General features: G+C 44.6%; 4 protein-coding genes across 10 annotated transcripts; 2 read left to right on the top strand and 2 right to left on the bottom strand.

Moving 5' to 3' along the window:
• Positions 1 to 37,504: 37,504 nt before the first annotated feature.
• On the bottom strand, positions 37,505 to 49,928 carry LOC137327078 (diamine acetyltransferase 1-like). 2 transcript variants are annotated; one of them, XM_067992496.1, is made up of 6 exons: positions 49,655 to 49,928; positions 44,394 to 44,445; positions 44,227 to 44,310; positions 40,229 to 40,330; positions 39,290 to 39,330; positions 37,505 to 38,140 (listed from the first exon to the last, which is right to left on the bottom strand). In XM_067992496.1, the coding sequence occupies exons 1-6, from the start codon at positions 49,718 to 49,720 to the stop codon at positions 37,970 to 37,972; spliced, it is 516 nt and encodes a 171-aa protein (XP_067848597.1). In that variant the 5' UTR covers positions 49,721 to 49,928; the 3' UTR covers positions 37,505 to 37,969. The 2 variants fall into 2 exon arrangements, with proteins under 2 accessions (XP_067848597.1, XP_067848598.1); XM_067992497.1 differs by lacking the exon at positions 40,229 to 40,330.
• Positions 49,929 to 64,399: 14,471 nt separating this feature from the next.
• Positions 64,400 to 139,999, top strand: LOC137327077 (acyl-coenzyme A thioesterase 9, mitochondrial-like). 4 transcript variants are annotated; one of them, XM_067992493.1, is made up of 16 exons: positions 64,400 to 64,492; positions 82,177 to 82,277; positions 85,177 to 85,203; positions 85,777 to 85,822; positions 89,065 to 89,235; positions 89,356 to 89,393; positions 91,042 to 91,122; positions 95,057 to 95,160; positions 100,523 to 100,596; positions 103,289 to 103,356; positions 104,927 to 105,038; positions 112,319 to 112,409; positions 129,425 to 129,510; positions 130,320 to 130,407; positions 133,215 to 133,365; positions 137,386 to 139,999. In XM_067992493.1, coding segments are annotated over exons 1-16 (1,329 nt in total). In that variant the 5' UTR covers positions 64,400 to 64,490; the 3' UTR covers positions 137,475 to 139,999. The 4 variants fall into 4 exon arrangements, with proteins under 4 accessions (XP_067848594.1, XP_067848595.1, XP_067848592.1 ...); XM_067992494.1 differs by having other exon boundaries at positions 64,400 to 64,507; positions 89,065 to 89,208; XM_067992491.1 differs by having other exon boundaries at positions 64,400 to 64,507.
• Positions 140,000 to 141,711: 1,712 nt separating this feature from the next.
• LOC137327076 (peroxiredoxin-4) lies at positions 141,712 to 165,322 on the bottom strand. Of its 2 annotated transcripts, XM_067992490.1 has the most exons (8): positions 165,268 to 165,322; positions 165,052 to 165,169; positions 159,286 to 159,402; positions 158,078 to 158,200; positions 149,823 to 149,953; positions 149,600 to 149,634; positions 149,321 to 149,367; positions 141,712 to 142,074 (listed from the first exon to the last, which is right to left on the bottom strand). In XM_067992490.1, the coding sequence occupies exons 1-8, from the start codon at positions 165,305 to 165,307 to the stop codon at positions 142,071 to 142,073; spliced, it is 615 nt and encodes a 204-aa protein (XP_067848591.1). In that variant the 5' UTR covers positions 165,308 to 165,322; the 3' UTR covers positions 141,712 to 142,070. The 2 variants fall into 2 exon arrangements, with proteins under 2 accessions (XP_067848591.1, XP_067848590.1); XM_067992489.1 differs by lacking the exon at positions 149,321 to 149,367.
• Positions 165,323 to 172,434: 7,112 nt separating this feature from the next.
• LOC137327075 (regulator of cell cycle RGCC-like) lies at positions 172,435 to 183,310 on the top strand. Of its 2 annotated transcripts, none has more exons than XM_067992488.1 (5): positions 172,435 to 172,529; positions 175,360 to 175,530; positions 176,555 to 176,632; positions 178,959 to 179,021; positions 181,637 to 183,310. In XM_067992488.1, the coding sequence occupies exons 1-5, from the start codon at positions 172,496 to 172,498 to the stop codon at positions 181,642 to 181,644; spliced, it is 354 nt and encodes a 117-aa protein (XP_067848589.1). In that variant the 5' UTR covers positions 172,435 to 172,495; the 3' UTR covers positions 181,645 to 183,310. The 2 variants fall into 2 exon arrangements, with proteins under 2 accessions (XP_067848589.1, XP_067848588.1); XM_067992487.1 differs by lacking the exon at positions 172,435 to 172,529 and adding an exon at positions 175,152 to 175,262.
• The last annotated feature ends 81,986 nt before the right edge of the window (positions 183,311 to 265,296 follow it).

The raw sequence follows: 265,296 nt of genomic DNA, 5'->3' as shown, positions 1-265,296 counted from the left end.
TATCTTCCCCCATCATTCTATCTTCCCCCATCATTCTATCTTCCCCCATCATTCTATCTTCTCCCATCATCCGATCTTCCCCCATCATTCTATCTTCTCCCATCATTCTATCTTCTCCCATCATCCGATCTTCCCCCATGATTCTATCTTCCCCCATCATTCTATCTTCCCCCATCATTCTATCTTCCCCCATCATTCTATCTTCTCCCATCATCCGATCTTCCCCCATCATTCTATCTTCTCCCATCATCCGATCTACCCCCATCATTCTATCTTCCCCCATCATCCGATCTTCCCCCATCATTCTATCTTCCCCCATCATCCGATCTTCCCCCATCATTCTATCTTCCCCCATCATTCTATCTTCCCCCATCATTCTATCTTCCCCCATCATTCTATCTTCTCCCATCATCCGATCTTCCCCCATCATTCTATCTTCTCCCATCATTCTATCTTCTCCCATCATCCGATCTTCCCCCATCATTCTATCTTCCCCCATCATTCTATCTTCCCCCATCATTCTATCTTCCCCCATCATTCTATCTTCTCCCATCATCCGATCTTCCCCCATCATTCTATCTTCTCCCATCATTCTATCTTCTCCCATCATCCGATCTTCCCCCATCATTCTATCTTCCCCCATCATTCTATCTTCCCCCATCATTCTATCTTCCCCCATCATTCTATCTTCTCCCATCATCCGATCTTCCCCCATCATTCTATCTTCTCCCATCATCCGATCTACCCCCATCATTCTATCTTCCCCCATCATCCGATCTTCCCCCATCATTCTATCTTCCCCCATCATCCGATCTTCCCCCATCATTCTATCTCCCCCGATCATTCTATCTTCCCCCATCATTCTATCTTCCCCATCATTCTATCTTCCCCCATCATTCTATCTTCTCCCATCATCCGATCTTCCCCCATCATTCTATCTTCTCCCATCATCCGATCTTCCCCCATCATTCTATCTTCTCCCATCATCCGATCTTCCCCCATCATTCTATCTTCCCCCATCATCCGATCTTCCCCCATCATTCCGTCTTCCCCCATCATTCTATCTTCCCCCATCATCCGATCTTCCCCCATCATTCTATCTTCCCCCATCATCCGATCTTCCCCCATCATTCTATCTTCCCCCATCATTCTATCTTCCCCCATCATTCTATCTTCCCCCATCATTCTATCTTCCCCCATCATCCGATCTTCCCCCATCATTCTATCTTCTCCCATCATCCGATCTTCCCCCATCATTCTATCTTCCCCCATCATCCGATCTTCCCCCATCATTCTATCTTCCCCCATCATCCGATCTTCCCCCATCATTCTATCTTCCCCCATCATCCGATCTTCCCCCATCATTCTATCTTCCCCCATCATCCGATCTTCCCTCATCATTCTATCTTCTCCCATCATCCGATCTTCCCCCATCATTCTATCTTCCCCCATCATTCTATCTTCCCCCATCATTCTATCTTCCCCCATCATTCTATCTTCCCCCATCATTCTATCTTCCCCCATCATCCGATCTTCCCCCATCATTCTATCTTCTCCCATCATCCGATCTTCCCCCATCATTCTATCTTCCCCCATCATCCGATCTTCCCCCATCATTCTATCTTCCCCCATCATCCGATCTTCCCCCATCATTCTATCTTCCCCCATCATCCGATCTTCCCCCATCATTCTATCTTCCCCCATCATCCGATCTTCCCTCATCATTCTATCTTCTCCCATCATCCGATCTTCCCTCATCATTCTATCTTCTCCCATCATCCGATCTTCTCCCATCATTCTATCTTCTCCCATCATCCGATCTTCCCCCATCATTCTATCTTCTCCCATCATCCGATCTACCCCCATCATTCTATCTTCCCCCATCATCCGATCTTCCCCCATCATTCTATCTTCCCCCATCATTCTATCTTCCCCCATCATTCTATCTTCCCCCATCATCCGATCTTCCCCCATCATTCTATCTTCCCCCATCATCCGATCTTCCCCCATCATTCTATCTTCCCCCATCATTCTATCTTCCCCCATCATTCTATCTTCCCCCATCATTCTATCTTCTCCCATCATCCGATCTTCCCCCATCATTCTATCTTCTCCCATCATCCGATCTTCCCCCATCATTCTATCTTCTCCCATCATCCGATCTTCCCCCATCATTCTATCTTCCCCCATCATCCGATCTTCCCCCATCATCCGATCTTCCCCCATCATTCTATCTTCTCCCATCATCCGATCTTCCCCCATCATTCTATCTTCCCCCATCATCCGATCTTCCCCCATCATTCTATCTTCTCCCATCATTCTATCTTCCCCCATCATTCTATCTTCCCCCATCATCCGATCTTCCCCCATCATTCTATCTTCTCCCATCATTCTATCTTCCCCCATCATTCTATCTTCTCCCATCATCCGATCTTCCCCCATCATTCTATCTTCCCCCATCATCCGATCTTCCCCCATCATTCTATCTTCCCCCATCATTCTATCTTCTCCCATCATTCTATCTTCCCCCATCATTCTATCTTCCCCCATCATTCTATCTTCCCCCATCATTCTATCTTCCCCCATCATCCGATCTTCCCCCATCATTCTATCTTCTCCCATCATTCTATCTTCCCCCATCATTCTATCTTCCCCCATCATCCGATCTTCCCCCATCATTCTATCTTCCCCCATCATCCGATCTTCCCTCATCATTCTATCTTCTCCCATCATCCGATCTTCCCCATCATTCTATCTTCTCCCATCATCCGATCTTCCCCCATCATTCTATCTTCCCCCATCATCCGATCTTCCCCCATCATTCTATCTTCTCCCATCATCCGATCTTCCCCCATCATCCGATCTTCCCCCATCATTCTATCTTCTCCCATCATTCTATCTTCCCCCATCATTCTATCTTCCCCCATCATCCGATCTTCCCCCATCATTCTATCTTCCCCCATCATCCGATCTTCCCCCATCATTCTATCTTCCCCCATCATCCGATCTTCCCCCATCATTCTATCTTCCCCCATCATTCTATCTTCTCCCATCATCCGATCTTCCCCCATCATTCTATCTTCCCCCATCATTCTATCTTCCCCCATCATCCGATCTTCCCCCATCATTCTATCTTCCCCCATCATTCTATCTTCCCCCATCATTCTATCTTCCCCCATCATTCTGTCTTCCCCATCATTCTATCTTCCCCCATCATTCTATCTTCTCCCATCATCCGATCTTCCCCCATCATTCTATCTTCTCCCATCATCCGATCTTCCCCCATCATTCTATCTTCCCCCATCATCCGATCTTCCCCCATCATTCTATCTTCTCCCATCATTCTATCTTCCCCCATCATTCTATCTTCCCCCATCATTCTATCTTCCCCCATCATTCTGTCTTCCCCCATCATTCTATCTTCCCCCATCATCCGATCTTCCCCCATCATTCTATCTTCTCCCATCATCCGATCTTCCCCCATCATTCTATCTTCCCCCATCATCCGATCTTCCCCCATCATTCTATCTTCCCCCATCATTCTATCTTCTCCCATCATCCGATCTTCCCCCATCATTCTATCTTCCCCCATCATTCTATCTTCCCCCATCATTCTATCTTCTCCCATCATCCGATCTTCCCCCATCATTCTATCTTCCCCCATCATTCTATCTTCCCCCATCATCCGATCTTCCCCCATCATTCTATCTTCCCCCATCATTCTATCTTCCCCCATCATTCTATCTTCCCCCATCATTCTATCTTCCCCCATCATCCGATCTTCCCCCATCATTCTATCTTCCCCCATCATTCTATCTTCTCCCATCATTCTATCTTCCCCCATCATTCTATCTTCCCCCATCATTCTATCTTCCCCCATCATTCTATCTTCCCCCATCATTCTATCTTCCCCCATCATTCTATCTTCCCCCATCATTCTATCTTCCCCCATCATTCTATCTTCCCCCATCATTCTATCTTCCCCCATCATTCTATCTTCCCCCATCATTCTATCTTCCCCCATCATTCTATCTTCCCCCATCATTCTATCTTCCCCCATCATTCTATCTTCCCCCATCATTCTATCTTCTCCCATCATTCTATCTTCCCCCATCATTCTATCTTCCCCCATCATTCTATCTTCCCCCATCATTCTATCTTCTCCCATCATTCTATCTTCCCCATCATTCTATCTTCCCCCATCATTCTATCTTCCCCCATCATTCTATCTTCCCCCATCATTCTATCTTCCCCCATCATTCTATCTTCCCCCATCATTCTATCTTCCCCCATCATTCTATCTTCCCCCATCATTCTATCTTCCCCCATCATTCTATCTTCCCCCATCATTCTATCTTCCCCCATCATTCTATCTTCTCCCATCATTCTATCTTCTCCCATCATTCTATCTTCCCCCATCATTCTATCTTCTCCCATCATTCTATCTTCCCCCATCATTCTATCTTCCCCCATCATTCTATCTTCTCCCATCATTCTATCTTCCCCCATCATTCTATCTCCCCCCATCATTCTATCTTCTCCCATCATTCTATCTTCCCCCATCATTCTATCTTCCCCCATCATTCTATCTTCCCCCATCATTCTATCTTCTCCCATCATTCTATCTTCTCCCATCATTCTATCTTCCCCCATCATTCTATCTTCTCCCATCATTCTATCTTCTCCCATCATTCTATCTCCCCCCATCATTCTATCTTCTCCCATCATTCTATCTTCCCCCATCATTCTATCTCCCCCCATCATTCTATCTTCTCCCATCATTCTATCTTCCCCCATCATTCTATCTCCCCCCATCATTCTATCTTCTCCCATCATTCTATCTTCCCCCATCATTCTATCTCCCCCCATCATTCTATCTTCTCCCATCATTCTATCTTCCCCCATCATTCTATCTTCCCCCATCATTCTATCTTCTCCCATCATTCTATCTTCCCCCATCATTCTATCTTCTCCCATCATTCTATCTTCCCCCATCATTCTATCTCCCCCCATCATTCTATCTTCCCCCATCATTCTATCTTCCCCCATCATTCTATCTTCTCCCATCATTCTATCTTCCCCCATCATTCGATCTTCTCCCATCATTCTATCTTCTCCCATCATTCTATCTTCCCCCATCATTCTATCTCCCCCCATCATTCTATCTTCTCCCATCATTCTATCTTCTCCCATCATTCTATCTTCTCCCATCATTCTATCTTCCCCCATCATTCTATCTTCTCCCATCATTCTATCTTCTCCCATCATTCTATCTTCCCCCATCATTCTATCTTCCCCCATCATTCTATCTTCCCCCATCATTCTATCTTCCCCCATCATTCTATCTTCCCCCATCATTCTATCTTCTCCCATCATCCGATCTTCCCCCATCATTCTATCTTCCCCCATCATTCTGTCTTCCCCCATCATTCTGTCTTCTCCCATCATTCTATCTTCCCCCATCATTCTATCTTCCCCCATCATTCTATGTTCCCCCATCATTCTATCTTCCCCCATCATTCTATCTTCCCCCATCATTCTATCTTCTCCCATCATTCTATCTTCCCCCATCATTCTATCTTCTCCCATCATTCTATCTTCTCCCATCATTCTATCTTCTCCCATCATTCTATCTTCCCCCATCATTCTATCTTCCCCCATCATTCTATCTTCCCCCATCATTCTATCTTCCCCCATCATTCTATCTTCCCCCATCATTCTATCTTCCCCCATCATTCTATCTTCCCCCATCATTCTGTCTTCTCCCATCATTCTATCTTCCCCCATCATTCTATCTTCCCCCATCATTCTATCTTCCCCCATCATTCTGTCTTCTCCCATCATTCTATCTTCCCCCATCATTCTGTCTTCTCCCATCATTCTATCTTCCCCCATCATTCTATCTTCCCCCATCATTCTATGTTCCCCCATCATTCTATCTCCCCCCATCATTCTATCTTCTCCCATCATTCTATCTTCTCCCATCATTCTATCTTCTCCCATCATTCTATCTTCCCCCATCATTCTATCTTCCCCCATCATTCTATCTTCCCCCATCATTCTATGTTCCCCCATCATTCTATCTCCCCCCATCATTCTATCTTCTCCCATCATTCTATCTTCTCCCATCATTCTATCTTCTCCCATCATTCTATCTTCCCCCATCATTCTATCTTCCCCCATCATTCTATCTTCCCCCATCATTCTATCTTCCCCCATCATTCTATCTTCTCCCATCATTCTATCTTCCCCCATCATTCTATCTCCCCCCATCATTCTATCTTCTCCCATCATTCTATCTTCTCCCATCATTCTATCTTCCCCCATCATTCTATCTTCTCCCATCATTCTATCTTCTCCCATCATTCGATCTTCTCCCATCATTCTATCTTCTCCCATCATTCTATCTTCTCCCATCATTCTATCTTCCCCGATCATTCTATCTTCTCCCATCATTCTATCTTCCCCGATCATTCTATCTTCTCCCATCATCCGATCTTCCCCCATCATTCTATCTTCCCCCATCATCCGATCTTCCCCCATCATTCTATCTTCTCCCATCATTCTATCTTCTCCCATCATTCTATCTTCCCCCATCATTCTATCTTCCCCCATCATTCTATCTTCCCCCATCATCCGATCTTCCCCCATCATTCTATCTTCCCCCATCATTCTCTCTTCCCCCATCATTCTATCTTCTCCCATCATCCGATCTTCCCCCATCATTCTATCTTCCCCCATCATTCTATCTCCCCCCATCATTCTATCTTCTCCCATCATCCGATCTTCCCCCATCATTCTATCTTCTCCCATCATTCTACCTTCCCCCATCATTCTATCTTCTCCCATCATTCTATCTTCCCCCATCATTCTGTCTTCCCCCATCATTCGATCTTCCCCCATCATTCTATCTTCCCCCATCATTCTATCTTCCCCCATCATTCTATCTTCCCCCATCATTCTATCTTCCCCCATCATTCTATCTTCCCCGATCATTCTATCTACCCCCATCATTCGATCTTCCCCCATCATTCTATCTTCTCCCATCATTCGATCTTCCCCCATCATTCTATCTCCCCCCGTCATTCTATCTCCCCCCATCATTCTATCTTCCCCCATCATTCTATCTTCCCCCATCATTCGATCTCCCCCCATCATTCTATCTTCCCCCATCATTCTGTCTTCCCCCATCATTCTATCTTCCCCCATCATTCTATCTTCCCCCATCATTCTATCTTCCCCCATCATTCTATCTTCCCCCATCATTCTATCTTCTCCCATCATTCTATCTTCCCCCATCATTCTATCTTCTCCCATCATTCTATCTTCCCCGATCATTCTATCTTCTCCCATCATCCGATCTTCCCCCATCATTCTATCTTCCCCCATCATCCGATCTTCCCCCATCATTCTATCTTCCCCCATCATTCTATCTTCTCCCATCATCCGATCTTCCCCCATAATTCTATCTTCCCCCATCATTCTGTCTTCTCCCATCATTCTATCTTCCCCCATCATTCTATCTTCCCCCATCATTCTATCTTCCCCCATCATTCTATCTTCCCCCATCATTCTATCTTCCCCCATCATTCTATCTTCTCCCATCATTCTATCTTCCCCGATCATTCTATCTTCTCCCATCATTCTATCTTCTCCCATCATTCTATCTTCCCCGATCATTCTATCTTCTCCCATCATTCTATCTTCCCCCATCATTCGATCTTCCCCCATCATTCTATCTTCTCCCATCATCCGATCTTCCCCCATCATTCTATCTTCTCCCATCATCCGATCTTCCCCCATCATTCTATCTTCCCCGATCATTCTATCTTCTCCCATCATCCGATCTTCCCCCATCATTCTATCTTCCCCCATCATCCGATCTTCCCCCATCATTCTATCTTCCCCCATCATTCTATCTTCCCCGATCATTCTATCTTCCCCCATCATTCTATCTTCCCCCATCATCCGATCTTCCCCATCATTCTATCTTCTCCCATCATCCGATCTTCCCCCATCATTCTATTTTCTCCCATCATTCTATCTTCCCCCATCATTCTATCTTCCCCGATCATTCTATCTTCCCCCATCATTCTATCTTCCCCCATCATCCGATCTTCCCCCATCATTCTATCTTCCCCGATCATTCTATCTTCCCCCATCATTCTATCTTCTCCCATCATTCTATCTTCCCCCATCATTCTATCTTCCCCCATCATTCTATCTTCCCCCATCATCCGATCTTCCCCCATCATTCCGTCTTCCCCCATCATTCTATCTTCCCCCATCATTCTATCTTCCCCCATCATTCCGTCTTCCCCCATCATTCTATCTTCCCCCATCATTCTATCTTCCCCGATCATTCCGTCTTCCCCCATCATTCTATCTTCCCCCATCATTCTGTCTTCCCCCATCATTCTGTCTTCTCCCATCATTCTATCTTCCCCCATCATTCTATCTTCCCCCATCATTCTATCTTCCCCCATCATTCTATCTTCCCCCATCATTCTATCTTCCCCCATCATCCGATCTTCCCCCATCATTCCGTCTTCCCCCATCATTCTATCTTCCCCCATCATTCTATCTTCCCCGATCATTCCGTCTTCCCCCATCATTCTATCTTCCCCCATCATTCTGTCTTCCCCCATCATTCTGTCTTCTCCCATCATTCTATCTTCCCCCATCATTCTATCTTCCCCCATCATTCTATCTTCCCCCATCATTCTATCTTCCCCCATCATTCTATCTTCCCCCATCATTCTATCTTCTCCCATCATCCGATCTTCCCCCATCATTCTATCTTCCCCCATCATTCTATCTTCCCCCATCATTCTATCTTCCCCCATCATCCGATCTTCCCCCATCATTCCGTCTTCCCCCATCATTCTATCTTCCCCCATCATTCTATCTTCCCCCATCATTCTATCTTCCCCCATCATTCTATCTTCCCCCATCATTCTGTCTTCTCCCATTCATTCTATCTTCTCCCATCATTCTATCTTCTCCCATCATTCTATCTTCCCCGATCATTCTATCTTCTCCCATCATTCTATCTTCCCCCATCATTCTATCTTCCCCGATCATTCTATCTTCTCCCATCATTCTATCTTCCCCCATCATTCTATCTTCCCCGATCATTCTATCTTCTCCCATCATTCTATCTTCCCCCATCATTCTATCTTCCCCCATCATTCTATCTTCTCCCATCATTCTATCTTCCCCCATCATTCTATCTTCCCCGATCATTCTATCTTCCCCGATCATTCTATCTTCTCCCATCATTCTATCTTCCCCCATCATTCTATCTTCTCCCATCATTCTATCTTCCCCGATCATTCTATCTTCCCCCATCATTCTATCTTCTCCCATCATTCTATCTTCCCCCATCATCCGATCTTCCCCCATCATTCTATCTTCCCCCATCATTCTATCTTCCCCCATCATTCTATCTTCCCCCATCATTCTATCTTCCCCATCATTCTATCTTCTCCCATCATTCTATCTTCTCCCATCATTCGATCTTCTCCCATCATTCTATCTTCTCCCATCATTCTATCTTCCCCCATCATTCTATCTCCCCCCATCATTCTATCTTCCCCCATCATTCTATCTTCCCCCATCATTCTATCTTCCCCCATCATTCTATCTTCTCCCATCATTCTATCTTCCCCCATCATTCTATCTTCTCCCATCATTCTATCTTCTCCCATCATTCTATCTTCTCCCATCATTCTATCTTCCCCCATCATTCTATCTTCCCCGATCATTCTATCTTCTCCCATCATTCTATCTTCCCCCATCATTCTATCTTCCCCGATCATTCTATCTTCCCCCATCATCCGATCTTCCCCCATCATTCTATCTTCCCCCATCATTCTATCTTCCCCCATCATTCTATCTTCCCCCATCATTCTATCTTCCCCCATCATTCTATCTTCTCCCATCATTCTATCTTCCCCCATCATTCTATCTTCTCCCATCATTCTATCTTCTCCCATCATTCTATCTTCCCCCATCATTCTATCTTCTCCCATCATTCTATCTTCTCCCATCATTCTATCTTCCCCCATCATTCTATCTTCCCCCATCATTCTATCTTCTCCCATCATCCGATCTTCCCCCATCATTCTATCTTCCCCCATCATTCTATCTTCTCCCATCATTCTATCTTCCCCCATCATTCTATCTTCCCCGATCATTCTATCTTCCCCCATCATCCGATCTTCCCCCATCATTCTATCTTCCCCCATCATTCTATCTTCCCCCATCATTCTATCTTCCCCCATCATTCTATCTTCTCCCATCATTCTATCTTCCCCCATCATTCTATCTTCTCCCATCATCCGATCTTCCCCCATCATTCTATCTTCCCCCATCATCCGATCTTCCCCCATCATTCTATCTTCCCCCATCATCCGATCTTCCCCCATCATTCTATCTTCCCCCATCATTCTATCTTCCCCCATCATCCGATCTTCCCCATCATTCTATCTTCCCCCATCATTCTATCTTCCCCCATCATTCTATCTTCTCCCATCATCCGATCTTCCCCCATCATTCTATCTTCCCCATCATTCTATCTTCCCCCATCATTCTATCTTCCCCCATCATTCTATCTTCCCCCATCATTCTATCTTCCCCCATCATTCTATCTTCCCCCATCATTCTATCTTCTCCCATCATCCGATCTTCCCCCATCATTCGATCTTCCCCCATCATTCTATCTTCTCCCATCATTCTATCTTCCCCCATCATTCTATCTTCTCCCATCATTCTATCTTCCCCCATCATTCTATCTTCCCCGATCATTCTATCTTCCCCCATCATCCGATCTTCCCCCATCATTCTATCTTCCCCCATCATTCTATCTTCCCCCATCATTCTATCTTCCCCCATCATTCTATCTTCTCCCATCATTCTATCTTCCCCCATCATTCTATCTTCTCCCATCATCCGATCTTCCCCCATCATTCTATCTTCCCCCATCATCCGATCTTCCCCCATCATTCTATCTTCCCCCATCATCCGATCTTCCCCCATCATTCTATCTTCCCCCATCATTCTATCTTCCCCCATCATCCGATCTTCCCCATCATTCTATCTTCCCCCATCATTCTATCTTCCCCCATCATTCTATCTTCTCCCATCATCCGATCTTCCCCCATCATTCTATCTTCCCCCATCATTCTATCTTCCCCCATCATTCTATCTTCCCCCATCATTCTATCTTCCCCCATCATTCTATCTTCCCCCATCATTCTATCTTCTCCCATCATCCGATCTTCCCCCATCATTCGATCTTCCCCCATCATTCTATCTTCTCCCATCATTCTATCTTCCCCCATCATTCTATCTTCTCCCATCATCCGATCTTCCCCCATCATTCTATCTTCTCCCATCATCCGATCTTCCCCCATCATTCTATCTTCCCCCATCATCCGATCTTCCCCCATCATTCCGTCTTCCCCCATCATTCTATCTTCTCCCATCATTCTATCTTCCCCCATCATTCTATCTTCCCCCATCATCCGATCTTCCCCCATCATTCCGTCTTCCCCCATCATTCTATCTTCTCCCATCATTCTATCTTCCCCCATCATTCTATCTTCCCCCATCATCCGATCTTCCCCCATCATCCGATCTTCCCCCATCATTCTATCTTCCCCCATCATTCTATCTTCCCCCATCATTCTATCTTCTCCCATCATCCGATCTTCCCCCATCATTCTATCTTCTCCCATCATTCTATCTTCCCCCATCATTCTATCTTCCCCCATCATCCGATCTTCCCCCATCATTCTATCTTCTCCCATCATCCGATCTTCCCCCATCATTCTATCTTCTCCCATCATTCTATCTTCCCCCATCATTCCGTCTTCCCCCATCATTCTATCTTCTCCCATCATCCGATCTTCCCCCATCATTCTATCTTCCCCCATCATTCTATCTTCCCCCATCATTCTATCTTCCCCCATCATCCGATCTTCCCCCATCATTCTATCTTCTCCCATCATCCGATCTTCCCCCATCATTCTATCTTCTCCCATCATTCTATCTTCCCCCATCATTCCGTCTTCCCCCATCATTCTATCTTCCCCCATCATTCTATCTTCTCCCATCATTCTATCTTCCCCCATCATTCTATCTTCCCCCATCATTCTATCTTCCCCCATCATTCTATCTTCTCCCATCATCCGATCTTCCCCCATCATTCTATCTTCTCCCATCATTCTATCTTCCCCCATCATTCTATCTTCCCCGATCATTCTATCTTCCCCCATCATTCTATCTTCCCCCATCATTCTATCTTCCCCCATCATTCTATCTTCCCCCATCATTCTATCTTCCCCCATCATTCTATCTTCCCCCATCATTCTATCATCCCCCATCATTCTATCTTCTCCCATCATCCGATCTTCCCCCATCATTCTATCTTCTCCCATCATTCTATCTTCCCCCATCATTCTATCTTCCCCGATCATTCTATCTTCCCCCATCATTCTATCTTCCCCCATCATTCTATCTTCCCCCATCATTCTATCTTCCCCCATCATTCTATCTTCCCCCATCATTCTATCTTCTCCCATCATTCTATCTTCCCCATCATTCTATCTTCCCCCATCATTCTATCTTCTCCCATCATTCTATCTTCCCCCATCATTCTATCTTCCCCCATCATCCGATCTTCCCCCATCATTCTATCTTCTCCCATCATCCGATCTTCCCCCATCATTCTATCTTCCCCCATCATTCTATCTTCTCCCATCATCCGATCTTCCCCCATCATTCTATCTTCTCCCATCATTCTATCTTCCCCCATCATTCTATCTTCCCCCATCATTCTATCTTCTCCCATCATTCTATCTTCCCCCATCATTCTATCTTCCCCCATCATTCTATCTTCTCCCATCATCCGATCTTCCCCCATCATTCTATCTTCTCCCATCATCCGATCTTCTCCCATCATTCTATCTTCCCCCATCATTCTATCTTCTCCCATCATTCTATCTTCCCCCATCATTCTATCTTCCCCCATCATTCTATCTTCTCCCATCATCCGATCTTCCCCCATCATTCTATCTTCTCCCATCATCCGATCTTCCCCCATCATTCTATCTTCTCCCATCATCCGATCTTCTCCCATCATTCTATCTTCTCCCATCATTCTATCTTCCCCCATCATTCTATCTTCCCCCATCATCCGATCTTCCCCCATCATTCTATCTTCCCCCATCATCCGATCTTCCCCCATCATTCTATCTTCTCCCATCATCCGATCTTCCCCCATCATTCTATCTTCCCCCATCATTCTATCTTCCCCCATCATCCGATCTTCCCCCATCATTCTATCTTCTCCCATCATCCGATCTTCCCCCATCATTCTATCTTCTCCCATCATCCGATCTTCCCCATCATTCTATCTTCCCCCATCATTCTATCTTCCCCCATCATCCGATCTTCCCCCATCATTCTATCTTCTCCCATCATTCTATCTTCCCCCATCATTCTATCTTCCCCCATCATCCGATCTTCCCCCATCATTCTATCTTCCCCCATCATTCTATCTTCCCCCATCATTCTATCTTCTCCCATCATCCGATCTTCCCCATCATTCTATCTTCCCCCATCATTCTATCTTCTCCCATCATTCTATCTTCCCCCATCATTCTATCTTCCCCCATCATCCGATCTTCCCCCATCATTCTATCTTCCCCCATCATTCTATCTTCCCCCATCATTCTATCTTCCCCCATCATTCTATCTTCCCCCATCATTCTATCTTCCCCCATCATTCTATCTTCCCCCATCATTCTATCTTCTCCCATCATCCGATCTTCCCCCATCATTCTATCTTCCCCCATCATTCTATCTTCTCCCATCATTCTATCTTCCCCCATCATTCTATCTTCCCCCATCATCCGATCTTCCCCCATCATTCTATCTTCTCCCATCATTCTATCTTCCCCCATCATTCTATCTTCCCCCATCATCCGATCTTCCCCCATCATTCTATCTTCCCCGATCATTCTATCTTCCCCCATCATTCTATCTTCCCCCATCATCCGATCTTCCCCCATCATTCTATCTTCCCCGATCATTCTATCTTCCCCCATCATTCTATCTTCCCCCATCATTCTATCTTCTCCCATCATTCTATCTTCCCCCATCATTCTATCTTCTCCCATCATCCGATCTTCCCCCATCATTCTATCTTCCCCCATCATTCTATCTTCCCCCATCATTCTATCTTCCCCCATCATTCTATCTTCTCCCATCATTCTATCTTCCCCCATCATTCTATCTTCTCCCATCATCGATCTTCCCCCATCATTCTATCTTCCCCCATCATCCGATCTTCCCCCATCATTCTATCTTCTCCCATCATTCCTATCTTCCCCCATCATTCTATCTTCCCCCATCATTCTATCTCCCCCCATCATTCTATCTTCCCCCATCATTCTATCTTCCCCCATCATTCTATCTTCTCCCATCATCCGATCTTCCCCATCATTCTATCTTCCCCCATCATTCTATCTCCCCCCATCATTCTATCTTCCCCCATCATTCTATCTTCTCCCATCATCCGATCTTCCCCCATCATTCTATCTTCTCCCATCATTCTATCTTCCCCCATCATTCTATCTTCCCCCATCATTCTATCTTCCCCCATCATTCTATCTTCCCCCATCATTCTATCTTCCCCCATCATTCTATCTTCTCCCATCATCCGATCTTCCCCCATCATCCGATCTTCCCCCATCATTCTATCTTCCCCCATCATCCGATCTTCCCCGATCATTCTATCTTCCCCATCATTCTATCTTCCCCCATCATCCGATCTTCCCCCATCATTCTATCTTCTCCCATCATCCGATCTTCCCCATCATTCTATCTTCCCCCATCATTCTATCTTCCCCCATCATCCGATCTTCCCCCATCATTCTATCTTCCCCCATCATTCTATCTTCCCCCATCATTCTATCTTCCCCCATCATCCGATCTTCCCCCATCATTCTATCTTCTCCCATCATCCGATCTTCCCCCATCATTCTATCTTCCCCCATCATTCTATCTTCCCCCATCATCCGATCTTCCCCCATCATTCTATCTTCTCCCATCATCCGATCTTCCCCCATCATTCTATCTTCTCCCATCATCCGATCTTCCCCCATCATTCTATCTTCCCCCATCATCCGATCTTCCCCCATCATTCTATCTTCCCCCATCATTCTATCTTCTCCCATCATCCGATCTTCCCCCATCATTCTATCTTCCCCCATCATCCGATCTTCCCCCATCATTCTATCTTCCCCCATCATTCTATCTTCTCCCATCATCCGATCTTCCCCCATCATTCTATCTTCCCCCATCATTCTATCTTCCCCCATCATTCTATCTTCCCCCATCATTCTATCTTCCCCCATCATCCGATCTTCCCCCATCATTCTATCTTCCCCATCATTCTATCTTCCCCCATCATTCTATCTTCCCCCATCATTCTATCTTCCCCCATCATCCGATCTTCCCCCATCATTCTATCTTCCCCCATCATTCTATCTTCTCCCATCATCCGATCTTCCCCCATCATTCTATCTTCTCCCATCATTCTATCTTCCCCCATCATTCTATCTTCCCCCATCATTCTATCTTCCCCCATCATCGATCTTCCCCCATCATTCTATCTTCCCCCATCATCCGATCTTCCCCCATCATTCTATCTTCCCCCATCATTCTATCTTCTCCCATCATCCGATCTTCCCCCATCATTCTATCTTCTCCCATCATTCTATCTTCCCCCATCATTCTATCTTCCCCCATCATTCTATCTTCCCCCATCATCCGATCTTCCCCCATCATTCTATCTTCCCCCATCATCCGATCTTCCCCCATCATTCTATCTTCCCCCATCATTCTATCTTCTCCCATCATTCTATCTTCCCCCATCATCCGATCTTCCCCCATCATTCTATCTTCCCCCATCATTCTATCTTCTCCCATCATTCTATCTTCCCCCATCATTCTATCTTCCCCCATCATTCTATCTTCCCCCATCATCCGATCTTCCCCCATCATTCTATCTTCCCCCATCATCCGATCTTCCCCCATCATTCTATCTTCCCCCATCATTCTATCTTCCCCCATCATTCTATCTTCTCCCATCATTCTATCTTCCCCCATCATTCTATCTTCCCCCATCATTCTATCTTCCCCCATCATTCTATCTTCCCCCATCATTCTATCTTCTCCCATCATCCGATCTTCCCCCATCATTCTATCTTCCCCCATCATCCGATCTTCCCCATCATTCTATCTTCCCCCATCATCCGATCTTCCCCCATCATTCTATCTTCCCCCATCATTCTATCTTCCCCCATCATTCTATCTTCTCCCATCATTCTATCTTCCCCCATCATTCTATCTTCTCCCATCATCCGATCTTCCCCCATCATTCTATCTTCCCCCATCATTCGATCTTCCCCCATCATTCTATCTTCCCCCATCATTCTATCTTCCCCCATCATTCTATCTTCTCCCATCATTCTATCTTCCCCCATCATTCTATCTTCCCCCATCATTCGATCTTCCCCCATCATTCTATCTTCCCCCATCATTCTATCTTCTCCCATCATTCTATCTTCCCCCATCATTCTATCTTCCCCCATCATCCGATCTTCCCCCATCATTCTATCTTCCCCCATCATTCTATCTTCCCCCATCATTCGATCTCCCCCCATCATTCTATCTTCCCCCATCATTCTATCTTCCCCCATCATTCTATCTTCCACCATCATTCTATCTTCCCCCATCATTCGATCTCCCCCCATCATTCTATCTTCCCCCATCATTCTATCTTCCCCCATCATTCGATCTCCCCCATCATTCTATCTTCCCCCATCATTCGATCTCCCCCATCATTCTATCTTCCCCCATCATTCTATCTTCCCCCATCATTCTATCTTCCACCATCATTCTATCTTCCCCCATCATTCGATCTCCCCCATCATTCTATCTTCCCCCATCATTCTATCTTCCCCCATCATTCGATCTCCCCCCATCATTCTATCTTCCCCCATCATTCTATCTTCCCCCATCATTCTATCTTCTCCCATCATTCTATCTTCTCCCATCATTCTATCTTCCCCCATCATTCTATCTTCCACCATCATTCTATCTTCCCCCATCATTCTATCTTCCCCCATCATTCTATCTTCTCCCATCATTCTATCTTCCCCCATCATTCTATCTTCCCCCATCATTCTATCTTCCCCCATCATTCTATCTTCCCCCATCATTCTATCTTCCCCCATCATCCGATCTTCCCCCATCATTCTATCTTCCCCCATCATTCTATCTTCCCCCATCATTCCATCTTCCCCCATCATTCTATCTTCCCCCATCATTCTATCTTCCCCCATCATTCGATCTCCCCCATCATTCTATCTTCCACCATCATTCTATCTTCCCCCATCATTCTATCTTCCCCCATCATTCTATCTTCTCCCATCATTCTATCTTCCCCCATCATTCTATCTTCCACCATCATTCTATCTTCCCCCATCATTCTATCTTCTCCCATCATTCTATCTTCTCCCATCATTCTATCTTCCCCCATCATTCTATCTTCCCCCATCATTCGATCTTCTCCCATCATTCTATCTTCCCCCATCATTCTATCTTCCCCCATCATCCGATCTTCCCCCATCATTCTATCTTCCCCCATCATTCTATCTTCTCCCATCATTCTATCTCCCCCATCATTCTATCTTCCCCCATCATTCTATCTTCTCCCATCATCCGATCTTCCCCCATCATTCTATCTTCCCCCATCATTCTATCTTCCCCCATCATTCTATCTTCCCCCATCATTCTATCTTCCCCCATCATTCTATCTTCCCCCATCATTCTATCTTCTCCCATCATTCTATCTTCCCCCATCATTCTATCTTCCCCCATCATTCTATCTTCCCCCATCATTCTATCTTCCCCCATCATTCTATCTTCTCCCATCATTCTATCTTCTCCCATCATTCTATCTTCCCCCATCATCCGATCTTCTCCCATCATTCTATCTTCCCCCATCATCCGATCTTCTCCCATCATTCTATCTTCCCCCATCATCCGATCTTCTCCCATCATTCTATCTTCCCCCATCATCCGATCTTCTCCCATCATTCTATCTTCCCCCATCATCCGATCTTCTCCCATCATTCTATCTTCTCCCATCATTCTATCTTCCCCCATCATTCTATCTTCCCCCATCATCCGATCTTCCCCCATCATTCTATCTTCCCCCATCATTCTATCTTCCCCCATCATTCTATCTTCCCCCATCATTCTATCTTCCCCCATCATTCTATCTTCTCCCATCATTCTATCTTCCCCCATCATTCTATCTTCTCCCATCATTCTATCTTCCCCCATCATTCTATCTTCTCCCATCATCCGATCTTCCCCCATCATTCTATCTTCCCCCATCATCCGATCTTCCCCCATCATTCTATCTTCCCCCATCATCCGATCTTCCCCCATCATTCTATCTTCCCCCATCATCCGATCTTCCCCATCATTCTATCTTCCCCCATCATTCTATCTTCCCCCATCATTCTATCTTCCCCCATCATCCGATCTTCCCCCATCATTCTATCTTCTCCCATCATTCTATCTTCCCCCATCATTCTATCTTCCCCCATCATCCGATCTTCCCCCATCATCCGATCTTCCCCCATCATTCCGTCTTCCCCCATCATTCTATCTTCCCCCATCATCCGATCTTCCCCCATCATTCTATCTTCTCCCATCATCCGATCTTCCCCCATCATTCTATCTTCTCCCATCATCCGATCTTCCCCCATCATTCTATCTTCCCCCATCATTCTATCTTCCCCCATCATTCTATCTTCCCCCATCATTCTATCTTCCCCCATCATTCTATCTTCCCCCATCATTCTATCTTCCCCCATCATTCTATCTTCTCCCATCATCCGATCTTCCCCCATCATTCTATCTTCTCCCATCATCCGATCTTCCCCCATCATTCTATCTTCCCCCATCATTCTATCTTCCCCCATCATTCTATCTTCCCCCATCATTCTATCTTCTCCCATCATTCTATCTTCCCCCATCATTCCGTCTTCCCCCATCATTCTATCTTCTCCCATCATTCTATCTTCCCCCATCATTCTATCTTCCCCCATCATTCTATCTTCCCCCATCATTCTATCTCCCCCCATCATTCTATCTTCCCCCATCATTCTATCTTCCCCCATCATCCGATCTTCCCCCATCATTCTATCTTCTCCCATCATTCTATCTTCCCCCATCATTCTATCTCCCCCCATCATTCTATCTTCCCCCATCATTCTATCTTCCCCCATCATCCGATCTTCCCCCATCATTCCGTCTTCCCCCATCATTCTATCTTCTCCCATCATTCTATCTTCCCCCATCATTCTATCTTCCCCCATCATTCTATCTTCCCCCATCATTCTATCTCCCCCCATCATTCTATCTCCCCCCATCATTCTATCTTCCCCCATCATTCTATCTTCCCCCATCATCCGATCTTCCCCCATCATTCCGTCTTCCCCCATCATTCTATCTTCTCCCATCATTCTATCTTCCCCCATCATTCTATCTCCCCCCATCATTCTATCTTCCCCCATCATTCTATCTTCCCCCATCATCCGATCTTCCCCCATCATTCCGTCTTCCCCCATCATTCTATCTTCTCCCATCATTCTATCTTCCCCCATCATTCCGATCTTCCCCCATCATTCTATCTCCCCCCATCATTCTATCTTCCCCCATCATTCTATCTTCCCCCATCATTCTATCTTCCCCCATCATTCTATCTCCCCCCATCATTCTATCTTCTCCCATCATTCTATCTTCCCCCATCATTCTATCTTCCCCCATCATTCTATCTTCCCCCATCATTCTATCTTCCCCCATCATTCTATCTTCTCCCATCATCCGATCTTCCCCCATCATTCTATCTTCTCCCATCATTCTATCTTCCCCCATCATTCTATCTTCCCCCATCATTCTATCTTCTCCCATCATCCGATCTTCCCCCATCATTCTATCTTCCCCCATCATTCTATCTTCCCCCATCATCCGATCTTCCCCGATCATTCTATCTTCCCCCATCATTCTATCTTCCCCCATCATTCTATCTTCTCCCATCATCCGATCTTCCCCCATCATTCTATCTTCCCCCATCATTCTATCTTCTCCCATCATCCGATCTTCCCCCATCATTCTATCTTCCCCCATCATTCTATCTTCTCCCATCATCCGATCTTCCCCCATCATTCTATCTTCTCCCATCATTCTATCTTCCCCCATCATTCTATCTTCTCCCATCATTCTATCTTCCCCCATCATTCTATCTTCCCCCATCATTCTATCTTCTCCCATCATCCGATCTTCCCCCATCATTCTATCTTCCCCCATCATTCTATCTTCTCCCATCATCCGATCTTCCCCCATCATTCTATCTTCCCCGATCATTCTATCTTCCCCCATCATTCTATCTTCTCCCATCATCCGATCTTCCCCCATCATTCTATCTTCTCCCATCATCCGATCTTCCCCCATCATTCTATCTTCCCCCATCATTCTATCTTCTCCCATCATTCTATCTTCCCCCATCATTCTATCTTCCCCCATCATTCTATCTTCTCCCATCATCCGATCTTCCCCCATCATTCTATCTTCCCCCATCATTCTATCTTCTCCCATCATCCGATCTTCCCCCATCATTCTATCTTCCCCGATCATTCTATCTTCCCCCATCATTCTATCTTCTCCCATCATCCGATCTTCCCCCATCATTCTATCTTCTCCCATCATCCGATCTTCCCCCATCATTCTATCTTCCCCCATCATTCTATCTTCTCCCATCATTCTATCTTCCCCCATCATTCTATCTTCCCCCATCATCCGATCTTCCCCCATCATTCTATCTTCTCCCATCATCCGATCTTCCCCCATCATTCTATCTTCCCCCATCATTCTATCTTCCCCCATCATCCGATCTTCCCCCATCATTCTATCTTCCCCCATCATCCGATCTTCCCCCATCATTCTATCTTCCCCCATCATCCGATCTTCCCCCATCATTCTATCTTCTCCCATCATCCGATCTTCCCCCATCATTCTATCTTCTCCCATCATCCGATCTTCCCCCATCATTCTATCTTCCCCGATCATTCTATCTTCTCCCATCATCCGATCTTCCCCCATCATTCTATCTTCCCCCATCATTCTATCTTCCCCCATCATTCTATCTTCTCCCATCATCCGATCTTCCCCCATCATTCTATCTTCTCCCATCATCCGATCTTCCCCCATCATTCTATCTTCCCCCATCATTCTATCTTCCCCCATCATTCTATCTTCCCCGATCATTCTATCTTCCCCCATCATTCTATCTTCTCCCATCATCCGATCTTCCCCCATCATTCTATCTTCTCCCATCATCCGATCTTCCCCCATCATTCTATCTTCTCCCATCATCCGATCTTCCCCCATCATTCTATCTTCCCCCATCATTCTATCTTCCCCCATCATTCTATCTTCCCCGATCATTCTATCTTCCCCCATCATTCTATCTTCCCCCATCATCCGATCTTCCCCCATCATTCTATCTTCTCCCATCATTCTATCTTCCCCGATCATTCTATCTTCCCCCATCATTCTATCTTCCCCCATCATTCTATCTTCCCCCATCATCCGATCTTCCCCCATCATTCTATCTTCTCCCATCATCCGATCTTCCCCCATCATTCCGTCTTCCCCGATCAAACTGTCTTCCCCGAACATTCTAACTTCTAGTTAAGAATTCAGTCAGTCCCCGGTTGAACTAAAAGACTCCTTTTACTTTGTCTGCTCATTAATAAGGGCAGAAGCGTTCAGTCACTCTACGCTATTCTTATCTTGTTCAACAAATATAGTCTCTCATCCAATCTAGAAAATCTTGGGTGTATCGTAGCTGTAGCCTCTGATAGGAGCCAGATACTAGCTCTGAGCGATCCTCTGCCTTGCAGTGCTGCCTCGGACTACTCCTGGTTTATGGCATAAACAGTTTCTGGAGAGTTTTCCCAGAGTTTACCTGGAAGGATTAGGACACTCTGGGCGTTTGTCGGGTACTTTTTCTGCATGGCATTAGCTGGCACCATGTCCTGCAATTAAATCTCCACCTTATTGTACCTTAAAACCTGCTGATTTATTCACAAAAGCCTTAGCGTTCCTAGGGTATTTCAAAAGGGAATTGGATAAATACTTGAAAATGAAAAATTTGCAGGGCTCTGGGGAAAGAGCAGGGGAGTGGGACTAATTGGATAGCTCTTTCAAAGATGTGGCACAGGGACGATGGGCCCAATGGCCTCCTTCTGTGCAGTATGATTCTATGATAAAAGCAGGAGAGAGGGAGCGGAGTGTGGGATCAGCGAATAGAGGAGGAGAGAGAGAGAGCAGAGTGTGGGATCAGCGATAAAAGGAGGAGAGAGAGAGCGGAGTGTGGGATCAGCGATAAAAGGAGGAAAGAGAGAGGAGAGAGAGAGCGGAGTGTGGGATCAGCGATAAAAGGAGGAAAGAGAGAGGAGAGAGAGAGCGGAGTGTGGGATCAGCGATAAAAGGAGGAAAGAGAGAGGAGAGAGAGAGCGGAGTGTGGGATCAGCGATAAAAGGAGGAGAGAGAGAGGAGAGAGAGAGTGGAGTGTGGGATCAGCGATAAAAGGAGGAGCGAGAGAGGAGAGAGGGAGCGGAGTGTGGGATCAGCGATAAAAGGAGGAAAGAGAGAGGAGAGAGAGAGCGGAGTGTGGGATCAGCGATAAAAGGAGGAAAGAGAGAGGAGAGAGAGAGCGGAGTGTGGGATCAGCGATAAAAGGAGGAAAGAGAGAGGAGAGAGAGAGCGGAGTGTGGGATCAGCGATAAAAGGAGGAGAGAGAGAGGAGAGAGAGAGCGGAGTGTGGGATCAGCGATAAAAGGAGGAGCGAGAGAGGAGAGAGGGAGCGGAGTGTGGGATCAGCGATAAAAGGAGGAAAGAGAGAGGAGAGAGAGAGCGGAGTGTGGGATCAGCGATAAAAGGAGGAGAGAGAGAGGAGAGAGAGAGCGGAGTGTGGGATCAGCGATAAAAGGAGGAGAGAGAGAGGAGAGAGAGCGGAGTGTGGGATCAGTGATAAAAGGAGGAAAGAGATAGCGGAGTGTGGGATCAGTGAATAGAGGAGGAGAGAGAGAGAGCAGAGTGTGGGATCAGCGATAAAAGGAGGAGAGGAGAGAGAGCAGAGCGCGGGATCGGTGATAAAAGGAGGAGAGAGAGAGGAGAGAGAGTGGAGCATGGGATCAGTGATAAAAGGAGGAGAGAGGAGAGAGAGGGCGGAGCGTGGGTTTGGTGATAAAGGAGGAGAGAGAGGAGAGAGAGCGCGGAGCACGGGTTCGGTGTTAAAGGAGGAGAGATAGAGGAGAGAGAGAGCAGAGCGCAGAATCAGTGATAAGAGGAGAGAGAGAGGAGAGAGAGAGCGGAGCGTGGGATTGGTGATAAAGGAGAGAGGAGAGAGGGAGCGGAGAGAGAGAGAGCAGACCGTGGGATCGGTGAGAGAGGAGTGAGCGAGCGGAGAGAGCAGAGCGCGGGTTTGGTGATAAAGGAGGAGAGAGGGGAGAGAGAGCGTAGAGAGAGCGGAGCGCGGGATCAGTGATAAAGGAGGAGAGAGAGAGGACGGAGCGTGGGATCGGTGATAAAGGAGGAGAGAGAGAGCAGAGCGCAGGATCGGTGATAAAGGAGAGAGTGGAGAGAGAGAGAGAGAGCGGAGCGTGGGATCGGTGATAAAGGAGGAGAGAGAGAGCAGAGCGCAGGATCGGTGATAAAGGAGAGAGTGGAGAGAGAGAGAGAGAGCAGAGCGCAGGATCGGTGATAAAGGAGAGAGTGGAGAGAGAGAGAGCGGAGCGCGGGATCGGTGATAAAGGAGAGAGTGGAGAGAGAGAGCGGAGCGCGGGATCAGTGATACAAAGATGGGAGGGAGAGTAGAGAGTGAGGAGGACATAAAAAACCTACAGGGGGATATAAACAGGCTGGGTGAGTGGGCGGAGATTTGGCAGATGCAATACAATATTGGAAAATGTGAGGTTATGCACTTTGGCAGGAAAAATCGGAGAGCAAGTTATTATCTTAATGGCGTGAAACTGGAAAGTACTGCAGTACAAAGGGATCTGGGGGTCCTAGTGCAAGAAAATCAAAAAGTTAGTATGCAGGTGCAGCAGGTGATCAAGAAGGCCAACGGAATGTTGGCTTTTATTGCTCGGGGGATAGAATATAAAAACAGGGAGGTATTGCTGCAGTTATATAAGGTATTGGTGAGACCGCACCTGGAATACTGCATACAGTTTTGGTCTCCATACTTAAGAAAATACATACTTGCTCTCGAGGCAGTACAAAGAAGGTTCACTCGGTTAATCCCGGGGATGAGGGGGTGGACATATGAGGAGAGGTTGAGTAGATTGGGACTCTACTCATTGGAGTTCAGAAGAATGAGAGGCGATCTTATTGAAACATATAAGATTGTGAAGGGGCTTGATCGGGTGGATGCGGTAAGGATGTTCCCAAGGATGGGTGAAACTAGAACTAGGGGGCATAATCTTAGAATAAGGGGCTGCTCTTTCAAAACTGAGATGAGGAGAAACTTCTTCACTCAGAGGGTAGTAGGTATGTGGAATTTGCTGCCCCAGGAAGCTGTGGAAGCTACATCATTAAATAAATTTAAAACAGAAATCGACAGTTTCCTAGAAGTAAAGGGAATTAGGGGTTACGGGGAGCGGGTAGGAAATTGGACATGAATTTAGATTTAAGGTTAGGATCAGATCAGCCATGATCTTATTGAATGGCGGAGCAGGCTCGAGGGGCCGATTGGCCTACTCCTGCTCCTATTTCTTATGTTCTTATGTTCTTATAAAGGAGAGAGGAGAGAGAGCGGAGGGGGAATCAGTGATAAAGGAGGAGAGAGAGAGGAGAGAGAGAGAGAGAGAGTGACAGTGGATTGTGGGATCGGTGATAAAGGAGAGAGAGAGGAGAGAGAGGAGAGTGACAGCGGATTGTGGGATCGGTGATAAAGGAGAGAGAGAGGAGAGAGAGAGAGAGGAGAGAGAGAGCAGAGCGCAGGATCGGTGATAAAGGAGAGAGAGAGGAGAGAGAGAGAGAGGAGAGAGAGAGCAGAGCGCAGGATCGGTGATAAAGGAGAGAGAGAGGAGAAAGAGAGAGAGAGCGGAGGGTGGGATCGGTGATAAAGGAGAGAGAGAGGAGAGAGAGAGAGAGGAGAGAGAGAGCAGAGCGCAGGATCGGTGATAAAGGAGAGAGAGAGGAGAAAGAGAGAGAGAGCGGAGGGTGGGATCGGTGATAAAGGAGAGAGAGAGGAGAGAGAGAGAGGAGAGAGAGAGCAGAGCGCAGGATCGGTGATAAAGGAGAGAGAGAGGAGAAAGAGAGAGAGAGCGGAGGGTGGGATCGGTGATAAAGGAGAGAGAGAGGAGAGAGAGAGAGAGGAGAGAGAGAGCAGAGCGCAGGATCGGTGATAAAGGAGAGAGAGAGGAGAAAGAGAGAGAGAGCGGAGGGTGGGATCGGTGATAAAGGAGAGAGAGAGGAGAGAGAGAGAGAGGAGAGAGAGAGCAGAGCGCAGGATCGGTGATAAAGGAGAGAGAGAGGAGAAAGAGAGAGAGAGCGGAGGGTGGGATCGGTGATAAAGGAGAGAGAGAGGAGAGAGAGAGAGAGGAGAGAGAGAGCAGAGCGCAGGATCGGTGATAAAGGAGAGAGAGAGGAGAAAGAGAGAGAGAGCGGAGGGTGGGATCGGTGATAAAGGAGAGAGAGAGGAGAGAGAGAGAGAGGAGAGAGAGAGCAGAGCGCAGGATCGGTGATAAAGGAGAGAGAGAGGAGAAAGAGAGAGAGAGCGGAGGGTGGGATCGGTGATAAAGGAGAGAGAGAGGAGAGAGAGAGAGAGGAGAGAGAGAGCAGAGCGCAGGATCGGTGATAAAGGAGAGAGAGAGGAGAAAGAGAGAGAGAGCGGAGGGTGGGATCGGTGATAAAGGAGAGAGAGAGGAGAGAGAGAGAGAGGAGAGAGAGAGCAGAGCGCAGGATCGGTGATAAAGGAGAGAGAGGAGAAAGAGAGAGAGAGCGGAGGGTGGGATCGGTGATAAAGGAGAGAGAGAGGAGAGAGAGAGAGAGGAGAGAGAGAGCAGAGCGCAGGATCGGTGATAAAGGAGAGAGAGAGAGAGAGCGGAGCGCGGGATCAGTGATAAAGGAGGAGAAAGGAGAGAGAGAGCGGAGCGGGGGATCAATGATAAAGGAGGAGAAAGGAGATAGAGAGCGGAGCGAGGGATCAGTGATAAAGGTGGAGAGAGAGAGGAGAGGGAGAGCGGAGCGAGGGATCAATGATAAAGGAGGAGAGAGAGAGGAGAGGGAGAGCGGAGCGAGGGATCAATGATAAAGGAGGAGAGAGAGAGGAGAGGGAGAGCGGAGCGAGGGATCAATGATAAAGGAGGAGAGAGAGAGGAGAGGGAGAGCGGAGCGAGGGATCGGTGATAAAGGAGGAGAGAGAGAGGAGAGAGAGAGTGGAGCGAGGGATCAGTGATAAAGGAGGAGAGAGAGAGGAGAGAGAGCAGAGCGAGGGATCGGTGATAAAGGAGGAGAGAGAGAGTGGAGCGAGGGATCAATGAGAAAGGAGGAGAGAGAGAGGAGAGAGAGAGTGGAGCGAGGGATCGGTGATAAAGGAGGAGAGAGAGAGGAGAGGGAGAGCGGAGCGAGGGATCAATGAGAAAGGAGGAGAGAGAGAGGAGAGAGAGAGCGGAGCGAGGGATTAGTGATAAAGGAGGAGAGAGAGAGGAGAGGGAGAGTGGAGCGAGGGATCAGTGATAAAGGAGGAGAGAGAGAGGAGAGAGAGAGTGGAGCGAGGGATCGGTGATAAAGGAGGAGAGAGAGAGGAGAGGGAGAGTGGAGCGAGGGATCAGTGATAAAGGAGGAGAGAGAGAGGAGAGAGAGAGCGGAGCGAGGGATCAATGATAAAGGAAGAGAGAGAGAGGAGAGAGAGAGTGGAGCGAGGGATCAATGATAAAGGAGGAGAGAGAGAGGAGAGAGAGAGCGGAGCGAGGGATCAATGATAAAGGAGGAGAGAGAGAGGAGAGAGAGAGGAGAGGGAGAGTGGAGCGAGGGATCAGTGATAAAGGAGGAGAGAGAGAGGAGAGGGAGAGTGGAGCGAGGGATCAGTGATAAAGAGTTCGGGGCTTCAAGGAGCGAGGTAAGAAAATTTAGAGAAAATTTAGGAAAGAGCTGATTGGCTGCTAGCCGGTGAGGTTTTCTTTTTCTGTTGAGTGTCTTTTTTTTAAGTCTTTAGTTTATTTCCAGTTCAGTTTCGTTAATAATCTAATAAATCGGGGTATGGCAGGGCAGCTCACACCCGTGGAATGCACATCCTGTGCCATGTGGGAACTCCAGGACGCTTCCCATGTCCTGGACAACCACAGGTGCAGGAAGTGTCATCAACTGGAGGAGCTCGAGCTCCTGGTTTCGGAGTTTGAGCAGCAGCTGGGGTCACTGCAGTGTATCCGCGAGGCTGAGAGCTACGTGGGTAGCACGTTTCAGGAGGTGGTCAGCCTGCAGCTTAAGAGAGTGCAGGCAGAGAGGGACTGGGTGACCATCAGGCAGACAAGGAGGACCAGGCAGGTAGTCCAGGAGTCCCCTGAGTACATCTCACTCCCTAACCAGTATTCAGTTCTGAATATTGGTGAGGGAGAGGGTTCCTGTGGGGAGTGCAGCCAGAGCCATGACCATAGCACCATGGGTGGCTCAGCTGTACGGGGGGGGGGAGGGGAGGAGAAAGGTCAGGAGAGCAATAGTGATAGGGGATTTTATAGTTAGGGGAATAGACAGGTGATCCTATGGCCGCAGACGTGATTCCAGGATGGTATGTTGCCTCCCTGGTGCCAGGGTCAAGGATGTCAGAGGGTTGTGAATCTTTGGAATTCTTTATCCCAAAAAGCTGTGGAGGCTGAGTCATTGAATACATTCAAGGCTGAGTTAGACACATTTTTGATCAGCAAGGGAGTCAAAAGAAAGGTCGGGAAAGTGGAGTTGAGGTAAAAATCAGATCAGCCACAATCTCATTGAATGGCAGAGCAGGCTCGAGGGGCCGAATGGCCTACTCCTGCTCCTATCTCTTATGGTCTTATGGTCTTATGGAGGGCTTTAGATTCCTGGGGCACTGGGACCGGTTCTAGGGGAGGTGGGATCTGTACAAGCCGGACGGGTTGCATCCCAACAGGGCCGGGACCAATATCCTTGCGGGGAAGTTTGCTTGTGCTTTTGGGGAGGGTTTAAACTAACTTGGCAGGGGGATGGGAACCTGAGAGGAGATTCAGAAGGGAGAATAACAAAGCTGGAAGTGGAAGGCAGAAAAGTAATAAGTGAAATTGGAAGGCAGCGGAAACAAAGACCAGCAGCAAATAAGATCAAAATAGGAAAAAATGTTAAAAAGGCAAAATTAAAGGCACTTTATCTGAATACACGCAGCATTCGCAACAAGGTAGATGAATTGACGGCACAAATAGAAGTAAATGGGTCTGATCTAATTGCCATTACAGAGACGTGGCTGCAGGGTGAGCAAGGCTGGGAACTGAATATTCAAGGATATTCGACATTTAGGAAGGACAGGCAAAAAGGAAAAGGAGGTGGGGTAGTGCTGTTCATAAAGGATGAAATCAGAGCAATAGTGAGAAAGGATCTTGGTTCAGAAAATCAAGATGTAGAATCAGTCTGGGTGGAGCTAAAAAACAGCAAGGGGCAGAAAATATTGTTGGGAGTTGTTTAAAGGTCACCAAACAGTAGTGGTAATGTGGGGCTTGGTATAAAGCAGGAAATTAGAAGTGCATGTAACAAGAGTAATACAGTAATCATGGGGGACTTTAATCTACATATAGATTGGGCAAACCAAATTAGCACTAATACTGTGGAGGACAAATTCCTGGAATGTGTACGAGATGGTTTTCTGGATCAGTATGTTGAGGAACCAACTAGGGAACAGGCTATTTTAGATCTAGTATTGTGCAATGAGAAAGGGTTAATTAATAATCTTGTTGTAAAGAAGCCGTTAGGGAAGAGTGACCATTATATGATAGAATTCTTCATTAAGTTTGAAAGTGGTGTAGTTCAATCCAAAACTAGGGTCTTAAATCTAAACAAAGGAAACTACGAAGGTATGAGGTGGAAGTTGGCTGTGGTTGATTGGGGAACTACATTAAAAGGTATGATGGTAGACAGGCAATGGCTAGCATTTAAAGAATTAATACATAATTTGCAACAATTATATATTCCTTTAAGGCACAAAAACCCAACAGGAAAAGTGGTCCAACCATGGCTAACAAGAGAAATTAAAGATAGTATTAAATCAAAAGGAGAGGCATATAAATTTGCCAGAAAAAGCAGTAAGTGTGAGGATTGAGAGCATTTTAGAATTCAGCAAAGGAGGACCAAGAAATTGATAAAGAAAGGGAAAATAGAATGAGAGTAAACTAGCGAGAAACATAAAAATGGACTGTAAAAGCTTCTATAGGTGTAAACGGGAAAAGACTGGTGAAGGCAAATGTGGGTCCCTTACAGACAGCGATGGGAGAATTTATAATGGGGAATAAGGAAATGGCAGAGAAATTAAACGAATACTTTGTGTTTGTCTTCACAGAAGAAGATACAAAAAATCTCCCAGAAATACTACAGAACCAAGGGTCTGGCGAGAATGAGGAACTGAAGGAAATTAGTATTAGTAAAAAAATAGTATTAGAGAAATTAATGGGACTGAAAGTCAATAAATCCTAAGGACCTGATGATCTACATCCCAGGGTTTTGAAAGAGGTGGCTATAGAGATAGTGGATGCATTGGTTGTCATATTCCAAAATATTTCCAAGTTTGCTGATGACACAAAACTAGGTGGGAATGTGAGTTGTGAGGAGGATGCAAAGAGGCTTCAAGGGGATATAGACAGGCTAAGTGAGTGGGCAAGAACATGGCAGATGGAATATAATGTGGAAAATGTGAAGTTATCCACTTTGGTAGGAAGAACAGAAATGCAGAGTATTTTTTAAATGGTGAGAGATTGGGGAATGTTGATGTTCAAAGGAACCTGGGTGCCCTTGTACATGAGTCACTGAAAGCAAACATGCAGGTGCAGCAAGCAATTAGGAAGGCAAATGGTATGTTGGCCTTTATTACAAGAGGATTTGAATACAGGAATACTGCAATTATACAGGGCCTTGGTGAGACCGCACCTGGAGTACAATTTTGATCTCCTTACTAAGAAAGGATATACTTGCCATAGAGGGAGTACAACGAAGGTTCACCAGACTGATTCCTGGGATGGCGGGATTGTTGTATGAGGAGAGATTGAGTAGACTAGGCCTGTATTCACTCGAGTTTAGAAGAATGAGAGGTGATCTCATTGAAACATACAAAATTCTTACAGTGCTCGACAGGGTAGATGCAGGGAGGATGTTTCCCCTGGCTGGGAAGTCTAGAGCCAGGGGTCACAGTCTCAGAATAATGGGTAGGCCATTTAGGTCTGAGATGAGGAGAAATTTCTTCACTCAGAGAGTGGTGAATCTTTGGAATTCTCTACCCTATAGGGCTGTAGAGGCTCAGTCATTGAGTACATTCATAACAGAGATCAATAGATTTTGAGCTATTAAAGGCATCAAGGGATATGGGGATAGCGCAGGAAAATGGTGTTGAGGTAGAAGACCGGCCATGATCTTGTTGAATGTCGGAGCAGGCTCGAGGGGCCGGATGGCCCACTCCTACTCCTATTTCTTATGCTCTTATGTTGTTGCAGCCGCATACAGTGCGTCTGCCTCAATGGCTGCTTGTCCGTCTGTCTCTCTCGGAGCTGGCAGCCTGTTTGAATTAAACCCTTTCAATCCCACACAGATGTACATAGGCCGGTTGAATGAGAGAGAATGGCTCTCTGCCTCATCTCCCAAAGTTTCTCTCTCTCTCTCTCTCTTCCGACATGTGCTTCTCAAAATTTGTTATTCACATTACTTGACTTAAAAGTGTAGTGAACAGTGAGGAGGATAGCATAAGACTGCAAGAGGATCTAGACAGGCTGGTGGAATGGGTGGATACATGGCAGATGAAAATCAACGCAGAAAAATGTGAGAGGTTACATTTCGGTAGGAAGAACAAGGAGAGGCAATATAAACTAAAGGGGTACAGGAACAGAGAGATCTGGGGGTATATGTACACAAATTATTGAAGGTGGCAGGGCAGGTTGAGAAAGCGGTTAAAAAAGAATACAGGATCCTGGGCTTTATAAATAGAGGCATAGAGTACAAAAACAAGGAAGTCATGATGAACCTCAATAAAACACTGGTTCGGCCACAACTGGAGTATTGTGTCCAGTTCTCGGCACCGCATTTTAGGAAAGATGTGAAGGCCTTAGAGAGGGTGCAGAACAGATTTACTAGAATCATTCCAGGGATGAGGGACTTTAGTTACCTGGATAGATTGGAGAAGCTTGTTCTCCTTGGAATAGAGACGGTTGAGAGGAGATTTGATAGAGATAGTCAAAATCATGAACTGTCTAGCCAGAATAGATAGAGAGAAAGGGCGCTAAATTGGGCCATGTAGCTTGTTCAGCACTACATGGCCTCTCCAACATCCAAGATGGCGTCTTGGATGCGCACGCACTACAGGAGTTAGCACAGGTGCAGATAACGAACGCTGGAATCATGTGGAAAATGGCTTCAATCAGTGTGCAACACTGATTTAAAGTGATAAACACCATTTTGGGACTCAACGCTCAACTCAATGCACAGTCTTAACCCCGACCATCTGAACGTGTCTTAGAGTGCCTGGAGGACCCCCCACCAGCGCTATTTAAAGGGACCATGCAGGATTTACAGGTTAGTGGCTGGGTTATTGCTTCTGGCTGCCGAGACATTTGTAACTGTTTTTGGAGGTTTCCTAGACTTCAATACTAGGTTGCGGGGACATAGCCTAACATTGAGAGCCAGGACGTGCAGGAGTGAAGTTAGGAAATGCTTCTACATGCAAAGGGTGGGAGACGTATGGAACGCTGTGCTGCAGATGGAAGTTAATGCTAGCTCACTTGTGAATGTTAAATCTGAGATTGATAGATTTCTGTGATCCAAGGGTATTAATGGATATGGGGCTAAGGCAGGTATATGGAGTTAGGTCACAGGTCCACCATGATCTCATTGAATAGTGGAACAGGCTCAAGAGAATAAATGCTACTGCTACTTGCTGCCTCCTGATATGCACCACCTTCCCCTGCAAGAAAGCAGGACATGTGTCTGGGTGATGTGCCTGTCATGGTTGAATAGCTGCCAGTGTGTGTAGTCTGTGAGTTGTGAGTGGGTGGCTTGAAACAGTGGTAATGTGTAAGGGTGAAAGGAAGCATCTGATTGGAAGAGTTGAGTACTGATGGAAAGAGTTTGTTGGTATGTGGGTGATGGGGGTGTAGTGCATGGTGCAGTTGGTAGGAGACACCACTTGACAGTTGACCTCACTCACCTTGACCACTCATGTCAAAGCATTGAACTTCTTCCTGAACTGCATCCATGTTCATGATGCTGTGCACCTGGCATTGACTTCGTCCTCCGCTGCCTCCCACTGCTTTTTGGATAAATGTCTGGAGGCCTCTTGTTCCCCCACCCAACCCCCAACCCCCGCAGATATACGATGTCCCTCCTTCCGTCCACCTCTTGCACCCAAGGTCTCTAGTGCATCAGCAGAGAACCTTGGTGCACGTACTCTCGCAGGCCTGGTACCAACTCAGATCGGCAGATTGGTGAGGTCTGGCGTGCAGAATGGAGGATGTGGGACCTTTATTCAATGTTTTAACAAAACTCATCAGTGTGTAAACATAGGGATGGGAGCTGCATCTGTGTTTTACGTGTGCGATGTCTGATCTCTGTTCAGACTCTGTGCAGGCAGACTCCGTGTTATTTTCAGTAAATAACAGGAACCAGCTCCCTTTAAGGGATTTCTAAGAAACATCGTCCCTTTAAGAGATTGAGCTCCCCTGGTGGTAGAAAGTGAGAATTGCATTGATTCCACGTCCAAGGCCCAGAATGGAACGCTGATTGCAGGTAAGTCCTCGGGTGAAACTTGCGTCCTGCCTGTGCAGGGACCATTGCGTACGGGGTAATAGCACATCACGCTACCTACACACAAAAACGGCCCCTATCTAATTTTTCCCCCTAACTGTTCCCATTGGCGGAAGGGTCAAGAACCAGAGAACATAGATTTAAGGTGTTTGGCAAAAGAACCAAAGGTGACATGAGGAAAAACTTTTTTACACAGCGAGTGGTTAGGATCTGGAATGCACTGCCCGAGGAGATGGTGGAGGCAGATTCAATCATGGCCTTCAAAAGGGAACTGGATAAGTACTTGAAGGGAAATAATTTGCAGGGCTACGGGGATATGGTGGGGGAGTGAGACTAGCTGGATTCCTCTTGCATAGAGCCAGCACGGACTCAATGGGCCGAATGGCCTCCTTCCATGCTGTAACCTTTCTATGATTCTTATCAGACATGCTCAAGGTCTACATATTCTCAACACATAAGACATCACTCTTATCTCAAAACCTGCAATGCAAGCAGCTTTCAGCATTTCCTTGCTCAGCCTGTCGTTCTGCATTCTGGGTGGTTTTAACTTGGCTATTTTGTGATTCTTAGCTGCTGTCCTACAATCCCAGCTGTCTTATGTTCATAAGCGTGTGCTGTTTATGCATTAAGATGCCTAATCCAAATGTGAGTGGTTTATATAGTTTATATGTTAAAAGAACACCTAATCTAAGTGTAAGTTTTATATGCCGAAGGAACTAGTTCCTGACCCCTCATCCTTTAATCAAAGCAGCCAATTCCAAGTTCAGGGATTTCTGTAAAAGTCTCTTCATTAATCATTTGAACCAACACACTGTACCAATTAGAATTATGAGGACAATTATCTGGGCTATGACAAAACTCATTGATATTATTCTATAGCCCATGTTGTAAACCATCTCCCACCATGCCTGATTCCCAAGGGTAGGTGTCTCCCTTTATTTAATATCAGCTTTATGTTGTTCCATATGCATGTCAGTCTTTCATTGTTAGGGTTTTTAAACCACAGAAGTAATCCAAGAAAATGGTTTACTTTACCACTTCTCAGTCCTAATCTCCAACAGCCCCTGGTTACCTCATATGACCTGATCTGTGGTTCTTATCTTGTTAGCATTACATACCTATCTTGAGCCATTTGCTGCCTTAGTCTAAGTTTCATTTGGCCAATATCATACATCCAGATACAGACAAAGAAAATCATAATACATTAGACAGAAAGCTACAGTGTACCATCATGGACTTAAAAGATTCTCCAGCTCTCCTTTTACTAGCATCCATCTTGTGGATAATTTTGCCCTCAATTGTCCCAATTTCATTGTTAGCTCAAAGGAAACCAACCCTGAATTTTGGAAATCCAAATTCTATGTCCCTTTGTACTTTAATTAGACGGTTTCTCTATGGAACATGTGTCAATGCCTTAATTAATAGGTTTTCTCACTCTCCTGAGCCACATTAACCATTTCATGTCATGCTGTTGTCTGAGCTCGTTCTTCAGTGTATCTTCATCGTCCATTTCCACATACTAGTTGCCTCACATTTTCACACATCAGTATCCCAGGATCATGCCGCACTTGACTTCAGATACGAGCCATTCCTGGGCTTTCAGGTTATCGTATCAAAAGATCAGGGGGTGTCTGGAGGTCTTTGCTTATCTCCCCCTGTCCCGAAATCTGGGCAGTGGCCAGGCTATCAAATGCAGTTTTCTTATTGTTCAGTACAGGCAAGGACACAAACATCGCCAAGATAAAGCTATCAATTAACTACTCTCACCCATACTTCCTTGACTTTCACTAGAATGTACTCGTGTGTGCACTCACACATCTTTCAATCACCTGGGGCAAAGGCCCTGGACCCTATTTCATTGTTCACTTTCTCTGCTTCCGTCACATATCTTCAAACACTTCCTCAGACCATTTTACATATCCTATCGATTACCATTTCATCTCATTCATGAGCCCTGGGGGAACTTTACTGTCCAATACAATATTATCGTTAACCCTTAAAAACACAGATTAAACACTCCCAAGTTATCAACATGTTTTTGTTTATTTTACTTAACCTCTTCTTGGACCTTTTATTTCCCAAAATATCCCGTTATATTGTGCTTGAGTCCATTTTGTCATTTCAGAATGATCCCAATTCTAGAGAGCAGTATTGTTGGACTGACAGGACTTGTCAATGTTCTATTTTATTGCCCCAAAAAACTTTCTTCCTTGATACACAGCATTGGACAGGAACCACTTAAACTAGATTATTTTTTAAAAATTGATTATCCCCTTAAACTTCAGGTAATTTTACCTTCTCGTGTGCTTGAACTGCAACTCATATCAATTTATCTTATCAATTTCAATTTCACAAATTATATCCATGCTTGGTGGTTTTACAGTAGAGACAGAAGTGCTTGTAATTACTGTTGGAGGTAACTCCCATATCTCTACCCCCCCCCTCCTCCAACCCCGAGCACGCTGTCTCAGAAGATAACAAATGACCCTGAATGGGTTAATGCTGAGCCTTGGAGAGGCAAAGGGAGAAAAATTCGATAGGGCCTATTATTGGGCATAGGTAGCGTGATCCGCTATTAACCCGCGCCCAACGACCCCTGCACAGGTAGGATGAGAACTTCATCCGGCTTCAGTACTCACCGTCAATCTGCGTTGAAATCCAGGCCTAGATTCAAAGCAATTCGTACTTTCCACCAGCAGGGGAGCCCCAATCTCTTAAAGGGAGGATTTTTTTATTCGTTCATGGGATGTGGGCGTCGCTGGCGAGGCCGGCATTTATTGCCCATCCCTAATTGCCCTTGAGAAAGTGGTGATGAGCTGCCTTCTTGAACCGCTGCAGTCCCTGTGGTGAATGTTCTCCCACAGTACTGTTACGAAGGGAGTTCCAAGATTTTGACCCAGCGATGAAGGAACGGCGATATATTTCCAAGTCGGGATGGTGTGTGACTTGGAGGGGAACATGCAGGTGGTGTTGTTCCCATGTGCCTGCTGCTCTTGTCCTTCAAGGTGGTGCAGGTCACGTGTTTGGGAGGTGCTGTCAAAGTAGCCTTGGCGAGTTGCTGCAGTGCATCCTGTGGATGGTACACACTGCAGCCACGGTGCGCCGGTGGTGAAGGGAGTGAATGTTTAGGGTGGTGGATGGGGTGCCAATCAAGCGAGCTGCTTTATCTTGGATGGTGTCGAGCTTCCTAAGTGTTGTTGGAGCTGCACTCATCCAGGCAAGTGGAGAGTATTCCATCACACTCCTGACTTGTGCCTTGTATGGAAAGGCTTTGGGAAGTCAGGAGGTGAGTCACTCGCCGCAGAATACCCAGCCTCTAACCTGCTCTTGTAGCCACAGTATTTATGAGGCTGGTCCTTTTGTCCCCTCACTGTGGATATAGGCTGCCCCTCCTTCTGTCCATCTATTGCACCAAGACCTCTAGTGCAGATTGGATGTAGGATTTCATAGTGCGCTACCTTTATTCAATGTTTTAACATAACAGTTTGTAAACATAGGGACAGGACCTGCATCTGTGTTTTACACGTGCGATGTCTGATCTCTGTTCAGACTCCATTCAGACCTATAGCTTATAAAGAGGTGCAGGCTGCCTTTAGGTGGTGCGAGCCACTTGCGATATCGGGGCCCCTCTGCTGGTCAGCAGCCCTCCAGACGTATGCTCAACAGACATTGGGGGATGAAGTCAGTGCCAGGCACATAGCACCACGTAGATGGATGCAGTGCAGGAAGAAGTTCAATGCTTTGACATGCATGGTCAATTGTTATGAATGTTACATGCTGCCTGCATCTCAATAACTGGGCATGGGTTAATCGCACACCACGACCCCTGCACCCGGTTTCAGGGGTTATCCAATATAACCCCCAATCTGTTCTTTAGTGATGTTGGTTGAAGGATAAATATTGGCCAGGACACCAGGGAGAATTGCCCTGCTTTTCTTCAAAATAGTGGCATTGGATCTTTTACATTCACCCGACTGTCCAGACGGGGACTTGGTTTAACATCTCATCTGAAAGACGGCACCTCCAACAGTGCAGCACTCCCTCAGTACTGCACTGGAGCGTCAGCCTAGATTATGTGCTCAAGTCGCAGAGTGGGACTTGAACCCACAACCTTCTGACTCAAAAGGAGAGCGCTGTGCCAAAGTGACATCTTACAGTAATTTCTTCCAAAATGGCTTATATTGAGGCGCTTAATTTCCAAATTTTATTTTTCATGTTTTCAAGTAAGCACATCTGAATCCCTTTAAAAAGATCATTTGAACCAGATACATTACAATTAAAATAATGGGGAAGAGAGAAAGAACAAGTGAGGGTTATTTCTCCATGAACTGGAGGGAAGCAAAAGTTTGGTAAAACATAAGCCCATAGTTTTATTTATATACACACACAGAGAAATGGACAACATTCCTCCATATTGACACTGTATCCATTTATACATACAATCAAACATGGCCTGTATCACTGCATGCCATTTCCTAACAGCACAGAAAAGCTTTGATTGGCATAAGCAGTATTGACCTATCACTAATTCTTACAGGATTTATTAACAATGTAACAATACACTATATCACATCAGACGGCAGCTGATGATTAAATAGCTACAGTTCAATGACAACAGCTACTGCAATATGGATTCTAATAACAAGAACACTGCTAATCATTATCTTACAGCAAGTCTATATTACATGTAAAAACAATTAAAATTGAGGTTTTAAAATCTACAAAAATAAAAACTGCACAAAACTTTCAATTAAGATTCTTTGGGATGGAGCATGTGAGTAAATCTGGACTTCACCCTTCAAACAGGCGCTCACTCCTCAGTTGCCATTTTAACCAAGTACTTCTTGTTAATTTCAAACAGATGCCATCCCTCCTTTTTCGACAGGTCTGCAGCACCAAGCTTCTTGTAGAAGTTAATTGACCGGTGGTTCCAGTCTGCTACGACAAAGTGCATGCTGCTACAGTGGTCCTGCACAGCAGTCTGAGAACAGATCAGAGTTTACTCGAACGCTAGTTTCTTCCTCAAGCGTAATCATGTGGCAATTTATTCAATGGCTGCACTCAGAAATCTATTGGACAAGTCTTCATGTTTTATCTCTTCCTCCCCCACCCCACTCTTAAAAATAAAACACATGCCCTTCAGACGATTGCTGACCAAATGCCTGTCTCTCGTACAAAACAGTGAGCGAGGAAGACTGGGTAACAACAGGTTAGCATTTCAATCCAGAATGATGGGATGGACATCTCTCTGCCAGATGCAAGGACCCCGAGTGAAAGAAGTCTAGTTAGTTTCAATCTGGCCCTTGATGTCTTTGGGTCCACAGCATAACTGGCAACTTTGGTCAAACGCATCGATGGTGAAAATGGGTTGCATCACAGCGCTAACTATGACTGAGACAGAGTGGAGGGAGTTTTACTCGGCAGTTGTACCATGCTATAATCCACCCAGGAAAACACGATGGATTGCCAAACTTTCAGTCACCCAGCACCAACATCTCTATTTTGGAAAATTAATACTGTGGGGGTGGCGGGGAAACAAGTTTGTACATTAAGAGGTGGTGCTGTCTGCTTTCCCAAAAGTACCTAAAGAGTATTTGAACCCTGACATTTCATTTGATTGGGGGGGGGGGGCGCAAAGGAAGAGATAATTGACTCACTATTCGGCCCCACCCCCTATCTTGCCTCCCCCATCTACTTCCAATGTTCCATGCTTCTGGTTTGCATCACTCCTCATACCATCTATTGTACCCCCAGTATATCTCCCAACTCCAACTCTCTTTCTACTAAATATAGGTCTAAGTCCTCATTCCAGCTGTTTGTGCATCTCCATAACAGTGACAATTTTCTGCTACTACCTTTCCCCACTCTGGCAGTCGATGGGAGGCAAAGCTATTCCGGTCTTCCTCGCTAATGTTAAATCAGTCGAAACTCAAAAGGACAGGCTGCTGTCACATCAATAAGGAGGTTTGGATAGCCATATCTCCCAACAGCACTCTGTGCCTTCTCTTGCCTTGAAGCAAAAAGCAGCCAGAAAGAGAAGCTGGAGTACACGGGAGCGAAAGATGGGTCTGAAGTTTCCTGATGCCTTTCCCATTTTTAGTGATTAAGACAATACCATATGTTTTTTTACCTGACTGATCTTCTTCAGAATTTCTGAACCAATTCCATACCCTGCAAGGGAATGCAAAAACATTAGAAGCTGTGCAGTATGTCCAAAAAAAAAACTTACTAAACAGGCAATGCACAAACAGTTGGCCACACTGGGACTTCAGTAATTTGTTCTTGTGAACCTCAATAGTTATTTTGTTTACTTTCTCGTCTTCCCTGCGATACCTGCCAGAGAAGTAATAAAATAGCACTCTACTGGAAGAATGTCATGTGATTATCTGATTATACATTCCGAAACCTTGCTTATGAGTCAAAGAGCAAGCCTCTGTCGTCGGTCTACAGTTCAACTGTTACCACACAAACTTGCATTTATATAGCACCTAAAGGTGTCGTCAGGACGTCCCAAAGGGTTTCACAGCCAATTAATTTTAGAGTGTAGTCACCGTTACTTAGGGCAAACACTGCAGCCAATTGGCACACAGCATGGCCCCACAAATAGCAAATGACCGGATCGTCTGTTTTTGGGTGTATCATCCAGGACTTTCTGCTCTTTTTTGAATATTGCTATGAGATCTTTCTCGTGTCCACCTGAGCAGGCAGATGGGGCCTCTTGCTTAGCCGAAAGATGGCACCTCCAGCAGTGCAGCACCGAAGCGTTAGTCTAGATTACTTGCTCACACCCTGGAGCAGTACTTGATCCCAACACCTTCTGGCTCAAGAGGTGAGAGTACCACAAACTGAGCAACATGTTTTCCTTGTCGGGCTCTTAGGATCTAGAAGTAGGGAAATGGTAGAAGTACCTGCAACAGATGTAATTCTACATTAAAGGCACTGTATAAATGCAAGTTGTGAAGTTAGCTAAATCAGTTTGAATGACATACAAAGATTAAAAGTGTGCACCTGTTGCAAACAAGCACTAACCTTAGCCAGCCTCTTGTTAAAAAAAATGTAATTACTTTACCTCTGAATTCTTCCATTACATAGAAATCTTCAAGATATAATAATTTTCCAGTCCAAGCATCATACGTGTAGTAGTACATAGCATATCCCACAATACTGTGTCCTAAAAAAGGAGATCAGGTACATCAGTTTCAAGCGTCAAATAATGCATCCAGAACACTAAACTGAGTCCCGACAATCTTTGTATGCACTCACAGTCAAGTATATGCAGCTTTTAGGAAATAAAGTATAAGCTTGCATTTATATAGCAGCTTTCACGTCCTCAGGATGTCCCAAAGCGCTTTACAGCCAATTAAGTACTTTTTTGAAGTGTAGTCACTGTTGTAATGTAGGGCAATGCAGCAGCCAATTTGCGAACAGCAAGATCCCACAAACAGCAATGTGATAAATGACCAAACAATCTATTTTGGTGATATCAGTTGAGTGATAAAAGCTGTCCAGGACACAATAACTTTTCTTCCTATAGTGCATGGGATCTTTTACATCCACCCGAGGGCAGATGGGAGTCGTTTTTAACACCTGAAAGTTGGCACCTCCGATAGTGCAGCACTCCCTCAGTACTGCACTGAAGTGTCGGCCTAGATTATGTGCTCAAGTCGGACTTGAACCCACGACCTTCTGACTCAAAGAGTGCTGCCACTGAGCCATGGCAGGCAACTTAAATTCAGGACTAACGTTAGCTCGTCACTATGAAATTGTTTGCTCGCTAATGTTTTCTTATACAAATCTGACAAATGGATCTTTCATCTCTATATGAAAAGGTTCTGCATAAACTGCCCATCCTTATCAACATTTTATACATATACAAAAAAAGTCACCTAAATGTTTTATTTTAATAAAACCAGAGAAGGTAAGGCTGCTGAATAATGCAAAGAAAAACATTTCAAACTGGATCACATTGACCTCCATTAGCCCTCAACAACGACTTGCATTTATATAGCACCTTTAACGTAGAAAAATGATCCAAGCAGCCTCACGGAGGTGTAATCAAAAAAAACTGTGGATGCCAAGTCGAAGGAGTTATTTGGAGAGGTGACCAAAAGCTTGGTCAAAGAGGCGTACTTCAAGAAAGGTCTTAAAGGAGAGAGGGGTGGAGAGACAGAGGTTTAGGGAGGCAATTCCAGAGCATGGGGCCTAGAAGGCTGAAGGCACAGCCAATGGCAGGGTAAAGGGAAGGCCAGGGTGAAGGGGGGGTTGCACAAAAGGCTAGAGGCAGAGTAGCGGAGAGTTTGGAGTTCGGTGGGGAAAAAGAGGTAGTTGTAGGACTAAAATGCCTACAAAGAAAGGGAGTGACGAGATCATGAAAGGATTTAAACACAATAATGATAGCTTTAAATTTGAGGTGTTGGGAGACCGGGAGCCAATGTAGGTCAGCAAAGATAGGGGTGATAGGTGAATGAGAAAAATCAGTCACAGTATTTTCTGTTTTATAGGAAGAAAGAACTTGCATATTTCTATAGCACCTTTCACATCTTCAGGGACATCCTATTACTTCACAGCCAATGAAGTACTTTTGAAGTGTAGTCACTGTTATGTAGGAAATGCAGCAGCTAAATATGCATACAACAAGGTCCCACAAACAGCAATGAGATAAATGATCAGATCATCTGTTTTTATTTGAGGGATAAATATTGGCCAGGACACCGGGAAAACTTCCCTGCTTTTCTTCGAATAGTGCCATGGGATCTTTTACGTCCACCTGAGAGGAGAGAGGTTTCAGGTCTCAGTCTATTTTACTAGATTTCAACCTCAAAAGCTTTTTTAAAAAAAAAAATTCATTCTTGGAATGTGGAGTTGCTGGCAAGGCCAGCATTTATTGCCCTACAGTTTGATGCAGCTGAGTAGCTTGCTAGGCCACTGCAAAGGGCAGTTAAGAGTCAACGACATTGGTGTAGGACTGGTGTCACATATAGGCCAGACTGGGTAAGGACGGCAGTTTCCTTCCCTAAAGGATGTTAGGTGAACCAGTTGGGTTTTTAATGAGAATCCAACAGAATAATGGTCACTTTTACTGATACCAGCTTCTCAATTTCCAGATCTTTAAAAATAAATTGAATTCAATTTCTCAAACTGCCATGGTGGAATTTGAACTCACATTCCCTGGATTATTAGTCCAGGCCTCTGGATTGCTAGTCGAGTAACATAACCACTACACTACCCCTAAATTAGTTTTAAAACATATATGCTTAGAAACTGCTAAACAACAAACAAAATTAAATTTTTAGCATTTCATCAAGTTACATCAAGTCTACAACACAAACGGGCCATTCGATCCAACAGGTCCATGCCGGTGTTTATGCTCCACACGAGCCTCCTTCCACCCCTCTTCATCTCACCCTATCTGCAGACCCTTCTATTCCTTTATCTCTCATGTGTTTATCCAGCTTCCCCATAAATGCATCTACGCTATTCGCCTCAACTACGCCTTGTGGTAGCGAGTTCCACATTTACCACTCTTTGAGTAAAGAAGTTTCTCCTGAATTCCCCATTGGATTTATTAGTGACTATCTTATATTTATGACCTCTAGTTTTGGACTCCCCCTCAAATGGAAACATTTTCTCAGCAAACATTTCAAGACGAGACTAGCTTCTGGATCAACAACTCAAAACACGTGACAAGTGTAATTCTAGCACATGCATGCCAGCAAAAAGTCAACAAATACTGTTCAACCATGGATTAAACTACTTCATTTAAACAAGTATTTAAAACTATTGTTTAACTAACATTTTGGTTTTAACACGGCAGATCAGAAGGATACCATGAGTCCATCTCAAATCAGTCCCGATTTTGCCAATCACCGAGCCCCTCAGGTAAAACCGTAAATTAGCCACTTCAGCTTAATTTCACAAAAGGCGGAATAGCTCATTTAACACTTTACAATCATTGCCAACTTTTTAAACAGCACTTTTGGAAGGGGAATGCATGCAACAGTTCTGATCTACCATGCTTCCGCTATCCTTCCTCTTAAAAAAATTGCAAATAGCATGTCCCTCTGGGCCTTACCTCCGTTATCAAGATCATCTAATGTTTAATGGATCTTTCAGTTACCAGCCCGCCCACCCATGTACACGCCTAGGGCCATGTACATGGCGAAGCTAAAGACTGTAACCTGAAGATTGGGGATAAATTAAGAGAGAGAGAGAATACATTCAACATTATTAAAAACAAGAACCAGATTTTTAAAAAAAGGTAAATGTCACATTTAAGTCATTTCAATTCATCAAGCTCATCCTTTGGACCAATCAACTCGGCTTGATAATACACCGATTACACAGCGAGCTCTCGAAGCTTTATCGGAGTCTTCGGCTGCTACTCAAAGTTGTTTTCAGATTGGTCTTTTAAGGCGGATTCAGAAGTCAGCGCTCCGCATTTATACTGTTAAATCCAGTTTCCTTAATCCAGCAGCAGACTTGTAGACCCTGCTCAAACTGGGCCTTCAAGGCTGCCGTGGAAATTGAAGCCAACTTAAAAGACCAATACGAAAGGCCCCAATGTGTTCACAAAAGAAAATTAACACCATTACTAGGAACAATACAACAGTATTTATCTAGTGTTGTCTAATAATAAAATTGGTAGCCTCTCAACTAGTTAACCAAACAATTTCCTTTATTACATTAAATATATCTATCCTTTGTGTTCATCTCTGCAAAGGAAAACAGTTCTTGTTAATAAAAAAAAAATCAACTCTCACCAGACAAGTACACTGGTCTGATACACAGCACTTGCAAACCTTTTTTGTAAACACAACAATGTTAGAATTATAACCTTTACAGTGTCACTTACAGCCAGCATGAGTGAAGAAAAACAGCATATCCAACATTGGTGTCAACACAAATTTCTAGAAGCCTTTCTGTTAGTACATGCTTTGTACCAGGGTTATATAAAGTCATGCTTCCTTTATGGATTTACCGAAACAGATAAGCAAATAAATACAAAGGCCATGTCAAAAGCACGAAACTTCAAAGTTGTGCCAAGCAGCAAAACCAAGTAAATTCTACCTTCACTAGTCACATGTTCCGCCGGCACTTCTGCAAGAAGGCAGTGATAAAACGGACGTTCCCCAAAGCCATCTTCAAGTAAATCTACAAAATAAATTGCCGGCATATTAACAATGGATCGATGATTTTATGAGGAAAATGTCACAAGATACTTTATACTCGATTACCTTTTTCAGTCAACTTCACCTGATTTTCCATTTCTTCATATTTTGCAAGTTCCTAGAAAATAACCACAAAAGGATGGGTGAATATTTAATTGTTCTATTTCAAAAGGCAGACACTGGGTTTATTTTTAAGGAATGACTTGTAGGTAGCCTAGCACAGCATAATGGGATGGGGAAAAAGTACAACAGCTGCAAGTAACTCACATTGTCTTCATATTTTTAAATAACTTGATTTTGAAGATAGCCAACACCGCAAATCTAAAGCGGGAGCAGATTCGAGGAATTTCCTTCCCACTATTTCCTATAACAACAACAAGTTGCATTTATATAGCGCCTTTAACGTAGTAAAACATCCCAAGGTGCTTCAAAGGCACATTATCAAACAAAGGTTTGACACCGAGCAACATAAGGAGATATTCAGAACCTCTCTGGCCACAGGGGATGTGCCAGAGGACTGGAGAACCGCTAATGTAGTACCATTATTCAAGAAGGGGAGTAGGGAAAAACCGGGGAACTACAGGCCAGTGAGCCTAACATCAGTGGTAGGAAAATTATTGGAAAAAATTCTGAAGGACAAAATTAGTCTCCACTTGGAGAAGCAAGGATTAATCAGGGATAGTCAACATGGCTTTGTCAAGGGAAGATCATGTCTGACTAATTTGATTGAATTTTTTGAGGGGGTGACTAGGCGTGTGGATGAGGGTAACGTAGTGGATGTGGTATACATGGATTTCAGTAAGGCCTTCGATAAAGTCCCGCACAGGAGACTGGTCAAGAAGGTACGAGCCCATGGAATCCAGGGTGCCTTGGCACTTTGGATACAAAACTGGCTTAGTGGCAGAAGGCAGAGGGTGATGGTCGAAGGTTGTTTTTGTGACTGGAAGCCTGTGGCCAGTGGGGTACCACAGGGATCTGTGCTGGGGCCCTTGCTGTTTGTGGTCTACATTAACGACTTGGATATGAATGTAAAAGGTATGATCAGTAAGTTCGCTGATGATACAAAAATTGGTAGGGTGGTAAATAGCGAGGAGGATAGCCTCAGTCTGCAGGACGATATAGATGGGTTGGTCAGATGGGCGGAACAGTGGCAAATGGAATTTAACCCGGAAAAGTGCGAGGTGATGCACTTTGGAGGGACTAACAAGGCAAGGGAATATACAATGAATGGGAAGACCCTAGGCAAGACAGAGGGTCAGAGGGATCTTGGTGTGCAAGTTCACAGATCCCTGAAGGCGGCGGAACAGGTAGATAAGGTGGTAAAGAAGGCATATGGGATACTTGCCTTTATTAGCCGAGGCATAGAATATAAGAGCAAGGAGGTTATGATGGAGCTGTATAAAACACTGGTTAGGCCACAGCTGGAGTACTGTGTGCAGTTCTGGTCGCCACACTACAGGAAGGATGTGATCGCTTTGGAGAGGGTGCAGAGGAGATTCACCAGGATGTTACCAGGGCTGGAGCGCTTCAGCTATGATGAGAGACTGGGAAGATTGGGTTTGTTTTCCTTGGAGCAGAGGAGGCTGAGGGGGGACATGATTGAGGTGTACAAAATTATGAGGGGCACAGATAGGATGGATACTAAGGAGCTTTTTCCCTTCGTTGAGGGTTCTATAACAAGGGGGCATAGATTCAAGGTAAAAGGCGGGAGGTTTAGAGGGGATTTGAGAAAGAACTTTTTCACCCAGAGGGTGGTTGGAGTCTGGAACTCACTGCCTGAGAGGGTTGTGGAGGCAGGAACCCTCACAACATTCAAGAAGCATTTGGATGAGCACTTGAAATGCCATAGCATACAAGGCTACGGACCAAATGCTGGAATATGGGATTAGATTAGACTGGGCTTGATGGCCGGCGCGGACACGATGGGCCGAAGGGCCTCTATCCGTGCTGTATAACTCTATGACTCTATACAAGGACAGGGGACCAAAAGCTTGGTCAAAGGAGTAGGTTTTAAGGAGCATCTTAGAGGACGTAGAGAGGTTTAGGGAGGGAATTCCAGAGCCTAGGGCCGACATAGCTAAAAGCACGGCCGCCAATGGTGGAATGATAAAAATGGGGGTGCACAAGAGGCCAGACACAAAATAAGTGCACTTAGCCTTGCTAATCATTGCAGCTAACCTGCTAATTTGGTTTTAACTAGTGCCAAGCACAGATTATATCTCTTCACCCACTGGTTTGCAAATCCCAATTTCAACAGGAGGCCATTCAGCCTATCTTGCTAATCCTTTCAAACAGAAACCTACAATTTCTCCATCACACCATCTAAACCCACTTTGAATAATTTCAAAGAATTAACAGCCAGTATCCTACCTGTAACATTATTCCAGATATTAATCACTGTTGAATGATTTCTGACATTAGCCCTGAACTTGTCTTCCACTAGTTTGTACCTACAGCCTGCGTCCATATCCTGCAATGATGGTTTCACTTGAAATAGTGCTCAGCATTAACTTTTTAAAAAAAATCCTACTTATCAAATCCCTCTAAGGTCCCCACTCATTCATCTCCTCTCAAGACTCAAGAAAGAAACTTACATTTATATAGCACCTTTCACATCCTCAGGGCATCCCAAAACACTTTACAGCCAATGAAATGTAATCACTGTTGTAATGTAGGAAAAAAGGTCCCTTTTAACCCAGCACTTAAATAGTTAAAAGATATTCATCTGTTATAATTAGTACCAGAAGAAATCTGAAATCAAAACTGTGCACAGTTCTGGTCTCCATATTACAAAAAAAAGTTACAGAGGCACTGGGGAAGGTGCAAAATCAATTTACAAGGATTACCAGAATTAAGAGGTTATACCAATCAGGAAAGATTGAACAGGATGGGGCTCTTTTCTCTGGAAAAGAAAAGGCTGAGGGGTGACCTGATAGAGGTCTATAAAATTATGAAAGGGTTTGATTGGGTAGACGTAGAGAAGGTGTTTCCACTTTGGGGAGAGGCCATAAATATAGGAGGGTCATTAATAAATCCAATAAAGGAACTCAGGAGAAACCTCTTTACCCAGAGTGGTGAGAATGTGGAACTTGCTACCACGTGGAGCAGTTGAGGTGAATAGCATAGATACATTTAAGGAGGAAGCTAGATAAGTACATGAGGGAGAAAGGAATAGAAGAATATATTAATAACGTGAGATGAAGTAAGGTGGGAGGAGGCTCGTGTGGAGCATAAACACCGCCATAGACCAGTTGGGCTGAATGGCCTGTGCTGTAAATTCTATGTAATTACTGCGTACAACATTGCAGCACCATCACAATGCAACAAAGTAATTTCTTGTGGTGTGTGCTGTACAACTACCCAGCATATACACATTCGTGTTGTGTCCATACACCAACAACGTCTGCCTCGATGTCATTAACCACACAAATGTTTACAAGTTGCTTGTCTGCACTTTGAGATCCAGAACATGGCGCTTGGTAAACATTTACACGTCACCTTGACATGCAACCAACATAACAGCTGGCTGCCTCAGTCAATAAGCTGATATCCAGAACACAGGCAGGAGGCAGCACTCAAACCAGCACATCTGAGAATCACACTCCTTTAAACATAAAACTAAGTACAGGATGTTTTAAATCTACAGGTAGGGATTATAGACAAAGTCTATTCAATGTAGACAAGACAGGTCATCAACAGCACAGGTTTGTTCCACCGCACAGAGTGGACTCTAGTGCTGTAAAGTTACTATTGCTCCCTCTCCCTGTGAATGGGTCTGTCTCTCTCTCCCTCCCTCTCTCTCTCTCTCTTGACTTTGGGGGGGTGGGGGGGGGGAGAAAAGAGAGAGAGATCTGACCAGGGACATGACTTCAGGGACAGAGAGACATGTCCTTAGTCAGGTCTCTCTCTCTGTCTGTCTGTCCCCCAACCCCCATGAAATCCCTGTCCCCCTCTCTCCCTCCCTCCATGTTCCTGAGTTGGGTCCCAGACACTCTCCCTGTGTCTGTGTCTCGATCCCCCCTCTCTCCCCCTGTCCCAGGCTCTCTCCCTGTTTCTGTATCTCAATCCCCCCTCTCCCTGTCCCAGACTCTCTCCCTGTGTCTGTGTCTCGATCCCCCTGTCTCTCTGCCTCGATTCCCCCCTCTCTCTCCCTGTCCCAGACACTCTCCCTGTGTCTGTGTCTCGATCCCCCTGTCTCTCTGCCTGTCCCAGACACTCTCCCTGTGTCTATGTCTCGATTCCCTCCTCTCTCCCTGTCCCAGACACTCTCCCTGTGTCTATGTCTCGATTCCCTCCTCTCTCCCTGTCCCAGACTCTCTCCCTGTGTCTGTGTCTCTCTCCCTGTCCCAGACTCTCTCCCTGTGTCTGTGTCTCGATCCCTGTCTCTCTCCCTGTGTCTGTGTCTCGATCCCTGTCCCAGACGCTCTCCCTCTGTCTGTGTCTCTCTCCCTGTGTCTGTGTCTCTCTCCCTGTCCCAGACTCTCTCCCTGTGTCTGTGTCTCGATCCCTGTCTCTCTCCCTCTGTCTGTGTCTCTCTCCCTGTCCCAGACTCTCTCCCTGTCTCTCTCTCCCTGTCCCAGAGTTAGGTCCCTCCCCAGTTCAGATTATTATTAATTTTAAAAGGCGGAGCAGTGGACTCAGCAGCGACGGTGCGAGATCAATCTGCCCCGGACCGGATTAAAGCGGCTCCTGCAGGACTGGAGCGGAGCGAACCGAATCAAGGCGGTTACAGCAAACCAAACCGGATCAAAAAACACAAGCCGGGGGCGATCTGATCCGGATTAAAAACACAAGCCCGGGGGCGATCTGATCCGGATTAAAAACACAAGCCGGGGGCGATCTGATCCGGATTAAAAACACACAAGCCGGGGGCGATCTGATCCGGATTAAAAACACAAGCCGGGGGCGATCTGATCCGGATTAAAAACACACAAGCCCGGGGCGATCTGATCCGGATTAAAAACACACAAGCCCGGGGGCGATCTGATCCGGATTAAAAACACACAAGCCCAGGGCGATCTGATCCGGATTAAAAACACAAGCCCGGGGGCGATCTGATCCGGATTAAAAACACAAGCCCGGGGCGATCTGATCCGGATTAAAAACACAAGCCCGGGGCGATCTGATCCGGATTAAAAACACACAAGCCCGGGGCGATCTGATCCGGGTGAGCTAACAAGACCGGAGAGGAGTGGATCGGGATCGGGATCCCGGAGCGGGGGGATCGGGAGCGGACCCGGAGCCGGTGACGGGGATCGGGAGCGGACCCGGAGCGGGGATCGGGAGCGGACCCGGAGCGGGGATCGGGAGCGGACCCGGAGCGGCACCTTTATGAGGCGGAGGATGTCGGCGCAGTCCCGGGGAGCGGCCGGCCGGATACTAAAAGTGGCCATTTTCGCCTCTTGCTCTTCTTTCCCTTTCTGTGGAGGCCCCGGTACTTGTAGAGTAGGAGAAGGGTCTTCTTCATCCGCGTCCCGCGAGTCAGCCTGCCGCTCAGCCTGGGCTCCGTCCCATACACCGCCGCCCGCCGCTGCTCCGAGCCCGGCCCGGCCGCTCGATCCGCCGCTTATAAACACTCGTGTACCCGGCCCATGGCCCAATGCAGAGCGGGCTCCTCCCTCCCTCCCTCCCTCCCCATCAATCAACTCCCACCCCCCGCCCCGCTCTCCCACTGACACCCAGACTACCCAAAGTTTCCGCGGCCGGTGGGCACCGCAGGGACTGGAGTGCTCCCTGGATCAGAATAATAACATTATTATTATTTCAACACTAATTTTGGGTATTTTGGTTTTTCTGCATATAAACACACCCTAAACCCCCCCCCTCCTTATAAAAGAGGGGCAAAAAAAATTATTTGACATTTATTTTGTTTTGTTTTGATTTACTGCACATAAAATCACACCCTAACCAAAAAAAAAACTGCTTACACAGTAAGCAGAGTAGAGCAGAGCAGAGTTGAGAAACAAAGAAAAGACTTCCCAAAGTGGCACTGCGCTGGGTTCCACCCGCCGTCACCCATCAATCATTCAGTGAAAGAATGGACTTGCAAGTAGTGTCAGCCTTGGCTCAGTGCTGGCACTCTCCCCTCTGTATCAGCAGGTTATGGGTTCAAGTCCCACTCCAGAGACTTGAGCACTTACTGCAGGCTGAAACGTCAGTGCAGTACTGAAGGAGCACTGCACTGTTGGAGGTGCAGTCCTTCGGATAAGAAATTAAACTGAAGCCCCTTCTGCCCTCTCAGCGGGACATAATAGATTCCATGGCACTATTTTGAAGAAGAGCAGGGGCGTTCTCCCCGGTGTCCTGGCCAATATTTATCCCTCAATCAACACCTAAAAACAGATTATCTGGTCATTATCTCATTGCTGTTTGTGGGAGCTTGCTGTGCGCAAATTGGCTGCCGCGTTTCGTTACGGCGACTACACTTCAAAAGTACCTCATTGGCTGTGGGAAGTCCTGAGGTTGCTATATAAATGCAACCCATTCTTTCTTTCCAACTTTCTTTCCTTCCCCCTTTCACACAGCAAGGTCCCACAAACAGCAACCTACCCCAAATACTTTCTACCCTAATTCCCCCTAATTACTTACTGCCCTTTCACTGCTCATTCCTCTACCCCAAAGTACCTACTAATCCAAAATCCTCACTACTTTCCTTCCCCAACTCCTCACTAGCCCACAACTGTTCACTTCCCCAAGCCCTTTAACTGATACCAAATCCTTACAAATGCTAGCACCCCTCCTTTACAGTGCACCAAGGCAGAGAAGAATCACTCTCGTATAAAACATAATGTCCTTTGACTCCCCATGAGTAATGACACGAGAGATCAACTATTATAAAAACAGTCTATTATGTGCATGGTTTGTCCATCACACTTTTCTACTTGCAAATTTTGTATGTAACTTGCATTTGAAATTTCAGCTCAAATTTCATGTTCCTAAACAGCAATGAATCCAAAACTCCAACTATGACCAGTGAGCAAAATCTGCAACTAACAAATAAACAGAAATTAAACCAATTAAATCACTCAAAACTTATTTTTGTGTTTAGTGTCATGGTAGGTACAGCACAGGAGGCGGCCATTCGGCCCATTGTGCCTGTGCCAGCTCTTTGAAATAGCTATCGAATTAGTAGGAAGCATTTTTTTCTGTCACAACTTTAGTGTCACACTTGCAAATTTCCATGTCACGACTTCTTGGCTCCTTCAATCCACTGGACAACCTCCACCAGTGCCTCCGAAATCCATGCCCATCTTTCCTGCAGCTCCCTGTTTGAATCTCTCCAACAGGTTTTCATCCTTCCCACGACACTGAAATGGCCCGAACCAAAGTTACAAACCACAATCTCTGTGCCTGTGACCATGGAGCATTATCCTTCCTCATCCTCCTTCACCTCTCTGCAGCCTTTGTCACGATTGATCACACCAACCTCCCCCAATGCCTCTCCTCCATTGTCCAGCTCGATGAGACTGTCCTGGCTTGATTTTTTTTAATTCGTTCACGGGATGTGGGCGCGCTGGCGAGGCCAGCATTTATTGCCCATCCCTAATTGCCCTTGAGAAGGTGGTGATGAGCCGCCTTCTTGAACTGCTGCAGTCCGTGTGGTGAAGGTTCTCCCACAGTGCTGTTAGGAAGGGAGTTCCAGGATTTTCACCCAGTGACGATGAAGGAATGGCGATATATTTCCAAGTCGGGATGGTGTGTGACTTGGAGGGGAACGTGCAGGTGGTGTTGTTCTCATGTGCCTGCTGCTCTTGTCCATCTAGGTGGTAGAGGTCGTGGGTTTGGGAGGTGCTGTTGAAGAAGCCTTGGCGAGTTGCTGCAGTGCATCCTGTGGATGGTGCACACTGCAGACACTGTGCGCCAGTGGTGAAGGTAGTGAATGTTTAAGGTGGTGGATGGGGTGCCAATCAAGCAGGCTGCTTTGTCCTGGATGGTGTTGAGCTTCCTGAGTGTTGTTGGAGCTGCACTCATCCAGGCAAGTGGAGAGTATTCCATCACACTCCTGACTTGTGCCCTGTAGATGGTGAAAAGGCTTTGGGGAGTCAGGAGGTGAGTCACTCGCCGCAGAATACCCAGCCTCTGACCTGTTCTTGTAGCCAACAGTATTTATATGGCTGGTCCAGTTAAGTTTCTGGTCAATGGTGACCCCCAGGATGTTGATGGTGGGGGATTTGGCGATGGTAATGCCGTTGAATGTCAAGGGGAGGTGGTTACACTCTCTATTGTTGGAGATGGTCATTGCCTGGCACTTGTCTGGCGCGAATGTTACTTGCCACTTATCAGCCCAAGCCTGGATGTTGTCCAGGTCTTGCTGCATGCGGGCTCGGACTGCTTCATTATTTGACGGGTTGCGAATGGAACTGAACACTCTGCAATCATGAGCGAACATCCCCATTTCTGACCTTATGATGGAGGGAAGGTCATTGATGAAGCAGCTGAAGATGGTTGGGCCTAGGACACTGCCCTGAGGAACTCCTGCAGCAATGTCCTGGGGCTGAGATGATTGGCCTCCAACAACCACTACCATCTTCCTTTGTGCTAAGTATGACTCCAGCCACTGGAGAGTTTTCCCCGATTCCCATTGACTTCAATTTTACTCGGGCTCCTTGGTGCCACACTCGGTCAAAAGCTGCCTTGATGTCATTGCACTGGAATTCAGCTATTTTGTCCATGTCTGGACCAAGGCTGTAATAAGGTCTGGAGCCGAGTGGTCCTGGCAGAATCCAAACTGAGCATCGGTGAGCAGGTTATTGGTGAGTAAGTGCCGCTTGATAGCACTGTCAACGACACCTTCCATCACTTTGCTGATGATTGAGAGTAGACTGATGGGGCAGTAATTGGCCGGATTGGATTTGTCCTGCTTTTTGTGGACAGGACATACCTGGGCAATTTTCCACATTGTCGGGTAGATGCCAGTGTTGTAGCTGTACTGGAAAAGCTTGGCTAGAGGTGCAGCTAGTTCTGGAGCACAAGTCTTCAGCACTACAGCCGGGATATTGTCAGGACCCATAGCCTTTGCTGTATCCAGTGCATATTCAACCGTTTCTTGATAACAAGTGGAGTGAATCGAATTGGCTGAAGACTGGCTTCTGTGATGGTGGGGATATCGGGAGGAGGCCGAGATGGATCATCCACTCGGCACTTCTGGCTGAAGATGGTTGCAAACGATTCAGCCTTGTCTTTTGCACTCACGTGCTGGACTCTGCCATCATTGAGGATGGGGATGTTTACAGAGCCTCCTCCTCCCGTTAGTTGTTTAATTGTCCACCACCATTCACGACTGGATGTGGCAGGACTGCAGAGCTTTGATCTGATCCGTTGGTTGTGGAATCACTTAGCTCTGTCCACTTTTACTTATCGGAGCATAGCAACAACAACAACTTGCATTTATATAGTGCCTTTAACGTAGTAAAACGTCCCAGGGCGCTTCACAGGAGCAATTTTCAAATAAAATTTGACAACAAGCTTCAAAAGGAGATATTAAGACAGGTGACCAAAAGCTTCGTCAAAGAAGTAGGTTTAAGGAGTGTCTTATAGAATCATAGAAGTTTACAACATGGAAACAGGCCCTTCGGCCCAACATGTCCATGTCGCCCAGTTTATACCACTAAGCTAGTCCCAATTGCCTGCACTTGGCCCATATCCCTCTATACCCATCTTACCCATGTAACTGTCCAAATGCTTTTTAAAAGACAAAATTGTACCCGCCTCTACTACTGCCTCTGGCAGCTCATTCCGGACACTCACCACCCTTTGAGTGAAAAAATTGCCCCTCTGGACCCTTTTGTATCTCTCCCCTCTCACCTTAAATCTATGTCCCCTCGTTATAGACTCCCCTACCTTTGGGAAAAGATTTTGACTATCTACCTTATCTATGCCCCTCATTATTTTATAGACTTCTATAAGATCACCCCTTAACCTCCTACTCTCCAGGGAAAAAGTCTCAGCCTATCCAACCTCTCCCTTTTAGTCAAACCATCAAGTCCCGGTAGCATCCTAGTAAATCGTTTCTGCACTCTTTCTAGTTTAATAATATCCTTTCTATAGTAGGGTGACCAGAACTGTACACAGTATTCCAAGTGTGGCCTTACTAATGTCTTGTACAACTTCAACAAGACATCCCAACTCCTGTATTCGATGTTCTGACCAATGAAACCAAGCACCCTATCCACCTGTGACTCCACTTTCAAGGAGCTATGAACCTGTACTCCTAGATCTCTTTGTTCTATAACTCTCCCCAACGCCCTACCATTAACGGAGTAGGTCCTGGTCCGATTCGATCTACCAAAATGCATCACCTCACATTTATCTAAATTAAACTCCATCTGCCATTCATCGGCCCACTGGCCCAATTTATCAAGATCCCGTTGCAATCCCAGATAACCTTCTTCACTGTCCACAATGCCACCAATCTTGGTGTCATCTGTAAACTTACTAACCATTCCTCCTAAATTCTCATCCAAATCATTAATATAAATAACAAATAACAGCGGACCCAGCACCGATCCCTGAGGCACACCGCTGGTCACAGGCCTCCAGTCTGAAAACCAACCTTCTACAACCACCCTCTGTCTTCTGTCGTCAAGCCAATTTTGTATCCAATTGGCTACCTCACCTTGGATCCCGTGAGATTTAACCTTATGTAACAAACTACCATGCGATACCATGTCAAAGGCTTTGCTAAAGTCCATGTAGACCACGTCTACTGCACAGCCCTCATCTATCTTCTTGGTTACCCCTTCAAAAAACTCAATCAAATTCGTGAGACATGATTTTCCTCTCACAAAACCATGCTGACTGTTCCTAATCAGTCCCTGCCTCTCCAAATGCCTGTAGATCCTGTCTCTCAGAATACCCTCTAACAACTTACCCACTACAGATGTCAGGCTCGCCGGTCTGTAGTTCCCAGGCTTTTCCCTGCTGCCCTTCTTAAACAAAGGCACATTTGCTACCCTCCAATCTTCAGGCACCTCACCTGTAGCTGTCGATGATTCAAATATCTCTGCTAGGGGACCTGCAATTTCCTCCCTAACCTCCCATAACGTCCTGGGATACATTTCATCAGGTCCCAGAGATTTATCTACCTTGATGCGCGTTAAGACTTCCAGCACCTCCCTCTCTGTAATATGTACACTCCTCAAGACATCACTATTTATTTCCCCAAGTTCCCTAACATGCATGCCTTTCTCAAACGTAAATACCGATGTGAAATATTCATTCAGGATCTCACCCATCTCTTGTGGTTCGGCACATAGATGACCTTGTTGATCCTTAAGAGGCCCTACTCTCTCCCTCGTTACTCTTTTGCCCTTTATGTACTTGTAGAAGCTCTTTGGATTCTCCTTTGCCTTATCTGCCAAAGCAATCTCATGCCCCCTTTTTGCCCTCCTAATTTCTCTCTTAACTCTACTCCGGCAATCTCTATACTCTTCAAGGGATCCACTTGATCCCAGCTGCCTCTGCATGTCATATGCCTCCTTCTTCTTTTTGACTGGGGCCTCAATCTCCCGAGTCATCCAAGGTTCCCTACTTCTACCAGCCTTGCCCTTCACTTTATAAGGAATGTGCTTACCCTGAACCCCGGTTAACACACTTTTGAAAGCCTCCCACTTACCAGACGTCCCTTTGCCTGCCAACAGACTCTCCCAATCAACTTCTGAAAGTTCCTGTCTAATACCATCAAAATTGGCCTTTCCCCAATTTAGAATTTTAACTTTTGGGCCAGACCTATCATTCTCCATAGCTATCTTAAAACTAATGGAATTATGATCACTGGTCCTTCCTTATTTCCCAAGAGGAGGTCAAGTTTTGCCCCCTCTCTAGTCGGGCCATCCACATACTGAATAAGAAATTCCTCCTGAATACACTCAACAAATTTCTCTCCATCCAAGCCCCTAATGCTATGGCTGTCCCAGTCAATGTTGGGAAAGTTAAAGTCCCCTACTATTACCACCCTATTTTTCTTGCAGCTGTCTGTAATCTCCTTACATATTTGCTCCTCAATTTCCCATTGACTATTTGGTGGTCTGTAGTACAATCCTATCAAAGTGATCTCTCCCTTCTTATTTTTCAGTTCTACCCATATAGACTCAGTGGGCGAACCCTCGTATATATCCTCTCTCACTACTGCCGTGATGTTCTCCCTAATCAAGAACGCAACTCCCCCTCCTCTCTTACCTCCTGCTCTATCTTTCCTATAGCATCTGTACCCTGAACATTGAGCTGCCAGTCCTGCCCCTCCCTTAGCCATGTTTCAGTAATAGCTATAACATCCCAGTCCCATGTACCCATCCATGCCCTGAGTTCATCTGCCTTGCCCATCAGACTTCTTGCATTGAAATAAATGCAGTTTAATCTAGACTTCCCTTGGTCTTTGCCCTGCTTTCTCAGACCATCTGTCCGGTCATGTTTTGTACACTCTCCCTTACTGCCTTTTGTTTCTGTCACCACTTTACTTCCCACTGACTTCCTGCATCAGTTCCCATCCCCCTGCCACATTAGTTTAAACCCTCCCCAACAGCACTAGCAAACACTCCCCCTAGGACATTGGTTCCAGTCTTGCCCAGATGCAGACCGTCCAATTTGTACTGGTCCCACCTCCCCCAGAACCGGTTCCAATGGCCCAGGAATTTGAATCCCTCCCTCTTGCACCATCTCTCAAGCCACATATTCATCCTAGCTATCCTATCATTCCTACTCTGACTAGCCCGTGGCACCGGTAGCAATCCTGAGATTACTACCTTTGAGGTCCTACTTTTTAGTTTAACTCCTAACTCCCTAAATTCAGCTTGTCGGACCTCATCCCGTTGTTTACCTATATCGTTGGTACCTGTATGCACCACGACAACTGGCTGTTCACCCTCCCCCTCCAGAATGTCCTGCAGCCGCTCCGAGACATCCCTGACCCTTGCACCAGGGAGGCAACATACCATCCTGGAGTCTCGGTTGCGTCCGCAGAAACGCCTGTCTATTCCCCTTACAATCGAGTCCCCGATCACTATAGCTCTGCCACTCTTTTTCCTGCCCTCCTGTGCAGCAGAGCCAGCCACGGTGCCATGAACCTGGCCGCTGTCACCTTCCCCTGGTGAGCCATCTCCCCCAACAGTATCCAAAACGGTATACCTGTTTTGGAGGGAGATGACCGCAGGGGACCCCTGCACTGCCTTCCTACTCTTCCTCTGTCTGTTGGTCACCCATTCACGATCTCCCTCAGTAATTTTTATCTGTGGTGTGACCATTAAAGGAGGAGAGAGAGGTGGAGAGGTTTAGAGAGGGAATTCCAGAGCTTAGGGTCTAGGTAGCTGAAGGCACAGCTGCCAATAGTGGAGCAATTAAAATCGGGGATGCACAAGAGGCAAGAATTGGAGGAGCGCAGAGATCTCAGAGGGTTGTAGAGCTGGAGGAGGTTACAGAGATAGGGAGAGATGAGGCCATGGAGGGATTTGAAAACAAGGATGAGAATTTTAAAATCAAGGTATTCCCGGACCAGGAGCCAATGTAGGTCAGTGAGCACAGGGGTGATGGGAGAACAGGAATTGGAGCGAGTTAGGATACATAACAGCAGAGTTTTGGATGAGCTTAAGTTTATGGAGAGTGGAAGATGGGAGGCCAGTCAGCAATAGCATCTCCAGCAATAGCTTCTTTTCCTGCCCCTTCACCGTTACCTCGGGAATGCCCTCAGAATCTACCCTTATCACATCCTTCTTCATCTACATGCTGCTCCTTGGTGACATCATCCATAGACATGGGGTCAGCTTCCACATGTACGCTGATGATACCCAGCTCCACCTCTCCACCGGCTCTCTCATGTCACACCGTTTATCTAATATCCAATCTTGGCAAGAAACATGATTATCAACATTCAAATAATGAAGTCCAGACTAGTGAGCCAGTGCGTAGCCTCGGAAGTGGCTTGGTGTAAGTCTGAAATGCCATCAGAAAACAATGGAAATGGACAGATATCATGCGATGCTTCTGTTACATGTTATTAACACAGCAAATGTCGACAAAAGGCTACTGGTATGATTGGTAGCGTGAAATTTATCATGTCTTGGATGACGTGCAGTTCCCAAAACTTTGGGAAGTTTGAAGACGTCGTCTTCAGCCCGCACCACAAACTCCATACCCTTGCTGATGACTCCATCCCCCTCCCTGGCTACTGTTTGGGACAAGTAGAGGCTGCAGCCCTAAACAAGGTGTCTGGGCTCTCAGGCATAAACCCAGGACCCAGTGCATCCAGATCGTGGCAGAGTTCGAAGCCCCCCAGCAGACGCCCACTGGAATTACGACAGGCGAGCACCTGAATGGCCAAGCTATTTCAGAGCCCCCTTATCTTGACCAATAAGAAAAATTGCACGTCAATATAATAACAATTTATATTGCAAAACAAATAATACATAGCAGGAGTTAATTCAATACAGATGGAAGGATAAAGCAATAAGTAATCTATACATTATCTATGCATTGCGCAGGGCATGCACTTCCTGTCTACAAACCTTACTTCATGTTGTCACGATGATTGTTCCCATTCAATGTTTGCTATGTCAATGGTCACAATATAGCTGCAGAATCTGGCCCCGAGGTAGCTCTGAGGAGCAAGTTTCTCACAACTCCATCACCATCTTGTATATAAAAAACAACTTATATTCATTAACTGATGACCGGCATTGCCTTGGGCAATTCATTAGTATATTTGCATATTATATATTTCTACCTACAATCTATCAAAAATGGTGCCTGTACCTATTCTTCTTGTCTGTTACACCTTACTTCACTCTATCACCTGTAAACAGTTCAGGTGCTACATTTCACTTACTCAAACTTCACATTCATAAATCATTTAAAAAAAAAATCACAATTCAAGAGCTTTGCAACTTACCAATCAAAACAACCAAGGAGGTTGTGGGGTTTAGGCAAGGCAGCTTGTCGATGGGCCTAGTGATGAAGACCATTGTCCTTGAATGGGCAAACTGACAGAGTTTAGTAAAAGTCCCATCAATTAACGATTAATACACCAATCTCATTGGCTTCGTATACATTTGTACTAGCCGGTTTCCTGTGGCGTTGCACACGGGGAAGTCAAGTGAGGTTAGATGGCAGGAGATATTTGGACCAGGATCAGGGAAGGGCGGTAACAATGGAGGTCAGAAAAGGTCAAAGGGTGAGAGAAGGAGCTGAGGGAGAGAATGCGGGAGATGAGAGGACAGGAGGGAGGTCAGCAGGGAGGAGAAGGGGCAGAAAGGTGGGTTGAGGGGGTGGATGGGAAGAGAAATCAAGAGGAAGGCGGTAAGAGGGAGGAGGGGACATAATTGTGGGTTGTGGGGGGGGGGCAGTGAGGGGAGGAGTGGAAAGAGGTGAAAGGATCCAAGGGAGGAGGATGAGGTGGGAGAGGGATGGAGGAGGAAAAGAAAGGGGGAGGGGGAAATAAGAGTAGGTTGTGAGGTCTAGTGTAAGGTAACTGATTCAACGGGTGTGCTCTGGTGCAATCTGTTCCCTATGCGTGAATAACCTGTGTATTAGAATCCTGGATTGCAATTTTGTATCAAACTACTTGTTTCAGACTCTCATACTTTGATATTTGTTACGGCTACAACGTTGCAAATTGAACATTTTCCCCGTAATAATAGTTTTAGGCAAATATTGATTGTTATTAATTTATCCAAGACAGGATCCGAAAGATATCCCTAAACTCTGCCCACCTTCTCTTAACAGTGCCCATTGTTTCGGTAATATCAGCCAACCCTGTTCTTAAAATTGTTTATATTGGATACTGTCATAGTCTGAGCAGATGGAATTATGCACGTATGCTATAGGGAACTATACACCAGTTAGCTTAATGTCGGCGGTAGGAAAGATATTGGAATCCTTACTCAAAGATGTAATAGAAAAACATCTAGAAACCGAAAATATAATAAAGAATAGTCAGCATGGATTTCAAAAGGGAAGGTCCTGCTTGACCAACCTTATTGAATTCTTTGAAGAAGTAACAGAAAGGGTAGACAAGGGTAATGCAGTAGATGTAATATATTTGGATTTTCAAAAGGCCTTCGATAAGGTACCGCAGTGTAGATGTTCCGGATGAGAAAGAGAAAGAACTAAAAGAATTTGCATTTATATAGAGCCTTTCATGACCTCAGGACGTCCCAAAGCGCGCCACAGCCAATTAAGTACATTTGAAGTGTATTCACTGTTGTAATGTAGAAAATGCAGCAGCCAATTTGCACGCAGCAAGCTCCCACAAACAGCAATGTAATAATGACCAGATAATCAAAAAAGATATAGAATCGTACCGCACAGAAGGAGGCCATTCGGCCCATCGTGACTCTGCCGGCTCTTTGAAAGAGCTATGTAATTAGTCCCATTCCCCTGCTCTTTCCCCAATAACCCTGCAAATTTCTCCTTTTCAAGTATTTATCCAATTCCCTTTTGAAAGTTATTGTTAAACCTGCTTACACTACTCCAGATCATAACAACTTGCTGCGTGAAAAAATTTCTCCTCATCTCGTCTCTGGTCCTTTTGCCAATTACCTCAAATCTGTGTCCTCTGGTTACTGACCCTCCTGCCTGTGGAAACAGTTTCTCCTTATTTACTCTATCAAAACCCCTCAGAATTATAAACACCTCTATTAAATCGCCCCTTAACCTCTGCTCTGAGAACAATCCCAACCACAGGTCGCATTTTCTCCCTGACAGTAAGTGCTGGAAAAGTAGGACGGGTGCATGAGCTCTTCCGGGAATGGGTGAAGGGAGCTGGAGGGTTCTTGGGACGGGGGTCCCCATCAGCAGATCACCGGTGGGGTAGCCTGCACCCCTGGTGCTGACTTACCTCCTCCTTCCGCCAGACTCCTGGCCCAGGAGACATAGAAGATAGAAAGGGGGGAGATAATTGATAAACGAATCAAACTTAAAGAGGCTAAAACCTCTGGTCCAGATGGAACGCATCCGCACATATTAAAAGAAGTTAGGGAGGAGATAGCAGAGGCAGTATTACATATATATAAAAATTCATTAGAAAAGGGACTAGTGCCAGAGGACTGGCGGACAGCTAATGTGATTCCTATATTTAAACAGGGAGATAGAACCAGTCCAGGGAACTATGGACCAATTAGCTTAACATCGGTGGTCGGAAAGATAATGGAATCTTTACTCAAAGATATAATCGAAAAACATCTAGAAACTGAAAATATACTAAAGAATAGTCAGTATGGATTTCAAAAGGGAAGGTCCTGCTTGATCAACCTTATTGAATTCTTTGAAGAAGTAACAGAAAGGGTAGACAAGGGTAATGCAGCAGATATAATTTATTTGGATTTTCAAAAGGCCTTCGATAATGTACCGCATAGTAGACTCATGACTAAGGTCAGAGCACGTGGAATCAGGTGACAAGTAACAGAATGGATAGTAAACTGGCTAGAAAACAGAAAAGAGAGTAGGGGTTAAAGGTACTTACTCAGACTGGCAAAAGATGGGAAGTGGTGTTCCACAAGGATTAGTGCTGGGACCACTGTTGTTCACCATTTACATTAACAATTTGGACTCGGGACTCGGAAGTACAATTTCAAAATTTGTGGACGACACCACATTGGGATGTGTAGTTAATACCGAGGAGGACTGCGACAAAATACAGGAAGACATTAATAAACTTGCAGAATGGGCATGTAATTGGCAAATGAATTTCAATATAGAAATGTGTGAGGTGGTACATTTTGTTAGGAAGAAAAAGAGGCCCACATGCAGCTTGGATAATAAGTTTAAATGGGGTAGAGGTGCAGAGGGATCTGGGGGTACAGATACACAAATCAGTAGAAGTAGCCTTAATAAGGCCACAAAAAAAGCAATCCAAGCACCGGGGTTCATTTCGAAAGGGATAGAATTGAAAAGCAATTGGAGTACTGTGAACAGTTCTAGCCTCCACATTATAGAAAGGATATGGAGGTACTGGAGAAGGTACAAAAAAGATTTACGAGGATGATATCAGAACTGAGAGGTAATACCTATCAGGAAAGATTGAGCAGGCTGGGGCTCTTTTTTATAGAAAAAAGACTGAGCGGTGACCTGATAGAGGTCTTTGAGATTATGAAAGGGTTTGATAGGGTAGATGTAGAGAAGATGTTTCCACTTGCGGGCGAGACCAGAACTAGGGGCTATAAATATAAGATGTGTAATTCTATCTATGACCAGATAATCTGGTTTTGTAATATTGGTTGAGGGATAAATTGGCCAGGACACAGAGGATAACATCCCTGCTTTTCTTTGAATACTGCTATGGGATCTTTTGCATCCATCTGAGGGCAGAAAGGGCCTCAGTTTAACGTCTCATCTGAAAGACGGCACCTCCGACAGTGCAGCACTCCTTCAGTACTGCACTGAAGTGTCAGCCTAGATTATGTGCTCAAGTCTCTGGAGAAGAGCAGAGGAGGTGCCCTGGCCAACGTTTATCCTTCAACCAACACTAAAAATAAATTAACTAATCACTCATCTCATTGCCGTTTCCATAGTTCATTGTTCTGATATTAGAAAATTCTAATTTGGAAACCCACTAATGCTATAAAAACTTGAGAAAGAAACTCACCTATACCAATAGTTCCTTTTAGGTTGCCTGCTTGGCTCAGTTGGTAGCTCTCTTACCTCTGAGTTAGAAGGTTCTGGGTTCAAGCTTCACTCTAGGGTTTGAATGCATAATCTAGGCTGACACTCCAAAGAGTATTGAGCGCTAAACTGAGGCCCTGTCTGGCTTCTGATTAAAGATCCTATGGAATAATTTAAAGAACAGGGTGTCCTGGTCAAAATTCTTCCCTCAACTGAAACCACCAAAGCAAGTGAATTTCCATGGGAGTTCTTCCGCTGAAGTTATGGGGGGGCGAGCGGGAGAACCTTCGTGCAAATTCACCCTTTGTTTAATCGCACTCTGTTAATCTCCTGACTGTGAGAGCAAAATTGCTTCCCTTCGAAAGGAATTCATGTGTATGAATTGCTTTGAGATGGCTCTGAGCCCCGATGATTTGCTATATGTCTTTTAAGTTGTCCTGCATTTTGGTAGGATACAGTGGAGCAAATGGTCCGGTTCTGCTTACAGCAGTGCAGAGAATCACCTCGTACATCTTTGCTGACCATGCTGGGCATAATTCCTTCTAGTCAGCACTCATTCCACTACTGGAGGCCAGCAATGTGGTTTCCCATTCTGGAAAGCCTGGCATCCAAAAATTAAGTTGCAAATGAAGCTTTTCAAATAAAAATTGCACCAGCAGAAAATAGTACATGCTCAGATGTTCCAAATCATTGCACTTGCTGTCAGCGTGGTGGAATTCACCTTGTATATACAGTGAGGCCCCATCGATATAATATAGTAATTAAAATACAATTTAAAAAAGAACAGAATAAAGTGAAAGAATGGAAAGTCACGTTTATATAGTGCCTTTCAGGCCCTTAGGAGGTCGGAAAGTCCTTCACAGGCAATTAATTACTTTATTTTTTAAAAGTGCAGCTGGTACTGTTGTGCAGGTAAAACCAATTTACACACAGCAAGGTCACGCAAAGTAAGATGAGTGAACCATTAACCTGTTGGTTGAGTGATTCCTTTCCTTAATAAAACCATAAGGAGACACTGGGTTGCCCCAATGTTATCAAACAAAAATCCTAACAAAAGTGCCCCCTTTTTTTTTTAAAAGAGGGGCACAATTATTGGAGAACTAAACAATAAAACAAAAGAAACTTATTAAATTAAATAATAATCTTACACCTAGTATCCAGTATGCCCTCCAGTCCCTGCGGTGCCCACCGCTGGCGAAAGGCCTCAAACGGCGGCGTGCCCCTTCTCCGGGGCCAACCCGGGCACGGGCCAGACCGCTGAAGAGAGGCAGGCAGGCAGGCAGAGCGACCACCCCCAGGCGCCTCTTCCAACCTAGACCTGTAAATGGCCCGGGGAAAGGGGCAGACCCGGGAGGAGGGCCTTGGTTGAGGGATGAATGTTGGCCGGGTGTGGTTCTCAGCCTCCTTGCACCAGACCATTGCCGCGCCCTGTCTGCTGTGATTGACAGGTGGGCTCGGCGGTGACGTCGGCGGGGGGCGGGGCGGGGCGGTTTCGGTTGTCGCGGAGACCGGGAGGAGAGAGCGGAAGAATTGGGGCCTGGGACTGTTGGGAGGCCGGCCGGCCGCCGGGGCGCCATGTACGTGAGGCATAGGTGGGTTAAAGCCGGCGGGATGCTGCTGCTGCTGCTACTCAATGCTGGGGCCTGAGGGCGTTTGTACGGGCCTCAGCCTTACTGCGGCTGGGCCGGGCCGGGCCGCGCCGCCGCCCTGCTCTCCCTGGCCGGGGACCGACCATCTCCCTCCACACCACAGGCGGGCTCCAGACGCTTGCCTTGCCGATCTGGCTGCCGCTGAGCGGTGGTCCGCCTGGGAGTGGGTGTGGGAGCCCGAGCTCTCTGTGGGGCAGGGCGGACCCGCCTCTATCTGTGTGGGGGCTAGTGGGCTGAGATCACTATAACTCTTCATGGTTGTAAACCCATCTCTAAATGAGTGCCAAACTGGGAGCTTTTGCCTTTCAGTAGGCACAGAAGGAGGCTGTTCAGCCCATCGTGCCTGTGCCGGCTCTTTGAAAGAGTTTTTTTTGTTCGTTCATGGGATGTGGGTGTCGCTGGCGAGGCCGGCATTTATTGCCCATCCCTAATTGCCCTCGAGAAGGTGGTGGTGAGCCGCCTTCTTGAACCGCTGCAGTCCGTGTGGTGAAGGTTCTCCCACAGTGCTGTTAGGAAGGGAGTTCCAGGATTTTGACCCAGTGACAATGAAGGAACGGCGATATATTTCCAAGTCGGGTTGGTGTGTGACTTGGAGGGGAACGTGCAGGTGGTGTTGTTCCCATGTGCCTGCAGCTCTTGTCTTTCTAGGTGGTAGAGGTCGCGGGTTTGGGAGGTGCTGTAGAAGAAGCCTTGGCGAGTTGCTGCAGTGCATCCTGTGGATGGTACACACTGCAGCCACAGTGCGCCGGTGGTGAAGGGAGTGAATGTTTAGGGTGGTGGATGGGGTGCCAATCAAGCGGGCTGCTTTATCTTGGATGGTGTCGAGCTTCTTGAGTGTTGTTGGAGCTGCACTCATCCAAGCAAGTGGAGAGTATTCCATCACACTCCCGACTTGTGCCCTGTAGATGGTGGAAAGGCTTTGGGGAGTCAGGAGGTGAGTCACTCGCCGCAGAATACCCAGCCTCTGACCTCTTGTAGCCACAGTATTTATGTGGTGACCCCCAGGATGTTGATGGTGGGGGATTCGGCGATGGATGTCAAGGGGAGGTGGTTAGATGTCGGTAATGCTGTTGAATGTCAAGGGGAGGTGGTTAGACTCTCTCTTGTTGGAGATGGTCATTGCCTGGCACTTGTCTGGCGCGTATGTTGCTTGCCACTTATCAGCCCAAGCCTGGATGTTGTCCAGGTCGTGCTGCATGCGGGCTCGGACTGCTTCATTATCTGAGGGGTTGCGAATGGAACTGAACACTGTGCAATAATCAGCGAACATCCCCATTTCTGACCTTATGATGGAGGGAAGGTCATTGATGAAGCAGCTGAAGGTGGTTGGGCCTAGGACACTGCCCTGAGGAACTCCTGCAGCAATGTCCTGGGGCTGAGATGATTGGCCTCCAACAACCGCTACCATCTTCCTTTGTGCTAGGTACGACTCCAGCCACTGGAGAGTTTTTCCCCCCGATTCTCATTGACTTCAATTTTACCAGGGCTCCTTGGTGCCACACTCGGTCAAATGCTGCCTTGATGTCAAGGGCAGTTACTCTCACCTCAGCTATCCAATTCTGCCATTTAATTAGATTATGGCTGATCTGTATCTTAACTCCATTTACCTGCCTTGGTTCTGTAACCCTTAATAACCTTGCAGAACAAAAATCTACCACTCTGTTTTGAAATTTTCAATTGACCCCCAGCCTCAACAGCTTTTTGAGGTGGAGTTTTCCAGATTTCCACTACCCTTATGTGAAGAAGTGCTTCCTGACATCACCCCTGAATGATCTGGCACTAATTTTAAGGTTTCGTCCATTGTTCTGGATTACCCCACCAGAGGAAATAGGGTAGATAGAGAGAAACCATCAACTGCTTTATTCATCCTAAACACCTCAGTTAGATCTTCTATAATCAGGGGGATACAACCCTAGTCTATGCAATCTGTCATAATTTAACCCTTTTAGCCATGGTATCATTCTGGTGAATTTGCACTGTATCCCGTCCAAGGCCTGCTTGAGAGGCTTAGCAGTTATTGTACATGTCATTACTGGGATCTGCGTGGTTAGCTGGGAAGGTCTGTACATGTACTGATTCATCCCTTGAATGATGAGCCGTTGGGCACAGATTAAATTTCATGTCATGTGGGATTCAACAATGCTGAGAATCAGCATCCGATAGAATTTTAGAAAGGCCAATTTTACATAGAATTACAACACGGAAATTACAACACGGAAACAGTATCATCTTGTAAATGAATTTACAAATGAAATAAGAAAAGCATGAGGCAGAAAGGTGAGGTAGCCCATTGGAAAGAATGCAAGAAACGCGAAAGCATGTCAAAAACAGAGCAGCCTGTAATTGAGTATCGCTACAGATGGTAAGCACAAGAATTTTTCCCAGTACTACAATAGAGAAAGCGATGAGAACATTAAAGGATGCTAGGGATGAATGAGGAGCAAAAATAGTTCATATATTCAAGTTAATTCATAGAATGATACAGCACAGAAATAGAGCATTCAACACATCAAATCTGTGCCAGTGATTCTCCATAAGCCACCTCCTTCCACTCTCCTGTTGGCTCCCTTTATTCTTTAACATTCCTCTTTATTTCAAGCAAAATTTCACATTCATTAAGCATTCTGCAGCCGTCAAATAAATAGAATCATAGAAAGGTTACAACACGGAAGGAGGCTATTCGGCCCGTCAAGTCCGTGCCGGCTCTCTGCAAGAGCAGTCCATCGAGTCCAACTCCTCGACCCTATCCCCGTAGCCGTGCAAATTTTTTCCCTGCAAGTATTTATCCCGTTCCCTTTTGAAAGCCACGATTGACTCTGCCTCCACCATCCCCTACTCTGACAGTGCATTCCAGATCATAACCACTGACTGCGTAAAAAGGTTTTTCCTCATGTCGCCTTTGGTTCTTTTGCGAATCACCTTAAATCTATGTCCTCTGGTTATTGATCCTCCGCCAATGGGAACAGTTTCTCTCTATCTACTCTGTCTAGACCTTCATGATTTCGAATACCTCTATCAGATTTTCTCTTAACCTTCTCTGCTCTAAGGAGAACAATCCCAGCTTCTCCAGTTTATCCACATAACTGAAGTCCCTCATCTCTGGAATCATTCTAGTAAATCTCTTCTGCACCCTCTCTAAGGCCATCACATCCTTCCTAAAGTGCGATGCCCAGAACTGGACACAATACTCCAGTTGTGGCCGAACCAGTGTTTATAAAGGTTCATCATAACCTCCTTGCTTTTGTACTCTATGCCTCTATTTATAAAGTCCAGGATCTTGTATTCTTTCTTAACCGCTTTCTCAACCTGCCCTGCCACCTTCAACAATTTGTGTACATATATCCCCAGATCTCTCTGTTCCTGTACCCCTTTTAGAATTGTATGCTTTGGTATATATTGCCTTTCCTCGTTCTTCCCACCGAAATCATAGAATCATAGAAGTTACAACATGGAAACAGGCCCTTCGGCCCAACATGTCCATGTCGCCCAGTTTATACCACGAAGCTAGTCCCAATTGCCTGCACTTGGCCCATATCCCTCGATACCCATCTTACCCATGTAACTGTCCAAATGCTTTTTAAAAGACAAAATTGTACCCGCCTCTACTACTGCCTCTGGCAGCTCGTTCCAGACACTCACCACCCTTTGAGTGAAAAATTGCCCCTCTGGATCCTTTTGTATCTCTCCCCTCTCACCTTAAATCTGTGCCCCCTCGTTATAGACTCCCCTACCTTTGGGAAAAGATTTTGACTATCGACCTTATCTATGCCCCTCATTATTTTATAGACTTCTATAAGATCACCCCTTAACCTCCTACTCTCCAGGGAAAAAAGTCCCAGTCTGTCTAACCTCTCCCTGTAAGTCAAACCATCAAGTCCCGGTAGCATCCTAGTAAATCTTTTCTGCACTCTTTCTAGTTTAATAATATCCTTTCTATAATAGGGTGACCAGAACTGTACACAGTACTCCAAGTGTGGCCTCACCAATGCCCTGTACAACTTCAACAAGACATCCCAACTCCTGCATTCAATGTTCTGACCAATGAAACCAAGCATGCTGAATGCCTTCTTCACCACCCTATCCACCTGTGACTCCACTTTCAAGGAGCTATGAATCTGTACTCCTAGATCTCTTTGTTCTATAACTCTCCCCAACGCCCTACCATTAACGGAGTAGGTCCTGGCCCGATTCGATCTACCAAAATGCATCACCTCACATTTATCTAAATTAAACTCCATCTGCCATTCATCGGCCCACTGGCCCAATTTATCAAGATCCCGTTGCAATCCTAGATAACCTTCTTCACTGTCCACAATGCCACCAATCTTGGTGTCATCTGCAAACTTACGAACCATGCCTCCTAAATTCTCATCCAAATCATTAATATAAATAACAAATAACAGCGGACCCAGCACCGATCCCTGAGGCACACCGCTGGACACAGGCATCCAGTTTGAAAAACAACCCTCGACAACCACCCTCTGTCTTCTGTCGTCAAGCCAATTTTGTATCCAATTGGCTACCTCACCTTGGATCCCATGGGATTTAACCTTATGTAACAACCTACCATGCGGTACCTTGTCAAATGCTTTGCTGAAGTCCATGTAGACCACGTCTACTGCACAGCCCTCATCTATCTTCTTGGTTACCCCTTCAAAAAACTCAATCAAATTCGTGAGACATGATTTTCCTCTCACAAAACCATGCTGACTGTTCCTAATTAGTCCCTGCCTCTCCAAATGCCTGTAGATCCTGTCCCTCAGAATACCCTCTAACAACTTACCCACTACAGATGTCAGGCTCACTGGTCTGTAGTTCCCAGGCTTTTCCCTGCCGCCCTTCTTAAACAAAGGCACAACATTTGCTACCCTCCAATCTTCAGGCACCTCACCTGTAGCGGTGGATGATTCAAATATCTCTGCTAGGGGACCCGCAATTTCCTCCCTAACCTCCCATAACGTCCTGGGATACATTTCATCAGGTCCCGGAGATTTATCTACCTTGATGCGCGTTAAGACTTCCAGCACCTCCCTCTCTGTAATATGTACACTCCTCAAGACATCACTATTTATTTCCCCAAGTTCCCTAACATCCATGCCTTTCTCAACCGTAAATACCGATGTGAAATATTCATTCAGGATCTCACCCATCTCTTGTGGTTCCGCACATAGATGACCTTGTTGATCCTTAAGAGGCCCTACTCTCTCCCTAGTTACCCTTTTGCCCTTTATGTATTTGTAGAAGCTCTTTGGATTCACCTTTGCCTGATCTGCCAAAGCAATCTCATATCCCCTTTTTGCCCTCCTGATTTCTCTCTTAACTCTACTCCGGCAATCTCTATACTCTTCAAGGGATCCACTTGATCCCAGCTGTCTATGCATGTCATATGCCTCCTTCTTCTTTTTGACTAGTGCCTCAATCTCCCGAGTCATCCAAGGTTCCCTACTTCTACCAGCCTTGCCCTTCACTTTATAAGGAATGTGCTTACCCTGAACCCCGGTTAACACACTTTTGAAAGCCTCCCACTTACCAGACGTCCCTTTGCCTGCCAACAGACTCTCCCAATCAACTTCTGAAAGTTCCTGTCTAATACCATCAAAATTGGCCTTTCCCCAATTTAGAATTTTAACTTTTGGGCCAGACCTATCCTTCTCCATAGCTATCTTAAAACTAATGGAATTATGATCACTGCTCCCAAAGTGATCCCTCACTAAAACTTCTGTCACCTGCCCTTCCTTATTTCCCAAGAGGAGGTCAAGTTTTGCCCCCTCTCTAGTCAGGCCATCCACATACTGAATGAGAAATTCCTCCTGAATACACTCAACAAATTTCTCTCCATCCAAGCCCCTAATGCTATGGCTGTCCCAGTCAATGTTGGGAAAGTTTAAAGTCCCCTACTATTACCACCCTATTTTTCTTGCAGCTGTCTGTAATCTCCTTACATATTTGCTCCTCAATTTCCCGTTGACTATTTGGGGGTCTGTAGTACAATCCTATCAAAGTGATCTCTCCCTTCTTATTTTTCAGTTCTACCCATATAGACTCAGTGGGCGAACCCTCGGATATATCCCCTCTCACTACTGCCGTGATGTTCTCCCTAATCAAGAACGCAACTCCCCCTCCTCTCTTACCTCCTGCTCTATCTTTCCTATAGCATCTGTACCCTGGAACATTGAGCTGCCAGTCCTGCCCCTCCCTTAGCCATGTTTCAGTAATAGCTATAACATCCCAGTCCCATGTACCCATCCATGCCCTGAGTTCATCTGCCTTGCCCATCAGACTTCTTGCATTGAAATAAATGCAGTTTAATCTAGACTTCCCTTGGTCTTTGCCCTGCTTTCTCAGACCATCTGTCCGGTTATGTTTTGTACACTCTCCCTTACTGCCTTTTGTTTCTGTCACCACTTTATTTCCCACTGACTTCCTGCATCGGTTCCCATCCCCCTGCCACATTAGTTTAAACCCTCCCCAACAGCACTGGCAAACACTCCCCCTAGGACATTGGTTCCAGTCCTGCCCAGATGCAGACCGTCCAATTTGTACTGGTCCCACCTCCCCCAGAACCGGTTCCAATGGCCCAGGAATTTGAATCCCTCCCTCTTGCACCATCTCTCAAGACACGTATTCATCTTAGCTATCCTGTCATTCCTACTCTGACTAACCCGTGGCACTGGTAGCAATCCTGAGATTACTACCTTTGAGGTCCTACTCTTTAGTTTAACTCCTAACTCCCTAAATTCAGCTTGTAGGACCTCATCCTGTTTTTTACCTATATCGTTGGTGCCTATATGCACCACGACAACTGGCTGTTCACCCTCCCCCTCCAGAATGTCCTGCAGCCGCTCCGAGACATCCTTGACCCTTGCACCAGGGAGGCAACATACCATCCTGGAGTCTCGGTTGCGTCCGCAGAAACGCCTGTCTATTCACTTCACACTTTTCTGCGTTGAATTTCATCTGCCAAGTGTCCGCCCATTCCACCAGCCTGTCTACGTCCTCCTCACTGTTCGCTACACTTCCAAGTTTTGTGTCATCTGCGAATTTTGAAATTGTGCCCTGTATACCCAAGTCTAAGTCATTAATATATATGAAAAAAAACAGTGGTCCTAGTACTGATCCCTGGGGAACACCACTGTATATCTCCTTCCCGTCCAAAAAACAACCGTTCACCACTACTCTCTGTTTCCTGTTACTTAGCCAATTTTGTATCCGTGCTGCTACTGCCCCCTTCATTCCATGTCCTTCAATCTTGATGACAAGCTTATAATGTGGCTCTTTATCAAAGCCTTTTGAAAGTCCATATACACCACATCAACCGCATTGCTCTCATTGACCCTCTCTGTTACCTCATCAAAAAACTCAATCAAGTTGGTTAAACACAATTTGCCTTTAACAAATCTGTGCGGGCTTTCCTTAATTAATCCACACTTGTCCTAGTGACTGTTAATTTTGTCCTGGATTATTGATTGTAAAAGTTTTCCCACTACCAAGGTTAAACAGACTGGCCTGTAGTTGCTGGGTTTATCCTTACACCCTTTTTTGAACAATGGTGTAACATTTGCAATTCTCCAGTCCTCTGGCACCACCCCCGTATCTAAGGGTGATTGGAAGATTATGGCCAATACCTTCGTAATTTCCACCCTTCCCTCAGTAAACTAGGATGCATCCTGTCTGGACCGGGTGACTTATCTACTTTAAGTACAGCCAGTCTTTCTAGTATTGCCTCTTTATCAATTTTTAGCCCATCCAGTATCTCAACTACCACTTCACTTACTGTGACTTTGGCAGCATCTTCCTTGGTAAAGACAGATGCAAAGTACCCATTTAGTACCTCAGCCATGCCCTCTGCCTCCATGCGTAGATCTCCGTTTTGGTCCCTAATCGGTCCCACCCCTCCTCTTACTACCCGTTTACTGTTTATATGTCTATGGAAGACTTTTGGATTCCCTTTTATGTTGGCCGCCAATCTAATCTCATATTCTCTCTTTGCCCCTCTTATTTCCTTTTTTGCTTCCCCTCTGAACTTGTGTTATCAACCTGACCTCTGCCATATGCCCCTTTTTTCTGCTTCATCTTACTCGCTATTTCTTTTGGCATCCAGGGCGCTCTGGTTTTAATTGCCCTTCCTTTCTCCCTCGTGGGAATGTATCTAGACTGTACTCGAGCCATCTCCTCTTTAACGACCGCCCATTGTTCAATTACAGTTTTGCCTGCCAGTCTTTGATTCCAATTTACCTGGGCCAAATCTGTTCTCATCCCATTGAGATTGGCCCTCTTCCAATTGAATATTTTTACTTTAGAGTGATCCTTGTCCTTTTCCTTAGCCAGTCTAAACCTTATGATACTATGATCACTGTTCCCTAAATGTTCCCACACTGACACTTGTTCCACTTGGCCCACCTCATTCCCCAGAACCAGATCCAGCAATGCCTCGTTGGGCCGGAAATGTACTGGTCAAGAAAGTTCTCCTGATCACACTTCAAAAATTCCTCCCCCTCTTTGCCCCTTACACCATTACTATCCCAGTCTATATTAGGATAGTTGAATTCCCCCATTATCACTAGTCCATGGCTCTTGCACAGCTCTGTAATTTCCCTGCAAGTTTGCTCCTCTATCCTTCCCACTAGTTGGTGGCCTATAGAATACCCCGGTAGTGTAATGGCACCTCTATTGTTTCTTAACTGTAACCAAATAGATTCTGCCTTTGACGCCTCCAGGACATCCTCTCTCTCCAGCACTGCAATATTCTCCTTAATCAATACTTTTTTTTTTATTCGTTCACGGGATGTTTGCGTCGCTGGCGAGGCCAGCATTTATTGCCCATCCCTAATTGCCCTCGAGAAGGTGGTGGTGAGCCGCCTTCTTGAACCGCTGCAGTCTGTGTGGTGACGGTTCTCCCACAGTGCTGTTAGGAAGGGAGTTCCAGGATTTTGACCCAGCGACAATGAAGGAACGGCGATATATTTCCAAGTCTGGATGGTGTGTGACTTGGAGGGGAACATGCAGGTGGTGTTCCCATGTGCCTGCTGCTCTTGTCCTTCTAGATGGTAGAGGTCGCGGGTTTGGGAGGTGCTGTCGAAGAAGCCTTGGCGAGTTGCTGCAGTGCATCCTGTGGATGGTACACACTGCAGCCACAGTGCGCCGGTGGTGAAGGGAGTGAATGTTTAGGGTGGTGGATGGGGTGCCAATCAAGCGGGCTGCTTTATCTTGGATGGTGTCGAGCTTCTTGAGTGTTGTTGGAGCTGCACTCATCCAAGCAAGTGGAGAGTATTCCATCACACTCCTGACTTGTGCCTTGTAGATGGTGGAAAGGCTTTGGGGAGTCAGGAGGTGAGTCACTCGCCGCAGAATACCCAGCCTCTGACCTGCTCTCGTAGCCACAGTATTTATATGGCTGGTCCAGTTAAGTTTCTGGTCAATGGTGACCCCCAGGATGTTGATGGTGGGGGATTTGGCGATGGTAATGCCGTTGAATGTCAAGGGGAGGTGGTTAGACTCTCTCTTGTTGGAGATGGTCATTGCCTGGCACTTATCTGGCGCGAATGTTACTTGCCAATTATGAGCCCAAGCCTGGATGTTGTCCAGGTCTTGCTGCATGCCGGCTCGGACTGCTTCATTATTTGAGGGGTTGCGAATGGAACTGAACACTGTGCAATCATCAGCAAGCATCCCCATTTCTGACCTTATGATGGAGGGAAGGTTATTGATGAAGCAGCTGAAGATGGTTGGGCCTGGGACACTGCCCTGAGGAACTCCTGCAGCAATACTGCCACACCTCCTCCCCTTTCCTGAACACCTTGTATCCATGATTATTTAGTACCTAATCCTGCCCTTTTTTGAGCCAGGTCTCCGTTATCACCACAACATCATATTCCCGTATGGTTAATTGCGCCTGCAGCTCACCAACCTTATTTACCACGCTTCGTGCATTACACACATGCACTGTAAACATATCTTAGTCTGATCCCATCTAATACCGTTCCATTTCTTACTCTAGTGCAATCTGTCTCTCCCTATCCTTTGTGCACCTTGTTTTTCCTTTCCAATGCTACATCCTGGTACCCCTCCTCCACAGAACTAGTGAACCTCCCCGCAAGGACATTGGTCCCAGCTCTGTTGAGATGCAACCCGTCCAGCCTGTACAGATCCCACCTCCCCCAAAACTGGTCCCAATGCCCCAGGAATCTAAAGCCCTCCCTCCTGCACCATCTCTCCAGCCACGCATTCATCTGCTCTATCCTCCTATTTCTGTACTCACTAGCACGTGGCTCTGGGAGTAATCCGGAGATTACTACCTTTGAGGTCCCGCTTATTAATCTATTTCCTAACTCCCTAAACTCTTCCTGCAGGACCTCATCCCTTTTTCTACCTATGTTGTTGGTACCGATATGGACCACAACCTCTAGCTGTTCACCCTCCCCCTTCAGAATGTTCTGTAGCCGCTCAGTGACATCCTTGACCCTGGCACCAGGATTTTTGGATTGTGACTTGGCTAATAATCTAAACTGAGGGCGGTTACTGCTGAGTGCAGGGTTCCCCTAAAGTCCTGGCATGGAGGCAGGCTGTTTATTTGTCTGCTGCCAATGGATCAATACCCATTCCGGATACACAGGCACTCGCACTGCAAATCACCACAGTACACAGCCAGTTTTATATCAGTCTCCACTCAGAATAATTAGAGTACATGATTAGCCCTGGCAAACATTTTTGAAACAAAAACAGGAAATACTCAGCACTCAGCAAGTCAGGCAACATCTGTGGAGAGAGCATATGAGGTGACAATGTTGGGTGTGCACCCTGAGTTTTGATGGTGAGCCTTGGCTCAGTGAGTTTCACTGTCACCTCAGAGTTAGAAGGTCATGGGGTTCAAGTCCTACACTAGAGACTTAAGCACATCATCCAGGCTGACATTCCAGTGCAGTACTGAGGGAGGGCTGTACTGTTGGAGGTGACGTCTTTTGGAAGAGATGATAAACTGAGCCTGTCCTCAGCTGAATGTAAAAGATCCCATGACACTATTCAAAGTAAGAGCAGGGAGTTCTCCTGGTGCCCTGTCTGATATTTATCCCTCAACCAACATCACTAAAAATAGATCATCTGGTCATTTATCTCATTTATGGGAACTGGCTTTGTGCAATTTGGCTGCTGTGTTTCCCAACATTACAACAATGGTTACACTTCAAAAACACTTCATTGTCTGTGAAGCCCTTATGGAATGTTGTGAAAGGCTCTTTATAAATGCATGTTCTTACCTTTCTTTCTCACCACATTTGACCTCATTTCATTTAATCTTGTATCTCTGTTCTCTTGTTCTAGACCCCTGAACCACTGGGATCAGTCTGTTTCTATCTACCTTGTCTCATTTCTTTTATAATTTTAGACACTTCTATCAAACCTCCCCGAAATCTCTGTTCTAATGGAAACAGTGGTAACTTTGCAAGACTATTTTCACTGTTTTAAGTGTGCAAGGGGAGAGATAAAAGTAGTAAGCCTGAGGATTGGGAGGGTTTTAGAAATCAGCAAAGGATGACCAAAAAATTGATGGAGGGTGATAATAGAATATGAGAGTAAACTAGCAGGAAAACTATAAACAGATTGTAAGAGCTTCTACAAGTATGTAGAAAGGAAGAGATTAGCGAGAGTAAACATGGGTCACTTAGAGGCTGAGACTGGAGAAATTATAATGGGGAATCAGGAAATGGCAGATGTTAAACAAATATTTTGTATCTGTCTTCACAGTGGAAGACACAAAAAGCATACAGGAAATAGTGGAGAACCAAGGGCCTAATGAGAGGGAGGAACTTAAAGTAATTAATGTTAGTAAAGAAAAGGTACTGGAGAAATTAATGGGACTAAAAGCTGACAAATGCATTGGACCTGATGGCCTACATTCTAGGGTTTTAAAAGAGGTAGCTGCAGAGATGGTGGATGCATTGGTTTTGATCTTCGAGAATCTAGGGAATTCTGGAATGGTCTCCGTGGATTAGAAGGCAGCAAATGTAACCCTGCTATTCAAGAAAGGAGAGAGAGAGAGAAAACAGGGAACTGTAGACCAGTTAGCCTGACATCAGTAGTAGGGAAAATGCTAGAATCTATTATCAAGGGCGTGTAACAGGGCACTTAGTAAATCATTATATGATTAGGCAAAGTCAACACACTTTTATGAAAGGGAAATCGTGTTTGACAAATCTATTCGAATTTTTTGAGGGTGTAACTAGCAGGGTAGATAAGGGGAAACCAGTGGATGTAGTATAATTAGATTTTCAAAAGGCATTCGATAAGGTGCCACACAAGAGGTGGTTACACAAGATTAGGGCTCATGGGATTGGAGGTAATATATTAGCATATATTGAGGATTGGTTAACGGACAGAAAACAGAGTAGGAATAAATAGGTCATTTTCAGGTTGCAGGTTGTAACTAGTGGGGTGTCGCAAGGATCAGTGCTTGGGCTTCAGCTATTTACAATCTATTAATGATTTAAATGAAGGGATCGAGTATAGTGTATCCAAGTTTGCTGATGATACAAAGCTAGGTGGGAAATTAAGTTGTCAGGAGGATGCAAAGAGGCTACAAAGGGATATAGACAGGTTAAGTGATTAGGCAAAAAGGTGGAGTATAATGTGGGGAAATGTGAAATTATCCACTTTGGTAGGAAGAATAGAAAAGTAGAATATTTTTTAAAAGGTGAGAGACTAGTAAATGTTGGTATTCAGAGGGATTTAGGTGTCCTTGTACACAAATCACAAAGTTAACCTGCTGATACAGCAAGCAATTAAGAAAGTAAATGGTATGTTAGCCTTTATTGCAAGGGCATTGCAGTATAAGAGTACGGATGTCTTGCAATTATATAGGGCTTTGGTGAGACCACATCTGGAGTACTGTGTACAGTTTTGGTTTCCTTATCTAAGGAAGGATATACTTGCCTTAGAAGCGGTGCAACAAAGGTTCAATAGATTAATTCCTGGGATGAGAGGGTTGTCCTTTGAAGAGAGATTGTGTAGAATGGGCCTATTCTCTCTGGAGTAAGAAGAATGTGAGGTGATCTCATTGAAACATATAAGATTCTGAAGGGGCTTGACAGGGTAGATGCTGAGAGGCTGTTCCCCCTGGCTGGCGAGTCTAGAACTAGGAGCCATAGTCTCAGGATAAGAAGTCGGCCATTTAGAATTGAGATGAGAAAACATTTCTTCACTGAGAAGGTTTTGAATCTTTGGAATTCTCTACCCCAGAGGGCTCTGAATGCTCAGTCGTTGAGTATATTCAAGACTGAGATAGATAGATTTTTGCACACTATGGGAGGATATGGGGATAGGGCGGGTAAGTGGAGTTGAGGTAGAAGATCAGCCATGATCTTGAATGGCGGTGCAGGCTCGAGGGACTGTATGGCCTACTCCTATTTCTTAATGTTCTTAAAACAGAATGCGTGGTCATTAAATCCTCCAGTTGAGGTCAAGTGTCTTCAAACGCATAAAGAATTAACATGAACTAGTGAGCACAGCCTTTACAAAAAAAAACAGGCTCCTAATTGAATTTACAAGACGATACAAAATTAAACTAGAAAAGCATGAGGCAGAAAGATGAGGTAACTCACTGGAAAGAATGCCGGAAACCTGAAAGCATGTCTCCTTTTTTCCAGGACTATAATGTAAGAGGAAGAGATGAGACCATTAAAGGATGCTGGGGATGGATGAAGAGCAAAAAATAGTTAATATATTCAGTTAATTCATAGAATGTTACAGCACAGAAATAGAACCCAACAAGTCTGTGCCAGTGTTTCTCCATCAGACACCTCTCCTCCTCCCACTCCTTCAACATTCCTTTTTTTCAAACAAAAATCCATTTCCATTAGGCACTCTGCAGCCGTCAAATAAATACTCCACTCACAACATATTTTGGATTGTGAATTGGCTCGTAATCTAAACTGAGGGCGGTTACTGCTGAGTGCAGGGTTCCCCTAAATAATGTCCTGGCATGGAGGCAGGCTGTTTATTTGTCCACAGCCAATGGATCAATACCCATTCCAGGCACTCGCACTGCAAATCACCACAGTACACAGCCAGTTTTATATCAGTCTCCACTCAGAGTACGTGATCAGCCCTAGGCAAACATGGAACGAGTAATTAAACCTGTTTTTGTTAATACTGGAACTACTCAGCGTGTGAGGCCGCATCGATGGAGAGAGAAACAGAGTCAACATTTCAGGTCGATGACCTTTCGTCAGAACTGGGAGAAGTTAGAGACAGTTTATAAACAAGTACAGAGCCCGGGAAAGGTGGGGGAGGAAAGAACAAAAGGGAAGGTCTGTGATAGGATGGAGGGCAGGAATGATTAAATAACAAAAGTGATGATGGTGCAAGGCAAATGAGGGTGGTAATGGGACAAGTAAAGAAACAATACAGGGTCTAGAGGAGCTGTAACTAGCAACAACAAACAAGTAGCAGGTTTGATAATGTCAGGGTTGCACCTGAGACAGAGTGCTGCAAGTTCAGAGGCAGGTAGATTAGAGTGAGTGAGGGGAGTAGAGAAATGAGATGGCCGATGTCACACCGGCAGTTCCCAGATCAAGGGAGTTAGAGGCCAGAGGGAGGGGTCCAGCAGGTGGAACGAGAATTGAGAAGATGTGCGGGGGGAAGACTCCTGGCCAAAGAAGTGGGCGCGGAGGCGAAGGCAACGGAAGAAGAGCTCGAAATTCATTGAAGTGGGGACGTAAGGGGATGAAACTAAGGCCTTTGCTGAGGACTGATCGTTCGGGGTCAGAGAGGGGAAAGTGAAAACACGACAAAGGGTGAGATTGGAGGGAGGGTTGGGATCAGAGGAAAGTGATGGGGAAGAAGGATCAGGAGGGGTGTTGGTATCAAGGAGTTGTTGAAGCTTGCGGTCCTTGACACCCGAAAGGAAGAAAAAGAGTTATGTTGGATGAGATGTTAAACCGAATCTGCCCCCTCAGGTGGATGTAAAAGATCCCGTGACACTGTTCAAAGAAGAACAGGGTTCTCCTGGTGCCCTGGCTAATATTGAAATCTCATCCAGTATCACTAAAACAGATTATCTGGTCATTTATCTTATTTATGGGATCTGACTGTGTGCACTTCGGCTGCTGTACTTCCCTACATTACAGCAGTGATTACACTTCAAAAATACTTCATTGTCTGTGAAGCGCTTTGGGACGTTGTATTAAAAAATATTCCTTGATGTATTTAAGAGTGATAACCTGGTGCAGTTTTATTAATACAGCCAAAAATGGGCTTATCACAAAAAATAAGCATTTTTAATAAGTGTCCAGTCCTCCACCTGTGAATAACCTGATTTAAAATCACTTTAAAAAATGACTTAAAAAAAACTATACTGAACCATTTACTACTTTCATTGATGTACGCTAGTCAGTTCCTTAGTAAATTAAATGTTTTTTAATATGTAAAAACTTTAAAAACATGCCAGTGCGCCAAGGAAAACTAGCTTAATTTGAAGACCCTCCTTGAATGGCCGCAATCGACGGAAACTCACTATCCTCGTTATTTCGATTTGGGGGCGGGGCCAGCATCAGCGCAATTATTTTTAAACCAATGTAAAAGATCACGGAAACTCGATTTACACTTGACGTAAATTAGGCTTGAGTTTTCTCAATCTTTTGCACTGATTTTGGCCGGATTGCACTGATAAAACTATCAAACTCTAGGCCAAGTTCTTTCTTTCTCTCCACAGATACTGCTTGATCCGCTGAGTGTTTCCAACATTTTCTGTTTTTTCTTTTACAGATTTCCAACATCTGCAATTGTGTTTTGTTTATACTGTTTCTTTTGGATGCTGCCCCTTTTCTCTGTGGCATGCTTGCCTCAGCCTTGGTGTCAGGCCAGTTTCTTATGTTTTCCCCACATACAAAGGAGAAAGCTGTACTTTGGGCTGCTAATTATATCTTTCGGGTGATCAAAGTGGATGGTATCTGTTACTGTGCTGACTTCATTTGGGGTCAAGGGGACCCTATTTTTTTAAAATCCTTTTTTGGAGGGTCATCCTGCTCGTATTGCATGGTGTGGGAACCATCTCGTGACTTCAGCAGGCCAGATGCAGACGCAATCTGTTTTTAAATGTCTTTTTTCAATTTTCCCTTTCAGCTGTTGCTGAAGGTATTGGGCCAGAATTTGCTGTCAAAATAATGGCAAGACTAACAGCGAGGGGAGTAGAGAAATTTAGGGGTAAATGGTACAGCAACTTCGGGCGAGGTGCAGATGCGCAGTTACGTATGAATATCCAAAAGTTGCTGTCCCAGTTGCCTGGTTTCACAAACTTACAGAGGACTTTACAATATAAAAAGAAAGACTTGCATTTATATAGCGCTTTCGGATGCGACGTTAAAGCGAGGCCCCATCTGCCCCCTCAGGTGGACGTCAAAGATTCCACGGCACTATTGGAAGAAGAGCAGGGGAATTCTCCCCAGTGTCCTGGCCAATATTTATTCCTCAATCAACATCATTTAAAAACCGATGATCTGGTCATGATCTCATTGTTGTTTGTGAGATCTTGCTATGAGCAAATTGGTTGCTGCATTTCTTACATTACAACAGTGACTACACTTCAAAAGTACCTATTTGTCTGTAAAGTGCATTGGGACATCCTAAGTCATGAAAAGTGCTATATAAATGCAAGTCTTTTTTTTATATTGTAGTGTCCTCTGTCAGTTTGTGAAGCCAGGCAGGGTAAATCACCCTATATACAATCTCCCTGTTTTGGAGGGTGAGATTGATCTGATCGAATGCTTTACACCTTGTCGGGATTTTGGCAGAGATTGATATCCAGAACTGTGGTGCCAATTGCTTTGTATACCCAAAAAACAACTTGTCTTTATATAATGCCTTTAATGTACTAAAATGCTCTAAGGCGCTTCTCAGGAGCGTAATCAGACAAAAATTGAAACTGAGCCAAAGAAGGGGACATTAGGACAGGTGACCAAAATCTTGGTCAAAGAGGTAGTTTTAAGGAACGTCTTAAAAAAGGAGAGGCTGAGAGGTTTAGAGAGGGAATTCCAGAACTTGGGGCCTAGACAGCTGAAGGCACGGCCACTAATGGTGGAGTGAAGGGTGTAGAGAATGTATAAGAGGCCAGAATTAGAGGAGCGCAGAGCTCTCGGAGGGTTGGAAGGCTGAAGGAGCTTACAGAGATAGGGAGGGGCGAGGCCATGGAGGGATTTGAAAATAAGGATGAGAATTTTAAAATTAATAGCCCAGTAGTTTTATTCTTAATGCTTTTTGCTTAGTATAAAAGCATTTTATCCTCTGACCTCTTCATATCCTTATTTGAATTTTTTTTATCATTAGAGTTCCTCTTTTATTCTGCAGAACCGAAATTCCTCCTTCCTGTTGGTTACCAATAGCTGGCTTTCTGATCTTAAACTTGAATTGGCAGGGGAAGGTCTAAATGAATCCATATTACAGATGGGCAATCTAATGCAGGCCAGTTGCTACATTTTCAGCCTCCTCACAACATGACAACAAGTAATGCACGGTATTTTCTCTTTGCTAATCAGAACAAAATCTATATGGAATGTTCAATATTGCTGGTTAAAAGTAAAACGTCTGTTTTTCCTAAAACTACAAAGTACTTTTTTTTAAAAAAGGTATCGGATGCTACAGAGTATTTCTTCCGTTCTCGTCAGGCCACGTACTTCTCTGTCTAGGAGTTTGCATTCTCAGGGATGTTCTCCAGAACTGACTGAAGGTATTGAACCAGTTGTCTTATTCTGCCCACCACAGAGGTTTTCTGTTGGACTAATAATTAAATGTTGCAACATCTTGTGTAATAAACATGTCTTTCTCTTTTCAGTTACCTGATGGGCCAGTAAAGATCATGTGACTTCTGCCAGTGGTTGTCACGTGACCTTTCCAGTCATGTCACTTTCTAGCAATCTTATTGGTTGCTGGTAAGCACATGACTATCCAAATCGTTCTTATTTTGATTGACAGATCTCTGGGACAATCCTGGTAATTGCAAGTCAGGTGGGGAAAGTGCAGTGTGGAGGGCATCGGAGGCACTTTTGCCAGCATTAAAAATGGCAACAGGCTGGAGAGCTGGTAGAGGATAGGCATTTTTCATTCCTATTGAGAGACTGTTTTGGCACCAGAGCTGAGGTGACACCTTGGCTCTCTTGGTAGCATTCTCACCTTCCCCCAGCGGCCGTCATATTACTTGTCAATGTAAGGGCATAACGTGCCTCTTACAGTTCTAGGAACCAGTTGTTTCCATCCATTCATCAAGTCACTGGCGGGACCATTATTCAGTCAAAGTAATGCCGTGCATGGTGGAGGGCAGGGGGATTTAGTTTGACACTGGCCACTGCTTAAAAAAAAAACGTTATCTTGTACCATGAGTAACTGGGGGGATGACAGCATCATCAGCAATTTTTTTTTTTTAAATGCCGAAGGTGACTTCATTCTTGATGCATTCAAGATTGCAACAACCAGACACCCAACTGTAGCTATAGGGGAATGTCCTGAGAACTTGACTGGCTCATTTTCACAAGCTAGTGAGATAGGAAGTGGCAAAACTCAAACACCAGGGAGTTACTTAAGGGGAAGAAAAGGCTTTTTGTTCAAAGTAATTTCTCAATATTGCCGTTTTTTTAAAAAAATGTGTGATTATATATTATAAAAAATCCTGTATTAAATTTCCTCTTCCATTGGAGAATTGCCATCGGAGGTCTCCAACCCTGGAGGCCATTTCAGTTGTGCCAATGACCAACAGGCTTTCAAAAGGCCTTCGATAAGGTACCACACTGTAGACTCATGACTAAGGTCAGAGCATGTGGAGTCAGGGGACAGGTAGCAGAATGGATAACAAGTTGGCTACAAAACAGAAAATAGAATAGGGATTAAGAATAGCTACTCAAACTGGCAAAAAGTGGGAAGTGGTGTTTCACAGGGATCGGTGCTGGGACCACTGTTGTTCACAATTTACATAACGATTCAGGAATTGGAAGTACAATCTCAAAATTTGCGGACGACACCAAATTGGGGGGTGTAGTTAATACAAAGGAAGAATGTATCAAAATGCAAGAGGATATTAATAAACTTGCAGAGTGGGGCGTGTAATTGGCAAATGAATTTCAATATAGATAAGTGTGAGGTGTGCATTTTGGTAGGAGGAATAAGGAGGCTGCATACTAATTGGATAAGAAGAGTTTAAACAGGATAGAGAAGCAGAGGGATCTGGGGGTGCAGATACACATCACTAAAAGTAGTGATGCAGGTTAATAAAGCCATAAAAAAGCAAACCAAGCACAAGCATTCATTTCTAGATGGACAGAATTGAAAAGCAGAGAAGTTATGTTAAACTTGTACAGAACCTTGGTTACACCACATTTGGAGTAGTGTGCAAAGTTCTGATCTCCATATTATAGAAAGAATATAGAGGCATTTGAGAGGGTACAAAAAAGATTCACAAGGATGATACGAGAACTGAGCGGATATACTGAACAGGCTGGGACTCTTTTCTCTAGGAAAGAGAAGGCTGAGGAGTGACATGATAGAGGTCTTTAAGATAATGAAAGGGCTTGATAGGGTAGATGTAGAGAAAATATTTCCACTTGTGGGACAGTCTAAGACTAGAGGTCATCAATATAAAATAGTCGCTAATAAATCCAATAGGGAATTCAGGAGAAACTTCTTTACTCAGCGCGATCCACATTCTTACCACTCTATCACAAGGAGGAGTTGAGGCAAATAGCATAGATGCATTTAAGGGGAAACTAGAGAGGCACATGAGGGAGAAGAGTATGCTGATAGGATTAGATGAAATAGGGAGGGAGGAGGCTCGTGTGGAGCATAAATGCTGGCATAGACCAGTTGGGCCGAATGGTCTGTTTTTGTGCTGTAATTTTGATGTAACATAGATTGTGAAGCTCTAAAGATGTTCAGTCTGAAGAGAACATAACAAGTAATCTTGCTCAGTGCCTGCTTTGGGTTTTAGTTTCTGAAGAAGAATGAAAGTAGCTGAAGTCAGTACTGCTGGGCTTATTTGAGAATGTGGCATTGACCGGACCAGAGGTGATAACTGAACAAATCTCCTTCACAGTCATAAATTGCACACCGCTGATAACATAGTTTTCTTCAAGATTTACTTTATGAAAAAAATGCAATAATGTTTTTTTAATTCATTCATGGGATGTGGGTGTCACTGGCAAGGCCAGCATTTATTGCCCATCCCGAATTGCCCTTGAGAAGGTGGTGGTGAGCCGCCTTCTTGAACCACTGCAGTCCGTGTGGTGAAGGTTCTCCCACAGTGCTGTTAGGTAGGGAGTTCCAGGAATTTGACCCAGCGATGATGAAGGAACGACGATATATTTCCAAGTCGGGATGGTGTGTGACTTGGAGGGGAACGTGCAGGTGGTGGTGTTCCCATGTGCCTGCTGCTCTTGTCCTTCTAGGTGGTAGAGGTCGTGGGTTTAGGAGGTTCTGTAGAAGAATGTGTTAATAAGGCAGATTAAAATATTTGGTTAATATTTAGTTTTTATTACAACATTTATTTAGCTTGTATTCAGTTGTAGTTGTAAAACTGTGATCCGGTGCCTTTTAGAAACCTAGCCCAAAGCTCAGTCCTTCTTTGTATTTTCCCTCCACAGGACATTCCAAACGGTTAATGAATGATGGTGAGTGGCACAGCTGGAAGATTGGTAGAATACCGTGACTTAAAGTTACCAAGAGCACCATATCTGCTAAAGCAGGTTCTGAATATTTAGTGCATTCATTTATTTTTATATATATATATATATATATATATATATATGTATATGTATATATAGTAACTGTATCCATAGAGTCAATAAGCCTTTAATTTATAGGAATCAAAACAGAAAATGCTGGAAAACACTCAGCAGGTCAGGCAGCATCTGTGGAGAGAAAGAGTTTCAGGTCGATGACCTTTCAGCAGAACTCATGGTCATCGACCTGAAACGTTAACTCTGTTTCTTTCTCCACAGATGCTGCCTGACTGGCTTAGTGTTTCCAGCATTTTCTGTTCTTAGTTCAGATTTCAAACATCTGCAGTATTTTGCTTTTATTTTCTAATATAAAATATCGTTTTAGTTTCAAGATTTTACTTTTTGTGTCTGTTTTGGCAGTTATCAGTTCAGCAATAGCAAAATGTATTTGAAGGAAAATACTTTTTCAAGATAAAAGTTTAAATCTGATTTGACGTTAATTAAGACCCTCTTTTTGTTCAGTACGGCTGGAACTGCAGAATATCGTTGGTGCGTCTAAAAACTGGAGGTATGGTGATACAAGGTTCAACTATTTAACAAATGCGCAATGTAATTTTAAGAGTATGTTGTAATAATGGAAATATAAGAATATGATGTACATTTTTCTCTTGTAGCCTTTGGGTATTGAGTAATCTTTTGCTAACTGTCGGGGTGGGGAGATAGTAAGCAAGGTGCCTCAAGGTTCAGTGATGGGACTACGGCTGTTCCTAACTTGAATAAATTGCCTCGATTCAGAACCGTATTTCAAGTGGTAAAATTTGCAGATGATAAACTAGGAGGGGCAGCGTGATCAGAGGAGGGAGTTGAGAAATTACCCAGTGAGTTGGACGGATTATATATGTGGTAGAAGAATAACTGACACAATGTAATGCTGACAAGTGCAAAGTAACGCACGTAGGAAGTAAAAATAGGCAACACTTACTGCACGAATGGTGTTGAAATAGCTGAACCTGAAACTGAAAGAAACTAGGGAGTCTTGACACTAAACCTGTCCAACCAATGCACAGCAGCAATCAACAAAACCAACAGAATGTTGAGCTACATAGTTAAATGGAGGAAGTGGAGATCTGGTCAGACCCGGCCTCCAATAATATTTCTAGTTCTGGTCACTGCAACACAAGTGAGTCATTGACACACGGAGGCAGGTGCAGAGAAGAGGCACGAGGCTGTTCCAGTGTTGAAGGCCTGAGTTATGATAAAAGACTGGAGAGACGGAGGCTGGGGGGGCGGTTCACTTTGACTAGTTCATGCTCTCCTCTGTTCTTTTGCCCTCGCTCACCTCTCTCTTCTTTTCATTGTTGGGAAGCTGGTCAGGGCTGTAGGCAGGTTTCTAGTTGCAGGTGGGGACGGGATCTGTCCAGGTCACAGGCCGGGATGGTGGGTAAGAGGTCCGTAGGACAGCAAAGGAAAGCAATGCAACTCGGGCTGTGCCCCTATCCCCTTGCCTGATATCTGCTTCAGGAGCCCAACACTCCATCTCCTCTCCATCCAGCTTGCTCCTTCTGCCTTTTGCTCCTTGTCTCTATCTCCCTCTCACCTACCATCCCATCCACCCTGCTTCCTCCCTCCTCCTTTGCCTTCCTTATCCCTTCCCATTTGCACCATCCCTCCAGGCCTATATCCTCCCCTCCCTATCATCTCTCTTTCCCATTAACTCAATCTCTAGCCCTCCCTCCCTCACTTCCATCACCCTTCCTCCCCCACAACCACCAACCCCCCCCCCCACCAGGGTAAGAGCAGTTGAACCCGGTGAAAGGCTCAATGGAATGTGGGGAAGAGGGGATTTGATCGCTGTGGGTTCAGAGGGGAGACATTCTCCTATTCCTTTCCCCACTATTGCTCCATAGGAAGATAGGAACAGGAGTAGACCGTTTAGCCCCTCGAGCCTGTTCTGCCATTCAATGAGATCATGGCCGATCTGTGACCTAACTCCATATACCCGCCTTAGCCCCTTATCCCTTAATACCTTGGGTTAACAAAAATCTATCAATCTCAGATTTAAAATTAACAATTGAGCTGGCATCAACTGTCGTTTGCGGAAGAGGGTTCCAAACTTCTACCACCCTTTACAGCTAGAAATGTTTCTTAAATTCACTCCTGCAAATCCTGGCTCTAATTTTTAGGCTATGTCCCCTAGTCCTAGACTCCCCAATCAGCAGAAATAGTTTCCCTCTATCTACCCTATTACTTCCCCTTAATATCTTGAAAACTTCGATCACATCACCCCTTAATCTTCTAAATTCCAGGGAATACAACCCTAGTTTGTGTAATCTCGCCTCGTAATTTAACCCTTTGAGTCTAGGTATCATTCCAGTAAACCTACGCTGCCCTCCCTCCAAGGCCAATATATCCTTCCGAAGGTGCGGTGCCCAGAACTGAACACAGTATTCCAGGTGTGGTCTAACCAGGGTTTTGTATAGTTGTAGCATAACTTCTACCCCCTTATATTCTAGTCCTCTAGATATAAAGGCCAACATTCCACTAGCCTTTTTGATTATTTTCTATACCTGTCCATGACATTTTAATGATCTATGTACATGGACCCCTAAGTCTCTTTGGACCTCCACTGTTTAGAGCTATTCACCATTTAGAAAGTACTCTGATCTATCCTTTTTAGGTCCAAAGTGGATGACCTCGCACTTGCCCACACTGAAATCCATTTGCCACAGTTTTGCCCATTCACTTAATCTATTAATATCTCCCGGTAATTTTTCACTTCCATCTACACTGCTTACAATGCTGCCTATCTTTGAGTCATCAGCAAACTTGGATATGTGGCTCTCTATCCCGCCATCTAAGTCGTTAATAAATACAGTGAATAGTTGAGTCCGCAACACAGATCCCTGTGGGATACCACTAGCCACATCCTGCCAATTTGAGTACCTGCCCATTATCCCTACTCTCTGTTTCCTGCCAATTTCCTAACCACGTCAATGATTTGCCCTCAATTCCACGAGCTTCATCTTCAGCTAACAGTCTCTTATGTGGGACCTTCTCAAATGCCTTTTGAAAGTCCATATAAACATCCATAGACATTCCCCTGTCCACTACTTTAGTCACCTCTTCAAAAAATTCAATCAAGTTCGTCAGGCATGAGCTCCCCTTTACAAAGTCAGGATGGCGCGCTCTGATCAGCTGAAGATTTTCAAGGTGTTCAGTCACACTATCCTTAATTATAGACTCTAGGAATAGGCTAACTGGTCTGTAATTTCCTGGTTTCCCTCTTTCACTTTTCTTAAATAGCTGTGCAGTTTTCCAATCTAAAGGAACGGTTCCTGAATCAAGAGAACATTGAAGGATTATAGTTAGGGCATCTGCAATGTTCTCAACTACTTCCTTTAAAACCCTGGGATGGAAACCATCTGGTCCTGGGGATTTGTCACTCTTTAGTGCCATTATTTTCTTCATTACTGTTAATTAGCTTACGTTAATTATGGTGAGTCCCCGTCCCTGATTCAAAATTAGTTTCCTTGGGGTGTCCGGCATGCTGTCCTCTTCCTCTACTGTAAATACTGATGCAAAGTAATTATTTAACATCTGCCATTTCCTTATTTTCATTTACAATATCACCATTGTCAGTTTTTAAAGGTGCCCTGCACTGCCCTCGCTGTCATCCCTTACCCTGCCCTCCCTTTCTTTTTAAAACCTTTCTCTTGTCTCCTGCACCCTTACCTCGATGTCTTTCCATCCAACTTTCACTGGATATTCTGCATTGGTTGCACTTCTAGTTTTATCTTAACTCTTTTCCAGTGAACATCTCCAATCTGTAAAGGAAAGAACTTCATTAAGTTCTCAACTGGTCAGTCGCCAGGAAGACTTGCCATGTCGACGAATGAAGGACAGTTATCTGGAGGCTTATCTACCATTGGGAAGCCAGCCTGCCCTAAGAGAAAAGTACGTGAATGTACATGAGCATATAAGGTACAGCAGTTGATCAATTATGATTTATAGTTTCAATTACGTTTTAACTGTGGCATCAAACGTTCTCAAATTACATATAATATTTTTATATTGAGTCTTGGTGTATTCTTCCTTACACAGATTTGGCAGGATCCTTGAAGACCTCGACTCATTTGGAGGTAAAACTCTGGTAGATGACAGTTTAAAAAGCCATTGGAATTTTTTTGGCTTAAGCAAGAGGCACACCAAGAACAGCAGATAGTGTGAAATGTCTGAAAGGGTAGTAAATGGTAAAGATAATACAAGAGTCGAGAGTACATGGCATCCTCTACTGCATCTTCAGATCCTAAATCACAATGATCAGCTTGTTATCCTGCTTCGTGATGGTCATTTTTTTAAATCAACAAACTTGGAAATATACTGAACACTACACGGGAGATGTGTGTAGAGCAGTACTGGGGGATGTTGATTCTGAATGCAGCAATGTCACAGTTCTATCTGGTCAGTGTGGAATCTATGAGAGGCCAAAGCCCAGGTCGAAATGAGTAGATGATGAGGCAAATCAGGAAACAGCAATTCGGTGACAACAAAGTTTGGGATTTTTGTGGGAGGAAGGCAATACTGAAGGAGGTAAACTTCAAGGCCCTGGGTTAGAATGAATTAGAGTAGGAGATCGCATGAACTTTCTGAAGCTTAGGAGGACCAGGAGAGGAAGGTTCATAGTAGGACTGACCATAGAATACTGATAAAGTAGAGAGAGGGGGAAGAGAGGTGAGAAGTGTTGGGATGAAGCGAGTTATTGGAGACTAGCTGGAGATGAGCTTTTCTTATATCCAGAGGAGGGATGTGAGGGAAGTATCGGAAGAGGCTGCTCAGATATGGGAGTTATATTCAAGTTTTAGATGAACTTGGGCTTTGTTGAGAGTGACTGGTGGGAGATGATTTATTTGGCACGAAAGAGCTTGTTGGAAGTATCTTTGGCAGTGAAGTTCCGACAATAGTTTTATTTCTGTGCTGGCATATCCCATAGGATGGAGGGTTCAGTGAAGTGCGAAACATTCTTAGCAGTTTGCAATTTTAATAGTTTGGATGGTGGATGTGTTGGGAGAAATGGGGGAGGAGGAGACACAGTTCTGGGGTGGAGAATGTACCTGGAGAGAGAGAGAGAAGGCACTTGGAGAGGGTGAAAGATATACAAAGGAGCAGGAAGTGAGTGCAAAGTAATGGAAAGGCTGTGTTATGGGCTAGTAGCAGTGCCTCTGTGTATTTTGTGTGGATATATATAAATACAAGTTGTTGTTGCAGATGAGAAGTGGACTGCACATGTTTGGAAGGTTGCCAAAATAAATGAAAAAAAAAACTTGAGAAAAATTGCACAGACATAACTTAAAAGCTGTGCAGTTCTTTATTCTTACTAGAATCCAATTGGGTTAATAATTGGAGCTTAAAAGGGCAGTAATTTCAGCTGCAAGTTTGTCTCACAGACTCCATGCAGATGTCATTGTTTACAAATTAAATTAAACCATATGACTTCACATTATAATTCCATAAAAGTTAATATGAATTGATGCATCACCATTGGTTTGTGATCAACATATGTAGTGGTCATTTAATATATTTAATTAAACATAACCCCCATCAAACATAATTATCAAACTTTTTGGAGGAAAAAAAATCTAAATTTAACATTTATTCATATTTGCTTCATTTTAAGCAGCTGTGAAGGTAAATTGCAAATAGTTCCCGTTTCAATAAAGTTGATGTTTGGGAGTGTCAGTTGTTGAAAATTCCGTGTGGTATAATTAACATTTCCTTTTTGTTTTGCAGTTTTAATTAGTTATACGCACGCCAAAACTGATTGTCCTAGAAGCCCTATTTCTATTGTTACCGCACTTGTTGATGAAATAGGTACGTTTACATTTTCCTCAACATTGTAAAAGTATGAATACTGCTCGTAGAAGTCTTACAGTATCCAAAAATGTTTTCATTCCACAAGCATGTTTTCTGTAATTTAATGTACTGAATTCACTATTTGAGAGAAAATAAAAATCCTCACCTCTTCCCAAAACAAATAATACTGGTTCGGGTGTGGGGAGCTGTTATATCACACTACCATGTTATACTACAGCATTCACAACGATACAAAGTTATTTTTGATGTACTATGTCAAAGTGATAGTGCAACTCAAGAGTCAGTCTGGGGATCTGACTTCTGAGTATATTAAGTGCTGAATTGAGACCATTTCTGACAAGTAGTGAAATGCACACTCCCTACGCTTTGTAGCTCACGTTGTATAACACCAGCCCGTCCATGAGGCTGCACGGAATACTTTAATCCTAAATGTTTCTGATGCACCAACCACCCCCTGGGCTCGCTGACCTACATTGGCTCCAGGTCCGGCAACATCTCAATTTTAAAATTTTTGTCCTTGTGTTCAAATCCCACCCCCTTAACCCCCCCTCCTCTCCCCCCCCCCCCCCCCCTCCCCCACGGCCTATCCCCTCTGAATCCTCTGAGGTTTCTGCGGTCCTCCAATTCTGGTCTTTTGCACGTGGCTGATTTCCTTCGCTCCACCATTGACGGCCATAAGCTCTAGAACTCCATCTCTAAACCTCTCCGCCTCTCTACCTCGCTCCCCTTCTTTAAGTCGCTTCTTAAAACCTACCTCTTTGACCAAGCTTTTGGTCATCTGTCCTGATATCTTCTTATGTAGCTTGATGTCAAGTTTTGTTTGATAACACTCCTGTGAAACGCCCTGGAACGTTTTACTACTTTAAAGGTGCTATATAAATGCAAATTGTTGTTATCTGAGGTATCAATCTGTAATATGGCCCTTACCATTTCGTCCTACATCAAACAATTGGTGACACCCTTTTGTTATAATTTGCAATTCAGTGCTGTCAGCTTGAAACGAAATTGATAATCTTTCACGTCAAAGGAAGGGTCTGAATGAGAAGAGAAAATATGCAAACAAAATTCGCAATTTGCTAATCGTCGAGTTTAAATTATGGCAAATACCTCTACCTATAATTACAGGGCAGAAGCCTTGAAGCTCGGAGCAGATCATAAACCACCATCACGGTTTGTCATATGAATCTCTGAAATGGATAAATTCCTTGTAATTCACATGGTGCGTTAGAACCATAAACACTGACAGCAGAGAATGAGGCCGTTCGGCCCATAGGGAAGAGACGAGATTTAAAAAAAAGCACAAAGGATGAAATTCGAGGTCTAATGTCCTTTTCTCATCCTTGACTTTTCTTAAGTCCTCAATGAATCACCTATTCATAGAAAAGTTACAGCACGGAAAGAGGCCATTTGGCCAATCGAGTCTGTGCTGGCTCTATGCAAGAGCAACCCAGCTAGTCCCACTCCCCTGCCCTTTCCCCGTAGCCCTGCAAATTTTTTCCTTTCAAGTACTTATCCAGTTCCCTTTTGAAGGCCATGATTGAATCTGCCTCCACCACCCCCTCGGGCAGTGCATTCCAGATCCTAACCACTCGCTGTGTAAAAAAAAAAAGTTTTTCCTCATGTCACCTTTGGTTCTTTTGCCAATCTATGTCCTCTGATCCTTGACCCTTCTGCCAATGGGAACAGTTTCTCTCTATCTCTGTCTAGACCCTTCATGATTCCGAATACCTCTCTCAAATCTCCTCGTAACCGTCTCTGTTCCAAGGAGAACAACCCCAGCTTCTCCAGTCTATCCATGTAACTGAAGTCCCACATCCCTGGAATCATTCTAGTAAATCTCTTCTGCACCCTTTGTAAGGCCTTCACATCTTTCCTGAAGTGCAGTGCCCAGAACTGGACACAATACTCCAGTTGTGGCCGAACCAGAAGATGTTGGTGGCATTGTCCGTGAGCCTTGTAAAGGCAACTTCCCAGGGAGTTGCAATAGAGGAGACCCCTCTCAGTATCTGGGCCCATTTGTTCAGGCACTTAGTACTGTTAAAGTTAGAATTGCCATAGGGGAGGGGGGTGGGTCTTGTCTCGAGGTCCCTGCAGCAAGAGTTGGAATCTGCTCTGAATATAAATGGCGACTTTCACATTTGTAATATTTATCTTCTCACCGTTCTGTGGGCCACCAAAAAGGAGTTTGATAGGTCATTGAGTCCTGATCCTGCCAAATCACGTTCCTGGTGCGGGACATCGCCCACCGGGAGTAAACGTCAGGATTTCAGGTGTGGGGGGTTCGCCCCACAATTTTCTGCTCATCAAGTGAATGGCCAGAGAATCAGTGGGGGGGGGGGGAAAGGGGGAAGTACACCCAAGTTACTGATGTGTCATTAGGCCCGTCGAAGCTCATCCTTTGTGCTTTTCATATCTCAGCTCTTCCCTTTCTATGGCACAGACACGATGGGCCGAAAGGCCTCCTTCTCTGCTGTCAATGTCTAACATACATGTGAATTACAAGGAATTTATCCAGTTTCAGAGATTCAGGTGACAAGCCATGCCAGTGCTTTATGATCTGCTCCCAGCTCCAGTGGGTGAGGGTCTGCGCCAGGAGAGCAGTTTCGTAAAATGACCCCTGTGCAGTATAGGATGGCACGTCCCTGGCCAAGAACCTTGTCTTTCGTGACGAGAAAGTCAAGTGGATGACTTGTGAATTTCCATATCCCTACCATGGTCATGTTTAGGACGGGCTACCGTTTATAGTGGAGGTTCTTCAGGGCACTGGAGACCAGTGGGTAGCAGCATGTTCTGCTGCCTGGCCATACTGCTTCATTTTCATATTGTCTATGTATTTCAGGATGCCCACAGATCTGCCAACAGATGATTCTTGGGCTCTAAAGTGGGGTGAACCCTTTACAAGAGGGTTTTACCAATCTCTGCTGAAGAGCATCGATCTTCATTTTGACTCTTATTGAGGATAACATAAAAAATGGCGGGCTGCTGTTCTCAGCCATTTTCTGCAGTGCTGGATGCAAGTTTCATAAGATCTTTGTAACTAAATCTTCTCTGCTTATGGCCTCCATATTGCTGCAGAGACTCTGATTTGATGAGAATAGACTAGCAGTTGGCTTTAGATCTATCATGGCACCTGAAAAGGAGGTTGTCTAAGGCTAGTGTCCAGTCAACACTAATGTATGGTGCCGAGGGCTGAATCTTGATCAAGAAGCAGAGGAATGAGTTTGTTCAGTATCAGCTGGAAGGAAAGTGATCGCCCTAAAGTAATGGGAGAGAATGGCCGACATGCAGCAACAGAGCAGGTTATGGTGAGAGGATTGTGAAGGCAGGACCTTGCGTGCTGCATGATGAAAGGTTTGTGCCGTTGAAAGTTAATGGAATGAGTCCCAGATGGGAAGAGACCATGTGGAATATAAAAGCTGAGCTGCCAGAAGATCTAAATGCAAGAGGGACAACAGACAGATAGCTGTGAGGACGGGCAGAGAAGAGTCTTGTAATGACTATAGCCGGTCTGGGGATGGTGAGACTTGTTTATTTACAGGTTGATTTAACGACTTTTCTTTTCCTGTCGTGTTCTGTTAGAAAATCCTGAATGAGAGTAACTCTTCAGTGAAGGGATTTACTATAATTACAAGCCCCCAGGATTACCCTGGAACATACATTGAAATAAACCTCTAATCAGTGCAGTTCAAACAACAGGACAAAACATAACTCCTTTTCAAGTCACAGCATTTGTCCATCGTGGTCTGCGGTGACACTTCTACCAGCGGTAATTAATATTAATTGTTTTGAGATGAATGTGATGAAGTATATTCCAAAACATGAACACACTGAAGGCTGTGAGATTCTGTGTGTAATGGGCATGTGGAAGGTTCAATGGAAAGTAGTCAAAGATCTCATGTTGTCTTGTAAAATACTTTTTTCTCCTCTCTAGATCTGGTCAAAAAGGCTATACTGCCGAACTGTGACCTGAGGTTCACTGGGAATGTCACCTGGGTAGGAAAAAGTTCCATGGAAGTCCAGATGCACGTATCTCAGGTTAGATCACTCTTTAAAAATTGTCACTGGCAATCAAGGAGTTTTTCTTTCTTAATTGACAAATTTATTTTGAAGAGTTAATTTAATTTATCTTTAGCCATTAGATGTTATATCGATTAAATTGTTCTGGTAAACATATTGGAGCTGAAAATGAGTGACTGTTCCGGCAAACTCCTGTTGTAACTTGGAACGGCCACAAACTCTGCTGGGACCAGATACGCCAGGCCCCAGCTACAGGGTGAGGTTTTCTGTTTCCTCACCTGTGGGACAGAGCCTCTGCCTGCCCTACAAGGCCATCGACGTAGGGGGCAGCGACTCCCTAAGTCGGGAGTTCTTTGTGTCCCGGCCTTGTGGATTTTCTTGGTCATTCTGTTCACTTCTGTGAATTGTGTATTTGAAGTGGCCTGACCAGAGGGTGCAACCAATGGGAGCTAATACACAGATGACTCATGAAATTCTTTCTGATGGTTGTTGGGAGCACAATGATGTTCCAAGGTTGTTAAATCCCCATCCAAGGGGCAAAAAGTATACAATCACTGTCCTATGCCCGATATTATCTATATTTGCATGCAGGCAAATGATAAAAGCACTTTCAGGGTTGAGGAGACTCAGCCAACAAATATCTTATTATCCACAAGGGTATCTGGCACTCTTCAATCACAAATATTCAACTCCTTGGCTTGGCAATCACATAAATTGGCATCTGAATTGGCAAGAAACCTCAACCCCGTTCGTCACCGCTGTCTAATTCAGTTTTCTACAAAGTGATGGATTACATTAGTCTTGTTTTGACAGGCTGTAGAGAAACCTCTTGAATTCAGTCTGGTCAAAGCCATGTTGACCAGTGCATTTTAGAAGAATGACCTACTCCATACTAAAGTCCATCTTGAACAACAGAGATGGAAGCAGGCTGCCATGTTTTCTACATCAGGAACAAAGCAGTACCAGGATTGCTTGCACTTACACCAGGATTCCAGGGTACGGTAGCATAGTGGTTATATTACTGGACGAGTAATCCGGAGACCTGGACGAGTAATCCGGAGACCTGGACGAGTAATCCGGAGACCTGGACGAGTAATCCGGAGACCTGGACGAGTAATCCGGAGTCATGAGTTCAAATCCCGCCACGTCAGCTGGGGAATTTAAATTCAATTAATTAAATTCAATTAATTAAATAAAATCTGGAATTAAAATACGAGTATCAGTAATGGTGGCCATGAAACTACCGGATTGTCGTAAAAACCCATCTGGTTCACTAATGTCCTTTAGGGAAGGAAACCTGCCGTCCTTACCTGGTCTGGCCGATATGTGACTCCAGACCCACAGCAATGTGGTTGATTCTTAATTGCCCTCTGAAATGGCCTAGCAAGCCACTCAGTTGGAAAATCTCGCTTAAAAAAAAGTCACAATAAGAATAAAACCGGACGGACCACCCGGCATCAGACCACTAGGTACCGGACATGACAAAGGCAAACCAAGCCCAGTCGACCCTGCAAAGTCCTCCTCACTAACGTCTGGGGACTTGTGCCAAAATTGGGAGAGCTGTCCCACAGACTAGTCAAGCAAACAGCCTGACACAGCCATACTCACAGAATCATACCAATGTCCCAGACTCTTCCATCACCATCCCTGGGTATGTCCTGTCCCACCAGCAGGACAGACCCACCAGAGGTGGCGGTACAGTGACATACAGTCTGGAGGGAATGGCCCTGGGAGTCCTCAACATTGACTCTGGACCCCATGAAATTTCATGGCATCAGGTCAAACATGGGGAAGGAAACCTCCTGCTGATTACCACCTACCACCCTCCCTCAGCTGATGAATCAATCCTCCTCCATGTTGAACACCACTTGGAGGAAGCACTGAGGGTAGCAAGGGCACAGAATGTACTCTGGGTGCGGGACTTCAATGTCCATCACCAAGAGTGGCTCGGTAGCACCAATACTGACCGAGCCGGCCGAGTCCTAAAGGACGTAGCTGCTAGACTGGGCCTGCGGCAGGTGGTGAGCGAACCAACATGAGGGAAAAACTTATTTGACCTCGTCCTCACCAATCTACCTGTCGCAAATGCATCTGTCCATGACAGTATTGGTAGGAGCGACCACCACACAGTCCTCGTGGAGACGAAGTCCCGTCTTCGCACTGAGGACACCATCCAACGTGTTGTGTGGCACTACCACCGTGCTAAATGGGTTAGATTCAGAACAGATCTAGCAGCTTAAAACTGGGCATCCACGAGGCGCTGTGGGCCATCAGCAGCAGCAGAATTGTATTCCAGCGCAATCTGTAACCTCATGGCCCAGCATATTCCTCACTCTACCATTACCAACAAGCCAGGGGATCAACCCTGGTTCAATGAGGAGTGTAGGAGAGCAGGCCAAGAGCAGCACCAGGCATACCTAAAAATTAGGTGCCAACCTGGTGAAGCTACAACTCAGGACTACATGCATGCTAAACAGTGGAAGCAACATGCTATCGACAGAGCTAAGCAATTCCACAACCAACGGATCAGATCAAAGCTCTGCAGTCCTGCCACATCCAGTCGTGAATGATGGTGGACAATTAAACAACTAACGGGAGGAGGAGGCTCTGTAAACATCCCCATCCTCAACGATGGCGGAGTCCAACACGTGAGTGCAAAAGACAAGGCTGAAGCGTTTGCAACCATCTTCAGCCAGAAGTGCCGAGTGGATGATCCATCTTGGCCTCCTCCCGATATCCCCACCATCACAGAAGCCAGTCTTCAGCCAATTCGATTCACTCCACTTGTTATCAAGAAACGGTTGAATGCACTGGATACAGCAAAGGCTATGGGCCCTGACAACATCCCGGCTGTAATGCTGAAGACTTGTGCTCCAGAACTAGCTGCCCCTCTAGCCAAGCTGTTCCAGTACAGCTACAACACTGGCATCTACCCAACAATGTGGAAAATTGCCATGAAATTTCATGGGGTCCAGAGTCAATGTTGAGGGCTCCCAGGGCCACTCCCTCCTGATTGTACATCACTATACCTCCAGGTATGTCCTGTCCACAAAAAGCAGGATAAATCCAATCCGGCCAATTACCGCCCCATCAGTCTACTCTCAATCATCAGCAAAGTGATGGAAGGTGTCGTCGACAGTTCTATCAAGCGGCACTTACTCACCAATAACCTGCTCACCGATGCTCAGTTTGGGTTCCGCCAGGACCACTCGGCTCCACACATCATTACAGCCTTGGTCCAAACATGGAAAAAAGAGCTGAATTCCAGAGGTGAGGTGAAAGTGACTGCCCTTGACATCAAGGCAGCAAGGAGCCCTAGTAAAATTGAAATCAATGAGAATCATGAGGAAAACTCTCCAGTGGCTGGAGTCATACCTAGCACAAAGGAAGATGGTAGTGGTTGTTGGTGGCCAATCATCTCAGCCCCAGGATATTGCTGCAGGAGTTCCTCAAGGCAGTGTCCTATGCCCAACCATCTTCAGCTGCTTCATCAATGACCTTCCCTCCATCATAAGGTCAGAAATGGGGATGTTCGCTCATGATTGCACAGTGTTCAGTTCCATTCGCAACCCCTCAGATAATGAAGCAGTCCGAGCCTGCATGCAGCAAGACCTGGACAACATCCAGGCTTGGGCTGATAAGTGGCAAGTAGCATTCGCGCTAGACAAGTGCCAGGCAATGACCATCTCCAACAAGAGAGAGTCTAACCACCTCCCCTTGACCTTCAACGGCATTACCATCGCCGAATCCCCCACCATCAACATCCTGGGGGTCACCATTGACCAGAAACTTAACTGGACCAGCCATATAAATACTGTTGGCTACAAGAGCAGGTCAGATGCTGGGTATTCTGCGGCAAGTGACTCACCTCCTGACTCCCCAAAGCCTTTCCACCATCTACAGGGCACAAGTCAGGAGTGTGATGGAATACTCTCCAATTGCCTGGATGAGTGCAGCTCCAACAACACTCGAGAAGCTCGACACCATCCAGGACAAAACAGCCCACTTGATTGGCACCCCATCCACCACCCTAAACAGTCACTCCCTTCACCACCGGCGCACCGTGGCTGCAGTGTGTATCATCCACAGGATGCACTGCAGCAACTCGCCAAGGCTTCTTCGACAGCACCTCCCAAACCCGCGACCTCTACCACCTAGAAAGACAAGAGCAGCAGGCACATGGGAACACCATCACCTGCACGTTCCCCTCCAAGTCACACACCATCCCGACTTGGAAATATATCGCCGTTCCTTCGTCGTCGCTGGGTCAAAATCCTGGAACTCCCTTCCTAACAGCACTGCGGGAGAACCTTCACCACACGGACTGCAGCAGTTCAAGAAGGCGGCTCACCACCACCTTCTCAAGGGTAATTAGGGATGGGCAATAAATGCCGGCCTCGCCAGCGACGCCCACATCCCATGAACGAATAATAAAAAAAAATTCCACCAGGAGCACAATCGATGTTGCATTGAAACCTTTATTTTCCTCATCCATCCAAAAACTACATGGAATATGAGCAAGTAAACTCCAACTTCTGCCCTTGGGATCATCTCCCAGATACTTTTACTGCCTGGCATACCATCCATTGTTTATAAAACATCAAATGCAGAAATAGCCATTACTTGCTGAACTAGCGTTGGTTGGGCCAATTCATTACCCAGTGGGAAATCTGAGTTGCACTCGGATAATCAAGGGCAATTTCAAATCTTTGTGCTCCCAACAACCATCAGAGAGAATTTCATGAAACATCTGCATATTAGCTCCCATTGGCTGCACCCTCTGGTCAGGCCACTTCAAAGACACAATTCACAAAAGTGAACAGAATGACCGAGAAAATCCACAAGGTCGGGACACAAAGAACTCCCGACTTAGGGAGTCGCCGCCCCCTACGTCGATGGCCTTGTAGGGCAGGTAGAGGCTCTGTCCTATACGTTTCCCACCCCAAGAGCTAAAGAGGATACTCTGTCCCTTAATTTCCTCAAACAAATGTGATCCGTTTATCAGCTCACCAGATAAGTGATGAGAGACCAACTCAACCAAACTGGAATGCCACACCCCACTACATTAGAGATGCAGGGGTCAATGGTTGCTGGTGTGAGTGATTATGCATTGAGACAATTGTTCTGAGACATCACACATTGACTGATTTTTCACTGAAGACAAATGGGCAACCGTCCAACAAGATGATGGTGGCTGAAAAATGATGCAAAAGCTTCTTCTTCACTGTGGTTTGCACAGCTTCAGCGTGATTGACAGTAGGGATATTGATTTAGCCTCGCAATTCCTGTGTGTCAGAAAATGAAAGAAACCTTGCCATGAATTAAATTGGTTGAGTAGAATGAGATGGTATTTAATTTAACTTTGATTTTGTCTTTCAAGTATCATGATGGCTCCTACAATCCTGTCCTAGATGCTACTTTTGTGATGGTAGCACGCGATCCTGGAAACAAAAGGTAACCGATGTTGGAATTGTTATCTGAATCTAAATTTGGAGCAAGTTTATTTCATTTAATTTGTGGGCATGCTTTGTAGTGTCACCATGTGCAAGAGCAATTCCTTTTCTTTATGCATTTGAAAATCATGAATAACTCAAAATTCACGGTTTAAAGTAATGTATAGAATGTTGGACTTAAATATAAATTTAGGATTTTGCTGCTTATCCAAAAAATATTTCACCAGTATCTGTGAAAAGCTTTCTTTCACTCATGTAAAACATGTCATCGTTCACAGGTTAAAGGTCTTATATATTTATGAAAGTAACACCAAATATACAATCCTTTGTATCCTAACGTTTATTTGGGAGAAGATGTGAATTGAGTGACGGGGTTCACTAACAGTAGGGTGTTGAGAAACGCATGTTCTAAACTTTGAATGTTGGATGTGCGTCTGAGCCCGCTGTTGAGAATGATGGAGCAAAAGCAAAATGTGGGTTTGTCTGTCTGGTAGAAAGCTCTACCACTTGCCCCTTGTGATTATTTACATTGCATCATGGATCGGTCATGTCTGCAAGAGAAAGTCCCCCTATTAGATACAGCTTTCAGTGTAGTTGAGTTTGGTTTTACTTATGGAATGGAGTCATAGACAGGGGCTGATTTTCATTCCTCGTTCCACCCGACTTTGGGCAGGAGAGGAATATTAAGCAGGGAGCTTTTCTGTTTCCACTTCCATGATTTCCAGCTAGTAATGACATCAGGCGTGTAATATTTTCACCCAGATATGGGTGGGAATGGGTGTGCTTATTGTAATTAGATGCAAGTAATGCTAAATTAAGCAACATGGTTTGCATTATTTGTGCCTTAACATTGGTGGATGCAAAGACCATTGTGCATTCCTGTTGCTCAGTACTGCTAGGACATAGGATGGTGACTGATAGGAATTTTAAAGTCTCTGAAGGAGTGTTAATGATCGTTGTGGGGCGGGGTGGGGGGGTCAGTTATTCTACCTCAGCCTCGCAACTTTTATATTTTTAGACAAAAAAATAGAGGCTCCTCTATCTGCTGTGGATGCAGCTGGTCTGGTAACTGCAGTTGAGGCCTGAGGTCTGCCCAGCAATTTTCCTCTCCTCCTCCTCCTCCTCCTCCTCCTCCCCCCAACCCCCACCACTGATAGAGAGTCCCCAACAGAGGAGGTTATCCTGTGCTGGGAGCCCAGCTAAGTACTTCAGCCAGGGTCAGAGGTGGGCCATTGGATCAGGCAGAGGTCCTCTCCTCCAAACGTATGCTGACCCCCTGCCCAGGGTGAGAAATCTGCCCCTTACTGCAGATTATGGATGATAGATTTAGTAAGAACTATTCAGTGAGATCCATAGAGAGGAGGTGAGGAACTCAAGAGGATCAATGGATGAGCTCTGGGTAGAGGATTTTTAAAATTCCCTCCCAAGTCTAGTTCAAATGAATCCCAGTTACTCTCCCAAAGCTTAGCTCCCTATCTAGTTATATGCAGACCTACCATCCTGTACAAGCTTCTCATACCTGAAAATTCCTCAGTTATCTGTAATCTCAATTGCTATCCGCATTCACAAGTTTGTTGACCACTCATTCATAGAGAGGAGGTGAGGTCTGCCCAGGAATCCATTATGCTGCTCATTCTTCCCATGCCTCCAAGTAGCACTGTAACCTTCTTCAACGGCCTTTGCTTTGAAACCTGCTGACTAAGCCTTTGGTTTTTTTAGTTGCCTTGACCCTCTGTCCATGATATTCTTTGTACCTGCATGTAACGCCACTATTCAATCCACTCCTTTCATTAGCTTATCCTTCATCTTACTGATCCCTATGAAGCTCACTTTCCATGTATGTAGTCTCCTATTTCAGTAATTTATCTAGCTAAATTCTGTCTTTCTATCTTGCTAGTTCTCAGCTCGTTATTTGGTTCACCCACTCTGGGCCCTCATGTAGCCCACCTATAGTGGCCCGTGGTGTAAAATCCACATCACTGACCTGTATGGGTACTGGAACACTCAGCTTGTTCACGGCCAGGGGAAATGGTAGCTCCCAGTGCCATTGTTACCAAATTCCACCTGAAGTGATTCTTGGCTTTGTAGAGATGGTAATACACTCTCATTTAGATTCCACTGCTGTTACCAGAATTGGCTCTGCTGTTAGTGACAGTACACGTTAACAACTCTACAATGGCCCCTAGAGGGTGAAATTCCTCCTGTTAATCTTAGCCAAAAGAAATAAATTGCATTTATATAGGACCTTTCATGACCAGACATCCCAAAGCACTAGAGTGCAACCCACTTAGCTGACACCAAAAGGTGGTGTGATTACAAAATGGGCAATCTTTGTACTCAATATTTTGCTAAAATTATCAACAGGAGGAACATTCCTTTCCTTATTTAACATCTTTTTATTGGTGGGGGGAGAATCTAGTTGTTGTGGATGTGGTAAAGGAGAAAACTTCACCTACCTATATCCAGGTGATATATATCCAAAGAATGGGAAAGATCATACTAAAGGTAAATAATATAATTTAATGTTTAACAGATATGTCTGTTAGGTAGGTAGGAAAACATGATTGGTTAAATCTAATCTGACAGGAAGATTTGAACATTCAATTGTGAGAGCCAGTGGCAAGGTACAGGCATAAAAAGCTCAGTTAATAGCTGAAAGGCATTGTTAATTGTGGTTTTTTTCTCTTTTATAGTGCAGCTTTTGTCAATCCATTGAAACCTGAAGGTCCAGAGGAAGAGAATCTCTTTAAACAGGGACACTGTAAGTCGTGATAAGCCTTCACTGCCTAAACTACCCCAGTGAATGAAAGAACTTGCATTTATACAGCATTTTTCATGTCCTTAGGATGCCCAAACCATTTCACAGCCAATGCATTATTTTGAGGTATAATCGCGGTTGTTTTGTAGTCAATTTGCCCACAGCAAGGTCCAACAGACAGCAATGAGATAAATGACCAGTTAATTTTTTTTTAATGGTTTGATTGAGGGATAAATACTGGACACTTTTCTTCGAATAGTGCTGTGAAATCTTTTACATTCACCTGAATACCAAACAGGGCCTCAGTTTGACATCTCACTCAAAAGAGTGCATCATGGCCTCAGTATGGCATTGTATTGAAGTAGAACACTTCATGAAATATAGTAATATTGTGAAGTACAACACATCATGAAATATAGTAATATTGTGAAGTACAACACATCATTAAATATAGTAATATTGTGAAGTACAACACATCATGAAATATAGTAATATTGTGAAGTACAGCACGTCATGAAATACAGTAATATTGTGAAGTACAACACATCATGAAATATAGTAATATTGTGAAGTACAACACATCATGAAATATAGTAATATTGTGAAGTACAACACCATGAAATATAGTAATATTGTGAAGTACAACACATCATGAAATATAGTAATATTGTGAAGTACACATCATGAAATATAGTAATATTGTGAAGTACAACACATCATGAAATATAGTAATATTGTGAAGTACAACACATCATCACAATATTACTATATTTCATGACGTGCTGTACTTCACAATATTACGATATTTCATGATGTGTACTTCACAATATTACTATATTTCATGACGTGTTGTACTTCACAATATTACGATATTTCATGATGTGTACTTCACAATATTACTATATTTCATGATGTGTTGTACTTGAAATATAGTAATATTGTGAAGTACAACACATCATGAAATATAGTAATATTGTGAAGTACAGCACGTCATGAAATATAGTAATATTGTGAAGTACACATCATGAAATATAGTAATATTGTGAAGCACAACACGTCATGAAATATAGTAATATTGTGAAGCGCAACACGTCATGAAATATAGTAATATTGTGAAATACAACACATGAAATATAGTAATATTGTGAAGTACACATCATGAAATATAGTTTGAAGTTGAATCTTTTTTTAAATTGTTTAAGCCAATCCTTTATTTATTGTTTAACACATTTTGTGGATCCATTTCACCTCCTGTCCGGTTTGGACTTGGTCCAAGCTTGGCAGAAATAAACTTGTACATCTCTTGCGACGTTGCTTATAAATAATCCGGGGTATTTTCTGATGTTCATTGCTCCCTCGGGCAAACTCTTCCCATTTCCACATTAAGTTACTCCCTCCCCCAGCTCCTACTCTCTCATCACAATGTAGACATTTTCTGCCTCACTTGCATTATCTGGAGAAGACTTATCTTCTGCTTGTTTAACGGAGAAAGGTTATTTTTCTGTTCTCGCCTTTAAAGTAGGCAGTAAATTTACATCTGACCAAAATCAAATTTTTTATGTTAAAATTGTAGTGAACAAAACAAAACGAGCTAAGCTAAAGGAGACCTCGTTACTGAAAATGGCGCCAAATGAAGATGAAAGAAAAATTATACATGAAATGTTTCTTGAGACTCTGGATATCCAGTAAGTGGAGTTTATAGTTTGGTAAACTGCTTGGCTCCCTCTACAACTTCCTATCACCCTATCTTCACAACTCTTCCAGCCTCATATTCTCTCCCACACCCTTCAGCCTTCCAACTCTGAACTTATGTGCATTCCCCACATTATCACCACACCATTGGTGGCAAAGCCTTCAGCTACTTTGGTGCCACTCTTTGGAGCTTCCTCTGTAAAACCCTTTGCCTCTCAACTTCCTTCTCCGTCTTTAAGAATCTTCCCAAATTCCATGTTTTCAAGTAAGGTTTTGGTGAGCCACTTCTAAGCTCTCCTTCCTGTGGTTTAGCATCCATCCTTCTTATTTATTTTTATCTATTTATTTTTGCTCCCTTATCTGTAAAATGCCTTGGTATGCTTTATACATTAAAGGCACTATATAAATACAAGTCACTGTAATGGAAGAATAAAAGTGGTTTTCATTATGATGATAAACTTCCAACGATAGGTGATTACCTTGGGCTTGGTACAGTTAGATATCAAAATCTATACAGGAAATCATTCTTCCTGTTTAACTTTTCTAATTTATTTGCAGTGGTTTTCTTTCAGAGCATATTTGTTTTACGACAATGATGTGCTCATAATACATTTAACTTGGCCTGCCTTTAGCTGTCCTATGGAAACAAAACATTTTCAAGTTTAAAATGCCTTTTGAAATGAAACTCTATTGTTCCAGGTGCCGTAGCACTATACCAGCAGCAGTAAGTACCTGGATGGCTGGTTCAACAGCAACAACAACTTGCATTTATTTAGCACCTTTAACTTAGTAAAACGTCCCAAGGCGCTTCACAGGAGCGTAATCAGACACAAATTGACTCTGAGCCACATATGGAATTACTAGGACAGGTGACCAAACATTTGGTCAAAGAGGTAGGTTTTAAGGAGCGTCTTAAAGGCGGAGAGAGAGGGGGGAGAGGTTTGGGGAAGGAATTCCAGAACCATTCAACAGATGGTTGAAGGCATGGCTGTCAATGGTGGGGCGAAGGAAGTGGGGGTGCACAAGAGGCCAGAGCTGGAGAAACGCAGAGTTCTAGGAGGGTTGTAGGGCTGGAGGAGTTAGAGATAGGGAGGGGCAAGGCCATGGAGGGATTTGAACACGAGGATGAGAATTTTAAAATCAACGCATTGGTGGTCTGGGATGTATGTCAGCAAGCACAGGGGTGATGGGTAAACGGAACTTGGTACGAGTTAGGAGTTTTGGATGAGCTTAAGTTTATGGAGGGTGGAAGATGGGAGGCTAGTCAGGAAAGCATTGGAATAGTCGAGTTTGTAGATAAAAGCATGAATGAAAGTTTCAGCAGCAGATGGGCTGAGGCAGGAACCTCAGAGACGGAGACGGGTGATATTGGAAGTAGGCGAGTGGTGATGAAGAGGACATGGAGTTGGAAGCTCAGCTCAGGGTCAGATAGAACGACGAGGAACAGTGTGGTTCAGCCTGAGACAATGGCTAGAGAGGATGATGGAATAGGTTGCTGGCGAAAGGAGTTTGTGGCGAGGACTGAGGTCTTCCCAATGTTTAGTTAGAGGAAATTTTGGCTCATCCAATACTTCATGTCAGACAAGCAGTTTGATAGTACAGAAGCAGTGGAGAGGCCGAAAGAGATGGTGATGAGGTAGAGCTGGGTGTCGGCAGCGTACATGTGGAACCTGAGATGTTGAGGGTGATGTCGCTGAGGTGCAGCATGTAGATGAGAAATAGGAGGAGGCCAAGGATAGATCCCTGGAGGATAGATCCCTAGAGATAACAATGCTGGAGCGGGAAGAAAAGCCATTGCAGGGGGATGCCTGGCTATGACAGGATAGGTAAGAGTGGAACCAGGTGAGGGTAGTCCCACTCAGCTGGACAACGGAGGAGATGCATTGGAGAAGGATGGTGTGGTTAATGTCAAAGGCTGCAGACGGGTCGAGAAGGATGAGGAGGGTCACAGTCACAGAGGATGTCATTTGTGACTTTAATTAGCACCATTTCGGTACTGTGGCAGGGGCGAAAAGCTGGTTGGAGAGGTTCAAACATTAAGTTGCGGCAAAGATGGGCGTGGATTTGGGAGGCGACAACGGGTACAGGGGTGGACGGGAATGCTGGGGAACCAGTCCAGAGACCCATTCCCTTTCTTGGTTCACTTTCCAGAACCACAATGACTTTCTCCCTCCCTGTCGGTCCCGTAGCCTGTCGGTCCCGTAGCCTGTCGGTCCCGTAGCCTGTCGGTCCCGTAGCCTGTCGGTCCCGTAGCCTGTCGGTCCCGTAGCCTGTCGGTCCCGTAGCCTGTCGGTCCCGTAGCCTGTCACGTGCTCAGGGTTTGGCTAAACCCTGAGCTCTGTCACTTCCATTCCCGATTCCTCTAGACAATGTTTCAGCTCCTCACATTCCTTCTCTCACTGATCATTTTAGGGCCTTTCCATAACTTAGATTTTGTGCCCTCTGTTCTGACATTTGATTCTTCAATAGTTGAGAATCCTTCAGCCATCGGACAGTCTGACTGAATGTACATTTCAATTCCTCATTCCCTGCCTACAACTCTGTTACCTAATTCTTCAATATCTCATTCTCACTTTCGAGAGGGCCCCTTCCTACAGAGACTTTTAAACATTCCCCAAGCTCTGGTATTTCATTTCCTGCAGCTGTTTAACCCTTTGCTATTGCTTTCTACACTGAGGTTTAAGTTCTCTACTTCCTATTGGCAGGTGGTCTTTACCAAGGCCTGGCCTCTGCAGCGCCAAGAATAGACTGCTAGCCATAGTGGGCTTTGTGTCACAGAGCAAGCCTACCAGATGCTCAGTGATGTTGTCGGCCGGGTTTCTTGATCCCAGTAGTTCCTCTACTTTCAGGACCGGTTCCTCGTGGACCTAAATACTTATCGATTTGATCCCTAATCTTATCCACTTTCGACGGTAGTCGATACCAGCAATATTTACTTATGATTAATCTTCTGTCTATGAAGGCTGATCCTTCCCCTGACAGGTACGGAACACTAAACAAGTCATTTTTAGAGTCCTCTCTTCACTCTCCATTTTTGTCAGATTTTAGCCACTTGACTAATGTTATTAATTACTAGTCCCAAGAGTCCAGTGTCACCAACTTTAATACTTCATTAGGAAATACAAGAATTAGCTTCTGCCTTATCATATATTGATATATCAGTCATAGTAAACATGCAAGTCCCACGCGTCCATTGTAACTTAGGGCAGGTCAGCTCGCTGGCTGGAACCTCAGATGCCCTGAGGTTGAGCTCTAGTGTCTTAAGTCTAAGCTGCACCCACCAGGCCACCAGAGTACACCAACCTTTATACTTCTCCCCCAGCACACTCACTTCTTTCACAGGATATGACATTACCACAGCACCAGGTGCTATACTCTTTGGAAAATGATAGAAACTGTTTTGGTCTGGTTCTGTAGTTCAGACAGTTTGCCTCATCCCTTATCCCTTATCTCTTCAAAGTTTCTCTGTTCAGCACTTTCTCCATTTTACTTCTGTATCTATGGTAACCTCGCTTAACTATTTTAAATTTATACACTCCTAAAGTCATGTGATACAATTTTCATCTAAGGTTCTATTGCCTGCAGGAATACAGTTAATTCCTACACCAGCTGTTTGAGCTTGCTCAGATTACAGAGCTCTACCCTGCGGAGGTTGAACACCAACTCACCAACACTTCCCCCTGGACCATGACCCACCGCCGAACATCAAGCCATAGTTTCCCAGACCCCATCACTGACCTCATCTCCTCTCGAGATCTTCCCCCCATGGCCTTTAACCTCATTGTCCCCCAACCCCGCACAACCCCTTTCTGTCTCTTTCCCAAGATCCACAAACAGGATTGCCCTGGTAGACCCATCGTTTCAGCCTGCTCTTGCCCCACGGAACTTATTTCTTCCTATCTCGACTCTTCTTTTCTCCCCTTGTCCAGTCTCTTCCGACGCCCTCTGCCACTTTAACAGTTTCCAGTTTCCCGGTCCTAACCGTCTCCTTTTCACCATGGATGTCCAGTCATTCTACAACTCCATCCCCCACCAGGATGGCCCGCAGGCCCTCTGCTTCTTCCTGGAACGGAGCCCAACCAGTCCCCATCCACCATCACCCTCCTCTGCCTGGCTGAACTTGTCCTTACGTTGAACAACTTCTCCTTTGACTCCACTCACTTCCTCCAAATAAAAGGTGTCGTTTGATAAATTGCCGCACGGTAGGCTTATCATCAAAATTGCAGCCCATGGAATAAAAGGGGCAGTAGCAACATGGATACAGAATTGGCTAAGGGAAAGGAAACTGAGTGTAGTGGTGAATGATGGATTTTCAGACTGGAGGAAGGTATACAGTAGTGTTCCCCAGGGGCCAGTACTAGGACCACTGCATTTCTTGATATATATTAATGACTTGGACTTGGGTGTACAGGGCACAATTTCAAAATTTCCAGATGACACAAAACTTGGGAGGGTAGTAAACAGTGAGGAGGATTGTGATAGACTTCAAGAGGATATAGACAGGCTGGTGGCATGGGTGGATGAAATTTAACGCAGAAAAATGCGAAGTGATACATTTCGGTAGGAAGAACTAGAGGGCACAACTCTAAAAGGGGTACAGGAACAGAGAGATCTGGGGGGTATATGTGCACAAACTGTTGAAGGTGGCAGGGCAGATTGAGGAAGTGGTTAAAAAAGCATATGGGATCCTGGGCTTTATAAATAGAGCATAGAGTACAAAAGTATGGAAGTCATGATGAACCTTTATAAAACACTGGTTCGGCCACAATTGGAGTATTGTGTCCAGTTCTGGGCACCGCACTTCAGGAATGATGTGAAGGCCTTAGAAAGGGTGCAGAAGAGATTTACTAGAATGATTCCAGGGATGAGGGACTTTAGTTACATGGATAAACTGGAGAAGCTGGGGTTGTTCTCCTTGGAACAGAGACAGTTGCGAGGATATTTGATAGAGATATTCAAAATCATGAAGGGCCAAGACAGAGTAGATAGAGAGAAACTGTTCCATTGACTGAAGGATCACGGACCAGAGGATATAGATTTAAGGTGATTGGCAAAAGAACCAAAGGTGACATGAGGAAAAACTTTTACACACAGCGAGTGGTTAGGATCTGGAATGCACTGCCCGAGGGGGTGGTGGAGGCAGATTCAATCATGGGAACTGGGAACTGGATAAAAAATTTGCAGGGCTACGGGGAAAGGGCGAGGGAGTGGGGAGTAGATCTAGCTGGATTGCTCTTGCATAGAGCCGGCGCGGACTCGATGGGCCGAATAGCCTCTTTCCAGGCTGTAACCTTTCTATGATTCTGTGGGAACCTTTATGGATCCTAGCTATGCCTTTTTGTGGTACATTCTTTGATCCAGCCCTACTCAGGTCCCCTTCCTCATCTCTTTTTCCGGTACATTGGTGATTATATTGGTGCCATTTCCTGCTCTCACCCAGAACTAGAGAATTTCATCAACTTTGCTACCAATTTCCACCCTTCCTCGTCTTCGCATGGTCCATCTCCGACCCTTCCCTTCCTCGACTTCTCTATCTCTATTTCTGGCGATAGGCTATCAACCAATATCTATTATAAGCCCACCGACTCCCACAGCCATCTTGATTATACTTCCTCCCACCCAGCTTCCTGTAAGGACTCTATTCCCGTCTCCGTCGCATCTGTTCTGATGATGCCAGCTTCCACACAGTATGTCTTTCTTTCTCCTCAACCGAGGATTCCCCTAGTTGACGGGGCCCTCGACCGTGTCTATTCCATTTCCTGCACTTCTGCCCTCACCCCTTCCCCTCCCTCCCAGAACCACGACAGGGTCCCCCTTGACCTCGCCTTCCACCCCACCGGCCTCCACATTCAACGTATCATTTCCGCCACCTCCAACGTGATGCTGCCACCAAACACATCTTCCCCTCCTCTCCCAGCACTCCGAAGGGACTGTTCCCTCTGCGACACCCTCAATCAGGTTCGTCAGGCATGACCTACCCTTTACAAATCCATGCTGGTTCTCTCTGATCAACTGAAAATTTTCCTTCTCTATCCTTAATTATAGACTCTAGTAATTTCCCGACAACAGATTTTAGGTTAAGTGGTCTACAATTCCCTGGTTTCCCTCTCTCACCTTTCTTAAATAGCGGAGTGACATGCAATTTTCCAATCTAAAGGAACGGTGAAACAGCGATTTACTTGTACTACTTTCAATTTAGTATACAGCATTCGCTGCTCACGGTGCAGTCTCCTCTACATTGAGGAGACCAAAAGCAGATTGGGTGATCGGTTTGCTGAACACCTTCGCTCAGTCCTCAAGCGTGACCCTGACCTCCCGGCCACTTGCCATTTTAATTCTCCGTCCCACTCCCACTCTGATCTCTCTGTCCTCGGCCTCCTACACTGTTCCAGTGCAGATTAACAGAAGCTCAAGGAACAGCACCTCATCTTTCGATTAGGCACTTTGCAACCTTGTGGACTCAATATTGATTTCAATAACTTCAGATCATAACCACTGCTCCCATTTTTTCGGACAGCAGGTGCAGGTAATGGTTCTGCTGTTGCCATTTACAGCTCCTCTGGACCCATCTTTTGTTTCTTTACTTGTCCCATTACCACCCTCCTTGCCTTGCACCATCATCCCTTTTGTCATTTAATCACTCCTGCCCTCCACCCTATCAGAGACTTACCCTTTTGTTCTTCCCCCCCCCACCCCCCCACTTTTCCTGGCTCTGAACTTGCTTAAAAACTGTTAAATCTTCCAGTTCTGACGAAAGGTCAACGACCTGTTCTTTCTCCACAGATGCTGCCTGACTTGCTGCGTATTTCCAGCATTTTCTGTTTTTATTGCAGAGATGTTTTAGACACATGCTGTACCCTGTATACTAGTTAACCCATGGTGCTTTATGCTCATGTCAAGTTATCCTAACAGTCATTTTTCCAATATTATCCCTAAAACCTACAGTCAGCCGAGATTAGGTGCTCAAGTCCTGGCGTGGATTTGAACTTTGGACCTTCGGACTGGGGCAAGAGTGCTACCATCAGAGCCGAGACTGACACCAGTTCTAGGATAAATTCTGTAGCAATTTCTTTGTTGGCTTTTAGATTTGAATGGGATATTCCAAAGATAAGCATCCATTAGTTTTGGCCACCATTTGTGTGCTGAGTTTAGAGTGGCTGGAAGTGTAGCAGAGTGATGTGGAGATGGGTAATTGAAAGAAGAGAGAACTAGAAAAAAATATCATCTTTAGTTGCTCCTCTTCATAAACTAACTGCTAACTAATATTTTTTAGGACAGTAAGCTTCCACAGTCGGATCTTACCAAAGAATTCAGTGTGGATGGCAAATACAACTCTTAAAAGTCTGGAGATATGTCATCCAGAGGTAGGTGACAACTGTAAGCATTCAATGCAACCATTTTAAGCATAATCATAGAATGATAGAAAATTTGCGGCACAGAAGGAGGCCATTCAGCCCATCGTGTCTGCCTTGGCCGAGAATGAGCCACCCAGCCTAACCCAGCACTTGGTCCGTGGCTCTGGAGTTCATGGCACTTCAGGTGCAACATCCAGGCACTTTTTAAATGAGTTGAGGGTTTCTGCTTCTATCACCCTTTCAGGCAGTGAGTTCCAGACCCATGCCACCCTCTGGGTGAAAACATTTTTCCTCAGCTCCCCTGTAATTCTTCTATCAATCACTTTAAATTGATTCCCCCTGGCTATTGTTCTCTCTGTTAAGGGAAATAGGTCCTTCCTATCCAATCTTATCTAGGCCCCTCATAATTTTGTACACCTCAATTAAATCACCCCTCAGCCTCCTCTGTTCCAAAGTGAACAACCCCAGCCTATCCAATCTTTCCTCATAGCTAAAATTCTCCAGTCTTGGCAACATCCTCGTAAATCTCCGCTGAACCCTCTCTCGTGCAATCACATCCTTCCTGTACTGTGGTGACCAGAACTGTGCGCAGTACTCAAGCTGTGGCCTAACCAGTGTTTTATACAGTTCCAGTATAATCTCCCTGCTCTTATATTCTGTGCCTCAGCTAATAAAGGAAAGTATCCCGTATGCCTTCTTAACTGCCTTATCTATCTGTCCTGCTACCTTCAGGGATCTGTGGATATGCACTCCAAGGTCCCTCACTTCCTCTACATCTTTCAGTATCCTCCCATTTATTGTGAACTCCCTTGCCTTGTTTGCCCTCCCCAAATGCATTAACTCACACTTCTCTGGATTGAATTCTATTTGCCACTTTTCTGCCCTCCTGACCAGTCCGTTGATATCTTCCTACAGTCTACAGCTTTCCTCCTCACTATCAACCACACGGCCAATTTTTGTATCATCTGCAAACTTCTTAATCATGCCCCCTACATTTAAGTCCAAATCTTTAATATATATCACAAAAAGCAAGGGACCTATTACTGAGCCCTGCGGAACCCCACTGGAAACAGCCTTCCAGTCACAAAAACACCCATCGACCATTACCCTTTGCTTCCTGCCACTTAGCCAATTTTGGATCCACTTGCCACATTCCCTTGGGTCCCATGGACCTTTATTTTTTTGACTAGTTTGCCATGTGGGAGCTTGTCAAAAGCCTTGCTAAAATCCATGTACACTATATCAAAAGCGCTACCCTCATCAACCCTCCTTGTTACCTCCCCAAAAAATTCAATCAAGTTAGTCAGACATGACCTTCCCTTAACAAATCCATACTGACTGTCCTTGATTACTCCGTGCCTTTCTAAATGATGGTTTATCCTGTCCCTCAGAATTGATTCCAATAATTTGCCCACCATCGACGTTAGGCTGACTGGCCTGTAATCACTCGGTCTATCCTTCGCTCCCTTTTTAAACAATGGTACAACGTTAGCAGTCCTCCAATCCTCCGGCACAACACTTGTTTCCAGTGAGGATTGGAAAATGATGGTCAGAGCCTCCGCTATTTCCTCCCTTGCTTCTTTTAACTGCCTGGGATACATTTCATCTGGCCTTGGCTTTCAAAGATGCTAATCCCCTTAATACTTCCTCTCTCACTATGTTTATCCCATCCAATATTTCAAACTCCTCCTCCTTAACTACAATCTCTGCATCGTCCGTCTCTTTTGTGAAGACAGACGCAAAGTATTCATTAAGAACCATACTCTCATCTTCCACCTCCACACACGGGTTACCTTTCTGGTCTCTAATAGGCCCTACTCTTTCCTTAGTTATCCTCTTGCTTTTAATGTATTTATAAAACATCTTTGGGTTTTCCTTGATTTCACTTGCCAATATTTTATCATGCCCTCTCTTTGCTTTCCTAATTTTCTTTTTAATTTCGCCCCCGCACTTTTTATACTCCTCTGAGCTTTCTGTAGTATTGAGTTCTCAGTGTCTGACATAAGCTTTCCTTTTCTGCCTTATCTTACCCTGTATGCTCCTTGACATAATAAAACTCATTTCTTGTTATAACATCTGTTAAATCTGCTCAACGAAATACAGCTGTCCTGAGTATTGCTACAGGTCCATTCTATTCACCTACTTCCATTTGTTTCTTGCTCTTGGGATGTTTATCTACATTAAAGGTACTATATAAATGAAAGTGTTGCTGAACTAGTTGTAGCAGAGGAATAAGTGATTTTGATAATGACTAAAACTGCTAGCTGGAGCTTCTCTTTGGATGTGATTATCTTTGGCCTGATACAGCTAGATATCTAAGTCTAAACAGAAAATCATTCTCAGTCTTTAGCTATTGAGCCATTTCTAAGTAGTATGGAGTGGAAGAGGCCGAGTCTGAGCCCCCTCCCCCTCCACCACCCCACCCCTTAGACTGGGTTTGGGATTTCAGGAACTGGAATCTCCCCACAGAGGGTGAGGAAAGTTGGATGAGGTATTTCCATCTTCCTACATTTGTTTGTCCCCCAGTGAGGTGCCAAAAGTGGAGCACGGTTATTGTCCGCCATCTGTAAAAAGAGGAGAATGCATGTATGATGTTCCAGTTGCTGATATGGAGAGCAAGGGCTCTGTTACAATCTCCGAGAACTCGACTTTTTTACTAGATGTTGGGCGATGAAGAACCACTCCAGGTGATGGGGGAAGCATGGTGTGTTATGGGAGTTGCAGGAGAAGCTGAATCAGTCAGAATATGATGACACCCCTCATTATGCAGAGTGATTAATGCCCAGAATGATCTTCCAGGAGGTTTCGCTGTTTATTAAAAAAAACATTTTCACACTTTTCCTCACATTCTGTTAGGGAATGGGTGTTATAGAATCATTGAAGTTACAACATGGAAACAGGCCCTTCGGCCCAACATGTCCATGTCGCCCAGTTTATACCACTAAGCTAGTCCCAATTGCCTGCACTTGGCCCATATCCCTCTGTACCCATCTTACCCATGTAACTGTCCAAATGCTTTTTAAAAGACAAAATTGTACCCGTCTCTACTACTGCCTCTGGCAGCTCGTTCCAGACACTCACCACCCTTTGAGTGAAAAAATTGCCCCTCTGGACCCTTTTGTATCTCTCCCCTCTCACCTTAAATCTATGTCCCCTCGTTATAGACTCCCCTACCTTTGGGAAAAGACTTTGACTATCTACCTTATCTATGCCCCTCATTATTTTATAGACTTCTATAAGATCACCCCTTAACCTCCTGCTCTCCAGGGAAAAAAGTCTCAGTCTATCTAACCTCTCCCTATAAGTCAAACCATCAAGTCCCGGTAGCATCCTCGTAAATCTTTTCTGCACTTTTTTTCTAGTTTAATAATATCCTTTCTACAATAAGGTGACAAGAACTGTACACAGTATTCCAAGTGTGGCCTTACTAATGTCTTGTACAACTTCAATAAGACATCCCAACTCCCGTATTCAATGTTCTGACCAATGAAACCAAGCATGCCGAATGCCTTCTTCACCACCCTATCCACCTGTGACTCCACTTTCAAGGAGCTATGAACCTGTACTCCTAGATCTCTTTGTTCTATAACTCTCCCCAACGCCCTACCATTAACGGAGTAGGTCCTGGCCCGATTCGATCTACCAAAATGCATCACCTCACATTTATCTAAATTAAACTCCATCTGCCATTCATCGGCCCACTGGCCCAATTTATCAAGATCCCGTTGCAATCCTAGATAACCTTCTTCACTGTCCACAATGCCACCAATCTTGGTGTCATCTGTAAACTTACTAACCATGCCTCCTAAATTCTCATCCAAATCATTAATATAAATAACAAATAACAGCGGACCCAGCACCGATCCCTGAGGCACACCGCTGGACACAGGCCTCCAGTTTGAAAAACAACCCTCTACAACCACCCTCTGTCTTCTGTCGTCAAGCCAGTTTTGTATCCAATTGGCTACCTCACCTTGGATCCCGTGAGATTTAACCTTATGTAACAACCTACCATGCGGTACCTTGTCAAAGGCTTTGCTGAAGTCCATGTAGACAACGTCTACTGCACAGCCCTCATCTATCTTCTTGGGTGTTCTTACTTATAAGTTTATTAGTTACTCCTCCAAATAATTGGGTTCAAAAACATTTATTGTTGATGTTTACAGAATTTAAACCTAGTGAAAAATACTATTTGACATTAATTACCCATACACTTAACAGCACACTTTTGGCGATACATTGCGAGTTTACCGGAGAATTCACCCACACTGCAGTTCCGAGCTCTCTGTGGTTGGGTGGTCAGATCTTAATCGAATTCTGAAGTATCTATTGTAATCAGACACCTTTTAAACCTTTCTTTCACTTGCTATGCGAGAATCTGCCTGTTTCCACATTACCTCATCCAATTAGCTGCCACAACTCCAGTTTTAACAGAAATCACTCCCCATACTTTAATCACGGCTTCTCCTTGTCTGAGCTGTCACTCAAATCATTCAACTGGAGGCAGTTACAGAGGCCCAAAACTTTCCTTCTCACTTGACCACATTCCTTCTCAATGTTCGCAGAGGAGTTGACCATCCGAGCGACAGCTTCTCGAATGGCCAGCACCGTTAGACTGTCAATTATCTCACGGCTGCAAGACCTATGGAGGTTGATGCAGCACTCCAACAAAGAAAGCCTATTCTTGCCTCTGCTGAACTCTCACCAGCTACATGTCCCCTCTGTCTTTGCTTTTCATTTCACTGGATATGAAACTGAAACTAACATTTCCAGCCTTCCAACAGAAACTTACTTAACAGGCTAAAGCTAAAAGTTAAGATGAAGAATTAAGCCTTTCTGTACAATTCCTTTCCCTTTCCCTTTCCCTCTCCCTGTTTTTCACTTTTATTCCTCTTCTCCTGAAAGCAGTGACTCATACTAGGTAAAGTTAATGGGTGATGGCAACCCTCCAATATTTCACCCAGGTAACCGTATTCTTCATGTATGTTCATGGGCAGTGAGCATGAGGGCCATCACAGTTCAACCCAACCGTTAGCAGGAGTCCAGAAATGTACACCTCCCAACAGGGTTTTCTGATCAGCATTAAGAACCCAAGCTGATGCTCCTTTTCCCTGTCAGCATTATTCCAAATGCTCTGTGACTCAGTGCCAATGTGGTGTATGTACAAGTTGAGCAATCGGTGGGGGAAACTCAACTCATTTTCTTTTTTGTAATAATCAAAGGCTTACATTCTTCTGCATTGCTCAGCCTGAGTCACTATACATATCCTGTCTCCAGTACTGTGCAGTTTTATTTTTGTAAAATGCTTTGTTCTATGTTGAAGTTTTTATCTTTGGGCCATGCTCTCACTGATCCTATTTTGTTGATTAAGTCACTACCTTTCTACCAGGCATATTTTTCAGTATACAGACCCTGTCTCCTCTTCAACCTCAACAAAGGAACTTATATAAGACACTTATATCCGGAGGGATTATTCTTTAGGACAGGATAGCTTTGCTCCATCCCCCAGTAGTAGTTGTTCCTATGAAAACAGTTTCACTGTTCCTGATCGTGTTGGACGGGGCTGGTTCTGTATGTCATGGGTCAAGAATGTTTGTACGTTTCTCACACCGACTCCGCCATTCACTCATTGACTTCTTAAAGACCAATACAACAATTCTCAAACACAACTGTGAGACAACATCTTCCTCCTCTTCTGCTTGTTCTTTTTATTTTTTTTCTTTTGTTTTCTTTCTGTCTCTCTTTTTCTCTCTCTCTTAATCCACCCTTTCTTTCCCTCTTTATTTCTCTTTCTGTACCTAATTTGACTCTAATTCACCCTATTTCCTTCTCCATCGTTTGCTCTGTTTCTTTCTCTGTCCTTTTCTTTCATTGGTTAAGGAGAGGCCACTGGGCACGATGTTCAGGAGGTCCCAGATGTGACATTAACATCATTGCTCCATTATCAATTAGTGCCGCTCACCGTGAGATCACCATTCCAGCAATTCCTGGCCCATGGACTCTGAGAGTTGAAGCCAAAACATCACAATAGCCAGTATATTTTTATTAATAGGTGATCAGCGTCTCCACTTCAGCGGCACATCTTATTTAAAACAAGGGAAAAGAGAGAAAAGTGACACCATCTTTCTCGCCATGCATTACCTCCCTTATCTTGCTTTTTCCAATACTGATTAGTGTATGGCACGAGGAGTAATCCTGAAATTATATCCTGCTGTTCGATCAATCTACTAATTGCTGAAACTCACTTTGCAGGACCTCGATTCTATTCATTCCTATGCCTTATGTTCCAACATAAGCTACAATTTCCCTTCCTTCTCCACTCCACTATATCACTTACCCTGGCACTTGGGAGGCAAAGAAACCATTCAGGGCTTTTGGATGTGGTTGGAAAGGTGCCTGTCTATTCCTCTGATTATGGAAACCCCTATTACTACTACATTTTTGCAGTTCACCTCCCCCATCCGTTGGCAAACACTTGCCCCATAGTGTGCTGTGGTTTGCCTTCTGGTGCCCTCCTTTGAGTTACGATTGTCACAGGTCTTCAGTGCTAACTACCTGTTGTCAGTTCAGCACTCTCAGCCGATCACTGCACTGCCGCCTACCTCCTCATCCTACCCCAATGGATAATCACCCTCTTCCCTTCCTCACTAGCTTGCTCTGCCAGAATGTGCATTCCAGAAACCCTTCAGCTTCTTGTATGTGATGGAGTGTTGCCAGCTGCTGATGAAACTCACAAACCTTGAGGAGCACAAGCCGTTAGAGATACTTCCTGCACATAGTGGTCACCCTGGGCATAGGAAGCATACAGGACCTCCCATGTCATTAGGGAGCCATACATCACAGGCTTCAGCTGTCCAATCTTATTAAACTATTTTGCTTTGAAGATTTGTAGTATCAAGCAGAGCAACTTAGTGACTTAATCTGTTACAGATTTCATGGATTTCATGGATTATCATAAATAATAATATTCCCTAGATATTCTCCTGGGTTTGGTGTCACTGGTCATTCCTGTACATCCCCAACAATCCCGCCCAGTATCTAGTTAAACGATAGTATAATACAGACCCTTGTTAATGGACTGTGATCGTGTGTGTACCTCCATGCACACACTCCTGTCTTCACAGAAGGCAAACTGAAAAGTACTTTAGTGAGATGAGGCACCACTGTGAACCATGTAAAATAAGCCAGTGAATGAACTGAACTCAGGTTTCCAGTGAAATGCACATATTTCCTACTGCTCCTCCCACCCTAAAAATTAAAAGATACAGAACTTTGCCAATATTCAGGCAGCACTCATGTTCAAGCCAGCTGTCCCTACATTGACTGGTTTGACCGGGGGCATGTCAAGTCAGGGAATGTTGAACGAGGAGCAGAGGGAATCAGATTGGGTAATCCATCTAGGATTGACTAACTCAGATGCTCAAAAGAGCTTTGCACATATGTCTGATGGCAGCAGAGGTTTACCATCCGCAGGGACCACGGAATTGGATAGAAATTACAACAAGGAAACAGGCCGTTCTGCCCAACCAGTCCATGTTGTTTATCTTCCACGTAAACAGTAGTCCTTGCCCCATGTGCCTGCCCCTTTCTTCAACCACCTACCTAACGTATTCTTAAATAAGAAAGGAAAGAAAGAACTTGCACTTATATAGTGCCTTTCACATGCTCAGGACGTCCCAAAGTGCTTTACATCCAACAAAGTACTTTTTGAGTGTAGTCACTGTTGTAATGTAGGAAACGTGGCAACCAATTTGATCACAAGGTCTCACAAATAGCAGTGAGATAAATGACCAAATAATCTGTTTTTAGTGGTGTTGGATGAGGGATAAATATTGTCCAGGACACTGGGAGAACACCCCAGCTCATCGAAATAGTGCCATGGGATCTTTTGCATCCACCTGAGAGGGCAGACGGGACCTCGGCTTAACATCTCATCCAAAAGATGTTGCCTCCGACAGTGTTGCACTCCCTCAGTAAGGACTAGACTCCTCAGTACTATTTCTCAGTCCATGCCTTGCTTTTCTTAGTTCCTCGATGAATTTTGCTTTGGTGGATTGGTGCCGAAATTGAAGTCGGGGGCTGGGAGACCCCGGGGGTCACCGGCCGGGGGGGCTGGGAGACCCCGGGGGTCACCGGCCGGGGGGGCTGGGAGACCCCGGGGGTCACCGGCCGGGGGGGCTGGGAGATTCCAGGAGCTGATGTAAACACAGCTTAACAGGTGCACCTTTGGGGTTGATCTTACCACCACTCTCTACCAAGGTTGAACTCATTTTCAAACCTGGGAGTTGAAAGCTGCTTTGATGCAGTGGTTTGAGGTGAACTGGCACTGCTAGGAGTTTAGTTTGGATATCCTGGAGTGAACATTTGCATTAAACCCTTTAACTGAGTCCGGAATAGCTTCACGTCATGTAGAAAAGTTGTGGGTCAGTGTCAGGTAATGGAGGCAGGTGTCTAGTGCAAGGACGAGCCCTTGGCAAGCTGCAGTGATTTCAGGCCAGGTACTGAATCAGCTAGTGGGCTGTGTTGATTACTGAGTACTGATTGGTTACCAAATGCCTAGTAAACTGAGCCAATATGATACAAGTAAACAGTTCACAAGCTCTGATTGAATTTTATCCCCCTAAAACTCAAGTCACATCAAACACAATAAGAAAGGCTAACAGGTACTCAGTAACTGAAAACAACACCATTAAGAGGTGGAGACAGTCGTTCAGCAGAGAATTGATGTCCTGCCTCAGTGAGGCTGTGATGGCAGAGTGGGCATGTTCACCATATGTGTCGAGTAGAAATTCCTTAAAGGAATCTTATTCCTAGTGCTTTGTCACGTGGTGGTCGTTCCCTGATTTTATGTGAAAGTTGAGCTTTGTCCCAAGAACATAAGAAAAGTTAAGGTGTAGTAAACCATTGCTCAACAAAGCTCTCCCTCTTGTACCATAACTCTTCCATTATAGTTTCCAGTCTGATTTTGAATGCTCGAATGTTTTTGCCTCTACTGCCCCCTCTGGGAAATTGTTCGGATTTTTATTGCACTTTTAGTGAAGAAATCCTTCCTAATATTTGTTTCAAAATATAAATTTATGGCCTCTTGTCCTGCTTCTTGGCTTTATTTGATGTAATATTCTTGTTTACCCAAGTTGTACCTCTTAATATTTTGTATATCTCGGCAAGGATTCCCCCTGAACCTCCTCCTTTCCAGACTGTAAAGCTTGAGCTTCAGTAATCTTTTTTCCTTGTTCGGTTTTGTGTTTGGCGTCTATCTTTATGCTCTTCAGTGCTTGTATATGATGTCTGTGAAATGACATGTCAGTGTGAAGGAAGCTACTTCAAGTATATAGTCAAGTATAAAGAAAGAAAGACTTGCATTTATACAGTGCTTTTCACAACCTCAGGACGTCCCAAAGCGCTTTACAGCTAATGAAGTGCTTTTTGAAGTGTTGTCACTGTTGTAATGTAGGAAACACAGCAGCCAATTTGTGCACAGTAAGGTCCCACAAATAGCCAATGAGATAAATGACCAGATAATCTTTTTTAGTGATGTTGGTTAAGGGATAAATATTGGCCAGGACACCGGGAGAACTCCCCGTAGTGCCATGGGATCTTTTACATCCACCTGACAGGGCCTCAATTTAATGACTCATCCAAAAGACGGCACCTATGACAGTGCAGCACTCCCTCAGTACTGGACTGGGAGTGGCAGCCTGGGTTTTGTGCTCAAGTCTCTGGAAAGGGTCTTGAACCCACAATCTTTTAGATGATTCGCAATCCCCCAAAATGCCATCCAGAAAACAAGAAAAAATTCACAACCTGTGAATGAAACCAACATTACGAAGCTTTTATCAAAATAAAACCCTTCCCTCATGTCTATGATATCCACACCTTGGGCAGAATTTTAAATAGGAAAAACGGGCTAAAATTATGCCCCTTGACTCTTCTTTCACAGATACCTTAATGTAAATTTTAACCCCCAAGAACGGGTGGATTGGGGCAGGTTGAAAGGTAAAAATATAAAACCCGACCCCAACTTGCCCATTTCCGGCCACTTCCATTTTTAATGGAGGCGGGACGAGGGGCGGGCGGCCAACCCGCTTCCAGGAGGCGGGTCGGGCCTTAAAACTTTTCAAGGAGGCTTTGGGTCTCCATTTTTAACGAATTCCCCATTCAACCCCGGGGGGGCCAGGATTCCCGGGCCTTCTGTTTTACGCCTCGTGAAAGGAGGCGAGAAGGTCCGAGACTTCAGGTAAGTGCCTAGAAAGGCACAGCTTGTGGGCCCAGAGGAGCAGGAGTGCTTCCCCGAGGCCCAACAAGCCTACCTGCACTGAACCCCCTCCTCCTACCTCCGACCCCTGACTCCCGACCTTCCCCCTCAACAATCGCAGACCCCCACGATGACCCCCTATCCCACCCCCCCCCCCCCCCCCCCCTGCCCATGACTGATCCCCGATCCCATCCTCCATGGCTCGCGACCCCCGTGCCCTCCCCTCCCCATCCATGCAAACAAACACTTACCTGCAGACGTCCTCTCCCTGGCTGGTCTCCCGTCCGACTGAGACCAGCCTGTCAATCAGCCGGTCAGTCGGACGGGAAACCGACAAAAAAAAATAAAAGGCGTCCTTACATCAAAATCGCAAGGACGTCCACGAAACCCATACTAATGGGTTTCCCGACCTCAAATTGACCCCCCCTTCCTGTCTCCGTTTGAAAATTGAGCCCCTTGTTCTCTCTGTTCTTTCACAGATACCTTGTTCTCTCTGTTCTTTCACAGATACCTTGTTCTCTCTGTTCTTTCACAGATACCTTGTTCTCTCTGTTCTTTCACAGATACCCTGTCTCTCTGTTCTTTCACAGATACCCTGTCTCTCTGTTCTTTCACGGATACCTTGTTCTCTCTGTTCTTTCACAGATACCTTGTTCTCTCTGTTCTTTCACAGATACCTTGTTCTCTCTGTTCTTTCACAGATACCCTGTCTCTCTGTTCTTTCACAGATACCCTGTCTCTCTGTTCTTTCACGGATACCTTGTTCTCTCTGTTCTTTCACAGATACCTTGTTCTCTCTGTTCTTTCACAGATACCTTGTTCTCTCTGTTCTTTCACAGATACCCTGTCTCTCTGTTCTTTCACAGATACCCTGTCTCTCTGTTCTTTCACAGATACCTTGTTCTCTCTGTTCTTTCACAGATACCCTGTCTCTCTGTTCTTTCACGGATACCCTGTCTCTCTGTTCTTTCACAGATACCCTGTCTCTCTGTTCTTTCACGGATACCCTGTCTCTCTGTTCTTTCACGGATACCCTGTCTCTCTGTTCTTTCACTGATACCCTGTCTCTCTGTTCTTTCACGGATACCCTGTCTCTCTGTTCTTTCATGGATACCCTGTCTCTCTGTTCTTTCACGGATACCCTGTCTCTCTGTTCTTTCACAGATACCGTGTCTCTGTCAGCTGCATGTTCTCTCTCACTCCCCCCGGTGTGCTATTTAAATGGCACGTCTTCAGTCCACTCTGGGCACTTGCATTTGATTTCTAATTGGAGACAGCTCAGGGAGAGAAGATTTAAAATCGGCAGTGGGAATTGGGACTGAAGTCATGGCGGAGAGTTACCATCTAAATATCACCGCACTTGAAGATTGAAGCACCTCCAAGAAATGGGTGATAGGAGTGCACTGGAAAGGAGCTGGTGTCGAGTTTACCATCTTTGGCTAAATTACTCTGCCAGGATGGAAATCCCAGCCAGGATATGTATATAACATTGACCCAGCGACAATGAAGGAACAGCGATATATTTCCAAGTCGGGATGGTGTGTGACTTGGAGAGGAACGTGCAGGTGGTGTTGTTCCCATGCGCCTGCTGCCCTTGTCCTTCTAGGTGGTAGAGGTCGCGGGTTTGGGAGGTGCTGTCGAAGAAGCCTTGGCGAGTTGCTGCAGTGCATCCTGTGGATGGTGCACACTGCAGCCACAGTGCGCCGGTGGTGAAGGGAGTGAATGTTTAGGGTGGTGGATGGGGTGCCAATCAAGCGGGCTGCTTTATCTTGGATGGTGTCGAGCTTCTTGAGTGTTGTTGGAGCTGAACTCATCCAGGCAAGTATTCCATCACACTCCTGACTTGTGCCTTGTAGATGGTGGAAAGGCTTTGGGGAGTCAGGAGATGAGTCACTCGCCGCAGAATACCCAGCCTCTGACCTGCTCTAGTAGCCACAGTATTTATATGGCTGGTCCAGTTAAGTTTCTGGTCAATGGTGACCCCCAGGATGTTGATGGTGGGGGATTCGGCGATGGTAATGCCGTTGAATGTCAAGGGGAGGTGGTTAGACTCTCTCTTGTTGGAGATGGTCATTGCCTGGCACTTATCTGGCGCGAATGTTACTTGCCACTTATGAGCCCAAGCCTGGATGTTGTCCAGGTCTTGCTGCATGCAGGCTCGGACTGCTTCATTATCTGAGGGGTTGCGAATGGAACTGAACACTGTGCAGTCATCAGCGAACATCCCCATTTCTGACCTTATGATGGAGGGAAGGTCATTGATGAAGCAGCTGAAGATGGTTGGGCCAAGGACACTGCCCTGAGGAACTCCTGCAGCAATGCCCTGGGGCTGAGATGACTGGCCTCATTACATGTACCAGCATTACATGGTCCCTAAGGTATAATACTTGGCATAATGATATCCACAGCTAAGTGTTGTACCTTCATGTTCTGTGCTGTGCTAATATCCATTAGTGTGTGGAGGTTTATTGAAACATTACATTATAATGTTTACAGCACAGAAACAGGCCATTCAGCCCGACAGGTCCATGCCGGTGTTTATGCTCCACGCCAGCTTCCTCCCACCTTACTTCATCTCACCCTATCAGCATATCCTTCTATTCCTTCCTCCCTCATGTACTTATCTAGCTTCCCCTTAAATGAAAGTATACTATTCGCATTAACCACTCCATATGGTAGTGAGATCCACATTCTCACCACTCTCTGAGTAAAGAGGTTTCTCCTCAATTCCTTATTGGATTTATTAGTGACTATCTTATATTTATGGCCCCTAGTTTTGGACCCCACTATGAGTTGAAACACCTTCTTTACGTCTATCCTTTCGAACCCCATTATAATTTTATAGACCTCTATTAGGTCACTCCTCAGTCTGTTCAGTTTTTCCTGATAATTATAACCTCAGTTCTGGTATCATCCTTTAAACCTTTTATTCACCTTCCCCAGTGCCTCTGTATCCTTTTTACTCACCTTCCATCTTTTTTTCTGACTAAATCATCCTCCACATGAGTAAAGAGGCTGTCATTCAAGCAGGTTAACCCACAGGACGCTGCCTTCCTGTCTCTGCAGGAGCTATTTGAGCCACTTTGCTTCCTCCAGCACGCACCGTATTTTAGACCTCCCTTTAGAATTGTACCTCAGTCCCATTGAAGGAGGAGGTAGTGGAGGCAGAGTGAAAATGGGCAAGTGCACAGACAAAAGGGATGATCTTTCAAGTGGTCCCAGTTAGGGTGAAAAGCCGTAGGATGGAAAGGTGTTTTGTAAATGGAGGCTGAACTATGAAAAGTAATCTGGTATTTTTAAGGCTCCAAAATAACTCTGTGGTTTGCTCGTGACTAATTCTCAGAGGCCTTTACATCTGCACACGGCAATTCAGCCCTTAGTATTTGTGCAAACTGTGGGGGAGGGGAAACCAATCAGTTTTGCAATACAGAGATAGTAGGCCCATGAACACTACAGTTTTAGTCACAGCTCTGTGCTTACATCCGTCCTGCTCTTGGAATGATTTACACAATTTTAGAAACATAGACACATAGAAAATAGGAGTAGAAGTAGGCCATTCGGCCCTTCGAGCCTGCTCCGCCATTCAATATGGTCGTGGCTGATCCTCTATCTCAATACCATATTCCCGCTCTCTCCCCATACCCCTTGATGCCTTTTGTGTCTAGAAATCTATCTAGATCCTTCTTAAATATATTCAGTGACTTGGCCTCCACAGCCTTCTGTGGTAGAGAATTCCACAGGTTCACCATCCTCTGAGTGAAGAAATTTCTCCTCATCTCAGTCCTAAATGTCCAACCCTATTTCTCAAATAGAGGGATTTTTGTGAATCGTGTTCAAATCTCTCATCTTTTCCAACTGACTCAATATTTTTGCTTCATTTTTAAATATCATTCCTTTTGATAACACCCTTAATACACTACTTGTAATTCTGGCTTTTTTTTCTGATCTCTTTACAAGCAGTTGAATCATAGAATCATAGAAAGGTTACAGCATGGAAGGAGGCCATTTGGCCCATCCAGTCCGCGCCGGCTCTCTGCAAGAGCAGTCCAGCTAGTCGCACTCCCCGCCATTTCCCCGTAGCCCTGCAAGTTTTTTCCTTTCAAGTACTTATCCAGTCCCCTTTTGGAGGCCATGATTGAATCTGCCTCCACCACCACCTCAGGCAGTGCATTCCAGATCCTAACCACTCGCTGTGTTAAAAGTTTTTACTCGTGTCACCTTTGGTTCTTTTGCCAGAAAATTCATTTTCTTTTCTTGTGTGTTTCTCTCTGCTGTTTCTGTTTGATCCTATTCATTTAAACGGTACAGTATTTTAATCATATTAATGTTTTTAGTGCAATGTGATTTGATTTATTTGTGGATTATTTTTGTTCTTGTTTGAAATTATCAATCTTTTCGAACCATGTACCGAGCATAAGATTTCATCACCCACCCTCTGCTGTTCTGGTTCAAATCTTATATTCAAATGTAAGTTGTAAATTTCCTGTCTCCAAGTTTCTTGTAGCTGATTGGCTGATAGAGAAATTTATTAATTGCCATTTTCCCCCGAGTCAAAAATAAGAATATTGGGAAAATGGCGTACTTCACAGTAACCTGATAAAACCTACATAAAAAATAATTAGTGACTGATTACCTTGCATAGAAAATTACATCAAGTCTACAGCACAGAATGAGGCCATTCGGCCAGCTGGTCTATGCTGGTGTTTATGCTCCACACGAGCCTCCTCCCACCCCTCTTCAGCTCACACTATCAGCATATCCTTCTATTCCTTTCTCCCTCATGTACTATCTAATTACCTGTCTTAATGTTTTTACTTAAAGGCCTCAGCCGCTCTCAAAAGCCTGAACACAGACCGTGCAATGTGCTTGAATCTGTGTGTGTATTGATGGGATTTCTCAATGCAAATTTTAAATGTATATTTCCCTGTTTAAAGTGATTTTTGAGTTTTTCTCTGCTTGTCCCTTGCCCCTAAGTGACTTCACACTTATCCACATTCAATTGCATCAGTCAATTGTCTGCCACCTCAGCAATCTAGATCCTCCTGAAGTTTATCCCCATATTCCACCGTATTAACCACTCCTATTTTAGTGTCATCTGGATGAAGCTACTGGACCCTCTTCCAGATCATTTCCAAACATGTTGAAGAATACCAGTCCCAACAACGAGCCCTTCAAAGAAAGGAAGGCTTGCATTTCTACAGCACCTTTCATTACTTTAGGACATCACAAAGTGCTTTCTAGCCAATGAAGTACTTTTTGAAGTGTAGTCACTGTTGTAACGTAGGAAATGTGGCAGCCAATTTGCGCACAGGAAGGTCCCTCAAACAGCAATGAGATAATAACCAGGTAATCTGTTTTAGTGAAGTTGGCTGAGGGATAAATATTGGCCAGGACACCGGGGAGAACTCTCCTGCTTTTATTCAAAATCATGCCCTGGGATATTTTACAATACCTGAGAGGGCAGAAGGGCCTTGGTTTAATGTCTCATTCAAAGGACGGCACCTCCGACAGTGCAGCACTCCCTCAGTCCTGCACTGAAGTCTCAGCCTAGATTTTGCGCTCAAGTCTCTGTACTGGGACTATGAACCCACAACCTTCTAACTCGGAGACAAGAGTGCGGCCACTGAGCCAGAACAGAACTTGAGTTTGTCTTCCCAGCAGCTGAGGAGCCAACAGCTCGAACTCCCAGCAGGCAGGTGCTGCTATAATCACCAGTGCACTGCGGTCAGTCTGTGTAAACACGGGGCAGAAAACTCCGAACATATATCAGCGTGATTTCCTGCAGGTGATCCTTACATTATTCCAACATGAGGATGTAGCAGTAATTGAGTATTTTTCCTCCCACACACATCAGCACTTGGTAAAAATGAACTTTGGCACCTTTGAGGTAAAATTTCAAGGGTTTGTTTAAACAGCTAAAGAGGCAGGCTGGTTATCAACTAATTATTTAATACTTGTTTGTCCGATTCTCTTCCCCCACCCCCTGGAAACTAATTGAAAATGGACCCCTTCCCCGAAGAAAACCATTTTTGGGACTGAGAAAGCAATTATGTTTTTGTTTAAAACATTGAATACAATTTAAAGCCAGAACTACAACTTTTTTGAGGTGATTTTCCTGAAAAAAACACATGTTGCTGTATTCAACGACTTCTCTGCAGCATGTTACATACATAACAAACAAAACTTCAGGCAGTGCCAAATTTCCTGTCTTTATATTTTGTAATGTATTTTAAATGGTTACAAGAGCAGCCTTTCTTTGTTTATACTATGAAATCAGACAAAGTATATAAACAAATGTATTCATGTAACCCGTAGTACGTCTTCATTTACCTTCCTGCACGTTTTATTCTCCAGGAACAAACTCAAGAATATTTCCACTGTCTCTGGGAGATCTCTTACAGACTTTTTTCTAAAGTTTTTAACTAGAGTTGTGGACTCCTCCCCAACATCCATCAGCAACCAAGTAACCTCTTCAACAATGCCATGGAAGATCTAGTATTTTTAAAATGCTGGTCCTTCTGTGCTAGTACAGTGGGTGTTTACATAGCCATCTATCAGGGAGCACTACATTGTCAAAACCAATTTTTTTTAATAAAGAAGCTTAATTCATTAAAAAAATTAAATTCAATTCCCTTTCTGCTCATTTAAATGTTGGAGTGTTCCCTTTCCCATTGAAGTGTGTGCTTATTAAAGGTGAGTGGATCTGTGGTTGAAATGTTAGTGAACCTTATAGGTGAACAGTACAGTAACTTGTCTTTTTTAAAATCAGGAACGTAATATTTACAACAAAATCTTTGGTGGGTTTCTGATGAGGAAAGCCTTTGAGTTGGCATGGGCAAGTGCTTGTGTCTATGGGTAAGAATCTTATATTTTGTATATATTGTGCATGTGTACAGTCGTATTTATAGAGAGTTTGGTAATGGAAACACTAGTTACACTTCATTGATCGTTAAATACAATGTGGAGTTTCCTCCTCCCATTATTGATGCTCCTGTTTTTCACATCTCACTTTCTAGTTGACTGATTTGACCCTGATTCTCCAAAACTCTGCTTCCAGGCTTCAGATAATTAAATAGGCTGCAGTAAGGCAAATGTTTCAGGAAGGCAAATGTTTCAGGAAGTCCAGATTTGCCTGCTTTCCCTGCACTCGTTTAACCTTGGCCCTACATTATCAGTAGTCTTTCAAAAAGTCTAGCCCTGGGTAGGTAATCCATCTTTATGGACAGATTTCATTCTTTGGCTCTTTGTGCCAGTTGGCATCGCAAAAAGCCAACAATGATAAGTGGAAAAGGTTTGTCCATTAGTGCCAGGATAACCAGTGCACCCCTCTTGGTATCTGATGGTTCAGGTATCCGTGCTTGCTGGCTCAGTGCCATCACAGCTGGCTCAGTGCCATCACAGCTGGCTCAGTGCCATCACAGCTGGCTCAGTGCCATCACAGCTGGTTTAGAATTATATTGATCAAGGTCTGGGAATCGGTCTCCCACTTGACCACAGATGGTGTGTGACATGGGGAAACTAGGGCAGGGAAGAAATAAAGGGAGTGTTACCCTTGTATGAGCAGAGCGGTTACTAGGTCTTTAATTCTATTTTTAAATACATTGTTGCTGAAATCCTCTCTTTCATGTCTGTAACTTGTTCAATTCCTTGTTGATTTCTTTCAGGGGTTCAAGACCTTATGTGATCGCTGTAGACGACATCATATTTCAGAAACCAGTTGAGATTGGTTCCCTGCTGTACCTTTCATCACAGGTAACGTATGGATTTACAGTATGAAATGTCAGTATTAGTTTACGGTGTTGTTGAGCACGAGATAATTTGGCCCATTGTAGTTGATCCAGCCAGAAAGACCCAGCACTGAGCTCTGGTTCACCTCACTGGCTATCCTCCCCTCCCCCACTCCGACATATTCATGTTCTCCAACCTTCAGCCAACTTTTTTATCCTTTCCCAAGATGTACCCTGGATCCACACAGCACTGAGTATAACTAATAGCACTCGTGCCTGACCAAATAGCAGTTAAACTCGGAGTGACTTCAGGCTGTTTCTACGTTTAATAAGTAGACCTTCTGGCCTTAATTGGCTAGGCCAACTTAAACGCCTTAGCACCAAAACAATACATTGTGCATTATATGGTCTAATATTCCTATTATTACAATGCAGCATTTAATCCTCTTTACTGTGAACAATGTCAGGGGATATCGACCAGTAATATAATGTTGGCCCAGGTTTTGCTGTCAAAGTAACGATGAGGCTAATGGTAATGGTGCTCGCTATTATTTATGCACAAATGTTACAGCAACTTCAGGCAAGGGGCAGATGTGTGGTTAAACTCGGAATTTCAAAAGTTACTGTCCAAGATGTGCCGTTCTGTCGTTAGCTTCGTGATAACGGCATCTCGCTGTCTGCCTCATCTTCGAAATGCTTTGAACGGCGTGAAGTTGCTGTATTTTTGCAATAGATACAAACTCGCCATAGAAAGTTAAGTCTTGTCCATTTCAGTCTAAGTACCTTTTTAACAATGTGATAAATGTTAATCACTGCCAGTCAACCTCTCTGGCACTGAAAATTAACTATTACAAGTGTGGAGTCTCATTCCTTCAGGTTTTAATTATCGGAGATTTAAATTAAAATTTTTTTAACTTCTCCTTTCTGTCTCTTTTCTCTGTCTCTTAATCCAATCTTTCTTTCCCTCTCTTTATTTCTCTTTCTGTACCTGATTTGACATTGAATTCACCCTCTCTAATTTACACTTCCTTCTCAGTCTTTGCGCTGTTCATTTCGCAGTCCTTCAATCTGGTTAAGGAGATACCCAGTTACTTGCCCTGTTCACAAAGATCCCAGATGCCCTGTAGAGGGCACTGTGCCCGTTCCATCTCCCACTTCCAGCAACTTGCTGCACAAAATATCTGGGAGATTAAACGGGCCAGGGCGAGTCTAAGTAATGGCAGGAGCCGTTCGCTGTCCTGCTACAGCAAATTCTGGGCCTTTATATTTAAACAGGTGCATGTAGCACACACCACTGCTTTACTACAGATACACTGTTAGACGCTACTGAACCATAGCCTGAAACTAACGAGTACATTCCACTCAGCAGAAGTCTCCTGACTAAATAACAATTAAACTCTGAGAAGCAAGTGGTGGAAGTAAAAAAAAACAGAATCAAAAATCCACAGTCAGGAAACAGTTACCGAAAAAGAGCAAGGAGGAGAATGAATGAAATTACTCGATGTATATTTTGAAAATACTTTTGTCTACCATCTTATTTTGCCAATAGCCAGAGTTCATAATACTAAAATAGGATTTGTAATAAAACAAATATTTTTAAAATATAAAATTCACAACCAAATCATTAAACTTACCCAATCAGTGTCCTGTTTGTATTTGAAATCTCTCCAACAATGTTTCCCTTTGGAGACCTGACCCCCTCTCAGGTTCCTGGGACTGTGTTCACGAGATTTCCCACAGTTATAACTGTCAGCTGTCAGCTCCCGAAATGACGAGCCTCGACCGGGAAGTGGGATACAACTTTGAGTTCATCAATGTCATTCTGTGCAAACACTATGTGGACTATAACTCCTCCGATGCAGATTTAGGCTGCCTGCCTCTCTGAGTGTAATCCACACAGCAGAAGCCATCATTAAGACCAGTTAATCTTCTTTGAAGGTTGTTGTGAAACAGAATAAAGCATGAGCAATAACTGGGATAACACTGAGAGGATAAACCATATAACTGACTATGTATTAGAGCCTGTAATGCCTGATGAACAATAATGCAGCTTTAACCCACCCTCCACTCCCATCCTCAGCCTCCGCCGGCTTCAGACCCTCCACTTCATCACTCCCAGTTACCGAGTAACAGGACACTGAGCTCGTTTCATCCATGCTTCAGCGTGGGCCGAACTGCTCTGCTCTGCTCTCTGGCCCCATGTTGCGTTTCCTACTAAACCGCAGCATTTATAAACTGCAAGTCCCGGCACGTTCTGTGAATGCTCAGCTTTGCTGTAAAACAATGTGACATTTCCCACCCGCCCAGCTGATCCGTTCTGAGGATGTGTTCCAGACAACCCATGAACATCACCTCGAGAGCTGCTGGTTGTTCATGTCATTTTGTTCAAGGCCCTAGGCTTGAAAATTCTGAAGGAATGTAAGAAACAGGAGGGCTGATTTTACAAATGCATGTTACAAACTGACCACATATATCCAAAATGGACAGAAACAAACGGCAGCCCCTCCAATCATCTCCTGATGCATGCGGCTGGCAGCAAGGTCCCTCGTCGGTACAGTTCATTCATAAAGTTGGCCCTAAGGTATCCATTTCATTATAGAGCAGTGGAAAAGCTTGCTCATCTCAGCAGGGCTGTCTCTGCACTGACTCAGTGTGCTTAGGTGTCAATTTGTGGTATTCACACTTATTGAACTGTAGTCCCCTCGTATTATCTATTCCAGTGATCTTATAAAATGATTTAGTAATTTTTAAGATTAAGGAAATTAAAGCCTTACAAGATGAACCTGCTGTTTTGTATTATTTCATTGACAACTTCCTTTCCTCACTCTACAGATATGTTACACCGAAAAGAACTATATCCAGGTCAGAGTGCACAGTGAGGTTGTCGACCCGCTTACAAAAGAGCACAGCACCACTAATATCTTCCACTTTACCTTCGACTCTGAGAAAGAAATGATGCAGATTATCCCAAAGACCTACGGAGGTAATGCATTAGTGAGGAGAGTGAATAGCTGGAAATGTTCGGAACAATATAATACCCAAGCATGGTGTGTTATCGCTAGGACTGGGAGGATCCAGAGGTAGTATGTTAGTGGAACGCGGGGGCGTGTTAGTGGAACGCGGGGGCACGTTAACGGAACGCAGGGCTGGAAAATTCCTGGTTCCCGATTTCTGCAAAGATCTACTGAGGCCAGAGGATTTCTCACTGCCTTACATTCAGCGTATCACACGAATGTTATCAAGTTGCATGCAAGTTTGCTGTCCATACAGCCCCCATCGTCCACACTTACCACGGGCAGCCGCCTATATCTGGCAAATGGCACTAACCGTTTATCATCAACTTCGGCGTCAATCACAAAGGTGCTGCTTATAATGTATGAAGCGCGACTATTTCGGGCAGTTCAATATTTACCCTGTACTTACCCATTTAAAAGGCTGTGCTGATTTCAGCCAAGGTAGGGTCTTCAAGCAGTTTTAATCAGCTGTTCGCACCTGGTTGAAGTGTGGTTACCTTGGTGATGAGATTCTGGATGCAACTGCTAACAATTAGAGGTGGTTATGAAGAGATTTCCTGTTTTTTTTAATATGTTCCTTACTTCGCTGTTTGGTTTTACTGCACAACATCTATAGCAGGCAAATCACGATAACCCCTTCGAACCCGCTATAAGTGGTGGGGACTGTACTTCAGGGTCTAGTCAATGCTGCATGTACATCAGCATGCTATCCAGTAGAATCATAGAATGGTTACACCATTTGGCCCATTGAACCCGTGTTGGCTCTTTAAGAGCAATCCAGTTAGTCCCGTTCCCCTGCTCTTTCCCTGTAGCCCTGCAAATTTTTTCCCTTCAAGTATTTACCCAATTCCTTTTTGAAAGCCACAATTAAATCTGCTTCCGCCATCCTTTCAGACAGCGCATTCCAGATCATAACTACTCGCTGCGTAAAAAAGTTTTTCCTCATGTCACCTTTGGTTCTTTTGCTTATTACCTTAAATCTGTGTCCTCTGGTTCTCGACCCTTCCGCCAATGGGAACAGTTTCTCTTTATTTACTTTATCTAAACCCTTCATGATTTTGAACATTTCTATCAAATTTCCTCTTAATCTTCTCTGCTCTAAAGAGAACAATCCCAGCTTCTCCAGTCTGTCCATGTAATTGAAGTCCCTCATCCCTGGAACCATTCTAGTAAATCTTTTCTGCACCCTCTCTAAGGCCTTCACATCCTCCCTAAAGCCCAGAATTGGACACAATACTCCAGTTGTGGCCGAATCAGTGTTTATAAAGGTTCATCATAACTTCCTTGCTTTTGTACTCTATGCCTCTATTTATAAAGCCCAGGATCCTGTGTGCTTTTTTAATGGCTCTTTTTTATTTACATAGAATGTACAGCACAGAAACAGGCCATTTGGCCCACAGGTCCATGCCGGCGTTTATGCTCCACAGGAGCCTACTTCATCTAGCCCTATCATTCCGTACGAGAATCTTTTAAAAATATGTGAAGTGAAAATGTAATACAGATTCGCATTTGGGAAGATATTGAGACTATTGTTTCTTGCACTTTTCAGTTGGTTGTTGGTTGCTTGTAACTGTTGATCTCAATACAGTTAAACCCAAAGCCTGTCCATGCTGCCTTTTTAATAATTTTATGCTTATGCAGAGCTCCTATAATTTCTATAGGCGCTGCTATTTTGCCTTCAAATATAATTTCTCATAGTTAGCATATTCCCAAAGAGATTCCTCCTTGAACCAATCTTTCTAAATGCAAACAACTATAAATACTACCTAAGGACATAAATAGGAGCAGGAGTTGGCCATACAGCCCCTCAAGCCTGCTCCGCCATTCAATCAGATCATGGCTGATCTCAGCCTTAAATTTACTCAACAACTGAGCATCTACAGCCCTCTGGGATAGAGAATTCCAAAGATTCACAACCCTCTGAGTGTAGAGATTCCTCCTCATCTCAGTCTTAAATGGCCGACCCCTTATCCTGAGACTATGCCCCCTAGTTCTAGACTCTTCAGCCAGGGGAAACAACCTCTCAGCATCTATCCTGTCAAGCCCCCTCAGAATCTTATGTTTCAATGAGATCACCTCTCATTCTTCTAAACTCCAGAGAGTATAGGCCCATTCTACTTAATCTCTCCTTATAGGACAACCCTTTCATCCCAGGAATCAATCTAGTGAACCTTCATTGCACCGCCTCCAAGGCAAGTATATCCTTCCTTAGGTAAGGAGACCAAAACTCTGCACAGTACTCCAGGTGTGGTCTCACCAAAGCCCTGTACAATTGTAGCAAGACTTCCTTACTTTTGTACTCCAACCCCTTGCAATAAAGACCAACATGCCATTTGCCTTCCTAATTGCTTGCTGTACCTGCATGTTAACTTTCTGTGTTTCTTGTTCAGATCTCTCTGAACACCATTAATAGTTTCTCACCATTTAAAAAATATTCTGTTTTTCTATTCTTCCTGCCGAAGTAAATAACCTCACATTTCCACACATTATACTCCATCTGCCACCTTCTTGCCCACTCACTTACTCTGTCTATATCCCTTTTGCAGACTCTTTGTGTCCTCCTCACAGCTTACTTTCCCACCTCGCTTTGAATCATCAGCAAACTTGGATACATTACACTCAGTCCCTTCATCTAAGTTATTAATATAGATTGTAAATAGCTGAGTCCCAAGCACCGATCCTTGTGGTACCCCACTAGTTACAGCCTGCCAACCTGAGAATGACCAGTTTATCCCTACTCTCTGTTTTCTATCCATTAACCAATCCTCTATGTTAATATATTCCCCCCAAACCCCAAGAGCCCTTATCTTCTGTAACAACTTTTTATGTGGCACCTTATCGAATGCCTTTTGAAAATCCAAATATACTACATCCACTGGTTCCCCTTTATCTACCCTGCTAGTTACATCCTCAAAGAACTCTAATAAATTTGTTAACCACGATTTCCCTTTCATAAAACTATGTTGACTCTGCCTAATCGTATTATGATTTTCTAAGTGCCCTGTTACCACTTCCTTAATAAAGGATTATAGCATTTTCCCGATCACTGATGTCAGGCTAACTGGTCTGAAGTTCCCTGTTTTCTCTCTCCTTTTCTTGAATAGTGGGGTTACATTTGCTACCTTCCAATCCACTGGGACTATTCTGGAAGGTAGGGAACTTTGGAAGATCACAACCAATGCATCCATTATCTCTGCAGCCACCTCTTTTAGAACCCTAGGATATAGGCCATCAGGTCCGGGGGCTTTTAGTCCCATTAGTTTGTCTAGTACTTTTTCTCTACTGATATTAATTGTTAAAAGTTCCTCACTCTCATTTGCCCCTTGATTCCCCACTATTTCTGGTATGCTTTTTGTGTCTTCTATCGTGAAGACAGATACAAAATATTTGTTTAACGTCTCTGCCATTTCCTGATTCCCCATTATAATTTCTCCTGTCTCCGCCTCTAAGGGACCAACATTTACTTTTGCTACTCTCTTCCTTTTTATATTCTTGTAAAAGCTCTTACAATCTCTTTTTATAATTCTTGCTAGTTTACTCTTGAATTCTATTTTCTCCTTTTTAATCAATTTTTTGATCGTCATTTGCTGGTTTCTAAAACTCTCCCAACCCTCAGGCTTACTATTCTTCTTCGCAACATTATAAGCCTTTTCTTTTAATCTAATACTATCCTTAACTTCTTTAGTTAGCCACGGATGGATCACTTTTCCCGTGGAGTTTTTATTTCTCGATGGAATGTATATTCGTTGAGAATTCTGAAATATTTCTTGAAAATTTCTCCCGTCAGACCTTTCAGTCTAATTTCCCAGTCTACCATAGCCAATTCACCCCTCATATCTATGTAATTGGTACCAACAAAAAGGTTCCTCTGACTAACTTTTCTTTCCTGTTCCATTGTTTTAAAAAAGATGTGCTGCTGAAGTGGAGATTCTGATCATCTGATATTAAACATATACCAGCTATTCTGATGTTCTGGTTTCTACTTACAGAATCTATGCTTTATTTGGACGGAAAACGACATTTTAAAGCAAGAATCAACGAAAACCAAAGTCCGGCCAGCCCACTCGCTGCCAACTAGACAGAAAATAAGTGGGTTATTCTGAAAAGGCAGATGTCCGTGAATAAGACACATTAAATATTAAAATTATTTGGATTCTGGCTTTTGAGGGTATGGCAATTAATAAGGATGTACTTTTATACTTTTAAACAAATATTCGAAAACCTTCAATATCTGAGTTACTCCACTAGTTTTACATGTACGACAAAACTTGAAATTATTTTTGTTTGCTGCATACAATTCACAGTAGACACATGTATTTAACTACATAGTTCTGTGATGAAACCTCCATTTTATTGCCGCTTAAGGGTAGAAATAACTGTTGGTGATAACAGTGGATGAGGGCCTAATGTGTTTGTACGACACTCTCCTTCTGCTATTTTAACGCAGGCATTAACCCAGCAGACAGAGGACTACAGTATGAACACATTAGGTATCCGTTCACCATTGTCAGCAACAGTCACTTGGCCGATTTTATTCGTCCAGGTGCCATTGGGCTGCGTGGGCCACTGCTGGTGTGAGAAGCTGTGTCACGTGTGATATCAGCGCTGGGTGTGAGAAACCAGCGCGTGACGTCAGCGCTGGGTGTGAGAAACTCGCGCGTGACGTCAGTACTTGGTGCAAGAGTATGGTATACAGTTCTGGGCACTGCACCTTAGAAAGGATATATTGGCCTTGGAAGGAGTGCAGCACAGATTCACCAGAATGTTACCAGGGCTCCAAGGGTTAGATTATGAGAGATTACATAAACTAGGTTTGTATTCCATGGAATATAGAAGGTTAAGGGGTGATTTCATTGTGGTGTTTAGGATTTTGAAAGGAATCGATAGGGTAGATAGAAACTTTTTCCGCTGATGGGGGAGTCTAGGACAAGGGGACATGACCTTAAAATCAGAGCCAGGCCATTCGGGAGAGATATTAGTAAACACTTCTTCACGCGGAGGGTGGTAGTAGTGTGGAACTCTCTCCCACAGAAAGCAGGTGATGCTAGCTTAACGAATAATTTTACATCTGAGATCGATAGATTTTTGCTAGCCACAGATATTAAGGGATATGGAGCCGAAGTAGGTGGATGGAGTCAGGATACAGATCAGCCATGATCTCATTGAATGGTGGAACAGGCTCGAGGGGCTGAATGGCCTATTCATGTTCCTATGTGTCACGTGTTATATCAGTTCTGGGTGTGAGAAGCTGTGTTACGTACGATATCAGTACCAGTTGTGAGAAACTGTCATGTTATCAGTGCACTGTTTCATTAAATGTCTGCCACAGAATTGTTTATTTTATATTTGTTTTACTGAAAATTCAAACCATGTATCAAAAATGTATTTGTTATAAATACTTTGGTTTTAGTTTGGCCAAAGTGAATTAATGCATAGGAACTGAAATACAAGCTTGCTGCTCTGCGTATATCCAAATATATTTGCATGAGCTATTTTCTTTGCTAGCTTCGTACTGGTGTCATGGGGTAAAGAAGTCCTCTGCACAGGTACAGTGTTATATTAGTGCCACAGTAACCCATTTAAAATGAATGGGTTGCCTTCAGTGTCAAAGTAATGCTGGCTGAGATATTTAGAGCTACTTGTCTTAATGTTTTGAAAGACAATATATAGGACCTACAATAACTGCAAACTTCCATGTGTAAAATGTGTTGTAGATTGTGAAATTCACCTGAAGGTTTCCACTGTAAACCTACATGGGTTGAATAATTCAGGCCGTCCTACACACACTTGTGCCATTAAAGAGATTTTGTGCTCTTCAGTCACAACTTAACTTAAACTTGCAGGTTTCCTTACAGAATCATCATTGTCCCTTATTAGTTACTTCTGTGCTGCTCCCATAAATTAGTGAGTTTCCAGGGTTCTGTCTGTTTTCCAGATTAGTTCACAGTTCAGCTCTTGAGTTGATAATTTCCTTAAAATAAAGATTTATGGTGTAGTGAGTTAGTAGACTGAATTTTCATCTCTGGGATTTGGGTTTGAATCCAGTCCAATTGGTGCAATAAATATGTGTGTAAGGACCCGCTGTCAATTGAGTTTGGGCACTCTGTTTAGCTCTGATTGATGCAAAACATCTCTCAAAACAACGATAAATTGACATTCTAAGTTGAGAAGTCTGGAAGGACCATTGGTACAGCAGGAAGTGCTCACCTGAGGTCAGCAGCTAATGGGACATTGGAGAGAGCAGAGGGGTTTACTCTGCCTCTGAATGGCACCCAATCTGCGAGCCCACTTCTGTGTTGTTCCCTATCGCTTACCCTGCTGCGCGCACAAGAAAATGTAATATTCCAATTGTTGTATTTTCACAAACCTCAAAGTTCTCTCATTATCAGATATGATGACTGTGCCTTTTAGTAGGACACAATCTTGCATTATGCATATTTTACCAGAGTCCTGGGCAACTCTGCTTTAGTTTCCAAAGCACAAACTTGGTGCCTTTAATAGTTAAGGTGGGAAGACTGTATAGTTCGTGTATAGTGGCAAAGAGGGATTATGGTTTATCTTTTGTATGTGAAAGTTGAATGAATAAAGGTGTTTTTTCCATCATGGAAGAGTGATACGTATAAAATCTGATTTGATTTTTCTGGGTCACTAGTTGCATTGTAGCTGTTTACAAAATCAAGGAATACATGAGATTATGGTTCTTTGGTAATGCTGCATGATTGAGGGCCTGATGGTCCCATGTCACACAGGGTAAGCTCCAAACAGTGGTAATGGTAGTCCTTATCCTATATATCCACCTGAAGACTCAGTGTCTTTCCACTTGTACTGAACTGTACATGGAGACGTCTTCTCTCAACATTACAAGCGCAAGATGTACTGGCATTAATTAACCTCCCAGTTAAAGGATCATCGATGTCTAAAGACTTTTGAAATTTCAGTTTGGAGAGCTGAGTGTTGAGTAAATTATTGCCTAAGGATCTTTTAAATTCCCTATTCCTGAGAACTAAACCAATGTAGTCTGATCAGACTCAAGTTCTTTGGGCCATGTGAGCAGCCAGATCATCATGTATCACACAGCTTCATATGGTCTGAAACCTAAAAATAACTGGAGAAGACATGATGGAAACTTCCAAACCATTCAGCAAGGTACCTGATACAAGGGGTAATTTGACTAGGAACATAATACCCTTTGTAATGGAACTCTTTTCTCCTGTTTTTTTAAAAATTCTTTCTTGTTGTATTGATTTGTCGGTGCTGACCTCTTTAGGCTGTGGGTGAGTTACAGAAACTACTAAGTGGTCCATAAAGTTGTATTTGATAAAGTAGTGCCTGTTAACAAAAATGAGATCGCATGGGATTATTGGACAGTTATTATATTGGCTAGGTAGCTGGTTGAAATCACATAAGCAGGTGATTGAGGCCGGACTGGAGTTCCACAGGGCTGTTTGGGTGTGCTCGCTGACCTACAATGGTTCCCAGACCAGCACCCCCTTGATTTTAAAATTCTTATTCCTGTTTTCAAATCCATCTGCAGCCTCACCTCGCCTCTCCCTATCTCTAATGCCCAACTACTCTCTGCGCTCCTCCAATTCTGGCCTCTTGTGCATCCCCGATTTTAATCACTCCACCATTGACAGCCGTGCCTTCAGCCGCCTCGGCCCTAAGTTCTGGAATTCCCTCCCTAAACCTCTCCTCCTTTAAGACACTCCTTAAAACCTACATCTCTGACCAAGCTTTTGATCATCTGTCCTAATCTGGGTGTCAAATTTTGTTTGATTACACTCCTGTGAAACATCTGGGGATGCTTTTACTACATTAAAGGTGTTCTATAAATGCAACTTGTTGAAGAATGAACATACAGTGCTCTAATCAACTACAAGTTTTAATCAGGAAGGCCCCCCACCACCCCCAAGCATTGTGCCAATGAGAATACTGATGGTCTGAGCAACCAGAGGTCCCAAAGAGGAAATTGAGAGCCAGCGATCTTGGGCATTGTAGAGTGTGAGACGAATGAACAGGGAAGGATCAGGGAAAGAATGAGCTCCAGAAACAGCAAAAGTACAACTCAAACTCCAGGTCCCAGGGATCAAAAAGACATCAATAATGGGGAAATGCTCATTTAAAGCAACACAGAACCAAGAAGGATTTGTCAGCATTGATTTAGAAGCTATACAACGTGCTTCACAAATTCACTGAAATTATTTGAGGAGATAGTTAAACTAGTGTATGAAGGCTATCCAGTGGATAGAATTTACTGATATTTCACACGGCATTTGGTGAATTGCTTCAGCAAAGAATAAATGTTGCCATGTAAATGGAATCAGCATTTTTATTACAAAAATTAAAAAAAGATTTAAGGCCGATCTGACAAGGTTATAATTTGTTTGCTGCCTTGGTAGAATGTACAGCAACATCAATATAATGGGATCTCCAGCAATGGGGAACAACTTACACATTCACATGTCTTTCTCTCCCACATGCTTGGGAGAGAAACTTTTCTTTAAAAAAAAGTTAACAAATCCTGTTGTAATGATAACTGCAGGAAAACATACCACACACAAAGAATTATCAGTTTATTGTTTGAATCAAGAGCCAGGTATTATAAAACACCAATGTAATTAGGTTCAATGCTGTTCTCTATCAAAATACTTCAGTTTTCCAGCTGGATCCGGAATTATCTGAAGGGAAAGAGCATAAAAAGCAGAAATGAAACAAAATACTTAGCAAAACAACTGCTAAAATAGTTTTGACAACTTCGGTTAGCTGCTGATTGACCGGTGTTACAGGTGTTACAAGCTACAACCATAAATAACTGAACTAAACGGGCAGTTGGTTCCGTGTTTAAGTGATACCATTATTCCCTTAATTATAATTTAACTTCATATTCAGATGAAATGATTTCCTTTTGAAAGAATGTCGGAGCATTTTTTTTTCCCGTTTTAGGAAAAATACAAATGGGCCATGGCTTCAAGATGTGCAATTTTGTTAGTGGGAAAAATTGCTAATCACAATGTATCTGAAAATGATCCTCTTAACATCTCAAGCTGTCAAATGAATCACTTAACTGAGAAAGTACAACACTCAACTGTGAAGAGTGTCAAGATAGAAATGATCATTGCCAAATTTGAAAGGTCTGGAGGGCAGAGTGGAACAAGCAGATTTTTAGTGGACCAAGATGGCCCCTAAAAACGTAAAGGAATCAGGGAATTAGAGATAGGATCAACAGTCTCTGCATCAAAAGGGAGATTAAGAGAAAGACATACAAAGCTCATTGGCAAAAGGGAAAGAGTGGCCATGTACAAAATTATATAGAAGCAGATGCAAGTCAAAAAGATCAGGCGTGAAGAGAAACCTGGAAGGGACATAAGCAGCAGATATAACGGCAAAAAAGTCCAACAGCTAAACAGGAAGGAAGTTAAATCCTAAGACAAAATGGACCTGAGCAGGATAAGTGACTATTTGAAATGTTTTTTTTTAAATGACACTATTCATAAATCAAGGCTTTGTTGAAGACTTTTTTTGATGTAGGTTTCAGCCTAACATTTCTCCTTGGATGGATGAACTATGCAGGAGGGCGAATATTTGTGAAGCACTGACTGTCATTTCGAAGGTGTCAATGACTGCTGGGAAGGCCAGAGTCTGGAAACAGGTAAATACAGTTCCCACATTCAAAAAGATGACTGAGCCGTACCTGGCATCTACAAACCCATCAGCACAATTTCAATAATTAGAAAAATTTAGCCTAGACTTAGAAACAAAAACCAAGAGTGCATGTAGGAAAACACCCAATAAATGACACTGAACACAATTTAGAAGGGGTGGGTCTTGCCTAAGCAAACTCGGACTCGCTATTTTTTTTTCCCAAATAAAAAGGCAACATCCCAAGTTGACAGGGGGAGCCATAGGACATAGCGAACTTTGATGCCCAAAAGAATTTTGATAAGATGCTGCATGAGACTCCTTTACAAGTTAAGTCAGTTGGTATAAAGAGTAACAAAGGACATGGATTAGTAACAGATTAGAAGGAAGCAGACAGTAGTTGTGGTTTTGGGGAGGAGGGGGGGGGGGTGTATATCCTGGAACTGCAGGTTCAATGCTAAGTAGTTGAATTTGCAGAAATCACAAGCTAGGGGACCGGCAGCCCAAAAAAAACGAACTGGACAGTGTCTGCAGCAATTGATATAGATAAATGCAAATTACTGCATTTTGTAAGTAAAAAATAATAAGAGGCACAGAACCTAACAGTGGGCAGTTAAGACTCATTGCTCATCATGGATAAATAGTGAGGTGGCAAGAAATAAGCAAATATTATGCTGGGTTATACTGCAAAAGGCAAATACAAATCCCACTGAATAGGCTTAATACTAAACAGTGCCTTGGGCAGGCCCCACTTCAGCTGCACAGAGTTCTGGCCATCATAACATAAAGGGGACTATCCAAGTAATATATGAAAGACAAGATCAAAAATATAGGATGCTTTTAAAAATTCTTTAGAGGAAATAAATATACATCTATATCCTTATGAAAAGGAAAACATATGATGAGAGGAGACCACAATGATTAGATGGGAGTAATTCAACACTGGCACGAAGTATTTTAAGATATACAAAGTATTAGTCCCTTAGGTAAAGAAAAGTACAAGAAACAGTTTTGACAAAGTATTAGGAACGCCAAAATGAATCTAGAGAGAAAAGTAGAACATATTCAGGACAACGGCATTCAATGAAATGCTTGTTACATTTCAAAAGGTCAGTTAGGGAACAAACAGGACCATTGCAGGATGAAATGGGGAGGATTAGAAGGGATGAAAAGAGCATGGCAGGTAGTATGTATTGGTTTTTAAACTGAGAAGGTTGCATCAGTCTCTTGACCAGCAGATTGGACAACAATAAAGATAGGCTTCTTGATCACAAGGAAAATAGTGCTAGCTAAATTAAAAGGACTCGTGGTGGGAAAAACAAGGCCTGACTTTATATATCCCTGGGTGCTTAAAGGAACAGCACCTGCCATTCTATCTGATGCCATGGGGATATTTCAATAGCTGAAAACTGTTGTGGTGCCAGATGATCGTGAGAGCAACAATGGAATGTTGGCCTTTATATCTAGAGGACTAGAGTACAAGGGGGCAGAAGTTATGCTGCAGCTATACAAAACCCTGGTCAGACCGCACCTGGAGTACTGTGAGCAGTTCTGGGCACCGCACCTTCGGAAGGACATATTGGCCTTGGAAGGAGTGCAGCGTAGGTTTACTAGAATGATATCCGGACTTCAAGGGTTAAGTTACGAGGAGAGATTACACAAATTGGGGTTGTATTCTCTGGAGTTTCGAAGGTTAAGGGGTGATCTGATCGAAGTTTACAAGATATTAAGGGGAACAGATAGGGTGGATAGAGAGAAGCTATTTCTGCTGGTTGGGAATTTTAGGAGTAGGGGGCACAGTCTAAAAATTAGAGCCAGACCTTTCAGGAGCGAGATTAGAAAACATTTCTACACACAAAGGGTGGTAGAAGTTTGGAACTCTCTTCCGCAAATGGCAATTGATACTAGCTCAATTGCTAAATTTAAATCTGAGATAGATAGCTTTTTGGCAACCAAAGGTATTAAGGGATATGGGCCAAAGGCAGGTATATGGAGTTAGATCACAGATCAGCCATGATCTTATCAAATGGCTGAGCAGGCACAAGGGGCTGAATGGCCTACTCCTGTTCCTATGTTCCTAATATGTGGTTCCCCTATTCAGGAAGGGACTAAAGTCTGATCCTAGGAACTATAGACCAATGTGTCTAACCTCTGGTGGGGAAGTAATGGAAAGTATCAAGAAATGCCATAAAATGAACACACAGCTTCAGAAAACAAACCTTATCTAGTTTCTTGGAGGTAACTAGAACAGTGGATCAAGCATATCTAGTAGACATTTACCTGGATTTCCAAAAAGGCCCTTGATAAACGGCCACAGAGGAATTGTGCGAGAAAATTTGGTCTCATTGTGTTTGGAGGAAGGGGGAAGGAAATGGGAAGATGGATTAGAAATTGGCAGATGGAGTGCAGGGAGTTAAAAGGCTGCTTTTAAAATGGAGTAGCCTCGCAATGGGTCTGTTAACAAGTGGTGTGCCCCAAGGCTTGAATATATTCATTAACGATCTAGAGGAGGTCATAAACAGCACATTAAAATTTGTGAATGACAAAATTATATGGCAAAGTGAGAGAGTAAAAGATTTCAACTGGATTTAGATAGATTGGGAAAGTGGGGCCATGAGCGACAAGTGTCCTCCAATGTGGACAAGTGTGCAGTTATTCACATAAGTACACAAAATAAGGACATAGACTGACACGAGTGGATACTGGCCAAAGAAACACAAGGAAAGAGATTTGGGAGCGGTCACAGTCAGGAGGCTGCAGCCAAAGCTAACAGGGTCCTTGCTATGATTATACAAAGCTTTGGCATGATCTCATTTGGAGTACTATGTCCAGTTTTGGTCCTCTGGCAGGGTGACACTGAAACAAGGATAATCCCCCTCCCTCCCCATCTAAGGGCACTGAGCTATGAAGATAGACTTTATGCCTTGGGTTTGTACTCACTGGAGAGATCCAATCCAGTATTTAAGACTATTAAAAAGGTACAATCGTGGGGAATTTTACACCCTGCCCCCAGAGTGTGATTGACCTGTGGAACAGGATACTGGAGAATGTATTGCATATTGATTCATTACAGTCCTTCATGAAGGTGTTAGATGCATTTCTGCACAATGAGGTCATGATGTTACAGTCTCAGTAAAGGAACATGTAGTTGAGATACTGGATGGGCTAATAATTAATAAAGAGGAGGTACTGGAAAGGCTAGTTGTACTTAAAATAGATAAGTCACCCAGTCCGAATGGGATGCATCCTAGGTGGAAATTGTGGAGGTGCTGGCCAAAATGTTCCAAACATCCTTAGATACGGGGGTGGTGCCAGAGGACTGGAGAATTGTAAATGTAACACCCTTGTTCAAAAAAGGGTGTAAGGATAAACCCAGCAACTACAGGCCAGTCAGTTTAACCTCAGTGGTGGGGAAACTTTTAGAAACGATAATCCGGGACAGAACTAGCAGTCACTTGGGCAAGTGTGGATTGATTAGGGAGAGCCAACACGGATTTGTTAAAGGCAAATGGTGTTTTTTGATGAGGTAACAGAGGGTTGATGAGGGCAATGCAGTTGATGTGGTGTATATGGACTTTCAAAGGCATTTGATAAAGTGCCACATAATAGGCTTGTCATCAAGATTGAAGCCCATGGAATAAAAGGGGCAGAAGCAGCATGGATACAGAATTGGCTAAGTAACAGGAAAGAGGGAGTAGTGAACGGTTGTTTACTGGAGGGAGGTGTACAGTGGTGTTCCCCAGGGGTCGGTACTAGGACCACTGCTTTTTTTGATATATATTAATGACTTGGACTTGGGTGTACAGGGCACAATTTCAAAATTTGTAGATGACACAAAACTTGGAAGTGAACAGTGTGGAAGATAGTGATAGACTTCAAGGGGACATGGACAGGCTGGTGGAATGGGCAGATACGTGGCAGATGAAATTTATCGCAGAAAAATGCGAGGTGATAAATTTCGGTCGGAAGAATGAGGAGAGGCAATATAAACTAGAGGGCACAATTCTAAAAGGGGTACAGGAACAGAGAGACCTGGGGGTATATGTACACAAATTGTTGAAGGTGGCAGGGCAGGTTGAGAAGGTGGTTAAAAAAGCATATGGGATCCTGGGCTTTATAAATAGAGGCATAGAATACAAAAGTATGGAAGTCATGATGAACCTTTATAAAACACTGGTTCGGCCACAGCTGGAGTATTGTGTCCAATTCTGGGCACCGCACTTCAGGAAAGATGTGAAGGCCTTAGGGAGGGTGCAGAAGAGATTTACTAGAATGATTCCAGGGATGAGGGACTTTGGTTACGTGGATAGACTGGAGAAGCTGGGGTTTTTGTCCTTGGAACAGAGAAGATTGAGAGGAGATTTGATCGAGGTATTCAAAATCATGAAGGGTCTAGTCAGAGTAGATAGAGAGAAACTGTTCCCATTGGCGGAAGGGTCAAGAACCAGAGGACATAGATTTATGGTGATTGGCAAAAGAACCAAAGGTGACATGAGGAAAAACATTTTTTACACAGTGAGTGGTTAGGATCTGGAATGCACTGTCTCAGGGGGTGGTGGAGGCAGATTCAATCATGGCCTTCAAAAGGGAACTGGATAAGTACTTGAAGGAAAAAATTTGCAGGGCTACGGGGATAGGGCAGAGGAATGGGACTAGCTGGATTGCTCTTGCATAGAGCTGCGCGGACTCGATGGGCTGAATGACCTCCTTCCGTGCTGTAACCTTCCTATGATTCTATGAAAGGCAATTCCTGGATGAATAAATAATGGCTCCAGGACCTCCTGATTGCTCACGTGGGAACAGGAGAATTTTTTGTCAGAGGATGTGAACTAGCCGCAGGTCTCAGGTATTTTGCCTCTTCCAGGATGTTGGGGGCTGAGGATGGGGTTAAGGGATGTTAATGTACAGCATTACAACAAGCGTAGGGATTGCGGTGGGGGGGGGGGGGGGGAAGAGGGGCATGATGGCTTTTCTTGTCCAGGATACATGAACAAATGGGCTGAAGGGCCTTTATCGTCATTTCCTCTGTATCTCCTCCCTCTTTTGGATATCCCAATCTGTATTGCGATGATGTATCCCTTTAGTGATGTACTAAATTTTCATTTTTTAAAAAATAAAATACACACACCCAGAATATTCAAGAAGACATGACCAAACATGTATCAGGTTGGAAGATTCTTTGTGGGAACTAATGGAACAAAGATAAGCAAAATGAAAGTTGTAGCACAGCAGACAAAAAAGATTGGGAGCATTCATTGAGTTTAGGAACACTTGTGAATAGGGAGGTGTGGCACCATAAAATAAACGAAGCTTGATGCATCAGTCAGGCACACGAGCAACACTCGTCTTGTGCTCAAGGCCCAGGTCTTGCAGGGAAGAAAGCAGCACGCAAGGTTGAGGCCCGAGAGAAGGAAGGCCAGTGGGGGTTTCCAGATGGATGTGCAATATGGAATAGTCAGCTTTAAAGTTATTTCCAGATTTAAATTAGGTGGTTGTGGAACCAACATGGCGACAACCAATAAGCTTGAATTTTTTCTAGGATTTTGATTGGTTGATTTTGTGATGGTCGCTCTTTAGTGAATGGAAAGATGAGTTAGCACATTTTTGGTTTTTGATCAGGACATTTGGGCCAATCAGCATGCTTGTGTAATTCTGTGACGAAAGTTCAAAGTTTTGATTTTGGCAATTTTTAATTAATGAAAGCCCAAACTTTAAAAGGGAATGCACTTCCTGGGAGGATACTTGTCTCTGCAAGTATCTGGTTGAACTCGAGGGCAACATTGTGAAGTAAATTGAGCACTGCATGCTCAAAATAAATACCAAGCTAGTTTGGAAAAACTATCGAGTTATTTACTTGCGACTTCCACCAAAATGGTGATGTTCAGTTATTAGGTTTAGGTCTTGCTCGCAGATCCTCTACACGCCCTCTTATGACTCCAACCACCTGACCTGTCAGATCTAGAATAACCTGTCCAAAACATTCCCAATTCCAACAGGAAGTCCCAGTTAGATTAACTTGCTTCCAGTGATCTAGTCTGCAGTGCTGATAAGTGGGCAGTTCCTGTCCTTAATACAGAATCTAAGCAGCACATTTAAACTTGTCAATTCTGCTCAGTTCAGTGTGAAGGAAGCTGCTGAGAGTACAGAATGCCATGAAAAAGATAAGCTATTACCTAAATTAATAGCATTTTCTATTAAGTACAATACACATTTTACATACAATCAATTTTAATGTTCGCAGCGATTTAACATCTGTAATCACACCTGTTGCCAGAGTTTACTTACAAGTCGTCTCGTGGCCACCACTTTTTCATGACATCTTCTGGTTTGATCTAATTAAAATATATCAGCAGTATGATTACAGGTGTTAATGTGCTGTGACTTTTTTTTTAAAAGCTTCAAGTGGGGCTATATTTAAAGTCAATATCACCGAAGATTTGATAAAGCCAACACAAAGGGATGTTAATGTTTAAGTGTAATTTATTAGTAGCAAATTTATATTAAATAAAATCTCCCTTTTCATAAAGACAAGGTCAAAGATTTTAAGTTAAACGACAGTCTTACCGTATCGCTTCCAGGTTTCCAACCAGCAGGGCAAACTATAAAAATCGAAGACCAGACATCAAAACACAGTACATGAATTCAGGCTGCAGCAACTTCTTTGCAAAAAAAGTGTAACTATTCACTCTGCAATATTTTATTCCAAGTATTTTATTTTTGCCAATTTAATTGAAATGACGACTGAAATAAGTCTCATGCACTTAGCTCAAATGATATTCCTGCGTACCTTCACCATGTTTGTCAGTATACTGGAATGCCTGAACTAAACGAAGTGTTTCATCCACAGACCGGCCCACTGGAAGATCATTCATTGTAATTTGTCTCAGAACTCCTTTGTCATCAATAATAAAAAGGCCTCTGAAAGAAAAACACTGTATTAGTGTCAACTTTATTCTCCATGATGGATGAAGCTGTACATTTAACATAATGTACATCGACAAAGTAGGCTCGAGAAGAGGCAGCAGCAAACTATAAAAGTATTTGTTTTGTTGGAGCTGTTCTCCGTATACTACTTCAACAACAACCTGCATTTATAGAGTGCCTTGGAGTTATCCGTGTGTGGTTACTGTTACTGCCAATAGGGTAGATTTGGCAACAACACAAACTGCCTTAATTATGTACCACTTCCACAATATAAAACTATGCTACTTTTCTCTCTCCCATTCCCATCCCCCTGCCCCCACCTTTCCCCACCAGGCCAGATGCTGATTTAGAGTTGTCCTAACCAAAAAAAACAAAACCGAAACTGATGGCACTTTTCCACCGGCAATATAATACTGCCAACACACCACAGTATAAATGAACTCACACTCCACACCTCTGACCAAACCCTAGATTTGAATTTGCATGGGTCCCGAGAGCAGCAATCAAAAGGCACAAAACATGGGCTTCCAATGAGCATACATTGGGAACAGCCACATTCTACATGGGAGCTAGAAGAGCAGCACAGTCACAGGTCTCAGCAAGTCTGCCTGTCCCATTCACAACATAAAAACCACAAGGCAAAATGTAGCGTTAGTCCTGGATTGATGAATCTTTCAGAAGTAAACAATATATCACTATAATACTAATGAGAAAGCATAAATATACAAGTGCTGCTGAAAAATTAAACTGTTCTTTTGATCATCCATTTCTAGCTATGTTACCACAAGATGCACAGACAGTAAGGCAAGATAATCACATATTCCTCGCAAACTAGTGGCGAGAATACCAGCCTAAAATTTGACCAGTTTAGTCTCACATTTTTCATTAAGTATTCACCTAAAGCATTACTGCAGGTTAGAAATGAAACCCAGAGAAAATATTAAAATATAGAGTACAACACAAATATAAAAATAGACCATCTTAAAAGTGAATGCTGTTTACTGTCAGCCAATTGGGTTGAAGGCGTAGCATTTGAAATGGTAATAGTGCATTTGCAGGCAATAATCTCAAATTATACAATTAACAGTGTGTATCAAGCAGAGTTAACTGTATTCAGATGGTGGGCATCAATTGTATCCTTTCTGTAGGAGAGCTTAGCTAGGGTGTGGTGTGTGTAAAGGGAATCTCTATGAATAAAGGCTTGGAGGCAACTAAAGACCAGGCTCTAGTAATCCATCCTTCATCACATGGCTATCCAGTTTCAACACTATTAAAATGTATAACTATCAACTCATCAACATAAACTGCACTGGGCAAAGCTATGTACCGAATACAAAGGTGTAGCAGAAGCTGTAGGAAGCCATACACCATAGGGTCAATAATTCTGCAAAGTTGGAAGATAAAACTGCTGACAGAATTCCAGTTAACCGATGACAGACCCATTGAACCAGCTTATAAATACTATACTCCTTAGCATGCTTTCTCCCCCCACCCCCCCCCACCAAAAAAAACAGGGGTTTTCAAACCTGTCTGCATGGGGGATCCCCTGCAAAGATTGACACACAGAATCCCCTATCCTAACTTCCAAGAGACAAAATATTTTCCCCTATATTGGTGAATACTTAAAAACATGTTTGTACATGGATTTACAAATTCATTAAAATGCTGAGAGAAAAATTATAATCAGCATGCATCAACTACCCTAATGACACAGACACTGCAGAAATTCTAGTATACAGGAAAAGAGGAAAAACAGACAGACAGACAGCACTTGTGATGCTATGTCCCAGACAGAAGTTTGATGACATTGCAGACTCCTTAAAAAGATAGAGACCTACATTTGGAAACATGATAAGCAAAGGGTTAAATTTACTTTTAAAAAAAATAACCTTTCCTTATGCATAATCAGACATCAGCAAGATGCAAATCTTGGAAAACTGATCTGGTAAGAATTTAAGTACATCTGCTTTAAGATGAAACAAGGAACCTGAGCTAATAATGAAAACAATGTCCTAAATCTCAATTAACAGGCAAGGTGGTAACTTTCAATCTGATGCAGATGTAAAATATATCTCAGATATAGTGTGGACAGGAATTTGCATAGTTGTAGTGAAATCATCAACTTTGGTGATTGATGTCAGATTTCCTGAATAGTGTTCTAATCTAGGTAAGATACTTCTCATAGAATGTACAGCACAGAAACAGGCCATTCGGCCCAACTGGTCTTTTTTGTTATTCATTCATGGGATGTGGACGTCGCTGGCAAGGCCAGCATTTATTGCCCATCCCTAATTGCCCTTGAGAAGGTGGTGGTGAGCCGCCTTCTTGAACTGCTGCAGTCCGTGTGGTGACGGTTCTCCCACAGTGCTGTTAGGAAGGGAGTTCCAGGATTTTGACCCAGCGACGATGAAGGAACGGCGATATATTTCCAAGTCGGGATGGTGTGTGACTTGGAGGGGAACGTGCAGGTGGTGTTGTTCCCATGCGCCTGCTGCTCTTGTCCTTCTAGGTGGTAGAGGTCGTGGGTTTGGGAGGTGCTGTCGAAGAAGCCTTGGCGAGTTGCTGCAGTGCATCCTGTGGATGGTGCACACTGCAGCCACAGTGCGCCGGTGGTGAAGGGAGTGAATGTTTAGGGTGGTGGATGGGGTGCCAATCAAGCGGGCTGCTTTATCTTGGATGGTGTCAAGCTTCTTGAGTGTTGTTGGAGCTGCACTCATCCAGGCAAGTGGAGAGTATTCCATCACACTCCTGACTTGTGCCTTGTAGATGGTGGAAAGGCTTTGGTGAGTCAGGAGGTGAGTCACTCGCCACAGAATACCCAGCCGCTGACCTGCTCTTGTAGACACAGTATTTATATGGCTGGTCCAGTTAAGTTTCTGGTCAATGGTGATCCCCAGGATGTTGATGGTGGGGGATTCGGCGATGGTAATGCCATTGAATGTCAAGGGAGGTGATTAGACTCTCTCTTGTTGGAGATGGTCATTGCCTGGCACTTGTCTGGCACGAATGTTACTTGTCACTTATCAGCCCATGTCTGGATGTTGTCCAGGTCTTGCTGCATGCGGGCACGGACTGCTTCATTATCTGAGGGGTTGCGAATGGAACTGTCCACTGTGCATTCATTGGCGAACATCCCCATTTCTGACCTTATGATGGAGGGAAGGTCATTGATGAAGCAGCTGAAGATGGTTGGGCCTAGGACACTGCCCTGAGGAACTCCTGCAGCAATGTCCTGGGGCTGAGCTGATTGGCCTCCAACAACCACTACCATCTTCCTTTGTGCTAGGTATGACTCCAGCCACTGGAGTTTTCCCCCTGATTCCCATTGACTTCAATTTTACTCGGGCTCCTTGGTGCCACACTCGGTCAAATGCTGCCTTGATGTCAAGGGCAGTCACTCTCACCTCACCACTGAAATTCAGCTCTTTTGTCCACTTTTGGACCAAGGCTGTAATGAGGTCTGGAGCCGAGTGGTCCTGGCGGAACCCAAACTGAGCATCGGTGAGCAGGTTATTCGTGAGTAAGTGCCGCTTGATAGCACTGTCGACGACACCCTCCATCACTTTGCTGATGATTGAGAGTAGACTGATGGAGCGGTAATTGGCCGGATTGGATTTGTCCTGCTTTTTGTGGACAGGACATACCTGGGCAATTTTCCACATTGTCGGATAGATGTCAGTGTTGTAGCTGTACTGGAACAGCTTGGCTAGAGGCACAGCTAGTTCTGGAGCAGAAGTCTTCAGTACTACAACCGGGATGTTGTCGGGGCCCATAGCCTTTGCTGTATCCAGTGCGCTCAGCACTTTTTTGATATCACTTGGAGTGAATCGAATTGGCTGAAGACTGGCTTCTGTGATGGTGGGGATATCGGGAGGAGGCCAAGATGGATCATCCACTCGGCACTTCTGGCTGAAGATGATTGCAAACACTTCAGCCTTGTCTTTTGCACTCACTTGCTGGACTCCGCCATCATTGAGGATGGGGATGTTTGCAGAGCCTCCTCCTCCCGTTAGTTGTTTAATTGTCCACCAGAATTCATGACTGGATGTGGCAGGACTGCAGAGCTTTGATCTAATCCATTGGTTGTGGAATCGCTTAGCTCTCTCTATAGCATGTTGCTTCCACTGTTTAGCATGCATGTAGTCCTGAGTTGCAGCTTCACCAGGTTGGCACCTCATTTTTAGATACGCCTGGTGCTGCTCCTGGCACGCTCTGCTACACTCCTCATTGAACCAGGGTTGATCCCCTGGCTTGTTGGTAATGGTAGAGTGAGGAATATGCCGGGCCATGAGGTTACAGATTGTCCTGGAATACAATTCTGCTGCTGCTGATGGCCCACAGTGCCTCATGGATGCCCAGTTTTGAGCTGCTGGTTCTGTTCTGAATCTATCCCATTTAGCACGGTGGTAGTGCCACACAACACGTTGGATGGTGTTTATGCTCCACACGAGCCTCCTCCCACCTTACTTCATCTCACCCTAACAGCATATCCTTCTATTCCTTTCTCCTTTGTGTATTTATCTAGCTTCTCCTTAAATGTATCTATGTTATTCGCCTCAACCACTCCATGTGATGGCGAATTCCACATTCTCACCGCTCTCTGAGTAAAGAGGTTTCTCCTGAATTCCTTATTGGATTTATTAGTGACTATCTTTTATTTATGGCCCCTAGTTTGGTCTCCCCTGCAAGTGGAAACATCTTCTCTAAGTCTACCCTATCAAACCCTTTCATAATCGTAAAGACCTCTATCAGGTCACCCCTCAGCCTTCTCTTTTCCATCAAACTACCTTAAAAAAAAGGAAGATTTTTGCTTCATACAGTAGAAGCTTGAAGGAGGAAGAAAGCTGTAAACAGAAGTTTGTAGAAGACTACAAGTAACAGCCGAAGGCATACATCAAAAGCCCGGAACTGTGGATGGCCCGACTAGAGAGGGGGCAAAACTTGACCTCCTCTTGGGAAATAAGGAAGGGCAGGTGACAGAAGTGTTAGTGAGGGATCACTTTGGGACCAGTGATCATAATTCCATTAGTTTTAAGATAGCTATGGAGAAGGATAGGTCTGGCCCAAAAGTTAAAATTCTAAATTGGGGAAAGGCCAATTTTGATGGTATTAGACAGGAACTTTCAGAAGTTGATTGGGAGAGTCTGTTGGCAGGCAAAGGGACGTCTGGTAAGTGGGAGGCTTTCAAAAGTGTGTTAACCAGGGTTCAGGGTAAGCACATTCCTTATAAAGTGAAGGGCAAGGCTGGTAGAAGTAGGGAACCTTGGATGACTCGGGAGATTGAGGCACTAGTCAAAAAGAAGAAGGAGGCATATGACATGCATAGGCAGCTGGGATCAAGTGGATCCCTTGAAGAGTATAGAGATTGCCGGAGTAGAGTTAAGAGAGAAATCAGGAGGGCAAAAAGGGGATATGAGATTGCTTTGGCAGATCAGGCAAAGGTGAATCCAAAGAGCTTCTACAAATACATAAAGGGCAAAAGGGTAACTAGGGAGAGAGTAGGGCCTCTTAAGGATCAACAAGGTCATCTATGTGCGGAACCACAAGAGATGGGTGAGATCCTGAATGAATATTTCACATCGGTATTTACGGTTGAGAAAGGCATGGATGTTAGGGAACTTGGGGAAATAAATAGTGATGTCTTGAGGAGTGTACATATTACAGAGAGGGAGGTGCTGGAAGTCTTAACGCGCATCAAGGTAGATAAATCTTCGGGACCTGATGAAATGTATCCCAGGACGTTATGGGAGGTTAGGGAGGAAATTGCGGGTTCCCTAGCAGAGATATTTGAATCATCCACCGCTACAGGTGAGGTGCCTGAAGATTGGAGGGTAGCAAATGTTGTGCCTTTGTTTAAGAAGGGCGGCAGGGAAAAGCCTGGGAACTACAGACCAGTGAGCCTGACATCTGTAGTGGGTAAGTTGTTAGAGGGTATTCTGAGGGACAGGATCTACAGGCATTTGGAGAGGCAGGGACTGATTAGGAACAGTCAGCATGGTTTTGTGAGAGGAAAATCATGTCTCACGAATTTGATTGAGTTTTTTGAAGGGGTAACCAAGAAGATAGATGAGGGCTGTGCAGTAGACGTGGTCTACATGGACTTCAGCAAAGCATTTGACAAGGTACCACATGGTAGGTTGTTACATAAGGTTAAATCTCATGGGATCCAAGGTGAGGTAGCCAATTGGATACAAAATTGGCTTGACGACAGAAGACAGAGGGTGGTTGTAGAGGGTTGTTTTTCAAAATGGATGCCTGTGTCCAGCGGTGTGCCTCAGGGATCGGTGCTGGGTCCGCTGTTATTTGTTATTTATATTAATGATTTGGATGAGAATTTAGGAGGCATGGTTAGTAAGTTTGCAGATGACACCAAGATTGGTGGCATTGTGGACAGTGAAGAAGGTTATCTAGGATTGCAACGGGATCTTGATAAATTGGGCCAGTGGGCCGATGAATGGCAGATGGAGTTTAATTTAGATAAATGTGAGGTGATGCATTTTGGTAGATCGAATCGGGCCAGGACCTACTCCGTTAATGGTAGGGCGTTGGGGAGAGTTATAGAACAAAGAGATCTGGGAGTACAGATTCATAGCTCCTTGAAAGTGGAGTCACAGGTGGATAGGGTGGTGAAGAAGGCATTCAGCATGCTTGGTTTCATTGGTCAGAACATTGAATGCAGGAGTTGGGATGTCTTGTTGAAGTTGTACAGGGCATTGGTGAGGCCACACTTGGAGTACTGTGTACAGTTCTGGTCACCCTATTATAGAAAGGATATTATTAAACTAGAAAGAGTGCAGAAAAGATTTAGTAGGATGCTACCGGGACTTGATGGTTTGACTTACAGGGAGAGGTTAGACAGACTGGGACTTTTTTCCCTGGAGAGCAGGAGGTTAAGGCGTGATCTTATAGAAGTCTATAAAATAATGAGGGGCATAGATAAGGTCGATAGTCAAAATCTTTTCCCAAAGGTAGGGGAGTCTATAACGAGGGGGCATAGATTTAAGGTGAGAGGGGAGAGATACAACAGGGTCCAGAGGGGCAATTTTTTCACTCAAAGGGTGGTGAGTGTCTGGAACGAGCTGCCAGAGGCAGTAGTAGAGGCGGGTACAATTTTGTCTTTTATAAAGCATTTGGACAGTTACATGGGTAAGATGGGTATAGAGGGATATGGGCCAAGTGCAGGCAATTGGGACTAGCTTAGTGGTATAAACTGGGCGACATGGACATGTTGGGCCGAAGGGCCTGTTTCCATGTTGTAACTTCTATGATTCTATGAACTAGCACACTAGAGAAAGATGAACCATTTTGATCAGACAATCAGATGCGTTTATGAAGTGAATTAAAAAGGTAGTAACTCATGCTCTTCCTGCGAATACATTTTCACTCAACACCTTCACAATTCTTGATTACAAACTGCCCCTCGGTGACATCAGCTGCAGGGACAGGGCTAGCTTCCACATAGACGCTGATGGTACCCAGCTTCATCTCTCGACTGCTGTTCTCGATCCCTCGACTGCCTCCATGTGGTCAGCCTGCTGGTCAGGCATCAAGTCTTCGCTTCATAGAAGTCATAGACTCATACAGCACAGAAGGGGGCCATTTGGCCCATCGTGCCTGTGCCTACTCTTTAAAAGAACTATTCAATCAGTCCCACTCCCCTGCTTTTCCCCATACCCCTGCAATTGTTTCCTTTCAAATATTCATCCAATTCCCTTTTGAAAGTTATTATTGAATCTGCTTCCACCACCCTTTCAGGCACAGTAATGTTATTTGTTCACCCAATACCAAATCCATGAACAAACTCCTTAATCACTGAATTCTTGAGTTTAATGTCATTAAGGAGTTGAAAAAGTGAGAAAAATGTAAACACTTTAGCAAAAGAAAACCAAACACATTCATGTATTACAAGCAAAAAAAGTAATTTAAAAACTGCACAACCAACCAATCTCTAACATACTTGGACCACAATTCAATAAAAATATTTTAAGTTTTATTGCATTTACATGTATTTTTCATATCCATTCTTATTTGCAGTTTTCCTATTTTCACACCTTATGGTTTATAATGGTAAATGATAAATTGATACTATGTTTTCTAGCATGGATTTTCTCCAGTTACCTAAGTGTATGCCCTTGGTCCTCCAAATACACACCATAATCCTTTGCAATTTGGTGTGTTAGATCTGAGAGCAGTGGGATCTTCATTGGTCCTAGTCCTCCTTGTTTTCTTGGAGTATTTATCCTTAATAAAGCAAAATAATCTCCTTAAGAAGTATACTCTTTACTTTTATGACAAGATTGAAACAAACATTTACACAAACTGTTTACATCTGCAATTCCTTAGCACTGATAAGCACCTAGAATTACAAAGTACTGAGACTCAACGACGGATTGGAGAAATGACGCGAGATTCTCTGGAGGGGATAGAATCTCACTCCACTTCTGTTTGACCTGCACGGATTCCCTTTACTGTCAAACTAGGTTTAAGAGGTGCTCGTGGATTGCTTGGACCTTTTTAAGCCTACCCGCAGTTAAGTTCAAAAACCAGAGGAGATGAGCTCTGTGCAGGCATGTACCCATCCACGCACAGAGCTTACCCCCGGACAGGAACATTAGCGTACCAGCCTGACAGGCAGTGTAGGATAATCAGGAATTATTAAAATCATTAAGATAGGAGGGAGATAATTGATAAACTAAACAAACAGAGGATAAAACCCCGGGTCCGGATGGATTGCATCTGCACACACTCAAAGAAGCTAAGGAAGCTGACAGCAGAGGCAATAGTATAGAAAGTCAACAGATAAGGGAATAGTGCCACTGGACTGGCAGACAGCTAATGTTATTCCTATATTCAAAATGGGAGATAGAACAAATTCAGGGAATTATAGACTAGTTTGCTTAATGTCTGTGGTAGGAAAATGGAACTCGCTACCACATGGAGTGGTTAAGGCAAATAGCATAGATGCATTTAAGGGGAAGCTAGTTAAGTACACAAGGGAGAAAGGAATAGAAGGATATGTTGACAGGGTGAGTTGAAGTAGGGTGGGAGGAGACTCATGTGGAATAAACACGGACATAGACTTGTTGGGCTGAATGACCAGTTTCTGTGCTGTAAAATGCTATGTAATAAAATCAATAGTATTAGCTGATGAATGTAATTATCCTTGATTATAAATTATGCTGCATGTGAATTCATTTAAATGAAAGTCAAGAATCTAGCTCATTGCTTATTGCACAAAACCCAGCAAAACAATTCAGTTGATGAACTGAGCTAATGTCATTCTAAAAGCGTGAAGTATGAACTATAATAAGTACTGCCCTACTTACCATGCCAAGTGTGTAAACTGAGAGTCAACTGAACAGGCCACTACTTCGGTATTAATAGATCTGAACTCTTCAATTCTGTCACCGAAAGCTATTATCTCAGTGGGACAAACAAACGTGCTGTGAATTAGAAAACAAAACAGTTGTGAATAATGGATCGGTTATAGATTCAGACCTTTGCTTAAGGAACACACTTAAATGTTAAGAGGCCACAGGCAGAAACTTAAGCGTACTGCACGTAAAATTGTACACACAGCAACCAATTGCTCTTTTAAAAAAAATACAAAAAGGGAGATAAGGCTTTGAAGAGCACCCCATGTGAAAAGCAATCAATTACTGGCCATAAAGGAAATCACATTGAATTTATTTTGGTTGTATAATGGTGCCAACTCAGAGGAGGCAAGTTTTTTTTAATTCATTCATGGGATGTGGATGTCGCTGGCAAGGCCAGCATTTATTGCCCATCCCTAATTGCACAATTGAGTGGCTTGCTAGGCTATTTCAGAGGGCAATTAAGAATCAACCACATTGCTGTGGGTCTGGAGTCATGTATAGACCAGACTGGGTAAGGATGGTAGGTTTCCTTCCTTAAAGGGCATTAGTGAACCAGATGGGTTTTTACGACAATCCAGTAGTTTCATGGCCACCATTACTGATAATAGTTTTTTTTCAATTCCAGATTTTTTATTTAGTTAATTGAATTTAAATTCCCCAGCGGCCACAGCAGGATTTAAACTCATGACTCCAGATTACTAGTCCAGTAACATAACCACTATGCTACCGTACCCGTTAAAAGGCTTTTGACAAGTTTATCAAGTCAATATCTGTTCATGTTACAGCATTTTAAAAAAAAATCAGAAATTTGCACTGGTATTATTGCTACTTCGTAAACATCGCTACAAAATGCAACAGCACAATTTGCTGACTAGAATATGGTACTGCATTCCCAGTATAATGGAAAACTGCCAGCTGACAAACATATATGGTGAATATTTCATTTTCACAAAACTCTCTGTACAGGGATATGCCTGAGTACTTTACAGGACAGTGGGTAACCAATCATAATTTAAAAACCTATTAATGCTCCTCTTAGCCTTCTCTGCTCCAGTGGAAACAGTTCCAGTATTCATGCCTTGCCGTATAACTATAAATTCTTATACCTGGCCATCAATTTTTTTCTTAAATTTAAAATTATACAGGGAGTTGTAATGATCTGGAATGCAGTGCCTAAAAGGATGGTGGAAGCAGATTCAATAATAACTTTCAAAAGGGAATTGGATAAATATTTGAAGGGGAAAAAGTTGTCGGGCTATGTGGAAAGGGCAGGGGAGTGAGACGAATTGGATAGCTCTTTCAAAGAATTACAGCACAGAAACAGGCCATTTGGCCCAACTGGTCTATGCCGGTGTTTATGCTCCACATGAGCCTCCTCTCTCCCCTCTTCATCTATCCCCATCACCATGTCCTTCTATTCCTTTCTCCCTCATGTTTATCTAGCTTCCCCTTAAATGCATCTATGCTAGTCACCCCACAAGCAGTAGTTGAGTTCCACATTCTAATCACTCTCCGGGTAAAGAAGTTTCCCCTGAATTCCCAATTGGATTTATTAGTGACTATCTCATATTTATGGCCCCGAGTTCTGGCATCCCCCACCAGGTGGAAACATCTTCTCTAAGATTATGAAAGGGTTTGATAGGGTAAAGACCTCTATCAGGTCACCCCTTAGTCTTCTCTTTTCTAGACAAAAGAGCCCCAGCCTGCTCAATCTTGCCTGATAGGTATAACCTCTCAGTTCTGGTATCAACCGAGTAAATCTATTTTGCACCTTCTCCAGTGCCTTTATATCCTTTTCATAATATGGAGACCAAAACTGTTCACAGTACTCCAAGTCTGGTCTAACCAAAGAGACGGCATAGGCAGGATGGGCCGAAAGGCCGCCTTCTGTGTTATATCATTCTATGATTCCAACATTCTGGTGAAACTGGACGTTCCCAATATCCTTTCTATATGGGGGCTCCTAAAACTGCATACAGCACTAACTGATGTTTTGTATAGTAGGCATTAAGGGCAGTTTCTCAGAAATGTTGGAAGCGAGTAGTGATGTCCAGAGTTCTGTTCTGGGACCACTTCGGAACACTGTGTGCATCAATTAGTTGGCTATAGGTCCAGAAGGAATGATGTCCAAATTTGCATATGATACTAAAATAGTAGCCATGATGTGGAGATGCCGGTGATGGACTGGGGTGGACAAATGTAAGGAATCTTACAACACCAGGTTATAGTCCAACAAATTTATTTTAAAATAGTAAAATAGTAGGCAGAGTGAATTATTGAGGACCAAATGGAAGCTACAAAGGGATATTGATAAGATGGTGGAACTGGCAAAAAAGTGGCAGATGGAATTCAATGTCAGTAAATGTGAGGTGGCGCATTTTAGATAAATAATTAATTACACTTTGAATGGGGGAAAGCTGGGTGATGTGGAAGAGCAGAGGGATTTGGGAGCTCAGGTTCACAACACCTTAAAAGCAGCACCTTAAGTAGATATGGCCATAAAAAAAGCTATTGGAATACTGTGTTTTATGGCAAGAGGTATAGAATATAAAAGTCGAGATGTAATGGTGAACCTTAGTAAGACCACTGTTGGGGTACTGTGTGCAATTTTGAGCCCCACACTATAGGAAGGATGTTGAGGCAATAGAGAGGGTACAACCAAGATTCACTAGGATGCTGCATGGTTTGAGGACATACAAATACAAAAAGAATTAGAAAAACTGGGCTGTTTTCTTTAGAACAGCAGATTAGAGGCAATTTGATAGAGGTTGATTAAAATTATGAAGGGATGAGACAGAGTAGATATAAATGGATTATTTGCAATGATTGAAGGATCTAGAACAAGGGGATACAGATACAAGATTAAATCTAAGATTTTGGATAGGGAGGGTTGTGAGGCTATGATCCATGCTACCAGAGTTATTGATCGATGCAGAGACCATGTCATAATTTAACAATAGGTTAGATAGGTGGTTGAAGGAGAAGGGAATAAAGGGATATGGGAACAGGGCAAGCACATGGGATTAGGATACTGCTCGTGTGGAAGATAAACAACAAAACGGACTGGATGGGCCAAACGACCTATTTCCGTGTTGTAATTTATATAAAGTTCATCATTACCTCTTTACATGGTGTCCTTATTTATAAAGCTTTATCTACCTGCACTCAACACATCAGGGAATGATGTATTTGAATCATTGGGTCCTTTGTTCATCAACACCCTTTAGTATCTTTTCCATTAAGTGCACACTCCCATTCCATGTTTTTTCATGGCAAAATGGATTCTTTTTTTTTATTCGTTCATGGGATGTGGGCGTCGCTGGCGAGGCCAGCATTTATTGCCCATCCCTAATTGCCCTTGAGAAGGTGGTTGTGACCCGCCTTCTCGAACCGCTGCAGTCCGTGTGGTGACGGTTCTCCCACAGTGCTGTTAGGAAGGGAATTCCAGGATTTTGACCCAGCGATGATGAAGGAACGGCGATATATTTCCAAGTCGGGATGGTGTGTGACTTGGAGGGGAACGTGCAGGTGGTGTTGTTCCCATGTGCCTGCTGCTCTTGTCCTTCTAGGTGGTAGAGGTCGCGGGTTTGGGAGGTGCTGTCGAAGAAGCCTTGGCGAGTTGTTGCAGTGCATCCTGTGAATGGTACACACTGCAGCCACAGTGCGCCGGTGGTGAAGGGAGTGAATGTTTAGGGTGGTGGATGGGGTGCCAATCAAGCGGGCTGCTTTGTCCTGGATGGTGTCGAGCTTCTTGAGTGTTGTTGGAGCTGCACTCATCCACAATAAATTGCATCTGCCACTTCTCTGCCCACTCCACTAGCCTGTCTACATCTTCCTCAAATCCGTTACAGTCCTCGTCATACCTCCAACTTTTGTGCTAATCCTGGTAAGAAACTTGAGTTTGGGCAAAGCTCCCACGTCACACCCACCCCAGTTCATAAAGAAGTAAAAAGAGCTGGTAACTGAACTGAGGTGGATTGTGAGAAATAAAAAGGGAATAAATCTTTCCTCATGGTTGACGGCATGCAAGGGGAGGTGTGGGGTTGTAAAATCCAAGTTCTTGATTGATTCCCACCTTGAAGTCGCTCTCGGGAGGGCTGGTGGGATTAAAACTCTAGTGTGAACAGCAAAACGTTCTGAACCAGAGTTGCTAAATACTGATGGCTGGAGTGGTAACAGGAAAAGTAGAAATCCATCAGCAGATCATAATGTGGGAGGCAGGCCTGAGGGAGGAGGGAACAGAAAGGGGAGGGGGAGGGGCAAGAGCTTCAAAGTATCTCCTCCCCCACCACTTTTTTTTTACACAAAAACTATTAGCCTCAGGAGTCAGTCTCCCTCCCTACTGGGCTGCTCTGAAAACAGCAAGGACAGAAAACATCCAAATATCTGAAGAAACTTCAGAAAACAGAGGGGTGACTGCTCAAGCCCAGGAAACCATAAGCTGGCAAAAATCTAGGGAATTGAAAATATACGGCCAAGTACTATCTCCAAATAATTACAAGCAAGGCATAAAATGTGAGAACGCTGCAGGGTTAAGACTATACTAGATAGCATCGTGGACTGAACTCTAAACTGTACTTAATCAGTGACATGATCAGAATACGCCTTATCAAAGAATGTTACAGCACAGGCCGCCATTTGACCATTCGTGTCCATGCCGGCCGAAAAAGAGCAATCCAGCTTAATGCCACTTTCCAGCACTTGGTCTGTAGCCCTGCAGGTTACAGCACTTCAAGTGCACATTCAAGTACTTTTTAAATGAGTTGAGTGTATCTGCCTCTACCACCCTTTCAAGCAGTGAGTTCCAGACCCCCACCCACCGACTGGGTGAAAAAAAATTCTCCTCAGCTCCCCTCTAATCCTTCTACCAATTACTTTAAATCTATGCCCCCTGGTCACTGACCCCTCTGCTAAGGGAAATAGAGTGGATAGGGAGGACCTATCTAGTCTCCTCAATTTTATATACCTCAATTACATCTCCCCTCAGCCTCCTTTGTTCCAAAGAAAACAACCCCAGACTATCCAATCTTTTCTCTTAGCTAAAATTCTCCAGTCCTGGCAACATCCTCATAAATCTCCTCTGCACCCTCTCTAGTGCAATCACATCCTTCCTGTAATGTGGTGACCAGAATTGTACACAGTACTCAAGCTTGTGGCTTAACCAATGTTTTATACAGTTCTAGCATAACCTCCCTGCTCTTATATTCTATGCCTTGGCTTATAAAGGAAAGTATCCCGTATGCCTTTTTAACCACCTTATCTACCTGTCCTGCTACCTTCAGGGATCTGTGGACATGCTCTCCAAGGTCCCTTTGTTCCTCTACACCTCTCAGTATCCTCCCATTTATTGTGTATTCCCTTGCCTTGTTTGCCCTCCCCAAATGCATTACCTCACACTTCTCTGGATTGAATTCCATTTGCCACTTTTCTGCCCACCTGACCAGTCCATTGATATCTTTCTGCAGTCTACAGCTTTCCTCCTCACTGTCAACCACACGGCCAATTTTTGTATCATCTGCAAACTTCTTGACCAAACCCCCCACATTCAAGTCCAAATCATTAATATATACCACAAAAAGCAAGGGACCTAGTACTGAGCCTTGCGGAACCCCACTAGAAACAGTCTTCCATTCCTTTATGGTCAGTGGTTGCAATTTTCCTTCACAACAGCCATCGCTGATTCACTTATTTTGGAGTATTAATTTTGATACTTACAAATCAAGTGGGTAGAAAAAGAAGACGAGGTATTTGCCTCGATAATCTGTAAGCTTCAGCTCTTTGAATTCTCCATTTATTACTGCTGTCCCTTCCCAGTCTGGTGCAGGTTTTGAAACTTAAATTTAGAAAAAAAGACAATTGTACATTTTGCACACACATTTCAACACCTTCAGGTTAACAGCTTTAGTGGAATTACAAAAATTCAATACTCACAGTTTATATTCATTCTGTTGCACTTCAGTATAAAATTCATGTTCAATTTTTGTTTATCCAGTAACGAACTTATAGAATCCAGTGCAATGTATACAAAGAACACCTCAATTTCCCCTTTACATCGATTCCTTACTAAAACACAGTTTCACGTGTGCCGAGGGGTCTCTGGTAGCTAATTTAGAGCGGCCATTAATCATGTTCGAACCTCAATAGAATATGGGGACAGGCTATTTGACCAAGGGAGGAGGGAAAGAAGGGAAGAAAGAGAATCTCAACCAAAGTACTAGAGGTAAGAATCAAAACGAGACTGAAAAAAACTTGTCTTAATGAGTGGAGAATTGGCCATGAGCTAGCAGAGCTTGTTCCAGGGGTCCAACGGTGGTGTGTAGTGACCTCAGGTGTTAGCAGTTTGCACCAGCAGAGGAGCAAGGAGCTAGGGAAGGGTGAAAAGCAAATCCACCGGATCAATGCAGATGAGGAAGCTGGTCCAAGGAACAACTGTCGGGAAGTGATGAGCAACAGTAGGAGTTTGTGGAGCTGGTCCAACCCAGTCCAATAGAGGGTAACTGAGGACTTTTGAACAATGAGTGGAGTCAGGAAGCATAAAAGCAGCAATGAAAAAAGATAATTCAGCAAAGGAGCAGAAAACTGAACCCATAGAAGCAGAGCAGGTAGTGGAATAGAGGCAGTCCAAGAGAGAATACAGTCTCAGTAGAAAGTGGTGATGAAGGTAGAGATCGCAGTAAAGCGGAGAAATGTAGAAGGAAGCGGAACAGTCTAGGGGGCAGTGAAGCATATGGAGGGAACTGGAGCCTGAGGGGGAAAGTGGATCTGTAGATGAGGGTTTCAGCAGCAGATGGGCTGAGGCAGGGCCAGAGATGGGCAATGTTATGGAGATGGATGTAGGTAGTCTTTGTGATGGAGAGAATATGGGATTGGAACCTCAACTGAGAGTCAAATAGTACATCAAGGTTGCGAACAGTCTGGTTCAACTTGGGACAATGGGCGGAGTGGGGGACGGAATCAGTGGCAAGGGTAAGGAGTTTATGGTAGGGGCCAAAGATGATGTCTTCAATCTTCCCAGTGTTTAACTGGAGGAATTTGTGGCTCATCCAGAGTTGGATGTAGGACGAGCAGTTTGACAACACAGAGATGGAGAGGTCGAGAGAAGTGGTGGAAGGTAGAGCTGGGTGTCATCAGCATACATGTACAACCTGACTCATGTTTTCGGATGCTATCGCCAAAGAGCAGCATGTTGATGATGAAGAAGAGGGCGACAAGGACTTGGAAGACTCGAGAGGTAATGGTGCAGGGGTGGGAGGAGAAGCCATTGCTGGAGATGCTCTACCTATAGTTGGGTAGGTAAGAGTGGAATCAAGCAAGGACAATCCCACTGAGAAGGACGATAGAGGAGGGGCATTGAAGGAGACTGGTGCAGTCGACTGTGTCAGAGGCTGCACACAGGTCCAGGAGGATGAGGAGGGATAGTGCACCAAGGTTACAGTCACATCGGAGTCATTTGTGACTTTGATTAGGGCCATTTCAGTGCTGTGGCAGGGGTGCAAACCTGATTGGAGAGATTCAAACACGGAGTTGCGGGAAAGCTGGGCACTGATTTGGGAGGCGACAACATGTTCAAGGACTTTGGAGAAGAAAGGGAGGTTGGAGATGGGGTGTTGGTTGGTAAAGGTAGTGGGAAGTTGAGCATGTGGAGGGGAGTAGAACAGTCTAGTAGGCTTCAAAGCATGATATCGCCTTTCATCTTCTCGCCAAGGCTTCTTCGACAGCACATCCCAAATCCACGACCTTTACCATCTAGAAGGACAAGAGCAGCAGGTACATGGGAACAACACCACCTGCACGTTCCCCTCCAAGTCACACACCATCTCGCTGGGTCAAAATCCTGGAACTCCCTTCCTAACAGCACTGTGGGAGAACTTTCACTACACGGACTGCAGCGGTTCAAGAAGGCGGCTCACCACCACCTTCTCAAGGGCAATTAGGGATGGGCAATAAATGCCGGCCTCGCCAGCGACGCCCACATCCCATGAATGAATTTAAAAAATCTTCTCTGGAAGAGCATAAGGATTCGCTGGCACACATGCACAACGTAAAGGCACAGCAGAACCTGACAGCAGGTATCAGTGACAATAAAACTATCGACTGTCAATGTGGAGTTATGTGCAATGGAAAAAATTACTGGAGATATTTTCTAGTGAGACTTGTTTGCATTGTTTGTCATTTGGCAGAACAGAATCTGATGTTTCGCAGAACTACGGAAAAACATAATGACCATCGTAATGGAAATTTCCTTGGTCAAGTTGAACTGCTGGTAAAGTTTGACCCAATAATGAGTGAACATCTGAGGTGAATTGAGAACAGAGAAATTGCTGATTGTTACCTCAGTAAAAGTATCCAAAATGAATTGATTGCCTGAATGGCAAAGCACACCCTTCAGGCTATTGTTGAAAAGGTTCATCACACAGACTATTTTGGTGTGATCATGGACAGAACAACAGATTTCAGCCACCTGGGCAACTTTCAATTACACTGCGCATTGTTAATTGTGAATTATCAGCTGGTGCTTCAATTTCGGAACATTTTACTGGATTTCTTGCTGTTGAGGCGACTACCGGTGAGGCGTTATGTGATATCTTTTTGGGCCACCTCGAGAAAGTCTTATAAGTCCAATTTAACCCTGAGCTGAGCTTCTAACCCCATATCCTCTCCATCACCAAGACCGCCTACTTCCACATCCGTAATATCGCCAGTCTCCACCCCTGTCTCCGCCCATCATAAAACCATAGAAATGCTACAGCACGGGAGGAGCAATCCAGCTAGTCCCACTCCCCCCCTCTACTTTCCCCGTAGTCCTGCAATTTTTTTCCTTTCAAGTACTTATCCAGTTCCCTTTTGAAGGCCATGATTGAATCTGCCTCCACAACCCCCTCAGGCAGTGCATTCCAGATCATAACCACTCGCTGTGTGAAAAAGTTTTTCCTCATGTCACCTTTGGTTCTTTTGCCAATCACCTTAAATCTGTGTCCTCTGGTTCTTGACCCTTCCACCAATGGGAACAGTTTCTCTCTATCTACATTGTTTAGACCCTTTATGATTTTGAATACCTCTATCAAATCTCCTTTCAACCTTCTCTGTTCCAAGGAGAACAACCCCAGCTTTTCCACTCTATCCACGTAACTGAAGTCCCTCATCCCTGGAATCATTCTAGTAAATCTCTTTTGCACTCTCTCTAAGGCCTTCACATCTTTCCTAAAGTGCGGTGCTCAGAACTGGACACAATACTCCAGTTGTGGCTGAACCAGTGTTTTATAAAGTTTCATCATTGATTGCTGAAACCGTCATCCTTGTCTTAGTTACCACCAGACACGACTATTCCAATGCTCTCTTGGCCGACCTGCCACCCTCCGTAAACTTCAGCTCATCCAAAACTCTGCTGCCTGTATCCTAACTCGCACCAAGTCCTGTTCACCCATCACCCCTGACCTACATTGGCTCCCGGTCCATCAACACCTTGAATTTAAAATTCTCATCCTTGTATTCAAATCCCTCCATGACATTTACCCTCCCTATCTCTGTAACCTTCTCCATCCTTACAGCCCTTCGAGATCTCTGCACGCCTCCAATACTGGCCTCTTGCACATCCCCGATTTCCATCGCACCACTATTGGCGGCCGTGCTTTCATTGCCTAGGCCCTAAGTTCTGTAATTCCTTCCTTAAACCTCTCCATCTCTCTACCTCTCTCCTCTCCTTTAAGACGCTCCTTAAAACCTACCTATTTGACCAAGTTTGTGGTCACCTGTCCTACTATCTCTTTATGTGGCTCAGTGTCTAATCTTTGATAACGCTCCTGTGAAGTGCCTTGGGACGTTTTACTACATTAAAGGCACTATGTAAATGCAAGTTGTTGTTGACAGAGATATGACAATGGAAGCAATATGAAGGGCAAAAAGCAACTAAGAGTGTGGACATTAACAAAAAGCCCATTTCATGCCCTGTAGCGGTCACAGCCTGGATTTTGGATGCTGATAAATCATCGATGTTGTCCCTGACAAGGACAAGGCCATAAAAAGGCAAAATGGTAATGAGAGGGCACAAATTTCAAATAATCACAAAAATAAATAAAGTGCCGGGGTGGGCGGGGGGGGGAGGCGGTGGAAGGGAGGTAGAAAAAATATCTTTCTACAGAGAATGGTTGGAATATTGAAGTCTCTGCCACAAACCGTTGTTGACACAGACTCCATAAATTCTTTTAAAAGGAAATTAGATAATTGCTTGAAGTGAAATGTTAAAGATATGGGGAGTGAGCAGGATTAGACTGGGTAGCCACAGACTTGATGAGCAGAATGGACTGCTTCTCGCAAGGTCCTGGGCACTGACCTTAGAGGAGGTGAGCTTCTTTTGCTTCTTTTAAATTGGATAAAGATATGAAGATTTATGGGAAACGAGTGGCTCCATGGGACCACCGATCGATGCAATATAATGTGAGTCCACGCTCAATCCCATGCCTATCAAATGTTTGTAAACAAATTTACAACACCAAGTTATAGTCCAACAAATTTATTTGAAATTCACAAGCTTTCGGGAAGCTTGTGAATTTCAAATAAATTTGTTGGACTATAACTTGGTTTTGTAAAATTGTTTACAATTGTCAACCCCAGTCCATCACCGGCATCTCCACATCATATCAAATGTCTAACATTCAATTAATTGACTGCCCTCTTTATGTGACAGATAGTGGGGTCTCTTTAAAATCAAGATGCCTTCAAGATGACATGCCTGATGATGGAACTTCAGAAGCAGGTCAGCGGTCTGTGGCACACTCAGTAACCCAAGTCCCCCGAGCTCCAGGGCTTGGTGATTGGCCAGATGACTGGATTAACAATTGAACCTGGAAGGGTAGACTTCTCATTGGGTTTTGGGGACCCACAAACTAATACACTGGCTGGGAACCTTCTTAGGCTGAAGGGTCCGAGGGGAGTCCGGGGAACAAGAGGAAGAGCAGCACAGCAAGTAAGTCATTATTTGACTTCCCCCAACAGGCATAGGTAAAGGACGCCTCTTGTTTGTCCTCACCCAATATGGTGGGCGGTGCATTACCAGCGGGAAACGTGCGCACGCTTCCTGGCCGCCATATTGGGGCCTTAGTAGTCCGAAAACAGGCGCTGCAAAGACCAGTTTCTATGCCCTGCATCTTTGTCATAGCGTGGACCATGAGAGGGAACACTGCTAGATACGAGCCCATTGAGACTTAATTAAAATGGTAACCTCAGGAATGAGTTAAGGAAGCTGAGAAAATTGAAAACAAAGATGGTTGAAGGATTGAATCATCTTTACCCGTGTCAATCAATAATATAACTTTACCCATTGCTTTTATATATAAGTAGCTTAGAGAGGTAGTTGCATGCCTTACAAAGGCATTTAGGTTAGTGATTACATTTCAGGAATCCCCTCCCTGTACTCCAGCTCCTTGCTCCTGGATTTTGAGACCCTAGTCTGCACTCCAGGATTCCCATGTTCCTGGATTTAGAACCCCCTCCCTGTGCTGCAGGATCCCTTGAATGAGCCTGTCATTCCCCGGCTCGGTTATTTCCCTTTTTAAATATAGGTACTCCATTTATCTGTTTCTAACCCTGCAGAACCAGTACCCAATGAACCTTCCACTACTGTACCCAATACCCTGTAAATCTCCTTCTTTGCCTCCTTCAGCAACCTCAGATAGATGCCATTTGGCCCATTTATAATGGAGATTAAGGGGCTGATATTCCTATCAGTAACCTCCGGGAACCTATTGCCTGGGCACTAATGACAGGAAATAATGGGAACAATGCATAATGCGGGGTCTCCAGCCCTGTTACGTTGTTCAAGGATTTCCTGGAGCTTCCCCAAAAAGCGGATCTGGACCTGCACCTGAGCCTGAAAGCACTCCCATGGAAATGAGGCAGTTGGGGGAGTTAATAGTTTCTCAAGCCTCATTCCCTCATCCTCGTTTTATTTGTTGTGAACCTCAACTATTTCTGTTTAATATGAATAGCAATCTCGCTGTTAAACCACTTCAATCCTTGGGCTAACTCTCAAATAAAGAATAAACAAGTTATATGGAGATTCACCATTACATAGAATTACATTGAATTTTACAGCACAGAAACAGGCCATTCGGCCCATCTGATCCATGACAGTGTTTATGCTCCACAGGAGCCTCCACCCACCCGACTTCATCTAATCCTATCAGGATAACCTTCTATTCTTTTTCACCTGGTGTGTTTATCTAGCTTCCCCTTAAATGCATCTATGCTATTCGCCTCAAACACTCCACGTGGCAGTGAATTCCACGTTCTCACCACTCTCTGAGTAAAGAAGTTTCTCCTGAATTCTCTATTGGATTTATTAGTGACTATCTTATATTTATGGCCCCTAGTTTTGGACTCCCCCTCAAGTGGAAACATCTTCTCTAAGTCTACCCTATCATAATTTTTAAAACCTTTATTAGGTCACCCCTCAGTCTTCTCTTTTCTGGAAAACAGCCCCAGCCTGTTCAGTCTTTCCTGATAGTTGTACCCAGTTATTTAATGGTGTTAACAATGTTGGAGTAGCTCCTGGTCATGATTTTGTGCAGTGTTACCATCTTACTTGTATTGTAAGCTGTGGACATTAGTCCTTGAGCGTGTGCACAGTAACACCTGGCGGTGAGCTGAGAGTTCCGCCAGACTCTGATCGCAGGTTGAACTTGTCCGGGGGAGGTGGCAACTCCTCACCGACCGCAGATGGGCAGCAGCAGCAGGCCGTCCACGTGGGAAGGAAATCCCTCCCCATACGTCATGGGCGAAGGGGGCGCGCGGCGGGGGAACCCCCGGATGACGTGTTGGGAGGCGGCCGCTCACCTATAAAAGTGGCGGCGGCCGCGGTGGCGGGGCAGAGAGCGGCTGCGGGTCGCAGGGGGTGAGTCGGCGGGGGGCAGAGAGCGGCTGCGGGTCGCAGGGGGTGAGTCGGCGGGGGGCAGAGAGCGGCTGCGGGTCGCAGGGGGCGGGGGGCAGAGAGCGGCTGCGGGTCGCAGGGGGTGAGTCGGGCACCGCACAGAGAGCGGCTGCGGGTCGCAGGGGGTGAGTAGGCGGGGGGCAGAGAGCGGCTGCGGGTCGCAGGGGGTGAGTCGGGCACCGCACGGAACATTTAGTCTCCGCTCCATAAACAACCACCAGGAACGCCACCGACATGAAGATGCACAAAGGCAGAAATGCAGCGCGATGTAAGTGAGGCGGCTTGTGCGGTGTAACTGCGGGCGGAGCGGGACCCCCTGCCCCCCCCCCCCCTGGGAAGCGCAGTCTGACGGACACCGCGGCTGCTGCTGCTCCATCACCGCCTGGCGGCGACCCACTGCCGTGGGAAGCAGCAGAGCGGAACTCCTGGAAATAGGCAGCACCTCAACGGGGGAAGGACAGGTTAATGCTCGGGGTGCAGACTCTCCTCCTGTAAGGGGAGAGGGGACGGGTTAATGCTCGGGGTGCAGACTCTCCTCCTGTAAGGGGAGAGGGGACGGGTTAATGCTCGGGGTGTAGACTCTCCTCCTGTAAGGGGAGAGGGGACGGGTTAATGCTCGGGGTGTAGACTCTCCTCCTGTAAGGGGAGAGGGGACGGGTTAATGCTCGGGGTGCAGACTCTCCTCCTGTAAGGGGAGAGGGGACGGGTTAATGCTCGGGGTGCAGACTCTCCTCCTGTAAGGGGAGAGGGGACGGGTTAATGCTCGGGGTGCAGACTCTCCTCCTGTAAGGGGAGAGGGGACGGGTTGCTGCTCGGGGTGCAGACTCTCCTCCTGTAAGGGGAGAGGGGACAGGTTAATGCTCGGGGTGCAGACTCTCCTCCTGTAAGGGGAGAGGGGACGGGTTGCTGCTCGGGGTGTAGACTCTCCTCCTGTAAGGGGAGAGGGGACAGGTTAATGCTCGGGGTGTAGACTCTCCTCCTGTAAGGGGAGAGGGGACAGGTTAATGCTCGGGGTGTAGACTCTCCTCCTGTAAGGGGAGAGGGGACGGGTTAATGCTCGGGGTGTAGACTCTCCTCCTGTAAGGGGAGAGGGGACAGGTTAATGCTCGGGGTGCAGACTCTCTTCCTGTAAGGGGAGAGGGGTCGGGTTAATGCTCGGGGTGCAGACTCTCCTCCTGTAAGGGGAGAGGGGACGGGTTGCTGCTCGGGGTGCAGACTCTCCTCCTGTAAGGGGAGAGGGGTCGGGTTAATGCTCGGGGTGCAGACTCTCCTCCTGTAAGGGGAGAGGGGTCGGGTTAATGCTCGGGGTGCAGACTCTCCTCCTGTAAGGGGAGAGGGGACGGGTTAATGCTCGGGGTGTAGACTCTCCTCCTGTAAGGGGAGAGGGGTCGGGTTAATGCTCGGGGTGTAGACTCTCCTCCTGTAAGGGGAGAGGGGTCGGGTTAATGCTCGGGGTGCAGACTCTCCTCCTGTAAGGGGAGAGGGGACGGGTTGCTGCTCGGGGAGCAGACTCTCCTCCTGTAAGGGGAGAGGGGACAGGTTAATGCTCGGGGTGTAGACTCTCCTCCTGTAAGGGGAGAGGGGCAAGTTAATGCTCGGGGTGTAGACTCTCCTCCTGTAAGGGGAGAGGGGTCGGGTTAATGCTCGGGGTGCAGACTCTCCTCCTGTAAGGGGAGAGGGGACCGGTTAATGCTCGGGGTGCAGACTCTCCTCCTGTAAGGGGAGAGGGGACGGGTTAATGCTCGGGGTGCAGACTCTCCTCCTGTAAGGGGAGAGGGGACGGGTTGCTGCTCGGGGTGCAGACTCTCCTCCTGTAAGGGGAGAGGGGTCGGGTTGCTGCTCGGGGAGCAGACTCTCCTCCTGTAAGGGGAGAGGGGACGGGTTAATGCTCGGGGTGCAGACTCTCCTCCTGTAAGGGGAGAGGGGTCGGGTTGCTGCTCGGGGTGCAGACTCTCCTCCTGTAAGGGGAGAGGGGTCGGGTTAATGCTCGGGGTGCAGACTCTCCTCCTGTAAGGGGAGAGGGGACGGGTTAATGCTCGGGGTGTAGACTCTCCTCCTGTAAGGGGAGAGGGGACAGGTTAATGCTCGGGGTGTAGACTCTCCTCCTGTAAGGGGAGAGGGGACGGGTTAATGCTCGGGGTGTAGACTCTCCTCCTGTAAGGGGAGAGGGGACGGGTTAATGCTCGGGGTGTAGACTCTCCTCCTGTAAGGGGAGAGGGGACGGGTTAATGCTCGGGGTGCAGACTCTCCTCCTGTAAGGGGAGAGGGGACCGGTTAATGCTCGGGGTGCAGACTCTCCTCCTGTAAGGGGAGAGGGGACGGGTTAATGCTCGGGGTGTAGACTCTCCTCCTGTAAGGGGAGAGGGGACCGGTTAATGCTCGGGGTGCAGACTCTCCTCCTGTAAGGGGAGAGGGGACCGGTTAATGCTCGGGGTGCAGACTCTCCTCCTGTAAGGGGAGAGGGGACGGGTTAATGCTCGGGGTGCAGACTCTCCTCCTGTAAGGGGAGAGGGGACGGGTTAATGCTTGTGGTGTACTCACTCCTGTAAGGAGAGAGGGGACCGGTTAATATTTGTACTATAAATTTTGGCCAGAACACCAGGAGAACTCTCCTGTCCCTCTTTGTGTTCGGCCATGGGATGTTTTATGTTCCTCTAAATGAGCAGTTTGGACTTTGATTTAAAGTCGCACCCATAAGATAGCCCCTCTGATGGGCAGTACTCCCTCTGTCATACACTGATGTATCAGCCTAGATTATATGCTGAAGTCCTGGAGTGGGATTTGAGCCCACAACCTTCTGACTTGGCAGTAAGAGTGCCAAGCTGCCGTTTGAGGAGTAAGGAGAGGACAGTTTAAAGATTGAGGTGTCGATCCCTGGTCGAAGGTTTACACCACCTTTCTGTTTTTCTTTCCATGTGCTGCTGTGTCCCTCCAGCATCTTTTGTTTGTTTCACATTTACCCTATTTGTCGTTCTTTTATTGGTTTGCTGGGGCAGGCATGGTACGTGCACAAGGGTCTCTGTTGCATTGCTGGTAAGAGACTTTCTGCAGGCACCCTACCAATGGTTATAATGACCCAAGTCTTGTTTGTGTTGCAGCATGGACTGAGGATGAAGATCTGAGTGCTGTCCTGTGTGAATTTGATGCAGTGATTGAGGATTTCACCTCCCCTCTGAACAAGAGACATTTCAGATATGATGAGCACTTAAGATGCATGAAGAGGAGAAGCAGCATGAGCATCAGTGACTGTGGCATTAGTGATTCAGACAGTGAGTATTAAATACTGAGCAAGGTGCCCCTAATGTGGGGGAGGGTCTCCAACCTTTTGAGCAGGACCAGGATCCATGTGCCACAGCTGGTCAGTGAGTTGTGTGCAATTTAATCACTCTGGGATTGGACAGAACCTTGGCTAAACATCAAATCTGACCCCATCTCCTTCCTTGATCAAACCTTTTCACAGATCTTGTGAAAAGGATCACAAGACAGTTATTGATGAGGAAGATGATTGAGCCCACCTGAATGGATGAATTCAGAAAGATCCTAAAATTCCCCCCCCCATTGCAGCATCTAATTGTTTCTTAAATGATTCCAGGATTTGCGTTTCCACCACTCTGGAAGCCTATTGTGTGGGCTGGGCTCGCTGTGCCACCTGGCCATTTGGACTTGTGTACTCTTATCCTAGAAATGATATTCTGGGTTTACCTTTTCCACTCCCTTAACTATCTTGTATACCTCCACGATCACCTCTTGGATATCTCCTTTCTAAGCTGAAAAGTCCAAGTTTCTCCAGCCTGTCCTTGTAACTCAAACTTGACCCTAGGGAACAGCCTTGTGGCTCTTTTCCGCACTGCCCCAGTAACTTGAATATCTCCCTCGCTTCTCGGTGACCTGATTTCAGCCAAGTATTGAATGAACGGTCTGCCTAGAGCACTGTACAGTTTGATCACTACCTCCTCTGACTTGTATTCTACTGATTGGCCAGTCTAGTTCAACGTTGGATTGGCTTTGTTGATTGTTGCTCTGCATTGGATAGCACATCTCCCACCTGTCCTCTCTTCACACCGTGTCGATATTTAGCTGTATTGTACACGGTGGGAAATTATTTAATCTTTGCTCCATGCAAAATGGAAACAAAATGTGCTGTTTACTAATTGATCAGTGAAGGTGTGGAGCTATGAACCTTTGTGGCACAGCAACCAGCCTCTGCTTCCTCATCAGTTTGAATTCTTTGATGTACATGTTCCACCCGAGTGGTTTCAGTGCACTAGTTCCTGTTTACTTTTAAAACCACAGGTACAGATTCACTTCGGAGAAACAGTTTCAGTTTCAGCGACGAGAAGCTTAATAGTTCCACACTTTCATCTTCCAAAGGTATTGTTGCTTTCTCTTGTCACTTGTCTGATTACTCTTGTTATTCAAGGGAGGATTTTTGGAGTCCGTGCTGAGCCTTGCACGTTGGCAGTATGTCGGGAAAATACAATATAAAATTGGTGAATCGGTAACAAGGGGTTTGGACTATGGATTATCAGTAGAAGGCCAAAGGTGGAAGTTAGAACAAATGTTTTCACTGCAGGAAGCTTCATGATGTTTCCATGCTACATGCTCATCCCATGTATTATTCGTTAAGATTGTGATGTGTTCCCCAGTTGTTTTTGACGTGCAGGATTAATCTTCCGACCCCTATGTGAGATTTCAGGCTGTGGATGATCCTGTCCCAAAGGGAGCTGACCAAATAGGTGCGGATGGTAAGGCCCATCGTGGTCCTGGTAGCCTACGAGATCTTTGTCTGGGAGGATTGTGCGCAGTTGAGTGCTTGTTTGGCAGCTGTTCTGCTGGCACTAATCGATCAGGATCAGATGGAATTTGTAGGGCCTGGTGTGGGGAGTTTGAACTGACTCACTCTTCTGCAGCTAGAGATGGCAGCAGTTATCTCTGTGCCTCCTGCTGGTCCTCTGTTAGTGGGAGACCCAGGTCTCATCTCTTGAGTCATTTAGTTCTCTTTTGATGTCGGGGAGATTAGCCTGGCGTAGGGGAGGAGATATGCCCACATGGGAGCTCTGCTATGGAGAAAAGGCCGGCTATCACTGTAGTTTGGGGAGAATGGCAGGGTGCCAGGGAGGTAGTGCTCCTGTTGTGTGAAGTGGAACTTGTCAAAGCTGCTGGAACGACATCACCTGGGCCCTGTGGAGCAACTTGTATCGTTTAATATCACTTTGAAGCTACTCAGTGAGCACCTTGTGCTCGAAACATTGAGATGAAGCCTGCAACGGCCTGGTGATGTAACAGTGTATTGTGCCACATACTCGCAGCAAGCACTAACATAAATTATATATTAATGACCTGGACTTGGGTATAGAGGGTACAATTTCAAAGTTTGCAGATGACATGAAACTCAAATGTAGTAAACTATGTGGAGGATAGTAACAGACTTCAGGGGGACATAGACTGGTGAAATAGGCAGACACATGGCAGATAAAATTTAACGCAGAGAAGTGTGAAGTAATACATTTTTGGTAGGAAGAATGAGAGGCAATATAAAGTAAATGGTATAATTTTAAAGGGGGTGCAGGAACAGAGACCTCGGGGTGCATGTACACAAATCTTTGAAGGTGGCAGGACAAGTTTAGACGGCTGTTAAAAACATAGGGAATTCTGGGCTTTATTAATAGAGGCATAGAGTACAAAAGCAAGGAAGTTACGCTAAACTTTTATAAAACACTGGTTAGTCCTGAGCTGGAGTATTGTGTCCAATTCTGGGCACTGCACTTTAGTAAGGATGTGAAGGCCTTGGAGAGGGTGCAGAAGAGATTTATTAGAATGGTGCCAGGGATGAGGGACTTGAGTTATGTGGAGAGACTGGAGAAGCTGGGGTGGTTCTGTTAAAATAGAGAAGGTTAAGGGCATTTAAGAGGTGATCAAAATCATGAACGGTTTTGACAGAATAAATAAGGAGAAATGGCTTCCAGTGGCAGAAGGATCCGTAACCAGAGGACACAGACTTAAGGTGATCGGCGAAAGAGCCGGAGGCGACATGAGGAAACATTTTTTTAAGCAGCGAGTTATGATGATCTGGAATGCACTGCCTGAAATGGTGGTGGAAGCAGATTCAATAGTGACTTTCAAAAGGGAGTTAGATAAATACTTGGAGAAAAAAATTGCAGGGGTATGGGATTAATTGGATAGCTGTCAGCTGGTACAGGCATGATGGGCCTAATGGCCTTTTCCCGTGTTGTACCTACCATGATTATTGGACCTTACCCTGGTACCAGGCAAGGTCCCAGCCAGAAGCATAAAGCCGCTAGCGTCTCGCTCAAGTGACTGTGTATGTACATTCTTGGCTTGTGTAGTTGCTTTAAGATGCTCGTGCTGCAGTTAGTTCTTTGCTAGGTCTTCAGTGGTCAGCTTTAACAATAGTGAATCTTAGTTTGGAGTCGTGTAGGCCTGATCAGGTAGAGGCGGCAAATTCGCTTCCCTAAAGAACATTAGTGAATCCGTTTGGTTTTTACAATAAGCTGGCAGCCTTCATGGTTATTTTTTGGGGGTTGCTGGTCCAAGTACCATAACCACTGTGCTAGTACCCTTGAATAACAATGTAAATGTGCCTTTAATCAGCCACTGGGTGTGTTTCCCCCAAGATCTTATGAACAAGAAACTAGCAATGCCAAACCTCAGTGAAAAGCTTTGTGGTTCTTTACAGCAAAGCTCGGAGACACAAAGGAGCTGGAAGACTTTATTGCTGATTTGGACAGAACGTTAGAAAGTGAGTATCATCGCTGTGTTTTATACAAATAAGTACTGAAAACTTTCAAGGGTGGGTGTTCATGGTGTGTCGAACGTGCACGCTCGTATAATTGTGTGCATGCTCGTGCAAGTGTGTTCTGTGTGCTAATGAATAGAAGGCGCAACTCTGGGCTGTAAAATATTTTCCAGGTTTCACACTGACTGCACCAAGCAACGTGTCACAGGGCTAATTGCTTTGCACAGTTCTCTATTAACCTGACCAAATACTTAAAACTAAGCTTCAGCAAAGCTACCCCCCCACCAGACTGTTTCAAGGAGATTGCCCAATGAATGAGCATTCTGTTATATTTTGAGATCAGTTAGTTTGTGTTCACTGTGAGCTATGTCTCGACTACAAGTCGACACCACGGGTGTCGTTAACTGGCGCATTCCGTCCCAGCTCTACGAATACAGCCTGCATGGTTGGAATGCACACAACTGACACTGTCTGGACGCACGTACAGTTTGTTTTTCACTGAGCTCTTAAATTACATTCATCAAGAATATTACATCAGTTGCACAAAAAACCCTGAATGGAGCATGATTTAATGGAGGACAAGTGATTTTTTAAAATCAGGTAACAATCTCATAAAAGCTGTGAGCCCTGAATATTTGCAACCTATACATTGTTTGTAAAATCAGAAGAGCCTTTAAATTGTACAGGAGAACTTAATAAAATGAGCACCAGACAGATTGGACTTGAAGCAAGACTGATTCTGAACAAAAAGTAAAATACTGCAGATGGAGATCTGAAATAAAAATAGAAAATGCTGGAAACACTCAGCGGGTCAGTCAGCATCTGTGGAGCAAACACGAGTCTGTTCACGTTTGAGATACACCCTTCACAACTAAAAGGTATTTTCTCGATAGAGAAACAGGGCAGGCAGCATCTTTCATTCACTCTGAATTGCCCTTCGGTGAGCTGGATGCTCACAGCATAGTTCACCCACTGCCCATTAGCACCTTGTTAACTAGACACTGGCCCACCCACTGCTCATTAGCACCTTGTTAACTAGACACTGGGCCCATCCACTGCCCATTAGCACCTTGTTAACGAGACACTGGGCCCACCCACTGCTCATTAGCACCTTGTTAACTAGACACTGGGCCCACCCACTGCCCATTAGCACCTTGTTAACAAGACACGGGGCCCATCCACTGCCCAGTAACTATACTCATGAGTGAATTCACAGAACACCAAAGTACATTAGTCCCTTTATAGCCATACATGATGATACATTGTTAACACAATAACTAACTAGGTAATAGTTACCTGTAGGTAGGGATGGATGAAGTTGTTTATAACAAGCCTACATTTAATAGGACAACATGAACACTGACAGTTTACATATATCAGACACATTGTCACGAAGATTTCAATAAAGTGTAATGGTGGATGTGTGTAATTTTTATGTGGGGAGAACATTTTCTGCAGAATCTTACAGCACAGAAGGAGGCCATTCGGCCCATCATGTCTGCACCGGCTCTTTGAAAGAGTTATCCATTTAGTCCCACTCCCCTGCTCGTTCCCTGTGGCCCAGCAAATTTCTCCTTTTCAAGTATTTATCCACTTCCCTTTTTAAAAGTTACTATTGAATCTGCTTCCACCACCCTTTCAGGCCGTGCATTCCAGATCATCATAACTCGCTGCCTAAACCTCACACTCTGCCATTCCTGGCTACTCTATCAAAACCCCTCATGATTTTGAATGCATCTATCAAATCCCCCCCCCACCTTAGGGGGCATAGTATCAGGATAAGGGGTCGGCCATTTAAGAATGAGATGAGGAGAAATTTCTTCACTGAGGGTTGTGATATTTGGAATTCTCCATCCCAGAGGGCTGTGGCTGCTCATCGTTGAATATATTCAAGATTGAGATCGATAGATTTTTGGACTGTAAGGGTATCAAAGGATATGGGGATAGGGTGGGAAAGTGGGGTTGAGGTTGAAGATCAGCCATGATTTTATTGAATGACGGAGCAGGCTCAAGGGGCCGAATGGCCTACTCCTGCTCCTATTTCTTATGTTCTTAACCTTCTCTGCTCTCAGGAGAGCAATCTCATCTTCTCTAGACTCCATATCACAGAAGTCCCTCATCCCTGGTACCATTCTGGTAAATCTCCTCTGCACCTTCTCCAAGGCCTTGTTTACCATTTGAATCAAATTCAATTTAAAATAGCATGTTTACCATTTCACTGCAACAGGAAATCTTCTGACCGTGAAGATGTGAGTACAATTGTAGATTGAACCATCCATTTGGGTCGTGTCTGGACAGAATATTTTGAGCTTAAGAACACTAGGGTGAAGTACTGTGATGGGCACGTGCCAGTAATGAGTAATTTTGGGGGATGAATTAAGATATTCACACAAGGATGTCTCCTCCCAATACTGTAGAGGTACCAATACAGAACCCTAAAGACATGGGTTTATTCATTCAGCATTTTATTGGGTAATATGTATAGTACGTATGCTAGTAATCTGCCACCATGGTTACGTGACAGCTGCTTTTATGATGCTGTTGCCTACGAAATATATCGGCAAACGCGTGTACCTCATTCAGAAGCTAATTGTTTCCTCCATCATATTGGTTCACAGGTATGTGAGAGGAAGGGGGGTGAGCCTGGGCCTTGACCTCGTTCAGCCATATGAGGAAAGGATGTCGAAGTCTACAAAACCTGGTCGACCTGCCGACATTACTCAATGACTATGTTTTCATGCTGACACTTGGGACAGTCACCTGGTCTCACAATCAGTAAATACATTTCAAAACCATTTCTATTTAAAATACATTTTAATATTTGCATGCTATATATTTTTACTAAAATGAGGTTTAGAATAAACTAATTTGAACATATAGAAATATACGGTATAGTATGTATTTTATATAGTGCCTTTCACAATCCCGATGTCAAACGCTTCAGCCAACGAAGTACGTTTGAAGTGTAGTCACTATTTTGTGGGCAAACAAGGCAGTGAGTTTGCACACAGCAAGAGCCTCAAATGATCATTTACTGAAGGAATGTTGGCCAAGAGATCCCTGTTCTTCACATGGTACCATGGGATCTTTTACATCCACCCGAACCGGCAGACGAGGCCTTGGTTTAACATTTCTTCCAAAAGGTGGTGGCCTAGAAATTGGGCCGTCACCATTTTGGGGGGTGGGGGAGTTCGCACTCCCAACCTGAATGGTTAGGCCCGAGGCTCTTCAGATATTGGGCCTCTGGCCTCATTTCAATATTGCCAGTGGAGTGTGAAGTGCCCGCGGTGAGGAGGACTCCAGGTTTGGGCTGTTGCTAGGGTCGCAGCAGACCTCGGGTAAGTGTTGTCGGGGGGCCTGGGTTGAAGGTCATGTCTGGTGATTGGGTGTCGGCAGAGGAGGCCGGGTTGGGGGCGGGAAAGGAGACCAAGGGGAGTGGGCAAATTGAGGTTCAGGAGAGGGGGTGGGGGGAGTGAGGAGACAGTGGGGGTTGAGGGGGGTCAAGGGTTGGGAGAAAAGACCCGCGGGAGTGGGATGAGGGGTCGGGAGAGGAGGGAGGGGTGGGCTGATATAGGGTCAGGAGAGGAGACCGGGTTGGTGGGGGGGGGGAATTCAGGGGTTGGGACAGGAGGGGGTGCTGTTATGGGCTCAGGAGAGGAGATTGGGGGTTGGGAGCAGCATTGATTTGGGGGGGGGGGTTAAAGTGGGGTTAGGAGGAGCAGGAGTACTTGTAAATTACTTACCTTTGTTGCAGGCGATCCCTAGGGTTGGTTTTCCTGATCACAGCCCATGATGGGGCTGGTTGCCTCGAGGCAAACCAGTCTTCGAGTGGGGACCTCCAACAGGTGTTAGGACCTTTGTGTATGCAAATAAGGGTCCTAACAACTGCTTCAGTAAAGGACCCCACTTGTTTGTCCTCACCCATTCCGGCTAGAAATTTGCGCACACTTCCTGCCCACTATATTGGGGCCTTAATAGTCCAAGCATTGCTGTAAGAACCAATTTCTAGGCTGATATCTGACAGCACAGCAAAATGGAAATAAAAATGTGCCATTTTATAGTCCTAAATTACAATTTTTGTTACATTGTTGTTTCACATTGAAATATATTTTTTGTAAATTGAAACATTTACAGGATTCAGAAGTCTTTGTACACGTTCATGAGAGACTGCGTTATGTACAGTGCAAACTGTTGCAAAATTAAATGTTTTGTTTACTAGCCTTCATCTGTGTTGCTCTTACTCACTGATTTCCTGTACTGAATATTTAATAAACTTCTATTTTGTTTGAAAATTTTGCTTTAGTTTTTCCATCTGAGTGGAACATAAAATACTGTTAGTTGCAGCCATTTCTTATCTGGATTCAGATCTGTGGTTAAACTGTTAATGTGGTGACCTGAGTATCAGGTTCCTGCAGCACTGAAGGGGCTCTATGATGTATCCGTGCTGTCAAGTGATACTGCCCTGAGTGTTCAATATTTCAAATTCAGTTAGTGAAACTTCCTGCCAGTCAAAGTGTGTTTATTATCCGCATTCCTGACATCAATTACTGAGCCTGCCTTGTGTGGCAGAAGGAATCACTTCATTCAAACTATTTTTAAATACCAAAATATACCAGATTGCTGCCAAAAAGTGTTTCCTTAACTGTGCTGGGATTATAAACATATTTGCTATTTTTTATGCCAGGGTTTGTGCAAGTTTGGGTGCCCCATTAGAAAGAAAGACTTGCATTTATATAGCGCCTTTCATAACCTCAGGACATCGCAAAGTGCTTTACAGCCAATGCAGTAGTTTTGAAGTGTAATCACTATTGTAATGTAGAAAACATGGCAGCCACTTTGCGCACAGCAAGATCCCACAAACAGTAATGTGATAACGACCTGATCATCTGTTTTTTGAGGGATAGATAGCGGCCAGGATACCAGGGAGAACTCTTCTGTGAAATTATGCCACGGGATCTTATGTCCACAAATGGAGGCCCTGTTGGCCCTCTCCTAATGTCTCATCCGAAAGATGGCACCTCAGTACTGCACTGGAGTGTCAGCCTGGATTACGTGCTCAAGTCTTCGGAGTGGGACTTGAACCCACCACCTTCTGACTCTGAGGTGAGAGTGCTGCCACTGAGCCACGGCTGATACCTATAGAAAGGACATTAAAGCTGCAGAATGTACAGTGTAGATTCACCAGCGTAATATCGCTGGGGAGGGGGGGAGGAGGACTCTCGTTATGGAAATACTGGGACTGTTACCACTGGAGCAGAGAAGGCCAAGAGGAGATTTCATAGATGTATTTAAAATTCTGAAGGTTTTTGATGGGAGGCATCAATTTAAAGTTATTAGTGAATGAGGAGAATTTCTTTACACTGAGGATTTGTTGCTGTCCCATGGAATACTTTGCCACAGGAAGTAGCTGAGGCAGCAAATGTGGCATTTTTTTTGAAGGGATGATTTTCTATTTTTTTAAATTCGTTCATGGGATGTGGGCGTCGCTGGCAAGGCCGGCATTTATTGCCCATCCCTAATTGCCCTTGAGAAGGTGGTGGTGAGCCGCCTTCTTGAACCGCTGCAGTCCGTGTGGTGACGGTTCTCCCACAGTGCTGTTAGGAAGGGAGTTCCAGGATTTTGACCCAGCGACGATGAAGGAACGGCGATATATTTCCAAGTCGGGATGGTGTGTGACTTGGAGGGGAACGTGCAGGTGGTGTTCCCGTGCGCCTGCTGCTCTTGTCCTTCTAGGTGGTAGAGGTCACTGGTTTGGGAGGTGCTGTCGAAGAAGCCTTGGCGAGTTGCTGCAGTGCATCCTGTGGATGGTGCACACTGCAGCCACAGTGCGCCGGTGAAGGGAGTGAATGTTGAGGGTGGTGGATGGGGTGCCAATCAAGCGGGCTGCTTTATCTTGGATGGTGTCAAGCTTCTTGAGTGTTGTTGGAGCTGCACTCATCCAGGCAAGTGGAGAGTATTCCATCACACTCCTGACTTGTGCCTTGCAGATGGTGGAAAGGCTTTGGGGAGTCAGGAGGTGAGTCACTCGCCGCAGAATACCCAGCCTCTGACCTGCTCTCGTAGCCACAGTATTTATATGGCTGGTCCAGTTAAGTTTCTGGTCAATGGTGACCCCCAGGCTGTTGATGGTGGGGAATTCGGCGATGGTAATGCCGTTGAATGTCAAGGGGAGGTGGTTAGACTCTCTTGTTGGAGATGGTCATTGCCTGGCACTTGTCTGGCGCGAATGTTACTTGCCACTTATGAGCCCAAGCCTGGATGTTGTCCAGGTCTTGCTGCATGGAGGCTCGGACTGCTTCATTATCTGAGGGGTTGCGAATGGAACTGAACACTCATCAGCAATCATCAGCGAACATCCCCATTTCTGACCTTATGATGGAGGGAAGGTCATTGATGAAGCAGCCGAAGATGGTTGGGCCTAGGACACTGCCCTGAGGAACTCCTGCAGCAATGCCCTGGGGCTGAGATGATTGGCCTCCAACAACCACTACCATCTTCCTTTGTGCTAGGTATGACTCCAGCCACTGGAGAGTTTTCCCCCTGATTCCCATTGACTTCAATTTTACTCGGGCTCCTTGGTGCCACACTCGGTCAAATGCTGCCTTGATGTCAAGGGCAGTCACTCTCACCTCACCTCTGGAATTCAGCTCTTTTGTCCATGTTTGGACCAAGGCTGTAATGAGGTCTGGAGCCGAGTGGTCCTGGCGGAACCCAAACTGAGCATCGGTGAGCAGGTTATTGGTGAGTAAGTGCCGCTTGATAGCACTGTCGACGACACCTTCCATCACTTTGCTGATGATTGAGAGTAGACTGATGGGGCGGTAGTTGGCCGGATTGGATTTGTCCTGCTTTTTGTGGACAGGATACACCTGGGCAATTTTCCACATTGTCGGGTAGATGCCAGTGTTGCAGCTGTACTGGAACAGCTTGGCTAGAGGTGCAGCTAGTTCTGGAGCACAAGTCTTCAGCACTACAGCTGGGATGTTGTCGGGGCCCATAGCCTTTGCTGTATCCAGTGCACTCAGCCGTTTCTTGATATCACGTGGAGTGAATCGAATTGGCCGAAGACTGGCTTCCGTGATGGTGGGGATATCGGGAGGAGGCTGAGATGGATCATCCACTCGGCACTTCTGGCTGAAGATGGTTGCAAACGCTTCAGCCTTTTCTTTTGCACTCACGTGCTGGACTCCGCCATCATTGAGAATGGGGATGTTTGCAGAGCCTCCTCCTCCTGTTAGTTGTTTAATTGTCCACCACCATTCACGACTGGATGTGGCAGGACTGCAGAGCTTTGATCTGATCCGTTGGTTGTGGAATCGCTTAGCTCTCTCTATAGCATGTTGCTTCCGCTGTTTAGCATGCATGTAGTCCTGAGTTGTAGCTTCACCAGGTTGGCACCTCATTTTTAGGTATGCCTGGTGCTGCTCCTGGCATGCTCTTCTACACTCCTCATTGAACCAGGGTTGATCCCCTGGCTTGTTGGTAATGGTAGAGTGAGGAATATGCCGGGCCATGAGGTTACAGATTGTGGTGGAATACAATTCTGCTGCTGCTGATGGCCCACAGCGCCTCATGGATGCCCAGTTTTGAGCTGCTAGATCTGTTCTGAATCTATCCCATTTAGCACGGTGGTAGTGCCACATAACACATTGGATGGTGTCCTCAGTGCGATGACGGGACTTCATCTCCACGAGGACTGTGCGGTGGTCACTCCTACCAATACTGTCATGGACAGATGCATTTGCGACAGGTGGATTGGTGAGGACGAGGTCAAGTAAGTTTTTCCCTTGTGTTGGTTCGCTCACCACCTGCCGCAGGCCCAGTCTAGCAGCTGTGTCCTTCAGGACTCGGCCAGCTCGGTCAGTAGTGGTGCTACCGAGCCACTCTTGGTGATGGACATTGAAGTCCCCCACCCAGAGTACATTTTGTGCCCTTGCTACCCTCAGTGCTTCCTCCAAGTGGTGCTCAACATGGAGGAGGACTGATTCATCAGCTGAGGGAGGACGGTAGGTGGTAATCAGCAGGAGGTTTCCTTGCCCATGTTTGACCTGATGCTATGAGATTTCATGGGGTCCAGTCAATGTTGAGGACTCCCAGGGCCACTCCCTCCTGACTGTATATCACTGTACCGCCACCTCTGGTGGGTCTGTCCTGCCGGTGGGACAGGACATACCCAGGGATGGTGATGGAAGAGTCTGGGACGTTGGCTGAAAGGTATGATTCTGTGAGTATGGCTATGTCAGGCTGTTGCTTGACTAGTCTGTGGGACAGCTCTCCCAATTTTGGCACAAATCCCCAGATGTTAGTAAGGAGGACCTTGCAGGGTCGACTGGGCTTGGTGTTTTGCCGTTGTCGTGTCCGGTGCCTAGTGGTCCGATGCCGGGTGGTCCGTCCGGTTTTATTCTTATTATGACTTTTCGTAGCGAGATTTTACAACTGAGTGGCTTGCTGGGCCATTTCAGAGGGCAATTAAGAATCAACCACATTGCTGTAGGTCTGGAGTCACATATAGGCCAGACCGGGTAAGGGCGGCAGGCTTCCTTCCCTAAAGGACATTAGTGAACCAGATGGGTTTTTACGACAATCCGGTAGTTTCATAGCCATCATTACTGATACTAGTATTTTAATTCCAGATTTTTATTTAATTAATTGAATTTAATTAATTAATTGAATTTTAAATTCGCCAGCTGCCGTGGCGGGATTTGAACTCATGACTCTGGATTTTAGTCCAGGCCTCTGGATTACTAGCCCAGGGGGAGACAGCAGGCTGGTAGGATTACTTTTGGATTGCTCTAGTAAAGGGGTGTCACAGACAAGATGGGCTGAATGGCCACCTGTAGTGCTGTAAATCTCTAGGGTGGAAGAAAGGGAAGTGTCTCATCATGATGCTCTGGCCATCATGGTGTATGGGGCAGGCTTGGTGGACCTGCTGGTCTTTTGCTCTTATCAATTTTGTGCATTCGTATTATTCATGTCTCTCCCTTGTCTTTGGTTTGTTCCCTCGCCCACTTCCCCTTTTGTGCAATGCAAATGTCTTGTTAAGGAGGGGTGCAGTGCAGGCCACATTGTGCCAAAGCTGATTGCCAAGTGAAGATGAGTAAATAGATGCTGAGGCATCCAAGCTTAAGATGCTCCTCTTGGTGGGGTGGGGGTGGGGGAGAGGAGGAGGAGCACATTGCCTTCCTCTGCCAATTGGAAAGTGAACAAACTCTCTGTTATCTGATTGGATGATGGTTGACTTTTTTCCCAATAATTTTATAACTAATAAACAGAAGTGTTCAAGGAAAATGAAGAAAACACAGTTTCTATTTTAATGATCCTATGATTTTTCTCCTGTGTTTTTGCTCGCAACAGAGTCCTGGAGATTAATCTTCAATTCCTGGAGACTCCAGGCCAATCCTGGAGAGTTGGCAACTCGACCCCCCACACACACACACACACACACACACACACTTTCTGTGGCTACAGGGAAGAACCGAGCGATAACCCACGTGTTCAGTTAGTGAGAAACAGGCGAGCAAACCCTGGGCGGTTACCTTATGAATGTCAGGTGGGGACGGGATAGGTCTGGGTTGTGAGGCTCCACTGCCTTGTCTCACTAAAGTGTTAATCAGCCCGGGATTTGGAAGAGTGGAAAAGTGCTCGTGCGAGGATCACAATATCCAGTTCATATAACGAGGGAGCCTCACTGCTACTCCCCACCCCGGGTTATACTACTGAATGTCTAGATACTGGTTAGTGACACAGTTTGCCTACAGGAGTGGCTGGTAACACTAACTGGAGAGAATATCTGATGTAAACCTGGAAGTTATAACAGGTACTGTTGGGTTTTTGCACTTAAAATTTCAGCAGTGTAACACGAATAGGTCTTTTAAGCATTCCCACTGGCCTAGTCATAGGTGGAGTAATCTGTGAGACAACAAACTGTTCACTACTTACTCCATCAGGAAACCAAATGCTCCCTTTATTTATTATGTGCCTTGTGTTTTCTCAGGAGGAGGTTCTGTGTTTCAGTCATTTTTTGCATTCATCACCAGTTACTATCAGGAATTAATGGAAATCGTTAATTGTGGAAACCTTTTCACAGTTTTTGTTCTTTACATTGGCTACATCAACAACATGAGTGACCACATCCCTCTGGGGTAGAGAATTCCATCTGAGTGAAGAAATTTCTCTTCTTCTCAGTCCTTCTCCTGAGACTATGCCCCCTAGTTCTAGACTCTCCAGCCAGGGGAAACAGTCTTTCATCATCTACCCTGTCAAGCCCTCTCAGAATCTTATGTTTCAATGAGATCATCTCTCATTCTTCTAAACTCCAGAGAGTATAGGCCCATTCTACTCAATCTCTCCTCTCATCCCAGGAATCAATCTAGTGAACCTTCGTTGCACCCCCTCTAAGGCAAGTATATCCTTCCTTAGGTAAGGAGACCAAAACTGGACACAGGACTCAGGTGTAGTCTCATCAAAGCCCTGTACAATTGTAGCAAGACTTCCTTACTCTTGTACTCCAACCCCCTTGCAGTAAAGGTTAACATACCATTTGCCTTCCTAATTGCTTGCTGTACCTGCGTGTTAACTTTCTGTGTTTCGTGTAAAAGGACACCCAAATCCCTCTGAAGAAGGGGAGTAGGGAAAAACCGGGGAACTACAGGCCAGTGAGCCTAACATCAGTGGTAGGAAAATTATTGGAAAAAATTCTGAAGGACAAAATTAGTCTCCACTTGGAGAAGCAAGGATTAATCAGGGATAGTCAACATGGCTTTGTCAAGGGAAGATCATGTCTGACTAATTTGATTGAATTTTTTGAGGGGGTGACTAGGCGTGTGGATGAGGGTAACGCAGTGGATGTGGTATACATGGATTTCAGTAAGGCCTTCGATAAAGTCCCCCACAGGAGACTGGTCAAGAAGGTACGAGCCCATGGAATCCAGGGTGCCTTGGCACTTTGGATACAAAACTGGCTTAGTGGCAGAAGGCAGAGGGTGATGGTCGAAGGTTGTTTTTGTGACTGGAAGCCTGTGGCCAGTGGGGTACCACAGGGATCGGTGCTGGGTCCCTTGCTGTTTGTGGTCTACATTAATGACTTGGATATGAATGTAAAAGGTATGATCAGTAAGTTCGCTGATGATACAAAAATTGGTAGGGTGGTAAATAGCGAGGAGGATAGCCTCAGTCTGCAGGACGATATAGATGGGTTGGTCAGATGGGCGGAACAGTGGCAAATGGAATTTAACCCGGAAAAGTGCGAGGTGATGCACTTTGGAGGGACTAACAAGGCAAGGGAATACACAATGAATGGGAGGACCCTAGGCAAGACAGAGGGTCAGAGGGATCTTGGTGTGCAAGTTCACAGATCCCTGAAGGCGGCGGAACAGGTAGATAAGGTGGTAAAGAAGGCATATGGGATACTTGCCTTTATTAGCCGAGGCATAGAATATAAGAGCAAGGAGGTTATGATGGAGCTGTATAAAACACTGGTTAGGCCACAGCTGGAGTACTGTGTGCAGTTCTGGTCGCCACACTACAGGAAGGATGTGATCGCTTTGGAGAGGGTGCAGAGGAGATTCACCAGGATGTTACCAGGGCTGGAGCGCTTCAGCTATGAAGAGAGACTGGGAAGATTGGGTTTGTTTTCCTTGGAGCAGAGGAGGCTGAGGGGGGACATGATTGAGGTGTACAAAATTATGAGGGGCACAGATAGGATGGATACTAAGGAGCTTTTTCCCTTCGTTGAGGGTTCTATAACAAGGGGACATAGATTCAAGGTAAAAGGCGGGAGGTTTAGAGGGGATTTGAGAAAGAACTTTTTCACCCAGAGGGTGGTTGGAGTCTGGAACTCACTGCCTGAAAGGGTTGTGGAGGCAGGAACCCTCACAACATTCAAGAAGCATTTGGATGAGCACTTGAAATGCCATAGCATACAAGGCTACGGACCAAATGCTGGAATATGGGATTAGAGTAGACAGGGCTGATGGCCGGCGCGGACACGATGGGCCGAAGGGCCTCTATCCGTGCTGTATAACTCTATGACTCTATGACTAACATTTAATATTTTCTCACCATTTAAAAAATATTCTGTTTTTCTACTCTTCCTATCAAAGTGAAACCTCATATTTTCCCACTTTATACTCCATCTGCCAACACCTTTCCCACTCACTTAATCTGTCTCTATCCCTTTGCAGACTCTTTGTATCCTCCTCATAGCTTACTTTCCCACCTAGCTTTGTATCGTTAGCAAACTTGGATACCTTACACTCGGTCCCTTCATCTAAGTCATTAATATAGATTGTAAATAGCTGAGGCCCAAGCACTGATCCTTGCGGCACCCACTAGTTACAGCCTGTCAACCTGAAAATGAGCTGTTTATCCCTGTTTTCTGTCCGTTAACCAATCCTCTATCCATGCTAATATGATACCCCCAACCCCATGAGCCCTTATCTTGTGTAACAACCTTTTGTGTGGTACCTTATCGAATGCTTTTTGAAAATCCAAATATACTACATCCACTGGTTCCCCTTTATCTACCCAGCTATTTACATCCTCAAAAAAATCTCTAATAGATCTGTCAAACACGATTTCCCTTTCTTAAAACCATGTTGACTCTGCCTAATCATATTATGATTTTCTAAGTGCCCTGTTACCATGTCCTTAATAATGGATTCCAGCATTTCCCCACTACTGATGTCAGGCTAACTGGCCTTTAGTTCCCTGTTTTCTCTCTCCCTCCTTTCTTGAATAGCGGTGTTACATTTCCTACCTTCCAAGCCACTGGGATCATTCAAGAATCTGGGGAATTTTGGAAGATCAAAACCAATGCAGCCACTTCTTTTAGAACCCTAGAATGGGTTCTATCAGGTTCAGGGGATTTGTCGGCTTTTAGTCCCATTAATTTCTCCAGTATTTTTTCTTTACTAATATTAATTACTTTAAGTTCCTCCCTCCCAATAGACCCTTAGTTCCCCACTATTTCCGGTATGTTTTTGTGTCTTCTATTGTTTAAGTCTCTGCCTTTCCTTATTCCCCATTATAATTTCTCCTGTCTCAGCCTCTAAGGGACCCAAGTTTACTTTTGCTACTCTCTTCCTTTTTACATACTTGTAGAAACTCTTACAACCTGTTTTTATATTTCTTGCTAGTTTACTTTCATATTCTATTTTCTCCCTCTTTATCAATTTTTTGGTCATCCTTTGCTGGTTTCTAGAACTATCCAAATCCTCAGGCTTACTGCTCTTCTTGGCAACATTATAAGCCTCTTCCTTTAATCTAATATTATCCTTAACTTCTTTACTTAGCCACGGATGGATCACTTTTCCCATGGAGTTTTTATTCCTCAATGGAATGCATAATCTTTGAGAATTATGAAATATTTCTTTAAATATTGAATAGCACTGTCTCATGTGACTAGCTTAAATGGAAGACAGAAATAAGATAATAAATTATCAGGTTGTTATCGATAACAGGTTCAATGGCTATCTCATTAACATTCTAATCCCCTCTTTGTCCTTTTTTGAGGATGTGGACATTGTTGGCAAGAGCAGCATTTATTGCCCCTGAGAGGGTTGTGCTGGGCCGCCTTCTTGAACCGCTGCAGCCCGTGTGGTGAATGTGTATCCTTTGTAGCTGGGTGGTTTGCTAGGCCAGAGTCATATATAGGCCAGACCGGGTAAAGGCTGCATTTTTCCTTCCCTAAAGGACGTTAGTGAACCTGTTGGATTTTTACAACAATCCGACACATTAATGGTCACTTTTACTGACACTGATAGCAGTCCCTTAATTTCCAGGTTATTTGTTAAAACTGAACTCAAATTTGAATTTATATTCTCTGGATTATTTGACTTTAGTAGTCCAATAGCATGACCGTTACACCACCAGTAATACCCTGGGATAAAAACAGCTGGGAGGAGGCTGGGCCTTTGTGCATCACCCCTACCATCTCAAACCTGTACCTTAATACAAAAACCTAGGTAAAATAGGCAATAATCCCTAATTATGACTCTAGGACATAGTCCCAGATCACTGGTCTACTCATTACAGACAGGAAACTCAATGGGCTTAACTCAGTGAGTATTTGAACTAGATTGATCCCAGTTTGCTCTCTATTCTGTGCTGAGTTAGCTGATTTCACCTGGGCCACATTTAATAACATTGAAGTAATTCAGCTTTCGTTTGGACTTTTTGTTCATGTTCGTTTATCCGTTTTCAAGGGGTCAGATGTAGTTTCCATTCTGAGAGGCAGCAGCCTCATCGAGTTAAGCACCTGGGTGAAGGCAGACATGGGAGTCTTCAAACTCAGCAATGAGGATTGTGAGGTCTCATAGAGGCTCACTCCATCTGATATCCCCAGCATGTTGAAACTGGACAAGAGAGCCTGTTGTGGGCCGTGAGGCAGTGAGTGAGCAGGAAGAAAACACTTGAGAAGCCTGAGATTAGGGAAGGCCTCCAACTTCACCCTCCTCCTGCTCTCTCTGTGCCTTCCACACCAACGATTCCCAGTCTGGTCACTTGGAACGAGCTCAGGGACTTTACATTACAGGGCCTCCTCCCTTTGTGCTTTGTGTGTAAGAATTACTCCATCTCATGTGAATGGCCTAACTGGAAGACAGAAATGAGACCAAAGTCTGTCCTTTCTGTTATAGGCCACTTTGTCCTGCATGAAGAGAAGCAGCATCAAGACAATAACAGCGTCAGGAGCAAATCGAGTGACACCCAAGTGCCTATCCTGCGGCCCACTGTTGGTTTCAGTACATGTACATGTAGGGTTGCCAACCCTCCAGGGTTGTCTCAGAGTCTCCATCAATTTAAGATTAATCTCCTGGACACTGCAGTGAGCAACACCCAGGAGAACATTCCTAGAGGCATTATTAACAATTGTGTGTTTTTTTCATTTGCTTTGATCACTTTTGTTTATTAGTAATAAAAATATTGGAGATGGGGGAAAGGCTGTTTGACTGGGTGGGGTGGTTGGAGGCGGGAGGTCATGTGATGAAACCTCCAGGAATAAGTCCAACCAGAGTTGGCAACCCTGCGTACATGTATCATGCAGTTGGATTTTTTAGTGCCTTTTGGGTGAAATCCTTTAAGGATGTGACTGTGCCAATAGTTACAGATATGATTTGCTGTAAAACATGTCCTGTAGCACAATAGACAAGGTGCATGGTGAGCACTTAAAGGGCCTTTAGGCAGACGGGGTGGGAGACTGGGATATTTTGCTCACTTATTTGAGGGGTGAATTTAACCCTGTATGTTCAGTGGACAGTCAAGACCGCCCGTGGGACGCACGCACTGAGGTCCCATACTGATCCCGCAGGTTTCGATGGTTAACCTGCTCTTCTGAGCAGGTGAGAGGGACACCCGCCCTCTCGGAAATTGGCGGGGTCCTTCTTTAAATATGCTGCCGAGGTGGGCCTGATTTTCCAGCCGATTCCCACTACGAGGCTTTGGTGTCAGGTCGAGGTGGGGAATCTTACCTCGACCGATTTAATTTCCTTCCACATTAGCAGCTTCTCTCTGCACAGCGGAAACAACATTGATGTGGATCGCTCTCCGTAAACTTGAGCTCATCCAAAACTCTGCTGCCCGTATCCTAACTCGCACCAAGTCCCGTTCACCCATCACCCCTGTGCTCGCTGACCTACATTGGCTCCCAGTCCAGCAACACCTCGATTTTAAAATTCTCATCCTTGTTTTCAAATCCCTCCATAGCCCCCCCACTCACACCCCCCACCACTCACAACCCCCTCCCCCCACTCACAACCCCCTCCCCCCTCCCCATCATCTCTGTAACCTCCTCCAGTCCTACAACCCTCCGAGATCTCTGCGCTCCTCCAATTCTGGCCACTTGCGCATCCCCGATTTTAATCGCTCCACCATTATTGGCCGTGTCTCCAGCTGCCTCGGCCCTAACCTCCAGAATCCCCGCCCTAAACCTCTCCGCCTCTCCACCTCTCTCTCCTCCTTTAAGATATGTGACCCTGCTGATTGTAGGGTTGCCAACCCTCCAGGATTGTCCTGGAGTCTCCAAGAATTAAAAGATTAATCTCCTAGGTACAGCTGAGAGCAACGCAGGAGAAAAATTGTGTTTTATTTCATTTTTTTGAACACTTTCATTTATTAGTTATAAAAATGAGGCTCCTTGTTCAGAACGACTATTGAGAGTCAGTTCTATTCTTTTGTTGGCTGTTACCTGGGGTAAGGAAGCCTGATCGTTATGGCACCAGAGCAGCAACCCAGACATTGTGAGTTCAAGTCCCATTAGGGCAAGTTGTGGAAGCAATTTTACTGGTCCCTGGTTTTAACTCCCCCCGCCTGGTGGGACTCGGCAGTGGGGGGGGCAGTTAAAATGAGGGCAATCACTGACCCCCTCTGATCCTGATGTTAACCTGCTCTTTTGAGCAGACGAACGGGACACTTGCAGGAAGGGAGCGGGGTCCTGTTTAAATTTGCAGATCGGATCCCAATGATGTCATCTGGACCCGACTGCAACATTAGTCCGAAGCCTGAACGGGGAGGTAGGGGAGCAGTGACAGATTCTCCAGCCCCCCCAGGCCAGACCTGCCGGGTGGGAGATCGTGGGCCAGGAGACACCCAGACAGGTAATTTAAAAAATGTTATTTTAAGTTTCTTTGTGGGCCAAGGGGAGCAGGAGTGCTCCTCCGAGCCTCACGAGGAGGAGCACTCCCTTGGGCCTCCCTTGCCCCCCCCCTCTGCCCCGGGCTCCCCCAGATCACTGACGAGGACCCCGGCTGCGGCCTCCGGCCACCGAACTCCCAGTCCCACCCACCGGCCAGGCAGTAGATCTGGCCGGGTTCGGGCAGGACGCCCGGAATCATATGGAAATGAGGCCCTGACCGTTAAGATGGGCCTGTCCTCCATGTTCCCAGGACTCCCCCGGGTTCGCTGCCCGCTTCAGAGCTCCCCCCCACCCCGATTACAATCAGGGCCAATAAATCTGGTAATCTTCTGATGCCGAGGTGAAAGTCTCTACTACTGAGCCAAGCTGACACCATGTAACTGGTAATGGTAGAACTCCTGAGCTGAGACTCGATGGAGGCCATTGGCACCATAAATGTACGTCAATCAGTGAAGACAAGCCATAAATCGATAGATTTTTGGACTCGAGAGGAATCAAGGAATATGGGGATCGGGCAGGAAAGTGGAGTTGAGGTTGAAGATCAGCCATGATCTGATTGAATGATGGAGCAGGTTCGAGGGGCCGAATGGCCGACTCCTGCTCCTATTTCTTATTTTCTTATGTTCTTATAGGGGAGTCCGTGTCCTTGCTGGTGACTTGTGGAATATTTATACGCTGTGATTAGCCGTTTGGAGCCAATGTGCTGGACTCACTGGGTAAGATGAGACCAGGAACTAGCAAACTGGCATTTGTGTTGCATCAGCAGAACAGATGAGAGCAGATCTCTTTACATAATAAAGGACTTTTAATAGATTAAAAATAATAAAGTTGTTTTCCACTGTGCACTGTTTACCACACTGAGATTCTGGGCCAAGCCCATTGCAGAATATTCCAGAACAGCACTGGTCTGTTTAAGTCCGTTAGCAGATGTCACTGTTCTTGGATGAGTTTAAGTGCAGTGTGTGGGCTGAGTACCCCTTGGGATGGGATCTGAGCGTGTGGAACATCTGAACAATGTGTTATTTTTGGATGGGGTGCGTGAAATGGATCTGCAGGTACGGAGCAATGTAAACTGGAGAAGTTCACTGGGTGGGAAACGGACTCTTGCTTCACAGGAAAACTTACATTCAGTTTATTTCCTTTTTTTATTTTGCTTTAAAATTCCTCTTCGAACGAGAAGTTCACCTTCAAAACTTGTAACATTTCAGCGTTCCGAGTTTCTGCTTTACTCTCTTCACTGAGTGACTGCAGATGAAGGAGGCCATTCTGCCCATCCTTCCAGGGGAACCTGTGAACCCGCCATCACAGGAACAAACTGGTTCTTCAATGGTTTCAGGGTTTTCACCCTCAGGTGGTGAGCGAACCAATACGAGGGAAAAACCTACTTGACCTCGTCCTCACCAATCCACCTGTCGCAGATGCATCTGTCCATGACAGTATTGGTAGGAGTGACCACCGCACAGTCCTCGTGGAGACGAAGTCCCGTCTTCACACTGAGGACACCATCCAACGTGTTGTGTTGCACTATCACCGTGCTAAATGGGATAGATTCAGGACAGATCTAGCAGCTCAAAACTGGGCATCCATGAGGCGCTGTGGGCCACCAGCAGCAGCAGAATTGTATTCCAGCACAATCTGTAACCTCATGGCCCGGCATATTCCTCACTCTACCATTACCAACAAGCCAGGGGATCAACTCTGGTTCAATGAGGAGTGTAGAAGAGCATGCCAGGAGCAGCACCAGGCGTACCTAAATATGAGGTGCCAACCTGGTGAAGCTACAACTCAGGACTACATGCATGCTAAACAGCGGAAGCAACATGCTACAGACAGAGCTAAGCGATTCCACAACCAACGGATCAGATCAAAGCTCTGCAGTCCTGCCACATCCAGTCGTGAATGGTGGTGGACAATTAAACAACTAACGGGAGGAGGAGGCTCTGTAAACATCCCCATCCTCAATGATGGCGGAGTCCAGCACGTGAGTACAAAACACAAGGCTGAAGCGTTTAGCAACCATTTTCAGCCAGAAGTGCCGAGTGGATGATCCATCTCTGCCTCCTCCCGATATCCCCACCATCACAGAAGCCAGTCTTCAGACAATTCGATTCACTCCACATGATATCAAGAAACGCTGAGTGCACTGGATACAGCAAAGGCCATGGGCCCCGACAACATCCCAGCTGTCGTGCTGAAGACTTGTGCTCCAGAACTAGCCACGCCTCTAGCTAAGCTGTTCCAATACAGCTACAACACTGGCATCTACCTGACAATGTGGAAAATTGCCCAGGTATGTCCTGTCCACAAAAAGCAGGACAAATCCAATCCAGCCAATTACCGCCCAATCAGTCTACTCTCAATCATTACAGCCTTGGTCCAAACATGGACAAAAGAGCTGAATTCCAGAGGTGAAGTGAGAGTGACTGCCCTTGACATCAAGGCAGCATTTTACCGAGTGTGGCACCAAGGAGCCCTAATAAAATTGAAGTCAATGGGAATCAGGGGGAAAACTCTCCAGTGGCTGGAGTCATACCTAGCACAAAGGAAGATGGTAGTGGTTATTGGAGGCCAATCATCTCAGCCCCAGGACATTGCCGCAGGAGTTCCTCAGGGCAGTGTCCTAGGCCCAACCATCTTCAGCTGCTTCATCAATGTCCTTCCCTCCATCATATGATCAGAGATGGGGATGTTCGCTGATGATTGCACAGTGTTCAGTTCCATTCGCAACCCCTCAGATAATGAAGCAGTCCGAGCCTGCATGCAGCACGACCTGGACAACACCCAGGCTTGGGCTAATAAGTGGCAAGTAATATTCGCACCGGATAATTGCCAGGCAATGACCATCTCCAACAAGAGAGAGTCTAACCACCTCCCCTTGACATTCGACGACATTACCATCGCCGAATTCCCCACCATCAACATCCTGGGGGTCACCATTGACCAGAAACTTAACTGGACCAGCCATATAAATACTGTGGCTACGAGAGCAGGTCAGAGGCTGGGTATTCTGTGGCGAGTGACTCACCTCCTGACTCCCCAAAGCCTTTCCACCATCTGCAAGGCACAGGTCAGGAGTGTGATGGAATACTCTCCACTTGCTTGGATGACTTCAGCTCCAACAACACTCAAGAAGCTCGACACCATCCAGGACAAAACAGCCCACTTGATTGGCACCCCATCCACCACCCTAAACATTCACTCCCTTCACCACCAGCGCATCGTGGCTGCAGTGTGTACCATCTATAGGATGCACTGCGGCAACTCGCCAAGGCTTCTTCGACAGCACCTCCCAAACCCGCGACCTCTACCACCTAGAAGTACAAAAGCAGCAGGCGCATGGGAACAACACCACCTGCACGTTCCCCTCCAAGTCACACACCATCCCGACTTGGAAATATATCGCTGTTCCTTCATCGTCGCTGGGTCAAAATCCTGGCACTCTCTTCCTAACAGCATTGTGGGAGAACCGTCACCACACGGACTGCAGCGGTTCAAGAAGGCGGCTCACCACCACCTTCTCAAGGACAATTAGGGATGGGCAATAAATGCCGCCTCGCCACGACGCCCACATCCCATGAACGAATAAAAAAAATATGTCAGACCGAGGGTCTGTTCCAAATGTCAGTCTCGCTCTGTGTGATGAAGAATCTGCTTTTTTTTGCCCATTGGGAACAAGGCCTCGTGTCCTACTTTCTTGACATACCTTAGATTTAACTTTGCTATACACTTCACTATCTTATACATCACATTTTAATTAAAGAATGGATATATAAAATGCTTTGCTGTCCTGTGATAATGAGAAACGTTAACACTGCTCCCTAAAGGCTGTTTCTAAAGTGATGTGATTCAGGTCTATCTTCTCTCTGCTCATTTGGTTAAATACTTTACTGCAGCCTGAGACTGAGTGCCTGTCCAACACTGCCCTTTATCATCTCTCCTTAACCCACCTTCTCCCTACAATTACCTTGACAGCCCTTCCTTTACCTCCTTTTTCCCGTCTAATTAGATCTCCCACTCGGTCCATCACTCAGTCTCATTGGGCAACTTTCTGCTCACAGGATTCCCCGTGGATCGTCTTAGTGTCAAATCTACAAATCATGATGTCACATCAAAGGAGCAAATCCAACCATTGGGGTCATTTACACTATCGCCGGGAGCTGTGACCAATGAGGGGACGATATGAGGGTTTGCTGAACATATTCCTCCTCATCCAGGCTGCAATTTGCCTTCTGGGACCTGATCTAATCAGAGGTCACATGGTGGGGTCAGGGGTCACACAGTGTGGGGTCCCACGGTGGGGTCAAGGGTCACACAGTGAGGTCAGAGGTCACACCATCAGGTTGGGGGGGTCCCACAGTCGGTTTGGGGTCACACAGTTGGGGAGTCCACAGTTGGGTCGGGGGTCACACGGTCAGGTCAGGAGGTCCCACAGTGGGGTCGGGGATCCCACAGTCGGGCCGGGGGTCATGCAGTCGGGTCGGGGGTCCTACAGTGGGGTTGGGGGGTCCCACAGTCGGATTGGGGGGGTCACACAGTCGAGTGGGGGGTCACACAGTCGGGTCGTGGGTCACACAGTCGAGTCGGGGGTCACACAGTCAGGTTGGGGGGGGTCACACAGTGGGGTCAGGGGTCGCACAGTCGGATTTGGGGGGTCACACAGTCGGGTCGTTGGTCACACAGTCGGGTCGGGGGTCACATGGTCAGGTCAGGAGGTCCCACAGTGGGGTCAGGGGTCCCAAAGTGGGGTCGGGGATCCCACAGTCGGGCCGGGGGCCATGCAATCATGTCGGGGGTCCTACAGTGAGGTTGGGGGTTCCCACAGTCGGATTGGGGGGGGTCACACAGTCGGGTCGTGGGTCACACAGTCGAGTTGGGGGTCACACAGTCAGGTTGGGGGGGGTCACACAGTCAGGTCGGGGGTCACAGAGTTGGGTCGGGGGTCACAGAGTGGGTCGGGGGTGCATCTGCTCTCTTTATGCACCATCTGTGACATTGCTGCAAAACTGGTGCTGTTAAAAATAGCATATGAAGGGTTTAAGGGTCTAGTGATCGCTGCTGTTTGCAAGACCCTCCCCCCACCTCATAATCCCCCCGGAGACCCCTGGGAATGGTACTTTGAACTCAGTCCGTTAGTGCCTCCATTGCATTTGTTTAGTTTCTGACTCTATTTTGGTGTAAAGTAAATGTCCACAGACCCAAATCCCGAAACAAGCTTTTACTGTCAGCATATTCTTGATGTTTTTTAACCATTTGTAATCGCTGTTTTCATTAAAACTACCGTCTCTCCTGCCTTCTTCCTGCCGTATTTAGCTGTGTAACAGCCTGCCTGAAGGAATTGAACTTTAATCCAAAATCAACATCCTGTGGCAATTCATTTAGTGCCACCCAAGTGGCAAATTAATCTCCATAACGTGTTATTCTATTATTTGCAGAAGTTTGTATATATAACACTCTCTACTTAAACAATTTAAATTAACCCTTTCTGCATATTTCAGCACCTGGTCTATCAGGGCCCATTTTAATGTCTCTTTGTCCACTGCACTGACCAAAACAAAAGTGTGAACTTTAACCACAAAGATCAGAACTGGACTCTCGAGTCTGACAGTCTAAGAGATTCATAATGCCCATTGGTGATGATCAAATTTTCCTGTGCTGAGGGTCTTTATTAGGTCTGTTGAAAGTGTCACTTGGTCCCATCCTGTGCTTATCCCTGTGTTTATGTGATGTGCGCTCATTCACAAGTCAACAGGTTAAGTGTGAACTGTGACAACGCCATTTATGTCCATCTTCCACTCTCTGTAAACTTGAGCTCATCCAAAACTCTGCTGCCCCGTATCCTAACTCGCGTTAGTCTCCCAGTATCCCAGTCCCGTTCTCCCATCACCCCTGTGCTCGTTGACCTACACTGGCTCCCAGTCCCAGACTACCTCGATTTTAAAATTCTCATCCCTATGTTCAAATCCCTCCATGGCCTCGCCCCCTCCGTATCTCTGTCACCTCCTCTGGCCCTACAACCCTCCGAGATCTCTGTGCTCCTCCAATTCTGGCCTCTTGTGCATCCCCGATTTTAATCGCCCCACCATTGGTGGCCGTGCCTTCAGCTGCCTAGGCCCTAAGCTCTGGAATTCCCTCCCTAAACCTCTCCGCCTCTCTACCTCTCTCCTCCTTTAACACACTCCTTAAAACCTATCTCTTTGACCAAGCTTTTAGTCACCTGCCCTAATATCTCTATGTGGCTCGGTGTCAAATTTTGTTTGATTGCTCCTGTGAAGCACCCTGGGATGTTTTACCAGTTAAAAGCGCGATATAAATGCAAGTTGTTGTTGTTGTTGATATTGAATGGGGCTGAGGCAAAATCACCCACTCCAAGGGATTATGGGCTGGAGAGCAACATCTGTTGTGGGTCGACTTCTGTTTTCCGCCACAAACCCAAGCAGCCTGTGTGACGAACGCCTGCATTCTCTGGCTACTGTTTGCAGAGGTCAGGGCCAGGTTATAGCTGTAAAGGTAATTGCCCCAACATTGTTATCTCTGAAATGACTGCCTTTCAGTGTAATGTCACTGAGTGCTCGGGCCTCTGGAACTGTCAGTCACTCCCGGGAGACCTTCATTCCAGCTGCTTTAGATCTGGGCTTTTTCTCATGGATCTGTGCCAGTGTTACTGCTCCTGAAAATGTCCTTCTTTTGTTCCCAAACAATACTTCACTGTTCTTCCACGGATGAACCAGGTTACCCATTATCTCACTAATAAATAAAGAAATCCATTAAATCTTTGTCACTCAACAAATGCTGCTGCCCTTTCTTTTATTAAACCATTCATTTCTTTCTCTCGGTGATAGCACTCTCATTGTTTGCCCTCTCGGTGATAGCCCTCTCGGTGATAGCCCTCTCGGTGTTTGCACTCTCAGTGGTAGCCCTCTCATTGTTTGCCCTCTCGGTGGTAGCCCTCTCGGTGGTAGCCCTCTCGGTGGTAGCCCTCTCGGTGATAGCCCTCTCGGTGATAGCCCTCTCGGTGGTAGCCCTCTCGGTGTTTGCCCTCTCATTGTTTGCCCTCTCGGTGATAGCCCTCTCGGTGGTAGCCCTCTCGGTGATAGCCCTCTCATTGTTTGCCCTCTCGGTGATAGCCCTCTCGGTGATAGCCCTCTCGGTGTTTGCCCTCTCGGTGGTAGCCCTCTCGGTGGTAGCCCTCTCGGTGTTTGCCCTCTCGGTGATAGCCCTCTCGGTGTTTTCACTCTCAGTGGTAGCCCTCTCGGTGATAGCCCTCTCGGTGGTAGCCCTCTCATTGTTTGCCCTCTCGGTGATAGCCCTCTCGGTGTTTGCACTCTCAGTGGTAGCCCTCTCGGTGTTTGCACTCTCGGTGGTAGCCCTCTCGGTGGTAGCCCTCTCGGTGGTAGCCCTCTCGGTGATAGCCCTCTCGGTGATAGCCCTCTCGGTGTTTGCACTCTCGGTGGTAGCCCTCTCGGTGATAGCCCTCTCGGTGATAGCCCTCTCGGTGATAGCCCTCTCGGTGTTTGCACTCTCGGTGGTAGCCCTCTCGGTGATAGCCCTCTCGGTGATCGCCCTCTCGGTGATAGCCCTCTCGGTGTTTGCACTCTCGGTGATAGCCCTCTCGGTGTTTGCACTCTCAGTGGTAGCCCTCTCGGTGTTTGCACTCTCAGTGGTAGCCCTCTCGGTGTTTGCACTCTCGGTGATAGCCCTCTCGGTGGTAGCCCTCTCGGTGATAGCCCTCTCGGTGTTTGCACTCTCAGTGGTAGCCCTCTCGGTGTTTGCACTCTCGGTGTTTGCACTCTCGGTGGTAGCCCTCTCGGTGGTAGCCCTCTCGGTGTTTGCACTCTCGGTGATAGCCCTCTCGGTGATAGCCCTCTCGGTGGTAGCCCTCTCGGTGATCGCCCTCTCGGTGGTAGCACTCTCGGTGATAGCCCTCTCGGTGATAGCCCTCTCGGTGGTAGCCCTCTCGGTGGTAGCCCTCTCGGTGTTTGCACTCTCGGTGATAGCCCTCTCGGTGATAGCCCTCTCGGTGGTAGCCCTCTCGGTGGTAGCCCTCTCGGTGGTAGCCCTCTCGGTGATAGCCCTCTCGGTGGTAGCCCTCTCGGTGATAGCCCTCTCGGTGATAGCCCTCTCGGTGATCGCCCTCTCGGTGATCGCCCTCTCGGTGTTTGCACTCTCGGTGATAGCCCTCTCGGTGGTAGCCCTCTCGGTGGTAGCCCTCTCGGTGGTAGCCCTCTCGGTGATAGCCCTCTCGGTGGTAGCCCTCTCGGTGATAGCCCTCTCGGTGGTAGCACTCTCGGTGATAGCCCTCTCGGTGGTAGCCCTCTCGGTGATAGCCCTCTCGGTGATAGCCCTCTCGGTGATCGCCCTCTCGGTGGTAGCACTCTCGGTGATAGCCCTCTCGGTGATAGCCCTCTCGGTGGTAGCCCTCTCGGTGGTAGCCCTCTCGGTGATAGCCCTCTCGGTGATAGCCCTCTCGGTGATCGCCCTCTCGGTTATAGGACCCTAACACTCTTGCCTCTGAGTCAGTAGGTCGTGGGTTCAGGTCCCCCCTCTAGAGACTTGAGCACATAATCCAGGCTGACAATCCAGTGCAGGACTGAGGGAGTGCTGCACTGTCCGAGGTGCTGTCTTTTGAATGAGACATTAAACCGAGGCCCTGTCTGCCCTCTCAGGTGGATGTGAGAGATCCCATGGCATTATTCGAAGAAGAGCAGAGGAGTTCTCCCAGGGGTCCTGGACGATATTTATCCCTCAACCAACATCACTAAAAAAACAGATTATCCAGTCATTGTCTTTTTTCTTTTCAGTCACAGCAGTTTTACATTCATTCTCGGGATGTGGGCATTGCTGGCACGGCCGGCATTTATTGCCCATCCCTGGTTGCCCTGAGAAGATGGTGGTGGGCCTTCTTCTTGAACCGCTGCAGTCCGTGTGGTGAAGGTGATCCCACAATGGTGTCAGGTAGGGAATTCCAGGATTCTTCTCCAGCAATAATGAAAGAAAGGTGATAAATGTCCAGGACAGGATGGCCTGTGACTTGGAGACGATGATATTCCCACGACATTGCTGCCCTCGTCCTTCTTGGTAGCAGAGGTCACTGGGAGGTACTGGTGAAGTGACCTTGGTGAGTTACTGCAGTGTATCCTATAGATCGTACATACCGCAACCACAGGGCTCCAGTGGTGAAGAGTCCAGTGGCCGGGAGGAGACTACTGGGCACTGTTGGATAGTGATCAGGAGCAGGATCCCTGGCCCTGATTTTCCCCCTTCCCTAATTTATGAACACTGAGGCCAATTGTAGTGCCCCTACCAGCTGGCCCGGCTCAGATCAGCGAACTCGGCACAACCCCGCGATGGCAGCTGGAACTTTTCTGGTCTGGATGGGTCAGCCCCTCACTGGATAAATTTATTAATAACTGTTTTAAATTGCCAGTGCCACAGACTAGCTCCAAAAACTGCAAGTGAGTGACCATCTGGGTAATAAACACTCCCCCGGCCGTTCTCTCCAGTGTGTTGCGCCATGGAGCACTGGAGCAAGTCGACGAGACCCCCTCCAGTACCTCACCCCAGCACACACTCTTCATGTGTGTGTCCACACAGTGATTGAGAGCAGGACAGGAGGGCAACAGAGCTGAGCCCAGTCCAATCACCAAAACAGACAAACTCACACTTACATATTGAAACAGGAGTAATGTCAAATCTCCATGAAGATTTGGTGATGTGTATTAAATCATCATGAAGATTTGATAATGTGTATTTTTTTTTATTTGTTCATGGGATGTGGGCGTCGCTGGCGAGGCCGGCATTTATTGCCCATCCCTAATTGCCCTTGAGAAGGTGGTGGTGAGCCGCCTTCTTGAACCGCTGCAGTCCGTGTGGTGAAGGTTCTCCCACAGTGCTGTTAGGGAGTTCCAGGATTTTGACCCAGCGATGATGAAGGAACGGCGATAGATTTCCAAGTCGGGATGATGTGTGACTTGGAGGGGAACGTGCAGGTGGTGTTGTTCCCAAGTGGCTGCTGCTCTTGTCTTTCTAGGTGGTAGAGGTCGCGGGTTTGGAAGGTGCTGTCGAAGAAGCCTTGGCGAGTTGCTGCAGTGCATCCTGTGGATGGTGCACACTGCAGCCACAGTGCGCCGGTGGTGAAGGGAGTGAATGTTTAGGGTGGTGGATGGGGTGCCAATCAAGCGGGCTGCTTTATCTTGGATGGTGTCGAGCTTCTTAAGTGTTGTTGGAGCTGCACTCATCCAGGCAAGTGGAGAGTATTCCATCACACTCCTGACTTGTGCCTTGTAGATGGTGGAAAGGCTTTGAGGTGAGTCACTCGACGCAGAATACCCAGCCTCTGATCTGCTCTTGTAGCCATTGTATTTATATGGCTGGTCCAGTTAAGTTTCTGGTCAATGTTGACCTCCAGGATGTTGATGGTGGGTGATTCAGCCAATGGTAATGCCGTTGAATGTCAAGGGGAGGTGGTTAGACTCTCTTTTGTTGGAGATGGTCATTGCCTGGCACTTGTCAGGCGCGAATGTTACTTGCCACTTATGAGCCCCAGCCTGGATGTTGTCCAGGTCTTGCTGCATGCAGGCTCGGACTGCTTCATTATTTGTTGGGTTGGGAATGGAACTGAACACTGTGCAATCATCAGCGAACATCCCCATTTCTGACCTTATGATGGAGGGAAGGTCATTGATGAAGCAGCTGAAGATGGTTGGGCCTGGGACACTGCCTTGAGGAACTCCTGCAGCAATGTCCTGGGGCTGAGATGATTGGCCTCCAACAACCACTACCATCTTCCTTTATGCTAGGTATGACTCCAGCCACTGGAGAGTTTTCCCCCTGATTCCCATTGACTTCAATTTTACTAGGGCTCCTTGGTGCCACACTCACTCAAATGCTACCTTGATGTCAAGGGCAGTCACTCTCACCTCACCTGTGGAATTCAGCTCTTTTGTCCATTTTTGGACCAAGGCTGTAATGAGGTCTGGAGCCGAGCGATCCTGGCGGAACCCAAACTGAGCATCGGTGAGCAGGTTATTGGTGAGTAAGTGCCACTTGATAGCACTGTCGACGACACCTTCCATCACTTTGCTGATGATTGAGAGTAGACAGATGGGGCGGTAATTGGCCGGATTGGATTTGTCCTGCTTTTTGTGGACAGGACATACCTGGGCAATTTTCCACATTGTCGGGTAGATGCCAGTGTTGTAGCTGTACTGGAACAGTTTGGCTAGAGGCGCAACTAGTTCTGGAGCCCAAGTCTTCAGCACTACAGCCGGGATGTTGTCGGGGCCCATAGCCTTTGCTGTATCGAGTGCACTCAGCCGTATCTTGATATCACGTGGAGTGAATCGAATTGGCTGAAGACTGGCTTCTGTGATGGTGGGGATATCGGGAGGAGGCTGAGATGGATCATTCACTCGGCACTTCTGGCTGAAGATGGTTGCAAACGCTTCAGCCTTGTCTTTTGCACTCACGTGCTGGACTCCGCCATCATTGAGAATGGGGATGTTTGCAGAGCCTCCTCCTCCTGTTAGTTGTTTAATTGTCCACCACCATTCACGACTGGATGTGGCAGGACTACAGAGGTTTGATCTGATCCGTTGGTTGTGGAATCGCTTAGTTCTGTCTGTAACATGTTGCTTCCGCTGTTTAGCATGCATGTAGTCCTGAGTTGTAGCTTCACCAGGTTGGCACCTCATTTTTAGGTACGCCTGGTGCTGCTCCTGGCATGCTCTTCTACACTCCTCATTGAACCAGGGTTGATCCCCTGGCTTGTTGGTAATGGTAGAGTGAGGAATATGCCGGGCCATGAGGTTACAGATTGTGCTGGAATACAATTCTGCTGCTGCAGATGGCCCACAGCACCTCATGGATGCCCAGTTTTGAGCTGCTAGATCTGTTCTGAATCTATCCCATTTAGCACGGTGGTAGTGCCACACAACACGTTGGATGGCGTCCTCGTGCGAAGACGGGACTTCGTCTCCACGAGGACAGTGCGGTGGTCACTCCTACCAATACTGTCATGGACAGATGCATTTGCGACAGGTAGATTGGTGAGGACGAGGTCAAGTAAGTTTTTCCCTCGTGTTGGTTCGCTCACCACCTGCCGCAGGCCCAGTCTAGGAGCTATGTCCTTCAGGACTCGGCCAGCTCGGTCAGTAGTGGTGCTACCGAGTCACTCTTGGTGATGGACATTGAAGTCCCCCACCCAGAGTACATTTTGTGCCCTTGCTACCCTCAGTGCTTCCTCCAAGTGGTGTTCAACATGGAGGAGGACTGATTCATCAGCTGAGGGAGGACGGTAGGTGGTAATCAGCAGGAGGTTTCCTTGCCCATGTTTGACCTGATGCCATGAGATTTCATGGGGTCCAGAGTCAATGTTGAGGACTCCCAGGGCCACTCCCTCCTGACTGTATATCACTGTACCGCCACCTCTGGTGGGTCTGTCCTGCCAGTGGGACAGGACATACCCAGGGATGGTGATGGAAGAGTCTGGGACGTTGGCTGAAAGATATGATTCTGTGAGTATGGATATGTCAGGCTGTTGCTTGACTTGTCTGTGGCACAGCTCTCCCAATTTTGGCACAAGTCTCCAGATGTTAGTGAGGAGGACTTTGCAGGGTCGACTGGGCTTGGTTTGCCGTTGTCGTGTCCGGTGCCTCGTGGTCCGATGCTGGGTGGTCCGTCCGGTTTTATTCTTATTGTGACTTTTTTTAGCGAGATTTTACAACTGAGTGGCTTGCTAGGCCATTTCAGAGGGCAATTAAGAATCAACCACATTGCTGTGGGTCTGGAGTCACATATAGGCCAGATCGGGTAAGGACGGCAGGTTTCCTTGCCTAAAGGACATTAGTGAACCAGATGGGTTTTTACGACAATCCGGTAGTTTCATGCCCACCATTACTGATACTTGTATTTTAATTCCAGATTTTATTCAATTAATTGAAGATTTGGTGATGTGTATTAAATCACCATGAAGATTTGGTGATGTGTATTAAATCACCATGAAGATTTGGTGATGTGTATTAAATCACCATGAAGATTTGGTGATGTGTATTAAATCACCATGAAGATTTGGTGATGTGTATTAAATCACCATGAAGATTTGGTGATGTGTATTAAATCACCATGAAGATTTGGTGATGTGTATTAAATCACCATGAAGATTTGGGCAGTGTATTAAATCACCATGAAGATTTGGTGATGTGTATTAAATCACCATGAAGATTTGGTGATGTGTATTAAATCACCATGAAGATTTGGGCAGTGTATTAAATCACCATGAAGATTTGGTGATGTGTATTAAATCACCATGAAGATTTGGTGATGTGTATTAAATCACCATGAAGATTTGGTGATGTGTATTAAATCACCATGAAGATTTTGGCAGTGTATTAAATCACCATGAAGATTTGGTGATGTGTATTAAATCACCATGAAGATTTGGTGATGTGTATTAAATCACCATGAAGATTTGGGCAGTGTATTAAATCACCATGAAGATTTGGTGATGTGTATTAAATCACCATGAAGATTTGGTGATGTGTATTAAATCACCAAGAAGATTTGGTGATGTGTATTAAATCACCATGAAGATTTGGCGATGTGTATTAAATCACCATGAAGATTTTGGCAGTGTATTAAATCACCATGAAGATTTGGTGATGTGTATTAAATCACCATGGAGATTTGGTGATGTGTATTAAATCACCATGAAGATTTGGTGATGTGTATTAAATCACCATGAAGATTTGGGCAGTGTATTAAATCACCATGAAGATTTGGTGATGTGTATTAAATCACCATGAAGATTTGGTGATGTGTATTAAATCACCAAGAAGATTTGGTGATGTGTATTAAATCACCATGAAGATTTGGCGATGTGTATTAAATCACCATGAAGATTTTGGCAGTGTATTAAATCACCATGAAGATTTGGTGATGTGTATTAAATCACCATGGAGATTTGGTGATGTGTATTAAATCACCATGAAGATTTGGTGATGTGTATTAAATCACCATGAAGATTTTGGCAGTGTATTAAATCACCATGAAGATTTGGTGATGTGTATTAAATCACCATGAAGATTTGGTGGTGTGTATTAAATCACCATGAAGATTTGGGCAGTGTATTAAATCACCATGAAGATTTGGGCAGTGTATTAAATCACCATGAAGATTTGGTGATGTGTATTAAATCACCATGAAGATTTGGTGATGTGTATTAAATCACCATGAAGATTTGGTGATGTGTATTAAATCACCATGAAGATTTGGTGATGTGTATTAAATCACCATGAAGATTTGGTGATGTGTATTAAATCACCATGAAGATTTGGTGATGTGTGTTAAATCACCATGAAGATTTGGTGATGTGTATTAAATCACCATGAAGATTTTGGCAGTGTATTAAGTCACCATGAAGATTTGGTGATGTGTATTAAATCACCATGAAGATTTGGTGATGTGTATTAAATCACCATGAAGATTTGGTGATGTGTATTAAATCACCATGAAGATTTTGGCAGTGTATTAAGTCACCATGAAGATTTGGTGATGTGTATTAAATCACCATGAAGATTTGGTGATGTGTATTAAATCACCATGAAGATTTGGTGATGTGTATTAAATCACCATGAAGATTTTGGCAGTGTATTAAGTCACCATGAAGATTTGGTGATGTGTATTAAATCACCATGAAGATTTGGTGATGTGTATTAAATCACCATGAAGATTTGGTGATGTGTATTAAATCACCATGAAGATTTGGTGATGTGTATTAAATCACCATGAAGATTTGGTGATGTGTATTAAATCACCATGAAGATTTGGTGATGTGTATTAAATCACCATGAAGATTTGGTGATGTGTATTAAATCACCATGAAGATTTGGTGATGTGTATTAAATCACCATGAAGATTTGGTGACGTGTATTAAATCACCATGAAGATTTGGCGATGTGTATTAAATCACCATGAAGATTTGGTGATGTGTATTAAATCACCATGAAGATTTGGTGATGTGTATTAAATCACCATGAAGATTTGGTGATGTGTATTAAATCACCATGAAGATTTGGTGATGTGTATTAAATCACCAGGAAGATTTGGTGATGTGTATTAAATCACCATGAAGATTTGGTGATGTGTATTAAATCACCATGGAGATTTGGTGACGTGTATTAAATCACCAGGAAGATTTGGTGATGTGTATTAAATCACCATGAAGATTTGGTGATATGTATTAAATCACAATGAAGATTTGGGCAGTGTATTAAATCACCATGAAGATTTGGGCAGTGTATTAAATGACCATGAAGATTTGACGATGTCATTATGTATCTGTTGAGGTGTTTTTTCAAGGTGATGAAGCCAATGCATGGCTGACGTCTCCTGATTTGCCAATTAGATGATAAAATCAATTCCCGTCATGTGACTGGTCTGAGGAGGATCATTGACACACTCATAAATCGAGCTGTGGTCCATGTACAATAAGAGATGGTAAACAGTCCATTTTATATTGTGACTGTTGGAAAGCATGTTTTGAGCAGGGAGTTCACCGCCTGACATGAATTTCATTCTCAGCTAATCATCACCACATTGTTTGGGGAAGGAATCGTAAAGTGCAGCCATTTTGAGGTTCTTTCTGCAGCAAATTGTGGCATTTGCCAAATCGAGTCATCTCCTTTCAGAGACTGAGAGCGTGCAGCTGGAGGTTATCAGTCAGGGCTGTCAGAGAACAGAGTTTTCCAACACGACTGATTATCTGTCACTAATGGAAATCACATGATAGGAATCGAGGACGTGGATCCTTTTAATACAAACGCGATTCGGTGACTAATGAAAATCACCAGACTTCTCACGCCCACCGTTTTATCTTCAAATAAGGGAGAACTATAATACGGTGCAGTTTATCTGACATTGTGAGAGGAAACAATGCTTTAGTGTCTGAATCTCCTCATGCACTGGTCCTCCATCGTGCCCAACTGGCTGAGCCCATTGTAACAGACCCACCCCTGGGATAGACCTCCTTTACCCCTCACACTCCCCTTCTCTTCCTCGACTGCTGAAAACAACAACAGCAAAACTTCCAGTTATATAGTTCCTTTAACATAGAAAATTATCGCAACAAGCTTCCCAGAGGCTTAATCAGAATAAAATGGACATTGGGCCTAAGGAGGAAGGGCTTGGCCAAAGAGGTTAGTTTTAAGAGGGTCTTAAAGGAGGAGAGGGAGCTGGAAAGATGGAGGGGTTTAGGGCGGGAATTCCAGAGTGTGTGGTTTAGAGTCATAGAGTCATAGAGTTATACAGCACGGATAGAGGCCCTTCGGCCCATCGTGTCCGCGCCGGCCATCAAGCCCTGTCTACTCTAATCCCATATTCCAGCATTTGGTCCGTAGCCTTGTATGCTATGGCATTTCAAGTGCTCATCCAAATGCTTCTTGAATGTTGTGAGGGTTCCTGCCTCCACAACCCTTTCAGACAGTGAGTTCCAGACTCCAACCACCCTCTGGGTGAAAAAGTTCTTTCTCAAATCCCCTCTAAACCTCCCGCCTTTTACCTTGAATCTATGCCCCCTTGTTATAGAACCCTCAACGAAGGGAAAAAGCTCCTTAGTATCCATCCTATCTGTGCCCCTCATAATTTTGTACACCTCAATCATGTCCCCCCTCAGCCTCCTCTGCTCCAAGGAAAACAAACCCAATCTTCCCAGTCTCTCTTCATAGCTGAAGCGCTCCAGCCCTGGTAACATCCTGGTGAATCTCCTCTGCACCCTCTCCAAAGCGATCACATCCTTCCTGTAGTGTGGCGACCAGAACTGCACACAGTACTCCAGCTGTGGCCTAACCAGTGTTTTATACAGCTCCATCATAACCTCCTTGCTCTTATATTCTATGCCTCGGCTAATAAAGGCAAGTATCCCATATGCCTTCTTTACCACCTTATCTACCTGTTCCGCCGCCTTCAGGGATCTGTGAACTTGCACACCAAGATCCCTCTGACCCTCTGTCTTGCCTAGGGTCCTCCCATTCATTGTGTATTCCCTTGCCTTGTTAGTCCCTCCAAAGTGCATCACCTCGCACTTTTCCGGGTTAAATTCCATTTGCCACTGTTCTGCCCATCTGACCAACCCATCCATATCGTCCTGCAGACTGAGGCTATCCTCCTCGCTATTTACCACCCTACCAATTTTTGTATCATCAGCGAACTTACTGATCATACCTTTTACATTCATATCCAAGTCATTAATGTAGACCACAAACAGCAAGGGACCCAGCACCGATCCCTGTGGTACCCCACTGGCCACAGGCTTCCAGTCACAAAAACAACCTTCGACCATCACCCTCTGCCTTCTGCCACTAAGCCAGTTTTGTATCCAAAGTGCCAAGGCACCCTGGATTCCATGGGCTCGTACCTTCTTGACCAGTCTCCTGTGGGGGACTTTATCGAAGGCCTTACTGAAATCCATGTATACCACATCCACTGCGTTACCCTCATCCACATGCCTAGTCACCCCCTCAAAAAATTCAATCAAATTAGTCAGACATGATCTTCCCTTGACAAAGCCATGTTGACGATCCCTGATTAATCCTTGCTTCTCCAAGTTTAGGTGGCTGATAGCACAGCTGCCAATGGTGGGGCAAAGGGGGAGTGTGCAAGAGGCCAGTGTCTGGGGGTGGGGTGTAGGACTGCAGGAGGTTACAGAGATAGGGAGGGATGAGGCCATGAAGGGATTAAAATAAAAATATAAAATTGCATTGGGAGATTGGGAGCCGATGTAGGTCAGTGGGGACAGGGGTGATGGGTGAACATGACTTGGTGCAGGTTAGGGTTCAGGCAGCAGTGTTCTGGATGAGTTGCAGTTTATGGAGGGTGGAGGATGGGAGGCCGGCCAGGAGAGCATTGGAATAGTCAAGCCTGAAGGAGACAAAGGCATGGATGAGAGTTTCAGCAGTTGATGGGCTGAGGCAGGGGGCGGATGTGGGCAATGTTATGGAAGGTGGAAGTAGGCGGTCTTTGTGATGGAGATGATATGGATATCAGCCAAGAGGGTGGATGGGTAATTTGCTCCTAGGTCACTGTTGACGCTGACCCTTCAGCCAGTCGTTAGACACAGGAAGAGATCAGTAATGCCTTGCTCTTCATCGTCTTCCTCCTCCCTGGGGAAGGTGCCTGACTTCCACCGGATGCCTGAGACTGGGAATTGGGAGAAGTGAAAGATCTAACCTGAACCTCACCAACGTACAGCAAGCCACCAATACACTCAGTTCTAAAAAAATTCTTCATTTCTCCCACTATGGTGATATTTCAAACCCTTCCCTTACTTTAAGCTCATAAACATGGGGTGGGGTAGGGGGGAGACTTTCAGTTGGGGGTTCTCCCAATCTCTTCCTCTTCTTTGTGCCCAAAGTTACAGGAGGTCTACCCCCAGATCTGACCCGACTGAAATGCTCACCGTTCGATCGTGTCCCACAAATCCATACTTTCTACACGAGTTCCTCGTTAATCACCTTAACCAGAAAAAAATGGACCTTTTCCCTAACTCCACACTCTTGCACATTACCCCAGTTTTTGGAGTTTAGGAATCTCCAGAGCAGTACCACCTCTATCATCGTCACTTTTTAGTCAAATCGACTTCTCTGTGAAAATGAGCAAATCCTGGGGAATAAGTCTCCTCATCCCTTTAATCTGAGCTCCCCAGGCTCCCACAGCCGACGGTTACATGATGAGGTCTGGAATTCAGCAGGGCATTGTGGGTCACTGCTCTCCATAATTGTGGAACAGGTCCAATCACTGAGGAGGTTTTCCCTTTTACAAAATGCTTTAGGATCGTCCACTCCAACTCCAATTAACCGTATTCCCAGCCCTCATCATAACTCAACCCAGGACGATTAATTCAGCCCAGACCAGCGAGTCCAGTGATGGGAGCCGAGCACTTTCTTGCTCTGTGCGATTACGTATCACACTACATGGTGCATTTAGCCCGTTAATCATTAGGGAATCCCTGCCCCTTTTGGGGGTGAATTTCCTTCGCCAGAAGTGTAAACGGACTTCTGGCCAAGTTACAATGGCGGAGCAGAAGGAGCTCCCAGGAAATTCTCAGCCTTTATCGTGAAGACAGGAAGACTGGATGAGGCCCGGGGGCAGGGCTGTCTCCTGGTCCTTTCTCCGGCAGAATGGTGCTTCACTTGGGAAGCGGAGAGCAAATTCAAATAAAGTTAAAACTAGGGAATAATTACAAAACAAAAATGTAATCAAAGTTAAGTTGCGCTCCCCCAGTGGCTGAGGGAGTAGCTGAGCGCCACAGGCCAGCAAGGTCCTAAGTTCACCCCTTGGTCTTTGCTGGGTTAGTTGGTCTCAGTCGGTGCTACAATAGACCTTAGTGCTCCTGCGTTAGGGATAAGATCATCACCAGTGTTCCCACTTCTATTCCCTGTCCCTGCTGGAAGTGCATGTTTGCTGACATTGGGTGAAGACAGAACCAGGTTGGACTGTGATTCCCCCTGCAGTTGAGCAGCCAGCTTGCACTCACTGTCAAGGGTCACAAATGAATATATAGTTACTTGGGAATGGTACTGGAAGGTGACTAGTGTGCAAGATAGGAAGCAATGCCTTCAGGAAAGAAGGGAAGGGGAGCAAAGGGAGATCTGGGGAAGGGAAGGGAGGAGAGAGGACAGGAGAGGAGGGGAAAGGAGGAGAGGGGGTGTTTATTGGGTCTGCTGTAGATACTTTCTCAGTTATACTGGCATCCCTCATTACCGAGAGTGCAAACACCGAGAGTGCAACCACTGAGAGTGCAAACACCGAGAGTGCAACCACTGAGAGTGCAAACACCGAGAGTGCAACCACTGAGAGTGCAAACACCGAGAGTGCAACCACTGAGAGTGCAATCACTGAGAGTGCAAACACCGAGAGTGCAATCACTGAGAGTGCAAACACCGAGAGTGCAACCACTGAGAGTGCAATCACTGAGAGTGCAAACACCGAGAGTGCAATCACTGAGAGTGCAAACACCGAGAGTGCAACCACTGAGAGTGCAAACACCGAGAGTGCAATCACTGAGAGTGCCAACACCAAGATTGCAAACACCGAGAGTGCAACCACCAAGAGTTTTACAAACGAGAGTGTTACCATCGAGCCACGGCTGACACCATGACAGAAGAGCCTCTGATGCCTCCCTGCTCTCCCAGACACTTCCTCACACTGGCCACTTCACCCATGCTCTGTGTCAACAAAATCCTGTTGGATTCACCCCTTGCCCGCTGCAATGTACCAGCCATGTCTCTATGATAACATTCTTGCTTCTAGGCTAGAAGTTCATGGGTTCAGGCACAAATCCAGGCTGACACTTCAGTGCAGTGCTGAGGGAATGCTGCACTATCAGTGGTGCTGTCTTTCAGATGAGACATTAAACTGAGGCCCTGACTGCCCTCTCAGGTGGATGTAAAAGATCGCATGAAACTATTTCGATGAAGAGCAGGGGAGTTCTCCTCGGTGTCCTGGACCAATATTTATCCCTCAACCAAAATCACTTAAAAAGAAAAATGTCTGATCATTAATCTTATTTTTGGGACTTTGTGTCCAAATTTGCTGCTGTGTTTCCCAGACACCAAACAGTAACTATAACTTCTAAAGTACTTAATTAACTGTAAAGCACTTTGGGACGTCCTGAGGTCATGAAAGGCACTATAGAAATACAAGTTCTTTCTCTTTTTTACGACCAAATTTCTCCCTTGATTCTCACTCTGATCAATGGGCAGAAAATTTAGCCAAAATACTCACCATTGGCGGCCGTGCCTTCAGCTGCCTCGACCCTAAACTCTGGAATTCCCTCTCTAGACCTCTCCGCCTCTCTACCTCTCTCAACTCCTTAAAACCTACCTCTTTGACCAAGCTTTTGGTCACCTGACCTAATATCTCCTTTTGTGGCTCGGTGTTGAATTTGGTTTGATAACGCTCCTGTGAAGAGCCTTGGGACGTTACAGGCACTATATAAATGCAAGTTGTTGTTGCCCAGGTTAAGGACTTTCTAAAGGATGGACAGCAAGTCACACTGATCTTATTGTAAAGAACCATTTCACGGATCACTTCTGCCTCTGAGGGGTGTGGATGCTGAGCTAAACTCAAAACACAGACGGGTTTTCTGTCGGTGCTTTCTGCTGACTTCACACAACTTTACTCAGATCTTTTCCTTCGTAAGATTCCTGTACAAGGAATGTCACACCCCCGCCCCAAGTGTCCCCATAAATCACATTCCCATGATCAGGGTGTCAACTGGGAATCCGGAGAACTCAGCGGCTTGTAATCTGCATCCGTGTTAGTCACTAGTTGGTAATGTCTCTTCAGCCACGAGGTTATGTCAATCATCGCTTTGAACAAGAGACTGTAATCAGAGCCCAGATGTGCCAGGAATATCCCAGTGCGTGTCCCATTAAGTATTAACGGGATCACACAAAGGTTAAAAGATGGGACACGAATGATCGATCTGCTGCTGTGATCTGTCAGCTGTGGCTCAGTTGGTAGAACGCTCACCTCTGTAGTTCGAAGATTGAGGGTTCAAATCTTGCTCCAAACACTTAACCACATAATCCAGGCTGACACTACCCAGTACATTATTAAGGGGGTGCTGTGCTGTCTCTTGAATGAGATGTCAAACAGAGGCCTTCTTTGCCCTCTCAGATGGACATAAAAGATCCTGTGGTGCTACTTTGAAGAAGAGCAGGGGACTTCTCCCTGGTGTTCTGGCCAATTTTAATCCCTCAACCAACATCACTAAAACAGATTATCTGGTCATTATCGCAATACTGTTTTGTGGGATCTTGCTGTGCGCAAATTAACTGCCGCGTTTCCTACATTACAACAGTGACTACACTTCAGAAAGTACTTCTTTGGCTGTAAAGTGTTTTAGGACATCCTGAGGTCATGAAAGGCGCTATATAAATGCAAGTTCTTTCTTTCTTTGCTTTGATTTAATTGTGACGCTTAACTCATTTTTGAGCTCCAAATAACCTTCTAAGCATCTGAGAAACCAAGATTTGGGGCGGGGGGGGAGGGGGGTGGAGGGGGGAGGGTGGCTTACATCAGAAGATATATTTTTCCCTTTTCCGTTCTCTGTCACTCTTAGTCTTTCTCTCCCCAGTGTCTCACACAATCCACATTTGAATGGATACCCAGTTCCCAAGGTTTGTGTCAACACCACTCAGAAGTTAGTTGGTGAGAAATGCCTGAGATTGGTATCAGGTGACCCTCTCCCCCTCCTGAACCTGGTTCCTGGTCTCTACATTACACTGAGTTCAGAGGCTCAGTATATGGGAGGATGGTGAGACCCACCATACACACTCAGACATGACCCTCGACAAAAAGTTAGCACTAACTCCTGTAAAAAAGGGTGAGGACACAATATGAGGCTCCAGGAAATAACCTCGGCCGAGCCTGGCAGCCCCTTGCTTGGCCAAGGTGAGCCAGCATTGGTCCAACAGCAATTCCCAGCTCATCCCATGACTGTAGAGTGTTGCAGATCTCATTAAAGAACTGTGACTGGGCAAATAGACGATCCCATCATCCATTCACAGGCTGGGAAAATATTGGGATTAACTGGGAAGGCCTGCATATAAATTGATAAAACACAGTGGCTTATAGACTCCCAAACCATCTGCACGCAATTTACTGAAGTGCAGAGAAACTTCCATCTGAGACAGATGTGGAGGCTTGATGCCGATAAGGTACCATTAGTGCTGGATACTGGATTTATTTGGAGAATCTAACTGAGCAGCCTGGAAACAATGTTTGTCTCCAGCAACACCACGTGCAAAGAAAGAAAGAACTTGCATTTATACAGTGCCTTTCACAACCTCAGGACGTCCCAAAATATAAAGCAAAGTCCCACAAATAGCAATGGGATATTGACCAGATAAGGGGAGTTAATTTCACTAACCCCCGAATCCGGGCATGGGGGGTCACGGTGTGCGGTTAATCCGCGCCTGGTCGTTGTGATGTAGGTAGCACGAGAGCTGCCTGGTGATTCACCTGATTCCTGCGAACAGCCAAACCTAGCTGCAGGGGTGACCCCGATATCACGGGTGGCTAGCATCACTTAAAGGCAGCCTGCACCTCTTAAAGGCAGCCTGCACCTCTTAAAGGCAGCCTGCACCTCTTCAAAAGCGTGGACCTCTTATGTGCAAAATAAAAGATACGGGTCTGCGCGGAGTCTGAACGGAGATCAGACATCACACATGTAAAACACAAATGTAGGTCCGGTCCCTATGTTTACACACTGATGAGTTAAGTTAAAACATTGAATAAAGGTTGCGCACTACTAAATCCCACATCCTCCAATCTTCAGGCCAGACCTCACCAATCTGCCGACCTGAGTTGGTACCAGGCCTGCGAGAGTCCGTGCACCAAGGTTCTCTGATGATGCACTAGAGGCCTTGGTGCAAGAGATAGACAGAAGGAGGGACATCCTATATCCGCAGGGGGGCAAGAGACCCTCCAGACATACACTCCCAGGGCAGTGGGAGGCAGTGGGGGACGAAGTCAATGCCAGGTGCATAATACCATGAACATGGATGCAGTGCAGGAAGAAGTTCAATGCTTTGACATGAGTGGTCAAGGTGAGTGAGGTCAACTGTCAAGTGGAGTCTCCTGCCAACTGCACCATGCACTACACCCCCATCACCCACACACCAACAAACTCTCCATCAGTACTCAACTCTTCCAATCAGATGCTTCCTTTCATCCTCACACATTATCACTGTTGCAAGCCGCACACCCACAACTCACAGGCCGCACACACACTGGCAGCTATTCAACCATGACAGGCACATCGCCCAAACATCCTGCAGGACACTCACCGACACAAGTCCCACTTTCTTGCAGGAGAAGGTGGCACTTAACAGGAGGCAGCAAGTGGCAGTGGCTCCATGGAACATGAACCTGCTGTCCTCTCTCAGGGTGACAGCATTTCTGTCCCACCCCTGCCACTCCGCCAGTGCCCTTGCTGTTGTCTGTCAGCCAGCCAGCCCACTCCCTGTAGAGTATTAAAATTTTATTACAGGAACATAGGAACAGGATGAGGCTATTTAGCCCCTCGAGCCCGTTCCGCCATTCAATGAGATCATGATTGATCTGTGACCTAACTCCATATACCCGCCTTAGCCCCATATCCCTTAAAACCTTTGGTTAACAAAAATCTATCAATCTCAGATTTAAAATTCACAATTCAGCATCAACTGCTGTTTGCGGAAGAGAGTTCCAAACTTCTACCACCCTTTGTGTGTAGAAGCATTTCCTAACTTCACTCCTGTACGTCCTAGCTCTAAATTTTAGGCTATGTCCCCTAGTCCTAGTATTCAAGTCTAGGAGACCTCCAAAAACAGGTACAAATGCAGCAGCAGCCAGAACCAATAATCCAGCAACTCACCTGTAAATCCTGCATGGTCCCTTTAAATAGCACTGGCGGGGGGTCCTCCGTGCTGTTTACGACCTGTTCAGCAGTGCGAGGTTAAGACAGTGCACTGGCTGGAGCGTTGAGTCCCAAAATCACGTCTGTCTCTTTAAATCAGTATTGCCCACTGATCTGCCGCATATTCTCCCCACTTTACATGCTGCCAGCGTTCGTTATCTGCGCCTTTACCAAGATGGCGCCCGGCACACATCGCACTAGAAATGTGCACACGCATTCCGGGCGCCAGTTTGGGTCCTTAGGAAGCCACATAGCGCCTACAGAACAGGTGCTACGCAGCCCAATCTGTTTTAGCGATGTTGGTTGAGGAATAAATATTGTCCAGGACATCGGGGAGAACTCCCCCACTCTTCCTTCAAATAGTGCAGTGGAATCTTTTATATCCACCTGAGAGGGTAAACAGGGCCTCGGTTTCACATTTCACCTGAAAGTCAGCACCTCAGACAGTGGAGCTCACCCTCAGCACTGCACTGGAGGATGAGCCTGGATTATGTGCTCAAAGTCTCTGGAGTAAGGCTTGAAACACCCACAATCTTCTGACTCAGAGGCAAGAGCTGCTGCTCACCGAGCCACAGCTGACAGCGAAGAGCAGCCTTTTCAGTAGAGTGTGAGAGGGTCATTTTACAGGATGGAGCCTTGTCTCCAGGAACGGAGATCAGGAATTCAGGAACACAAATCCCAAGATTTTCCATCTGTGGACAGGAGTGACTGCCCAAAATGTGTCCCTGGTGGATGAGGCTCTACGTCAGGAACAAGGACGGAAAATCGTGGGGAATCTGTGTGTGAATTGCTGACATAGGCTCCCTGTGGCCAAGTCTCCATCCCAGGGGTATAATTTTCTAAAATGTCTTAAAAAGAAAGCCGTTTACCGTGAAACAGCCAATCACACTACTAATTGGAGCAAAGCTCACCTTTCATTCAGTGCCTCCGACTAGTTTTAAACACTGTGACAGAAATGGGGCCTTTTCCCCAGCTCCCTCCCTCAGGTTACTGATTTTATTAAAAAGGTCGCTGTAAGTGTAAAGCAATGCTGCCTGTGGGGACGGAGGGTAAATTCAGTGAGGCTGCAACTCCCAATCGATTAGGGTCGCCAACCCTCCAGGACTGTCCTGGAGTCTCCAGGAATTAAAGACTAATCGTCAGGGCAATGCTGCGAGCAACACCCAGGAGAAAAATCATAGGAGCATTGAAAAAGAATGTGTTGTTTTCATTTCCTGTGAACACTTCCATTTATTAGTTATTAAAATATCAAAGATGGGAAAGAAGTCTGTTTGATTGATAGTCGGGTAATCCAATCAGGTAATGAAGAGTCTGTTCGCTTCCAATTGGCCGGGGGACCACGAGGATGGGCTTTGTCGGGGGGGGAGAGTGGGGGTGGGAGGTCATGTGATAAAATCTCCAGGAATAGGTCCAACCAGAGTTGGCAACCCTAATTATAAGGGTGATAATGGCCATTCCCCCACACTGGTTGTAACGTAGATGGTTTGGCTGGAATCCACTGGTTACTGCAGTCCTTGACAGAGGAGACTGGGGCTGAAGGCAGCAGGAGGTGATGGTGAGATCTCTGCTGTTCCACCATTCCCAATAAATCCCCATGGAATTAGACCTTCCGTGATATAGGAATAGTATATGGGAATTCCATGCTGGGATGAGAGATGACATTCATCTAAACGTCATTGCTTATCTCATCTCTGATTATTGCCCAACCAAAAGCATTTCACATCGGAAGGAAGATTTACAATATTATTACAAAGGGAGCTGGAATAACACAAGACAAGGGAGCTCTGAATATCCTGCAGATCACCCATGGCTGTTTAATGATTGGGAAGTGTTTAGGAGCAGTGATGTTCCACCCATGTACTAAACTGAGTTCATTACAAGGCTGCAGTGTTTCGGATATCTGCGTGTGTGCGCAAATGACTCTTAATTATTATTTTAGTTTAAGATTCATTGAACATTATAAACACTTAACCTACAAAAGAATCAGTAAAAATATGCAGTCCTTTTTTACACAAGAATTCAGAATAATCATTTACAGCATCCTGTGGCGTTTCTTGCTCTATAATCACATTTATCAAAGCTTTACCAGTTACTTTTTCCACTAATGTAGTCGGTCATTAACTCCTATCAAAGTTGACTGTGAACTGGATCAAAGGCTCCGTTAGCAGCAGGTGAGAAGTGAGAGGCTCCAGGAGGACAAGTACAGGCTGTCTCTCCAGCAGCAAAATTGTTCAATTAGCTCTGCTGAGTGTCACAAGCACATTTATCCTAAACTCGACAGCAGTTCATGCAGGTGTCAGTGACAGACCTGTGCACGATTATTTCAACATGGGGCCTGCTGCGAAACTCTGTGCCCTCTACAGAGAGTGATCAAATACTCTGTGCCCTCTACAGAGAGTGATCAAATACTCTGTGCCCTCTACAGAGAGTGATCAAATACTCTGTGCCCTCTACAGAGAGTGATCAAATACTCTGTGCCCTCTACAGAGAGTGATCAAATACTCTGTGCCCTCTACAGAGAGTGATCAAATACTCTGTGCCCTCTACAGAGAGTGATCAAATACTCTGTGCCCTCTACAGAGAGTGATCAAATACTCTGTGCCCTCTAAAGAGAGTGATCAAATACTCTATGCCCTCTACAGAGAGTGATCAAATATTATGTGCCCTCTACAGAGAGTGATCAAATACTCTATGCCCTCTACAGAGAGTGATCAAATACTCTGTGCCCTCGACAGAGAGAGATCAAATAGTGTGTGCCCTTTACAGAGAGTGATCAAATAGTGTGTGCCCTCTACAGAGAGTGATCAAATACACTGTGCCCTCTACAGAGAGTGATCAAATACTCTGTGCCCTCTACAGAGAGAGATCAAATACTCTGTGCCCCCTACAGAGAGTGATCAAATAGTGTGTGCCCTCTACAGAGAGTGATCAAATACACTGTGCCCTCTACAGAGAGTGATCAAATAGTGTGTGCCCTCGACAGAGAGTGATCAAATCCTCCGTGCCCTCTACAGAGAGTGATCAAATACTCTGTGCCCTCTACAGAGAGAGATCAAATACTCTGTGCCCCCTACAGAGAGTGATCAAATAGTGTGTGCCCTCTACAGAGAGTGATCAAATACACTGTGCCCTCTACAGAGAGTGATCAAATAGTGTGTGCCCTCGACAGAGAGTGATCAAATACTCTGTGCCCTCTACAGAGAGTGATCAAATACTCTGTGTCCTCTACAGGAAGTGATCAAACACTGCTCGCCTTTACTAATGGTGATCAAATACAGAGTGCACTCTACCACTGGCAATCAAATACCATGTGCATTCTATAAATGCTGATCAATACCGTGTGCACTCTATAAATGGTGATCAAATACAGTGTGCACTCTATAAATGGTGATCAAATACTGTGTGCACTCTATAAATGGTGATCAAATACAGTGTGCACTCTATAAATGGTGGTCAAATACAGTATGCACTCTATAAATGGCGGTCAAATACAGTGTGCACTCTATAAATGGTGATCAAATACAGTGTGCACTCTATAAATGGTGGTCAAGTACAGTGTGCACTCTATAAATGGTGGTCAAATACAGTGTGCACTCTATCAATGGCGGTCAAATACAGTGTGCACTCTATAAATGGTGATCAAATACTTTGTGCACTCTATAAATGGTGATCAAATACTGTGTGCTCTCTATAAATGGTGATAAAATACTGCTCGCCTTTACTAATGGTGATCAAATACAGAGTGCACTCTACTACTGGCGATCAAATACCATGTGCATTCTATAAATGGTGATCAAATGCAGTGTGCACTCTATAAATGGTGATCAAATACAGTGTGCACTCTATAAATGGTGATCAAAGACAGTGTGCACTCTATAAATGGTGATCAAATACTGTGTGCACTCTATAAATGGTGATTAAATACTGCTCGCCTTTACTAATGGTGATCAAATACAGAGTGCACTCTACCACTGGCAATCAAATACCATGTGCATTCTATAAATGGTGATCAAATACTGTGTGCACTCTATAAATGGTGATCAAATACTGTGTGCACTCTACAACTGGTTATCAAATACTGTGTGCACTTTATAAATGGTGATCAAATATTGTGTGCACTCTATAAATGGTGATCAAATACTGTGTGCACTCTACAACTGGTTATCAAATACAGTGTGCACTCTATAAATGGTGATCAAATACTGTGTGCACTCTATAAATGGTGATCAAATACTGTGTGCACTCTACAACTGGTAATCAAATACTGTGTGCACTTTATAAATGGTGATTAAATACTGTGTGCACTCTATAAATGGTGATTAAATACTGTGTGCACTCTACAGATGGTGATCAATACTGTGTGCACTCTATAAATAGTGATCAAATATTGTGGGCACTCTATAAATGGTGATTAAATATTGTGTGCACTATATAAATGGTGATCAAATACTGTGTGCACTCTATAAATGGTGATCAAATACTGTGTGCACTCTACAACTGGTTATCAAATAATGTGTGCACTTGATAAATGGTGATCAAATATTGTGTGCACTCTATAAATGGTGATCAAATTCTGTGTGCACTCTACAAATGGTGATCAATACTGTGTGCACTCTACAAATGGTGATCAAATACTGTGTGCACTCTACAAATGGTGATCAAATATTGTGTGCACTCTACAAATGGTGATCAAATATTGTGTGCACTCTACAAATGGTGATCAAATACTGTGTGCATTCTACAAATGGTGATCAAATATTGTGTCTATTCTATAATTGGTGATCAAATACTGTGTGTACTCTACAAATGGTGATCAAATACTGTGTGCACCCTACAAATGGTGATTAAAAATTGTGTGCACTCTATAATTGGTGATCAAATACTGTGTGCACTCTATAAATGGTGATCAAATACTGTGTGCACTCTATAAATGGTGATCAAATACTGTGTGCACTCTATAAATGGTGATCAAATACTGTGTGCACTCTACAGAAAGTGATCAAATAATGTAGGCCCTCTACAGAGAGTGATCAAATACTCTGTGCCCTCTACAGAAAATGATCAAATAATGTGTGCCCTCTACAGAGAGTGATCAAATACTCTGTGCCCTCTACAGAAAGTGATCAAATAATGTGTGCCCTCTACAGAGAGTGATCAAATACTCTGTGCCCTCTAAAGAGAGTGATCAAATACTATGTGCCATCTACAGAGAGTGATCAAATATTATGTGCCCTCCACAGAGAGTGATCAAATACTCTATGCCCTCTAAAGAGAGTGATCAAATAGTGTGTGCCCTCTACAGAGAGTGATCAAATACTCTGTGCCCTCTACAGAGAGTGATCAAATACTCTGTGCCCTCTACAGAGAGTGATCAAATATTCTGTGCCCTCTACAGAGAGTGATCAAATACTCTGTGCCCTCTACAGAGAGTGATCAAATACTATGTGCCCTCTACAGAGAGTGATCAAATACTCTGTGCCCTCTACAGAGAGTGATCAAATACTCTGTGCCCCCTACAGAGAGTGATCAAATACTCTGTGCCCTCTACAGAGAGTGATCAAATAGTGTGTGCCCTCTACAGAGAGTGATCAAATACTATGTGCCCTCTAAAGAGAGTGATCAAATACTATGTGCCCTCTACAGAGAGTGATCAAATACTCTGTGCCCTCTACAGAGAGTGATCAAATACTCTGTGCCCTCTACAGAGAGTGATCAAATATTCTGTGCCCTCTACAGAGAGTGATCAAATACTCTGTGCCCTCTACAGAGAGTGATCAAATACTCTGTGCCCTCTACAGAGAGTGATCAAATAGTGTGTGCCCTCTACAGAGAGTGATCAAACACTCCGTGCCCTCTACAGAGAGTGATCAAATAGTGTGTGCCCTATACAGAGAGCGATCAAATAGTGTGTGCCCTCTACAGAGAGTGATCAAATACTCTATGTCCTCTACAGAGAGTGATCAAATACTGTGTGCCCTCTACAGAGAGTGATCAAATAGTCTGTGCCCTCTACAGAGAGTGATCAAATAGTGTGTGCCCTCTACAGAGAGTGATCAAATACTCTGTGCCCTCTAAAGAGAGTGATCAAATACCGTGTGCCCTCTACAGAGAGTGATCAAATATTCTGTGCCCTCCACAGGAACTGACCAAATACTCTGTGCCCTCTACAGAGAGTGATCAAATACTCTGTGCCCTCTACAGAGAGTGATCAAATACTCTGTGTCCTCGACAGGAAGTGATCAAACACTGTGCGCCTTTACTAATGGTGATCAAATACAGAGTGCACTCTACCACTGGCAATCAAATACCATGTGCATTCTATAAATGGTGATCAAATGCAGTGTGCACTCTATAAATGGTGATCAAATACAGTGTGCACTCTATAAATGGTGATCAAATACTTTGTGCACTCTATAAATGGTGATCAAATACAGTATGCACTCTATAAATCGTGGTCAAATACAGTGTGCACTCTATAAATGGTGGTCAAATACAGTGTGCACTCTATAAATGGCGGTCAAATACAGTGTGCACTCTATAAATGGTGATCAAATACTGTGTGCAATATACAAAACTTGATCAAACACTGCTCGCTTTTACAAATGGTGATCAAATACAGAGTGCACTCTACTACTGGCGATCAAATACCATGTGCATTCTATAAATGGTGATCAAATGCAGTATGCATTCTATAAATGGTGATCAAATACAGTGTGCACTCTACAGAAAGTGACCAAATAATGTATGCCCTCTACAGAGAGTGATCAAATACTCTGTGCCCTCTACAGAAAGTGATCAAATAATGTGTGCGCTCCACAGAGAGTGATCAAATACTCTGTGCCCTCTACAGAAAGTGATCAAATAATGTGTGCCCTCTACAGAGAGTGATCAAATATTCTATGCCCTCTAAAGAGAGTGATCAAATAGTGTGTGGCCTCCACAGAGAGTGATCAAATACTCTGTGCCCTCTACAGAGAGTGATCAAATACTCTGTGCCCCCTACAGAGAGTGATCAAATACTCTGTGCCCTCTACAGAGAGTGATCAAATAGTGTGTGCCCTCCACAGAGAGTGATCAAATACTCTGTGCCCTCTAAAGAGAGTGATCAAATACTATGTGCCCTCTACAGAGAGTGATCAAATACTCTATGCCCTCTACAGAGTGATCAAAGACTGTGTGCCCTCTACAGAGAGTGATCAAATAGTGTGTGCCCTCTACAGAGAGTGATCAAATACTCTGTGCCCTCCACAGAGAGTGATCAAATACTCTGTGCCCTCTACAGAGAGTGATCAAAATACTCTGTGCCCTCTACAGAGAGCGATCAAATACTCTGTGCCCTCTACAGAGAGTGATCAAATATTCTGTGCCCTCTACAGAGAGTGATCAAATATTCTGTGCCCTCTACAGAGAGTGATCAAATACTATGTGCCCTCTACAGAGAGTGATCAAATACTCTGTGCCCTCTACAGAGAGTGATCAAATACTCTGTGCCCTCTACAGAGAGTGATCAAATAGTGTGTGCCCTCTGCAGAGAGTGATCAAATACTCTATGTCCTCTACAGAGAGTGATCAAATACTGTGTGCCCTCGACAGAGAGTGATCAAATAGTATGTGCCCTCTACAGAGAGTGATCAAATACTCTGTGTCCTCTACAGGAAGTGATCAAACACTGTGCGCCTTTACTAATGGTGATCAAATGCAGAGTGCACTCTACCACTGGCAATCAAATACCATGTGCATTCTATAAATGGTGATCAAATGCAGTGTGCACTCTATAAATGGTGATCAAATACAGTGTGCACTCTATAAATGGTGATCAAATACTTTGTGCACTCTATAAATGGTGATCAAATACAGTATGCACTCTATAAATGGTGGTCAAATACAGTGTGCACTCTATAAATGGTGGTCAAATACAGTGTGCACTCTATAAATTGTGGTCAAATACAGTGTGCACTCTATAAATGGCGGTCAAATACAGTGTGCACTCTATAAATGGTGATCAAATACTGTGTGCAATATACAAAACTTGATCAAACACTGCTCGCCTTTACTAATGGTGATCAAATACAGAGTGCACTCTACTACTGGCGATCAAATACCATGTGCATTCTATAAATGGTGATCAAATGCAGTATGCATTCTATAAATGGTGATCAAATACAGTGTGCACTCTATAAATGGTGATCAAAGACAGTGTGCACTCTATAAATGGTGATCAAATACAGTATGCACTCTATAAATGGTGATTAAATACTGTGTGCACTCTATAAATGGTGATCAAATACTGTGTGCACTCTACAACTGGTTATTAAATACTGTGTGCACTTTATAAATGGTGATCAAATACTGTGTGCACTCTATAAATGGTGATCAAATACTGTGTGCACTCTACAACTGGTTATTAAATACTGTGTGCACTTTATAAATGGTGATCAAATACTGTGTGCACTCTATAAATGGTGGTCAAATGCAGAGTGCACTCTATAAATGGTGATCAAATACTGTGTGCACTCTATAAATAGTGATCAAATACTGAGTGCACTTTATAAATGGTGATTAAATACTGTGTGCACTCGATAAATGGTGATTAAATACTGTGTGCACTCTACAGATGGTGATCAATACTGTGTGCACTCTATAAATAGTGATCAAATATTGTGGGCACTCTATAAATGGTGATTAAATATTGTGTGCACGATATAAATGGTGATCAAATACTGTGTGCACTCTATAAATGGTGATCAAATTCTGTGTGCACTCTACAAATGGTGATCAATACTGTGTGCACTCTACAAATGGTGATCAAATACTGTGTGCACTCTACAAATGGTGATCAAATATTGTGTGCACTCGACAAATGGTGATCAAATATTGTGTGCACTCTACAAATGGTGATCAAATACTGTGTGCATTCTGCAAATGGTGATCAAATATTGTGTCTATTCTATAATTGGTGATCAAATACTGTGTGTACTCTACAAATGGTGATCAAATACTGTGTGCACTCTATAAATGGTGATCAAATACTGTGTGCACTCTATAAATGGTGATCAAATACTGTGTGCACTCTACAGAAAGTGATCAAATAATGTATGCCCTCTACAGAGAGTGATCAAATACTCTGTGCCCTCTACAGAAAGTGATCAAATAATGTGTGCCCTCTACAGAGAGTGATCAAATACTCTGTGCCCTCGACAGAAAGTGATCAAATAATGTGTGCCCTCTACAGAGAGTGATCAAATATTCTATGCCCTCCAAAGAGAGTGATCAAATAGTGTGTGCCCTCTACAGAGAGTGATCAAATACTCTGTGCCCTCTACAGAGAGTGATCAAATACTCTGTGCCCTCTACAGAGAGTGATCAAATACTCTGTGCCCTCTACAGAGAGTGATCAAATACTCTGTGCCCTCTACAGAGAGTGATCAAATACTCTGTGCCCCCTACAGAGAGTGATCAAATACACTGTGCCCTCTACAGAGAGTGATCAAATATTGTGTGCCCTCCACAGAGAGTGATCAAATACTCTGTGCCCTCTAAAGAGAGTGATCAAATACTATGTGCCCTCTACAGAGAGTGATCAAATACTCTATGCCCTCTACAGAGAGTGATCAAAGACTGTGTGCCCTCTACAGAGAGTGATCAAATAGTGTGTGCCCTCTACAGAGCGTGATCAAATACTCTGTGCCCTCCACACAGAGTGATCAAATACTCTGTGCCCTCGACAGAGAGTGATCAAATACTCTGTGCCCTCTACAGAGAGCGATCAAATACTCTGTGCCCTCTACAGAAAGTGATCAAATAATGTGTGCCCTCTACAGAGAGTGATCAAATACTCTGTGCCCTCGACAGAAAGTGATCAAATAATGTGTGCCCTCTACAGAGAGTGATCAAATATTCTATGCCCTCCAAAGAGAGTGATCAAATAGTGTGTGCCCTCTACAGAGAGTGATCAAATACTCTGTGCCCTCTACAGAGAGTGATCAAATACTCTGTGCCCTCTACAGAGAGTGATCAAATACTCTGTGCCCTCTACAGAGAGTGATCAAATACTCTGTGCCCTCTACAGAGAGTGATCAAATACTCTGTGCCCCCTACAGAGAGTGATCAAATACACTGTGCCCTCTACAGAGAGTGATCAAATATTGTGTGCCCTCCACAGAGAGTGATCAAATACTCTGTGCCCTCTAAAGAGAGTGATCAAATACTATGTGCCCTCTACAGAGAGTGATCAAATACTCTATGCCCTCTACAGAGAGTGATCAAAGACTGTGTGCCCTCTACAGAGAGTGATCAAATAGTGTGTGCCCTCTACAGAGCGTGATCAAATACTCTGTGCCCTCCACACAGAGTGATCAAATACTCTGTGCCCTCGACAGAGAGTGATCAAATACTCTGTGCCCTCTACAGAGAGCGATCAAATACTCTGTGCCCTCTACAGAGAGTGATCAAATACTCTGTGCCCTCCACAGAGAGTGATCAAATACTCTGTGCCCTCTACAGAGAGTGATCAAATACTCTGTGCCCTCTACAGAGAGCGATCAAATACTCTGTGCCCTCTACAGAGAGTGATCAAATATTCTGTGCCCTCTACAGAGAGTGATCAAATATTCTGTGCCCTCTACAGAGAGTGATCAAATACTATGTGCCCTCTACAGAGAGTGATCAAATACTCTGTGCCCTCTACAGAGAGTGATCAAATAGTGTGTGCCCTATACAGAGAGTGATCAAATAGTGTGTGCCCTCTATAGAGAGTGATCAAATACTCTATGTCCTCTACAGAGAGTGATCAAATACTGTGTGCCCTCGACAGAGAGTGATCAAATACTATGTGCCCTCTACAGAAAGTGATCAAATCCTCTGTGCCCTCTACAGAGAGTGATCAAATACTCTGTGCCCTCTACAGAGAGTGATCAAATAGTATGTGCCCTCTACAGAGAGTGATCAAATACTCTGTGTCCTCTACAGGAAGTGATCAAACACTGTGCGCCTTTACTAATGGTGATCAAATGCAGAGTGCACTCTACCACTGGCAATCAAATACCATGTGCATTCTATAAATGGTGATCAAATGCAGTGTGCACTCTATAAATGGTGATCAAATACAGTGTGCACTCTATAAATGGTGATCAAATACTTTGTGCACTCTATAAATGGTGATCAAATACAGTATGCACTCTATAAATGGTGGTCAAATACAGTGTGCACTCTATAAATGGTGGTCAAATACAGTGTGCACTCTATAAATTGTGGTCAAATACAGTGTGCACTCTATAAATGGCGGTCAAATACAGTGTGCACTCTATAAATGGTGATCAAATACTGTGTGCAATATACAAAACTTGATCAAACACTGCTCGCCTTTACTAATGGTGATCAAATACAGAGTGCACTCTACTACTGGCGATCAAATACCATCTGCATTCTATAAATGGTGATCAAATGCAGTATGCATTCTATAAATGGTGATCAAATACAGTGTGCACTCTATAAATGGTGATCAAAGACAGTGTGCACTCTATAAATGGTGATCAAATACAGTGTGCACTCTACAACTGGTTATTAAATACTGTGTGCACTTTATAAATGGTGATCAAATACTGTGTGCACTCTATAAATGGTGATTAAATACTGTGTGCACTCTATAAATGGTGATCAAATACTGTGTGCACTCTACAACTGGTTATTAAATACTGTGTGCACTTTATAAATGGTGATCAAATACTGTGTGCACTCTATAAATGGTGATCAAATACTGTGTGCACTCTACAACTGGTTATTAAATACTGTGTGCACTTTATAAATGGTGATCAAATACTGTGTGCACTCTATAAATGGTGGTCAAATACAGAGTGCACTCTATAAATGGTGATCAAATACTGTGTGCACTCTATCAATGGTGATCAAATACTGTGTGCACTCTACAACTGGTTATCAAATACTGTGTGCACTTTATAAATGGTGATTAAATACTGTGTGCACTCGATAAATGGTGATTAAATACTGTGTGCACTCTACAGATGATGATCAATATTGTGTGCACTCTATAAATAGTGATCAAATATTGTGGGCACTCTATAAATGGTGATTAAATATTGTGTGCACTATATAAATGGTGATCAAATACTGTGTGCACTCTATAAATGGTGATCAAATTCTGTGTGCACTCTACAAATGGTGATCAATACTGTGTGCACTCTACAAATGGTGATCAAATACTGTGTGCACTCTACAAATGGTGATCAAATATTGTGTGCACTCTACAAATGGTGATGAAATATTGTGTGCACTCTACAAATGGTGATCAAATACTGTGTGCATTCTACAAATGGTGATCAAATATTGTGTCTATTCTATAATTGGTGATCAAATACTGTGTGTACTCTACAAATGGTGATCAATTACAGTGTGCACCCTACAAATGGTGATCAAAGACAGTGTGCACTCTATAAATGGTGATCAAATACAGTGTGCACTCTACAACTGGTTATTAAATACTGTGTGCACTTTATAAATGGTGATCAAATACTGTGTGCACTCTATAAATGGTGATTAAATACTGTGTGCACTCTATAAATGGTGATCAAATACTGTGTGCACTCTACAACTGGTTATTAAATACTGTGTGCACTTTATAAATGGTGATCAAATACTGTGTGCACTCTATAAATGGTGATCAAATACTGTGTGCACTCTACAACTGGTTATTAAATACTGTGTGCACTTTATAAATGGTGATCAAATACTGTGTGCACTCTATAAATGGTGGTCAAATACAGAGTGCACTCTATAAATGGTGATCAAATACTGTGTGCACTCTATCAATGGTGATCAAATACTGTGTGCACTCTACAACTGGTTATCAAATACTGTGTGCACTTTATAAATGGTGATTAAATACTGTGTGCACTCGATAAATGGTGATTAAATACTGTGTGCACTCTACAGATGGTGATCAATACTGTGTGCACTCTATAAATAGTGATCAAATATTGTGGGCACTCTATAAATGGTGATTAAATATTGTGTGCACTATATAAATGGTGATCAAATACTGTGTGCACTCTATAAATGGTGATCACATTCTGTGTGCACTCCACAAATGGTGATCAATACTGTGTGCACTCTACAAATGGTGATCAAATACTGTGTGCACTCTACAAATGGTGATCAAATATTGTGTGCACTCTACAAATGGTGATGAAATATTGTGTGCACTCTACAAATGGTGATCAAATACTGTGTGCATTCTACAAATGGTGATCAAATATTGTGTCTATTCTATAATTGGTGATCAAATACTGTGTGTACTCTACAAATGGTGATCAAATACTGTGTGCACCCTACAAATGGTGATTAAAAATTGTGTGCACTCTATAATTGGTGATCAAATACTGTGTGCACTCTATAAATGGTGATCAAATACTGTGTGCACTCTATAAATGGTGATCAAATACTGTGTGCACTCTATAAATGGTGATCAAATACTGTGTGCACTCTACAGAAAGTGATCAAATAATGTATGCCCTCTACAGAGAGTGATCAAATACTCTGTGCCCTCTACAGAAAGTGATCAAATAATGTGTGCCCTCTACAGAGAGTGATCAAATACTCTGTGCCCTCTACAGAAAGTGATCAAATAATGTGTGCCCTCTACAGAGAGTGATCAAATATTCTATGCCCTCCAAAGAGAGTGATCAAATAGTGTGTGCCCTCTACAGAGAGTGATCAAATACTCTGTGCCCTCTACAGAATGTGATCAAATACTCTGTGCCCTCTACAGAGAGTGATCAAATACTCTGTGCCCTCTACAGAGAATGATCAAATACTCTGTGCCCTCTACAGAGAGTGATCAAATACTCTGTGCCCCTACAGAGAGTGATCAAATACTCTGTGCCCTCTACAGAGAGTGATCAAATAGTGTGTGCCCTCCACAGAGAGTGATCAAATACTCTGTGCCCTCTAAAGAGAGTGATCAAATACTATGTGCCCTCTACAGAGAGTGATCAAATACTCTATGCCCTCTACAGAGAGTGATCAAATACTCTGTGCCCTCTACAGAGAGTGATCAAATAGTGTGTGCCCTCTACAGAGAGTGATCAAATACTCTGTGCCCTCCACAGAGAGTGATCAAATACTCTGTGCCCTCTACAGAGAGTGATCAAATACTCTGTGCCCTCTACAGAGAGCGATCAAATACTCTGTGCCCTCTACAGAGAGTGATCAAATACTCTGTGCCCTCGACAGAGAGTGATCAAATATTCTGTGCCCTCTACAGAGAGTGATCAAATACTATGTGCCCTCTACAGAGAGTGATCAAATACTCTGTGCCCTCTACAGAGAGTGATCAAATAGTTTGTGCCCTATACAGAGAGTGATCAAATAATGTGTGCCCTCTAAAGAGAGTGATCAAATACTCTATGTCCTCTACAGAGAGTGATCAAATACTGTGTGCCCTCTACAGAGAGTGATCAAATACTCTGTGCCCTCTACAGAGAGTGATCAAATACTCTGTGCCCTCTACAGAGAGTGATCAAATAGTGTGTGCCCTCTACAGAGAGTGATCAAATACTCTGTGCCCTCTAAAGAGAGTGATCAAATACTGTGTGCCCTCTACAGAGAGTGATCAAATACTCTGTGCCCTCGACAGAGAGTGATCAAATACTATGTGCCCTCTACAGAAAGTGATCAAATCCTCTGTGCCCTCTACAGAGAGTGATCAAATACTCTGTGCCCTCTACAGAGAGTGATCAAATATTCTGTGCCCTCCACAGGAACTGACCAAATACTCTGTGCCCTCTACAGAGAGTGATCAAATACTCTGTGTCCTCTACAGGAAGTGATCAAACACTGTGCGCCTTTACTAATGGTGATCAAATACAGAGTGCACTCTACCACTGGCAATCAAATACCATGTGCATTCTATAAATGGTGATCAAATGCAGTGTGCACTCTATAAATGGTGATCAAATACAGTGTGCACTCTATAAATGGTGATCAAATACTTTGTGCACTCTATAAATGGTGATCAAATACAGTACGCACTCTATAAATGGTGGTTAAATACAGTGTGCACTCTATAAATGGTGGTCAAATACAGTGTGCACGCTATAAATGGCAGTCAAATACAGTGTGCACTCTATAAATGGTGATCAAATACTGTGTGCAATATACAAAACTTGATCAAACACTGCTCGCCTTTACTAATGGTGATCAAATACTGAGTGCACTCTACCACTGGCAATCAAATACCATGTGCATTCTATAAATGGTGATCAAATGCAGTGTGCACTCTATAAGTGGTGATCAAATACAGTGTGCACTCTATAAATGGTGAGCAAAGACAGTGTGCACTCTATAAATGGTGATCAAATACAGTGTGCACTCTATAAATGGTGATTAAATACTGCTCGTCTTTACTAATGGTGATCAAATACAGAGTGCACTCTACCACTGGCGATCAAATACCATGTGCATTCTATAAATGGTGATCAAATGCAGTATGCATTCTATAAATGGTGATCAAATACAGTGTGCACTCTATAAATGGTGATTAAATACTGCTCGCCTTTACTAATGGTGATCAAATACAGAGTGCACTCTACCACTGGCAATCAAATACCATGTGCATTCTATAAATGGTGATCAAATGCAGTGTGCACTCTATAAATGGTGATCAAATACAGTGTGCACTCTATAAATGGTGGCCAAATACAGTGTGCACTCTATAAATGGTGATCAAATACTGTGTGCACTCTATAAATGGTGATCAAATACTGTGTGCACTCTACAACTGGTTATTAAATACTGTGTGCACTTTATAAATGGTGATCAAATACAGTGTGCACTCTATAAATGGTGATCAAAGACAGTGTGCACTCTATAAATGGTGATCAAATACAGTGTGCACTCTATAAATGGTGATTAAATACTGCTCGCCTTTACTAATGGTGATCAAATACAGAGTGCACTCTACCACTGGCAATCAAATACCATGTGCATTCTATAAATGGTGATCAAATGCAGTGTGCACTCTATAAATGGTGATCAAATACAGTGTGCACTCTATAAATGGTGATCAAAGACAGTGTGCACTCTATAAATGGTGATCAAATACAGTGTGCACTCTACAACTGGTTATTAAATACTGTGTGCACTTTATAAATGGTGATCAAATACTGTGTGCACTCTATAAATGGTGATTAAATACTGTGTGCACTCTATAAATGGTGATCAAATACTGTGTGCACTCTACAACTGGTTATTAAATACTGTGTGCACTTTATAAATGGTGATCAAATACTGTGTGCACTCTATAAATGGTGATCAAATACTGTGTGCACTCTACAACTGGTTATTAAATACTGTGTGCACTTTATAAATGGTGATCAAATACTGTGTGCACTCTATAAATGGTGGTCAAATACAGAGTGCACTCTATAAATGGTGATCAAATACTGTGTGCACTCTATCAATGGTGATCAAATACTGTGTGCACTCTACAACTGGTTATCAAATACTGTGTGCACTTTATAAATGGTGATTAAATACTGTGTGCACTCGATAAATGGTGATTAAATACTGTGTGCACTCTACAGATGATGATCAATATTGTGTGCACTCTATAAATAGTGATCAAATATTGTGGGCACTCTATAAATGGTGATTAAATATTGTGTGCACTATATAAATGGTGATCAAATACTGTGTGCACTCTATAAATGGTGATCAAATTCTGTGTGCACTCTACAAATGGTGATCAATACTGTGTGCACTCTACAAATGGTGATCAAATACTGTGTGCACTCTACAAATGGTGATCAAATATTGTGTGCACTCTACAAATGGTGATGAAATATTGTGTGCACTCTACAAATGGTGATCAAATACTGTGTGCATTCTACAAATGGTGATCAAATATTGTGTCTATTCTATAATTGGTGATCAAATACTGTGTGTACTCTACAAATGGTGATCAAATACAGTGTGCACCCTACAAATGGTGATCAAAGACAGTGTGCACTCTATAAATGGTGATCAAATACAGTGTGCACTCTACAACTGGTTATTAAATACTGTGTGCACTTTATAAATGGTGATCAAATACTGTGTGCACTCTATAAATGGTGATTAAATACTGTGTGCACTCTATAAATGGTGATCAAATACTGTGTGCACTCTACAACTGGTTATTAAATACTGTGTGCACTTTATAAATGGTGATCAAATACTGTGTGCACTCTATAAATGGTGATCAAATACTGTGTGCACTCTACAACTGGTTATTAAATACTGTGTGCACTTTATAAATGGTGATCAAATACTGTGTGCACTCTATAAATGGTGGTCAAATACAGAGTGCACTCTATAAATGGTGATCAAATACTGTGTGCACTCTATCAATGGTGATCAAATACTGTGTGCACTCTACAACTGGTTATCAAATACTGTGTGCACTTTATAAATGGTGATTAAATACTGTGTGCACTCGATAAATGGTGATTAAATACTGTGTGCACTCTACAGATGGTGATCAATACTGTGTGCACTCTATAAATAGTGATCAAATATTGTGGGCACTCTATAAATGGTGATTAAATATTGTGTGCACTATATAAATGGTGATCAAATACTGTGTGCACTCTATAAATGGTGATCACATTCTGTGTGCACTCTACAAATGGTGATCAATACTGTGTGCACTCTACAAATGGTGATCAAATACTGTGTGCACTCTACAAATGGTGATCAAATATTGTGTGCACTCTACAAATGGTGATGAAATATTGTGTGCACTCTACAAATGGTGATCAAATACTGTGTGCATTCTACAAATGGTGATCAAATATTGTGTCTATTCTATAATTGGTGATCAAATACTGTGTGTACTCTACAAATGGTGATCAAATACTGTGTGCACCCTACAAATGGTGATTAAAAATTGTGTGCACTCTATAATTGGTGATCAAATACTGTGTGCACTCTATAAATGGTGATCAAATACTGTGTGCACTCTATAAATGGTGATCAAATACTGTGTGCACTCTATAAATGGTGATCAAATACTGTGTGCACTCTACAGAAAGTGATCAAATAATGTATGCCCTCTACAGAGAGTGATCAAATACTCTGTGCCCTCTACAGAAAGTGATCAAATAATGTGTGCCCTCTACAGAGAGTGATCAAATACTCTGTGCCCTCTACAGAAAGTGATCAAATAATGTGTGCCCTCTACAGAGAGTGATCAAATATTCTATGCCCTCCAAAGAGAGTGATCAAATAGTGTGTGCCCTCTACAGAGAGTGATCAAATACTCTGTGCCCTCTACAGAATGTGATCAAATACTCTGTGCCCTCTACAGAGAGTGATCAAATACTCTGTGCCCTCTACAGAGAGTGATCAAATACTCTGTGCCCTCTACAGAGAGTGATCAAATACTCTGTGCCCCTACAGAGAGTGATCAAATACTCTGTGCCCTCTACAGAGAGTGATCAAATAGTGTGTGCCCTCCACAGAGAGTGATCAAATACTCTGTGCCCTCTAAAGAGAGTGATCAAATACTATGTGCCCTCTACAGAGAGTGATCAAATACTCTATGCCCTCTACAGAGAGTGATCAAATACTCTGTGCCCTCTACAGAGAGTGATCAAATAGTGTGTGCCCTCTACAGAGAGTGATCAAATACTCTGTGCCCTCCACAGAGAGTGATCAAATACTCTGTGCCCTCTACAGAGAGTGATCACATACTCTGTGCCCTCTACAGAGAGCGATCAAATACTCTGTGCCCTCTACAGAGAGTGATCAAATACTCTGTGCCCTCGACAGAGAGTGATCAAATATTCTGTGCCCTCTACAGAGAGTGATCAAATACTATGTGCCCTCTACAGAGAGTGATCAAATACTCTGTGCCCTCTACAGAGAGTGATCAAATAGTTTGTGCCCTATACAGAGAGTGATCAAATAATGTGTGCCCTCTAAAGAGAGTGATCAAATACTCTATGTCCTCTACAGAGAGTGATCAAATACTGTGTGCCCTCTACAGAGAGTGATCAAATACTCTGTGCCCTCTACAGAGAGTGATCAAATACTCTGTGCCCTCTACAGAGAGTGATCAAATAGTGTGTGCCCTCTACAGAGAGTGATCAAATACTCTGTGCCCTCTAAAGAGAGTGATCAAATACTGTGTGCCCTCTACAGAGAGTGATCAAATACTCTGTGCCCTCGACAGAGAGTGATCAAATACTATGTGCCCTCTACAGAAAGTGATCAAATCCTCTGTGCCCTCTACAGAGAGTGATCAAATACTCTGTGCCCTCTACAGAGAGTGATCAAATATTCTGTGCCCTCCACAGGAACTGACCAAATACTCTGTGCCCTCTACAGAGAGTGATCAAATACTCTGTGTCCTCTACAGGAAGTGATCAAACACTGTGCGCCTTTACTAATGGTGATCAAATACAGAGTGCACTCTACCACTGGCAATCAAATACCATGTGCATTCTATAAATGGTGATCAAATGCAGTGTGCACTCTATAAATGGTGATCAAATACAGTGTGCACTCTATAAATGGTGATCAAATACTTTGTGCACTCTATAAATGGTGATCAAATACAGTACGCACTCTATAAATGGTGGTTAAATACAGTGTGCACTCTATAAATGGTGGTCAAATACAGTGTGCACGCTATAAATGGCAGTCAAATACAGTGTGCACTCTATAAATGGTGATCAAATACTGTGTGCAATATACAAAACTTGATCAAACACTGCTCGCCTTTACTAATGGTGATCAAATACTGAGTGCACTCTACCACTGGCAATGAAATACCATGTGCATTCTATAAATGGTGATCAAATGCAGTGTGCACTCTATAAGTGGTGATCAAATGCAGTGTGCACTCTATAAGTGGTGATCAAATACTGTGTGCACTCTACAACTGGTTATTAAATACTGTGTGCACTTTATAAATGGTGATCAAATACTGTGTGCACTCTATAAATGGTGATCAAAGACAGTGTGCACTCTATAAATGGTGATCAAATACAGTGTGCACTCTATAAATGGTGATTAAATACTGCTCGCCTTTACTAATGGTGATCAAATACAGAGTGCACTCTACCACTGGCAATCAAATACCATGTGCATTCTATAAATGGTGATCAAATGCAGTGTGCACTCTATAAATGGTGATCAAATACAGTGTGCACTCTATAAATGGTGGCCAAATACAGTGTGCACTCTATAAATGGTGATCAAATACAGTGTGCACTCTATAAATGGTGGTCAAATACAGTGTGCACTCTATAAATGGTGATCAAATACTGTGTGCACTCTATAAATGGTGATCAAATACTGTGTGCACTCGACAACTGGTTATCAAATACTGTGTGCACTTTATAAATGGTAATTAAATACTGTGTGCACTCTATAAATGGTGATTAAATACTGTGTGCACTCTACAGATGGTGATCAATACTGTGTGCACTCTATAAATGGTGATCAAATACTGTGTGCACTCTACAACTGGTTATTAAATACTGTGTGCACTTTATAAATGGTGATCAAATACTGTGTGCACTCTATAAATGGTGATCAAATACAGTGTGCACTCTATAAATGATGATCAAATACAGTGTGCACTCTATAAATGGTGGTCAAATACAGTGTGCACTCTATAAATGGTGATCAAATACTGTGTGCACTCTCTAAATGGTGATCAAATACTGTGTGCACTCTACAACTGGTTATCAAATACTGTGTGCACTTTATAAATGGTAATTAAATACTGTGTGCACTCTATAAATGGTGATTAAATACTGTGTGCACTCTACAGATGGTGATCAATACTGTGTGCACTCTATAAATAGTGATCAAATATTGTGGGCACTCAAAAATGGTGATTAAATATTGTGTGCACTCTATAAATGGTGATCAAATACTGTGTGCACTCTATAAATGGTGATCAAATTCTGTGTGCACTCTACAAATGGTGATCAATACTGTGTGCACTCTACAACTGGTTATCAAATACTGTGTGCACTCTATAAATGGTGATCAAATTCTGTGTGCACTCTACAACTGGTTATCAAATACTGTGTGCACTCAATAAATGGTGATCAAATACTGTGAGCATTCCACAAATGGTGATCAAATATTGTGTCTATTCTATAATTGGTGATCAAATACTGTGTGTACTCTACAAATGGTGATCAAATACTGTGTGCACCCTACAAATGGTGATCAAATACTGTGTGCACCCTACAAATGGTGATTAAAAATTGTGTGCACTCTACAGAGAGTGATCAAATACTGTGTGCACTCTATAAATGGTGATCAAATACTGTGTGCACTCAATAAATGGTGAACAAATACTGTGTGCACTCTACAGAGAGTGATCAAATAATGTATGCCCTCTACAGAGAGTGATCAAATACTCTGTGCCCTCTACAGAAAGTGATCAAATAATGTGTGCCCTCTACAGAGAGTGATCAAATACTCTATGCCCTCTACAGAAAGTGATCAAATAATGTGTGCCCTCTACAGAGAGTGATCAAATACTATGTGCCCTCTACAGAGAGTGATCAAATACTCTGTGCCCTCTACAGAAAGTGATCAAATAATGTGTGCCCTCTACAGAGAGTGATCAAATACTCTGTGCCCTCTACAGAGAGTGATCAAATACTATGTGCCCTCTACAGAGAGTGATCAAATAGTGTGTGCCCTCTACAGAGAGAGATCAAATACTCTGTGCCCTCGACAGAGAGTGATCACATACTCTGTGCCCTCTACAGAGAGTGATCAAATACTCTGTGCCCTCTACAGAGAGTGATCAAATACTCTGTGCCCTCTACAGAGAGTGATCAAATACTCTGTGCCCTCTACAGAAAGTGATCAAATACTCTGTGCCCCCTACAGAGTGTGATCAAATACTCTGTGCCCTCTACAGAGAGTGATCAAATACTCTGTGCCCTCTACTGAGAGTGATCAAATAATGTGTGCCCTCTACAGAGAGTGATCTAATACTCTGTGCCCTCTACAGAGAGTGATCAAATAGTGTGTGCCCTCTACAGAAAGTGATCAAATAATGTGTGCCCTCTACAGAGAGTGATCTAATACTCTGTGCCCTCTACAGAGAGTGATCAAATACTATGTGCCCTCTACAGAGAGTGATCAAATAGTGTGTGCCCTCTACAGAGAGTGATCAAATACTATGTGCCCTCTACAGAGAGTGATCAAATACTCTATGCCCTCTAAAGAGAGTGATCAATTAGTGTGTGCCCTCTACAGAGAGTGATCAAATACTCTATGCCCTCTAAAGAGAGTGATCAAATATTCTGTGCCCTCTACAGAGAGTGATCAAATACTCTGTGCCCTCTACAGAGAGTGATCAAATATTCTGTGCCCTCTACAGAGAGTGATCAAATACTCTGTGCCCTCTACAGAGAGTGATCAAATACTCTGTGCCCTCTGAAGAGAGTGATCAAATACTATGTGCCCTCTACAGAGAGTGATCAAATACTCTATGCCCTCTACAGAGAGTGATCAAAGACTGTGTGCCCTCTACAGAGAGTGATCAAATAGTGTGTGCCCTCTACAGCGAGTGATCAAATACTATGTGCCCTCTACAGAGAGTGATCAAATACTCTGTGCCCTCTACAGAGAGTGATCAAATACTCTGTGCCCTCTACAGATAGTGATCAAATATTCTGTGCCCTCTACAGAGAGTGATCAAATACTATGTGCCCTCTACAGAGAGTGATCAAATACTCTGTGCCCTCTACAGAGAGTGATCAAATAGTGTGTGCCCTATACAGAGAGTGATCAAATAGTGTGTGCCCTCTACAGAGAGTGATCAAATACTCTGTGCCCTCTAAAGAGAGTGATCAAATACTGTGTGCCCTCTACAGTGAGTGATCAAATACTCTGTGCCCTCGACAGAGAGTGATCAAATATTCTGTGCCCTCTACAGAGAGTGATCAAATACTATGTGCCCTCTACAGAAAGTGATCAAATCCTCTGTGCCCTCTACAGAGAGTGATCAAATATTCTGTGCCCTCCACAGGAACTGACCAAATACTCTGTGCCCTCTACAGAGAGTGATCAAATACTCTGTGCCCTCTACAGAGAGTGATCAAATACTCTGTGTCCTCTACAGGAAGTGATCAAACACTGTGCGCCTTTACTAATGGTGATCAAATACAGAGTGCACTCTACCACTGGCAATCAAATACCATGTGCATTCTATAAATGGTGATCAAATGCAGTGTGCACTCTATAAATGGTGATCAAATACAGTGTGCACTCTATAAATGGTGATCAAATACTTTGTGCACTCTATAAATGGTGATCAAATACAGTGTGCACTCTATAAATGGCGGTCAAATACAGTGTGCACTCTATAAATGGTGATCAAATACTGTGTGCAATATACAAAACTTGATCAAACACTGCTCGCCTTTACTAATGGTGATCAAATACAGAGTGCACTCTACCACTGGCAATCAAATACCATGTGCATTCTATAAATGGTGATTAAATGCAGTATGCATTCTATAAATGGTGATCAAATACAGTGTGCACTCTATAAATGGTGGTCAAATACAGTGTGCACTCTATAAATTGTGGTCAAATACAGTGTGCACTCTATAAATGGCGGTCAAATACAGTGTGCACTCTATAAATGGTGATCAAATACTGTGTGCAATATACAAAACTTGATCAAACACTGCTCGCCTTTACTAATGGTGATCAAATACAGAGTGCACTCTACTACTGGCGATCAAATACCATGTGCATTCTATAAATGGTGATCAAATGCAGTATGCATTCTATAAATGGTGATCAAATACAGTGTGCACTCTATAAATGGTGATCAAAGACAGTGTGCACTCTATAAATGGTGATCAAATACAGTATGCACTCTAAAAATGGTGATTAAATACTGTGTGCACTCTATAAATGGTGATCAAATACTGTGTGCACTCTATAAATGGTGATCAAATACTGTGTGCACTCTACAACTGGTTATTAAATACTGTGTGCACTTCAAAATGGTGATCAAATACTGTGTGCACTCTATAAATGGTGGTCAAATACAGAGTGCACTCTATAAATGGTGATCAAATACTGTGTGCACTCTATCAATGGTGATCAAATACTGTGTGCACTCTACAACTGGTTATCAAATACTGTGTGCACTTTATAAATGGTGATTAAATACTGTGTGCACTCGATAAATGGTGATTAAATACTGTGTGCACTCTACAGATGGTGGTCAATACTGTGTGCACTCTATAAATAGTGATCAAATATTGTGGGCACTCTATAAATGGTGATTAAATATTGTGTGCACGATATAAATGGTGATCAAATACTGTGTGCACTCTATAAATGGTGATCAAATTCTGTGTGCACTCTACAAATGGTGATCAATACTGTGTGCACTCTACAAATGGTGATCAAATACTGTGTGCACTCTACAAATGGTGATCAAATATTGTGTGCACTCTACAAATGGTGATCAAATATTGTGTGCACTCTACAAATGGTGATCAAATACTGTGTGCATTCTACAAATGGTGATCAAATATTGTGTCTATTCTATAATTGGTGATCAAATACTGTGTGTACTCTACAAATGGTGATCAAATACTGTGTGCACCCGACAAATGGTGATTAAAAATTGTGTGCACTCTATAATTGGTGATCAAATACTGTGTGCACTCTATAAATGGTGATCAAATACTGTGTGCACGCTATAAATCGTGATCAAATACTGTGTGCACTCTATAAATGGTGATCAAATACTGTGTGCACTTTACAGAAAGTGATCAAATAATGTATGCACTCTACAGAGAGTGATCAAATACTCTGTGCCCTCTACAGAGAGTGATCAAATATTCTATGCCCTCCAATGAGAGTGATCAAATAGTGTGTGCCCTCTACAGAGAGTGATCAAATACTCTGTGCACTCTACAGAGAGTGATCAAATACTCTGTGCCCTCTACAGAGAGTGATCAAATACTCTGTGCCCTCTACAGAGAGTGATCAAATACTCTGTGCCCTCTACAGAGAGTGATCAAATACTCTGTGCCCCCTACAGAGAGTGATCAAATACTCTGTGCCCTCTACAGAGAGTGATCAAATAGTGTGTGTCCTCCACAGAGAGTGATCAAATACTCTGTGCCCTCTAAAGAGAGTGATCAAATACTATGTGCCCTCTACAGAGAGTGATCAAATACACTATGCCCTCTACAGAGAGTGATCAAATACTCTGTGCCCTCTACAGAGAGTGATCAAATAGTGTGTGCCCTCTACAGAGAGTGATCAAATACTCTGTGCCCTCCACAGAGAGTGATCAAATACTCTGTGCCCTCTACAGAGAGTGATCAAATACTCTGTGCCCTCTACAGAGAGCGATCAAATACTCTGTGCCCTCTACAGAGAGTGATCAAATACTCTGTGCCCTCTACAGAAAGTGATCAAATAATGTGTGCCTTCTACAGAGAGTGATCAAATACTCTGTGCCCTCTACAGAGAGTGATCAAATACTATGTGCCCTCTACAGAGAGTGATCAAATAGTGTGTGCCCTCTACAGAGAGAGATCAAATACTCTGTGCCCTCTACAGAGAGTGATCACATACTCTGTGCCCTCTACAGAGAGTGATCAAATACTCTGTGCCCTCTACAGAGAGTGATCAAATACTCTGTGCCCTCTACAGAGAGTGATCAAATACTCTGTGCCCTCTACAGAAAGTGATCAAATACTCTGTGCCCCCTACAGAGTGTGATCAAATACTCTGTGCCCTCTACAGAGAGTGATCAAATACTCTGTGCCCTCTACTGAGAGTGATCAAATAATGTGTGCCCTCTACAGAGAGTGATCTAATACTCTGTGCCCTCTACAGAGAGTGATCAAATAGTGTGTGCCCTCTACAGAAAGTGATCAAATAATGTGTGCCCTCTACAGAGAGTGATCTAATACTCTGTGCCCTCTACAGAGAGTGATCAAATACTATGTGCCCTCTACAGAGAGTGATCAAATAGTGTGTGCCCTCTACAGAGAGTGATCAAATACTATGTGCCCTCTACAGAGAGTGATCAAATACTCTATGCCCTCTAAACAGAATGATCAAATAGTGTGTGCCCTCTACAGAGAGTGATCAAATACTCTATGCCCTCTAAAGAGAGTGATCAAATATTCTGTGCCCTCTACAGAGAGTGATCAAAAACTCTGTGCCCTCTACAGAGAGTGATCAAATATTCTGTGCCCTCTACAGAGAGTGATCAAATACTCTGTGCCCTCTACAGAGAGTGATCAAATACTCTGTGCCCTCTAAAGAGAGTGATCAAATACTATGTGCCCTCTACAGAGAGTGATCAAATACTCTATGCCCTCTACAGAGAGTGATCAAAGACTGTGTGCCCTCTACAGAGAGTGATCAAATAGTGTGTGCCCTCTACAGCGAGTGATCAAATACTATGTGCCCTCTACAGAGAGTGATCAAATACTCTGTGCCCTCTACAGAGAGTGATCAAATACTCTGTGCCCTCTACAGATAGTGATCAAATATTCTGTGCCCTCTACAGAGAGTGATCAAATACTATGTGCCCTCTACAGAGAGTGATCAAATACTCTGTGCCCTCTACAGAGAGTGATCAAATAGTGTGTGCCCTATACAGAGAGTGATCAAATAGTGTGTGCCCTCTACAGAGAGTGATCAAATACTCTGTGCCCTCTAAAGAGAGTGATCAAATACTGTGTGCCCTCTACAGTGAGTGATCAAATACTCTGTGCCCTCGACAGAGAGTGATCAAATATTCTGTGCCCTCTACAGAGAGTGATCAAATACTATGTGCCCTCTACAGAAAGTGATCAAATCCTCTGTGCCCTCTACAGAGAGTGATCAAATATTCTGTGCCCTCCACAGGAACTGACCAAATACTCTGTGCCCTCGACAGAGAGTGATCAAATACTCTGTGCCCTCTACAGAGAGTGATCAAATACTCTGTGTCCTCTACAGGAAGTGATCAAACACTGTGCGCCTTTACTAATGGTGATCAAATACAGAGTGCACTCTACCACTGGCAATCAAATACCATGTGCATTCTATAAATGGTGATCAAATGCAGTGTGCACTCTATAAATGGTGATCAAATACAGTGTGCACTCTATAAATGGTGATCAAATACTTTGTGCACTCTATAAATGGTGATCAAATACAGTGTGCACTCTATAAATGGCGGTCAAATACAGTGTGCACTCTATAAATGGTGATCAAATACTGTGTGCAATATACAAAACTTGATCAAACACTGCTCGCCTTTACTAATGGTGATCAAATACAGAGTGCACTCTACCACTGGCAATCAAATACCATGTGCATTCTATAAATGGTGATTAAATGCAGTATGCATTCTATAAATGGTGATCAAATACAGTGTGCACTCTATAAATGGTGGTCAAATACAGTGTGCACTCTATAAATTGTGGTCAAATACAGTGTGCACTCTATAAATGGCGGTCAAATACAGTGTGCACTCTATAAATGGTGATCAAATACTGTGTGCAATATACAAAACTTGATCAAACACTGCTCGCCTTTACTAATGGTGATCAAATACAGAGTGCACTCTACTACTGGCGATCAAATACCATGTGCATTCTATAAATGGTGATCAAATGCAGTATGCATTCTATAAATGGTGATCAAATACAGTGTGCACTCTATAAATGGTGATCAAAGACAGTGTGCACTCTATAAATGGTGATCAAATACAGTATGCACTCTAAAAATGGTGATTAAATACTGTGTGCACTCTATAAATGGTGATCAAATACTGTGTGCACTCTATAAATGGTGATCAAATACTGTGTGCACTCTACAACTGGTTATTAAATACTGTGTGCACTTCAAAATGGTGATCAAATACTGTGTGCACTCTATAAATGGTGGTCAAATACAGAGTGCACTCTATAAATGGTGATCAAATACTGTGTGCACTCTATCAATGGTGATCAAATACTGTGTGCACTCTACAACTGGTTATCAAATACTGTGTGCACTTTATAAATGGTGATTAAATACTGTGTGCACTCGATAAATGGTGATTAAATACTGTGTGCACTCTACAGATGGTGGTCAATACTGTGTGCACTCTATAAATAGTGATCAAATATTGTGGGCACTCTATAAATGGTGATTAAATATTGTGTGCACGATATAAATGGTGATCAAATACTGTGTGCACTCTATAAATGGTGATCAAATTCTGTGTGCACTCTACAAATGGTGATCAATACTGTGTGCACTCTACAAATGGTGATCAAATACTGTGTGCACTCTACAAATGGTGATCAAATATTGTGTGCACTCTACAAATGGTGATCAAATATTGTGTGCACTCTACAAATGGTGATCAAATACTGTGTGCATTCTACAAATGGTGATCAAATATTGTGTCTATTCTATAATTGGTGATCAAATACTGTGTGTACTCTACAAATGGTGATCAAATACTGTGTGCACCCGACAAATGGTGATTAAAAATTGTGTGCACTCTATAATTGGTGATCAAATACTGTGTGCACTCTATAAATGGTGATCAAATACTGTGTGCACTCTATAAATCGTGATCAAATACTGTGTGCACTCTATAAATGGTGATCAAATACTGTGTGCACTTTACAGAAAGTGATCAAATAATGTATGCCCTCTACAGAGAGTGATCAAATACTCTGTGCCCTCTACAGAAAGTGATCAAATAATGTGTGCCCTCTACAGAGAGTGATCAAATACTCTGTGCCCTCTACAGAAAGTGATCAAATAATGTGTGCCCTCTACAGAGAGTGATCAAATATTCTATGCCCTCCAAAGAGAGTGATCAAATAGTGTGTGCCCTCTACAGAGAGTGATCAAATACTCTGTGCACTCTACAGAGAGTGATCAAATACTCTGTGCCCTCTACAGAGAGTGATCAAACACTGTGCGCCTTTACTAATGGTGATCAAATACAGAGTGCACTCTACCACTGGCAATCAAATACCATGTGCATTCTATAAATGGTGATCAAATGCAGTGTGCACTCTATAAATGGTGATCAAATACAGTGTGCACTCTATAAATGGTGATCAAATACTTTGTGCACTCTATAAATGGTGATCAAATACAGTGTGCACTCTATAAATGGCGGTCAAATACAGTGTGCACTCTATAAATGGTGATCAAATACTGTGTGCAATATACAAAACTTGATCAAACACTGCTCGCCTTTACTAATGGTGATCAAATACAGAGTGCACTCTACCACTGGCAATCAAATACCATGTGCATTCTATAAATGGTGATTAAATGCAGTATGCATTCTATAAATGGTGATCAAATACAGTGTGCACTCTATAAATGGTGGTCAAATACAGTGTGCACTCTATAAATTGTGGTCAAATACAGTGTGCACTCTATAAATGGCGGTCAAATACAGTGTGCACTCTATAAATGGTGATCAAATACTGTGTGCAATATACAAAACTTGATCAAACACTGCTCGCCTTTACTAATGGTGATCAAATACAGAGTGCACTCTACTACTGGCGATCAAATACCATGTGCATTCTATAAATGGTGATCAAATGCAGTATGCATTCTATAAATGGTGATCAAATACAGTGTGCACTCTATAAATGGTGATCAAAGACAGTGTGCACTCTATAAATGGTGATCAAATACAGTATGCACTCTAAAAATGGTGATTAAATACTGTGTGCACTCTAAAAATGGTGATCAAATACTGTGTGCACTCTATAAATGGTGATCAAATACTGTGTGCACTCTACAACTGGTTATTAAATACTGTGTGCACTTCAAAATGGTGATCAAATACTGTGTGCACTCTATAAATGGTGGTCAAATACAGAGTGCACTCTATAAATGGTGATCAAATACTGTGTGCACTCTATCAATGGTGATCAAATACTGTGTGCACTCTACAACTGGTTATCAAATACTGTGTGCACTTTATAAATGGTGATTAAATACTGTGTGCACTCGATAAATGGTGATTAAATACAGTGTGCACTCTACAGATGGTGGTCAATACTGTGTGCACTCTATAAATAGTGATCAAATATTGTGGGCACTCTATAAATGGTGATTAAATATTGTGTGCACGATATAAATGGTGATCAAATACTGTGTGCACTCTATAAATGGTGATCAAATTCTGTGTGCACTCTACAAATGGTGATCAATACTGTGTGCACTCTACAAATGGTGATCAAATACTGTGTGCACTCTACAAATGGTGATCAAATATTGTGTGCACTCTACAAATGGTGATCAAATATTGTGTGCACTCTACAAATGGTGATCAAATACTGTGTGCATTCTACAAATGGTGATCAAATATTGTGTCTATTCTATAATTGGTGATCAAATACTGTGTGTACTCTACAAATGGTGATCAAATACTGTGTGCACCCGACAAATGGTGATTAAAAATTGTGTGCACTCTATAATTGGTGATCAAATACTGTGTGCACTCTATAAATGGTGATCAAATACTGTGTGCACTCTATAAATCGTGATCAAATACTGTGTGCACTCTATAAATGGTGATCAAATACTGTGTGCACTTTACAGAAAGTGATCAAATAATGTATGCCCTCTACAGAGAGTGATCAAATACTCTGTGCCCTCTACAGAAAGTGATCAAATAATGTGTGCCCTCTACAGAGAGTGATCAAATACTCTGTGCCCTCTACAGAAAGTGATCAAATAATGTGTGCCCTCTACAGAGAGTGATCAAATATTCTATGCCCTCCAAAGAGAGTGATCAAATAGTGTGTGCCCTCTACAGAGAGTGATCAAATACTCTGTGCACTCTACAGAGAGTGATCAAATACTCTGTGCCCTCTACAGAGAGTGATCAAATACTCTGTGCCCTCTACAGAGAGTGATCAAATACTCTGTGCCCTCTACAGAGAGTGATCAAATACTCTGTGCCCCCTACAGAGAGTGATCAAATACTCTGTGCCCTCTACAGAGAGTGATCAAATAGTGTGTGTCCTCCACAGAGAGTGATCAAATACTCTGTGCCCTCTAAAGAGAGTGATCAAATACTATGTGCCCTCTACAGAGAGTGATCAAATACACTATGCCCTCTACAGAGAGTGATCAAATACTCTGTGCCCTCTACAGAGAGTGATCAAATAGTGTGTGCCCTCTACAGAGAGTGATCAAATACTCTGTGCCCTCCACAGAGAGTGATCAAATACTCTGTGCCCTCTACAGAGAGTGATCAAATACTCTGTGCCCTCTACAGAGAGCGATCAAATACTCTGTGCCCTCTACAGAGAGTGATCAAATACTCTGTGCCCTCTACAGAGAGTGATCAAATACTCTGTGCCCTCTACAGAAAGTGATCAAATAATGTGTGCCTTCTACAGAGAGTGATCAAATACTCTGTGCCCTCTACAGAGAGTGATCAAATACTATGTGCCCTCTACAGAGAGTGATCAAATAGTGTGTGCCCTCTACAGAGAGAGATCAAATACTCTGTGCCCTCTACAGAGAGTGATCACATACTCTGTGCCCTCTACAGAGAGTGATCAAATACTCTGTGCCCTCTACAGAGAGTGATCAAATACTCTGTGCCCTCTACAGAGAGTGATCAAATACTCTGTGCCCTCTACAGAAAGTGATCAAATACTCTGTGCCCCCTACAGAGTGTGATCAAATACTCTGTGCCCTCTACAGAGAGTGATCAAATACTCTGTGCCCTCTACTGAGAGTGATCAAATAATGTGTGCCCTCTACAGAGAGTGATCTAATACTCTGTGCCCTCTACAGAGAGTGATCAAATAGTGTGTGCCCTCTACAGAAAGTGATCAAATAATGTGTGCCCTCTACAGAGAGTGATCTAATACTCTGTGCCCTCTACAGAGAGTGATCAAATACTATGTGCCCTCTACAGAGAGTGATCAAATAGTGTGTGCCCTCTACAGAGAGTGATCAAATACTATGTGCCCTCTACAGAGAGTGATCAAATACTCTATGCCCTCTAAAGAGAATGATCAAATAGTGTGTGCCCTCTACAGAGAGTGATCAAATACTCTATGCCCTCTAAAGAGAGTGATCAAATATTCTGTGCCCTCTACAGAGAGTGATCAAAAACTCTGTGCCCTCTACAGAGAGTGATCAAATATTCTGTGCCCTCTACAGAGAGTGATCAAATACTCTGTGCCCTCTACAGAGAGTGATCAAATACTCTGTGCCCTCTAAAGAGAGTGATCAAATACTATGTGCCCTCTACAGAGAGTGATCAAATACTCTATGCCCTCTACAGAGAGTGATCAAAGACTGTGTGCCCTCTACAGAGAGTGATCAAATAGTGTGTGCCCTCTACAGCGAGTGATCAAATACTATGTGCCCTCTACAGAGAGTGATCAAATACTCTATGCCCTCTACAGAGAGTGATCAAATACTCTGTGCCCTCTACAGAGAGTGATCAAATACTCTGTGCCCTCTACAGATAGTGATCAAATATTCTGTGCGCTCTACAGAGAGTGATCAAATACTATGTGCCCTCTACAGAGAGTGATCAAATACTCTGTGCCCTCTACAGAGAGTGATCAAATAGTGTGTGCCCTATACAGAGAGTGATCAAATAGTGTGTGCCCTCTGCAGAGAGTGATCAAATACTCTGTGCCCTCGAAAGAGAGTGATCAAATACTGTGTGCCCTCTACAGTGAGTGATCAAATACTCTGTGCCCTCGACAGAGAGTGATCAAATATTCTGTGCCCTCTACAGAGAGTGATCAAATACTATGTGCCCTCTACAGAAAGTGATCAAATCCTCTGTGCCCTCTACAGAGAGTGATCAAATATTCTGTGCCCTCCACAGGAACTGACCAAATACTCTGTGCCCTCGACAGAGAGTGATCAAATACTCTGTGCCCTCTACAGAGAGTGATCAAATACTCTGTGTCCTCTACAGGAAGTGATCAAACACTGTGCGCCTTTACTAATGGTGATCAAATACAGAGTGCACTCTACCACTGGCAATCAAATACCATGTGCATTCTATAAATGGTGATCAAATGCAGTGTGCACTCTATAAATGGTGATCAAATACAGTGTGCACTCTATAAATGGTGATCAAATACAGTGTGCACTCTATAAATGGTGATCAAATACAGTGTGCACTCTATAAATGGCGGTCAAATACAGTGTGCACTCTATAAATGGTGATCAAATACTGTGTGCAATATACAAAACTTGATCAAACACTGCTCGCCTTTACTAATGGTGATCAAATACAGAGTGCACTCTACCACTGGCAATCAAATACCATGTGCATTCCATAAATGGTGATTAAATGCAGTATGCATTCTATAAATGGTGATCAAATACAGTGTGCACTCTATAAATGGTGGTCAAATACAGTGTGCACTCTATAAATTGTGGTCAAATACAGTGTGCACTCTATAAATGGCGGTCAAATACAGTGTGCACTCTATAAATGGTGATCAAATACTGTGTGCAATATACAAAACTTGATCAAACACTGCTCGCCTTTACTAATGGTGATCAAATACAGAGTGCACTCTACTACTGGCGATCAAATACCATGTGCATTCTATAAATGGTGATCAAATGCAGTATGCATTCTATAAATGGTGATCAAATACAGTGTGCACTCTATAAATGGTGATCAAAGACAGTGTGCACTCTATAAATGGTGATCAAATACAGTATGCACTCTATAAATGGTGATTAAATACTGTGTGCACTCTATAAATGGTGATCAAATACAGTGTGCACTCTATAAATGGTGATTAAATACTGCTCGCCTTTACTAATGGTGATCAAATACAGAGTGCACTCTACCACTGGCAATCAAATACCATGTGCATTCTATAAATGGTGATCAAATGCAGTGTGCACTCTATAAATGGTGATCAAATACAGTGTGCACTCTATAAATGGTGATCAAATACTTTGTGCACTCTATAAATGGCGATCAAATACAGTGTGCACTCTATAAATGGCGGTCAAATATAGTGTGCACTCTATAAATGGTGATCAAATACTGTGTGCAATATACAAAACTTGATCAAACACTGCTCGCCTTTACTAATGGTGATCAAATACAGAGTGCACTCTACCACTGGCAATCAAATACCATGTGCATTCTATAAATGGTGATCAAATGCAGTGTGCACTCTATAAATGGTGATCAAATACAGTGTGTACTCTATAAATGGTGATCAAATACAGTGTGCACTCTATAAATGGTGATCAAATACTGTGTGCACTCTATAAATGGTGATCAAATACAGTGTGCACTCTATAAATGGTGATTAAATACTGCTCGCCTTTACTAATGGTGATCAAATACAGAGTGCACTCTACCACTGGCAATCAAATACCATGTGCATTCTATAAATGGTGATCAAATGCAGTGTGCACTCAAGAAATGGTGATCAAATACAGTGTGCACTCTATAAATGGTGATCAAATACTTTGTGCACTCTATAAATGGCGATCAAATACAGTGTGCACTCTATAAATGGCGGTCAAATACAGTGTGCACTCTATAAATGGTGATCAAATACTGTGTGCAATATACAAAACTTGATCAAACACTGCTCGCCTTTACTAATGGTGATCAAATACAGAGTGCACTCTGCCACTGGCAATCAAATACCATGTGCATTCTATAAATGGTGATCAAATGCAGTGTGCACTCTATAAATGGTGATCAAATACAGTGTGCACTCTATAAATGGTGATCAAATACTGTGTGCACTCTACAACTGGTTATCAAATACTGTGTGCACTTTATAAATGGTGATCAAATACAGTGTGCACTCTATAAATGGTGATCAAATACTGTGTGCACTCTATAAATGGTGATCAAATTGGCCGGATTGGATTTGTCCTACTTTTTGTGGACAGGACATACCTGGGCAATTTTCCACATTGTCGGGTAGATGCCAGTGTTGTAGCTGTACTGGAACAGCTTGGCTAGAGGCGCAGCTAGTTCTGGAGCACAAGTCTTCAGCACGACAGCTGGGATGTTGTCGGGGCCCATTGCCTTTGCTGTATCCAGTGCACTCTGCCGTTTCTTGATATCACGTGGAGTGAATCGAATTGGCCGAAGACTGGCTTCCGTGATGGTGGGGATATCGGGAGGAGGCTGAGATGGATCATCCACTCGGCACTTCTGGCTGAAGATGGTTGCAAACGCTTCAGCCTTGCCTTTTGCACTCACGTGCTGGTCTCCGCCATCATTGAGGATGGGGATGTTTACAGAGCCTCCTCCTCCTCCAGTTAGTTGTTTAATTGTCCACCACCATTCACGACTGGATGTGGCAGGACTGCAGAGCTTTGATCTGATCCGTTGGTTGTGGAAAAATTCAATTAATTAAATAAAAATCTGGAATTTAAATACTAGTATCAGTAATGATGGCCATGAAACTACCGGATTGTCGTAAAAACCCATCTGGTTCACTAATGTCCTTTAGGGAAGGAAGCCTGCCGCCCTTACCCGGTCTGGCCTATATGTGACTCCAGACCCACAGCAATGTGGTTGATTCTTAATTGCCCTCTGAAATGGCCTAGCAAGCCACTCAGTTGTAAAATCTCGCTACGAAAAGTCATAATAAGAATAAAACCGGACGGACCACCCGGCATCGGACCACTAGGCACCGGACACGACAACGGCAAAACACCAAGCCCAGTCGACCCTGCAAGGTCCTCCTTACTAACATCTGGGGACTTGTGCCAAAATTGGGAGAGCTGTCCCACAGACGAGTCAAGCAACAGCCAGACATAGCCATACTCACAGAATCATATCTGTCAGCCAACGTCCCAGACTCTTCCATCACCATCCCTGGGTATGTCCTGTCCCACCGGCAGGACAGACCCACCAGAGGTGGCGGTACAGTGATATACAGTCAGGAGGGAGTGGCCCTGGGAGTCCTCAACATTGACTCTGGACCCCATGAAATCTCATGGCATCAGGTCAAACATGGGCAAGGAAACCTCCTGCTGATTACCACCTACCGTCCTCCCTCAGCTGATGAATCAGTCCTCCTCCATGTTGAACACCACTTGGAGGAAGCACTGAGGGTAGCAAGGGCACAAAATGTACTCTGGGTGGGGGACTTCAATGTCCATCACCAAGAGTGGCTCGGTAGCACCACTACTGACCGAGCTGGCCGAGTCCTGAAGGACATAGCTGCTAGACTGGGCCTGCGGCAGGTGGTGAGCGAACCAACACGAGGGAAAAACTTACTTGACCTCGTCCTCACCAATCTACCTGTCGCAAATGCATCTGTCCACGACAGTATTGGTAGGAGTGACCACCGCACAGTCCTTGTGGAGATGAAATCCCGTCTTCGCACTGAGGACACCATCCAACGTGTTGTGTGGCACTACCACCGTGCTAAATGGGATAGATTCAGAACAGATCTAGCAGCTCAAAACTGGGCATCCATGAGGCGCTGTGGGCCATCAGCAGCAGCAGAATTGTATTCCAGCACAATCTGTAACCTCATGGCCCGGCATATTCCTCACTCTACCATTACCAACAAGCCAGGGGATCAACCCTGGTTCAATGAGGAGTGTAGAAGAGCATGCCAGGAGCAGCACCAGGCGTACCTAAAAATGAGGTGCCAACCTGGTGAAGCTACAACTCAGGACTACATGCATGCTAAACAGCGGAAGCAACATGCTATAGACAGAGCTAAGCGATTCCACAACCAACGGATCAGATCAAAGCTCTGCAGTCCTGCCACATCCAGTCGTGAATGGTGGTGGACAATTAAACAACTAACGGGAGGAGGAGGCTCTGCAAACATCCCCATTCTCAATGATGGCGGAGTCCAGCACGTGAGTGCAAAAGACAAGGCTGAAGCGTTTGCAACCATCTTCAGCCAGAAGTGCCGAGTGGATAATCCATCTCAGCCTCCTCCCGATATCCCCACCATCACGGAAGCCAGTCTTCGGCCAATTCGATTCACTCCACGTGATATCAAGAAACGGCTGAGTGCACTGGATACAGCAAAGGCTATGGGCCCCGACAACATCCCAGCTGTAGTGCTGAAGTCTTGTGCTCCAGAACTAGCTGCGCCTCTAGCCAAGCTGTTCCAGTACAGCTACAACACTGGCATCCACCCGACAATGTGGAAAATTGCCCAGGTATGTCCTGTCCACAAAAAGCAGGACAAATCCAATCCGGCCAATTACCGCCCCATCTGTCTACTCTCAATCATCAGCAAAGTGATGGAAGGTGTCGTCGACAGTGCTATCAAGCAGCACTTACTCACCAATAACCTGCTCACCGATGCTCAGTTTGGGTTCCGCCAGGACCACTCGGCTCCAGACCTCATTACAGCCTTGGTCCAAACATGGACAAAAGAGCTGAATTCCAGAGGTGAGGTGAGAGTGACTGCCCTTGACATCAAGGCAGCATTTGACCGAGTGTGGCACCAAGGAGCCCTAGTAAAATTGAAGTCAATAGGAATCAGGGGGAAAACTCTCCAGTGGCTGGAGTCATACCTAGCACAAAGGAAGATGGTAGTGGTTGTTGGAGGCCAAGCATCTCAGCCCCAGGGCATTGCTGCAGGAGTTCCTCAGGGCAGTGTCCTAGGCCCAACCATCTTCAGCTGCTTCATCAATGACCTTCCCTCCATCATAAGGTCAGAAATGGGGATGTTCGCTGATGACTGCACAGTGTTCAGTTCCATTCGCAACCCCTCAGATAATGAAGCAGTCCGAGCCCGCATGCAGCAAGACCTGGACAACATCCAGGCTTGGGCTGATAAGTGGCAAGTAACATTCGCGCCAGATAAGTGCCAGGCAATGACCATCTCCAACAAGAGAGAGTCTAACCACCTCCCCTTGACATTCAACGGCATTACCATCGCCGAATCCCCCACCATCAACATCCTGGGGGTCACCATTGACCAGAAACTTAACTGGACCAGCCATATAAATACTGTGGCTACGAGAGCAGGTCAGAGGCTGGGTATTCTGCGGCGAGTGACTCACCTCCTGACTCCCCAAAGCCTTTCCACCATCTACAAGGCACAAGTCAGGAGTGTGTTGGAATACTCTCCACTTGCCTGGATGAGTGCAGCTCCAACAACACTCAAGAAGCTCGACACCATCCAAGATAAAGCAGCCCGCTTGATTGGCACCCCATCCACCACCCTAAACATTCACTCCCTTCACCACCGGCGCACTGTGGCTGCAGTGTGCACCATCCACAGGATGCACTGCAGCAACTCGCCAAGGCTTCTTCGACAGCACCTCCCAAACCCGCGACCTCTACCACCTAGAAGGACAAGGGCAGCAGGCGCATGGGAACAACACCACCTGCACATTCCCCTCCAAGTCACACACCATCCCGACTTGGAAATATATCGCCGTTCCTTCATTGTCGCTGGGTCAAAATCCTGGAACTCCCTTCCTAACAGCACTGTAGGAGAACCGTCACCACACGGACTGCAGCGGTTCAAGAAGGCGGCTCACCACCACCTTCTCAAGGGCAATTAGGGATGGGCAATAAATGCCGGCCTTGCCAGCGACGCCCACATCCCGTGAACGAATGAAAAAAAAAAAAAAAAAAAATAGCTTGTTGCTTCCGCTGTTTAGCATGCATGTAGTCCTGAGTTGTAGCTTCACCAGGTTGGCACCTCATTTTTAGGTACGCCTGGTGCTGCTCCTGGCATGCTCTTCTACACTCCTCATTGAACCAGGGTTGATCCCCTGGCTTGTTGGTAATGGTAGAGTGAGGAATATGCCGGGCCATGAGGTTACAGATTGTGCTGGAATACAATTCTGCTGCTGCTGATGGCCCACAGCGCCTCATGGATGACCAGTTTTGAGCTGCTAGATCTGTTCTGAATCTATCCCATTTAGCACGGTGGTAGTGCCACACAACACGTTGGATGGTGTCCTCAGTGCGAAGACGGGACTTCGTCTCCACGAGGACTGTGCGGTGGTCACTCCTACCAATACTGTCATGGACAGATGCATTTGCGACAGGTGGATTGGTGAGGACGAGGTCAAGTAAGTTTTTCCCTCGTGTTGGTTCGCTCACCACCTGCCGCAGGCCCAGTCTGGCAGCTGTGTCCTTCAGGACTCGGCCAGCTCGGTCAGTCGTGGTGCTACCGAGCCACTCTTGGTGATGGACATTGAAGTCCCCCACCCAGAGTACATTTTGTGCCCTTGCTGCCCTCAGTGCTTCCTCCAAGTGGTGCTCAACATGGAGGAGGACTGATTCATCAGCTGAGGGAGGACGGTAGGTGGTAATCAGCAGGAGGTTTCCTTGCCCATGTTTGACCTGATGCCATGAGATTTCATGGGGTCCAGAGTCAATGTTGAGGACTCCCAGGGCCACTCCCTCCTGACTCTATATCACTGTACCGCCACCTCTGGTGGGTCTGTCCTGCCGGTGGGACAGGACATACCCAGGGATGGTGATGGAAGAGTCTGGGACGTTGGCTGAAAGATATGATTCTGTCGGTATGGCTATGTCAGGCTGTTGCTTGACTGGTCTGTGGGACAGCTCTCCCAATTTTGGCACAAGTCCCCAGATGTTAGTAAGGAGGACCTTGCAGGGTCGACTGGGCTTGGTGTTTTGCCGTTGTCGTGTCCGGTGCCTCGTGGTCCGATGCCAGGTGGTCCGTCCGGTTTTATTCTTATTATGGCTTTTCGTAGCGAGATTTTACAACTGAGTGGCTTGCTGGGCCATTTCAGAGGGCAATTAAGAATCAACCACATTGCTGTGGGTCTGGAGTCACATATAGGCCAGATCGGGTAAGGGCGGCAGGTTTCCTTCTCTAAAGGACATTAGTGAACCAGATGGGTTTTTATGACAATCCGGTAGTTTCATGGCCATCATTACTGATACAAGTATTTTAATTCCAGATTTTTTTTATTTAATTAATTGAATTTAATTAATTAATTGAATTTAAATTTGCCAGCTGCCGTGGCAGGATTTGAACTCATGACTCTGGATTTTAGTTCAGGCCTCTGGGTTACTCGCCCAGTAACATAACCACTATGCTACCGTACCCAATAAATAAACAGCTAGTTTGATGCATTAAGATGGGGAAGGAAGTGTACAGTCTATCCTCGGGATGAGGGGTGGGGGGGGCAGGTAAGAACATAGGTGAGACCTCTTTGGGGTCGAGGTGAGGTCAAGTGGACACACCTGGTGATGGAAGCTCAGAACCAAGACCGCCCTCTGTGACGCCCTCAAGGGCAATTAGGGATGGGCAATAAATGCTGGCCAGCGACGCCCACATCCCATGAACGAATAAAAAAAAGATTGGCAATGCAATACCTGAACCAGGCAGGTTCGAAGTACTCCAGGCCACTCTTGATGACTGACTAGCCCAACCTGGCTCACTAGTGGAGGGATAGGCCTTTCACTGGAGGCCGGGACTCTCCCCCTAGGGTTGCCAACCCTCCAGGATTGGCCTGGAGTCTCCAGGAATTTAAGATTAATCTCCAGTTCACTGCTACAAGTAACACCAGGAAGAAGAATCATACGGCCTTTAAAAAAATGGTGTGTTTTTTCATTCTCTTTGAACACTTTAGTTTATTAGTTATAAAAATATTGGAGATGGGAAAAAAAGGCTGTTTTACTGACAGTCAAAATCATCCAATCGGGTAACAAAGAGTCTGCCTGCTTTCTATTTGGCCGCTGGCAGAATGGGCGTGTCGGGCGACCAATGGCGGGAGTGTGGGGGTGGGGCAGATGGAGGCGAGAAATCATGTGATGAAACCTCAAGGAATACGTCCAACCAGAGTTGGGAATCCTATCTCCCCGTCAGTGTCCCAGCTCTTTCAGCCTATCTTGATATCTAAGATGCTTTAAGCTGGGAATTAGTCTCGTGGCCCTCCTCTGCATCCTTTACAAAGCCTCAATATCACCCACCATGTGAGGAGACCAAGACTGGGCACAGTATTCCAACTGAGGTCTGATCAAGATCTTGTACAAGGACAAAATAATATGCTTTGTCTTTTAGTCAATTGCCCTATAAATGCACCCCAACACCTTATTCGCTCTACCTGTCACTTTATGGCATTGTTCATGAACCTTTAGAGATCTATGCACTAGAACGCCCAGATCTCTTTCTTTCTCCACCTTCTTTAATGCTTTTCCCTGAAGGGTGTATGTATGATCAGCATTCTCCCTACCCACATGCGTAACACTGTACTTTTCCAAATTAAACATCATTTGCCAGTCACGAGCCCAGTCCCCAACACATCCAGATCTGCCTGAAGCAGTCGAGCATTGTCTATAGTCCTGACACTCGCACAGATCTTAGTATCATCTGCCCACCACCTACACCTCGATCATTAATAAAAATAGTAAAGAGGAACGGTCCCAACACCGATCCCTGGGGGACACCACTGGTGACCGGTCTCCAAGCAGATCCAGATCCATCTGTAACTACTTTCTGCCTCCGGCCTTCCAGCCAGTTCTCAATCCAGCTCAATATGTTACCACTAATACCAGAGGTGTCGATCTTGTGGAGAAGCCTCTTGTGTGGTACCTTCTCAAAAGCTTTTTGGAAGTCTAAGTAGACAATGTCCACTGGGCTTCCCTCATCCACCAACTTGGTGACTTGTTCAAAAAATACAATCAAATTTGTAAGACATGACCTTTTTTTGAAGCCGTGTTGGGTGTCCCCAGTATGTCCCTCCCTATCCAAGTAATCATATATTACATCCCTAATGATTCCCTCAAGCATCTTTCCTATTACTGATTTCAAACTAATAGGCCTATAGTTACCCGGGTCCGTCTTGTCGCCTTTTTTAAAGATGGGAACTGTATTAACCTCCTTCTAGTCTATGGCAACCGTCCCAGAGTGCAGTGAGCTCTTAAAAATACGGACAAGGGGCTCGTACAGCAGGTGTCCCATCTCCCTGAGGACCCTCGGGTGGACATCATCCAGCCCGGCTGCTCCATCTATTTTCAGGTTCTTAATTCTATCTTAAACAATATGTTCATCTATGTTAATATTATTAGTTTTATTATTAACATCATCATTAAATTCTAACAGTCGAGCATCGTCTTAAAGAGTGAACACCGCCGCAAAGTACTCATTTAATATTTCCGCCATTCCCAGTCAGCCCCTCGTATCCTGTCCTTGACCATCCTTCACTGGCCCAGTACAGTCTTTGTCAGTTCTCGGACTCTTCACATAACTGAAAAAGCTTTTCCCAATACCTCCATAAATCTCCACAATCCTCTTTTCCATGATCCTTTTAGCTGATCGAATAGTGGCCTTAGTTTTATTTAGCTGTTCCCAGTACCCAACTCTGTTTAGTTGAACATTAAATGCCTTTCGTTTGTAGAAACATTTTTGTTTGGATCTTATTTGTCTTTGAACATGACCAGTCGGCCACCTTGGTCTTTTCTAACCACACTCCCTCCTCTTGACTTTAGGCACATATTTGTCTTACACATTTTTTATCTTGTTCTTAAAACACTTTCCATTTATGTTCCAAAATTCAGGAGAGGGAGGAAGGAAAATACAAGATGAGTCACACTTATATTTCCAGTGCTAGAGACAGAATCATATCGGTTACACGGCAGAGGAGGTCGTGTGTACATCGTTAGCCTGGCTTTACCGCAATCAGAAAAAGTGTGAGGTATTGAATAGCAGACTTATTTCAAGACTATCTGGCACCACCTTTCTGTTTGTGTGACAGAAGAGCCTGTGGGTCATTTTTGCCCCAGTCAGATCATGTGTAAGTGACGTGATGGTGATTGCATCAATTGCTGGGAATTTTAAAAGTAGTTTGATGGCCCCATTTCCAGGAACACATTGCCCGCAGACACTTGTTCTGTCACAACGATCTTTCCTCAGGTAATCGAAATACCAAGGACAGTGACAACACTATACTGCGGTAGTCTAGAGGTTGTGGTACTGGACTAACAAACAGGTCGTGAGTTCAAATCTCATGATAGCATGAGAATAGACTGGAGGCTAACATAAAAGGGAATCCAAAAGTCTTCTATAGGCAAATAAAGAGTAAATGGGTAGTAAGAGAGGGTGTGGGAACGATTAGGGACCAAAAATGAGATCTACTCATGGAGGCAGAGGGCATGGCTGAGGTACTAAATGAGTACTTTGCATCTGTCTTTACCAAGGAAGAAAATGCTGCCAGGGCCTCAGTAAATGGAAGATATAGTTGAGATACTAGATGAGATAAAAATTGACAAAGAGGAGGTACTAGAAAGACTGGCTGTATTTAAGGTAGATAAGTCACCCGGTCCGGATGGGATGCATCCTAGGTTGCTGAGGGAAGTAAGGGTGGAAATTGCAGAGGTACTGGCCATAATCTTCCAATCACCCTTAGATATGGGAGTGGTGCCAGGGGACTGGAGAATTGCAAATGTTACACCCTTGTTCAAAAAAGAGTGTAAGGATAAACCTGGCAACTGCTGGCCAGTCAGTTTAACCTCGGTAATGAGGGAACTTTTAAAAACGATAATCCGGGACAGAATTAACAGTCACTTGGATGAGTGTGGATTAATAAAGAAAATCCAGCACGGATTTGTTAAAGGCAAAATGTGTTTAACTAACTTGATTGAGTTTTTTGATCAGGTAACAGAGAGGGTCAATGAGGGCAATGCGGTTGATGTTGTGTATATAGACTTCTAAAAGGAGTTTGATAAAGTGCCACGTAATAGGCTTGTCAGCAAAGTTGAAGCCCATCGAATAAAAGGAGCAGTGGCAGCATGGATACGAAATTGGCTAAGTGACAGGAGCCAGAGAGTAGTGGTGAACGGTTGTTTTCGGACTGAAGGGAGGTGTACAGTGGTGTTCCCCAGGGGTCGGTACCGGGACCATTGCTTCTCTTGATATATATTAATGACTTAGACTTGGGTATACTGGGCACAATTTCAAAATTTGCAGATGACACAAAGCTTGGAAGGGTAATGAACAGTGAGGAGGATAGTGATAGACTTCAAGAGGGCATAGACAGGTTGGCGGAATGGGCGGAGACATGGCAGATGAAATTTAACGCAGAAAAGTGTGAAGTGATACATTTTGGTAGGAAGAACGAGGAGAGATAATATAAAGTAAAGGGTACAATTCTAAAAGGGGGTGCAGGAACAGAGAGATCTGGGGATATATGTACACAAATCGTTGAAGTTGGCAGGGCAGGTTGAGAAAGTGGTTAAGAAAGAATACAAGATCCTGGGCTTTATAAATAGAGGCATAGAGTACAAAAGCAAGGAGGTTACAATGAACCTTTATAAACACTGGTTCGGCCACAACTGGAGTATTGTGTCCAGTTCTGGGCACCGCACTTTAGGAAGGATGTAAAGGCCTTAGAGAGGTTGCAGAAAAGATTTACTAGAATGGTTCCAGGGATGAGGGACTTCAGTTACGTGGATAGACTGGAGAAGCTGGAATTGTTCTCCTTAGAGTAGAGAAGGCTGAGAGGAGATTTGATAGAGGTATTCGAAATCATAAAGGGTCTAGACAGAGTAGATAGAGAGAAACTGAACCAGAGGACATAGATTTAAGGTGATTGGCAAAAGAACCAAAGGCAACTTGAGGAAAAACTTTTTTATACAGTGAGTGGTTATGATCTGGAAGGCGCTGCCCGAGGGGATGATGGAGGCATTCAATCATGACCTTCAAAAGGGAACTGGATAAATACTTGAAGGGAAAAAAATTGCAGGGCTATGGGGATAGGACGGGGGAATGGGACTAGCTGGATTGCTCTTGCAGAGAGCTGGCATGGACTCGATGGGCCAAACGACCTCCTTTCATGCTGTAACCTTTCTATGATTCTATGATGGCAAGTTGTGAAATTGACTCCAATAAATCTGGTAATTTGTGGGCTGGCACCAGGAAGTGATTGTTACAATTGTTGTAAAAACCCAACTGATTCACTGATGGCCTTCAGGGAACCGACCACCACCACTACCCGGTCTGGCCTACACAGCACTCCACTCCAATGCTATTTGGTTGATGCTTAGCACCCTCAGGGCAACTACTGCTGGGCAATGAATACTGCCCTGGCAGAGTCACCCACATCCCAAGAACAAATACAAAACTTCAAAAAGTAATTCAAACAGGGAAAAAACATCAGATCCAAAACAAAAACAGAAAATGCTGGTAACACTCAGCAGGTCAATC

Source organism: Heptranchias perlo, chromosome 11, assembly GCF_035084215.1.
Source record: "Heptranchias perlo isolate sHepPer1 chromosome 11, sHepPer1.hap1, whole genome shotgun sequence".
NCBI classification, from domain to species: domain Eukaryota; kingdom Metazoa; phylum Chordata; class Chondrichthyes; order Hexanchiformes; family Hexanchidae; genus Heptranchias; species Heptranchias perlo.
The sequence above is the reverse complement of the archived record's forward strand: the minus strand, read 5'-3'. Positions and strand labels throughout refer to the sequence as shown.

Bases quoted from the DNA above. Each gene is read 5' to 3' on its own strand.
- LOC137327078 (XM_067992496.1), bottom strand. From the start codon at position 49,720: ATGGCCACTTTTAGTATCCGGCCGGCCGCTCCCCGGGACTGCGCCGAC. The intron at 40,331-44,226 runs GTAGAATTTACT...CTCCTTTTTTAG, and splicing joins GGAACATGTGACTAGTGAAG to GACACAGTATTGTGGGATAT. The intron at 38,141-39,289 runs GTAAAAAAACAT...ATCTGTTCTCAG, and splicing joins TTCTGAAGAAGATCAGTCAG to ACTGCTGTGCAGGACCACTG.
- LOC137327077 (XM_067992491.1), top strand. The intron at 85,204-85,776 runs GTGAGTGGCACA...CTTTTTGTTCAG, and splicing joins CAAACGGTTAATGAATGATG to TACGGCTGGAACTGCAGAAT. The intron at 85,823-89,064 runs GTATGGTGATAC...ACTCTTTTCCAG, and splicing joins GGTGCGTCTAAAAACTGGAG to TGAACATCTCCAATCTGTAA.
- LOC137327076 (XM_067992489.1), bottom strand. From the start codon at position 165,307: ATGAATTTTATACTGAAGTGCAACAGAATGAATATAAACT. The intron at 158,201-159,285 runs GTAAGTAGGGCA...TGCTTTATTAAG, and splicing joins CAGTTTACACACTTGGCATG to GATAAATACTCCAAGAAAAC. The intron at 149,954-158,077 runs GTAACTGGAGAA...TTTTTCTTTCAG, and splicing joins GACCAAGGGCATACACTTAG to AGGCCTTTTTATTATTGATG.
- LOC137327075 (XM_067992487.1), top strand. From the start codon at position 175,175: ATGTGCTGCTGTGTCCCTCCAGCATCTTTTGTTTGTTTCACATTTACC. The intron at 175,263-175,359 runs GTACGTGCACAA...TTTGTGTTGCAG, and splicing joins GGTTTGCTGGGGCAGGCATG to CATGGACTGAGGATGAAGAT. The intron at 176,633-178,958 runs GTATTGTTGCTT...GGTTCTTTACAG, and splicing joins CACACTTTCATCTTCCAAAG to CAAAGCTCGGAGACACAAAG.